This window comes from Xyrauchen texanus, chromosome 44 (assembly GCF_025860055.1).
Source record: "Xyrauchen texanus isolate HMW12.3.18 chromosome 44, RBS_HiC_50CHRs, whole genome shotgun sequence".
Taxonomy (NCBI): domain Eukaryota; kingdom Metazoa; phylum Chordata; class Actinopteri; order Cypriniformes; family Catostomidae; genus Xyrauchen; species Xyrauchen texanus.
Window position 1 is genome coordinate 12,473,223 of NC_068319.1, and position 250,712 is coordinate 12,723,934.

The 250,712-nt window shown below is 39.6% G+C and overlaps 1 protein-coding gene across 2 annotated transcripts; it reads left to right on the plus strand.

Moving 5' to 3' along the window:
* Positions 1 to 3,272: 3,272 nt before the first annotated feature.
* LOC127637109 (neurotrimin-like) lies at positions 3,273 to 243,347 on the plus strand. 2 transcript variants are annotated; one of them, XM_052118020.1, is made up of 8 exons: positions 3,273 to 3,417; positions 103,745 to 103,820; positions 173,685 to 173,917; positions 196,095 to 196,220; positions 232,808 to 232,942; positions 233,054 to 233,174; positions 240,573 to 240,724; positions 241,338 to 243,347. In XM_052118020.1, exons 1-8 carry the CDS (start codon positions 3,357 to 3,359, stop codon positions 241,439 to 241,441), a joined length of 1,008 nt encoding a protein of 335 aa, XP_051973980.1. In that variant the 5' UTR covers positions 3,273 to 3,356; the 3' UTR covers positions 241,442 to 243,347. The 2 variants fall into 2 exon arrangements, with proteins under 2 accessions (XP_051973980.1, XP_051973979.1); XM_052118019.1 differs by lacking the exon at positions 3,273 to 3,417 and having other exon boundaries at positions 103,219 to 103,820.
* Positions 243,348 to 250,712: the final 7,365 nt, after the last annotated feature.

Consider the following 250,712-nt stretch of genomic DNA (forward strand, 5'->3'; position numbering starts at 1 on the left):
AATAAAATTCCATAATTTTAAACACTCATTAGGACAAGCAACATCACTGGTTCCACAGAGTGTACAGTCATTGTCTGCATTTTTGCAGATGTTACAAAATGTGTCCCTGACCTGCTGATGGACTTACTCATTCAGGTGTGTGCCTTCTGTAATTTTACCTCATGAGTAACAAGCACATAACATATTTGAATGTGAAGTCTATTTGGTTCAATTATTTCCTAGACTGCTGACAAAACACAAGATTTGCTATAAGCTGTCAAAGCTGTTAGTTGTACATGTGTTTGTGTCACATAAAAGAGCTGTTGTGATTATGAGTGCACAGGTTTTAGTCTGGCCTTTATCATGTCCTGATTTAACTCCCTATCTCTTTCTCTCTACTTTCCCGTCACTCTCCATGGACACATTCATTAAAGAAAAAAGCATATCCTGTAAATACTAAAATATTCCCTTCAAGTAACTTGCGCACAGTCTCATTGAACATACTCATCATGCTTTCTTGCTTTGCTGTTGAGTAACAAACTTCACTACTCAGTAAAGGCTGCATTACACTATACAACTTAAATGCAGATTTTAGTGACCAATTTTCAGACAAGCTGAGTTAGTCCTAGTCGGGGCTAAACAGCTCCAATCTGCAGAAGTTGTATGTTGTGTATTGAATTCAATTTCCTACCTTTTGACTGATTCCATCTAGTCAGAGGATATCAAACGTGTTTGATATTTTTGAGCCAACTATCCACGACTACAGAGGAAATCTCTGCTCCACCACTCAAATCTGAAGTCATATGGTGAGCAGCCAATGAAAATTGAGTGTGCGGGCCACGAAGTTTATGAAATGGAGATGGCAAACAAGCACTCATGTGAAGTTTAACTTACTTTTAATGCGTCACAATACCAAAATTTCAGTAGACTGTACCAAAGCCAGTAAAATTTCACCTTCTCAATACCAATTTTGATAATTAAATAAACATCGATTCAAGTTTTTATTAGGACTCATAATCAATTTTATTTTCATTGTAAATAAATTAGGAATGTGTTTCCCATTCCATGAATTAAAGTTTAATTAAATGTAATCATCAGAATGGTGTCTAATAAAATGTTTAGCAAATGCAGTGCTTCAGTTAATCACACCATAATGTAAAACACAACATACTGAGATATTGCTTAAATATAATAATGTAACACATCATAAGAAAGTGTTTCACCGCTGTTCAAATGCATTTTGGATTGCATCATTTATATGTATAAAGGTTTTCCATCTGAAAGGACTAAATATTAAAATAGACGAAAGTAATCTCTTCAGTAATCAAAATACTTTTTGAATGTAACTGTAGTATAATTACCAATGATTTAAATTGAAATTGTACTGGAATACTGTTAATTATATTTTGTATTTGAAATACGTATTCCCATTACATGTATTCCGTTACTCCCCAAACCTGACTATACAGTAGTAATATATTTCTGTCACAATTTGTTCAGTTTCATGCGTCAAGCTTTAATTTTGAACCTAGCTTTTATTCTGATGTGAATGCTTTTCCATTACTGTCTTGTTAATGTCTGTTTCACACCTCTGGATAAGATGTTTGTTATATGGCCCAGTGTAATTATTATAGCAAAAAATGCTACAATTTAATTATATAAATGTACAGTCTGCAGACGCTGTGTGCTTCACAGTGAATGTGCACTCTCTTCTGTCATCTACTACAACAAGCACAGTGCACAATACTTATTACATTTTAAGCAAATGAGTTGATTCACACATTTACTTTGAAGCACGCAGCACATGCAGACTGTATATTTATTTAATAAAATTGTCATTTTAATAATCAAACTAGGACAGATTATGTTTTTAATTTGATTATTTGTTTAATTCAGTGTAAAATGACTAACAGAGCATGAGCTCAAATAAGTGTGTGAGCATTTGAAAGCAGTCGTGTCAGTGAGATAGAGTGGGGACCGAATTGAGTCATCTTTTTTATTTTAGAATAGGCCTGGTATCGAAGTACCATAACATCCCTGAATGCTACTCACCTTGTGTTGCAGTCTCTCGAGTCCATCGCAACCAAACCTGCTTAACCCATTTAATTTTTTTCATGAACACAGAGTAGAACAACAACCCAGGGGTATTTCTCCTTACAGGCAACAATACCACCACCACAAAAAGAGCTGTCATTACAGAAGTGTTGCTGCTGGTATGTGTGATGTCATTTTGTCATCGTTGTGTACCAACTCTATTTGAGCACTGGTCATTACTATGGTAGTTAGCTACATATAAACCTGTTGACAGTTTAAGTAACTTTTCACTAATTTTCTCAGTGAATTGTTGCTTCGCTATGACAGTACTATTTGTTATTGAAGCCATTACAGCAATGCTGAGAATGTACACATGCATGGTCTGAAACAATTTAAAACGCAATAATGCACAACATTTAGCTTGTTTTGCCAGAAAAGTTTCCATTCTTGCACTTGCGTAAGAATATATTATGGATACATTTACGATTGCATGTAATGACTTTTCATTGTACCTGATTTAGATTTTGTCTAAAACTGTACTTGTAAATCAGCATGATTAAGCACAACATAATACAGGAACACAATGGTTTTATGAGCAGAAGACTTTGGTTCTTCAGGCAGCTATTTCTGTCTTTGTTTATTCAGATACATTCAGGATGCAAGAAAATGCATTGTTGTTTTTTGAAGATACAGTATATATTTACAGGGGATGCCCAAGGTCACCTTGTGAGTTTTGTCACAGAGTAGTGATGACTATCATAACGATGGGACTTCAGTCTCTTGGCAATACTCAGTCCTGACAGCAAGCAATTACACAAATAAGACCGGCATGATCTTTAAATAGAAGTGACGTAATATGTGGGAAAGGAGTCATTCCAGATGTGTCTATCAGTTTGTGGTGACAGAACAAATATTAGGAGGCTGGCCAGTAGTTTTATTGAAGCTGCTGCTCTCTCATTCCCTCATCTTGCAGAGCATAGCATTAGTGGTCTAGGAGAGGCTTGAAAAAAGGAAGACACCTCTCACTGACAAACAGCTAGAGTCTCGTCCAATCAGAGCGTAGAGGAGGTGGGTCATTCCCTCCTGCCAGCCTGCTGAGTGCTCTCCGCTTATGAAAATAATCAATGGGAACACAGTCTCTCTGCTGCTTTAACTTGTGCTGGATTTAAATTGCCTGTACTCCACTCCATGCCAATCCAAGGGTGAAAATAAGCCATTTTCTGCTGTAATTACACAGTGATCAAAGAAATAGCAAACAGAACACAGGTGGTTGTGCTTCTGTTGAGAAAAACCAAGGGAAAGGAAGATACAGCAGCAGCTGAATCAAGAGAACAGTTTGAAGAATGTGCAATCCTGCCTGTTTCATCTTCGTGGTGTGGCTTATTGCTCAGCTTGTCTATCCAGGTACTGTCACTATTAGTTCTATGCATGCTAAAGCTGGTAGATAATATTTATGGGGGTTATATTTAAGTTAGTAAGCCTGGTGCATTGTAAATATGATCAAAGTTACAAGAAGTGCACTACATGCTTCAAAGGTTGTATGTTGCGTGAGGGCGATTTTTCAGAGTGGTGTCCCAGAGGAATGTCAAAACTCACTTCAGGTAGACTAATCTGAAATGACAGAGGAGACGAACTGAGCAGAGTAAGCACAATACATCATGCAGTCACCATTTACTTGCATTCGTGAGTCATGTCGAAGGACAAAAATTGCCATTTTAATAAGGATATATTGTAAAAAATTCACTTAAACAGAAATTAAGCAGAATTTATTTAATTTTTTTATATTTGGCTTTAGAGAGATTTCTTTACTTTTATCATAGAGGAAATCGTTTTTGGTGTATTTTGTGCACTGAGAGAACTCATTGCATTCGCTTTTTATATTTGGAAATAATTCAAATGAATATGATTCATAGTCAAAATACTTGCAATTTTAACCTAAAATTCTCTTTGTGACACTACATTCACACTGAAACGCACGTACACACAAATCAATACTCAATTTTAAAAGAAGTAAGGTCACTCTCTGTTGTCAGTGACCTGTTCTAGAATGGCAGTATTCCATGATTGTAACAGTGGAATTTAAAAACAAACAAATGAAGACATATGAATGAAAAAAGTACCCATATCAGGGCTATTACACTTCATTTCAGAAAGGTCAATCTGTATGTAATGAGTCACATGGTTTAATACATGACATTTTCTTCCAGGTTGCCTAATTAATAAACTCAGAGAGTGCTTTTTTGAGGTAAATACTTCAGGAATGGAGCCACCAGTTTGATACTTTTAATCACAGGTGGTTGTTTGCTTTGACTTAATTAGCAAACTGCAAAAATGTGTTGGCCAACCATCAAAGAGCAGCCCCTGTTTGATCACAGTTAGGCCTTGAGCTGTGATTTAATTTCATTAATCAATGGGAACCACAGAAAATATGTAAGAAAATGTGTTTGAAATATAACCCTAAAAATGTATCCAAGTCATTGTTTTTGGGAGGCAAAAATGTAAGTCTTATTTTTTTTTCTACCTGAATTAATTTAAGCCTCAAATTACAAAGTTGAATTGCATGTTTTTAAGTTCCTGTTCTTAATTCCACAGGGCTTACATAATAGCATGCAAACTTCAAACACTAGATAGCAGACATTTTAAATGACATCACAACCTAAAATGTTCATCCACACTTTCCAAACAAACTGAAGTACACTGCATATATCTGAAAGATTATTTGTCTGCTTAGTCTGTGAAGAAATGACTCGCCTTGCTTTATCGCCTCAAGTCAAGGACTCATGTAAACTCTAAAACTTTTATCAAACCCAAGTCATACTTTCACCCGTCTACACATTTGCATAATTTTTCCAAAATATGATCTTTGCTAAATGACAATTTGACCATCTAAAAACCAGTATGAACTATTAAAAGTATGTTCCTCTACATTTTTTACTCAGAACTACTTACATGTCTGTTTATGTTGTTGTGTATTAAACTTTGTTGGACCCAATTTAGTTAAAACATTTTAACACTGGTACATGAACCCTGTTGTATCTTTAAGGCCAATGAGACTGTTTCACACAGACAGTAACAATAGATATATTGTCAGCTGTAAACAATATAAGTAATTCATTATGACTGACAGATCAGTGCTTCTGGAAACTCATGTTTGCTCCCTCAGCCTTTGGAAGCATAATGAGCCTTGAAATAACATCTTACTCAGAAACATCTTACAGAATCACTCTGATGGAGGCTGATGGTAACATATTTATAGAGTAAACAAAATTCAGATTACTGTTTCTCAACATTATCAAAGTGTGTGACTGTGCAATTGACAGGACCTTGTTTAGAATTTTATAGAAATGTGTGCCATTTTAGGCTTGTCATCTACTGTACATCAGTGTTTCCCAATATTTTTGTCTAAGGCACACCCACACAGCCCATTCAGTCAAGACTGAAATACGCCTTAATCGACACTAATCCTGGATCCTTTTAACGTATATTATACTGGATATAATTTACCATTATCATTATCATTAATATTATTATTATTATTTTTTTATCCCCTTTTCTCCCCAATTTGGAATGTCCAATTCCCACTACTTAGTAGGTCCTCATGGTGGCGCGGTTACTCAATCCAGGTGGTGGAGGAAAAGTTGCCTTCGCTTCTGAGACTGTCAATCTGTGCATCTTATCACGTGGCTCGTTGTGCATGACACCTTGGAGACTCCCAGCATATGGAGGCTCAAGCTACTCTCTGTGATTCACGCACAACTTACTACGCATCCCATTGAGGAGGAGGTTACCCTATGTGACTGTACCCCTTTCACAGTTTCATATGTTTCCTTACATTTTTGTTTAATTAGACCAGAGGTTATTTATCCAAAAAGTAAGATCTTTGTCCCCATGAGCACTTGCAAACTGTAGACTAATGGCTGTTTTATACAGTGGTTTCTTCTTTGCTGAGCAGCCTTTCAGGTTATGTCAATATACAACACATTTTACTGTGGATATAGATACTTGTCTACCTGTTTCCTCCAGAATCTTTACAAGGTTCTTTGCTGTTGTTCTGGGATTGATTTTCACTTTTCACACCAAACTACATTCATCTCTAGGAGACAGAATGCGTCTCCTTCCTGAGTGGCATTATGGCAGTGTGGCCCCGTGGTATTTATACTTGCATACTATTGTTTTACTGATGATTGTTGTACCGTCAGAGGTTTGGAAATTGCTCCTAAGGATGAACCAGACTTGTGGAGGTCCACAATTGTTATTTATTTAGGGTTTTATTTAGGTATTGGCTGATTTATTTTTATTTTCCCATGATGTCAAGCAAAGAGGCACTGAGTTTGAAGGTAGGACTTACAATACATCCACAAGTACACCTCCAATTCAGTACACCTCCTATCAGAAGCTAATTGTCTAATTGTCTAAAGGCTTGACATCATTTTCTGGAACTACTTAAAGGCACAGTTAACTTAGTGTATGTAAACTTCTGACCCACTTCAATTGTGATATAGTCAATTAAAAGTGAAACAATTAGTCAGTAATTAGTTAGTAAACAATTGTTGGAACAATTACTTGTGTCATGTACAAAGTGTATGCCCTAAACGACTTGCCAAAACTATCTGCGGAGTGGTTAAACATATTTTTAACGACTTCAACCTAAGTGTATGCAAACTTCTGACTGTATAAATAAATATATTCAATTCATTAATTCAATGCAATTATGAGTTGCATTATGAATCCATTCAGCTCAAAAATAAAAGGGGGCATCCATATTCTGGCTTAAAAGTAAATATAAATATAAATATATAGAGCACATCCTCTGATATAGTTGGTATGCTCTGAGAGTGTTGTCTAATGCCCCTGTTCTACCCGGCTGTCATTTAATATAATGTTTGTGTGATCTTGCCAGTGGTGGTGCATGCCCCATGATAGAATCATGCCTTCTTATTTCTCTGAACTTGGCATGTGCATGTATGTTTTATGTGCACATAAGTGATAATTTGGTAAGCTCAGCAAAAATACGCAAATGAAAAAGCAAATAGCATTGCCCCAGCCCCATATACCAACAAATTTACATTTGCTCGCTCATCCTTGCACAGTCCAGGCCTGGAAGGGAGGGGAACATGTGAGGAGAAGGGGAAATGCAGACAAGCCAGGCTGACTTACCGCAAAGTCTGGTGTCCATATGCCATCATGAGAGCCCCGTGCCCTTCAAGAGTGGCATGTTTTGCCTATTCAAAAGAAGAAAGCCAGGTGAACATTTTGCCTCATTGGACTGCTCCTGGATCAACATCCTTGTTGGTCCTGGAACAATGTTCCTATCGACCATTCAGATTTTAGGGATACATTTACATTTACATTTATGCATTTGGCAGACGCTTTTATCCAAAGCGACTTACAGTGCACTTATTACAGGGACAGTCCCCCCGGAGCAACCTGGAGTTAAGGGCCTTGCTCAAGGGCCCAACAGTGGCATCTTGGTGGTGCTGGGGCTTGAACCCCCGACCTTCTGGTCAGTAACCCTGAGCCTCAACCACTGAGCCACCACTGCCCTAGGGATAGGGTTCAAATTTGGCTAGGGACTGGGGTAAGGGGCTTGTGCACCATTCCGATCAACCTATAATTGTTTCAGATTTTAGGGGTTGTATTTTTTCTTTTACAGTGTTGTGGCAAGAGGGATACAACAACTTATTCCCTCCATCAGGGAACAGAGGTTACAACAGTAACCATGACATTCCCCTTCTGTCACTCACTCGACGTTGTGTTGAAGTAGTGACACTAGGGGTCCCTATAGAAACACGGCGCAACAGCTGAACCGTGTTACTTGAACTGCTGATGCAGGTGCAAGCAATCTGCTGCATGCTTAATAGCAGGTTCATCAGTCTGCACATAACCTCCCCAATGCCCCAAAAGACTTCATGTAGTTCCCCAAATTTCTGAGAGGGAAGCGATGTATCTAGAATGGGAGCAGGCCGAGCCAGCCGCAGCCTTTTCTCTCTAAGTGTTTCTCTCCAGAAAGTATTAGATTCGGCTGGGGCCAGTTAACGCTATTGTATGTGCCAGGGAAGGTGTTCTTTTCCTTCTCTATTCTTTCAGGGGGAAAAGACACCATGGAGGCCACACCCTGCCCTGAGGGGAGGTTAACATGTGGCGATACGTCATGTGGGCTTAAGAGTCGCTCAAGGAAGAGGCACGGTGGTAGGTCCTGCCGTGAAGAGGAGGAGCTCTACAAACACAGAGACATGGGTCCGCAGACAGGGAGACTGTACCGCAGAAAATACATCACAGGGGGTTACCGGAGTAATCGGGTGCTCTATACTGGGGCAGAAAACTGGGCTTGGGTTGAGGAGGAGCCACCTGGGCTTTTCCCCCTGCAGGGGGATGCCCTCGGCAAGCAGACCGGGTGCGGGATCTTGAGCCGTGCCGGGGCAAGATGTGCTGGTTCTCGCCTCCTCCTTTCCATTGAATACATTACACTGGTGCCGAAATCCGGGAAGGAGGAGAGATACACTGTAGTAGAGTTCTCACCACTACTGTCCACCCCAACTGAGCAGTCGTGGCCATCTGCATGGGGACGAGGAGCCCGGCCGCCTGGAAGCGGATGACGGCCGCTGACCGCGAGGGGAGAAGGGGCTCGCTGCCGACTGCCTGGAGCGGGAGAACCGCTGACAGGGGCGGGGGAGACCCCTTCTGTTCTCCAAGAAGTCGGCGGGGCATTCCGTCCACCAGGGGCATTCCATCCAGCCGGAGAGGCACAGCTGTCGTCCATTAGAGGGTGGAGGAGTGGCCGAGGAACAAGCTAAGGCGTATCGGAGAACTGGCGAGTAAGTGTTTTTTTTTTCTCTCTCTCTCTCTCTCTCTCTCACTGCCGCACAGCATTGGCCTTTTCCCTCATTTCAATTTTACAGTGTTTTTTTTTGGGGGGGGGGTACTACACTGTACGCCCCCCCTATTTAATTATTTCTGTTTCCCTCCCCTTGTCCCCTCCCTCATCCAGGTAGACGGGATGACCTGCCAGCAGATGGGGTCTGTTTTTTTGTTTTTGTTTGTTTTGTTTTTTTTAACAACAACTGACTGTAAAGAACAGAAAGTGTTTTAATCTGATCTTTGGAGATTAAACTGAGACTCCATTTTGTTGGTTAAAAAAATCCAGGTAATCATAGTACTCTTCTTTCATTTAATTTTCACAAATTGTACTACAAAATAGCATAGAATAGAGTAGAAGTATGTGATTTGCTCATGTATTTCATTAAAGGTGAAGAATGTAAGATTCAGAAACCCTTGTTAACTGCAGCCAGCTACCTATTGCTCATGCTCGTGCACACACTCCATAGGAATGCAATCTTTGGAATCTTGGAATCTTTGCATGATACATTGACTGCATTATAAAATAAGCTGTTCATTATAAATATGTTGACACAATTCAGTTTTGATGTGATTCCATCACAACTGTCATTTTGATATATCAATGCGCTATTCTTTTATAATAATAGAATGTATATATTTTCTGTATAACCAAGTTAAATTACACTTATGAATGGGTCTTTTTGCAGTATCTTGAACATTGTCTAGCATTCTTTTCATGTATTATTGAACTTTACGTTGCTGAATAATTACAGATTAACATTGTTTATGACAGTTACTGTGCAGGCAAAATCAAGTCAGCTAAAATTACACTGATCAATCCTTATAGCACTATATTTCACATGCTTTGCAGTTATGAAAGCTTTCCTGTACAATAAAAAGAATGCCAATTCAGGGTCAGTTTTGATCCCCAAAACTGAACTAAGATCCCTCCAAGAATCAAATGCCCTACCATCTCTAAGATAACATTACCTAGTATTGCAGTTTGTTGTTGCAGTTGAATAGCGGAAGAGAAGCACTGAGGCAAAGGTCTCGGGAGTGTGCATAAACATCACATCCATTGGATTTTCCTGGCAAAAGCGACCTGCTCCCTTCGCATAAAAATCAGTCTACAGGCTTTAATAGGCAATCTAGGAAGTCAGAGAAGGGCTCATTTTTTTAAATAAAAAATAAAAAACATGAAATATGCAAAATATATGATCACTTGCCACTCTTAAAAATCGGTGATTTTGTTCTCTTTTCTCATTTACTGGAAACAGTGCAAAAGTATATTGGTCCATTTAAAAAACAAAATGAAATGCAGCCAAATTTGGCCCATGTACATCCACTGACAAGCGGTTGCAATTTTGTCTGGTTTATTAAAAAAAGAGTTTACCAGAAAGATTTAACCCCACAACCTCGAGCACAGAAAGCAAAAGTTGTACCTCTAGACTAACACAATTAGTTCACATGTTGAAGGACATTACTGCTTTTATCATTATACTCCTGTCTGTACTCCTGAATTATATACAGTGGCGTCTACATCATCTGAGGGTTCATATAAATGAGGAAGAGTATCATATAATTAAAATTATAATTAAACCAAAGACTTTAGATGTGCTTCTTTTAATATATGTGCAGATATGTGGTGTCAGAAGTCAAGGACAGACAGAATGGAACAGGTCCAGAAAAAGATGTTAGGTCACTTGGCACAGGGAGAAATAAACCAATGGTTGCCACATTAAATTCTTCCATGTACTCTGCAAACACCGTAGCACTTTTTTCAACCAATATTCCATTCCCAGAGACCATGCTAGAGAATTTACAAAGAGACTAGGAAAAAGCTTTTTAAATCTCAATGATATAGACATGCTGATTAAAATCGATGCATGGACAGGAACAACACTAAAGTCACCTTGTTGTTTGCTGATGTGTTTATTCTCCAAGCCATATTGAGGGTTGTTAAATTTTATGTCAAATTAATCTGTAGGTCTGCTTAATGCTCACAAGCTGTCCACGCAGAGAGGGTCTCCCTCAGGCACTCATCTGAAGGCGAGCATATGCACTTTTTCCATTTGTTTCATTACGTTTTTCTGCTTCATTAAATGGAATGACAAAAATAACAAATATTTTCAAAAAGGTATCCTGATCATCTTCCACTGGACGGACAAACAGATAGGTCCACCCCAATCATGCACTATTAGTTGAGCCAATGCTGTTTTGCTGGGCTAGTCAGGATACTCAAACAATTAGACCAATGTTGAATAATGCAGAGCCTCTGTGTTAAAACTTTTTAGGGAAATCAATCTACAAATTACTTATAGTTATAGTCTCTCTCTCTCTCTCTCTCTCTCTCTCTCTCTCTCTCTCTCTCTCTCTCTCTCTGCATTGGAATAGGAACAATTATTCTAATATCCAATATCCAAAATATTACATACTTCACCTTTAGTTTTCATAATTCTCCATCTTTTGATTACAACTGATTTGCAGTTTGTTTGCCCTTTAAAAACAAATTTAACTCAGTGGCTTATGTACCACTTTTAAACAATGTACAATCTCTCTCTCTCTCTCTCTCTCTCTCTCTCTCTCTCTCTCTCTCTCTCTCTCTAAAAGCATCAATCAAAACTTAGTTTTTTTTCTCAATAATTATATGGAAGTATGTTTTCTAGTCATACTATCACAGATACTGTTAAATGAATGAAAGAAAAATAAAGGTCAGTTTTAGCCCAATCAGTGAGTGCAGCTGATCCTTTATTCCTACAGCTGTCAGTTCGCATTTAGTGTTTCATGACTCCTGGGTATTCTGTCAGAGAGACTACACAAAATGCCATTGTAATTGGAGAAAAGCTATTTTTTCAGGGCAATCTGCACAACATTTGTTGTCATCATTCTAAAAAGGAATATCTTCCAGCGGGAAATGTCATTGGCTCCTTTTTGGTTGCCCTTAAACAATCGCTAAATGATAAGGGACATTGTAAATGGAACAGTGTAATTTGTTACATTGTCAAGGGGATGTATATAATGCTCAATTTTTTGGATGTTTATGGTTTATTAAATACAGCATGTAAAACGCTACGCTTAATATTTCCCTCACTTAACATTCAACTCATTCATTGCTCAATTTAGAAGTCTAATTAGAAGGGATGTAGGTCAGGTTGTTGCCCACACATTTAATGCATTTTCTGTTAGAACACAGTTATGTATAAGCAATTATAAACAGCTATTTTTAAAGAGATAGTTTACCCACAAATGAACTTTCTGTTATCATTATGTAATGGGCTCTTAGGTCCCGCCTAGTAGGGGAATATTACAACATTACCCTGGAAGACCTAAAAGTGACAGGATCTTAGTCCCCACCCCTGGTGCTTTTAGTCTCAGTAAACACAGTAAGTGTGTATGTGTTTTAGCTTAACTATTGTATAAAATACTACAGGAATAACAAGTGTGAGCTTCAGGCATTTAAGTATCAGCACGGTGGCTTACTGAAGAATAAAAAGCGATAACTCCAGCTCATGTTCACACCCCCCTAAACTTAATATTTTAAGTGAGATGCCCCTATTCCAAGGTAAGTTTCACAAATAATCATCAGCTGTATTTCTTTTAACAATTCATTGATTTTCTTTTTTTTAGGAAACTGGAAATTCTTCTGAAAAGAAGTCACAATTCTCTGAAATATAATAATAAAACAGAAAAAAACAGGTTCTGTGAATTTGTCTTATGACCTTTGTAAATCTTCAAAACATACATTTCAGACACTTCTTCAATATGAATTCCAATATATGGACACCTAAATTAACTCTCCAACAATCCTGTATGTTATTTAACAAAACTCTGAATAAAGTCAAAGACTCTCAGCTTCACATCAAAAAGTTCAAAATCACAGTTCAAGTGCACAGTTCAAATAATCACTCAGTTCAGGACCATCTAACTCAGTAATGTTCATATAGGTGTGTGTAAAGAACATTTGTATCAGACAAATGATGACTTTGATGCATTTACTTGCAATAACTTGTAATGACTGATGATGTAAGATAACGTCTAGGTTACTGTTGTAACCTCCGTTCCCTGATGGAGGGAACGAGACATTGTGTCGAAGAAGCAACACTAGGGGTCTCTCTTGAGAGTCTCACGCATCTCTGAACTTGAGAAAAGGCCAATGAGAAATCGGCAGACATAATTTGCATGTCCTGCCCCGGACATACGGGTATAAAGGGAGGGAAATGCGTCTGTCCATTCAGGTTTTTGACCTGAGGAGCCGATAATGAGGTTTGGCCATAACAGTGGCTCAGTTCAGCATCGTGGTCGGGAGGACCCAATGTCTCGTTCCCTCCATCAGGGAACGGAGGTTACAACAGTAACCTAGACGTTCCCCGTCTGCCGCTCACTTCGACGTTGTCTCGAAGAAGTGACACTAGGGGTCCATATTTAATCACACCATGCGCTGAACCGTGTAAACATGCTGCTGATGCAGATGCGGGCAGGCAGTTGTGTGCCAAAGCGACAAGCCGCGTCAGACTTTACGTATACTTCCCCAACGCCCCATAAAATCGTCATAACTTTCGAAACCTTATGACTTATAACTCAAAAGGAAATGTTCAACCTAGTCTCAAAGAATGGATGTTAATAGAACTACATTCTTGCAGATTGAGTCTTTCTAACAAGTCAGTCTTCTGGAGACAACTTTGGAATGCTCTCGGGAAGCTATTTCCAGTCATGAAAGTTAATCTCCTATCTACTTGAATGGGGGAACTTATTTCAAATTAGCAGTAAAATCTGACAACACTGGAATCATATGAATCAAATCGTATGAAATCCAAGATGGCAGCGCGGTAGCATGCAGCAGCTACGCCAGATCCAAAATGATGCTATTTTTGTCACTTAGCCCGACTTTTACGGCACATGGACATCGGAGCAACCGGTGTTCGTGTCTACCATCGCCAGACACTGCTAAAATATAAGATTCGTGCAACAACCAAGCTGCATGATGATCTGCAGGAATTGCTACGCAAACTCGGCTTGCTGTGGAGACCAGACCTCCAGTCCTCGGCATCGCATGATGCCGGTAGCCTAGGAGGGAACATTGTCAGCGGTGTGCGAGGAAGCGAAAGCGCGTTAAGAGGTCGGGGGTCCATACTAAGCTAAAAACAAACCCTAGCCGGCCGGCTCTCCCGTCTATCCTGCTCTCAAATTTTTTGCTCCCTGGACAATAAACTGGACTACATCCGATTCCAGCAGTCTACGCAGCGTGAGCTTAGAGACTGCTGAGTCTGAGTTCCGGATGCTGCCATTCAGCTAGATGGGCTCGCCTCGTTTCGTGCCAACAGAAATGCAGCTCTGTGCGGTAAGACTCGCGGTGGTGGCTTGTGTGTTTACATCAACACGGAATGGTGCAATATCTCTATGCTAGTCTCTAGTTACTGCTCATTGCTGGTGGAGCTTGTGACTGTTAGATGCAGACCTTTTTATTTACCATGGGAATTCACCACTGTCATTATAACCAGAGTTTACTAATGCTAAGGAAGCGCTCTGTGAACTGTATGGGGCTATGAGTGAACTGCAGAACGCTCACCTTGACAGACTGTTTATTGTCGCCGGAGATTTCAACCATGCAAATCTCAAGACAGTGCTCCCTAAATTCCATAAGTATGTGGACTTTGCAACGAGAGGGGTGAACATGCTTGATCTTGTTTACACAAACATCCCAGGTGCATAGTGGGCGGAGCCCTGCCCCCACCTTGGCTACTTAGACCACATCTCTGTTATGCTAATTCCAGCATACAGACCGCTCGTCAGATGCACAAAACCGCTCCAGAAGCAGGTGAAAACCTGGCCAGCAGGAGCCATATCTGCTCTTCAGGACTGTTTTGAGTGTACTGACTGGCACATGTTCAGGGAGGATGCAACATATGGCGACTCTACCAACTTGGAGGAATACACAGCGTCAGTGACCAGCTAGATCAGCAAGTGCATTGATGGTGTCACCTTCTCCAAGACCATCACCACATGCTCCAACCTTCAGAGCAGGCGATAAGGCTGCCCTAAGAACAGCGATGGCCAAACTGTCCCGGGCCATCAGAGAGGCAAAGCACTCACACGCCCAGAGAATCCACAGTCACTTCCAGGACAGCGGCGACACGCAGCGCATGTGGCAGGGCATCCAGGCCATCACCAACTACAGGAAAACATCAGTTGCCTGTGACAAAGATGCCTCCCTGTCAGATGCACTGAACGACATCTACGCTAGGTTTGAAGCAGAAACTACATGGTGCCGAGGAAGACCACCCCTCCTTCCAATGACCAGGTGCTCTTTCTTACCACGGCTGATGTGAGGAAAACTCTACGTAGAGTCAACCCATGGAAGACTGCTGGACCAGACAACATTCTTGGCAGAGTGCTCAGAGGATGTGCAGACCAGCTGGCAGATGTTCTTACCGACATCTTCAACATCTCTCTGAGCAGCGGCGTCATTCCAATTTGCTTCAAGGCCACCACAATCATCATGCCAAAGAAGTCTTCAGTGTCCTGCCTCAATGACTACCGTCCCATCGCACTCACACCCATCATCATGAAGTGCTTCGCACTCGTCATGAGGCACATTAAGACCCAGCTGCCCCCTCACTAGACCCACTGCAGTTCGCGTATAGTCCAAACCATTCAACAAACGACGTCATTGCCACCACCCTCCATCTGGCCCTCACCCACCTAGATAAAAAGGACTCATACGTTCGAATGCTGTTCATAGATTTCAGCTCAGCATTCAACACAATTATTCCTCAGCACCTGATTGGAAAGCTGAACCTGTTGGACCTGGACACCTCCCTCTGCAATTGGATCCTGGACTTCCTGACTGGGAGACCTCAGTCAGTCCGGATCGGGAAGAGCATCTCCACCACCAACACACAGAGCACTGGGGCCCGCCAGGGCTGAAAGCTCAGTCCACTGCTGTTCACTTTGCTGACTCATGACTGTGCAGCAATGCACAGCTCGAACCACATCATTAAGTTTGCCGATGACAGGACCATGGTGGGTCTCATCAGCAGGAACGACGAGTCAGCATACAGAGAGGAGGTGCAGCGGCTAATGGACTGGTGTAGAGCCAACAACCTGTCTCTGAATGTGGACAAAACAAAAGAGATGGTTGTTGACTTTAGGAGAGCACAGAGTGACCGCTCCCCGCTGAACATCAACGTCTCCTCTGTGGAGATCGTCAATAGCACCAAATTCCTTGGTGTTTACCTGGTGGAGAACCTCACCTGGTCCCTCAACACCAGCTCTATTGCCAAGAAATCCCAGCAGCATCTCTACTTTCTTCGAAGGCTGAGAAAAGCACATCTCCCACCCCCCATCCTCACTACATTCTATAGAGGGTCTATTGAGAGCATTCTGATCAGCTGCATCACTGCCTGGTTTGGGACTTGCACTGTTTCCGACCGTGAAGCCCTGCAGAGGATAGTGAGGACAGCTGAGAAGATCATTGGGGTCTCTCTTCCCTCCATCAAAGACATTTACAAAAAACACTGCATCCAGCATTTTGGATGACCCCACATACCCCTTACCCCCCCAAACTCTTCACCCTCCTGCCGCCCTCACGGCCAGACTGTGTAACAGCTTCTTCCCCCAAGCCATCAGACTCCTCAATACTCAGAGACTGGACTGACACACACACACGTGTCCTGAGTTGCACTTTAATTTTGTCACTTTATACCTGGCTGCTACCTCAATAACTGCTATGTGCATAGAAAACTATCTCATAGTATGTTATGTTCACATTTGGCATTTTTAGAACTTTTTGCACTACTGTGTACCGGTAGGCGCTGCACTATGTCTCACTGTCTCTCACTGTGCCTATTGTCCTGTACATTTGTGTAATTTATTGTACTGTGCTGTACTTTTTGCACACGTTTGCACATGCACTTTATACATGTATGTTATTTAGTCTGTGTAGTCTCATGTGGTTCTGTGTTTGTCCTATGTTGTTTTATGTAGCACCATGGTCCTGGAGGAACGTTGTCTTGTTTCACTGTGTACTGTACTAACTTTATATGGTTGAACGACAATAAAAACCACTTAACTTGACTTGATCATAAATTGTGCTTCTTAAAGTCAGATTAAAAAAAATAAAATCCTGACTTGTATAGCTAATGTTCAAGCACTCTCTCGAGTCGATTGACAGGCGAAAGCTGTATCTAAAAGGTGGCTAGCTCTTTTACATACTAGGCGGGACTTCCTTTCTACATCCGTTGACCGTTGGGCATTTCAATTTCTCCCATTCATTTTAATAGAAGTGGCCCGTCTCTGCTAAATAGTCTGTGCTTTTACCTGGCATGTTTCACTGCAGATTTCTGGTGAAATTAACACTAGAGGCAGTACAACCAAGGCCTCATTAATGCTCAGGCTTACCCCAGCCTTGTAGAAGGGGCTCTGGCCTGAGTGATCATGTTAACCATAACGGGCGGTAGACCAGTTAGGTCCGCCGCGTCCTGTCCAGGGACCAGACATGGAGATTCCAGAGGTCTGGGCGTGGGTGGCAGAGGGTGTCCCATCCCTGAGAAAGAAATTCCTTCACCAGGGAGGAGCTGTCACGAGGAGTGTGAGGTCAGAGAACCAGGTCTGAGTTGGCCAGTACAGAGCCACGAGGGTTCCTCATCCTCCCTGACCTGGCACAGAACCTGTGCAGGTAGGCTCACTGGGGGGAACGCATATTTGCGCAGCCCTCAGGGCCAGCCATGTGCAAGTGCGTCTGTGCTGAGGGGAGCTTCCTTCAAGGCATACCAGAGTGGGCAGTGGCAGGATTTCTGGGAGGCGAGCAGGTCTACTTGTGACTTGTCAAACCGACTCCAAATCAGCTGGACCACCTGAGGGTGGATTCTCCACTCTCCTCTGAGCATTACCTGCAGTGACAGAGCAGCTTCTGTGACATTGAGGTTGCCTGGGATGTGAGTCGGGCACAGCGACCTGTATGAGTTGTGACATGAGAAGGGAGAGTAAACCACCTTGGCAGTTTATGTAGGCCACCGTCGAGGTGTTGTTCATGTGGATCAACATATGCTTGCCCTGAATCAATGGCCGTAGCCTCCACAGTGGGAGCAGTACCTGCAGCAACTCGAGGCAGTCAATGTGCCAACGCAGGTGAGGTCCTGTCCAGGAACCAGGAGCCAGTGATTTAGCGGTCTCATGTGCATCAACCCTAGCACCGTGACCACCGCTGAAGATGCCAAATGCCCCATGAGCCTCTGAAAGTACTTCAGTGGGACTGTCATTTGCCACCTGGATAAGTTCAGGCAGTTCAGCACCGACTGCGTGTGCTCATTTGTGAGGCGCGATATCATTGACAAGGAGCACTAAGGGTAGGATCCCATCCGAAATTCCTGCAGCCTTGCAGCCAGGGAGAACCAAGTCGGGGAGCAAGGCTCCAAGCCGAGGCTGGAGCGTTGAGGAGACATCCAAGCACTTACCTTGTTTAGTGCGCCTGGCACAAGGCTTGCCAGCGACTGAGGAGGAGGGCCTCTCGGGGCGTGGACCGGGTTTGGGCAGTAAAAAGACGCCCTTCGCATTCACGTCAGCTCGTCATGCACTTGCGGGAAGAACGAGACTGGAGGAGGGTGTAGCCTCGAGCGGCGCCACAAACCCAAATCCCAGTAATCAAGCCACCAGTGCTCGGGGGCGGGGGAAATGTTCCACTCAAGCCCAAAACTCGCAGCAGCCTGGGAAAGCATGGTGGTCAGCTCCATGTCAGCCTCAGACTGGGCTGCTACACCCGAAGGCGGCAGCCTGGTGGTGTCCTTGGCGTCTGACATCACCAAGGTGCTTTCCAATGCAGCAATCAAAATCTCATCCAGCTCACAAGCTCCGGAAGAGACATAAGGCTCATGGTGAGGCAAGCCTGTCTCATCCCAGTGCTAGATGGAAGCAAACGAGCATACCAGGGAGTGGGCGGTCCGTGGAGAATTCACCCGGTGGAACCGTACCCACTGAAGCCCCCGAATCGCCTCCAGCGTCAACCAAAGCGGTCTCGTACCCGTAGGTACATTTTCCCTCGAAAGAAGGAAAGCCAACTTGCTGTTAATACAACCACTCGGCTCAGAAGAAAAAGTCTGAATTAACTTGCCTGCTGCCCTCCCTTTAATTGCAAATTGATGTGTAATTTTACCACAAACCTCTCAATCTGTAAACAGGTCTCGTTTGGAAACTGGCCACTAAGGAAAGGATTTTCCTTCCACCTGCTGGATCTGGATCATCCAGATGTTGATTTTGATGCTGAAAATTGATTTAACTCAAGCAAACAATAGTAGGTTAATCATAAATGAGAGGTTATGTTTTTATGTTCCATTCTTTCCTATACATCTGCTGCTGCTGTAAAGAAGCGCACGAATACACACTGAAACACTCTTAAATTGATCTAAAAACTATCTTTGTCTGGAGGGAGATTTAAGGAGGGGACTAAGCTATTAGGGTCACATGATCAATGTGGACTGTAGAAGATTCTGTGCCACTGCTCAGAAAGTCATTGATTTGATCTTCACTGCTTGAGTGCTGACAGTGTGTAACCCGACACACACACACACAAGTAGAGACAGTCACAATGACGGATGAAAACTGCTTTATTAAATTAAAGCAGTCCGGGCAAAAGTACAAACAAGGGGCAAATCCGGGAGAGTAGTCGAGGGGAACGAGGGTCAATGTCGGGGTAAACAGGATGAAACAAACACGTAGCAAGAGGGGACTAGAGGGATGGGGAGTTGGCAAGCTAAGAGGTAACAAGTAGGGAGGTCAAAACTAGACGAGACTAGCGGGGGCATAAACACGGGAATCTAAATACATACAATAACCAACACCCGTGAAACGGAAGTGCTGGGTATTTATAGGGAAGGTGCAGGTGTGAACAATGAAGGTGACGAGGCGAGTGCAGGTGAATCTAATGTGTGGGGATAGGAAGCGCGTGAGTGCAAGTGGTCATAATGTTCAGGCTGGTGCTGGCGTGAGAAGCGAGCATGAGTCAGAGGGGAGAGAGTTTACTGAGCGAGAGCTCGTAATAGCAAAAGGAGCGTGAGTGCTCGAGGGAGGAAAAAAGCGTCGCAGCTCAAGGGGCGGAGCGAGGGAGCAGGAAGCGAGCATGCTCGCGGAGTGTATGGGTGCGTGCTCGAGGAAGCGGAGATGGGGCAGAGGAAAGGGGTTCGTGACACAGTGTTGGCTAGTAAAAAATAAATAAAATAATCTTCCAACTACTGTTCTTTCTTCGATGAAGTGCCTGATCCTGTCAGCTCTAGGGCTGTTGCTGAATAGCCGGTTCTATTCAATTAATGCTCCATTTGCATTTGGATACATTCAAATGAATGAAAATAAAAATATCAGTGTTGTTCACCTTGTTTGCAACGGGGGAGATACAATATACTTTGAGACTGTTTTTATTTGCAACATAATCTTATTTATAAATTTGTTAATAATCTTCAGAATTTATAAACTGAACTGGGGCCAAACGTTTTTATCTGTATTTATCTTAAACACTTTTATTGTAATAACATGATAACATGTAAAAAAAAAAAAAATTCATAAGTGTTTATTTACAGTATATTTAAATAGTATTCATTCAGTTAAAAGAGGTATTTAAATAACATTTTCAAGGTCTTGCTGTAAATTCCTTCGTAAGATCTGGCTGAAGAATAAATATGACCTTACATCCTCATCTAATTAATAGGATTTGAATAACTTTACTTTGAAAAAAAAAAAAACATACAAAGTAGGGTTATTGTTTATGAAAATGAAAATTAGATATGTTAAAATCTGTATCTTTGTCAAAATCAACATACATAATAGGACAATGGCAATCTAATGGAGAACTGTCTATATAGAACTAAATGTAGTGTAAAACTGAAAAAAAAATCTATTTTTCTTTAAGGTTCGGATTTCATCAGCGTTTCACTTCTTAAGAAAAAAGGTTGTGCTAACATCACTTCTGTAACAACTTTTTTGCGTTGAAGTGTTTTGAACGCAAGAACGTAACGCATGTTTATGTTGTGTGTCCGCTGAAGGGTTGTTAATGTTTTGTTCACTGTAATAAACTGTGTGTTGCTCACACAGCTGAAATTTCACTTACTGCCCTCTGGAGTAAACAGGTGGTACTAAAAGCTTGAATTTCTCAGGAAAGCATTGTGATTAAATGCGTTAATTTTTTAATGCGTTATTTTTTGTAAAATTAATCGCATGTTATTAACGCATTAAATCAACAGCCCTAATATATATAATAATAATAATATATATATAAAATAAAAAATATTCCGATAATTACAATGCATTACATTGCTGTAGCAGAAGTGTTAACCATACAAAAAGCAGCTTTAGAATACAATGTATTGTTTACTAGCATATTATTGATCATAATCCAATCATTGGTACACAGTTCAAAGCAATCCATTTCACAAGTGAATTTGTCAATCAGTTCGAGATTTATTGTGAGGGCTTGTTTAAGGGCCCAGTCATTTTACACATACATCAGACATGCTTGTGTAGCGTCTCGGGTGCGTTGTGTCATAAACATAAAATGTTTAGGTCACTGTGTCAAGTTAAATATAGTTTACTACTCAATATTTAAACACATCTTGAAATCCCTTAGTTCGGCTTTGCGCTCAATCAAGTGTTTTGAATGCAAGAACGTGACACGTGTATGTGTTGTGTGTCTGCTGAATGTTGTTTTCTTCACTTTATAAACTGCGCATTGCTCATAGAGCTGAAATTTCACTTAATGCCCTCTGGAGTAAACAGGTGCCAGTGCTGAAGCGGTCTCATATGCATCAACCCCAGTGGCGCGACCGCCTCTGAGGACGCCTTATGCTCCAGGAGCCTCTGGAAATGTTTTAGAGGAACCGCTGTGCCTGGTTTGAATAAGGTGAGGCAATTCAGCACTGACTGCACGTGCTCGTTGTTGAGGCGCATTATCATTGAGACTGAGTCTAACTCCATGCCGAGAAAAGAGATGCTATGAACCGGGGCGAGCTTGCTATTTTCCCATTTGACCTGAAGCCCTAGATGGCTGAGGTGCCTTAGCACCTGGTCCCTGTGGGTGCATAGTAACTCTCGGGAGTGGGCCAGGATGAGCCAGTTGTCGTAGTTTAGTATGTGGATGCCCACTTCCCTTAGCGGGGCAAGGGCTGCCTCTGCAACCTTCGTGAAGACGCTAAGGGACAGGGACATGTCGAAGGAGAGGACCTTGTACTGATACGCCTAGCCGTCGAAACGTAGGAAGGGATGGTGTCAAGGCAAGATGGAGAGGTGGAAGTACGCATCCTTCAGGTCTACCACTGCAAACCAATCTTGATGCCGGACACAAGTTAAGATGTGTCTTTTCGTGAGCATTTTGAATGGGAGTTTGTGCAGAGCCCTGTTGAAAACTCGCAAGTCCAAGATCAGTCGTAAGTGCCTTTCTTGGGTACGATGAAGTAAGGGCTGTAGAAACCCTTCTTCATCTCAGCTGAAGGGACAGGCTGTATCGCATCTTTGAGTAGAAGTGTCACGATCTCCGCACGCAGGGTGTTGGCGTCTTCGCCGTGCACCGAGGTGGAGCGAACTGAATCGAGTAGCCGAGTTGATGGTCCTGGCCAACCAGCGCGATGGGTTGGGAAGTGAAAAGCCATGCGTCCAAGCTCCGTGCGAGGGGCAATAAGGGGACGATAATTTTTGATGTACCCAGCGGGGCTTAGCAGTGGGGCGGAGCAGGCAATGTGGCATCGGGAGGCAAAAGCGCGTCCCGAGGCTCTGGTGCTGAGAGAAGACTCTAAGCACTTACCTTGCTCCGCACACCCGGCAGGGGGTGGGTTAGTGACTGAGGAGGAGGTCCCATGTAGGCGTCCTCTGGATTCGTCAGAACCGGCCAGCCGGGAGGCAGCAGTCGTGGGTCCGGAGGCGGTGGGTCTGTGTCCGCAGTGACGGGCAGGGACTGTTGAGGTGTGGCACCGGGTTGCCGTGAGATTGGCATTTGTGGGCAGTGTGACCCAGAGAAAGAGGAAATTGCTCTTTTATTGAGAATGTGGGTACCGCAGCCCGAAGGAGGTGTGGCAAAGAAAACAAACTATTTAACTGAGGATTCTCCTCCTGGCACTCCACCGGGGGATGGAGTGGTTTGCTTACCAGCTCCGGAGCAAACGTCTTGGCTTCTGGGTCATCTGTCTCAGGAATGTTTAGGAGGAATATTCAAGTTACTCGTGTGAACGCAAATTTAAACACACATTTATAATCCTGTGGTAAAAATTTTCTTTGTGTTGTATGTGAATGCACTATTAGACTTCTCAGAGGTTAGGTTCTCAGACAGTAATCTAACCATCAAAAACTCACACCGCAACATCCTTACATTGAATATACTTTTTTATTTATATGTGCATTCATTTTAACTGTAATTATGCATTGAAACACAACTCTTCCCAACTGCCTGACCTGCTCTCTGTCAAACTCCAAAAAGGACACTCAAAAGCATTTTAACATTTGTACATACTACTTTGTGTGAGGAACAGACTGGAATTTAAGTTGTTATTCACTAAAAATCTTTCTTGACACCTGTGGACAGCATGGATTTTCATTTTATTGAAAAGTGTAGCTTGGACATTTCTATATATAGGTCATTTTACATAGACTCCTATGCGTTTAATATAAATGTGTTTTGTGGATAAAAAGAAAAGTCATACTAGTGTCGAAAGGCATGAGGGTGAGTAAATATGAATTTTTTCAACTATTCCTTTAAGTATTATGCTGTTATCCTTTTTATCTAGCTGGCAGTGACCCTGCCATATCCAGGTTAGGTTCTCCAATACGCTGCATAAGAGACGGGGTGCTGTCAAGGTTGTCAGGAATAGATTGATTAATTATGCTGGACAGCTACCTGCCGTGAGACCTCTTACCGAAGGTCTGCACCTGTGTAAGACCTTGCCCTACCCAGGTCAATGTTTTCAAGTAAGAATTGATTAATTATGCTGGGCATAGTAAACTGTCTATTGAAGACATGCAACTGAAATGTCCTTAAAGTGATAGTTCACTTAAAAAAAATTCTGTCATCATTTACTCATCCTTATCTGCCTTTCTCTCTTCTGTGGAACACAAAAGGACATGTTTGAGAGAAAAGCAGCCTCAGTCACAATTCAATTCCATTGCATAATTTCCATACAATGAAAGTGAATGTTGGCTGAAACTGTCATTTAGCCTAATATCTCTTTTTTTGTTCCAGGGAAGAAAGAAAGTCATATGGATTTGGAACAGCATAGAGTTGAGTAAAGGATGATATAATTTAAATTTTAGGCTGCTCTATCCCTTTAAGAGAGATAATTCAGAGTCATAGGAGCATAAGCAAAATAGCTGTGAGGAAGGTCTGCCTGACCTCAACCTTCATGTTTGCATCTGCTTCTTTTTCTGTGCTATATCGAGATATAACAGAGAGAATATGACTCAAACAGAATATACTATGAGTGCATTGGAGGCACAGAGCATTCACTAAGGAACGATGAGTGAAATTTTCAATGTGTGCCTCTGCAGCTCTTGGGTTTTGTAGGAACGTCCCTAATGTTAGTCAAATAGAATCAGTTTGGAGTACCAGTGTAGACTAATGCGGGGGATAAAGCTGAATCCATATTAAAATCTCATTGGTTGCTACTCCCTCTTGTATCTACTTTAGTTAACCTCTGTCTCAACCTATTAAACCTGAATGCCTGAATTATATCTTTATATAGTAACTGTTGTCCAGTGTGGTGTTGAATTATTTAACAGTGAGCTTAACTAAAAAAAAAAAAAAAACCTGTCTTTACTTGTGGTCTGCTGCAGTAGGTATCTACTGGTTTTGCTTTAGGACCCATATTTTACATTGGACATTATGTGGCAAGTCTGGATACCCCATTGGCAACAAAATTGTTTACTGAACAAAATTAAACAAAAATATCCAACTAACAAAATCAGCAAATAACCTAAATTGTTTATTGAATAAAATGTAACAAAAATCTCCAACAAATAAAATCCAACACAGTGCCAACATTTTTTATTGAACAAAATTTAATACAGCACCAAAATTGGTTGATGAACACAATGTCAAACAAACAAAATCCAACACAGTACCAAGATTGATTGAACAAAACAGAAATGTCATATAACATAATATACCACAGTATCAAAATTGTTTAGTGAATGAAATTCAACATATATTTTCAACAATCAAAATCCAACACAGTACCAATTTGTTTTAACATTATTCAACAAAAATGTCCAACTAAAAATATATCACACAGTATCAAAATTCAACATATTTCCAACAAACAAAATCCAATACAGAACCAAAATTTTAAAAACCGCCCAGCAAACAAAATCCAACACAGTACCAAATGTTTTTGTACAAAACTCAACAAAAGTGTCCAACAAACAAAGTATACCAGAGTATCAAAATTGTTTATTAAACAAAATTAAAAGTAAATCCAATACAGTACAGTACCAAAGTATTTTACTGGAAAAAAATTAAATAAACAAAAATGTCCTTTTTTGTGGTTTCTTGCTCTCTGCATCCAGTAATTAATCTCACCAAAAAACTTTGTGGGCAGCACAAACCATGTTTTTTCTCATAGCAAATCCACTCCTATTTAATGTTGCCTGGGTCGCATATTCTTTTAACTTGCATAGTTTTGGTCATAGCTTTTTTTTAGGATGAGAGCTTATTTATTGTGCTACTATGCTCTAAGGCTATTTATTGTTTTATCCTAACAATGCATGCTTATATGGTATGTTGCATTTTATTATTTGCATTAAGCATGTCATTGGTCTTGCAAACAACCTGTACCATATTACTGTAATTTGTCAAATTTGCATGTAGCATTAGGCATCATTAGTAGAAAATATGTATATCTTGTTTCCTCTCACTCATAGTAGGTATCTTATTCAGGTATCTTTCTTGTGGAGAATAAGAGGTAAACCATGTTTGTGAGTCTTTTAGTAAACAGAGGACAGCTTTTAGGTTGCAAGTTTGTGTTTTGATAGGTAAGCTCATATCTAGCAGAGTACAAGAAAGCTATTGTCAAGAGTCTTGCAAGGTCACTACAGTAACATGTACCTCTAAATAACATCAGAGAGACACGCCTAGATAAAAATCACATTCAATTTACACCTGTTAGTGTAACCTAGTGGTAAAACACCTGGGCTGGTAACTACAAAGTTTGTAGGTTCAAACCCTGTAAGTGGCATTCCTTGTCGCCAATGTACCCTTTATCGACACACTTTAACGTTTAACACTTAAATGGTGCAGCTATGGCCAGATGCCATCCCACTTGCTCAATCAGCCTGAACCAGAATGGAAAATCATGTTTCATGCAGCAGGGATGTGACAAATAAATACAACTTACCTTATTTCTTAGATGGGCATGCCTCTTCAAAAGCTCTCCTGCATGAATTTAAACCCAAACCTTAATTTCACCCTAACCCCTGCTGCACTAAATTTGACTTTCAGTCTGGCTATAGAGGAAAACTTTGTTTGAAGCAACTGCTCTAAACTATGACAAACTCTGTATGGATCTTATGGATTGTAAGCTAGTGGAAGAGATGACTTCTCATGATAGAGTGCAGATACCCCAGCACCAATTACCTCCTCGAAATACACAGCAGGACAGAGTGCATGCAAATACTGCCTGCCAAACCACCCATCTAATGAATGGCTAAAGCATGGACCACTGCACACATCCATTCTCACAGTGTACCCACACATCGTGTGGCGTAAATGAAGGTGGTTTGACTCCAGGTGGTTTGCATGTCTCTCTGCCTTTCCAATAATGAAGTTATCTTTTTTCATCACCTTTGATGGCACCGTACTTACTGTAAAATTAACCACATGCTTCTGTGGCCAGGAGAGTTGAATATCTTATCTGATTAGATGTGCAGCTTGGATTGATGAATTGTGTCTATAAAATGAAAATAATGTTTACTCACTCTTTGTTGACGTATGACTTTCTTTCTCATGTGGAAAATGAAAAGAGCGGTTAGACAGATTGACAGCCTCTGTCATCATTCACTATTATTGTATGCAAAAAATAATCAATGAAAGTGAATGGTGACTGAGGCTAACACGCTACCTTGCATCCAGATAGGAAAGCAATTGTGCAAAAAAGAGCAGCCATTGAGCATTTTTGGAGCTGAATGTTGCATGCCAGAACAGATGGGCATGTAGAGTATGGACTGCAACTGGGGAGCAACGTTCCTCTTTAAACAGCCTGAAAACAGAAGGTGGCCCATAACTACCTAAAACTGTGAGGCAGTTTGAATTCTGATGGTCTTGACCTCACAGTGATGAGTTTGCTTGATTGGAGGATGACACATAATTTCCATATAATCAAGCCACCCTACCCCTTTAAATGCAGTCCTCTGGTTCTCAGTGTGGCAGAAATGATAATGTAGCTTTTTTATTTTCAGACACTTATTTTTTGTCAATGTCTCTAATCTTTTGATCATCCAAATGATATGTAATTAATGTAAGTAACAAGACATTATCCATCATTTTAAATGTTTATGAGTACTACAGGAAGAAAGGCTGTGATTATAGTAAACGTCCATTGTGCAAATCATTATTGTTTTCTTTTTTACTGAAAATTACAGTGCCTCCAACTTTAACTACATGTTTTAACAGAAAAAAGGTTTTTCTTTCTTTATTTAGAAAGCTAAATTGATCATTTTAAATTACAAGCTCAGAAAAACCCATGTGTCAATGATTAAAATGTGCTATTGCAAAGATATCATGCTGGCCAAAGGCAACCAATTATGCTTAATCTTCTTTTAGTATGCCATGTTGTTGCTATATTTCTTTGTATTATACATTTAAGCAAGTCCTAATTTTAGTTTGTTTTCTTGTACCCAAACTATAGCAAGGAACATGGGTAATCAGATAAAACAAATGTGTTTGATATAATCAACCATTGCAGTTTCCATTGCTAATTTCCATAAAAATATAACCCAACATGACATTCCAGACACTGTCTACAAGTCTACAACCCAGTCTCTGATAGAATATAGTATTGTTGTAGTCCCCCCATAATGGAAGACTTCGGTTCATAGTTGCAGTGGCCCTGTCATCTTCAGGAACTGAAAATGGTAAGGAACATGGCTAAAACCTCTCTCCAGAATGCAGTCCTTTTTGATCTGACATCCCATTCCTTTAAGGATGTTAAAAGGCACTTTAGTGGGGCTGGTGAACTGTAAAGGAATACAAATTAATGTACAGCAGAATTCTGCACAGCTCTGCAGTCAAACTCAAATCATGTTTACTAAGGACGATACATTATTAAAATGCTTTTTTGGGGGTCTTGGAGGAGCTTATTTAATTTCTCAAAGGAGTCCTGGGCTATTAGATAGTAATGCAGGTAATGCCGCTAGACACCAACCCATTTATTAAAATAAGACTATTTGATTGCTTGAATACATTGTGCTCTGATTTACAAACAGAATATTATGACTGATCACCAATGCTTACACTTGCGAATCACTCAACATCTGATCTCAGCACTTAATTTAAACAACATTTCCCTTGTTTTTCTAAATATATACAGAATATTATCTCATAGATAATTGGATGCCTTAACTGACTATTGTATCTTACTTAAATGTGCACTCAGTGATTATTTTTCTAATTAAAAAAGTTTAACTAAAAAATAATAATAATTAAAAAAAAATCAAATTTTGAAACTTATGTATAAAATTATGACCACTTACTGTACACAAAATGAGATTTACATCTACATGGAGAAGGTCTCCTCATGAGGGTTACCATGTTCAAATCACATGACCAGCTGAAAACTACTCAGTAACCACACTGTTATTGGTCACTTTCATTCTTGCATTAAATTAATCATGGCTGAGTGTGAATAGTGAATTTCTACAATGGCATCTGTAACTGAAAACTATTGATTTTAAATTGTGCTGCATCCACACTGCTGGGTGTCACTCCAAGTCCAAATAACACAAACAAAAAATGTACTGAGTGCACCTTTAAAGTCCCAAACTTTAACATTGAATCAAAACATTGACTTTTTAAATGATTTTCTTAATATACATTTGTGGCAGGGCGGAGGGCCGGGTCGTGATCCTACGCACCCGGTCCCTATTGGGCTAATCAAGCCGCTGAGGTTTAAAGGTCGACTGCAGGGTGTCGTGCGGGAGAGAGAGATCGTTAGCGGACATGTCCGTCATGTGTGTTATGTTGTCTTTTAAGTTTCTCATTAAACTATCATTTATATCCTCAAGCCGGTTCTCGCCTCCTCCTTTCCATTGAATACCTTTACACTGGTGCCGAAGCCCGGGAAGGAGGAGGCAAAACCGGCTTGACGATATAAATGATAGTTTAATGAGAAACTTAAAAGAAGACATAAACACACACATGACGGACATGTCCGCTAACGATCTCTCTCTCCCGCACGGCCCTCTGCAGTCAGCCTTTAAACCTCACGGAGGCATAATTAGCCTAATACGGGACCGGATGGGTAGGATCACGACCCGGCCCCGCCCTCCGCCCTGCCACAACATTTTTATACATTGTATTTGTATTATTTATTATAGATTTAACCCAGCTGAAAAAAAAAACGACCTTAAGGTGGTTATCTGGTGTCCGAGCCTAGCTAAGTTGTTTTTGCTGGTTTTAGATCAGTTTTAGACATTTGTCAGCTGTTAAGGATTGGTGACCATCTACTGAAGACAAGCTTGGCCAGGTTTGGGAGACCAGATGAAGCTTCTAAAACCAGCATATCACATTATAGGCTGATTTAATCTGTTTTTATTTATTTTATTTTTTTAGAAGGTCCTTGTTATTGGTCTGCATCTAACAAAACCTGTGTTTGAATGTGAATTGTAAACCCCTTTTAAGGATGAAGGATTGTAACCAGATTTTTTACCAATACAAAAATTGTCCAGACTTAACTTCACAACGGAAACCTCACAATATCTCAGAGTGTTACATCATTGCACAAGAGTATTTGTCACATAATTGCCTCAATGTACGGACTGTGGTCATTCATTAAAGGAGACATAAACAATCAAAGTATTGCCAAAGTTTTGTTTTGTCAGTTGGCTGTTTCTAATCCACTCAGCCTTTCCTCTCTAGTCATGCCAGCAGTGGTCAGTCATGTGAGGTAAGACTTCTGCATCTGCTGCCACTGTCTGTAATCAGTGTATGAATCTCACAGCTCACAGCAATCAGCTATAATTGAGGCATCGTTCTCAGGAAATAATACTGATTGTGCATTTCATTTACATTCTCAGGATACATAATTTGTTACCTCAAATAATTCTAATTTAAATGAAATCAAAAATCTAATCAGACACAAATGGATGATGACAGGCAGCTGTGTTTGTGTTTTAGGCTGAAATCAAATTCCATGTACCAAGACGATGTAACTTACAAAAAATAAAAACAAATACGTGTGCACTGCACTGTGAATAACATTGTTTAACTCTCTTATGTGTCTATTTGTGTGCCCATGTATGGTTGTATTTCTAAAAGAGAAGGGAAAACAACACATTTTCTGTTTATTTATTTACGTATTTATTTATTTTTATAAAATTAATGAAAAGAGTATGTGAGCAAGCCAAAGGCAGCAGTGGTAAGTAAAAAATACCTAAAATGTTAAATAGATGAGGGAACCATGACTCCTGAACCATCCTCCTGCAGGTACATATACAAAATCAAAACGCTTGTTATAAATGCATACTCTACGTACTCATATTGAAGACAGAATAAGAATGGAATTGACGTTTTCAACTTTATACACCACAGAATGTGGCTATATAGGGCATTGTGGGAATGTGCAGGCATTGCTGGCTAAGTCTAATGCCCTGTTCACAAGGTCAGTGATTGTATTGCTTCAGGTTGCAAGTCACTGTGCTGTTGATTGCTAGTGGGCCTTCCTACTGCTGGTCACTCTTACATTATTGGTGGGTTGCACAGCTGGCCATAGCTTTTAAAAATCTGATTATAAATTAGATATTATGGGTATTTATTAGATGTGATTCTAATTTGATGAGCAATTAGTGTTCTTGCTGCTGCAAAGGAACATTCTGGGAACATTCTGGAGGGAAAGTGGTTTTATATAAATAATAATAAAAATAATGACTTTTATTGTATATAGTTCTTTTCTAGGCACTTAAAGTGCTTTATATATTATAAACTCCAGCGTTGCATCATGAATTATATCATGAACAAGATACAATCTATCGATGTATGACTCTAACTCATTCAGAAAAAGTGCCGCCACCAGGATACATTTTTTATGGGGTGGCACACCAAAAAGTGAGTGTGTGTGTATTAATATATATATACATAGTAATGTTGATGGCAACAGGCAGATGAAGAAACGATGATGAAGTGTAGAACCCAGGTGCAGTTTATTTACATAAGTGAAGTCTGAAGACCATAAATCCTATTGTAAACAAAATTCTTGACTAGACTTGACATGAAACTAGACTTGACTTGAACAAAACAACAAAGTTACATTCACAATACCTCACCAGACAATACCTCACCAGACTAAAACCAATGATAAACTAGAACTGATAACGAAGTAATCAACCAATGAACAATGAAAACAAAACACATGGATAGGGGAAACACATGACAAGATCACATGAGGGAACAGGATATCACATGACAAGACACCACATGATCAGAACAGGAAATAAACTAGAAAATAAGAGACATGAAAACAAGAACAATACATATAAAAATGACATATATATATATATATATATATATATATATATATATATATATACACACACACATCATTAAAACCACCTGACTAATGCCACTTTGGTACCAATTTCCATCTGAAACAGCAAAACCTGTACATTATTATAACAGTGTATATAAATGTGTGTGTGCGAGATTAATTAGGCCTAATTAAACAAGTTCAAATAGGTGAGTGGTATTTAACTTGCACAGTACGATGTTCAATCTATATATTTTGGTCCCAATAAAGTCCAAAGTCATAACTTATTGTCAACTTAACAGTAATATTTTTTATAATTCAACAATTGTTTTTTCCAATAAATTATTTGTGTGACATACCTACTTTTCACAAACAAAGAGCAACTTTACAGAGAATAAAATAGTAACAAGCCAAAGGTGAATAGTCTGTGACATGGACCCAGCAAACACAGAACATTCCCCTAATGTTGGCATATGGTTCCTGTTTGGTTAATTTTTGGGAACCAATTCTCTGTAGATTGTATTTTTAAAACCATAAACTACATTCCCAGAACATTGCAGGCAGGCTTAGAGGCTTAAAAGCACTTATGCAGAATGTTCTCTAATGGTTATTTTTAGGTTTTATTAGTGTAAACATAAACTAACCTTCCAAGAACGTTCCAGGGAGGTTATTGTGGGACAACCTTAAAAGCACTTATGCAGAATGTTCTCTTATGGTTAATTTTATGTTTTATTTTTTATTCACATTTTTCATAATTTTCCATCATCATGTTTGATTATTTGAGGTTGAGAGACAACAATATATGAAATTAGTGAAGTTGGCTAGCATTTAATTAAATACGGAAAATAGATAGGCTAACATGACAATTGAACTCATAATAATGAACAGATGAGAAAAACATTAAATAATACACTACCTTAATATATTTTCTTAAAGCTACATTATGTAACTTTTTTGTTAAAAAATAACTAAATGTTATTAATGAGAGCGTGCAACAAAAATCCATCTTCCAAACCATGTCTTTTCTAAAATTCACTTAGACTTAAACCTATTATAATAATTTATATTTTAGAGCTGTCGGGATAGATTTTGCAGGAAATTGCATACATACATCATTCTCCTATTCGTGTTGGCGCAAAATCCATACACAGATAAAATAGTAACACTTCTGTAGCATGTATGGTGTGGTATGGGACGGCTGTGGCTCAGGTGGTAGAGCGGGTTGTCCACTAATCGCAGGGTTGGTGGTTTGATTTCTGGCTCACACGACTCCACATGACGAAGTGTCCTTGGGCAAGACACTGAACCACAAATTGCTCCCAATGGCAGGCTAACGCCTTGCATGGTAGCTCTAACTTCATTGGTGTGTGAATGGGTTAATTAGAAGCAGTGTAATGTGCTTTGAATACCACTAAGGTTAAAAAGGTGCTATATAAGTGCAGACCATTTACCATTTGTGGTAGTAGCTGAAGCTAAAAGTTTGTTGTCACAACGAATGAAAAAATGTACCATGGATCATTCAAAATGGCAAACCTCCGGGGAATCACTGGTTGTAAAAACCCGAAAAGAGCAGAGTCTACAAGCAAAAAGGGAAAGCGACTGTAATAAAACCCGAATCAACATCGGCTTTGTTTTTCAGAGGTGGTGACAACTGAAAGGATTTAAAAGTGACCCAGAGATGGCTTTTTACTTACTCAACAGGTAAGATATTTTATTAATATGGTTTATGTATAGCTGTGTAATCACGCACATGTATGTGTGTGTGTGTAGTGAAATACAATAATTATACTATAATCAGTGCTGAACTTTTCACTTGCTAGCATGAAAAAAAAAGTTATAAAAACGCATTGACCATCTTCAGACTTATGATTATGTCTAATGTTAACGAACGCTGCCTAAACATTAATGTTTCCAATAAGTAAAAAAAAACTGCATAAGATATGGCACTTACCTGCACAGATGACATGTTTTCTGATATCTTTCTTTCGTTATTTATCTGTCCATTCGCTCTGAAAAGATGTCCTGGATCCATGTGTACAAAGATGCCTCGAAACACATTCATCCACGCAGAGGAGCAAAGCCGAAGCCCAATCATAATTATGTTCTTCCGCAAGACGCATGCAGTTTTTTTTTTTTACCGCTAGAGGGCCAAAAGTTACATAGTGTAGCTTTAATCTACAACGGGTAGTTCCTGTCCTCGAATCTAATTGGATTCATGCCGTTCTAAACTAAAGTGTAAGAGCAGTGGAGATGTCTTAAGAGCTATTTGTCTCTTTACATTTAATATTGTGAAATTCCATATTTTAGCCAGCAGGTAGAGGCAAAAGACCATTTTTGTGTGTGATATGAGCCAGCTGGTGATGTAAAGTGAGTTAGCATCACTCAGTGTTTACAATCGACATCACTCCATGATCGCTCATTTTACTACTACACTACTGAAGCTAGGACATAGCTTTAAATGACTTTAAACTAACAACTTCAGCATTAAGGCTCACAGCTGAGAGACACAACAGACTGATTAATAACACAAAGTCAAGGCACTTACCTCTTACCAGAGTTTCCACATTGGAGGGGACATACTGTTCAAAATGGCGGAGGAGATTGAGGTTTCCATAGTGAAAGACATTTGCACAGTGCCTACCGCGAAATAGGGAGGAATATCCCCGCATGGACGGCTATTTTTCCACTGAGAAAATAGGATGAATTTCATCAAAATGACATTATTGTCAGAAAGCTGACTAACTGACTAGGGCATCATCAACAAGTGACCGCACACTCTCCATCTCTCTCTCTCTCTCTCTCTCTCTCTCTCTCACACACACACACACCCATCCTTGTTTCTCCAAGAACATGTAAGAAACAGCACAAGCCATGATACTAGTAGCTCTAAAGTAATGTTTTTAAGAGGCTTGTATGCATCATTTGGTTTGAACCAGCAATGGCAGATTCTGATCAGTCATGTAAGAAAGTAGTTACATGCACAAATGCATTTTTATGACTCAATTACTCCATTTTTCACATTTATAATTTTTTTTTATTTACGTGGTCATTGAACTGTTATATATAAGCAATATCCTGCTATATGGTCCTAAATCAGCAGTGCTGATATTAGGCCATATCACACTCTTACTCATGTGATATTGTTTATATACAACAGGTCTGATAGCTTTACTGTATATAAATGCACATTTGATATGCGCAAGATTAATTTATCCACAGAAATTTGCACTCTTGTGTAGTTTAAAATGAACTGTCAGGAATTTGAATTTAAAATGAAGGTTCAATTAATCATGGCTGACTGTGAATATCTACAATGGCATCTGTAACTGAAAATGATTGTGTTTGAATGATGCTGCATCCACGCCACTTGGCCATATGTCAAGATGACAAATTAAATAAATTACTAAGTTCACCTTTAATTTTTGTTGAACCTCACTATTCCTGTGTTGAACCTTGTCTATACTGCTGCTTTAAAATCATATACATTGTATATGGTGTTACAAATAAAATAAAACTTACTGCACAACCAGGAATTATGGGGCATTTTTCTACTAAGGCTAACCACTGGTAGGTTAAGAGTTTTTGTGAAGTTGTGCCTTCCCGGTAATACCCAGTAAGTACATTAGAAAATATTGCTGTTTGAGTCTTGGTTTCTCCCAAGGTTTCTTCCCTTCCCCCTTTAGTTGTTCTCCATAGCTTGTCCTTGGAAAGAGGAACTATAAAAGTAGGAAGCCAAAGGTAAATGTTAATTTTACGGCCGAACAAAAAATTGAGCCAGGTGGGTTTAATCTTCAAATTCAAAGCCAGATGGTCATGGCTGATAGCATCAATGTAGTTATTCCTCACAATGATAATGTCAGTCTGGAGAGAGGTGAGAATATGAGCACCTCCAAATTATTCCTCTAGATGGAATTGTTGGAATTGGTTCATCATGGAAAACTGTTATGTAATTGAGCATGCACTCACAAATCAACTAACTCGATTTAACTTAATTTCCCACTAAATTTTCATAACAAGATTAGATAACAGATTCGTTTTTTAAAATACAACTTGGCAATGCATTTAGTTAATTGTATAAGGCTCACAATTATGCACTGAGACTGTTGCCAAGTTTGTTACATTCAGGATAATTTGACATTCCTGTAATAATTCTGAATTTGCAATACACATCATCAATAGCTTTCACTCCCATTAGGATTGAGCTGTTTGTGCTCTCAATGTAATAAGTGGTTTCGACAACCTAATTAGAGCTGTTGATGAATGAAGCAAGCCTGTTTTGGCAACCCTGCACCAGTTTATGTGGAAGTCTATGGGGCAGAGATGATGTCAGCAGTGAGCTACCTTTTGCTTTTTCTCCAGTGCTTAAATTCCCATCTATCAGTGTACACCAAACTTGCCTTTTATTGCAGGAGATATGGGACTGTTAATCATCCCCATATTCATTAAAAGCAGACGCATAATCAATTTTGAGCAGCTTGCCAATGATTCTTACTCTGATGGCTCTCATCTGAGGAGAGAGGGAGGGAGAGAGAGAGAGAGAGAGAGAGAGAGAGAGAGAGAGAGAGAGAGAGAGAGAGAGAGAGAGAGAGAGAGAGAGAGAGAGATGGAGGGGGTTTGTGATAATCAGAAGGACAAATCTTGACACACTGGTGTTAACAGCTGACAAAACAGGAGAACAATATACTGGGGTTTTAATTAGCTATTTGTATTCCTGTCATTTCCTCAAGGCCATTTATCTTGCACTACAGTGACATCTTCTGGCATGTGTTTTCATTTATTTTCAAGTACTTGTATTCTGATGGCTCTTATCTCTGCATTTTTTTTTTATTAACAAGTCAAAATATTATTTTTTTGTTCATCAATAAAAGGAAAGTCAATTAAACCTTCTGAATTGGCAATTGCAGTTAACTTATATGGCTCTTTACATATGGCAAATTTTGTCTAGCTACATACTGGTCATATGTTTATTCAAGAAACTATTTAATATGTTAGTAATACAATGAGTGTGAAGATAATTATTAATTTGTCATATTTGACTCCAAGTGTGTGAAATAATTTTACAGTTATTTTTCAGACCATAATGGTTGCATTCAGTAACAGTCTTTCCTCTTTTTTTTTAATTTATTTTGTTATTTATTTTTTTACATTGATAAAATTGACTACAAGCAAAGTGAACACATTAATAATGAACACATCAACCACAGACTGGGAGAGGGTCATTCAAGATCTCATTTTCATTTGACTATATACTATGTATACAGTTGTGGCCAAACATATTGCCACCCTTGGTCAATATGAGAAAATAAATATATCCATATTATTTATCCTTTTGGTCTTTCATTCAAAATATTCCCAAAAATCTATCCTTAAATATATATCAAACAATTCCAAACGCAACACAAGTTCGATTTAAAAACAAATATTTTGTCAAATATATATGTGACACAATTATTGGCACCCTTGTATTCAATACTTTGAGCAACCTCCCTTTACCAAGATAACAACTCTGAGTCTTCTATAATGCCTAATGAGGTTGGAGTACAAATGGCAAGTGATATGAGACCATTCCTCCATACAAAATCTCTCCAGATCCTTCAAATTCAGAGGTCCACGCTGGAGGACTCTCCTCTTCAGTTCACCCCACAGGTTTTCTATGGGGTTCAGGTCAGAGGACTGAGATGGCCATGGCAGAACCATGATTTTGTAGTCAGTTAACAATTATTTGTGTTGATTTTGAGGTGTGTTTTGGATATTTGTCCTGCTGGAATATCCAACCACTACCCATTTAAAAATTCCTGGCAGAGGCAATCAGGTTTTATTTTTTTAACAGTTGGTATTTGATAGAGTCCATGATGCCATGTATCCGTACAAGATGTCCAGGACCTCTGGCATAAAAACAGCCCCACAACGTTAAAGATCCACCACCATATTTAACCGTGGGCATGAGGTACTTTTCCATATGGCTACCTCTCTATATGCACCAAACTCATCTCTGGTGTTTACTGCCAACAAGCTCTGTTTTTGTTTTATCCAACCATAGAACCCGGTCCCATTTGAAGTTCCAGTAGTGTCTGGCAAACTGAAGATGCTTGAGTTTCTTGTTCGATGAGAGAAGAGGCTTTTTTTCTTGAAACCCTTCCAAACAACTTGTGGTGATGTAGGTGATGTCTGATTGTAGCTTTGGGGACTTTCTGACACCAAGACCCAATTCATTCCTGCAATTCTCCAACTGTGATTATTGGAGAATTTTTGGGCTCTCGAACCATCCTCCTCACCGTGCGTGGAGACAATATAAACACACATCCTCTTTCAGGCCAATTTGAAACATCTACAGTTGGCACTTCTTAATTATTGCCCTGATGGTGCAAATGGGTATCTTCAATGCTTTCCCATTTTGTGAAGCTCAACAACCTTTTGCTGCACATCAGAAATGTATTCTTTGGTATTACACATTGTGATGGCTGACTAAGAGAATTTGGCCTGTGTGTTACCTCATATTATACCCATGTGAAACAGGAAGTCATGGATGAACATTTTCATGTTTCTTGTCCCCCAGGTGTACTAAAATGTTTTAAATATTAATGGGAATATACTTCAGATATATTTTACTCATAAGAATTTACTGGGGTGCCAATCATTTTGGCAAATGTGTTTATTTTGAGATTTTCCCAACTTTCCATTAGTTTACTTCAATTAAAGGTTAGATTTTATGAATATTTTGAATGAAAGATCAAAAGGATAAAAAATAAAGACAGATTTTTCACACCCTTTTATGCTCATATTTACCAAGTGTGCCAATATATTTGGCCACAACTTCAGTGTTGGGTAAGTTACTCTAAAAAGTCATTATTACTTACTACTAATTACATCTTCTACAGTGTAATTAGATTACTGTACTAATTACTCTGGCTGAAATGTAATTTACAATTTAATTACAAATTACTTTCTTAAATCCTCATCAACCTCAACCATATGAAAAATACAAGGATAGTCATAATTCTTTCAAATAAATCATATAAAATCTAATAAATTATGAACTTGCCAAATAATTTAAGGGGGCAGCATTAAATTAGAAAACATACATTTTAACATTAGATGTTAAATTTTTATTTTAAATTACTGAAAAATTAAGAGTAATACCTTACAGTTACATTACAGTTATTAATTACTTAGTACACCCAAAACTACACAACTGTGTATGCTTTCTGTCTGTTATGGACACATAGTTCACTGAGTCATATTCCCTGCCCTATTCCATCATTTAGATACCTGTACCCAGGGTTGGAGAGTAACAGAATACATGTAACAGGATTACGTATTTAAAATACAAAATAAAAGTAACTGTATGCCACTACAGTTACAATTTAAATAATTGGTAATTAGAATACACTTACATTCAAAAAGTATTTTGATTACTGAAGAGATTACTTTGCATCTAATTGTCATTTTCTTTAATTTAATATTTAGTCCTTTCAGATGGAAAACATTTATACATTTAAATTATGCAATCCAAAGTGCATTTGAACAGAGGTGAAACATTTTCTTATGATGTGTTACATTTATACGAGCAGACAGAGAAGTAAGTTTGAAGTAAGTTTTGAGCAGAAGAAATAGAAATAAACCTTGTGTAAATTGTCAGCTTTACGCTAGCTAAAATGCTATTTCTAGCCATGTTACATGCACATGTTACCAGACACGATTTTTTTTAACAAGAAAATTCACGTTGGATCATACTTTCTTTTTTTCTAATAAGACCTTTGATATTAGGGCAAAAATCATATTCTTGGTAATATTTTTTTATTATTTTCCTGTAAAATATCTAAAAATCCTTAAAACAAGTTAACACTGCAGAAGATATTTAGTTTTTCAGAGAATATATTTTTAACATGTGTATTGCACATTGCAATACACATTGCAGACATTGCAGCATCTGAAGGAAGTATTTCAGGGCCAGAAATACAGCCATCAACTCAAGACAGTTAATGTGACAATCGAGCTGATGACCCTCCCATTCCCCTTGAGCTGGACGACCACTTAAGACTGCTACCCAGGCCGTCAGGGAGGTGTCTGTCGTTAGCAACCTGCAAAACGCACCTAGAGTGGGACCCAAAGTGAGGAACCGGGGTCTGAACCACATAGAAAGGGTACGTAGCACGCAGCACGTAACCCTTATCAGCCTAGAGGATTGGCCCATGGTTGAAATCCCCTGGCTTTGAGCCACAACTGAAACAGTCTCATGTGCAAAAAGGCCCAAAGGGATCACCGAGGACGCAGTTGCCATGAGACCTAGTAGTCACTGATACTGACGAACAGTGCAACCTTGGCCTAGCCTGACTTTACTGAGGATGTTCTGAATGGACTTGATTCGAGCGGGAGACAATTGTGCCCGCATTGTGATAAAATTCCATATGATTCCCTGATAGGTAGTTTTCTAGGGAGTGGGAGAGAGGACGCTTTTCTTGGCGTTGAGCCTCAACCCCAGAGAAACCAGATGAGCTAAGATGATATCCCTGTGCTGTAATGCCAGATCTTGTGACTGTGCTAGTATGAGCCAGTCATCTATGTAATTCAGAATGCGGATGCCCCGGAGTCGCAAAGGAGCCAGTGCTGCATCCATGCATTACGTGAATGTGCGGGGTGATAAGGCTACACTGAATGGAAGAACCCGATATTGGAAAGCTTTGCCCCCGAAAGCGAACCTCATGATCTTCCTGTGTTGTGGCATACTTTCTATATGAATCGCAATGTTGGATTTGAGACATGACTGTCTTGACGGTTAGCATCTTGAACTTGAACACCCTCTGAGCGATTCAAGCCTCGAAGGTCTAAAATCGGACGCAACCCCCATCCTTCTTGGGGACCAGGAATTATCTGCCCAAACAGCCATATTACCCCTGATTTGTGTGAAATAAAATACACAGTTGTTGTAGCACCTTTATTGTTAATTTCACCAGGAAAATGCAGCAAAATGTAGAAAGCAGCATGTAAAAATCAGTTAAGCAATGTAAAAATCTAAAATTTTAATATACAGTAAAGTTAATTCTATGAGACTAGATTGCAATATTTATGGATTTAATAAGGATTTATGTCTTTAAAGTAGTTCATATTTAAAATGATTAAGGTTTTAATTGATACCTCAGTATTGTATGTTTCAGTGTATGCAAATGTAAGCAAATTTACAGGACCTACCACACTTTACGAATACTCATGTAATCACATTGAAGTAACAAGTGTAATATAAATAATACAACTTTGCTCATTGGGGAAGTATGTCCACCAAAAAAAGTGTAGCCTATTTATAAGATTTACACATATTAATTTCATTTATTACAGTATATATATATATATATATATATATATATATATATATATATATATATATATATATATATATATACATATATTATTATTTTTATTTATTATAAAATCGAAATGAGCAAATCTGAAGATAATTTTTTGGAGTTTTATTTTTGAGGCACTAGCATCAGCAAACCAAAACCTATCTGTTGGTCAGATAAAAGAAATAGAAAATCTCACTCCACTGGTTGATCCAATGTTGCCAAGTCACTTCAGAGCCACAATGTTTACACCTTTTGTGGGGGCATCAACCAATGAATGGCTTAATTAAAATTGTTTCCATATATTAACCCTCTGGGGTCTGAGGGTATTTTGGGCCCTGGAGAAGTTTTGACATGCCTTGACATTTGTGCTTTTTTCACTTGCTAAAAACATATTAATGGCTAAAGTCTGATAACACTGTATTCAGCACAAACTGGGCTACAATAATATGTGAGCAACATGTGTGTACATGTTAGTATTTTTGAGAAAATAACGTTTCTGCATTGTTTTTGAAAAAAACAACAATTTTAAGTAATTGAAGTCTCTATTGTCTCTAATGATGTCTTACACTTATCTGTATAATCAAAAATGATGGAGTATTTTAAGTTGTTTCTGCTGTAATGACGAAAATATCCAGCAGGACGCGCCGGCGCGTCCGTCAACCCCAGAGGGTTAAGCTGGGCTAGGACTCAGAGAAAGTATTTTAATATTAAAAAATTATACACACCACCTTTACCGAATTACAGTATTAAATATTAAACATATCGTTAGTGCATCCACAATATTGAACATGGAAAATCTCTGTTGCAGCTGCTCTTCAAGTCAAGTGGTTTTTATTGTCGTTTCAACCATATACAGTTAGTACAGTACACAGCAAAACGAGACAACGTTCCTCCAGGACCATGGTGCTACATAAAAACAACAAAGGACCAACATAGGACCACATGAGACTACACAACGAAATAAAATACCTATATAAACTACCTATATATAGCTATATAAAGTGCACGTGCAAACATGTGCAAAAAGTACAGGACAGTACAACAAATTACTGACAATTAACAGGACAATAGACAGTGCAGCGCCGACCAGTACTCAGTAGTGCAAAAAGATGACAGTTTCTAAAAATGTAAACATAACATACTATGAGATAATGTTCTATGCACATAGCAGTTATTGAGGTAGCAGACAGTTATAAAGTGACAGTAATTAAAGTGCAACTCAGGACACGTGTGTGTCAAACCAGTCTCTGAGTATTGAGAAGTCTGATGGCTTGGGGGAAGAAGCTGTTACATAGTCTGGCCATGAGGGCCCGAATGCTTCGGTACCTCTTGCCAGACGGGAGGAGGGTAAAGAGTTTGTGTGAGGGGTGTGTGGGGTCGGCCACAATGCTGGTTGCTTTGCGGATACAGTGTTTTTTGTAAATGTCTTTGATGGAGGGAAGAGAGACCCCAATGATCTTCTCAGCTGTCCTCACTATCCTCTGCAGGGCTTTGCGGTCCGAAACGGTGCAAGTCCCAAACCAGGCAGTGATGCAGCTGCTCAGGATGCTCTCAGTAGTCCCTCTATAGAATGTAGTGAGGATGGGGGTTGGGAGATGTGCTTTCCTCAGCCTTCGAAGAAAGTAGAGACGCTGCTGGGCTTTCTTGGTGATAGAGCTGGTGTTGAGGGACCAGGTGAGGTTCTCCGCCAGGTGAACACCAAGGAATTTGGTGCTCTTGACGATCTCCACAGAGGAGCCGTCGATGTTCAGCGGAGTGTGTTCACCTTGTGCTCTCCTAAAGTCAACAACCATCTCTTTTGTTTTGTCGACATTCAGGGACAGGTTGTTGGCTCTACACCAGTTCGTCAGCCGCTGCACCTCCTCTCTGTATGCTGACTCGTTGTTCTTGCTGATGAGACCCACCATGGTCGTGTCATCGGCGAACTTGATGATGTGATTCGAGCTGTGCATTGCTGCACAGTCGTGAGTCAGCAGAGTGAACAGCAGTGGACTGAGCACACAGCCCTGGGGGGCCCCAGTGCTCAGTGTGGTGGTGGTGGAGATGCTGTTCCCGATCCGGACTGACTGAGGTCTCCCAGTCAGGAAGTCCAGGATCCAGTTGCAGAGGGAGGTGTCCAGGCCCAGCAGGTTCAGCTTTCCAATCAGGTGCTGGGGAATGATTGTGTTGAATGCTGAGCTGAAATCTATGAACAGCATTCGAACGTATGAGTCGTATGAGTCCTTATTGTCTAGGTGGGTGAGGGCTCTTGTTTTGGATGATCAAACCTATGAGTTGGATGTGAAAGGGTTTTCATGTTGACAAGCAGAACCGAAAGAATGGTACATTATTGTTCTGAATGGCATTTTCTCTTTTTAACAAAGTAATTAATTTCACTTAATAACAAATAACAACACTAACTACCATAACCCCCAAGAAACACCCCCTCCCTAAACCAAAACAACCCCTAAGCATTTCCGCATCAATTGCAGTGAGCAGCAGCTGGGTGGGCCTGGCTGCTATTTTGACTTCTGTCCCCATTTCCTCTTTATCACTCTTTGATAATGTCACCCCACACTGTCACCTGCTTTAACAAACTCCATTTACTTTCCTCTGCAATGCTATTATCTCTATGAGATGTTGTCTGACAGACAGTGTACCTACGCAGAGAAACTCATAATTTGGCTGCTTGGGAATCAAACCTTCCAATTCATGTTGCCATCTTGTCATCTTAACTCTAGAAATGGTAAATTTTAGATATCTTCTTTAGATTTGTAATCTTCCATGTTTGCTGTACAGGTCTGTGTCGCTGAATGACAAAACAAGAAAACTACTTGTGAATGCTGTTATTTCAAAGCATTTGTTTTTGTACACATTGGTTGTTTATGAACAGAGTATATGTGTATTGCTAGAATATTATTAGAGGTTCAAGCCTGAAGGGATAGAAACAGTATTGTTTGTATCAGGAATTTTTATAATTGTTATTTTTCTGCTCTAAAACTGTTCGTGCAGACCAAACCGTAAGGCCTAGAGACTTAAAACTTTCAGGGATGGTAGTACTCTGGCTGGCTATACATATGCTTGGAATCGGCCCGATTGGCTCACAGGTGGTGCTATAGTGGGGAAAAAAAAACAAAAAACTTGGGCCGTAAGGGCTATAAACAAAATTCCTTATGTCATGGTGAATCTTTTTTAAGCTCCGGCTAATTCTTTCTTCGCCCCCTCGTTTTCCCACATTTTGGATTGTTTTGACTCGTCCTAGGCCATTCGCCCGGTCGGAAGCAAATCATTGCAGAAAGACATTGCTTCACATTTTGCATGCAGTATCTTTGTCCAAGGTGCCATCAAGGTTTATGTGGACATTTGCATATCCTGAAAAACATGGACACCATCGACCAATCAGCTTTTAGCAGCTATTTGATAAGGTTAAAAAGGTGTATTGAAATGAAACTTTGTAGGCCTATGTGTCTCTTGGCCCAAGAGGTCTGTGCAAAATTTGAAAAAAATAGGTGTTTTAAATGTGTAAATCGATGTAAGCTGTCTTCACAAAGAAGCAAGTTATTCATATCATATGATAGATCTCATCTTTCTGAATAACTTCCTCAAGAACCATTGATGTGAATCAAATCATTCATTCAATATTTGAGATTATTTACCAAAAATACTTTTTCGAACAAGTCCTAGGCTGTTCACCTGATCAGAACCAAACCAGTGCAGAAAGATTCTTTGGAGTCCCATTATGAATAATTATCATAAAAAGTTTGAACTTTCGATTCATCATCGCAAAGGTATGCCAAAACGTAAGTAGGAGACGTAGACAGTTTTACTAAAATGGTTATAACTTTTGAAAGGAATGATATTTTATCAACAAATTTGGTACACATATGTATAGGGTCATTCTGAGGAAACAGAAACAAATTGTGTATCTCTGCCTCTTGGTGATGTCAAGTCAAGTCAAGTCAAGTGGTTTTTATTGTCGTTTCAACCATATACAGTTAGTACAGTACACAGCAAAACGAGACAACGTTCCTCCAGGACCATGGTGCTACATAAAAACAACAAAGGACCAACATAGGACCACATGAGGAAACACAACGAAATAAAATACCTATATAAACTACCTATATATACCTATATAATGTGCACGTGCAAACATGTGCAAAAAGTACAGGACAGTACAACAAATTACTGACAATGAACAGGACAATAGACAGTGCAGCGCCAACCAGTACTCAGTAGTGCAAAAAGATGACAGTTTCTAAAAATGTAAACATAACATACTATGATATAATGTTCTATGCACATAGCAGTTATTGAGGTAGCAGACAGTTATAAAGTGACAGTTATTAAAGTGCAACTCAGGACACGTGTGTGTCAAACCAGTCTCTGAGTATTGAGAAGTCTGATGGCTTGGGGGAAGAAGCTGTTACACAGTCTGGCCGTGAGGGCCCGAATGCTTCGGTACTTCTTGCCAGACGGGAGGAGGGTAAATAGTTTGTGTGAGGGGTGTGTGGGGTCGTCCACAATGCTGGTTGCTTTGCGGATACAGTGTTTTTTGTAAATGTCTTTGATGGAGGGAAGAGAGACCCCAATGATCTTCTCAGCTGTCCTCACTATCCTCTGCAGGGCTTTGCGGTCCGAAACGGTGCAAGTCCCAAACCAGGCAGTGATGCAGCTGCTCAGGATGCTCTCAATAGTCCCTCTATAGAATGTAGTGAGGATGGGGGTTGGGAGATGTGCTTTCCTCAGCCTTCGAAGAAAGTAGAGACGCTGCTGGGCTTTCTTGGTAATAGAGCTGGTGTTGAGGGACCAGGTGAGGTTCTCCGCCAGGTGAACACCAAGGAATTTGGTGCTCTTGACGATCTCCACAGAGGAGCCGTCGATGTTCAGCGGAGTGTGTTCACCTTGTGCTCTCCTAAAGTCAACAACCATCTCTTTTGTTTTGTCGACATTCAGGGACATGTTGTTGGCTCTACACCAGTTCGTCAGCCGCTGCACCTCCTCTCTGTATGCTGACTCGTTGTTCTTGCTGATGAGACCCACCATGGTCGTGTCATCGGCGAACTTGATGATGTGATTCGAGCTGTGCATTGCTGCACAGTCGTGAGTCAGCAGAGTGAACAGCAGTGGACTGAGCACACAGCCCTGGGGGCCCCAGTGCTCAGTGTGGTGGTGGTGGTGGAGATGCTGTTCCCGATCCGGACTGACTGAGGTCTCCCAGTCAGGAAGTCCAGGATCCAGTTGCAGAGGGAGGTGTCCAGGCCCAGCAGGTTCAGCTTTCCAATCAGGTGCTGGGGAATGATTGTGTTGAATGCTGAGCTGAAATCTATGAACAGCATTCGAACGTATGAGTCCTTATTGTCTAGGTGGGTGAGGGCCAGATGGAGGGTTGTGGTGATGGCATCGTCCGTTGAACGGTTTGAACGATACGCAAACTGCAGTGGGTCTAGTGAGGGGGCAGCTGGGTCTTAATCTGCCTCATGACGAGCCTCTCGAAGCACTTCATGATGATGGGTGTAAGTGCGACGGGACGGTAGTCGTTGAGGCAGGACACTGAAGACTTCTTTGGCATGGGGATGATGGTGGTGGCCTTGAAGCACGTTGGAACAACGGCGCTGCTCAGAGAGATGTTGAAGATGTCGGTAAGAACATCTGCTAGCTGGTCTGCACATCCTCTGAGCACTCTGCCAGGAATGTTGTCTGGTCCAGCAGCCTTCCGTGGGTTGACTCTACGTAGAGTTTTCCTCACATCTGCCGTGGTAAGACAGAGCACCTGGTCGTTGGGAGGAGGGGTGGACTTCCTCGCCATCACGCCGTTCTGCACTTCAAACCGAGCGTAGAAGTCGTTCAGCGCATCTGGAAGGGAGGCATCTTTGTCACAGGCAACTGATGTTGTCCTGTAGTTGGTGATGGCCTGGATGCCCTGCCACATGCGCCGCGTGTCACCGCTGTCCTGGAAGTGACTGTGGATTCTCTGGGCGTGCGGCGCTTTGCCTCTCTGATTGCCCGTGACAGTTTGGCCCTAGCTGTTCTTAGGGCTGCCTTATCGCCTGCTCTGAAGGCGGAGTCTCGGAACCTCAGCAGCGTGCGCACCTCCGCAGTCATCCACGGCTTCTGGTTGGAGCGTGTGGTGATGGTCTTGGAGAAAGTGACATCATCAATGCACTTGCTGATGTAGCTGGTCACTGATGCTGTGTATTCCTCCAAGTTGGTAGAATCGCCATATGTTGCAGCCTACAAACAGTCCTGAAGAGCAGAGATGGCTCCTGCTGGCCAGGTTTTCACCTGCTTCTGAAGCGGTTTTGTGCGTCTGACGAGCGGTCTGTATGCTGGAATTAACATAACAGAGATGTGGTCTGAGTAGCCGAGGTGGGGGCGGGGCTCCGCCCGCACGCGCCTGGGATGTTTGTGTAAACAAGATCAAGCCGTTCGCCCCTCTCGTTGCAAAGTCCACATACTGATGGAATTTAGGGAGCACTGTCTTGAGATTTGCATGGTTGAAATCTCCGGCGACAATAAACAGTCCGTCGGGGTGAGCGTTCTGCAGTTCGCTCATAGCCCCATACAGTTCACAGAGCGCTTCCTTAGCGTTAGCGCTGGGGAATGTAAACCCGGTTATGCAAACAGTGGTGAATTCCCGTGGTAGATAAAAAGGTCTGCATCTAACAGTCACAAGCTCCAACAGCGATGAACAGTAACTAGAGACTAGCATAGAGTTCTTGCACCATTCCGTGTTGATGTAAACACACAAGTCACCACCGCGAGTCTTACCGCAGAGAGCTGTATTTCTGTCGGCACGAAACGAGGCGAGCCCGTCTAGCTGAATGGCGGCATCCGGAACGCTGTCGCTGATGCTATAATAATTACAAATCTATGGTTCTGACAGTGCAACTATTGGCACTGTCAGAACCAAACCAGTACAGAAACATTTTCTGGAGTCCCAAAATCAATAATTCGAGAAAAGTTTGTACTTTCTATGCACTTTTGCAACAGTACGTCAAAACGTTTGAAGTGGCCTTGGCCACTTTTACTTAAATGGTTAAAACTCTTGATTGGAATAAGATATCACCAAATGTAAAATAATCTGAGGACACATGAAAAAGAAAATTGCACCTCTGCCTCTTGGTGGCACAGTAACAGTCAGGAATGTAAAAAATACCATATCTCTGTGTTACCTAACCTGATGTTTCTGAAAATTAAGGTGCTTTGACATTGTTTTAGTTACTAAAAGTCTGTCTAATTAATACTTAATATTTGTCACAAATGTACATAAAGGACCTTAAACACTTGAACCTTGTTAATTGCTGCTTGCAGCTATATTTATTCTTATTATTCTTATTACTATATTACTATATAGTGCTTTGTCATTATCATAGATTAAAATAAACAACATGTGATTACATAATATTAATAATGTAATTACATTGTAATAACAAATTATTGTAATAACAAATTACAATTATGTGAAAGCAGATTTTATTATAGTCTGCAATATTCAAACTGAAATTCCAAAGACTTGGTAGTTTTTTGTTTTAGTTTTTTCAGAGAGGCATGTCAAATAATGGAAACAGCAGTTATTTTAATCAAGTCACCTATGTTTAGCCAATTGTCACAAACTGTTTTTTGAAATGTTTCACTCATTTAAATCAAGGGCATCACACTGTGCAAAATTATTACCCGTTGTTCTATGCCAGGGTGTGGCATGTATGTACACAATGTAATATTGTGTACTGAGGTGTGCTTAAGTAAACATTAAACTGCCACAACCAAATACCAAGAGCAATCTCATTAAATTGCAAAATGCACAGACCTCTTATCAAAGAATTCATCATGGGTACTCCACCTGATCGCAACTCTCACTCAAGCGTGAATATTGTTTAACAGTGTGGTAATGCGTTGAAGTATGTGGGGAACTGTTACAGCCTACAGGTCTTTGACCTGATTAGGCCAGATGTGGGATAATTCCATGTAAATCACCAACTGTGAGATTGCCAGACATCTCTGCTTACTACGGGAGTGGGCGATTTGAATTTCATACCCATCATTCGTTGCCTTTCATCTGCCCTTAATGGAGAAGCAGAATGCACTAATTGTCAGTAGACAGCCAAGGGTGCTATCAATTGACTAATTTAAGGGGCATAATGCATTACATAACTGCCGACTGTGGCATGGCCACACCTTTACGACACATCTTTGAGTTATTAGACCCAACCACCATGACAGATATGCCGAGTAGCAGCATGTAGATTAATTTGTTTGACTGAAACCGTTACTGCACCTATAGTCATATATCATATCTTACATTGATTCATGAATGATACTCCTGAAGATAAAATCAATTTAGAAATGATATCAAAATCTCTAACTGACAGTAACATCTAAAGCCTACCCAAGCTCAGTTGGAACTTGATTCTGATCTGAAATATGTAATGTTTTTTTAGTTGGGATTTTTTTCTGATATGTACTGAAGCACTGTTAAAAGAAAATCCAATGATTACCTTTGTGACTCTAATGTTGTTTTCACATTTGAGGGGTCTACAAACAGATGTTGATGTAATATACACATAGTTGTCAACTATAAATGAATGTGCAGCTTGTCTTGGTTTCATGTGAACATATTTTACATCAGTGGTACAAATAGTTACAGACCACTGTAACCTTCTAAAAGATTATGTCTCTGTCCAAACCTGTTTTACCTGTGTAAAACCTGTCAAAGTACACATACAAATAGCAGGTTTTGTGCATATAATATTTAAGGGGTCTTTTGTTGGTTTATTAATAACATTGCTCCGGCTCGTATAAATTGTACTCACAGAACAAAAACTAATAAGTGGACAGAATTGTGACCAGTGGGGAAACACAGAGCCTTGTTTTTGAATAGGTGAGTGATCAACTCCCTTTGTAAAATTGCATACAGATTTAAATGTATTTTTTACAATAAATGAAACAAAGTAATTTTAAAAAGAAATAATGCTTTTACAAAAAAAGTATAATTTATTCTTGGCTTATCTTTTTCTTTTTCCCCACAACTGAAAATCAGTATTTTACATTATTGTGTGCAATGTCCTATTGGGTCTTATTAAGAATTGTGAAAATTTGCACAAATGACCAAGAATGAAGCACATACTTCAACATAACTAACGTTTTATTATTATTATTTATTTTTTTAAGAAAAAGTAATTTTGTGAGTAAAAAAATGCCTTCAATTAGCTGGGGGAAAATGGGATTAAATTGGTTAAAATTAAATGATGACATAGGTGAATTGCCTTTTTCCTCAAAAGAATAGTCCTTGACTATATGTTAGGCTCAGTCATTTTTCACTTTCATAGCACGGAAAAAAAAGAGGCAAAGCAAGTGAAAAGTGACTGAGGCTAACATTCTGCCTAACATCTATTCTATGATCCATAGAATAAAGAAAGTGATATGGGTTTGGAACAACATGGATGTAAGTAAATGATGACAGGATTTTAATTTAAAAGGAACTATTCCTTTATGGCACACATCTCTGAAAAAGCAACTTTGAAACAACAATTTTCTTTGCAAATAAACTTGACTTGACCTGTTATAAAGCACATTGCTTTACTTCTAAGGCATTGTTCTGCATTCTTCTATTCTTGATTGTAGAATAGCAATACTACTAATAATATGGAAAGCAATACTTTAGATTTCTGTTTTTTCAGCATTGTACAGTAGATGCTCATCTTTATACAGTGCACACAATCCAGAGACAATGCAGTTTGCTTAGGATCCACTGGGGGGCAAAGACGTACCATCATCTCATTTAGCCAAGAATGACAATGACCTATTTTGCAAAGACATTCATTTCTGTTTCTTTGAAATGCACGGTGTCTATTTGTATTGTTATACATATGCATATCCATTGACTTGGCACTGTGCGGAGTGTCGCATCACAATTTATGAAAGCCTGGTATTATTTGAAGAGTTCTGCAGAATCGCTTGAAGAGTAGAGGAATATTTCTTTACCTCCTTCAAACCCAGTTAAACCCCAAGGAAGTGCAGCACAGCTTTGCTTGTACCCTGAGTACTGGACCGAACTCATAGTAACCGCTGTATCCAGTCAGTGATGGCGGGGTAGGGATTAAATCTTTAGCACTATAAATAATCTGCCTCAAATGTTGTGTTCTACATCAAAGAGATGTAGCAAACAGATTAGCATGTGTCTTCAATGGGGCAAGATTTATTCATAACTATGACAATGAAGCCCACCGTGTTTTTGTCTGAGGTTATTTATATCTTAAGGGTTGTTTACCCTCAAGGGCACACAAGATGTTCTCTGGGGACCGAAACTGGTTGGCAACCTTGGAGATGTTCGGGGCCTTAGTCAGGTCTTAGCAAATGCAGAGCACCTTGAAAAGGAGAGACAGTAAAATGTACTGAGATGCACGCAAGGAGCTGGGTTAAATCTTCTGAGACTGACTTCAGGCAGAGAAAAGGAGGGAGTGAGAAAAAGAGAATGGATACATTAACTGGGGCTCTGACCATACATTGGTGGCAGGATAAGTATGAAGGAATGGAAGTAGGGAGCTGGGGGTTAGATCAAGAGTGTTTGTTAAGGTCGCAGTGAGACACGGTCCGTGACGGTCTGATGGCGACCGTGAGAAGTTCATACCAGGCTTGATACTAAATGGCTTATTTGATATGCTCTAGATCCTCACTTGAACACTGCAGTCCTACTTACAAACTTAGAGAGTGTTCACACTGGACACGTTCTTGCATTTAAAACAGGTAGATGCAGCTCAAAAGATTTTAATATAAAGCAGGTATTTTTCTAACTTGACTTGGTCTTAATAGTTTAGGCAGAGGTTATTTTAACTAAGTGCAAATAGCGAAAGATGCTATTTACACTAAGTGTATGAAGCAAGAAAAGCATTTCTTTGCACTAAATGCAAATAGTGTAAGATGCTTTATGCACTCTGGTGTAAAAAGTGGCAGATACTATTACAGGCCTGTTTAAATAGTAGCATATACTATAGGTGCATCACTGCAGCATTTGTAATGTGTTTATTTGGAGTCCTACAGACACCCTACAAAAACCCCTAACTCTTAACCTAACCCTAACCTTCCTTTACAAAAATGATTCATGCTTTTACTATAGTAACCATAGCATCACCTTATTTTGTAGTAAAATCATAGTAACCACAAAATTAAACAGGATTACTATAGAAACAGCATATTACAAAAGTGTCGTCAGCATGAAAAAGCACATTCATATCATCCTTTTACCCTGAGCCACTACAGCAGCACACGAGGATGCAGTTTGTTGTAAACTGCTATATTTTCAGCAGACTATTGGAGTGCAAATAGTCCCTCCATTCTACATTCTCTTCACCCACTAAATGTCTAACCTGTTAACCAGTTAAATGTCTCTGCCCCATCCCGAAACATTTACATATACCCACCTTCAGCAGTTGACCCCAAAGAAATGTGTCAGTGTGTCTTGAGCTTGGTCTGAGAAATTGTGGGTAAAGTTAGTGTAAATAGCCTTTGCCAAAAAGTATTTATTTTATTTAGATAGACACTCCAGTAGTTTTAATAATCTTAATAACAGTTTTGACAGTCTTAATAATTGGCGTGAGACAAAAACCTGTTCTCATGACAGTTTGTAATTATTAGTACGAGGTGGCGAAATCATGAGAAATCTTCAACCTGGTCTCATAGTGAAAACGTCAATACATTTTTGCAAAACTTGTTAGATGTGTCTCCAGGTACAATTCCCAGCAGTTTCTAAGTGAAAAGAACTCTAGGAGCGCTACATAAACTGTATGTTTTGTTCACTTTCACTCATATCATGACTTCACTGGTTGATTATGACTTTATTAACACTTATTTTTCTCTCTGTTATTCATACCCTGCTATGTTATGATATCGAGACACTTTTACTGTAACGCATCTTTTGAAAAATTATACATTTTAACACTTGTATTACAGACCCACCTACATATATACACTTATTCCAATATGATAAGCTTGTGCGATAGCACACCTCATAGTGCGTTGGAATTTAGACTTGGAGGAGAGCATGTTCAAAACCAGCCAAAAACTCAAGCTGACACGTAAGACGACAGAGACATAGAAGCGGTACAAATTAACATGTTTGCTTCAAAAAAGGTGCTTTTAATTTTGCTTCTGCATTTTAAAACACTATTGGTTAAGGTTAGGTGTTGGATAAAGGTAAGGAAGTCTGTTTTGTTAAACTCTCATTTCTCTTTTCGGAAACTATTTGTTAAGTTTAGGGTAAAGTTTTAGTTTAGGGAGGTACGTTTTATTAAAACCTAGAACTAAAATTCCTCTTAAAACCCTCGTCTGATTGCAACCTTGGTTTTGGTACCCCCTGCTAGACATTTCACTTTAAATGTGCAGCCAAACCTGTTATAAAGTAAGTAATAAAAATAAAAAAATATCTAATTAATAGATCTATTTTTCATATCACTGCGGTTTCCAGGTGAAAATTCCACGTAGGGGCACTTAAAGCAAATTAAATGTTCTTGTAAAAAGAAGGTTTGTGCTTTATGGAGTTTTAAATTAAGAAAACCTCCCTCCCTAACCAAAACCTTTAATTGAAACCTAACAAATAGTGACACAAAAAGCAAATGTGAGATGATAGCTCATTAACCTTTAAAGTCTTATCTTATTATATACTTTTATATTAACAAAACCAATGTCCTTAACCTAAATCAAATCAAACCTTATCAGTAATGTCTTAAAATCAAATGTGAGGTGAACAAAACTAAGCTCTCTACCCATTAACCCGACACCCAAACCTAACCAATAGTGTCATAAAAGCAAATTTGAGATGAAAAACGCAATAGCTGAAGCAACCACATCATTTTGTGGTGCTTCTTTGACACTTTTTGTACACATGTTAATGTGTTGGTCTTCAGAATTCAAAGTCCAACGCTCTACAGTGCAACTTAATAATGCTTGAATAATCTTGTAAATGTACTTGGTTCTGTTATCCAAGCGTTAAAATGCATCGTCTTTCAAATCATGAGTTATAGTAAACGTTTTTCAATGTCATAAGATAGCATTGTGTAACAGGGTTGAAAATAGGTGTTTGTGAAGTGTTAATCTGGCATTTTACCAGTGTTTTGTGATTAAAGTGACTAAAACTCGTTGTTGGTGTTTATTTTACCAGAAAACTGCAGCAATTCGTTCAATAATTCCCGGAAAAGTAATTTTGCAAAAATGTAGCTACAGAACGTAATTGTACAGAGACGAGGTTGGAGGAAAACAACAAACCAACCAACACTTAACCCTTACCCAAACCTAAACATAACCATAAAGTCTAACCCCTTACCCAAACCCTAAACCTTACTATTATTTTAATAGGAAGGCATCTTTTGTGTACAACAGAAGATAAAAAACCACCAGGGTTTAAAACAAGATGAAGCGTGTTACAGGCTATTGTTATACATTAGTCATTTGTATTACATAAATAAAAATGAAATGAGTGATAAAATGTGTTCACTGAAATGTCCTTCTAAATAAAATGTTGGATTGGGAGGTTAGCAAAACTTTGATCATTGGATATCTCACGTATTGACTTCTCGTACTAATTATTACGTGTTGTCATGAGACAGTGTTGGAAACTGATAAAAACTGCAAGATGTGTTGCAGCAGTCAAAGACATCTATCTTGCAGATGTTTACATTAAAATCCAGTTTAAAAACACCAAAGAGAAATGCAAGAACACATCCTGTATGAACGCCCCCTAAAATGTTCTAGAAACATTTAGAGTTGATTCTTTGCTCCTGTCCTCCACTGAACGCTGCTTATTGTTTTGTTTTAAAAGCCAGAGGTAGACGTTTGTCAAAACCATCCACCTCCACAAGACTCTCAACAATGTGGGCGCTTTCATCACAGAGAATTTGTCATCATAACAGCAAATCTTATCCAAAGACATCAGCTGGGGAGAGCATTTCTTTAGTTGCCTTGACAGATTTTACACTTCCTTTCAACACTCCTATAGCCATAGAAGATGACTGATGACATTCATAATTCAATTTTGTGAAAGATGTTATTTTAGGTCTCTCATTTTAAAATGACAGGTAAGAGAATTTTTGCTTTTAAGATGAACATACTGGCTCGGTATACCAACGTTTTTTGATGAAATGTACCAAACATTATGAGCCAGATTTCATACATCTTCTAAAGGGATGTGAAACTCCCCCCTGGTGCCCTTGTCAGTTCTCCACAAGCAGTTGCAGTGGCAAACATATCATTAAAGCTCTCAGTCCTTGAGAGCTTTTCTTGTCTCCAGTCGCACCGCTGATGCAAAGGGCTTCAGGGACTTTTCAAGGCCTCAGCCTACTTCTCATCTGCAGACCGGCGAGCGTGGAAGAGGAAAAGGGCGGAATTAAACTCTGTGTGGTGCCTTTGTTTGGCAAGAGCAAATAACACAAGTAGCCTCAGTCAGCTTTGAGGCTTAAAATAATTTTCCAGACTCCTCAGTCTTTGTATTCTGAAACTAGATCTTGGTTTCTACAGGCAGTTACGTGCATGGCTTCTTACAATGGTGCAATGTATATACGCTCACTGAGCACCTTATTAGGAACACCTGTACGCCTACTTATTCATGCAGTTATCTAGACAGCCAATCATATGACAGCAGTGCAGTGCATAAAATTTTGACCATGGCATGATTGTTGGTGCCAGATGGGCTGGTTTAAGTATTCCTGTAACTGTGGATCTCCTGGGCTTTTCACACACAGCAGTCTCTAGAGTTAACTCAGAATGGGAACAAAACAGCCTGTGAATGGCAGTTCAGTGGATGGAAACATCTTGTTGATGAGAGAGGTCAATAGAGAATGGCCAGACTGGTTCGAACTGACAGAAATGCTACAGTAACTGAGATAACTTCTCTGTACAATTGTAGTGAGCACAAGACCACTTCGGGCACTTTATTAGGATCATAGTTTATATAATTCGACCAATATGTGTAAAGTAAGCTAAATTTACTCTATTTACTTTATTAATACACATTTCAGGTCTTATATACTGTATATATATATATATATATATATATATATATATATATATATATATATATATATATATATATATATAAAACCTCTCCCCTACAACAACCTTTAAAATAGACAATTTTTTTATGATCCAAACAATTCTTGATGGATAAAATTAAGTCCCACTCTCTGCAGAAAATGTTTTCTTGATCAGTGTTTTTGTCTTACTTCCTAGTAAAATATCTAAACATCTAAACAGGAATATGTAACACAGTTCAATGGAAGGAGGAGGTCAACCGCACCTTCCCTGTTGGATCAGAGGCAGTCCTCCGGCCCCTGGCGGACGGCAAGGAGACCCTCCCCGCTCGCGGTTGGCAGTCTCAGACCCGCCGCGTTTCAGCGGCTGGTAGGGGTCTCATCTCACTCCAGGCGGTTGGTTTGGAGCCCCTCGCGGTCAGCAGCTCCGCTAGGGTGGATGGTAGTAGCGAGGACTCTACTATGGAGCATCCCTCCTCCTTCCTGTGTTTCGGCACCAGTGTAACACAGTTCAACTCTCTCTCTGTCGTCTTTGGTCGGCTTTATCCTTCTTGGGCTTCATCAGCATAATTAGGGGCCGGGTGTGCGGAATCACGACCCAGCCTTGCCCTCCACCCTGCCACAGAATAGTTCACCCCAAAATATGATTTCTCTCATCATTAACTCACCCTCATGCCATCCCAGATGTGTATGACTTTCTTTCTTCTGCAGAAGACAAACAACTATTTTTCAAAATGTGAAAGAACGTGAAAGACAAAGAGCATTTTAACATTCTTTCAAATTTTGGAAGTGAAAGTGGAGATTTAAGGTAAAAAATATATAGATATAACTAACATAAATATAGATCTGTGTTCTGCTGAAGAAAGAAAGTCATACACATTTGGGATGGCTTGAGGGTGAGTAAATGATGAGACCATTTTAAAATGTTTGGATGAACTATCCCTTTAAAACAAGATACATTTACATGAGAAGCAAAATAACATAAGATATTAAGATTTGTTTACAGAGAAAATATCTTTGCTTTGCTAAGATTACATTACAAGATAATTTAGTGAGATTTATGCATACAGTATAGCAAGATAAAAATAATTGCCAGACATGTAAAGAAGTTTTAACTTAATTCTTTGAAAAATTGTCTTTGCCACACGATCTCCTCACGCCTGCACATCTCTCACGCGCGTGCCTCGCGTCCCTCACTGTGCACGTGCAGAAATGCTCTCTGTTTGCACTCCAGTTGTCAACCACACGAACGGCAGAGCAAAAGTCACTTAATTGTCTTTTCATCATTAAATAACCAATTTCACATAGAAATTACAGAAGTAAAATGGTTTGTGAAAGCCATTTCGTGTTGACACTAATCAGAAGTTAATTCTCTTAGAAGAAACCGCAAACTTCATATTTTGAATAATTTACCACATTCTATGATAAAATATTTTTAGAAGTGATTCCTTCACTCAGTGAGAGACAGATCTGCTTGTTGCCTGAGGAGCTACACAGTTTTTCCAGTATAATCAGCTTTGAGACGGCAGGAATCACAACATTTCACTAACTCTTTGAACACGGTCACATTTCTAAACTTTAAACAAGGACTTTAAATGAGATTTAATGAGAACATTTTGAGTCACAAAGTAGCATTTTTGGCAATAGATCTAAGATATGATGTAAAGACTAAAATAGCTTGTGAATCCACTTTGTTCGGCATTGATGCTATTTTTTTTATATATTTACCAGTAAAATATTTTAATTACACTATACAAGAAGTTTATATTCGTCCATTCACTTGGTCTCATAAACTTATAATGAACAATATATTTGTAATAGCATTCACTAATCCTAGTTAATAAAAATACAATTGTCCATTGTTAGTTCATAGTGCATTAACTAATGTTAACTTTTTCAACTTTTGATTTGAAAAATGTATTACTATACAGTATGCTGAAAATAACATTAACAAAGATTAATAAAAGCTGTAAAAGTATTTTTCATTATTAGTTCATGTTAACTAAAGTTGTTAACTGATTCTAACAAATAGAACCTTATTATAAAGTGTTAACAAGATTTTTTAGTTACACGCTACACATTTAATGAAAGGTGGACGGTGGAGAATAAGTGATGAATGGTGACACAAGCTTACCCAAGGCAGGGAGCCGTTATTTTATTTCTTGTCTGATCTCCAAAGTCAGAATGAGATTCAAGAGTCGACTCTTGCTAACATACTACATACTTGGATTGACAGAGAGAATTTTCACTCTACTGACAGAAGTACTTGAGAAACTTCTCAAAAAACCTGAGTTCTAGAATGTTCTGCCTAAGTAGAAAGTTATCTTTTGCATAGTACAGACGTCATAGTGCCTCCTGTTTATTTTATGTTGGATAGCATTATTTCCATGCCTCCAGAGTGATATGTTTATTTACAGTATGCAACAGATGTAAATAATAACTCCCTCCTGGACCATGCAGGTGTGCCGTGGGATGCTACTTATGAGGGGAATATCAAATGAAGATATTCGCTCTGTTTCTGTAAAATGTGTGACTAATAAATTAAGTCATCCAACTTCAAATATACAGTCATAAACAAACATTGAAACATTAACACATAGATTGGCTGTTTTGGATTCTTTGTTTAGAGGAGGGTTTGCTCTCTTAGCTTGGTCGGCAATTGCATTTTAAGGAATTCAATTCAAAAGGTGACAATGGCAAGGAAAAACTCCCCAAAATGAAATAATTCCATGGTACAAACATTTCTTCTTTTTTTTTTTTTTTTTTTTTTGGAAATGGTACCATGGTGTTTGGATGGACATATACCATGGTATTACTTTGATATTCTTAAAGTATCATCCATGTATGTATCAAATTAGTATTTACGCATTTACTGGAAACTATTGCAGCTATTAACTGTATAAATCCATGTAAACATCCAAGTTAATTGTAAATGACTTTTGCTCTGCCGTTCGTGTGATTGACAACTGGAGCGCAAACAGAGAGCATTTCTGCACGTGCACAGGGAGGGACGCGAGGCACGCGCGTGAGAGATGTGCAGGCGCGAGGAGATCGTGTGGCGAAGACTGAGTCTGAAATCGTTCACTGATTCCTACGTATATTTAGTATTCAGTGCACTATATCTCAGCAGTGAGTGAACGAAATGAGTGAGTGAATTCGGAGTGTCGGCGCTCTGGGGCTGTTGCAGAAACAAGTCATATATGAACTTTTAAAACACATTTTCACATTTTCACCGTAATAATTACTAGAAGTGTTTCCAAACCTCTGTTCTTATTGACAAATTCATCCAGATCTGAGTCTGACAAGATCCCTTAAAGGGATAGTTCACCAAAAAATTACAATTCTCATTATTTACTCACCCTCATGCCACCCCTGATGTGTATGACTTTCTTTCATCTGCTGACCTCAAATGAAGATTTTTTGAATAATAATTTCTCAGCTCTGTAGGTCCACACAATGCAAGTGAATGAATGTCTAGCAATGAATGTCTATAGCTAAACAAAATCACATAAATCAGCATAAAAGTAATCAATACGATTCCAGTGATTAAATCAGTATCTCAAGAATGATGTGATAGGTGTGGATTAGAAACAGAGAAACAGATCACCTTCACATTCTTCTTCTTGGGTTTTTTTGGTGATTCACAAAATGACAATTTGTTTTTATATATCTGTTCAAATATATTAATAATATCTGTTTTTCACCCACAGCTATCATATCACTTCTGAAGATATGGATTTAACTATGGGTTACTTTTATGCTGCCTTTATGTGCTTTTTGGAACATCAAGATTTTGTCCTACAGAGCTAAAATATTTATCTAAAACTCTTAATATGTGTTCAGCAGAAGAAAGGAAGTCATACATATCTGGGATGGCACGAGGGTGAGTAATTGATAAGATAATTTTCATTTTTGGGTTAACTAGCCTTTTAAGATATCTCAGCCATAATTTAATATTCTGTCATCATTTCCATACCCTCATGTTGTTCCAAACCCGAGTGACCCTTTGTATTATGTGGAACACAAAATATGTTGGGACTGACAGTCTTGGTCACAATTTGCTTTCAAAATATGGAGAAAAAAAACATTAACTGAAAGTAAATAGTGACTCAGGCAAACATTCTGTCTAATATCTCCTTATTGTGTGTTGCATGGAAGAAAGAAAATCATATGGGTTTGGAACAACATGATGCTAAATGATGACATAATTTCCATTAATAATAATAATAATTTTGTAATACATCTTAAATGCATATTATGTAATGGAATATAGGGGAATTAACGTCCATTATGTCATTTGTGAAAGTAACTCACTACATGAATACTCTTTTAACTGAATGTTTTATTACTCTTACTCAAGTAATTATTAATTGTACTTTTACTTCAGTACAGTTTTTGGCTACTATACCAACCTCTAAGGCCAAGTACCACATGCTTCGGGAGTTTAATCTGAAAAGGACCTTTGATCTCCAAACAGCTCCCACATAAAGTGGGCAGTGATAGTTGTACGTTTCACTATTGTCTCACAAAATTGCTCTCTCTTTACTTTGGGCTCCTTGAAATGACTTGAGCCGAGGGAGAAATCATGGAACATGACAGGTGATATCTAATCCCTGGGGGGATCAGAGAGGTATGGTTCTGGAATGATTTCACCTAATGATAGTGAGCAGGTGACAAGAGATACCTTTAACTTTCTCTTTACCACCCCCTCTCACAAAACACTTCATTAATATTCTTCATCCTGACAAGAGTGATTCAGATGTCACACAGGTTATTAGAGGGTGGGGCGTAACCTGCTGCTAGAACGTGTGGCTTACCGCTAAGCTGACAGGGATGGTGTCATGTGATAGTGTACAGAAACATCGTTCTCCTATCATCTCCACTCGGCTGAGGAGAGTGACGCTGTCTAGCAGATCAGTGCTACACAGACATGCAACTCCTGGTTGTTTTCTACATGGGTGAGCTTCCCAAGTGAGATGCTGGATTTAGACGTTCCTTATCCTTATAGTATAAGAACTTATACTATATACCTGTGTTTGAAAAAAGTTTCTTTTGACTAATTAGTAGATTGGAAGTAACTTTATTGCTGAAATGAACCATGTTGAGAGTCCTCACCAGTAATGGTCACAATACCTTGGGGCCATGTCATCATAACAGCAAACCTTATCCAAACACATCAGCTGGGGAGAACATTTCTTTTGTTACCTTGACAGATTTTACACTTCCTTTCAACACACCTATAGCCATAGAAGATGACTGATGACATTCATAATTCAATTTTGTGATAGATGTTCTTTTAGGTCTCTCATTTAAAATTACAGGTAAGATAATATTTGCATTTAAAATGAACATACTGGCTGCATGAATGTCTGATGGGGCATGACGCTTGTCATTAATCCGGCAGAATAGAATCGATTTCAGGGTGCGTAAACTTTAGGAAGCAATGTCAATTTCATATGTTATCATGTTGAAAATAAAGAGATCTCATTTTCCTAATTATACTTTGGCATTATAATTTATCCCATTTTGAGTATACTCCATATAGCTGTGCATGTATACACAGGCAGGTTGGCGTATGTGTGCTGTGACTGCTATGAGACACCGAACTTCCTCTTCAGGAGTTTAGATGATAATTTGTCTTTATATTCCTTCAGACTTGAGTTATACAAATGCTGATATCTCCTTACCTCCTCACACTCATGGACATCCCCTGATGTTTAGCTATGATTATCTTCTTATAATGTTTCTTTGTGACAGCAACGACTCAGATGTGATGTGAGTGTTGCCACCTTGTGGACCCACTAATTAGAGCAAATAAATCCAGGCACATGCGCATTCTGTTAGAAAAATCGGGCTGAGCGTGTTGAGTGCTCACACACTCTGCTGCTAATGAGATTTGCGTCATGGATCCTGTGTGAGGACACTCAGTGTTCACATCTGACAGACAGAAGTACACTTTGGATTTAAAGAGACCAGTATGAACAAAAGGCCAGAAGTCAAAGTTGAGTTTCAATCAGTTGAGGGAGTTTGTTGAAGACAACATTTTCCAAAATTCCAAAGGCAAAAGAGAGAAACCTCGAACTTTAAACAACTAAAAACAAGAGTAATGCAGATTAATTGACATAATCTCTTACTAGTTCAGAGTTCTTATAGTTGAACAGAACAGATAATAAAAAATATCCAAGCATTATATTCTGTTCATCTACATGAATGCAATCAATTATAATTTTAAACACAAAGGCTGTCAGTAAGTTTGCCAGATGATAATGGTCAGAGGTGAATCATGAATCAAGAGGCTATTCTCCTTTAAGATACCATTGGAGCTCAGTTCCTCTGGCTTAGTCACATGACTCTCAAAACCCCAAACAATCCCTGCAATGACATCATTAGACAGAACCAGACCATCTTTCCCTCAAGGTTAATGCAGATCTCACTGGTACACAGGCCTTATCCAGATGAAACAAACAGAATGTTAGAACAATACGTCTAAACGCAACAGAGCAATATTTGGCTGATATATACTACAACATAAAAAACACTAGCTTGATTTAATTATAAATGACTGATTTGATATATTTAACTCACATACATATTTGTTCTCTGGGAGCTGGGCTAAATGAACAATCACTGTTACTGGATTTACTAACATATGTCAGACCATCAGTGACCCCTCAGAGAGCAAATATACAAATGACCTGTAACATTCATAACTATACACATTACCTGAATAAATGCAAATTGAAAGAATACTTTGATTACCACCTGATTACAACAATTGCTAATGAATGTATTCAACTCATCAATAGGCCAAAGAGACAGGGATAAACCCACCCCTTGAAGCTGGGGCATTCAAACTGGACACTTCAGCCCATAAGGGGTATCTTATATAATTTATTTCTGTAACTTCAATATGTGCCTAAGCTGTCTTTTAAATTCACTTTTTAACATTCCTTTCCCTCTGTTTCTCTGCTACAAAGTAAAACGCATTCCAGTAAAAGCAAGTCCACCAAATAATTGAAGGTTAAACCCTTTCTGATTGAATCTGCATGCTTAATGCAGTTCTTTTTAGGAAATATCAACATGGGCAAATTATAGTGCCATTGAAATTGCCTTTATTAGTGAATCAAAATACAAACCAGGCCAAAATGAATATCAAAAAGTTCTCACATGGGCAATTGCCAAGTGGTGCCAAGTGGTTTTGCCCATAGTTTATATCACTTAACATGCTTAGGCTTTCAATTTTTGCTGAGCTGAAAAGAGGACTGGCTTAATTCTCAGCACCAAGACTCTTGGTGTCTGCGGGCCTCACCACAGCATGCTATTAATTTAACAGTCATTAGCACCATGGTCTGAAAACATCCCATAAGTCATTGCTTGAAAACACTTAGGCTGGAACAGATGGAATCTCTTTCGGTATATCCACAAATTCCCTTTCTAGATTTGGTAACGAAATCTAAAAGTTAAATATATTGGTCATTTTATGTATAGTGAGACCACCTAGAGTGATTATTCTGCACTTGTGTAGGTGCCCTGAGCTGATGGAGAATAGCAGCAGGGGAGACGTATTATCCATTTGAATAATGTGCTTGTGCTCTTTGTGAATAAATATTAGCTTAACTTGGCTGAACTTAACATGTCCTAGAGTTCCCAAAGAGGAAAAACACAATGAGCTGTGTGTAAGAACTTACTTTTCAACCATTGATGAACTCTCCAAAAGTGAGTTTTGTTGTTGTAAATGAAGTATAACAGTCAGCAGGAATGTATGTTACACCTTAATCCAAACCCCAACCCTAAACCTATCCGTCAATGGAGGAAAAATTTATTTTTAGAGTGAAAATGCAGCCTCCGAATCGCACTATTGTTAATTTGAGTATGATTATTTCCTGGTTCCCACTGGACCAGAACCTGTGTCTTGGAGTAGCGCTAGAAGGAAGCTATTTATTGTGGGATGCCGCTTATCAGTAATTCATCTGAATGGGGTTGATTTCAAGGTACTATGTTGGAAAAGAGCAGCCCAAGTCAAAGTCCTTGCCATTTTTTTTACCTGTTGATACAAAATCCCCCGCATGCGGATGTGACGTCACTCTGTTTGCATTTAATATATAATTTACAGTCTATAAATGTAATTAATGTTAACAAATGATACATCTTTTCAAAGGTCTAAGGGTTTAGCATTGATATCCGATCTCTGTTTCACGATAGCAATGCTCCAGAAACAGCAATTTAGTTATTTGTGCCAGGAGTACAAATGAAAACATGCAATATCAAAACGGGACTTCATACATTTGTTATGAAAACGCGATAGCCAGATGAATCCAGTTTGCCACACTTGGGTCAACTGTGAATGACAAGAGTTCATTGAAAAATATCCAATAGCACTTTTGTCCATAACATTGATAATTTGACATTTCCATTATTATAAACTTCAGCTTCTTTAACTTTAAAAAATAACAACATATATTAATTCTGAAACTTTGGAAATAAAGCCCAAAGTGTCTTCTTTCAAAAGATTATACAACTGTGTCCATACTCCAAAGGGTCCAGTAAATACAACAATTTAAGTTCAGGGATGTCATTTTCATGGTTTGTGCTCAAAAAGGGGGTGCGTATCAACAGGTTAAAATTCAAATGATTGAATCGAACACCACCCCAGCTCTCATGGCTAAATGAGATAGCAAATTGTCCTTTAGTTGCACACTTCAAAATCTTTGCTATTTGCATCCTGTGTAGCAGGGAAGTATGCCAATTTGGACATGGCGAATGATGCTTTTACTTTGACAGAGAAAGAACCGTTCCTATTGTTAGATTAATGCACTATTAAATTAATTGGCAATTAGTGTAAATGCTGCTGTTCTACGTCAATCTTTGACATTTAAAAGTGGGTCACATATTTTACTTGAAATCAACAACAGTTTTAAACTTAGATTGAGTCTCTCATCAAACTGTCCGTTTGGTTTATGTGAAAATCGGTTCTTTTATTGAGGGCTCACTTGCCTCCTGGCGGTCTTGGTATCCATGTATGCACAGCAAGCTTGCCTCAGCTGTCGGCTGCTTCTTTTTTTATTGCCAAGCAATTAAAATCTGTATAGAAGCAGAGAGACCCTCTGAGTCAGAACCAAAAGGAGAGGTGACAGAGGATCTCGGTAGCTGAGGGGAGAAACGGTGTTTACGACATAATCGTTGAAGAGCATGACTTATCTGTGGCACACGCTTGTGATTCTGATGAGAGGGGCTTGTGAAATGTGCCAGCGTCTTCCCTTGAAGAGGCTTACAGAACACTCTAAGCTATGGAGGTGTCATTTCAGCAATGTCTGGTTTTCAATCAATACCAGAGCCATGAATACCAACCAAATGGCTTGTGTAGAGCGAGAGAGACAGAGTGTGGTTGGGTTGGCGCTTTCTGCTGTCAGCTTAGTGAATAGGTTGATGACTCATCTCTTGAACTAAATATTTTCCTCTCCAAAAAAAGAAATCGGTGCATCATCAAAACATGCTGTGGGAGCGGTAGCAAAAATGAGGTCACGTGAAATATCATGTACAAATGCGTAGTTCTGAATTCTTAGTTCTGTTGCTCTTATTCTGAAGCAAAGTGAAGTAATCATTACAGCTTCTTTAGACAGCTTCTCTTTATTAGTTCTCTTGATGTGGATGTGAACTTTGTTGGCAGTTTTTTAAATGTCTGAAAGGTGTGATCAATGTTTTTGTTCAATGCATGGACTTTAAAGCATTTTCCGATGTTCAGGTGAAAGTAAATACTGCAAGTGTTTGGAGGAATAATTCATTTTTCACAGATTCAGAAAAATCTATATAAATCACAGTCACCTTGAACTTTTCATCAAACAGCAAACAATTGGGGAGTCACCATCTTGAGTTTGTAATTCTCTATGATACAAATATCTGCGTTTTGAGTCGCCTCTGTAATAATTATATTGGCTGACACCATCGGGAAACATCTCAAAATGCTGGTGAAGCTATTTTATTCATTCATTGTGCTCACTGAATACATTTGTTTTTTAAGAAGCATTTAACATTGTAGTACACTGTGGAATTACTGTATTTCATTCTTAATCTGAAAGCAAGTGTGAAAAGGCTTTTGGCCTCTTAAGTCAAAATTGTTATTCATCTGGTGAGTCTCCAAAAGTTTTATTGTCAATGAAATAAAAAAGGAAGGCCAGCTGACTCAAAACCACTCAAAGCTTTTAAAAAAATAATTCCCATTCTGAAAGCTAAAACTGTGGCATAAAATTTGTCCTCAGAAATGTATAATACAAAAAATAAATTGTGAGAGATGTGAGGGAAAGTATTGATAGATATTTTTTTTAGCAAGCTTATCAATTGTGTAGCAGTTTTATCAGATGGGAATTGTAAAATAAATAAATGTGATTATTAGCTATGACCAGACCATCATTTAGACACAAGTAACAATTTAAAATGTGTAAATTTGAGTCCATTAGTTTAATTAAATGTCAAACCATGTGACATTTGATAAACAGATTATGCTTGATCTTTTCTCAGGACTTCACTTTTCTTAGCTATTTTGTTTTCAATTACTTATAATTAAAATTGTAATTCATGATTATAAAGTGACAAAATAATTTGTCTTAATTTTGAACAGCATATATGTTATTATTTATGACCTGATAAACTTCTTTTTGTGAAATGGTTTGCTTGGAAATTGGGCTTGTGCTTTCTGTTGAAATCTGAATCAAATTTTTTAAAACAACTTGGTTTTATATGTTGTTATCTACACTGTAAAAAAATATATTGCCTTTAGGTTATCATAACTTAAAATGTATAGGTCAAATAACTGCCCTGGATTGATCTTGTTAAGATAAATAAATTATCCAAGTTTTTGTTGGCTGAACTATTGATAAGTTATTGAACTGAAATCAAAAACACAAGTCAAGAGATCTACACACATCACACTGATGATTTTGGATTCCCAATATGCACTGCAGCATGAATAAATTCTGCAAATTACAGAGTCACTGTCTTTTTTATGTTTTCTGCTTTTATTTATGCTGTTGGTTGTTGCGTTTATTGTCACTTTCAGCTATTTTTCATGTTGCAATAATTAAAAATTCATAATTTCACTCAAAGTGTTTGATGATTGTCACCATCATTGTGATGTGCATGTAACGTTTTGAGGCTCATGCGTGTCTCTTTGACAAGCTTTAAGGTGGAGCGTGTAATTTCTGCACTAGTAGTGGCACCAAACAGAATTGTACAAATAAATTATGTCTTCATACAACCTTTGACAACACCCCTCAGAGTCATCATGCTCTTTCGTACTGTCTGATTCCCAGTGAATAAATAGGCCATTCTAAAAAAAAGATGATAAGCATTTAATGTTGTAATAAACAAGACCACTATAACATAAACACAGCAGACAGAAAGCATTCAGAAACCGATCCTATTGCCAGTGTTACAGTTCAACTGGTTTTCATGTAAAGGTGGAGTAAGCGATATTGATATTCAAACTCAACAGCCAAACAAACACACCCCTCCCTTCAGTGCCCCTTCAGAAGCTCCACCCCACAAATGCATGCACGCCCATTTCCAATGCTGTGTGATTGCAACAGTGTCGTGTGGATTGGTCCGATCCACTTTGTTTATTTTTCCCATTAACAAAGCCAGGGATGTTTACAAACACCGGATTTGTTTTCAGCACACACACAACAGACAGCTAGCAGACCGTGAAGAGATATTTGCAGAATTTTACACAGTGTATTGGATTAAAATTACACACTCCACATTTAAGTCTGATTATAATAAATAGATCAGATGTTGGTTTCTGATAATCAAATATAAGTAATTAAACTTCTACATTAAGTTTGAAATGCATTAGAATGAAGTATATTGAACTAAGAAAATCAAGTTTGCTTAGAAAAGACAATAAGCTCATTTAACAAATTATAGTGATTAAGGTCAACTTTCTGTCTGCTCAAACAACTTTCCTCTTTAGTTGACAAAACGTAAAATGTTAAGGCAGCACGTACATTTACTTAAGGTTGAAACAAGATTTTTTTTTTTAACAGTGTAATAATATCTGAAAATGTCAATTCATAATATATATATGCGCGTATATATGTATGTGTATGAATCGGCTGCAGGTAATCACAGCATTGATGATTTAGGGCCACATTATAGCATGATTATAAGTGTGAGATTGCTTATACAACAGTTCAATGAACATGTAAATAAAATAAATAAATAAATAGGAAAAACTGAGTACGGTCATAAGAAAATGCATTTGTGCATTGAACTACTTTCTTACGCAAAGGGTCAGAATCTGCCATTGCTAGTTCAAAAAAAATTATGCGACCAAGCCTCCATTAGTAATTATAAGATGCCACTTTAGAACTTTTATTGAATTTATTGGAAAAATAAGGATGTGTCTGTGTGTGTGTGTGTGTGTGTGTGGGAGAGTGAGCGTGAGAGAGACAGAGTGAGAGAGATGGAGTGTCTGCAATCACCTGTTGCCACTCCCAAGCAGAGATGCTGTAATGTGGTAGTCAGTTTTCTGAAGATTATGTAATTTTGGTCAAATGCATACTATTTTCTCAGTGGAAAAATAGCCATCCTAGCGCAAGAGTCATTCACTATTATAGGAACCGCAATGTCCTCTGCCATTTTGAACAGTATGCCCTCTCCAATGTGGAAACTCTGGTAAGAGGTAAGCGCCTTGACTTTGTGTAATTAATTAGCCTATTGTGTCTCTCAGCTGTGAGCCTTAATGCTGAAGTTGTTAGTTTAAAGCTGTTTAAAGCAATTTCCTAGATTTAATAGTGTAGTAGTAATCCGAGCGATCATGTACTGCTGATGAATGAAAACACTGGCTGATGCTGACTCACTTCATGTCACCTGAACAGGCTTATATTACACACAAAATTTGTCTTTTGTCACCACCTGCTGGATAAAATCAGTAATGTCACAAAAATATATGTAAAGTGACACATCTAGCTCTTAAGACATCTACAATGCTCTTACACTTTAATTTAGAACTGCATGAACACAAGCAGAGTGATACACACAGTGAAGAGTCTGAGTGTTGATGTTCTGAGACACCAGTACTCATGGAACATCTCCCATCCAATCAGATTCGAGGACCGGAACTTACTGAATGTGTGTGTGTGTGTGTGTGTACAGTATACAGTACTGAGCATATGTCTTAGGCACATAAAATGTTTTACAAAAGCATTTGTCTTAATATTGTTATTTATTTCTTCAGCTTTAGTGTGTCAATAAGGAAATATAAATGTTAGACTACCAAACATAACTTCAGAAGGTTCACTCGTGTGACAATAGTTATTAAAAATATATTGACATGAAAGTGTGTTGAAGTCTCATCTTAAAAGTAATTTCTGTGTCAGCATTCACACACACAAACTTAAGTTAATTATATTTTATTTTCCCCTAACCCTACATCTAAACCTAACCATCATTGAAACCTTTCTGCTTTTTTATAACTTCCTTAACACATTATTTGGTATTTTATTAAGAATTTTTCCTCATATGTAAAGTTGGTTTCCACAGTGTTAAGTATGTAAAACCTGACCCATACAAAGTTATATGAGGATATGTTTAATCCATCTCCTTTTGAAATGATACCTCCATTCTGATGTAAAATGCTTCTATATAAACCACTTTTAAAATCTGAAAATCCAAATACCCTGCAGGATAAATAAAAGTGGCGCTTGGTGATGAGCGTCTTGGTCTAGTGAGCAGTAAACAGAATGTTAACTCTATTCCTCAAGCCAATAAACATAAGGCATCGTATTGAGTCTTATGATAAGCCCTCTGTGAATACCTGGTTAGGAGCCTATCTCTAGATGACACATAAAGGTATAGTTCACCCAAAAATGATAGATTTTTTTGTCATCATTTACTCACCTTTATGTTGTTCAAACCCATTTTTTTAAGTTTTTTTTCATGGAACATAAAAGAAGATGTTATGCAGAATGACAGCCTTCTTCACCATTAACTTATACTGCATGGAAAAAAAGATGCAAAGAAAGCGAACGATTGTTCCAGGTTCCATGGAAGAAAGAAAGGATTTGTAATAACATGAAGAAGAGTAAATGATGACACAATTGTAATTTTAGGGTGAACTATCCCTATTACTAAGAGTTCAGCTTTTGTCTATAAGATTTGGAAGTAGCCATACTGGCTGCCTCTAAATCTCACCGTCAACCTCTTAATCATTATTCAGCAAATGTTACACATGGATGATCTTTAGTTTGTGTGCAAACCCAAGAACTGGTATTTCCGCCAGTCCCTCTGTTGCATCAAACTCGGCAGTCTGATTGGTGTAGATGGCTCTTCAAAAGATTCTCTGTCTCTCTGGAAATCTGGCAGCTGTTTACAGCGAAGGTGCAATTCAACTGGGTTCCCATTGCGGTTAGCCTGGGATTATGTTTCCATGATAAGGTCTGTATCTGCTCTTCCTGTGGCTGGTGCGGCCCATGCTCCAGTGAGGACAGCTTTTGCTTATTAGTCTGGGTGACAGCAGAGGGGCTGTGTTCTGCCTTGAGCTTTGAAGAAGTGGAAAGGAGCGGCATTTTCATGGCCGTATGGAGGAAGTAGACCTGAAGTGTGACATTTTTTTAACAGAACTTACTAAACATGTCTGTAGAGCTTGTAGTTTAAGAATTGATGCATTTCTATGCTCTATAATTAAGGAGATTGCTGAAATTACTGGAATTGTTTTAAGAACTGTCCAGTGCATTATTAAAACCTGGAAGGATAATGGTGAACCATCAGCTTTGTGGAAGTAATCTGGTGGCCATTTTTTTTAATGATCGGAGATCACTAAAGCACTTGATGAAGTCACATCGTAAAAAACCGACGGTGCAACTCACGGCTATGTTTAATAGTGTAAGTAAGAGCATTTCCACATGCACAATGTGACGAGAACATTCAGGATTGGGACTAAACAGCTGTATGGCCACAAGAAAGCCACGTGTTAGTGAGGCTAATCAGAGAAAAACAACTTACATTTGCTAGGGAGCATAAAGATTGGACTATGGAGCAATGGAAAAAGGTAATATGGTCTGATAAGTCCAGATTTACCCTATTCCAAAACGATGGGTGCATCAGGGTAAGAAGGGAAGTGCATGAATTGAGGCACCCCTCATGCAAAGAACCCACTGTACAAGCCTCTGGAGGCAGTGTTATGATTTGGGGTTGCTTTAATTGGTCAGGTCTTAACTCAGGAACGTTATGCGGCAATAAAATGAAGTAAGCTGATTACCTGAATGTATTGAAAGAACAGGTTATCCCATCAATGTATTCTTTCTTCCCTGACGGCACAGGCATATTCAAGGACGACAATGCCAAGATTAATCGGGCTCAATTTGTGAAAGAGTGGATCAGGGAGCATGAGCAATCATTTTCACACATGAATTGGCCAGCAGAGTCCTGACCTTAACCCCATTGAAAGTCTTTGATGCGCTGTTTTGGCCAGTCAGTGTAGTTCACTATTCGTTTAATCAACAATTACTGAATTTTATTTGCCTAATTGAAAACAATAACTGCAGCTAAATTAAAATAACTACTAATTAGTTGCCTATCACAAAATGTGAACAAATATATGTCTAGTTTCAACATGAAAATGCATCTTCAGAGAAGCATGACATTGTGCCTTATAAACTTATAATCATAACACCCCTCTAAATCACTGCCTGGTGGAAACATTGCTAGATTACTTCAGTGTCTGGTTCCTACTGTGTATATATATATATATATATATATATATATATAATATATATATATATATATATATATATATATATATATATATGTACAGAAAAGACAATAATATTCGATGCTCGAGATGAGGAGGTGGGCTGGGCTGGAACGGGATGTAGTGACTGAAGGCAGGAAAATTATTAGGAGAATAATACAGAGGCCCTCCAGACCACACCAGACATTCCTAAAAGCCATAAAACTAAGAGACTGACAAAATGGCACCCTAAAGTCTGACATGGCCAAGTTAAATGAGGAGGTGAACTTCTGCCTAAAATGTAACTGTCAAAAAAAGTTTTAAAGGCAGAGGTGACGGGCAATAAAAGACACTTACACTAGACACATCAGATCAGGAGACATTGTGATTATTTCCTGCAAATAGCATTTTAATCTATAACCTCTGACACAATCGCAAAACTTACTTTACTGTAATCTTATCCTGTACATAATCTGCCAATGTGCCTAGAACTCTAATTAAATAATAATTGTATTGGTAACCCCAGTGAGCATGCTGAAGGCGACTGTGGCAAGGAACACAAAACTCCATAAAACTCCAATACTCGACTCACTGTGGGGGCCAGTTCCCCTCTGGCTAATATCATGAATATAATGTAAATATACTTATGTATAGTTAAAGTCATGGTTTAAAATGATTAAACTAAGTAAGTGTTAAGAGTCAGTGTTTAAACATCAATTTTGTTTGAACTGTAAGATTAATGACTAATGTCTTTGAAGTCCATCCTGGATTAACTGCAGAAGTTCACATAGATGCAGTTGTCCTTCTTAATTGACTGATGAAGGCTTTTGTTGGCAATTGTTTGTCTATGCATTACATTTCAAGATCGTAGTCCATCAATAGACTGAGGTAGTGCAGGCAGAGATCAGGGATGTGAAACGCAGTTCAACCTGGCCAGTAATTTCGTTGAGGTTCAGTGTGGTCCATCCTAAATCCAAGGTTCAGACAATGGCATATGAAGTATCTCATGTCTTATGGTTGGAGTTGGCATCAGTTCATCCTCTGAAGTCTATTGTAATAAACTGAAGTGATGTTTGGCTGGCACCGGCTGCTATTAGTCATCATTACACAGCGACACGTAGCAGTGGAGTCCAACACAAAGCAGGAATGGTGCTGGATCCAGCAGCTTCTGGTGACCTCAGGATAGGAGTCCCGAGGTTTAGACATGGAAACAAATTTATACCAAAACATTTATACAACCAAACTTCCCTACATGGAAGAAGATTGTGGTTCTTCTCTGTTTATTCATGCTCAGTGGCTCACACAGCTATGTGAAAAATGAATTTTCTAAGCATTTTGTACATAATTTTATTAGTATTCGAAAGTATTTTTGAAACACTATATTGAATGGACTTGAGCGGAAGTAAAAAGAGAGGTGGAGTTGGCCTTGGAGTAGCACAGCTTTCCAGTTAAGTTTTTTAATATCAGCTTACTTGTCTGTTGACACTTTATAAGGTAAAACTTAAAGCCAATTGTGGAAATAATGGTTACACTATTCGCCATATAGTGAACTTGTGGAAGGCCACCGGCATTCATTCATAACACACAGCCTATGTAGTAGACTGCAACTGTGATCATCAGCCTTTAATAGCATTAGCTACAGTATATCCTGCACTAGGTTTGATAAAAAAAAACTTTGCAAAGCAGTAAAGTGTTTTGTATGCAGTATCAATTAATTTAATGTCACAGAAAGATGATTTGAATATTTGTAAATGTTTAACTAATTTATGTATCTGATTAAATAAATAAAATGTAGAACCAAAACTTGAGTAATCAACATTACCTGACAAGCAACACCTCAGTTACTGTACTATTAAAGTTTAATAATGCATTTTCACTCTATAATACTGTTTAAGATAACTATTTACTCATAAGGAAGAAACAAATTAGATCTCAATTATTAATAATGAGTTACCATGATTTTCACTTTATAATACTGTTCAAGATAACCATTTACTCATAAGAACTTACACAATAAGATCTTATTCATTAGTAAATCATTACCCTGACCCACACTTTAGCATACTGTTTAAAATCATTACGAACAATTCCTTCAGAAGGATGTGGTAACACCTGACTCATTACTAATGCGTTACCAAGATTTTCACTTTTTTGCAATTATTGAGAAAAACTCATTTATTTGTAATGATTAGAAAATATACCCGAATGAAAACTGAGGTTGGAAACAATCCATCCATCCCTGTATTTAAAAGGTTCAGGACATGCTTTTTTATTATTTTTTTAGTTTTTTTGCATAATATAAATAAATAAATAAAAACAGTAAAATATTTGTAAAATATGACAATTTTCTACCTTCATTCTGACCCACTGTTAGAAACATTTGGTTTTGGTGCTGACTCTCTTTTAAGACTTGATAGTAAACACCCAATGTTATGATTGGCTCTCTGCTCTTGACTGACCTGCTCTCTCCTTCCCATTTTACTGCTCAGAAATACTGGGAGGGATAAAATGTAAAGTAGGCATTGATGTGTATTTGTGGAGGTGGTCAGATGCAAATGTCACAATATCACAATGTAGAGAAAGTCGAGAAAGAGTCTTTTTGTCAGCTTGGTTTCAAGAAATAATCATTTTGCATTGAGGAGAAAGTTTTGAGTTCTATATTTCTATAGTACAATGACCTCTTATTTAAATTTGATTCCTCATGTCATGGCCCCTTTGAGTTGACTACTGTAGTTATTATGCCAGGCACTGTAGCCTAGTGACTTTTGTTCATAAACTGATTTCCAGTTAAATAACAAAGAGGCAAAATGGTATGCTTCTCTTATGATGCATTTTCATGTCGACAAGAAAATATAATTTTTCACATTTTAGACATTTTAGATTTTGAGACGTTAATGCTGTAATGAATAATTATTTAGTGATTATTTTATTTTAGCCATAGTTAATAGTTCTTAATAAGGTAAACACAATTCAGTAATTATTGATTGGCTATAGTGAACTTCTATAGTCATCTGTTTTTTCATCAGTCATCTAATTAGTTAATCATGTTTCCATATTAGTTAATAATAGTTAACTAAAGTGTTAATGTAGTAGAGTTGGGGTACTCGAGTTCGGACTCGAGTCCGAGTCACGAGTCCAATTTTAATGGACTTGGACTTGACACAGACTCGGATGCATTTTTACTCGGGCTTGACTCGGACTCGAGCCTTTGGGACTCAGGTATTTTTTCCATGGCATTTGATTTGTGATGCAATGAACAAAATAAATAAATTAAAAAACTGAAACAGAAATGAATGGACAATCTGTCAGCAAGCAGTTGTAGCACCCCCTGATGTCGTAGACGTAGCAAGAGTTTGTTTCACCATGTTGAATGTTACAGTGAACACACCTGCAGAATGGCACACTCAGTCAACCAAAACGCATGAATGTTACTACGTAGACAACTAACAATGAGGTGGCTGGCATGATGAACACATAAAGACGTATGTAGCGAATGTACTAGAAACTACAAGTCAGTTTTGCAAGGCACGGGACCTGACAACTGGTAAATTCACACTGCATTTGTGCAGCCAAGACGATACTCGCATCGCAGTTTTGTCATGGTTAAGAACTTCGTTAAGTCAAGTCACCCACATCATGTCTCTCACAGTTTACTAAAATTACAAATTCTGAAAAATATTATTAATATTGGGCTATTAAGTATTTTTAGGTGTAATGTATCCACACATGTAGGTATCTGTAGTCTCTTGTGGTCCATATGGTGTTGTAAACTTAAACTGGTCCTTGATGAATTAATTGTAACTTATTAATAGTCGAGGGAAATACACAAGACTGCAACTCTGAAAAACAGATAAACAGCACTTACGAGCTGCTTAAAATATGTTTTTTTTTTTTTTTTTTACAGTTCCTTCCACAATAAAATGCACAATGGAATATGAAGTTATTTTGAGCAGCGAAATGTTTTGTTAATAATTTAATTATAGATTGAGGATTATAGACACAGGACAGTCCCGGTTTTGGTGGGGTCACTGATTTTTTTCTTTTTAAATTAAATACTCATTGTCCTTCTCGCTATTGTCTCTGGTATCGTTGGCAGAGAAGAAAATCTAATTTGATGCGTTGCACATTAATTTGATGATACATTCATTGAAGTCTTCAGCAAATCAGCTGAAATGTGTCTGGTTACCATGGCAATGACATCATGCTTAACGCTCTATGTCATCCTGTCAGTCAGCGCAAATGCCCAAAATAATCCAAAAATGCATTTTCAACAACAAGCTGAAAGAATCCGATCATTGTCTTCGTGCAACATGTGAAAATGTAATTGGGGTGTTTTCTGAATGTCCATTTTACCCACGAGCATGGAAGTAAATCAGACAAGTGTCACATTCAGACAGCTAACCTGAACTTTCTACATATTCCGGGTTCAATACAAATTAAACACAATCGACAGCATTTGCGGCATAATGATGGTTACCACAAAAATACATTTTGTCTTGTCCCTCCTTTTATTTAAAAAAAGTAAAATTTGAGGTTACTGTGTTGCCTTCGTGAGCATCAATGAATGTTTGCACCTTTTGTAATAGTTGTGTATGTGTCCATCAAGTGTCAAAAGCTGGATGTCTATATCATTTAGCCACAGTTTGGAAGAACTCAAATGTGCAAAAGATGTTGGGAAACCAAAGAATGTACAGTATTTTTCTTAAGAAAAGTGGGCAGCTTTATAGCTCAGGACAAAGCAGGGACGCATGAACAATTATTACACAAACAGTCATTAATCATAGAAAAAGCAACATACCATATTAAAGGCTTTACTCTCATACAGTAGCTCTAAAGATTGTGTGCAGTCTGTCCCATGAACGTGCACAGGAGCTCAATGTTCAGTGAAGAGTTTCACTTATAATACATCAGATTTTGGTTTGTTTTTTACCAAACCTTATCGTATTCCTTCCGAACAAGATATGAGTTGCATACAACTCTAGTTTATTAGACTTCTGAATTATAATTTTGTGTCCTTTTGAAGCTTGAAGAAGTGAACACCATAAGCTGCCATTGTGTGACATCACTGAACACAATATTTTTTTGTTCCCAATTTCTCCCTTTTAAAAAAGAAAATCATATGGAGTTATAACAACACAGGGGTGAGTAAACAATGACTGAATCTTAATTTTTGAGTGAACTATCCCTTTTAGAACCAAGGGTTTAAACTTTTGAACAAGATCATTTGTTTAAATTCAGTTACTATTTTTGTCTTGTGGAATATATGAGAGTATCTGGAGTCAAATAGCTAAAACGTAGTTCTAAACATATTTTTATTATACCTCTTATTTTTTAAACAATAACACATGGATGCATCAGGGTTTAGGAGCACAAGCTGTGCATAGAACTGCCACACATTTTCCGCGAATTAACAATTGTGTCTGTGTTAAATGGCCCTAATATTAGCAGTGGGCTTTTACCAGTGTTTTCAGATGTAGCATTTACAATCAAATCATGAGATGCAACTACTCAGTGAGTGCTAATTTCTACAGTGTTGAAAGTATACATTACTTCTTCAGATAGAGATAATTTTAGATAAATCTAAACTAAATTGAAAGGACAAATTGAAAATGAAGTAGAAATAAAAAACGAAATTAAAATTCAAAACATAATAACCTTGGTTGTAATGACTAATGCAGCTTTCACGTTCTTTAGTCTATGTTTGAGTGGAGGGGAAAAGCAACAAATAACTGAAATGTCAACAGAATAAGAATCGTGTTCATACACCTAAAGCATATGCTTTCATTCTGAAACCACTTTGAAGTCTGTTCAGCAGGATACTAATCATAAAATATAGAGGTGTTTTTGTTACATTTATAATGACGATTGTTTTTTAAAAGATGTGAAAGTTAAAATAAGCTTAAAATATTGATGTTGAGTTTATGGTTACAATTTGAATTGAGATTCATGAACAGATTTATTCGACACGGCCTGTAATGGACCCGGTCTTGAGTCGGACTTGGCCCCTTTTGGACTCGGACTCGACTCAGACTCGATTCTTTAAAGACTTGGACTTGACTCGGACTTGACTAAGGTGGACTCGAACCCAACATTATAATGTAGTACTACTTATTTATTCTGCATTACATCCAGCATAGTTACCATTATAAAGTGTTACCAAATGCTCTTTTTCTGTAAAACATAAAAATAAAATAACCCTCCTGAAAACTAAAAACGCTCTGTTCTGAACATCCAGGAACCACAAATTAAAGTTCCCAGAAAATTCTGCACCCACAATTGTTTGTTAGGTAGTTCTGAGAAAAGGTCTAGCATCGTTTGTTTGCAGATGCACTCTTTGATATTTGTGTCCAATACAATGACATTTGGATGTTTTAAAGTGTCTCTTCAGTGTCCAAAAGTGTCCAATTAATATGATTTTTTGCCTACTGTAGTTCTAATGTTGAACTGTGAGAGATCTGCTGTATGTTTTGCATTTTGTAGAGCTTGTACCTTCTTACAGAGAATGTCTTCATAATTTTTACAACACTGATTATTGAAAAATGTTACCTATTTTCGGAAATACAAGTGGGTATTTTATATTTTCTTTGAAGATAAGAAGCACTGTGAGCAGACAAAGCTTTCTAAGCGCTGCCTAATTCCCCCCCCATTATCATGCGTTTGTTGTTCATGTTCACTTATTGCCTATTTTGTAGCCACAGATTTCTTATCCCGCTAATGAAGAAAGAAACCAATTCTATGCACTATTGGTCAAACAGCATGCATTAGGGGAGGTGGCATTGTTGGCTTTTGGCAAGTGTGGTCCATATAGCTTGTGCTGTTTACTTATCCGTCTCTCCTTCTAAAGGGCAAGTTTAGTGGCTGTGGAAACGGGAGTGATTTCTGTCCGCAGTGTGCTGAGGTAGAAAAATGATGGCAAATGTAGTGGGCTTACTGATCAATAGCACATTTCTGCACAGTGTGAAAACAACATCACTCACACTGGAAAAGAACAGTGATTTTTATCAATATGTTATTTTTTTTCTTCTCTTCCTCCTCTCAAGAAAGTTGAAAAGGGGGGTACATTGCATTTAACATTTCATTATTTAGAACTTTAAAGCTTCAAAGCCTTCAGCTCAGAATCTTTTGCTCCAACTCTGATGAATACTTGCTAATATATACTTCCCTCTGGATGGTTTCAAAAAATTTGACCTACATACTGTAATATTTATCCATAAATGTTTCACTAATACAATTTGTTTTGTTTATCGCTTTTTGCAGCCTTCTCCGTTGACATGTCCTTTCATTTTGTTTAAGCATTCGAAATTCACAGAAATACCCCATTCTACAAAAAGCACTTCTTTGTGATGTATTGTCGTAGAGCATTTTTTTTTCAGAATTTGGAATGCTAGAGCACATTAAGAATTGGGTGTCATAATGATGCCTTCGCATCTAAGACTGTCAACCCGCACATCTTATCACGTGGCTTATTGTGCACTTCACTGTGGAGATATAGTGTGTGTGGAGGCTTCACGACATCCACTGCGGCATCCACGCACAACTCACCATGCACCCTACTGAGAGCAAACCATATCATAGCAATCACGAGGAGGTTACCCCATGTAACTCTACCTTCCCTAGCAACCGGACCTATTTGGTTACTTAGGAGACCTGGCTGGATTCACTCAGCACTCCCTGGGATTCGAACAAGCGAACTACAGGGGTGGTAGCCAGCATCTTTACCACTGGGCTACCCAGGCACCCTGTCTTAGAGCTTTTTAATGTCATATGGATGTAGAGCAAGTGTACTTTGAAATCGGTGGAAGAATCATTGCTTTCTAAGCCAAGACTAATTTAAGACCAAAGCCTCCAAACACTCCAATGTAATCCCCAGTCTTTCACTGCAGTCTACAACCTTTGATGAAAGTCAATGAAGATCAAGGGAGCCTGTCAAGCGCTTTCCAATTTGTCAAGCCTAATATAAATGAAAGTCACTTTTCTAGAGAATATTGCATTGTTGGCCTCAGAGTTCCTTTCAACAGGTTATTTGCTATACAGCTAATCTCCTCTGAACAGCAGCACAATAGTGTCCAGAAAATATAAATTTTGCACAACTCCAAAATCAATGCTTACAATGACTTTTTTGGTTTAGAAAAGATATGACTCGCAATTAAAAGTTTTAAGCTATAATAAGGCTATATACGTGGTAAATTAAATTCGTAATTGCTGAATGCTGAGTAAGATTGATGTAAATCACATTAAATAGGACCTGGCTGTTCACACTGAAAGGACATTGGAAAAAATCAGAAGCATATCTGAATAATTTCCACATATGAAAGTGGATTTTAAAAAGTCATAATAAGTGCACTTTTGCCAGTTCACACTGTCATCCAATTAACCTCTTTGCATGTGAGTTCTTACTGTACTGACTAATCCTCCAGCGTAAGTTACTTAATGTATATATTTAATCAACATATGATATTTAAAACACAAAAAATAACAATGTTGCCTCACTCTTCACAGCGGAAATTCTAGAGTGAGGAATTCAATATTATTAAACATATAATGTGATTTTAATGTTTATAATGATTGATTATGATAGATAAGATGCAATTACGAATGTGATTACCCGTATGTGCACAGCCATGTTGTTTACATAGCAATGCTGCATGGGATTCTGAGTCACATAAAAGATGGTTCTAAAAAGCTTGCCCCTTCCACTTTGTTGCATCGGAAGTGAGAATGAGTGATGGGAGAACTAGGAGAAGGCTCAAGTGGACTAACTAGAAAACAGCACTGTATTATTTCAACAAAACATAAAACAGAATTGCTAACAGCTTTACATTTTCCTTTTGTGAGTATTTGAATGTTAATAACATAAAAAATAATGATATTGTGATGTTGAAAATACTATTTGAGCAGCTCTTTCAATATGACACCAGCTTCAGTCATTCATGCCTGGTAATCACTGGTCTCACGTAGCCAGACCTACGGCAGACTGCGGCATAGGTCTGGGGTCTTTAGCTCTTTAATTGGCCAAGAACCGCCCAATTAGACAGGAAAACCCATCTAACGAACATGATAAGTGACCAATCATAGTCGGTTATGACATTACGGGCTATTTGGGGCAGTGTTTTCGGAGATGTATCATACCGCAAGAAAAGACAACATGGGGGAAAAATAGTTTTAACAAGCAATTGCAGAGAAAACACATGGTAGAAGAGCACAATATGTGTAGAGATCAAAGAACATCACAGAAAAACACATTATAAAAAAGATTATAAATGATTACAGTGAATTGCAAAGACATTACAAAATAAACAAACCAGAAAATGCAGCTCTGCTCGTGGATGTCTGCTTTACTTTCTGCTACATGCCTTAAATGAAACTCTGAGTATCTTTAAAAGATTTTATGTCACTAACCTGACAAACTTGGCAAATTCTGTGATTATTTAATCCTTAAAAGCATTCATTATATTAACATGGAACCTTATGAACACAACTTTGCTTGGCTGGTTTAATGAAACTTCCTGTGTCTGTCTACTCAAGTCAAGTCAAGTGGTTTTTATTGTCGTTTCAACCATATACAGTAAGTACAGTACACAGCGAAACGAGACAACATTCCTCCAGGACCATGGTGCTACATAAAAACAACATAGGACAAACACAGAACCACATGAGACTACACAACTAAATTAAATACATATTTATACCTATATAAAGTACACATGCAAACATGTGTAAAAAGTACGGAACAGTACAATAAATGACTAACAATGAACAGGACAATAGGCACAGTGAGAGACAGTGCAGTGCCGACCTGTACACAGTAGTGCAAAAAGATGACAGTTTCTCAAAACGTGAACATAACATACTATGAGATTTTCTATGCACATAGCAGTTATTGAGGTAGCAGACAGTTATAAAGTGACAGTAATTAAAGTGCAACTCAGGACACGTATGTGTGTTTGTCAAACCAGTCTCTGAGTATTGAGGAGTCTGATGGCTTGGGGGAAGAAGCTGTTACACAGTCTAGCCGTGAGGGCCTGAATGCTTCGGTACCTCTTGCCAGACGGCAGGAGGTTAAAGCGTTTGTGTGAGGGGTGTGTGGGGTCGTCCACAATGCTGGTTGCTTTGCGGATACAGTGTTTTTTGTAAATGTCTTTGATGAAGGGAAGAGAGACCACGATGATCTTCTCAGCTGTCCTCACTATCCCTCTGCAGGGCTTTGCGGTCCGAAACGGTGCAAGTCCCAAACCAGGCAGTGATGCAGCTGCTCAGGATGCTCTCAATAGTCCCTCTATAGAATATATTGAGGATGGGGGGTGGGAGATGTGCTTTCATCAGCCTTCGAAGAAAGTAGAGATGCTGCTGGGCTTTCTTGGTGATAGAGCTGGTGTTGAGGGACCAGGTGAGCCAAGGAATTTGGTGCTCTTGACGATCTCCACAGAGGAGCCGTCGATGTTCAGCGGAGAGTGTTCAACCTGTGCTCTCCTAAAGTCAACAACCATCTCTTTTGTTTTGTCGACATTCAGGGAAAAGTTTGTTGGCTCAACACCAGTCCATTAGTCGCTGCACCTCCTCTCTGTATGCTGACTTTATGCTGACACCAGGGTCGTGTCATCGGCGAACTTGACGATGTGATTGGAGCTGTGCATTGCTGCACAGTCGTGAGTCAGCAGAGTGAACAGCAGTGGACTGAGCACACAGCCCTCAGTGCTCAGTGTGGTGGTGGTGGAGATGCTGTTCCCGATCCGGACTGACTGAGGTCTCTCAGTCAGGAAGTCCAGGATCCAATTGCAGAGGGAGGTGTCCAGGCCCAGCAGGTTCAGATTTCCAATCAGGTGCTGAGGAATTATTATGTTGAATGCTGAACGGTTTGGACTATACGCAAACTGCAGTGGGTCTAGTGAGGGAGGAAGCTGGGTCTTAATGTGCCTCATGACGAGCCTCTCGAAACACTTCATGATGATTGGTGTGAGTGCGACGGGACGGTAGTCATTGAGGCAGGACTCTGAAGACTTCTTTGGCATGGGGATGATGGTGGTGGCCTTGAAGCACGTTGGAACGACAGCGCTTCTCAGAGAGATGTTGAAGATGTCGGTAAGAACATCTGCTAGCTGGTCTGCACATCCTCTGAGCACTCTGCCAGGAATGTTGTCTGGTCCAGCAGACCTCCGTGGTTTGACTCTATGTAGAGTTTTCCTCACATCCGCCGTGGTAAGACCGCTGTGGGAGGAGGGGTGGTCTTCCTCACCACCACGTCGTTCTGCACTTCAAACCGACTGTAGAAGTCGTTCAGCGTATCTGGTGATGGCCTGGATGTCCTGCCACATGTGCCGCATGTCACCGCTGTCCTGGAAGTGACTGTGGATTCTCTGGGCGTGTGCGTGCTTTGCCTCTCTGATTGTCCGGGACAGTTTGGCCCTAGCTGATCTTAGGGCTGCCTTATTGCCTGCTCTGAAGGCGGAGTCTCGGGTCCTCAGCAGCGTGCGCACCTCCGCAATCATCCACGGCTTCTGGTTGTAGAGTGTGGTGATGGTCTTGGAGAAAGTGACATCATCAATGCACTTGCTGATGTAGCTGGTCACTGATGCTGTGTATTCCTTCAAGTTGGTAGAATCGCCATATGTTGCAGCCTCCCTGAACATGTGCCAGTCAGTACACTCAAAACAGTCTTGAAGAGCAGAGATGGCTCCTGCTGGCCAGGTTTTCACCAGCTTCTGAAGCGGTTATCGCGGAAGTTTAATCGAACCAGCCAATCAGATTTGCACTGTGTTGATCGAAAAATAGTTTTCCAGTTTTGTGTGCCATAAGCATCAGATTGTTAGTGCACGAACTCTGGGCGGTCCGTTGGCATGTTGTCTGAGGCTGAGACTATGTAAACTGTTGCGCAAATGCAGATCACACCAGTTTGATCATACTCCTCTGAGCAAGCCATTTGTGTTGTTAGGTTGCTGAAAAGCAAGATTATTTTTGTATGTGTTGGTCTTTGTTGGTTACACTGAAAAGTGTTATCATTAAAAGAACTTACGTTGGATTGTCCACCCGGCTCCCGCTTCCTCCTTCCGTAGAGTTCTGCCACACCAGCCTGGTGTAATCTCAGCAGTTTGATTAATGAACGATTAGCGAAAATGTTAACAGATCTGTGTCACAAGTGAGCATACCACATTCAGCTGTGATGTGTATCAGTTCACAAACACATACTTTTGACTCTGTTCCTCACACATTGCTGTCTTATGACATCAAAACAATTTTACTATATTGCATAAAAATACATTTTAACATTTGCAATACATAAACAACTTTTACAAAATTCTGTAAGAGTAATACAAAATTTAAATTAAAATCCCCACCCAACTACTGACAGTCCATGAAGCAAAGATGGCAGTATTCAGATCACATACTTTTGTGGTTACATGCGCCAGCCACTCAACTGCGATTTAAATGATTAAGAATGCTAAAGGAAAACTATTTCCAGGTATTTTAGACCTCTTTGTTGACAACACCATTTCTTAGATGTAAGGAAGAAGGAAGCAGAATTGGAAAAGAGATAAAAGTCTGCAATCCCAGTCTGATAATCAGTGTCATTTTATTATCCCCAATAAGGTGCTCATTCCCCAATCACGTGCAGTTCAGCTTGCTTTTAATGCATCGTTTAAATCGTTTCAATTAGTCTTAATGGCTATACACTGAACACCCTGAATTCTCCATTCCACATCTATAAAGAAAGGCCCTGAAATACTGTAGCTAGGCCTTAACCAGACACAATGTGACAAAACAACATATCTAAAAATATATCTTCTCTGTTAATCGCCTCTGTTCTAACCAGCCATAACAATGACAAGTCTCTTAGTTCTATTTCTGTCATTTTGTACTGGGTTGTCTAATCCTGGCTTCCTTTAAATTTCACAAATCTAATTTCATTTCAGTCAGAAATTAGGGACTGAAAATCTTGAAGTATTACATTTCCTTCACTCAATCTTTTTTCTTTAACACTTTGCATAGTTAGTAAACAAACTATTTCAAATTCACTTGTGTTCACTTATGAGACAAGTTCAAATACAATACAAGCAGTTAACAACCAAGGCGTCTTAATTATTGCATTGAAATGTCCTTTCGGGAATAGTAAGTCAATTCTGTATCATGCAAAACAAAAATTGCTTTGAATCTCATGCATTAAAATGCATGATATCAACTCATAATTACTGCTTAGCACAATGAGAGTCCAATTATAGCCAACTAGGACTAATTTGAAATGTCACCACAGCAGTTCTGGTAATTTTACACCTACAAATACAGAAATTAATTTAGGTTGGTTGTATCTTGTATATTTTGCATTAATTAGACATAATATAGATTAAAGTGGAAGTGTAATGAAACAGGACTATGGCTATGACTATGAGGAATAATACAACTAACTGTGTTTTAATTTACATGATAGCTAACCCAGATTTAATCAGACTAGGTTACATGATAGCTTTGCTTCAAAATGAATTTAACAAAGAGAGAGAGAGAGAGAGACAGCGAGAGAGAGAGAGAGAGAGAGAGAGATGGATGGATGGATGGAGAGAGACTTTCAAATGGCCATTCTGCACTGCATTTGTAAAACTTCTCCCAAAGGCTGTGTTCATTGACTTTATGTTTTCTTGTAATCTTTACAAGAGACAATCTTTACACCAGTTTCAGGGTTTCACAATAAAACCAAGTGAATGCTTTTGGGCCAACATTGTTAGGAGGATTCTTGCTTGCAAACATCCATCAATCATTAGAGCATGTTGAGATAGGCCAGCAGAGCAAAATTGTCGGGGCTGGATATAGTTATTGCTGTAGTTGTGGCTATCCCAGTTGTGGCAATTTTTTCAGTAAAGAACAGCTGTGCTCACGTCAGTTTATGTTATCCTGCTGTTCTTTCTTCTTCTTTAGTGTAACTTTCTTTTTCATCACACTAAAATCCTCTTGTTCTGCCACAAAGGACAACCATTTACTCTTTTATATTATACTCCCATTTATATTTTAAAGTACACAAAATTGACGTGATATAATGTGATGTGGTACAATTAACTTTGATCAGTCTTTGCATTTTTTTAACAAAGAGGAAATTAATATTTGCAGTACATTTAATCATTTTAGTACATGCTTTTTTTTCAAAGCGACTTATACCACAGTTTGCAGAGTAACCTTGAAAAGTTTTCGAGAGTAGTAAAGAAACCTGAGCAGACGTGTAGGTAGCCAATGGAGTGAGACCTTTAAGAGGGTTGTGATGCTCTTTTTGGTTGGTTGACCAAATATACCACCACGTTATGGATTATTTAGTGTAGGGAGACTGGAATGTGGAAAGAGAGAGGAGGGTGGGATCGGGACATGGCCCAAGGCAGATTCAAACCTGACCCACGAGCTCTTATGTGTCATAATCACGATCCACTGTGCCATAGCTACAATTTATTTATTTTTTCATTGTTATTACCACCTGCAGGTGGAATCTCCATACGGCAAATGTAGGAACTGAGTTTAGACTTTGCACTGAAAACAGATGGGCTTTTGAAACGTCTAAGTGCTATGACCTATTGCTCAGGAAATTAGCAAATTACGATTTGTGCCACTTCATTAACATACAATAAACCCACAGTTTGCGTGCATAAACCCACAGATAGTGCAAACTCTCCCAACCACGCCCACTTATGCTTTGCGCTAGCAAGAAAATTCCACTTAGAAATAGCGCTCTCACGAAAATTGTATAAGATGTTGCACACAGGATGATTCAGGATGTTTTGTTATTTTTACTGGAAAATCAGACAAAAATATTTTTTTTTGCAGTGATCCAGTTATAGAGCGGCACTATTTTCTCCTGCACACCATTTAATGTGCTATTGAAATTGTTATTTACAGTAAATAGTGTCATACATTTTGACTTCTAATCATTCTAATTGTATTAATTAATTGTTGACATTCCAGTTTTTACTTGAAAATGAACAAATGCCATAGTAAAACCTAAAATATCAATATACGACAAGACTATTCAATAAACATAATTTATGTTTATTGAAACTTATCTGATATTTAATTGTAATGGCAAGTTGGCATAAAGGCCATACAAACTAAATGTGAAAATATTTTATAATAGTTACTGTATGTGGGAATTCAATTTGTTGGTTATGAACGTGTTTGAGACCTTTGCCACAGTTTCCTCAATACTTGCTGATGGTGTTTCTAAGGAGATTCTTGCTATTCCGACACAACTATGTGACAGATAAAAAGTGTGCAGGCCATGAGCCGCTCCCTGTATGAGATTTGTCATCATATCCAGTCCAGTTGCTTCAGGGTCAGGACTCAAATTAATTCCTCACTGACTACAGCAGACTGTGTGAGTGATATTGCAGGCTGCTATTTTTGAACAATAGAACTGCATGTGTCTGCTTGCTGGATGGATGCAGTAGCGGCAGCAGGTCTTTAAATTGGCCTGTAATTTACTAACCTTTTGTCAAACATAGCTCAGCGGAGTTCATTACTGCACTGTAGCTCAGCAGGAGAGGATGCCCCTTTAAAACCTGTTAACTATTAAACATACTGTTATAAATGATTTATGACATGTTTATAACACAGTTGTAACCAGGTGTGGAACGAGTCCTGAAAAATAATTCTCAAGTAAAATTACCATAAACTTCTTTAAAAATTTTGTTTGAGTAGAGTAGAAGTACCTGTCCTAAAAACTACTCAAGTAAGAGTAAAAGAGTAGCTCATTTAAAAGTACTCATAGTTGAGTACTGAGTTGCTGAAGCTATGCCCCTTTATAATAAAAACTTGATGCTGCAATTTAAAAATGTAGCACAAATAAAATAATAATATAAAAATATAGGTATTTTATAGTTGTTTGTGATTGACAACTTTTCAAATACATCACTTATCTATGATACTGTAAACACTACATTAATTTTATTTATAAAAGGGTGACATGATTACAGAAAATTCACTTTTACATGGTGTTTGTACATAAATGTGAGTTGGCAGTGTGTGTACACAACCATCCTCCAATGTTAAAAGTCCACCCACTCCTCTTTCTTATATTTCTATTAATCAAAAACAGTGTGTCAAAATGAATGGTTTTCATTTCGTGACGTCACGTTAGAGCAGGCTTAACCCACGACTTGTGACTGACTCCACCCTATTATCATAGATCCTCCCCTGAGTGATCTACACACAGTCCGCCATTTTTTTCCAGTTATAGTGAGAAGAATAATGTCTCAGCTTTGTAAGTGTCTTAAGTGTTCTGTTGTTGGCTGTAAAAGTTACAATAACAGACTTCATGTACTCCCGGCATCAGAGCCACTGAAGGAAATGTGCTGCTTTGTGAATGAGTGTAAATATAAAGCAGGATTTTCAAAATAATTTATTCTCAAGCATGGATCAGTACCAAATGATCATATTCCAGCTTTATATCCTGAAGATGTAAGTATCGCACTTTATATTTTGTGAATGCTTGCAAATCGCCTTTCCGAATGTGCTTGTTAGCTGATTCCACGGCTAATGCAGCTAAAGTTACCATTGTCTCTGATTGTAGTCACAGAGACCAGAGCTATGTTGTTATTTTTTATTTTTAACCCGAAAACGCTTACTGTCAGTTACCATTGTCTCTGATTGTATTCACAGAGACCAGAACTATGTCCAGTGTGGGGAGCAGCAGCTCATTTGCATTTAAAGACACACACGAAAACAGCGTGTTTTTGATTCCACCCAAAAAGAGGCATTTACAACATGGTATAATAAATTATCTGTGGGGAATTTTTTGCAGAATCTTCACAGACACATTCTGGGGACACCTGAGACTTATATTATATGTCCTTTATTGCCGACTGAGAGAGTTATTGTTGGGCATAAAACATGTTCAAAACAATGCAAGGAATGCAAAAAAAAAACTAAAAACTAAAAAAGCAGGGTCACTTGTTGCGTCATGTCCCACACAATAGAGGCGGTAGAACAGTTGTTTGGTACAGGGGCCACATTAGGCTTTAATGGAATAATTCACACAAAAATGAAAATTAGCTCATCATTTACTCACCCTTATGCCATCTCGGATGTGTGTGACTTTCTTTCTTCAGCAGAACACAAATTAAGATTTTTAGAAGAATATCTCAGCTCTTTTGGTCCACACAATGCAAGTAAATGGTTGCCAACATTTTGAAGCTCCAAATATCACATAAGTCAACATAAAAGTAGCCTAATCCATGTGACTGCAGTGGTTAAATCAATGAGTTCAGAAGAGATATGATAGGTTGGATGAGAAACAGATCAATATTTAAGTCAGTTTTTACTATAAATTCTCCTACCTGCTCAGTCAATTTTCACTTTCTTCTTCTTTTGTATTTGGTGATTCACATTCTTCATGCATATCGCCATCTACTGGGCAGAGAGAAGAATTTTTGGCAAAAATTGACTTAAATATTGATCTTTGTCTCACCCACACCTATCACTTCACTTCTGAAGTCATGGATTTAACCACTGGAGTCATATGGATTACTATTGCGCTGCCTTTGTGTGATTTTTGGATTGTAAACATTTTGGCATGCATTCACTTTTATTGTATGGACCTATACAGCTGAAATATTCTTCTGAAATGTTTCATTTGTGTTCTGCTGAAGAAAGAGTCATACACATCTGGAATGGCATGTGGGTGAGTAAATGATAAGAGAATTTTCATTTTTGAGTGAAATATTTCTTTAAGTAGCACATGGAGGGCACATTGTACTTCTTTTTGAGATACAATGTTCCACAGTGATTTAGTTCTTGCATCTTTTAAGCCCAGCAATAGTTGCATTCTCATTCTAATGCATGATGCATAATGTTCTGAAGTTTGTGACTGGCGGAATATTCTGCCTGAAGTATTGCTCTACAAATGTTGATACCTTTCTATCAGGCATTAGAAAAATCTCGATAAAGTTTAAGCATAATTATAAATAATGTTGTTAGATTAATAGCGTTTATATGAAATAACCTTCTAGACATAGCCTTCTCAATAACATGTACACTGCATGTCTGACATTTTGATACAAATACTCTTTTTGTCCCAATGTTTATGTTCACTTTAGACCAAACCGACTGCGTTTTCTTTAATGCCTCATCAAGATGGGGATTGGCGGAATTATGAAGTGTATTTGACCATTTAGGCGTACCCGTATTAGCGCTCTCTGAGCACACGCACATGTAAAGCAAACAAGCCGCCTGTCAAACAAAGACAACACAGCTTCAGTCGTCAGGAATTAAAAAGTCAATCTTATATTTTACCTGGATCAAACAACCAGTGGTTGTCTTAACATGATCGATGCAATGAACACACCAGTTCTAAACGTAGAACATAGGCTAAGTATAGGGAATTACTCAAAATGTATCATTGATATCGAGGACATCTCTTCTTCTTTTTTTTTTTCAGATAAACGTTAAGATTATTTTATCGCCCAGCCCTATAACATTGCCTTAATCTCTCACAAAAAACCAATAATCTCAGTGATAGATAACTAAATTACTGGCTACATTATAGACACAGAATCTAGTAAGCAGAAATATGAGGCATATTAGAGGCAGGATTAATGCTGATATCTGGCTTGAGCAAGTTGAACTCACATGACAGTCAAGCAATTGGCCTTTCTCTCTGCGAAAATCCCTTTTTTTAGGTGTGGCCATGATGTTCAGGTGTTGAAAATGTGTTTGAGGCATAATCCATTGTCATAATCCCATGCACTTGTGTACATGGTAGTGTGACAATAAAGTGATTTGATTTGACATCCATAACAGTTGCTGCCGTTCAAGTTTTTTACATGTGATTTGATTTTGATCTCTAGCCAATCATGTTGATAGATAAAATAAAATAAATAAAATCAGGACAGGGAAGTAGCGAACACAAAAAAATAGCCTTTAAAAGTACAGTTACAGCACTTAAAATGTACTCAAGTAAAAGTATACAAGTTTAAAACTACTTTAAAAAGTACAATTCTTGGGAAAAGCTACTTAATTACAGTAATGTGAGTATTTGTAATTCGTTACTTTACACCCCAGGTTATAACACCCCAATTACCTTAGACCCACCAGATTGCTTCCATAACATAACCCAGTGGATGTGTTTTTAACAATCGATATTGTGTCTAGTGTGATTATGTTTAAGATTGTATAGATAGTTGATTTGTTGTTCAATACAAAAGTACTGTTAAACACAGCTCCCCATCTTTTATTATTAATACAATACATGGAGACAGGTGTGCCATAGCAGAGAAAGATTCTTTGTTTCTTTTATGTTATTATTCATAGGATACAGGTTGCCAGAAATATTAGAGGTCTTCTTTATTTATTTCGGCAAACAATTTCATGTCTCGATTGGAGATGTATAGGCAACTGCATGGGGGAATATTTTCAAAACGGCAAACAAGAAACCATTGTTTTCCAGCACATGCTGTTTTGTGGGTGTCAACAACATTTCTCAAAAGGAGAAAATCTGCTTTCTCACGCTGAAGAATTGATGAGAATTTGTTGAAGTAGAAACAAGAACTCCATAAAAAGTTCATTTTTCAGTGATTGTGATGTTTAAAAACCAGATATGACAACACAGCATCTGTTTCATCTGGTTTTTGCCTAAAGGAAAATGAAACTTACCCATGAAATGTATTCAAAAAACTTTAACATTCTAGATGAAGAACAACAAAGAATGTACATCGAACTCTTTTGTAACTTCTGTGATTCAGTGATTTTATACTGCTTTGTAGTTTGAAATGAGAAAGAGAAACCTTCAAAAGAAGGCATATAATAACACTGTTTTCTCCCTAACTCTTTCAATGAAACAAAGAGAAATTAATTCCCAAGGACACAACACTTAGTGTTAGTTTAGCAAAAGTTATCACAAGAGAAGGAACTGCTCAGTTCCCTACACGGTTAGCAACTCTCCTCTGGGAATACACTCTGTTCTGTTTAAACAGATTTTCTAGGCTGAAGATAATGGTGGTATTGCACATCCTTTAAAAACACCTTGAGTTAAGGACATTGAGGTTGAAGGAATAAGGTTTTAGAAAGTATCTTGCCGTCTGGTCATGTAGCTTCTATAATGAATATCACAACAATCACTGCATTGTTAATTATCTATTTCCTTTAAGAAATAATTTCAATCAGTGCTATTTTTTTTTTTCTAAAGATGTTTGAAAAGTGTTTCAACACATCATGATGAAATTAAAACACTAAAAATCTGTCATTCCAGATAAAGCAAGTTTATAAATGCTGTTTCATACTTTTACACAGGTAGTTCACCACAAAATAACATTTTGACATTGTATTCACTCCCATGTTGTTCCAAACCCATATGACCTTGTTTCTTCTGTTGAACATAAAAGGAGATATCTAGCAGAATTTTCAAGCTTCTTTTTTTTTTTTTTAAGATACAGTGAAATTTAATGCAGATCTGTAACAGTTGTGGTCATCATTAATTTTCATTGTATGAAAAAAAGTATATTAGACATTCAGCAAAATTATAGGGTGACCTATCCATGTATGTAATTGTATTTGGCTAGTTTATAGCAGCTCTGTTTAGTACTGTATAAAGATCTAAAGTTTACACTTTTTTGAATGGAGGCAGCCAAAGTGACTTATGGAGTGTGATGGACATACATGTTGCACTTTGGTATCTAGGAGCTCAGATTCAGTTGCATGCCTGAGATTGTGTAACACTAATGAAAATAATCTTTGCAAATGTTGCCATGAAATTTCAGATGGGGGATTATTCTTTAGCCTGAATTTATTGGAGGGATAAATCTTGTGTGTGTGTGTGTGTGTGTGTGTGTGTGTGTGTGTGTGTGTGTGTGTGTGTGTGTGTGTGTGTGTGTGTGTGTGTGTGTCATAGCTGAACACAAAAGAAAAGGCCACATGAAGATTAAATTCTACTGTTTCCATTGTATAATTACAGGTTAGACTTTTTACCAATTCTAACTTGGCCATTTAACCTTTGTCAGTCTTCTGGGTTATTGTTACTCAACAAATAACCTATAATATAGGTATTCTTAACATTTTATTAACTGGTTGGTGCCCCAATGGCAACATTGTTGTTGCTTAGAGTTGTTAAATAATAGAGCACACAGCTGCTTGCATTGTAAGAAATCTATTTTCTATACAAATATTTAAAAACTATGCTAATTTGTTTGTGTTTGCCTGCAACAGCTGTTCAGATCACTATTTGCATTAATTATTAGGCAAATTGTTTAAAAAGCATATTACCTGCTTATCCTGAGACAAGTCAAAATTTAAGGCACAATAATAATTTCATGATTTCAGTGATGCACACACACACACAAACACACAAGATAAGTGCAAAAGTATCTAACTTTTCCTATTTTTATCAGGTTTACATTTGACAAATTGATAATGTTAAACTTTAGAAACAGCGCAGACAGGGACATTGAATATCAGGTGACAGAAGGAAAGTGAGTGTGCATGAATAGTTTTGAGTAACTCTAAATGCCAACCAGAGATTGAGAGTCAGATATTTCGCTATTAACAACGCAGTCGTCTCCCTCAAAATAATCTGCATAACCATTCGGAATGATAATTGACATTTTCAACATGCTTCCCTGAAACTGAGCGATTTCAGCTCTCACTCCAGTGCATATAGCTGAATTAATTTTTTTCTCACAGGAATGGCTCAACTGTAGTAACATTTTGATTGAAAAGCTAAAGTGAAACGCATTTACCTTGAAGACAGTGGCACCCTCAGCTACACAGTTACCGACTTTGGTAAGATCGCAAAGACTGCAGCTACCTGAGATATAGTTGTGGAAATGGTATGCTAATGTCCTAGATATCTGCCCCAAATTGCTTTTGACCTGGAGGTTAAATGTGGAATTTTGCAGTGCACATATATTAAGTATCTAGCTATTTGATAAAAAATTAAGAGATAATAAGCAAGATATGACATGCCAGAGTGCATTCAGACTAGAGTTGTCATTACACACCAATATATAGTAGGAAATAGTTCCGTTCTAATATATTTAGTTAATCCTACCAACAGAATGATTTTAACGAGTACTATGAGTTCTGCTTGAGGGATCTGTGGAATACTATAATTGTTACTATCTTTATGATCCATTTGTAGTTAAGAGACTATGAAAATAAGCCACAAATTAAAGCCACTCGAGGCTGTGCCTATGATTTATTGGAGTGCTTAAAACCTCCTTAACTGTGATAAAATCACTATAATGCACAGCCTTAATTGGTGGATTGCTTTTATAAAACGGCAACAACACACTCAAAAACTTTAAGCTTATTTTTAAGATTTACACATTTTAATTTCATAACATCTTTCCATTAAATAGAATTGTTTTTTTTTTCATTTTTTCTAAATTACATTAAACTATTGAAATATAATATATCCTGAATTTTAAAACTATATAAATATATATATAATTTAATTTTGTTAAAGATAACTGTTTAGTTTTGTTAAAAAATAAAAAGCTATGAAATAATATATACTCTTTTCTTCCCTCTTTTCTTGTATATTGGGAAGAAAAGAGGATTATTTATATATATATATATATATATATATATATATTGTCACAAACTCAGAGAGCCTCTCCCTCCAGTCATCGGAGATCTGATTCTCCGGAGTATTGATCGCTAGAACTACATTTCCCATAAACCCGCATACCTAGGTCTGATTACACTACAGCTGTTCCCTGTTTCCCACGCTCTATTTATAGCCACGCTGTTCATTCATTCATTGCGAAGTCTTGTTTGCTCCGGCGACTCTACCAAGCAAGTTTACATCCTGTTTATATTCTAGTCTTTCTGTGTACCGATCCTGCCTGTTGTTTAGACCCTGTTAGTTTGCTGCCTGCCTTCTTCATCTCTCGCCTGCCCAAGTTCTACGATTGTTTGCTGCCTGCCCTGATCTCTGCCTGCTCTTGTTATTCTTCTGCCTGCCTGCTACATTCTCTGTTTGCCTGCCTTTGACCCTGCCTGTACGACTTGTTTGCTGCTTTCAATAAATACCGCAGATGGATCCCAACTTGCCTGAGGCTTCATTACAGAAGACTTCGCCTCACCATGATCCAGCGGTGATTTCGCGCATGACGGAGGAACTCACAGCCCAAGCTAATCAGCTGTCAGCGCAACAACAACAACTCGTTCGGCTTACGGCAGCTGTTGAAGAGATGATGCGCTCCATGCAGGTACTTCATCAGCCGACACCTGCACCGGCACCCGCTATAACTCAAGCCAGCTCGGCGGCGGCCGACACGCCCCTCGTAGTAACCTCCTCGAGCCCGCGGCTCGCGCTGCCCGAGAAGTTTGATGGCTCTCCGTCGAAATGCAAGGGGTTCGTCATGCAATGCTCCTTGTTTCTCTCTCAGCAGCCAGCACTTTACCCCACAGACGAAAGCAAAATTCTGTTCATGAACTCCGTCCTCATTGGCAGAGCACTCGACTGGGCAACCACATTGTGGACTAACCACGGATTTGCTCAATTTACTTTCGAATCCTTCCGACAAAGTCTGATTGATGTCTTTGATCACCCTGAGGGCGGCAAGAACGCTGGCGAACAACTTCTGGCTCTCCGCCAAGGCACACGGACAGTGGCGGATTACGCACTCTCCTTTCGAACCCTCGCAGCTCAAACTGGCTGGCTCGAATCCACGCACAAACTCCTCTTCCGGCAGGGCCTTTTTACAGAACTCCAGTCCGAGCTGGCCTGTCGTGACGAAGGTATCTCTCTTGAACAGTTCATAACCTTGGCCATCCGCATTGACAACCTAATCCGTTCCAGACGCCCAGCCCGGTGGACGACACCCCTCTCGCCGCTGCCTCGGTCCGTCAACACTTCCGGACCCATGCAGGTCGATCGGTTGCACATCACCCCCGAGGAAAGGGAACGCCGTTACGCCAACCACCTCTGTCTCTATTGTGGTCAAGCTGGACATCAGCGCGTCAACTGCCCGACGCGTCCCTCACAAGCTTCACATCCTGGGGTGAGTCTGCTCGTTTCCTCTACTTTGCCAGGAACCTGTCTCGAGGTACCCATTAATATCACCTCCCGGATAACCAGTACTAACACCCAAGCTTTGATTGACTCGGGGGCAGCGGGGAATTTTATCGACGAGTCATTCTGTGTACAGTATCAAATTCCCCTGACGGCATGTAATCCTCCTTTGACAGTGGCGGCGCTAGATGGTCGTCCCCTGGGATCCGGCAGAGTGTGCTACACCACCCGTGACCTCCTCCTGCAGGTGGGGGTACTTCACACTGAAACTATTTGCTTTTACGTCATCCAATCTCCCCGCAACCCTGTGATTCTTGGCTTTCCCTTGCTCCGACTACACGACCCACGAATTTCCTGGCAAGATAATCAGCTCACTCAGTGGGGCCCCACTTGCTCTACGAGATGCCTACGCTCCATTCAACCTACCCCCGTGGGGGCTGCCCACGTCATCAGTAACTCCGACACTGCTTCCACGATTCCTCCGGCATACGCCGACCTCAGTGAGGCCTTCAGCAAGGCCAAGGCGACACAACTTCCACCACACCGCTCCAGCGATTGCGCCATCGAGCCTCACCGCCCCGTGGAAGAGTTTATCCCCTCTCAGAACCCGAATCCCTCGCCATGAAGTCCTACATCGAGGAAGAACTGGCCAAGGGGTTCATCAGACACTCCACCTCTCCAGCCGCAGCCGGCTTCTTCTTCGTGGGCAAGAAAGACGGCTCGTTAAGCCCCTGTATTGACTATCGTGGCCTGAACGACATCACAGTCAAATTCCGCTACCCACTGCCCCTGGTTCCCTCAGCCCTGGAACAACTGAGGTCGGCCAAGATCTATACTAAGCTGGACCTCCGAAGTGCCTACAATTTGATCCGCATCCGGGAGGGGGACGAGTGGAAGACCGCCTTCTCTACCACCAGCGGCCATTATGAATATCGGGTCATGCCGTTCAGCCTGTCCAACAGCCCCTCAGTGTTTCAATCCTACGTGAACGACGTCTTCAGGGACATGCTCAACAGGTGCCTTATTGTCTACATCGATGACATCTTAATCTACTCTGAGTCCCTCGAGGAGCACATCGTCCAGGTGAGAGCTGTCCTAAAACGTCTTATCCAACACCAATTGTATGCCAAGGTCGAGAAATGTGAGTTCCACTTGAGGTCTGTTACCTTCCTGGGGTACATCATCAGCCCCGAAGGGGTGGCTATGGACGATCATAAGGTCCAAGCTGTCCTAAACTGGCCTCAACCCTCCACTGTGAAGGAACTCCAGCGCTTTCTGGGATTTTCCAACTTTTACCGAAGATTCATTAGAAACTTCAGCACCGTCGCTTCACCCCTCACCAACCTGATAAAGGGGAATCAACACAAGCTCCACTGGACCCCCGACTCCCTCCGGGCCTTCGCTCAGCTGAAAGAACGCTTCACCTCGGCACCCATTCTGCACCACCCAGACCCCGACTTACCATTCGTCGTGGAGGTGGACGCCTCGAACACTGGCATTGGAGCGATCATCTCCCAACGCCAAGGCAACCCTCCTAAGCTGTTTCCCTGTGCCTTCTACTCCCGCAAACTTTCTTCAGCCGAGCAAAATTATGACGTCGGCAACCGGGAACTCCTGGCTATGAAAGCCGCGCTGGAGGAGTGGCGACATTGGCTGGAGGGGGCCCGACATCAGTTTCAAGTATTCACGGACCACCGCAATCTCGAATATCTTCGCTCTGCCAAGAGACTCAACCCCAGGCAGGCCAGATGGGCTCTCTTCTTTACTCGTTTCAACTTTACTATCTCTTACCTCCCCGGGTCCAAGAATATCAAGGCCAATTCTCTTTCCCGGCAGCACGAAGCCATACCCCAAGGCTGCTGCTTCGAGCCCATAGTCCCTTCCGAGTTGATTCTAGCCCCCATCCAGTGGGACCTCATGGCAGACATTACTCAGGCCCATGCCTCCGCTCCACCACCGCCCGAATGCCCACCTGCTCGGACCTTCGTACCTCCCAGTCTGCGGGAGAGGACCATGCGCTGGGTACATGAGTCTCCGCACTCCGGTCACCCCGGCATCACAGCCACCATCCGCCTGCTGCGGAACCGCTTCTGGTGGCCGACGCTGTTGGAGGACGCGGCCGACTTTATTAACAAATGCCAAGCCTGCAACGTCGCCAAAACCCCCAAACAGCCGCCAGCCGCCTGCTTCAACCCCTACCCATACCTCGTCGTCCCTGGTCGCACATCGCAGTGGACTTTATCACTGACCTCCCCAACTCTCAACGCCATACCACCATCCTCACCGTTGTTGACCGTTTCTCCAAGGCCTGCCGTCTTATCCCGCTGCCCAAACTACCCACTGCCCTAGAGACCGCAGAACACTTGTTCCAGTATGTCTTCCGATACTACGGACTTCCCGAGGACATCGTCTCCGACCGGGGCCCACAATTCACGTCCCAGGTATGGAAAGCTTTCTTCCACCGCCTGAATGTCAATGTCAGCCTCACTTCAGGGTATCATCCGCAGTCCAACGGTCAGACTGAACGCTTGAATCAGGAGATCACAAGATTCCTACGAACATACTGTCATCACAATCATCACAAGCTACCTTCCTTGGGCTGAGTATGCCCAGAACTCCCTTCTCAAACCCTCGACCAACCTGACACCCTTTCAGTGTATTCTGGGTTTCCAACCCCCTCTCTTCCCATGGTCCGGCGAACCCTCCGAAGTTCCTGCAGTCAACAACTGGTTACAGCGCAGCGAGGCAGTATGGGACCAGGCCCACGTCCACCTACAACGGGTGGTTAATCACTCAAGAGAGCAGGCCAACCGTCACCATCGTCCCGGCCCCAGTTACGTCCCTGGCCAATGGGTTTGGCTCTCAACCAGAGACATCCGCATGCACCTACCATGCTAAAAACTCAGTCCTAGGTATGTGGGTCCCTTCAAAATTCTGAGACAAATTAACCCAGTTTCTTTCCGTTTACAACTCCCTGCTAATTACCGTATTTCTCCTACTTTCCATGTCTCCCTGCTCAAACCAGCTGATGCTCCGAGGACTGAGGAGGGGGCGCCTCCCGGGCCCCTCCCCATGATTGTGGGTGGTGAGGAGGCCTACCTGGTATGCATCTTGCTCGACTCCAGGCGTCACCGAGGTCAGCTCCAATACCTGGTGGATTGGGAGGGGTATGGCCCGGAAGAAAGATCCTGGGTCGGCGCGAATGACATCCTGGACCCCAACCTCATAACAGAGTTCCACCAGACCCATCCGGAATGACCAGCCCCTAGACCTCGGGGAAGACCTCGACGCAGGTCGCATCCTCGCGTCCGGAGCCGCTCACAGGGGGGGGCTCTGTCACGAACTCAGAGAGCGCCTCTCCCTCCAGTCATCGGAGATCTGATTCTCCGGAGTATTGATCGCTAGAACTACATTTCCCATAAACCCGCATACCTAGGTCTGATTACACTACAGCTGTTCCCTGTTTCCCACGCTCTATTTATAGCCACGCTGTTCATTCATTCATTGCGAAGTCTTGTTTGCTCCGGCGACTCTACCAAGCAAGTTTACATCCTGTTTATATTCTAGTCTTTCTGTGTACCGATCCTGCCTGTTGTTTAGACCCTGTTAGTTTGCTGCATGCCTTCTTCATCTCTCACCTGCCCAAGATCTACGATTGTTTGCTGCCTGCCCTGATCTCTGCCTGCTCTTGTTATTCTTCTGCCTGCCTGCTACGTTCTCTGTTTGCCTGCCTTTGACCCTGCCTGTACGACTTGTTTGCTGCTTTCAATAAATACCGCAGATGGATCCCAACTTGCCTGAGGCTTCATTACATATATACTCTTTTCTTCCCAATTTGGCATGCCCAATTCTTAATGCTCCAATTCCTCATAGTTGTGCAGCGACTCGCCTCGATCTGTTTGGCAGACAAATCTCAGTTGCCTCGGCTTCCGCAAATCTTATCACATGGCTTGCTGAGCGCGTTACCATTTTGCAGTTTTCACCATGGCATCCACACACAACTCACCTTGAGCCCCACCGGGAGCGAGAACCACCTTATTGTGACCACGAGGAAGGTAACCCACGTGACTCTATCCATCCAAGCAACCAGGTCAATTGGTTGCTCTGGAAGCCTCACAGGGGTCTCTCAGCACACCCTGGATTCTAATTTACGATTCCAGGGGTGGTGGTCAGCGTCTTTGCTTGCTGAGCTACCCAGGCCCCCTAAATGTGTAAATCTTAAAAATATTTTTCAATTGCAGCAATAGGAAAAAATGTCACCAAGGTCCATTAAATAGATACATGTCTTAAAATTTAAGTCAGTAGACTTAAAATTTAAGGCAGTTTTATATGGAGGGAGAGAAGGACTGAAGTAATGTACTGTACTGGCAGATGGTTAGCTGCATATACAGAGATGGATAGGTAGATAATTGCATCTTCTGCAGCGAACAGGACTACAGAAAAAGGAAGACAGGTGCTAATCAAATGTGATTGCAGTTTTATCACAAACAGCAGCCTATCTCGTATACACAGATCGGCCTCAACATTAAAACCACCTGCCTAATATTGTGTAGGTCCCCTTTGTTCTACTAAACCAACGCCAACCCGCATCCCAGAACAGCATTCTGAGACACAAATCTTCTCATCACAGTTGTAAAGAGCGGTTATCTGAGTTACCGTAGAATTTGTCAGTTCGAACCAGTCTGGCCATTCTCTGTTTACCTCTCTCATCAACAAGGCTTTCCATCCACAGAACTGTCGCTCACTTTAAATTTTTTGATTTTAGCGCCATTTGGAGTAAATTCTAGAGACTGTTGTGTGTGAAAAACACAGGAGATCAGCAGTTACAGAAATACTCAAACCAGCCCAAATGACCCAATTTATCAAATTTTTTCACCATTCTAACTGTTGATGTGAACATTAACTGAAGCTCCTGACCATTATCTGCATGATTGTATGTACTAAACTGCTCTCACACAATTGGCTGATTAGATAGTCGCATGGATGATTGTTGGTGCCAGATGGGCTGGTTTGAGTATTTCTGTAACTGCTGATCTCCTGGGATTTTCAATCACAACAGTCTCTTGAATTTACTCAGATTTTGTGCCATGCCAAAGACAAAATTATCCAGTGAGTGGCAGTTTTGTGGACAAAAATGCCTTGTTGATGAGAGAGGTCAACAGAGAATGGCCAGACTGGTTCGAACTCACAAAGTAGGACCTACACTAGGCAGGTGGTTTTTATGTTGTGGCTGATCGTTGTATGCAAGTGCCTCAGGAATCTGCAATACTCTTCATATATATTAATTCACATATTAAAGGCTCTTCCTTTCTGCATTCATCCATTCACGGTGATCTTTTTTGTCTGTTTATATTAGTGGTGTTCACTTGTATAGAGATCGTCGCAGTGCATGGCTATAAAAGAGCATTCATACAGCAGGTCAAAGCAAGTGTTTATTTGATTATCTCTGGTCATGGGTATAATCTGCATCCATTTATTTGCTGACCTATTGCAACACACTGACTACAGATAACAGGGTGTTATAAGATCATCAAAAATCCACATACATTAATATCATGCACACATACATTAAAAAGTTCAGTATAGAAACCCAAATAACCTTTTTTCCTGAGTGTAGATGTGACTTCTTCATCGCCTATTCAAAATCAAACATTTAAATGAAACATTCTTTAATCCACCCACCATGATTTTCAGCATTCATCTAGAGCTATAAGATACAACTCAGCTGAGCTTCCTACATGAAAATAAAGATAATTGGCACAATGAGATGTTTGATTTTTTTTATTTTCTTTGTAAATCAATCAGTTGGGCTGTTAAGGATCAGTAGACTTCTGTTTTCTTCCTGAATTATTACCAAATCAAGAATATTGTTTTCAGCACCTTCACTGAGGTGTGGATTCACACTACTTATTATCTAAACTGATCTGCAATTTGTTTAGGTCATCTGGGTTTATAATTAAATAGCAGTTGAATAAAATGAGAAACTCAAGGACCAGGTAGCATAACAGGAAGATATTTGTTTTAATTAAATCTTATCTCGTGCCATACTTCAATTTGCCATTTTCATCATCATTATTATCATCATCATCATCATTTTCAAGTAACAATCTCTGACAAATGAGGAAAGAACTCTGCCAATAAACAGTGAAACACTTTCTGCTGTCATTTTATTCCCTGTAAGATACCTTTCATATTAACATATTGCCTTGCTGCTTTTAAAATATTATGTTAGTCTTTGCAGTCAAAGACTGTATTGAACATAAGATTGAACATTTGTAATAGTCAATTTTTGAAATTACACATTACATAAAATATGAGGATACTTGGATACATAAAATTCTTGTAACATCCTAATCATGGATGGAAAAGTGTGGTGGAAATATGCAAATAAGGTAAAATACTCCCACTTTAATGGTTGAACGTTGCTGAATGGATGGTGTTTTTCACAAGTCTGATTGCAAAATCACATTTTAACATGAATGCCACTGATTGTCAATCCAAGAACACACAATAACTGGTTTGATGCTGTATATCATAATATTATTGTCCCTCGTATTCCCGTGTTTAGAGATTATGTATGAGTATGTTGTACACATATATCAATTTGAACAAAGACACTAGGATGTTTGGCTCTTAATGACTTAATATCGAATGAAAAGCTGTTTAACCATAACATGCGTCATCTTTTTATATATACACACTGATGAACCATGGGGTGGTCCCGGTCAGCAGTGGTGAGTACCTATCGACAGTGGTCCAAGGAGGGACAAACCACAAACTGGCAACAGGGTGTTGGGCACACAAGGCTCATCGATGCGTGAGGGCAATGAAAGCTAACTTCAGGGTCTTGTAGAGTCCATGCCTTTGCGGGTTGATGCTGTATTGGTGGCTCACGGAGGACCAACAGCATTTAAGGCAGGTGGTCATAATGTTTTGGATATATATATATATATATATATATATATATATATATATATATATATATATATATATAGATTCATTAATGTGAACTATATATACACCGGTCAGCCACAACATTAAAACCACCTGCCTAATGTGCACATAATGTACTGTGTATGAGTCAAAATATCTACATTTACTAAATATACTTTCTATAATTGAAATGCATTGACAAAACAAGCCATTTTCTATATAGTATGGATATAAATCAGACATTTTACTCTATTGCATTTAATGAGTTGCATTTTTGACCCATTCTAGGCTGGAAAAGTTAGCTCTGAGAGTTGATGAAATCATGGTGTACATTTTTTTCATGATAATGGCCCATTATGTAAGCCTAATGCTGCTCATAATCATTAATATAATAATAGCCACGTCGTCCACGTTTGCTTAAGTAAAAAAAGCACATACAAAATTTATATATACATTATATATTGTATACCCTATTATCCAATTCCATATGTTGACCTTATTGTGTGGCGTGCTGTGACTGTCTTCTCCGCATGCGTTCACCCTGAGTTCAGATCTAGTTAGAAAGATGCAGGAACTGATGGGCAGTCAGTTTTCTCACCTATCCGAGAGCGAGAGCACCACCGACCGCGCGCCGAGCGCGTTCTTTCTATTTCAGGGAGCATTTCTTTCAATATAAACCCGTTTCAACACCACTGGAGCTGTTCACGCGCGGAACATTCTCTCGCACTTGCGATCAGTTTGTTGATCCTATTAAAGTGAATTTGGAAAAGACGAAGCTCAGAAGGAGGCTGAAGCATCTTTAAGTGCGCGTGCATCTCTCTGAGCGCGTGAACATCATATGTGCTGCCTCAGAAGACTCTCTATATCACTACATCGCCTCAGTGGCTTTGAAAACGCTTCTAAAACGCCTCGTCTGAATGCCGAAAACTTTCCAGGAATATTTAGGAGAATTTGAGAGGATTTTGGTTTGATTTTCTGTCAGTAATACCTACTGAGTAAAAGTAGTACTTTTGGAGCTATTTGAAGGCGGAATACGAAGTGAACGCTGCGTTCTGAGGGGGATTCAGATTTACGGTCCTTCTTTTTTAACGGTCCTTCTTTGCTGACGGTTCAGTTTGGAAGTTTCTGAGTTTTCTGACGGAAGAAAATGGGCATAACTGGTTATTTTGTGCTGCCGTGGAAATGCCTGGTTGTTGTGGCTCTAAGACTGCTGTTTCTTGTGCCCGCAGGAGTGCCCGCGAGAAGCGGAGACTCTTATCTAAAGGACAACATCACTGTCAGACAGGGAGACAGTGCCGTCTTGAAGTAAGTCAATTATTTATATTCTGAAAAGTGTATATGTATTAATATGCTTAAGGAGCGTGATTTCCCCCCACTTATGCATACACTTATATAAATGTGTTGATGCAGATACGCAATTGTTTATGTGCTCGTCTAATATTTATTGAAATAGATATAATGTTAGTGATCTGACTGCTGTTTGCACAGCTCATTTTTTATCCTGGAGTTGTAATGGGAAATAATGGTGAGATGGGATCTATCTCGGAATGCAATCAGCATGCAGTCTAGTCTATGTAATCAGCTTTGGTGGCCTATTTAGATGAATAAGTAGTTTATCAACAAATCAAATTTCAGTTTGACTCAATCCTCCATCTCCTCTTTTCTGTCCTCTATCTTGCTCTTCCATGTTCTGTCTCAGTGTCTTTCTCTCTCTCTAATTCCCTCTCACTCTCTCATGCACACACAAACACACACACACAAGCAATCTTTGGTGCACGCACGCCCACATGCACTTACAGTAGCATTTGTTCTGAATTTAGCTCTGATGGTTATTCTATTAAGTTGGATCATTGTGGGGATACAGACAAGTCTTTATTCCAGCCGAAGGAAACAGCAGACTGTGCCTCCGTTTTTGCTTTTGCCCTAAGCATGGTACCATACGCAGTAGGGGACGTTTTGTGCTAGACAGTGGCCTGTGGCTGTCTCCTTTGACACTTGACTCCAGAACCCTTTTCCAAAAGAATGTGTGATATTTTTTTTCTGGAACAAAGCTGCACAACACCACTGCTGGGAATGGCAACAGTTCCTTGGGTCTTTATAGACCCTTTGAGAGGAGTATCATGCATGTAAATAACCTCTTTTGAATTAGGAGACATTCATTTGCAGAATGCCTTTTTAACGTTTTTCTTAAAAAAACAAAACAAAAAGAGGATAAATAATGTGTACTATTTAGAGGGATATTCTGGATTCATTACATGTTAAGCTGAATCGACTGCATTTGTGGCATAGTGTTTTGCCACCAAAAATTATTTTGACTTGACCATCCTTTTCTTAAAAAAAAAAAAAAAAAACCTGGGTTACACAGAGGCACCCCTTTCACATAGAAGTGAAAGGGACCAGTCCATAAATGTCTAAGCATAAAAACAAGACAACAATATGCGTGTTGGCATGATTTTAGTTCTATAAAGTCATTTACTAACTTTTATGGTGTAAAAGTATATCAAATTTAAACCCTAAAATAACAATAAAAACGACTAGGCCTATATAAACAACTTTACAGCTCAAATAATACACGCCTCAAAATAATTAATGTAAGTGCTGTAATTAAATTATAATCTTCAAATTTCTGCTTTTAAACCCTTCATAAATTGGTCCCATTCATTTCCAAGTGCTTCACTGTAACCTTGATTTATGTATTTATTTTTTTAAAGAAATGAAGAAATGAGTCAAAGTTATTACAGAAATTCTCTCATCCTTTCCTTACCCTCATGCCATCCGAGATGTGTATGACTTTATTTCCTCTGCTGAACACAAATACATTTTTTTAGAAGAATATATCAGCTCTGTATGTCCTTACGGTGTAAGTGAATAGTGGCCAGAAATGTGAAATTCCAAAAAGCACATAAAGGCAGCATAAAAGTAATCATAAGACTCCAGTGGTGAAATTCATGTGTTCAGAAGTTATATGAAAGGTGTGGGTGAGTAACAGATCAATATTTAAATCCCTTTTGATGTTATATCCCCACTTTCGCTTTCACATTCTTCTTCTTTTGTTTTTGGCAATTCATATTTTTTGTACATGTTGCCACCTACTGGGCAGGGAGGATAATTTAAAGTAAAAAAAAAATATATTTATGTTTCTCTACGACATCTATCATATCGCTTCTGAATACATGAATTTAACCCTTGGAGTTTTAAGGATAATTTTTAACGCTGCCTTTATATGCTTTTTGGACCTTCAAAGTTCTGGACACCATTCACTCGCATTTTATGGACCTACAGCACTGAGATACTCTTCTAAAATCTTCATTTGTGTTCAGCAGAAGGAAGAAAGTCATACACACCTGAATGGCATGAGGGTGAGTAAATGGTGAGAGAATTTTCATGATTTATGATGAACTATCCCTTTAACTTTATTGAACCTCAAATAGTCATTTAATTACTGTACTTTTGCTAATTTAAATAGATAATGTAGATGGATGTCTGGGTGGGTGGTTTGATGGGTAAATGGATTTCTGGGTGCATGGGTGGATGGATGGATGGATGGATCAAACAAATCAGCATGAATGAAGATAGTGAAATTAATGCTGCAAGTTTTGACTTTTGACTTTCTGATCTTGGTTCAGTGACCTCTGTTTTTTATACTCATTTCACACAGACACAAGAGAATATCTGGACCTCATTTCACAGTCTTTTTCCACTCGAAGTCCTTTCACTTGAGAATTAAATGTGTCATACCATCTGTCAACTCAGAGTGCTGCTTTTCCACTTTTCTCTTAATTAGCCATTCAAATACACTTTGATTTTCTCAGTCACCAATGTGCCACAGTATGGTCCTTCCACTCTTGATTTTACATATCCTGCAGGTACATTATGAATTAAATTAATTCTGCTTTATAAGGCTACAAACCTTAAAGCTTCATTCACACTGTGTTGCATTTAGCTTTCAGTTAATTAAAACCAAACCATCTCCTAGACTTCAAGTACATTCAACAAATGTGAATGCTGAGAGGGGATATATTTCCATAGCAACGTTGCATTTGGTAAAATAAGTTCATGCTTGTGTTGATGTCACAATTCAGAAGTCAAATCTGGATAATTGTTTGTATTGATCTCTGAGAGTCACCTCACATTATTTTACTTTTGATCACAAGTGAAGCTTCCGCATAATGGAGAACTGTTGAGACAACCTGTCACAAACACTGTCACGCTGCAGTCTGTGTGCACCAACTTCTCTGTAGCACTGATTCAAATGGCAACTGCTGTTGTGTGCCAGTGCACACCTGGAGATGTGTGGTGTGATTTATCTATGCCCCAAAGAAAAGCCATTTCAGCTCAGCCAAAGCAAAGGAATGGTGGCAGACTTTATCCAAGCCAAAAGCCATGGTTTCTGCCTGAGAAAACAAGACATTTCTAAGACAGTATTTTCCGCTTTGTCTGTTTTTTTAGGAGGAAAACATGTAACGTCGTGGCAGAGCCTTCACTCTTACAGCATGTGAAAAGTTGTCACGTTTTTGATTTGGACTAACAAAATACTTGGCTTGCCAGTGTGGTGTGAAGCAGTAAGCCGTTGAAGCATTTTGATACAGTCAACTGTGTTTTAAAAGAAAAAAAATTATGGGTGATTGTTCACATTGAGACATTGACAACTTATTTGAATAATGACTCAAATTTCAGTGCATAATTTGCCAGTAACACTTCTATCCATGATCCGATTGCTTATTGGTTTCATGTAAGTGTAAATTATGTGAATAATAAATAGAAGTAATGAGGATATTCCTTAGCTGGTGGTAAAGACACAAATCAAGAACTAACTACCAAAAAGGATGTAGTGCCTTTGTATGAATTTTGTTCTGTAGAAACTGGTTTAGTTATTGGTCATGTTTAGCCTCTAATTATTTTTTGGATTTTTCTACCAATAAATAGAGAATAGATTAAAATTCTAAAAGCAGTCATTCTTGTCTTGCAAACCTTCTCTAGTACCGTAATTTCCGGACTATTGAGCGCACCTGAATATAAGCCGCACCCACTGATTTTTAAATAAAATATGATTTTAAACATAAATAAGCTGCACCTGTCTATAAGCCGCAAATGAACAAATGAACTTTACTCAGGCTTTAACGAAACACGGCTTGTAACAAAAATAAATAGGCTTTAACGAAACACGTTGTGGCAGCGGGGGCGTTAGACACCGGTGTTAGAAATAATTTAGCGCAGGTGTAAGGGCCCTTACAGCTTTTCTCTCCCGGACGGGCGCTTGACCACGCCCCCGCTGCCACACACGGCTTGTAATAAAACATTTGCAGTAAATAGTAGCCTACCAAGAAAGTAATTGGTCACTATCTTCCTCATCCTGTGCACTGAAACCACTGAAGTCATCTCCTTCGATGTCGGAGTTGAATAGCCTCAGATTTAGTTGAGTCAATTCCTCACGCTGCTGTTTCAAACGTCTTATCATCGACTCATTAAGACCAAGCTCCCGTGCAGCAGATCTATTTCCTTTTCAACAGCCAGATCAATCGCCTTCAACTTGAAAGCAGCATCATATGCATTTCTCCATGTCTTTGCCATGGTGAGGGTGACAAAATTACTACCGTAATCAGAATGATGGGAAGTTTGAGCGCGCTCGATTTAATCTAAACAGTAAATAAAAAAGTTGTTTTGACCTTAACCCGTTCGGCAATTCCATTGGTCTAATGAAAGCTTCACGCCGCCAAAAAACTGAGCACGTCACAGAATATTTATTTATTTATTTTTTTTTTATAAAATTTGAAAGCGGGAAAAATCCATATATTAGCCGCGTCATTGTATAAGCCGCGAGGTTCAAAGCGTGGGAAAAAAGTTGCGGCTTATAGTCCGGAAATTACGGTAAAAGAAGTTCACTATTAATAGGAAAAATACTTGTAGGTTAAATTAATTGAACAAAATGTTTTGTATTTTATGACATCATGTGTTGATTCCAATATCAATGTGTTTGCATTGGGAGGAATTATGATTAATGTTTAATAGTAGATCTTGCTTTTATTTATTTGCAACCAATTGAGTCAGGTGCTCAATAAATATTTGTAAATGTCTTTCTTTCTTTCTTCTGCTGAGCACAAATGAAGATTTTAAGAAGAATATTTCAGCTCTTTTGGTCCACACAATGCAAGTGAATGGGTAACAGAAATTTGAAGCGCCAGAAGCACACAAAGGCATCACAAAAGTATCCATAAGATTCCAGTGGTTAAATCCATGTCTTCAAAAGTAATATGAAAGGTGTGGGTGAATAACAGATCAATATTTCAGTCCGTTTTTACTATATCTCCACATTCACATTCTTCTTCTTCTTTTGTTTTTGGTGATTTGCATTCTTCATGCATACCACCACCTACTGAATAGGGAGAATAATATTAGTTAAAAAAAAGACTTAAATATTGATCTTTTTCTCACACACACCTAGCTATTATATTATATTAACCAATTGTAAAATAGTTTTGTCCTACATTCTTCATATTAACATATTATTATTTTAAGGCTCTCCGATTAAACCCATGAGTCCTTGTTTTGCATGAAGGATGATCTTTGAGATTATGTGTGTATTTGAAAATAGTTGCTTTGTTAATTTCTACAGAAATAGAGTAAGCAGGTGTCTCCTCCACTGTGTCATTAACAATGCGTGTATGAACCCACAGTGGCCAAGAACACAAAAATTAGCAGTTCATGCAATTTTATATTTGCTTAAAATTCCCTTATTTCTATAGAGAAATTGGAATTTTAAGTGCACAATAATCACGATTATCTCAATCACAGTCCAGTAGACTGGTTCGAGCTGACAGAAAGGCTACAGTAACTCAGTTAACCAATCTGTACAATAGTAGTGAGCAGAATAGCATCTCAGATTGCACAACAAGTTGACCATAGTGTTCCTAATAACGTGCTCAGTGAGTGTATTTCCCTTTTAATTATTATATTACCAGAAAGTAGCGTAGTATCTATCTGCTGTAAAATATTGAAGGCAGAACTATATTGGGCAAGCAAGTACCCGCAATGCTGATGGAAATCAAACAGCAGAAAACAAAGCACTACATCATTGAATTGAGGGTCCTTCTCTAAAGCAGGCCGAATGATAAAGTCTTAAGTGTACACCCCCTGAACTGACTGACAGAGTGACAGATGGTCGAAAGCTTCTCACAATGGTGATCTCCCTTATCAACATTACAGCACTGGGGATTTCAGCATAGTGTTTCTAGCAGAAACATGACACTCTTGTTTCCACACAGTTATCTTCCATTATCGTGAACTATATTTTGGTCGTCTATTTACATTGTGGTAAAGCTTCACTCTTATACAACTCAGTTAGCAAAGCATTACACCTACTAACTAATGAACCGATGAGGTCAATTTGACATAAAAGGGTGTTTTTATCTAAGGCATACCTTTGTCAACACTAACTGTTAGATAATGAATGATCTAAAGTAGAGGTGGGTGATCGATCTTGAAGGCGTCAACAATCTACTTTTCAAGCAAATCGTAGAGATCTCGATCTTTTATGTCCTCATGATCATTTTAAAACTAAAACAATGACTGCCTACTAGATGGCTGTGCTGATTGGCCAAATTATACCATGTGTCTCTATCATGTGTCTTTCATGCTTGGTGACGTATTAGAAACGTATTTCAACATGAACTATCAGCATGGCGGATGAGGAGCTGGTGCCGAAAAAAGACTCAACATCAGTTGTGTGGCAGTGGTTTGGCTATGCAAAGTCAGACATTTTTCAGAGAAAAGTTATCTGTAAACTTTGTCAGGTAACGGTCGGCTCTTCCAGAGGTAAAAAGACAAATCTTTTCAACCACCTGAAAAGGCAGCATCCGAAGGAACATGTCAAGAGTGTTTCATTCAGGTCGGTACAACCCCACTCATCTGTATCTCACGAAGTCCCAAAACATAAACAGTTACCACTGAACGACACATTAGAGCAGTCGAAAATATATGACAAAAAATGATGGAAAGAGGTAATGCAGGTGGTCATATTCTACTTAGCTAACGATATGGTGCCATTTATATCTGTGGATTTATTTGATATAATATTAGCTATTGGCTGCTGATTGCCAATTGAATTTGTAACAGAAAGTTTATTTTTCAGAATTTGAAAAGTGCACACCTTTGTGTTTCTTATATTTTATTACTGCAATTTCTGAGTACTTTAAGATCTTGTGTTATTTAAAGCTGATCTATTGACTGCTGATTACAACTTTAATATTTAAAATAAAGTTAGACTCAGGCCATTTAATGACCATTTTGACAACTGATTCTTTAATGCAGTGTTGTGTTTTAAATTCTACAAATAGAAAAATCAATAGGCTTGTTCCAGTCTGGATATTCTCTATAGTACATCTCAAAATTGGGAAGATCGTGATTCAGATCGTGGATCGTGAATATGTGTTATAAGATCATGATATGATTTTTTTGGGAAGGTCGGCCACCCCAAATCAGAAGTATTGTGACAATGCACTCTGCTGTTAAAGTATGTATTTTAGCAAAAGTTCTGAAATTGACTCTATTACCAGGAGATCTCAGGAGTCTATGGTATTTTTCTTCGTAGAGTGCACTGCACTCATTTGTATGCCTAGGGCTAGCCATCTTATAAAATTAGCACAAGAGCAAGGGCTGGCCATATCATCTTTGTAATGCTGCAATGGCCACTATCTTAGGGGTGCAGATTTACTGGTAATGCTTCTAATTACTTGCAATGAACTCTTCTCTTGGTAATTACTGTAATTAAAAGTGCTTATAAGCAATTTCACCAAAAGACCTAATGAAGTGTACATTTTGTGCTTTTATCAGAAATTGTTTTCACAATCACACATTTTTTGCATTAATACAAATAAAATTAATTGAAAGGAAGAAGCAGAAAAGTATTCATGATTAAATTAATGAATGCACACTTCAATGAATGATACTACAGTATAAAGTTGTTGGTATGTGCATGAGGATCTTTCCTATTCAGCCTTAAATTTGTTTTGTTCAACAAAAAGTTCATCCTCTAGGGATCCAGGGACAGTAAAGTTGTATATTCATAGATGGCTGCCTCTGGAAAAGTAAAAAAATTTTTTCTTTTCACGACACGGCTCTTTAAAAGCATACCTCTGCTCTCCAAGAAAATAACCACTTTGATTGTGTTTGAGTGAGACTGTATTAGTTTGTCCCTTTAAACTGTGTTTTGATTTTGGATAGCTGATTATATTTTACTAACCCTTCTGGCCTGTGGTTTACTTGTGTCTGGGAGGTCACTAGTTTGTTCCATCTGCTGATGTATCTGTGATTGATATAGATTAAATCCTTGCAGATATAACATGTGATATGCTCAACTGCCTTCCTGGAACTCAGAGTCCAGCCATACTCAGTTGTTGCTGGGCAAATACAATATGAATGCTTTTGCAGTTATTTTATAAACTATGGCAAGATGGCTTGCTTCAGAAAACATACACATATGTGTATTACATTTTGACAGTTTTGATGTCTCTGCACACCTGCAGTGTTCTGTTCTGAATATTTTATTTCAAAACATATTCTGACATTTTATGCTTTCTGCTTTATAATATGTGAGATCAATTGAAGTCTCAGTTTATGTAGATAATTGTTCATGTGCATAGTTGCAACACATCATGGCCAAGTAATTTTCATCAGAACAATTTAGGATCACTACACTTGATATGTTCAAGCCATTAGTTTAAATGTGAAGTAAAAAGTAAGATTTGTTTCCTACTTACAGTAGCTTTTAACACTGCTATATTGAATGCAAACTTGTAAATGTAACCACATAATATATATATATATATATATATATATATATATATATATATTAGGGCTGTCAATCAAAAAATTTTTTTAATCGAATTAGTTACATGGTGTCCGGATTAATTAGTCGCGATTAATCACATACACAAATATTTGCTGAGAAAGCCCCTCATATAACTCAACATATAATGATTATACATATTTATATCAATATATAATTATACATAATTATCTTTAAATATAAAAATATGTATATATATATATATATATATATATATATATATATATAATTAAAATGCATTACATTCTTGTAGAAGAAGAGTTAATCATTGATAAGACAATACAAAAAGCGTCTTTAGAATAAAATGTATTGTTTACTACCATATTATTGATCATAAGTCAATCATTGGCATACAGTTCACTGCAATCCATTTCACAAGTGAATTTGTCAATCAGTTGGAGATTTATTATGAGGGCTTGTTTAAGGGCCCATCAATTTACACCTATGTCAGACGTCTCGGGTGTGTTGCCTCATAAAAATAAAATGTTTAGGTCACTGTGTCAAGTAATATATATGTATATATATATATATATATATATATATATATATATATATATATATATATATATATATATATATATATATATATAAATAACAGTTTAGTGAACAAGTATATTTTAAAAATTTGAAAAAAACTGAGTACTGTCATAAAAATGCATTTGTGCATGTAACTACTTTCTTATGTGACAGATCAGAATCCGCCGTTGCTGGTTCAAACCAAATGATGCATCCAAGCCTCCGTTAGAAAATCAAAAAAGTCACTTCAGAAATAGTATCACGGCTTGTGCTGTTTCTAACAAGTTATTAGATAAACAAGGATGTGTGTGTGTGTGTGTGTGTGTGTGTGTGTGAGTGTGACAGAGAGAGAGAGAGAGAGAGAGAGAGAGAGAGAGTGTGTGTGTGCGAGAGAGAGAGACGGAGCATGTGCTTGACATTTGTGCTTTTTTCAGTTGCTTAAAAATATATTATTGGTTAAAGTCTGATAACACTGTATTCAGCACAAACTGGGCTACAATAATATGTGAGCAACATGTGTGTACATGTTAGTATTTTTGAGAAAATAACGTTTATGCATGGTTTTTGAAAAAACAAAATTTTTAAGTCATTGAAATAAGGCCATATAACACATACTAAACATTTGTCCAGAAGACTTTTGAGAACTGGATCTTGTATCCGAGAGTATTTGCTACAAAATGATGTGAAAACCATCCTGATCATTCATTCATACAAAACAATTTAGTCATTTAACTTTTGTAAGACACTTTTAATGTTAGCAAGGTCTTATTGAGGTAATTCACACCTGAGGCGACAAAAGACCCCTCCCCAGGGCCTATCACTGAGGAATGTGACAGATAGAGAATTAATGTGAGGAGACTTAATGATCAAAATCAAGTTTTAAGTTAAAAGAAGTAATCTGACTATACATTTTCTTTACATAAAGACTTTACTTAATTTTAGACCTACACTACCATTTAAAAGTTTTAGAAGAAGTCTCTTCTGCTCACCAAGACTGCATTTATTTGATCCAAAAGTACAGTAAAAATATTGTTTGAACTAATTTTAAAATTTAAAAGAACAGTTTTCTATTGAATATATTGTAAAATGCCATTTGTGATCAAAGCTGAATTTTGCATCATTACTGGAGTCTTCAGTGTCACATGATTTTTCAGAAATCATTATAAGATGCTGATTTTCTAATATGGTCATATTTAACGTGCATTTTACTCATTTACACCTGAACAGATATTTGCAAGCACAAGCATTGATAATAATGAGGCAGCATAAACACTAGATAAAATATATTCTAAACATTCATATAATTTTATATAATATTACATATCATATTTATAATCATACAGCATACAATTTCAATACCTGCTTTAGCCCAAACAACATTTACATGTAACTAAAACTTGCTTATTAGGACATATTTCAAATGTCAATACTCTGAATCCTGGCTGGCAAGTCTGGAAACAGTCCCACTAGTAAAATATGTACATGTGTATATAAAATATCAGGTCAACTAATGAAAACTAAATGACTTACTCGTCCGAAATTGTATCCTCGGCTAGATCAAGTCTCTCTTCAAAATACAAATGTTCATCGGAGTCCCTCTCTTCATCTGAGCAAAATGTTAACTGTTCCTTACTATCCAGAAGTTTCATCGCCTGTGTATCGTTACAAATGAGCAGTAAAGTGAATTAATTGTTTACATCAAACCTCACTGACGGGGGCGTGTACCATTTGCACCATCAGATCGTCTCAGCACTTTAGCGTATGAATGGCACGCTCTGCTGGTGGGTGGGATCACATTATCTATAATTAGATGAACCGGTAAAAACTGTACATTGTTTCATAAAGATTACATTGCAGGAGAATATTTGTTTTAAATTTGAATTGTTTTTTTAAAAGTAGAAATCGTCTCGGGTTACATGTGTAACCCTTGTTCCCTGAAAAAAGCGGAACGAGATGCAGTGCTGCTAAGCGCTATGGGGAACAATCCTAGTTGTGACCGAGCTGTGAATATGTGTGTAACACGTCAATGAACATTGACTGGAATTTATAGCCTCGGCTGATGTAATCATTAGATGCACCTGAGGCCAGGCTATAAATGGATAAACGAAAATACCGGCGCGTCCGTCAACCCCAGAGGGTTAAAGCCATTTAAAGTTATTTCCTAGATTTAGTAGTAATACAAACAATCACAAAGAGCTGTTTTATGTAAATACTAGCTGACGTGGATTCACTTCACGTCACCTAACTGGCTCATATTACACACAAAATGTATCTTTTGCCACCACCTGCTGGCTTACATATGTAATGTAAAAAACAAAAAACAACTACTAGTTAAACAGAAGCTCTTAACACATATGCACTGCTCTTACACTTTAGTTTAGAATGGCACAAACACAAGCGGAGTGATTGTGGCAGGGTGGAGGGCGGGGTCGGGTCGTGATCCTGCGCGCCCGGTCCCGTATTAGGCTAATTATGCCTCCCTGAGGTTTAAAGGCCAACTGCGGAGGGCCGTGCGGGAGAGAGAGTTCGTTAGCGGACATGTCCGTCATGTGTGTGTTTATGTCGTCTTTTAAGTTTATCATTAAAACTATTATTTATATTGAAAAGCCGGTTCTCGCCTCCTCCTTTCCATTGAATACGTTACACTGGTGCCAAAACCCGGGAAGGAGGAGGGATACGCCGCAGTAGAGTTCTCGCCACTACCGTCCACTCCAACGGAGCAGCCGCGGCCATCTGCCGGGGGACGAGGAGCCCAGCCACCTGAACGAGGACGATGGCCGCCGACCGCGAGGGGAGAAGGGGCTCCTAGCCGACCGCCTGGAGCTGTCAGGGCCGCTGCCAGGGGCGCAGGAGTCGCCTACCGGCTGCTGAAACGCGGCGGGTTTAAGACCGCCGACCGCTGAGCGGGAGGGGCTCACTGGCGACCGCCTGGAGCGAGAGGACCGCTGCCAGGGGCGGGGAGACCCCTTCTGTTCCCGAGAACGCGGCGGGTGTTCCGTCCACCAGGGGCTGGAGGACTGCCTCGGATCCGCCCGAGAGGCGCGGCTGTCGTCCGATAAAGGGTGGAGGAGTGGCCGAGGAACAAGCTGCGGCGTATCGGAGAACTGGCGAGTAAGAGTTTTTTTTCTCTTTTCATCTCTCTCTCCTCTCTCTCTCTCACTGTCGCTCTGCGTTGGCCTTTGCCTCTTTTAAAATTTACAGTTTTTGGGGGTACTACACTGTTACAGGAAGTACCCCCATTTTAATTATTTCTGTTTCCCTCCTTGTCCCTCCCTCGTCCAGGTAGATGGGGATGACCTGCCGGCAGACAGCTGAAGGCGCGCCTCCCCAGGGAAAGAGGGGGATGTACGTCAGGCCGGGGCTCCCCAGCCTGAGAGAACGAGGGAGGAATGTGGCAGGGTGGAGGGCGGGTCGGGTCGTGATCCTGCGCGCCCGGTCCCGTATTAGGCTAATTATGCCTCCCTGAGGTTTAAAGGCCAACTGCGGAGGGCCGTGCGGGAGAGAGAGATCGTTAGCGGACATGTCCGTCATGTGTGTGTTTATGTCGTCTTTTAAGTTTATCATTAAAACTATTATTTATATTGAAAAGCCGGTTCTCGCCTCCTCCTTTCCATTGAATATGTTACAGTGATAAACACACAGTGAAGCATCGGAGCACTGATGTTGTCAGACCATTAATGCTCATGGAACGTCTCTCGTCCAAACAGATTCAAGGAACGGAGCTAACTTTTGTATATATATTACTGTACAATATACATTTTTCATTGGATGTCTCATTAGAATTGACTCTCAGTAATGTATCGTGGGACTGTCAGAGAGCTTTATTATAAACATTCACAATCTTAAGCTTTGATTCTCTCTTAAACATACTGTCTGGTATTTCTGATGCAACCCTCTGAAAGTAAAAAGCATTAAATCGGTTTTCTTTAGTATTGATTTAATAGCCTGCATAATTAGTCACAGTCTTTAGTCAAAGTTTGCCTATTTTTGCCTCTCTGCATGTTTTATATAATGCACAATATTACAAGGAGCGGGTTCGCTCTCCCCTAACAACAATGATAAAGCAATTCCTGCATTAATAGATTATGGTACTGTGAATGTGAAGGGTGCCTGTTTCTTCATCTTTTCATGTTTTGGAAATGTTTGAAGTAGGGATGTGCTGAACGACTAATATCACTGATGTTTAAACTGAAATTTTGAAGTTGACTAGTCTAAAAAAGAAACCAACCATCAAAAAAGTAAAAAAAAAAAATGGTTTATGCAACCCATTTAAAACACTTAATCTATTCCAAATCTGAAGGTAAATTCCATTGAAAAGGGGCATTTATATGCAACATGTTTGCCTTGAATTATGATCATTGTACATTAAATATAGAACATGACACGCATTCACTGAATCAGCATTGGCGAATATTTTACAGGCATATATATTGAAAACAATTGAATGAAATGTGCAGGACCAATAGAGCAACCCAGCCTGTTCTAAATAGAATTCTAAGTAAAAGTAATTTAACATATTAAAACAGCAAGGACATTGTTGAAAATAGCTAACAGGTATTTATAAGCCAAATCTACGAGAGAAAAAAAATAAATGCGTTGAAAAGTTGTACGTATTTCACAACGTGCAGTCGTGCATTAGTCCTTGAACTAATATGAAAGCTGTTTGTTAAAGAACGTTAACCAATAACAGTTATGAGAAAAAATAGGCCTGTGATGTAGCCTACAGTAAACTTAATGTATTCTAAACATGACGTGCACATAGAATAAAATATATTTTAACCCATTAAGCAGTCGGCACCTCGTTGAAACAGTCATTTTCTAGGCTACTTGCTCAAAAGCTTACATTTATTGATGAGTAAAATTAACACGTTGACATTGTCTGCTGAAAGATGGGACTTGACTCACCTGAGGCGGCTATCCTGCACTTGAAAAGCCTACACAGCGGAACAATAACGTACAAGCATGCACAGATTTAACGAAGACTCAAATGTGAAAACATCCATTGGGACTTTCAAATGTTTGGAAATCTGATTCCCACTCCACCAATGAAGTGATTTCATTGCTACTTTGCCAAGTTTGCTTGTCTAACGAGAGGAGATTTTCCCGCGTGCACCGCGAGTGAGAGAGGGAAGAAGCACGTGCAGCCTGTGGTGAAATGAAACTTTGTATCTGTCACGTTCCTGTGTTGTCTGGCCTATGTTCTCCGTTTCACCTATCATATTCCATGTCACATTCCATGTCACATTCCTTGTGGTCCGGTCCGTGTTTCACTGTCTGTGTATAAAACTACAATTCCCACAATTCCTGGCCTCTCACTGCCTGCACTCTTCATTGGTCTCACCTGTGTCTCGTTTAGTCGTCATTGTGTTTGTGTATTTAACCCGGTTTGTTTCACCATTCCCCTGTCGGTCTATGATGTTTGTGGATGCCTGTCTCCGTGCTCCCCCTGATGTTTATCCTGCCTTTTCTACCTTTCATGTTTTCCGTGTTTCCAGGTTTTAGTGTCGTTTTACCCATCGTGATCATTTCCTTTGTTCCTGTTTGTTTTGTCTCACTTTGATTTACAATAAAGTACACTGCATTTGGATCCAACCCATTGTCTGCCTCCTCCTGCATCGTGACAGAAAGACCGACCCAATAATGGATCCAGCAGCGGTTTTCGCCGAACTGGCCCAGGCTGATCTGACCGTTTGCGAGTACTCACGTCTCTTCTCCACGGTCGCCATCTACTCCGGGTTCGACGACGCTTCCCTGAAGACCATCTACTGGATCGGGTTACCATCAGCCCAGTGGTGGGAAGCGCCAGAACCCGGAGACCACACGTGGAGGGAGTACGTGAGTCTCGTCCTAAAGAAACTCGCGCCCGACGAACCACCCCTCAAGATCCCGGTTTTCGAGCCTGAGCCCATGCCTGCCACGGCCAGCGAGCCAGAGCCCACGCCTGCCACAGCCAACGAGCCAGAGCCCTCGTCTGCCCCGGTCTGCGAGCCAGAGCCCTCGTCAGCTACGGCCAGCGAGCCAGAGCCCACGCCTGCCCCGGCCAGCGAGCCAGAGCCCACGCCTGCCCCGGCCAGCGAGCCAGAGCCCACGCCTGCCCCGGCCAGCGAGCCAGAGCCCACGCCTGCCACGGTCAGCGAACCGTTAGCCCCCGATGTCAGTGAGCCAGCGCCTGTCGCCTCAGCCGTCAGCGAGCCAGTGCCAGTAGCCTCCGACGTCAGCGAGCCAGCGCCTGTAGCCTCCGACGTCAGCGAGCCAGCGCCTGTAGCCTCCGACGTCAGCGAGCCAGCGCCTGTAGCCTCCGACGTCAGCGAGCCAGCGCCTGTAGCCTCGACCGTCCCTGAGCCAGCGCCTGTAGCCTCGACCGTCCCTGAGCCAGCGCCTGTAGCCTCGACCGTTCCTGAGCCAGCGCCTGTAGCCTCGACCGTTCCTGAGCCAGCGCCTGTAGCCTCGACCGTCCCTGAGCCAGCACCTGTGGTCTTGTCCGTCCCAGTGCCAGTAGCCATGACCGTCCAAGAGCCAGCACCAGTAGCCATGACCGTCCAAGAGCCAGTGCCAGTAGCCGTGACCGTCCAAGAGCCAGTGCCAGTAGCCGTGACCGTCCAAGAGCCAGTGCCAGTAGCCGTGTCTGTCCAAGAGCCAGTGCCAGTACCCGAGCTTTCCAGAGCTCCGCCTTCCGAGCTTTCCAGAGCTCCGCCTTCCGAGCTTTCCAGAGCTCCGCCTTCCGAGCCTCCCGAGCTTTCCAGAGCTCTGCCTCCCGAGCTTTCCAGAGCTCCGCCTCCCAGGCTTCCTAGAGCTCCGCCTCCCGAGCTTTCCAGAGCTCCGCCTTCCGAGCTTTCCAGAGCTCCGCCTTCCGAGCTTTCCAGAGCTCCGCCCTCAGAGCTTTCCAGAGCTCCGCCTTCCGAGCTTCCCAAGCTTTCCAGAGCTCCGCCTTCCGAGCCTTCCGAGCTTTCCAGAGCTCCGCCTCCCGAGCTTCCCAGAGCTCCGCCTCCCGAGCTTCCCAGAGCTCCGCCTCCCGAGCTTTCCAGAGCTCCGCCCTCCGAGCTTTCCAGAGCTCAGTCTCTCGATTCTTCCAGAGCTCCTTCCCCCGAGCCTCCCAGGGCTCTGTCTCCCAAGTCTCTCGAGCCTCCCAGGGCTCCGTCTCCCAAGTCTCTCGAGCCTTCCAGGGCTCCGCCTCTCGAGCTTCCCGAGCCTCCCAGGGCTCCGCCTCTCCAGTCTCTCGAATCTTCCAGGGATCCTCCTCCCGAACGTCTCAGGGCTCCGCCTCTCAAGTCTCTCGAGCCTCCCAAGGCTCCGCCTCTCAAGCCTTCCAGGGCTCCGCCTCTCAAGCCTCTCGAGCCTTCTAGGGCTCCGCCCCTCAAGTCTCTCGAGCCTCCCCGGGCTCCATCCCTCAAGTCTCTCAAGTCTTCCAGGGCTCCGCCTCCCGAGCCTCCTAGGGCTCTTCTCCCCGAGCCTCCCACGGCTCCGCCTCCAGAGCCTCCTATGGCTCTGCTCCCAGAGACTCCAGAACCTTCTAGAGCTCCGCCTCCCGAGCCTCCTACAGCTCTGCCCCCAGAGACTCCAGAGCCTCCCTCGGCTCCGCCTCCTAGGCCTTCCTCGGCTCCGCCTCCTATGGCTCTACTCCCCGAGCCTCCTATGGCTCCGTCTCCAGAGCCTCCTATGGCTCTGCTCCCAGAGACTCCAGAACCTTCTAGAGCTCCGCCTCCCGAGCCTCCTACAGCTCTGAACCCCGAGACTCCAGAGCCTCCCGAGCCTCCCTCGGCTCCGCCTCCTAGGCCTTCCTCGGCTCCGCCTCCTACGGCTCTACTCCCAGAGACTCCAGAGCCTTCTAGGGCTCTGCCTCCTGAGCCTCCTACGGCTCCGCCTCCCGAGCCTCCTAGGGCTCTTCTCCCCGAGCCTCCTACGGCTCCGCCTCCAGAGCCTCCTATGGCTCTGCTCCCAGAGACTCCAGAACCTTCTAGAGCTCCGCCTCCCGAGCCTCCTACAGCTCTGCCCCCAGAGACTCCAGAGCCTCCCTCGGCTCCGCCTCCTAGGCCTTCCTCGGCTCCGCCTCCTACGGCTCTACTCCCCGAGCCTCCTATGGCTCCGTCTCCAGAGCCTCCTATGGCTCTGCTCCCAGAGACTCCAGAACCTTCTAGAGCTCTGCCTCCCGAGCCTCCTACAGCTCTGAACCCCGAGACTCCAAAGCCTCCCGAGCCTCCCTCGGCTCCGCCTCCTAGGCCTTCCTTGGCTCCGCCTCCTACGGCTCTACTCCCAGAGACTCCAGAGCCTTCTAGGGCTCTGCCTCCTGAGCCTCCTACGGCTCCGCCTCCCGAGCCTCCTACGGCTCTGCCCCCAGGGACTCCAGAGCCTCCCAGGCCTCCTAAACCTGTCCCTGTCTTGAGGCCGCCTCCCAGGCCTCCTAGACCTGTCCCCGTCTTGAGGCCGCCTCCCAGGCCTCCTAGACCTGTCCCGTCTTGAGGCCGCCTCCCAGGCCTCCTGGATCTGTCCCTGCCCCTTGGACTGCCCTCTTGCCCTTGTGCCTCCGTGGACTGCCTAATTGCCCCTTGTGCCCCCTTGGTCTGTCTCCGTGTCCCTTGTGCCCCCTTGGTCTGTCTCCGTGTCCCTTGTGCCTCCTTGGTCTGTCTCTGTGTCCCTTGTGCCTCCTTGGTCTGTCTCTGTGTTCCTTTGTGCCTCCTTAGTCTGTCTTTGTGTCCCTTGTGCCCCTCTGGTCTGTCTGTTTTCCCCCTTGTCCAGCCCCCCTCTCCTTTAACCTCTGTTTATTTTTCCTATTCTGTTGTTTCTTAGGACCGTCTGGAATCCGGTCCTTTTGACGGGGGGCTATGTCACGTTCCTGTGTTGTCTGGCCTATGTTCTCCGTTTCACCTATCACATTCCATGTCACATTCCATGTCACATTCCATGTCACATTCCATGTCACATTCCATGTCACATTCCTTGTGGTCCGGTCCGTGTTTTCTGTTTCACTCAGCATGTCAAATTCCATGTCACGTTTTCCTTGTTGTCCGCCCCGTGTTTCACTGTCTGTGTATAAAACTACAATTCCCACAATTCCTGGCCTCTCTCACTGCCTGCACTCTTCATTGGTCTCACCTGTGTCTCGTTTAGTCATCATTGTGTTTGTGTATTTAACCCGGTTTGTTTCACCATTCCCCTGTCGGTCTATGATGTTTGTGGATGCCTGTCTCCGTGCTCCCCCTGATGTTTATCCTGCCTGTTCTACCTTTCATGTTTTCCGTGTTTCCAGGTTTTAGTGTCGTTTTACCCATCGTGGTCATTTCCTTTGTTCCTGTTTGTTTTGTCTCACTTTGATTTACAATAAAGTACACTGCATTTGGACCCAACCCATTGTCTGCCTCCTCCTGCATCGTGACAGTATCTGCTCCAGATAGTCTCTTTTTAAAATGATATTAGTATTATTAATTCTGTTTAAAGTATGTAACTTTAATATTACATTAATTTAAGCACAGCCTCTGTAAAAATATAAAGCCAAATGTACAGTAAATATGTAAAAATTATGATCATTTTAATGGGGGGCTATATTAAACGACTAGTAATTCCAGTGTCGACTAGCAGCATCAGAGCCGTTTAGTCGACTAGTCTCACACATCCTTTGAAGCTCTATGATAAAAAGGCCCAAGTGTCCTGAGAGTAGCTATGCAGTTTTACCTTCCCTGGGACTGTGAAGAAAATGTTAATATATAAATGTATTCTGGTGTCCATAAATACTATATAATTATGTAAGCAGTGCCTAAAGTCTCTTCTTAGGCAAAATTATGGTATTTGTTTGCTTGGTATGAAGTGGAAAGAAATATTTAATCATCTAGCTTAGATCTGCTCAAGTTAGTTCTGAAACATTGGTGCAATATTTAAATATTTCATATTTACTTTAATATTTAGCTGCACTTCACTTGTGGTATGGGACTTCAAAGGTAATTGGTGCAAGTGTAAATTAGTCACAGCACAGGATGTGCTGATTCCTGGTGTTTCATTGTAAGAACAGAGAGGTGTTGATTTTGAGATTTTGAGTGTGCTATCGGATTCCGTGGCGATATCACATAGTCATTGCTCAGTAGAACACATCTGTTTCTTGATTTTATATGTAGAGGATGAGTTTGCTGAGGTTACAAGTCATTAAGAGCACACAAGTCAACACATTATGCCGACTCACTGACAAGCAGCATCTCCTATCAAACATTTTTGCATCAGCTCCAGTGTCTTTACTAGGGAATTGCCACAGATCTCCCCATCCGATATTACAATGATTGAATATGTAATGCGATTTTTTTAAATATTATAATTCTGTAAGTATTGTGATTTGATGTTTTGATATAGCTAGCTATGTTAACTCCTTTTTTCTTAGAAAGAAATGTCTGCTGAAGATCAATTGTGTCTGAAATGACAATTTGCTGGAAAAGGTAGAGATGTGCAAAACTACCAATTTAAAACTACTAATCGACCAGTTGGTGCATTGTCTGAGCTATTAGTTGACAAGTCAGTGTGAAGGAATCTATGATTCGGCTGCATTATATGTACATGGTATGCAATCAGATGTGTTTCATCGGACATATGGACGTTTAACATTAGTTACCCTGTTACCATTTAACAGGGTAACTAATGGATATTCAACAAATAAATAGGCTAAATAACTCTTATCCTACAAATCTATTAAAGTAAGAAAAGTAAGATAAATGAAAAGCTCCAATACAGAGCGGCACAAAACTGCTTATGCACATCCCGGACGCTGAATGACATACTTCATTCGGCTTATGCACATCCTGGACACAGATGTTTCGCTTCAATGTAACTGGAGCTGATGACAGAGCGATCCTTGCTGCGCATTCAGAATGTTGCACAACATGTAGTTCACTGCATTCAACAGTTTGAGCCTTTTCACTGCTAAAATATTTATTCCTGTGTCAGACAAAATCTGCAGAACAATTTCTAAAATAATCTTCACAACACTTCACAAATAAACCTGTGGATCATGCATAATTGTGACGAATACTGGACGAGATGGATTCAATTGCAGGAAACAGCTTTATTAGCAGACAGGCAAAAGTACAAAGGGGCAAATCCAAAGGAGCGTAGTTAAGAGGAGAGCGTGAATTCGAAGCCAGGAGAGCAGATAAACAAAACAAAATACGAGATTGAACAAACTGGGGAAGACAAGTGAAACACTAGAGTTGGCAAAGCAGCGTGGGTGACAAAACAATAACCAACAACGGTAAGGAGAAAGGGCAGGGTATAAATAGAGAAAATAAACATTGCAGGTGAAACTAATATTCGGGTGATTGGGAACGAGTGTGAGAGCTGGAATGGGAGGAGTGGACTTGGGAACTGGAGTTCGTTACAGTACTTCCCCCTCTACTGCGGACGGCTCCGGACGGCCGCGCTCGGTTACGAGGAGCGCGACCTCTGGGAAGTGGCGCGGGACGATCGGGATGCTGGAGATGGTAATCAGTTTTGAGTGTTTGGTCCAAGACATCCTTCGAAGGTACCCACGACTGCTCCTCTGGTCCGTAGCCCTCCCAGTCTACCAGGTACTGCAACTGACCACCACGACGTCTGGAGTCCAACAAGGCCCGGACCGCATATGCGGGCTGACCTCCAACGTCGAGCGTGGAGGGGGTGTCTGAGATGCAGTGGGCGGAAACATGGGGCTGTAGAAAACTGGCTTAAGTAGGGAGACATGAAAAACAGGGCAGATTTTGTAGCGGGGTGGCAGTAATAACTTATAAGTCACAGGGTTAATTCTCTTTAAAATCTTAAAAGGACCGATGTACCTGGGGCTCAGCTTTCTGGACGGGAGAAGAAGACGGATATCCCGGGTCGCTAACCACACTCACTGGCCTGGATGGAATGTAGGTGTGGGTCTGCGTCGGCGGTCTGCCTTGGATTTCTGGGTTTGAGTAGAGTGTTGTAGACAGTCATGGGTGGCTCTCCAGACTTGGGTGCACTTCTGTGCCCAGGTGTCCACCGCAGGAACATCACTCGAAGCTGCCTCCCAAGGGAAAAGGGGCGGCTGATAACCCAGGACGCATTGGAATCTGGTGAGACGGGTCGAAGAGCTGACCAGGCTATTTTGGGCGTATTCGGCCCAGGGAAGGTAGGTGTGCCAGTGACCCTGGTTCGGAGCACAGTAGGCTCTCAGATATTTACATATCTCTTGATTGAGGTGCTCAGTCTGACCATTTGTTTGGGGATGGTATCCAGAGGAGAAGTTTAGCTGAATGCTTAGTCTGTCACTAAAGGCTCGCCAGAATCGAGACGTGAATTGGGTCCCTCTGTCAGACGTAATCTCCTCGGGGATGCCAAAATTACGGAACATGTGACTGATCATGAGGTCGGCAAGCTGGGTAGCTTTGGGTAGTCCAGGCAGGGAGATCAAGCGGCACATCTTGGAGAACCTGTCTATGACCACCAGGATTTCCGTCCGACAGTCTGAAGGAGGTAAGTCGGTTATGAAGTCCATGGCGATATGGGACCACGGCCGATCGGGTATGGGCAACGGTTGGAGAAGTCCAGCGGGAAGGTTACGAGGAGTTTTGGACTGGGCACAGACAGGACAGGAAAGGACATAGTCGTGGATGTCGTCCTTCAGAGAGGGCCACCAAAACTTCTTCGAGAGCAGCTCTGTAGAACGGTTGATACCAGGATGGCCGGAACAAAGGGAAGTATGTACCCACTGCATAAGCTGAGGGCGAATTATGGTAGGCACATACATCTTGTTAAGGGGAGTTTGAGGAGGCGTGGGTTCATTACCTTGAGCCCGTAGGATAGCCTCCGTCAATTCCCACCTCACGGGGGCTACTAGGCACGAAGCAGGGAGAATAGTATCTGGCTCCGAAGGTTTAGATCCATAGCTGAAGAGTCTGGCGAGAGCGTCAGCCTTGGTGTTCTTAGAGCCTGGGCGAAAGGTTACCGAAAAGTTAAAACGAGTGAAGAACATAGCCCATCTGGCTTGTCTGGGGTTTAATCGCTTGGCTGAACGAATGTACTCAAGGTTCTTGTGGTCTGTGAAGACAACGAAAGGAAACTTCGAACCCTCCAACCAGTGACGCCATTCTTCCAAGGCTAGTTTAATAGCTAGCTACTCTCTGTTCCCGACATCATAGTTTTGCTCAGGGGAGGACAGTTTATGGGAGTAGAAGGCACAAGGGTACAGTTTAGTGGGAGCCCCGTGCCTCTGCGAGAGTACCGCTCCCACACCTACCTCAGAGGCGTCCACTTCCACAACGAAAGGGAGAGTAGGATCGGGCTGATTGAGAACTGAGGAACTGGTAAAAGTGTCTTTCAGAGCTTGGAAGGCTTGTTGAGCAGGAGGGTTCCATGTGAGGGACTTGGGTTTGCCTCGTGTCAGAGCAGTGAGAGGTGCAGCAATCCTCCCGAAGTTTCGAATGTAGCGCCTGTAGTAATTGGCGAAACCTAGAAACCACTGGAGCTCCTTCAACGTCTTAGGTTCTGGCCAGGACTGGACTGCAGCTACCTTGTTGGTTTCCATCCTCATCGTTCCTGCGGACAAGACATACCCCAAAAAGGAGACAGAGGAACTATGAAAGGCACACTTCTCTGCTTTAATGAACAAATCGTGTTCTCTGAGTCTCTGTAACACCCTGGAGACGTGGTCTGTGTGTTCAGATAGTGTAGAGGAGTAAATTAGCAAATCATCAATGTAAATGATGAGGAATTGGTCTAACATGTCTCGAAAGATTTCGTTCATGAAGGACTGGAACACCGAAGGAGAGTTAGCGAGGCCATAAGGCATGACCAAGTATTCGTAGTGCCCCCTAGTGGTGATGAACACAGTTTTCCACTCGTCTCCCTTTCTAATGCGCACAAGGTTGTATGCACTCCTGAGGTCAAGCTTGGTAAATATTTGGGCTTTGCTGACTTGTTCAAGGGCTGGCTGGATAAGAGGCAAGGGATAGGCAAACTTTACAGTTACATTATTCAAGGCACGGTAATCGATACAAGGAGGAAGTCCACCATCTTTCTTGTCCACGAAGAAGAAGCCCGACACTACTGGGGAGGTGGACGGTCGGATTATGCCAAGGTTGAGCGCCTGGTCGATGTAGTCTTCCATAGCCTTAGTTTCAGGCAGCGTTAAGGGGTATACTCTGCTCTTAGGGAGCGGGGACCCCGGAAGAAGATCGATGGCGCAATCCACACTGCGGTGTGGAGGGAGGTTAACCTGGGTCTTTTCGAACACATCAGCATAAGCAATATACTCAGAGGGAATGGAGACAGGAGACTTCAATTCGGGACTCTCTACAGAGGTTGAGAAAACAGGTAGGTGAATACAATGAGACAGACAGTGATTATTCCAGCACAACAGCTCCCCCGTGCGCCAGGAAATATGGGGGTCATGAAGAGATAGCCAGGGGTGGCCCAAAACTACTGGGTCTCTGGGTGAACGAACATCGAAAAACTGAATGATTTCCTTGTGGAACAAGCCTACTTGAAGGGACAACGGCACAGTTCTGTGGGTAATAAATCCTGAGCCGAGAGGTGCTCCATCCAAAGGACTAAGAGGGATCCCAAGTCTTTGGGCCAAGCTATCGTCCAAAAAATTCCCTGCTGCCCTGGAATCAACTAGGGCTGGGGCAGAAAAGGAGACATTGTTACAGGTCAAAACCACAGGGAGGCAGACTTGTTTCTGGGTAATGCTAAGAATGACTGATGTTCTAACCTGGCTTCTGGAGGAGGAAGGCTGAGGACAGACTGGGCATGAAGCGATGCGATGACCCGGCTTACCACAGTACAGACAGAGACGCTGTGTCAAACGTCTGGCTCGCTTTGCAGGGGTTAACGGAGCGCGACCAAGCTGCATGGGTTCAGGACTGGGAGAGCTTTCGAGAGGTGGGGGGTGTGATGAGTCGGAAACCACAGTGCGTTCCTGGTTTACGGAAGAACTTCTGAAAGCGCGATCTCGTAGGAGATTATCCACTGTAATGGAGAGTTGGATATAATTCACCAAAGACAATGATTCTCCCTGGCAGGTTAGCTCCATCTGTAATTGAGGACTCAAACCCAGGCGATAGACAGTCAGAAGAGCGGGGTCGCTCCACCCGCTACCCGCGGCAAGGGTGCGGAAATCAAGGGCATAATCGGCTGCAGTGCGTGACCCCTGCTTCAGAAATACGAGGCAGCTGCCCACATCTCTTCCAGCTGCAGGATGATCAAATACAACGGCAATCTGGTGACAAAATTGATCATAGGAAGCTAGAAGGGAGCTATATGCTATCCACAATGTGGTGGCCCATTGTCGTGCTCTGCCGGTAAGTAGCGAAATCAAAAAATGAACTGTCGGAGTGCAAATGGGGGTGATATTTTAAGTAAAAACTGCACTGCATCAAAAAGCCCTGACAATTGTCAGAAGACCCATCAAACCTCTCGGGAGGTTGAAAACTTGCGGCGCTCGGCAATACGTTGGGAGTATCAGCGGGTTCAGGGACCGGTACAGGTGGGACTGGATTCAATAGATCAGAAAGAACACGTACCGTTTGTAGTATTTCTTGGATCTGCTGTCCCTGGGTTGTTAACGCTTGTTCATGTCTCCCAACAGTAGATCCTTGAGAAGAAATTGCCGCACAAATCCGCTCTAGTGAGCCTTGAAGGTTTTCCGCTGAATCCATGATGAATTAAAGGGTTGGTTATTCTGTGACGAATACTGGACGAGATGGATTCAATTGCAGGAAACAGCTTTATTAGCAGACAGGCAAAAGTACAAAGGGGCAAATCCAAAGGAGCGTAGTTAAGAGGAGAGCGTGAAGTCGAAGCCAGTAGAGCAGATAAACAAAACAAAACATGAGAATGAACAAACTGGGGAAGACAAGCGAAACACTAGAGTTGGCAAAGCAGCGTGGGTGACAAAACAATAACCAACAACGGTAAGGAGAAAGGGCAGGGTATAAATAGAGAAAATAAACAGTGCAGGTGAAACTAATATTCGGGTGATTGGGAACGAGTGTGAGAGCTGGAATGGGCGGAGTGGACTTGGGAACTGGAGTTCGTTACAATAATAACAGGAACATTGATCACAGCAGAGAAGATCTGACAGTGGTGCTTTGAAGGCTGCAGCAGCAGTGCATTAAATGACTAATCATAAGGAATTAACCTGTTCGTTTTGAACTCTGAACAATTATAGCTTTGTATACTTATCTATCAATCATTGTATTAGCATTAAGCAAAATGGGTGATTTTTTTAAAAAATTAAATTAAAGATCGATTTAATCAGGGAGATACATTTTTATCAGAATACATTTATTTTTCCCACTCCAAGTGTTTACCCTGCCTTGTGGAACAACCGAAAGCACGTTGCCTGCCATCAGCAGCATGGGAGACTGGGTTTCAGATTAGCGTTAAAACCAGGAAGTTATAACTTTTGCATTATTAGTGACGAGTGTGATTCAAAGGTTGAATTTTCCCCTTATTTAAAAGAAAATGTTTTTTTACTCCACTCATGGTTAGGTTTAGGTTTGGGTTTTGGGGTACAGTTTTAAAATATGCATTCCTCTACACTTTATACAGCCTGTCCAACTGAAAACAACTCGTTTTTGACACCGCTCCATGGACAGTTCACTGGAAAATTGAGCTCACATGTGCCCACAAAACCTTGTACGCATGCCACACTTACCGCCTTGGCCACTGGGGGCAGTGCTTTGAATTTCAGTAAGCATAAGCCGATTTTAGCTAAAGATTGCATTGTATCTAGCCCTGTTGGAAGCTTCCTTGTAAAGAAGTTTTAAAAATTGTACTGTAATTACACTTATTTTACAGTATTTATTATGATAAAATTAACATTAACCCTTACGTGTTATGTACATTTTGAAGTGTAATCTCGTTGGCTGATTTTGATCATGAAATAGCGCTTTTGTTTATCAGGAAATCAGAGAAATAATAGCTAATACATTTCAGTGTAAGTTTATTTCATTAGCCCTCGGGTTCTATTTGTTTTTAAATATTCATGATATGCACACTCACATCATGAACATTTTAATGGTTGGGTTGAACTCATGCCAGAAGTTCTGATAACAGCGTGAACTGAGGCCAGTCTGTGCAGTTATTCAGGCATAAGCAGGCTGCAGAGATCCACCAAACCCTGTCAGTTTTACCTGAAACTTGGCTTCCTCTTAATTTTCTCTTAAAGCTCGACTGGATCTCTGATTGACCAGGAGCAAGGGAAAGCAAGATAGAGAGAGAAAATAGAGAGAGAAAAATACTCACCGCTGGCCCATCTGTCTATATGTCAACAGTTGTATGTGGGCAGAAACTGCCCAGCTCTCAAAAGATATTGCTTGTTGGGGTGTTTCTTTTTTTTAAATACAGTAGTAATGTCTGTGTACTTTAAGTTTAGATTTTTTTCCCACAGTTTTTATTCATCAAGGCACATCCTACATTATATTGAATGTATTTAAAAAAAAGGAAGATTACCCCAATGGAAAGAAAGATACCCATTAAAGTAAAATTGATACATTTGATGTCAAGGCAATTTGAAGTCCATCCTGTTTTCTTTCAGATGATAGCCAAAATGGAGCTGATGAAGTTGTAGTCTATAATTCAGACGCCATTCACGTTAATGACATTTTGGTGTCTAATGGAGTCCTATCCTGCAGTTTTTCTATAGACGTGTGGAAATGTAGATTATTCAATGTACAAATATGCAATTGTTTATGAGAAACTGAAAGGATTGCACTGCTACAAAGGAATAGGGAACACGATGCCCACCCCATTTTTGGTGAACGTTTTAATACAGATTTCATGGAATCTGTAATTTCAATAATAAGAAAGAGAACAAAAGAAGCACAAAATGCAATTTAGATGGAACAGCAATTGTTTTCTCACTAGGCTGTTTCTTGATATCCTGCATGCACAGAGCATAACATATCACACTGCCTTGCAGCACAAACCTTTCCTGTGCCCTCGTTTCCTTAGAGGTGCAAATACAATCTTTTAGCTTTCAGCACTGTCTGTAGTACTCTGATGAAGTGCCAAGGCCTTTGAAAGAAACACGAATGAGCTCTAAGGTGTTTTATATAAGATTGAGGAACATTTTTAGATTAGTGCACATCAGGATTTCCTTTGAAGACAATGGTGTGGTAATTAGGTAGAGATCTGCAGTCAAAGTGGACATGATTATATCTAGGTGTCTGAATAATGTTATCAACAAAGAAGCCAATGTAATGCAAAGTCAAGCTCTGGGCACTATAAATGTACTATTTAAAAAAAAACATAAGGAGACTTTCACATACACAAGCTTTACAGCAAGATACTATCAGTGGACTTTTGTTATGCATAACATCAGACGGAATGCATACGGCAGCCCGTACTGACAGAAATGGCCAGTTCCAATCAATCAGATTGGCTGACACTATTTCCCGTCATTCCACAAATCAGTCCATCTTGAAACAAAGCCGTGTTTACAAGGTGAGTGCTTTTGAGGAACAAATCACTAGATTTGCCAAAGTTTGCAATTTTTTTTGATAAAGTTTGTAAAGAGTTTTATTTGAGTCACTTAGTAGCAACCAGAGTAGATATTCATGAGGAGATCTGTTTGTTTAGTTTTGGATGGACAGAAATTTTTATCACATGTCAATACATGCTTTTTTTCAAGGTTTTCTAGTATAGACCATTTCAAGACGATTTAATGAAGTGACGTCTTTTTGTTCCTTGAACATTTCCAGCTAGACACGCACTCAGACTGCATTCCAAATGGGATAAATCACCATCCGAAGGGCACTTTAAAAGGAAAACAACAACCTGGTCTCATAGTGAAAACGTGACTCTATATACGTTTTTGCAGTACATGTCTGTTCTGTTCTACAGTACATGCCTCAAGGTAAAAGTCCTTGCAGTTTCCAGGTGAAATGAACACTTGTGTTTTCTCCACTTTAACTCAAATCATGACTTCAGTGGCTGATAATGACTTTATAAACACTTATTTTTCTCTCTATTACTCAGAATCTGCTATGTTATGATATTGAGACACTTTTACTATATTGCACCTTTTGAAAAAATATGCATTTTAAGACTTATATTACACACCCACCTACATATATACACATATTCCATTATGATTAGCTTGCGCAGAAGCGCACTTCATAGAGCTTTGGACTTTGGACTCAGAGGACTGTGGTTCAAAATCACACAAGAACTCAAAATGACACGAGACACGACAGAGACGTGACACAATTTGATGTGGTTGCATCAGGAAATGTGCTTTTCATTTTGCTTCTGCATTTTAAAACACTATCGTTTAAGGTTAATTTAAGTTTGAGCGGTACAAAAGTAAAGTGGCCATAGCTCCCATTAAAATTAATGATGTTGTGCAATTTACCTTTAATCATTTATCAGACATTTTTATCCAGAAAAGACAAGAAAATATTTGTATAATAAAAAAATAAATCCTTACCTTGTCCACAGGTCATTTAGACAGCTTTATTCAACGACTTCATTGATTATAACAGGAGCGATCCAACATTCCAGATCTCCCCGCTGAGTAAATAATTGTTAGAATCTAAACTAAAATACCCTTTCATCGCCTCTCTCACGTAGAAGTGCTTAGTGTCAGCAACACTACCAGATCAGGCACTTACTTCAGGAAAATGTTTGACTTTCTATTAGAAAATGTGTTGTCTCAGAATCTTATTTAAAGGATCCAGTAATGACACCATATTGTTTATTTCCAGTTTTTGCAAATATCTAGTTTGTCCTGTTTTTGCTAGGCTCTAAAAGGATTTATTTTGACAGTTATGGGTTGCCGCTACCGGAAATAAAATTTTTCTTACGCCGATCCAGTCACCTCTACAAAAGCTGTTGAATTAATGCAGCATTACAGCAGCTTCTCCCCCTCTTGCACCGGTTGAGTGCAGAGAACGCCTCTAAAAGTGTATATTTCCCTTCTAAAAGAATTGCACTCACAGAGAGTGTCTTTTTAAAGATGCCTTTCTGTTTGTGGTTATTTCCTGTTTGCGATCATTACCTCTCCGCTTCCCATAGCCACAATCGCTGGCTCACGTGCTGGGAGCTGCCCACACGGAGACAGCGTTTGCGGATGGATCATGTTCTCACTGCGAGAGCATTTTTATGGCAACGTTGCGGTCACGGCTTTCCCCAGGGAAAGCCACCCCAGCGTCTCCCCACCGCGGTCTTTCTAACTGCGGGTTTGAGGCCATGTCTTTTAGCACTGGGAACGATTTGGGGATTTCAATGGGAGTCACTCTGCCGAGAAACCCCACGCGGACCTCCCATTCCCCAGCACCCTTGTTTCCCCCAGCAAGTTCTGTGACGGGCCCGCTGGCTCATCTCAGGGTGAGTTGGTGATCTCAAGATTGGTTTGCGGCGGTAGACCTGAAGGACGCGTACTTCCACGTCTCGGTTCTGCCTCAAGATAGTCCCTTTCTATGGCTTGCGTTTGAGGGCTGGGCATACCAGAACAAAGTCCTCCCCTTCAGTCTGTCGCTGTCACCTCTTGCCTTAACGAAGTTTGCAGAGGCAGCCCTTGTCCCGTTAAGGGAAGTGGGCATTTGTGTCCTCAACTATCTCAACGACTGGCTGATTCTAGCTCACTCTCGGGACTTGTTGTGTGCACACAGGGACCTGGTGCTCAGGCACCTCAGCCGGCTGGGGTATGGGGTCAACTGGGAAAAGAGCAAGCTCTCCTCAGTTCAGAGCATCACTTTTCTCTGAGTTAGACTTAGTCTCAATGATGGTGCGCCTCACGAGCCATTGCGTGCAGTTGGTGCTGAACTGGCATTCAGATGGAGAATGGCGGTTCCACTTAAGTTCTTTCAGAGGCTCCTGGGGCATATGGCTTCCTCGACAGCGGTCACACAGCTCGGGTTGATGCATATGAAACCGCTGTAGCACTGGCTTCAGATTCGTGTCCGAGATGGACATAGAGCTGTGACGCACACCGCGTGCACGTCACGTCGGTCTGCTGCCGTCTGTTCAGCCCTTGGACGGACCTAGCATTTTTATGGGCAGGGGTTCCCTTAGAGCAGGTCTATAGGCATGTCGTGGTTATGACGGATGCCTACAAGCATGGCTGGGGCACTGTGTGCAATGGGCATGCAGCCGCAGATTGGATAGGGCCATGACTGCGTTGGCACATCAACTGCCTCAAGTTGCTGGCAGTATTGCTCGCCCTGCCAAGGCTTTTACCATTGATCCAGAACAAGCACCTGTTGGTCTGGATGGACAACACGGTGATGGTAGCGTACTTCAACCGCCAAGGTGGCGTGCGCTTTCAATGAATGCCGCAACTAGCACACTGTCTCCTCCTCTGGAGTCAGCAAAGGCTCAAGTCATTGCGAGACATTCACATCCTGGGCAACATCAACAGTGCAGCGGATGCACTGTCATGGCAGGTCACGCTCAGGGAAGAGTGGAGACTGCACCCTAAGGTGGTCCAGCTGATCTTGAGTCAATTCTGTCAAGCGACCTGTTTGCTTCCCAGGAATCCTCCCACAGCCCGCTCTGGTATTCCATGACTGAGTCTCCTCTTGGCACACGCAAGTATGCATTCCCCCCAATGAGCCTACTTGCACAGACATTGTGCAAGGTCAGGGAGGACATGGAGCAGGTTGTCCAAGTAGCACCGTACTGGCCCACCTGGACCTGGTTCTTGGATCTCACGCTCCTTTCGACAGCCCTGCCCGTGGTGAATTAGGAAGGACCATCTTTTTAAGGGACGGGGCACCATCTGGCACCCGTGACCAGACCTCTGGAATCTCCACATCTGGCCCAGCAGTGGTAGACACGATCACTCAGGCCAGAGCTCCCTCTATGAGGTGCCTGTATGCCTTGAATTGGCGTCTGTTCTCTAAGTGGTGTTCTTCCCGACGCGAAGGCCCCAGAGATGCACAGCCAGATCAGTGCTTTCCATCCTGCAGGAGAGGCTGGATGGGCGGCTGTCCCCCTCTTCTTGAAGGTGTATGTAGCTGCTATATTCGCACATCACGATGCAGTAGACGGAAGGTATTTATGGAAGCACGACTTGATCATCAGGTTCCTGAGAGTTGATAGGAGGTTAAATCCCCCCAGTTCATGCCTCATCCCCTCATGGGACCTCTCTGTGGTCCTTCAGGACCTACGGGGAGCTCCATTTGAGCCCCTAGAGTCAGCTGAGCTAAAGGCACTTTCTTTGAAGACAGCCCTCCTGATGGCGCTCAACTTCATCAACTGACTGTAGGCATTCACTGTCAGCGAAATGTGCCTGGAATTCGGTCCGGTAGAATGTTTGTAGAACTCCTCCCCCTCTCGGGTAGGACCTACCACGGGACTTCTCCACATGTGACCCTGCTGACAAGGTTCGGTAAGACCTTATGACGTATTTCCACTCAATTACCCTCTGGGCGGGGTGTGGTCTCCGCTTTGTCCTCCCCTTTGGAGGGGCCCAACGCGGACCTTATATGGCCCCCAGCTGAACGATTTTGTTCCTTTTGGGGAGAAAAAATAGAAGAGGATACAGTTGGGTCAGCCGGTCCCTTTTTTTGGGCAGTCGACTTGTCCCTGAGGTGTAGGAGACCATTTGACACCTGTAATAGCATTGAGGGAGGTTACAGGACAGCCTGGTGTGCTGGCCACGAGGCACTCAGAGGGCTGCCCGTCTCGCACCACCAGACCACATAACACAGTTCAGTTTGTCGTGCCATTTTGTATAGGGACCCCTAGTGCCACTACATCGACACAACGTGAATGAGTGGTTACATTCCTGCACCTTTTATACCCGTATGTCTGGGGGAGTGGCATGCAAATTTCACAGGCCAATTCCCATGGGCCTTTTCTTAAATATCAGTGGTGTTTGAGGCTCCCAAGAGCGACCCCTAGTGTCACTACATCCATACATCGTCTCGTTCCCTCCACCAGGGAATGGAGGTTACAACAGTACTACCTATTGTTGTATAATCAATTTCCCATACACCTCCCCCTAATTGGCATGTAAAATCAAGATAAACTGTGGTTGGTTATTTTAGATGCAAGTCACACAATCTGTTCTTGTTTTAGTGGGCTGTTTTTGGCCAGATTAAGCTGCAATGAGGACTAGACTAGACTGCATGTGCGATAGTCTGGTTATGCAAGATACTTACAATAACTTATGTTAGTCTCGTGATTTAGAAAGGTACCACTTGGCGGCCATTTTACTCTACATTTTTGTTTTACTTTTATTTAACTTAGTCTGGATTATTTGCAGGCTCATTCCTCATGGAGCAACCTAGGGTTAAGTGTTTTTTCAAGTGCACAATGGTAATAGAGAATTATTGTGATCTTAGTAAATCCCCAGTTGCTGTCCTACTCCTGCTCAGGGCTGAACCTTTATGGTGTTTTAGAATCGTAACTATTAGGCAACTGCAACCCATGTATTTGCTTGACAGAGTATATGATGTCTTGAGAGCTACAGCAAATCATCTTGGTTTGATATCTCACAGGGAGTTGGAAGGGCTATTGTTTTCCTTGGGATGTTTCTGAATGCTTATTTACAATGTCCCCTTAGTATTGTTATTTCTTTCTTTCATACTGTAAATGTTCTTTAAATTTCACTCAAATGTTTTCAGACATTCTTGAACACATGCAATGGAATCAGTACAGTACCCAGTACCTTGACCCTGTGAATTGGCAAAATACATCCCTGACAGCTACTTGAATGAAAATTTATTTTTATTGAAAGAGAGGAGTGAATGATAGAGTTTGTTCCCACCGAACAGGACTCAGTCCTCCATCTAATGCAGAAGATGCATTCCTATGGTTTAAAAAAAAAATATCATAATGTTTTGTTGATTTTTGAGTGATTAACATTGTCTTACCCCTGGTGGAGGTCTAGACAGCTAACATGCTGGTTGCCATTTATCATGGAACCCAGCACATTGTGTGTGTGTGTGTGTGTGTGTGTGTGTGTGTGTGTGTGTGTGTGTGTGTGTGTGTGTAATGTACAGTATATTCTTAACTAGTTTTGGGACAAATTTATCCCCAGGAGTGAGCTAAATCTGACAAAATTTCCCTTTTGGGACATTTTGGAACATCCTCATTTAGAAAAAAATATCCCCACATACATATATAAATAAGGTGTTTTTTTGTTTGTTTTTTTGTTTCATTTTAGGACCCAAAAAATTTTCTGTATTTATGAGGCTGTGTTTTGCCTATATCAGTGGTGCTCAACAGTGGTGTTCAAAGGATGCCAAGGGAAGCTGAGAGCAAATCAGTAGAGAGGGGGGCAGTAGGTTATAATAATCAAATCTATCGTAAATTTCATCTTTGCATTAAATGTTTATCTAGACTTGGAGTATATCAATTTGTTCTCAATTGGCACACATTTGTACTGCGGTTTAACTGATATTGAAGTCTAGCGACGCATCTGAATTATCTGGTTTAGCAGTGTCAAATACACAGGCGGAGGCACAACCTCGGCTAATGCACCTGCACCTGTATGGCTCTGTAGATGGATACGGCTCAATGGACAGAGCAGCGTGAGAGCAAAGCTCTTAAAGCCCAAGTTTTTAAACTTGCAGCTTTGCGAGAATCAGTGAGAGACAAGGCGCGAGAAATGGAAACCATTTGAATTCAGCACAGAATTCTACATCACCACCCTTGAATTAACTATAGTAACACTAACTGTACTTTAGGCAGAAACAGATTGATAATAAATATTATCATATCACTTCTTTAGCTCTATTACATTTTTCATAGGCTACATTAGGGGAGTGAGGGAGTGAAGGTGTTCATCAAAAAAGGTTAAGAACCACTGGCTGACATTCTGTGTAATTCTTCGCAATATTGCAAAGAACTGTGCAAAGTTTTTCTCTGCTTAAAATGTCCTTGTTACATTGGCTGATTGGTGAATCAGAGTTTAAAATGACAGTGCAGAAAAATGAAGATTAATCAGGCCCCTAGGCAACCTACATTCAGTCCCCGCCAGACACACCACACTCTACCAATCTGAACAATGATGGCTTTGAAAAAATGTTGGACCACCTGTACAGATTCCATTAGCACCACAAGCTCTTCCTTTTGATTGACGTAATAATTTACTTTCTAATCTTTTCCAAATTTTTAAGCCCAGAGTTCTGCTCCTGTGGAGTTATCAGGTAACAGGATCGTATCATTGCTGGCAGATAAAGCAGAATTGAATCAGGCTGATGATAGGCAGTAGGTGTATCTTGGCTTTATCAGTTTATCTACATTCTTACTCTCACAATGTGGGGACTTGTTTCTTTTCATTGGCGATGCCGGCAGTCAATCTGCCCCAGTCATGCGTATCTGGAAGACATTTTCAGCTGTCAATTGGAGGCTGCACAGCACCCGAGAGAAATGTTTGGGAAAGTATGCACATTTCTGAAATACATGATGACAGAAAATATCACAATACAAGGAAAGAGGAAAACCCTTCCCAAGTCTTGAAACATCTATCTGTCCGTCCGTCATCGGTCTATGTATGTATGTATGTTTATATGTATCTATCTATCTATCTATCTATCTATCTATCTATCTATCTATCTATCTATCTATCTATCTATCTGTCTGTCTGTCTGTCTGTCTGTCTGTCTGTCTGTCTGTCTGTCTGTCTGTCTGTCTGTCTGTCTGTCTGTCTGTCTGTCTGTTTCTCTGTCTGTCTGTCATCGGTCTGTCGCTCTGTTGCTCTATGTATGTATGTATGTTTGTTTATATGTATGTTATCTATCTATCTATCTATCTATCTATCTATCTATCTGTCTGTCTGTCTGTCTGTCTGTCTGTTTGTCTGTCATCGGTCTGTTGCTCTGTTGCTCTATGTATGTATGTATGTTTATATGTATAAATGTTTGTATGTATGTATGTATCTATGTATCCATCCATCCATCCATCAAGTGCACACAAGAAGAAATATATTCACTTTAAAATTGAGGTGCCTTGGGTATTTGTTTAGTTTATTAGGTTCTTGTCAATCTACACTCTTTAAGACAAATATACATTTTAGCCAATATGTCATTTTACAGTGTGTACAGTTCATAGATATAAACTCCAACTAAAATTCCACAAATATCGGAGATGTGGCATTCATATGGGCAACATGACTTTAAATCTACATGGTGACATTTCCCAATCTTGTTCTCCCCATCATTTCCTATCATCTCTCCATAAATGTATAATAAAGGTGGCAAAAAGGAAAAAAGAGCAGTAATGCTTTCATCTGCATCGAAAATCTATGGGCATCTAGTTTATTGCATGCTTGACAAGAAATAACCCATCAGCCCTGCTGCTCCTTGTCTGTGTGCACTGAACTGAAAGACAATAACAAACAAAGTAAATTGAACCGGAGCCAGAATGCCACACCAGGACTTATATTAAAATCATTTATAATGTTTCAGAGTCTATAACCATGTTGTGTGTTAGTGAGAGTGATAGTTAGTGTTATTTCACCAAAAAATGAAAATTCTGTTGGCTTTCTCTTAGCTTAGTCTTTCCCATGAACACAAAAGGAGATGTTAGACAGAATGTTAGGGACTGACAGCCTCAGTCCCCATTCACTTTCATTGCCAGAGGAAATAAATGTAATGAAATAAATGGCAATTGAGACTGTAAATGAGTAAATTATGACAGAATTGTCATTCTATAGAACCTCTTGGAAGAAAAAAAAGATCCACTTATTGAACCTCCCATCCGACTATTTCCATGTAGAGGTCAGTAAACCGACCAGGGCCAGGTGGGACCTGAGAAAACGATGGGTTTCGGTCCGGGTTCAGTCAGTTTTTCAAGTATAACTTTGTTTTAGGGTCGGGTTCTGGTTTGTAATCAATTAAAAAATAAGCAGGCCTACCTAACTTGCTTTATGTGCTCTCACTCATAGACACATAAACGTACAAGTTAGGGGCCGCTCAAACTGAACGTCTTTTTGTAAAAATGGAAAAACACGTTTGGTGTGAACAGCCTTTAACTCGTTCATACACGTGTCTGTAAGTGAGTGAGTGCATCTTTACATTGTAAACACATGCTGGATGGATGTCGTTGACCATTGCACCGCTTCTTGGTGTTTCTTCAGCATATCATGCTCGGCCGCCACATTTTTTAGACACTGTGTCATGATAAAAAGAACTTCAAGTTTCAAAAAGTGCATGTCGAGACACCTGTGTTCTGTTTTATTCGTTGTGTATTTTACTGTTTCAATAATGTTATGAATGTTGCCTATGATGCTTACATAAAATAATGTCATGCAGTGTCGGGTATGGTAGGGGTTCGTGTTTAATTGTAAAGCTCGCGCAGACCTTGATTTCTGTGGGATCTATAAATTGATGTCTAAAACAAGGGTACCCATGAAGAAAGCATCATCCTGTTTATCCATTTTAGGAGAAATGTAGTAGATTTGCATTCCATAGAAGTCTCTTATACTGCGTGCAGCAGAGTTTGTAGAGAGTGCTGGCTAAACCCCCTCAGGTTTCAAGAGCAGAATCCTTTGTTTTAAGTCCAGCTGCTTGATGTTTCCGGAGGGAGAATTACTTATTTTTATCTTTAAATGAGGCATTACCAACTCTCCTCTGGTGGCAGTGACCTGCTGCACATGCTGATATTTATGTGTATAAAAAGGTTTGCAAGTGTGTGAAAGTGCTACTGGCTATTTATAAATAAATATATAATATAATATAATAATGAAATGCTTTTGCAGGTAAATTCTCAAAACCTACTTTTCTTTTTAAACCTAGCCTTGGTGTGAGAAAAATATTTTATTTAACTTTGTTTCTATATATATATATATATATATATATATATATATTGGACTCATTCAGCTTCAGTTTTTGGTGTAAACTTCTCTACTTTAAACAATATGAGAGTGTTGCTCTATTAAGAACTTCATCTTTCCATAAACTCTTCTGAATGATGAATGCATCTGGTATGTGCCTTGTTTAAGAGACTAAGTGCATTTTCAGTAACTTGACCTTGCTCCAAGGCATTTTCAACATCTCTGGTTTATACTTTATCCTCAGCCTCTCCTTTCTTTCTACAGTTTTGTCCTTTTAGGAATAGCTTGCTTTCAACTTTGTGCAGTTTTATTGTGACATTATATGTCCTTCAAGGTTTTTCAATGAAAGTTCTACCAGAATGGCTGTCCACTTGACATACAGTGGGGTCCAGACGTGATAGACCATAAGTGAAACTGCCCCCCCACCACATTTTTGTAATTTAACACGTTAAATTATATTATTAGCATAGCAATTTGAGTGAAATCCATCCATTCATCTATCCATCCATCCATACATCCATTCATTTACCCCCATACATCCATCTTGTTAGCTTCAATGAAAACAAATAAATCTTTGTATAAAGGAGATAACATGGACAGTGTCAAAAATCTGCTTATTTGATTATTATTATTTTTTTAAATCATAAAAAAATCTGTTTATTTTTAGCTACAGTAAATTAGATTTTTCAATGTGGTCTCAGAATTTGGACCCCACTCTAAGCACCCCATTAGACTTTTAGTGTCTTGTATTCTGTAATGTTTAATCAAGTCTTCTTTTAGCAAACTTTATGAAAAATATACAATTCTTACATTGTTTTTATTTACTCCTTGAACATGTAAGAGGTGAAAAAAGTTAACAAGTAATTTTTTTTTTACATATTCATATTTATTGGCTGATTTTCCCAGTTGGTGTGACATTTTCTTCCTTGACATTGTGTACAGTGAAGCCCCCAGTCTTTTTTGTGGAGATACTGTTGTTTGGGACAGTGCAAACAGCTGCATTTATCAGCCTGTCTGTCTCTTGTGTTCTTGAGTGATGGGCCAAAAATGTCAGTTTCTCTTCATACTTCTGCAGGCCATTCATCCACATGACTAGTTAGCTATAGAGGTGGGCAGAGGGCCTTCACTCAGATTCTCTGAGGACTGACACAAATAGAATGTTAGTGCATCCACCCTGAAAGCATTGACAAAAGCAGCAATCACAAGCGGCGCCCTGTACGATTGTATTTCAATTCAAACGAGGGTTGCTGCTCACATAGGAGACTAGAATAGGATGTAGGAAAGCAAATGCTTATGAGCATTTTATTCGAGTATTCAAAATGTAACATCCAGGTTAGCAACCATATCAAAAAGCATTCTTTGTAAAAAAAATATGATATCTTGGTTAGAAACCTACTATATCGGGCTTCATGTTCTAACATAATAAGTGTCAATTCTACTTTGAATTGATAATATCATTAACTACATTGATCATTTAAAATAAACTGCATGGACTAAATATTAAAACCACACACGATTAACTTAAACTAAAATAGAATACAGACCTACTGTACCTTTACAGTAAAACAACATGAAATCTAAATTGACATTCTGATTTTTTGAATTTTGATGAATCTTATTGATTCATCATTGCACATTATTCTAAAGAAAGAACAGTTTTCATAATTTTATAGTTTTCACTTCTGAAATGACCTTCCTTTCCTATTGACGTTACCAATAATATAAAAACGTAAGTAATTGAGTAAATCTTTGAACAAATCCTGAAATTCAAGCCCTATCTAAATATTACTTTCATTTTCACAATATGGAAGACAAATGCAATGCAAATGCTGTTTAATTTTTATCTATTTCTGACAATATTTCATACCTTTTTTGTGCCTCATTCTTCTAATCCACATACGTAAAACACCTGGCACTGCTTTCTGTGCTTGGTCGGGAAATCATTCCTGTTTCCCCTCTATCTGAAAGCCCAAACACAGTGGCCACCATTCATTGCCCCTGGTGTAATAGCCTTCATCAGTCTCCCATCACATAAAGCCTGCCTGTCATTAATCTCACCCTGAGACCACATGGCCGTCTGCCGACAATGATCTGCAAGCACCGTATCCCCACAGCACAGAGTCTCACTGATCTACTCATATCTTAAAACGACACAGAAGCGTTATGAAAAATATGGCAGGCATCATTTTATTAAATTGCCTCTCTCGTTCTCATTACCCAAACATTAAAAATGTTGTGTCCTCTGCTTTTCACAGGTAATGTTTTATAGATTTTTATAGTAAGACTATACTGTGCATGCTTAGATAAGACTGTTGAATTCCGAACACTAACTTAAAATTTTGTCATAAAGCAGCATTGTTCAAAATGCAGATATGTTCATTGGAAATTTTTAAACAGAGTTTCATAAACAAAGTTCAGGAGGAGCAAGTTCATTTAATCCAACCTATCACACTGCCAGAGTAAGAGTATATAAACAGCTGCTTACTTCTACGTGGCATCGATTATTTCCGGCATTGGGCTCCACCCACTTACCCACAGCAGATCCGCGTGAGAGTCTTGGATGACACACTACTCTGCGCAAAGCATTTGCCCACACCATATAGGCTCTTCCATCGCAATTGTTACTTTATTTACTAAGCTGCCGCAGCAGCCACTATTCATATTTCATGGCAATGCTAGTTGCCAATTTAACCGTTGTTTTGCACTGTCTTTCTTTTATTCACATCTTTCCTCACAGACACAGACCTGGTGACGAGGCTGTCTCAGCACTGGCCACTGCTTCGCTATAAACCTGTTTTACAGCCCTCTATTGCTGTACACATGTCCTTTCATCCTATTTTTTCCACCCGGAGAAGTCCCAATAGCGTGAGGCTGCCTCCGCGAATGTTCACTTTTCCGGCTTAATGCCACTTGAGCTCTAGTTGTTTTTGCACAGTCTTTCTTTTATTCTAATCTTTCCTCCTTGAAGCAGACCTGGCGTCGAGGCTGCCTCTGCACAGGCCACTGCTTCACTGCAAACCTGTCGTACAGCAACCTACGGCATTTTTTACATCCGGAGCAGTCCCGACAGTGTGAGGCTGCCTCAGCGTATGGCCACTGCTCCGACTTCATGCCTTGAGCTCTATTACAACATAATTTAATGCAAGGGAATCAAAAGAGTAACAATTTAATTCAAACATTATTCCAATGCACTCCAGCGTTTCTATCCAGTTCTTCCACACAGGTGATTCCTGTCAGCCTGATTACCTTGCCGTGCAGCTCATTTATGCCGTATTCCATTCAGTGTTCATACCCATGCCCTATTCCCTTCAAAGACTTTACCATAATTTCAGTTTGAAGTTATCTTCCAAAATGACTATCATGATTGTTCTCCCTTCAAAGTGTCATTCAGAGTGTGATTTGTTCCATTTGGAACACATGGGCAATCATGCATCAAGCGAACTTCCTTTCAAACGACCGCGTCTCTAATTAAAAACATCTTTCCAAATCAGTGCAGATATTTTTTCGCTACCATTGCAGCATCTGCTCTGAACATGCTACATCTCACTATGTTCTTCTGTCCGAACAGACTCGAGCAGAATTCAGCTACTCAATGGGCAGGTTGCTTCAAGTAACAGGTGAAATCGGATGATTCGGCTTCGCATTTTGCTTCATCATCACAATATTTTTGTTTTTCTGTAGAATTTATTACAGGTTATCAATACAATAAGTCATATTTATTCACCACACTACTACAAAAGGCGCCCATCTATTAACAGGGTTGGGGAAATTTGGAATACATATAACTGGATTATGTATTTAAAATACAAAATATAAGTAATTGTATTCCACTACAGTTACAATTTAAATAATTGGTAATTATGTATACAGTTACAATTATGTATACAGAGATTACTTTACATTTTATTGTCATTTGTTTCATTTAATATTTAGTCCTTTCAGATGGAAAATATATATACCTAAATGATGCGATCCAAACTGCATTTGAATAGTGATGAAACACTTTCTTATGATGTGTTACATTCATACGAGCAGACAGAGAAGTAAGTTTGAAGTAAGTTCGGAGCAAAAGAAATAGAAATACAGTAAACCTTGTGTAAATTGTCAGCTTTACGCTATGCTAAAATGCTATTTCTAACCATTTTACATGCACGTTATCAGGCAAGATCATATTCACGTTGACATATGTAGAGCAGCAGGGTTGGGCAACACACAATACCTTTGCGAGATTTTACAGTCTCACGTTGGATCATAATTTGATTGATATAATGGCAAAAATCGCATTCTTGGTAATCATTTTTGTATTGTTTTCCTGTAAAAAAAAAAAAAAGTTAGAATATGTTACTGACCTTGAGTAATCTAACGGAATATGTAACAAATGACATTTTACAGCATACTGCAGTGGAATACATTTCAAAAGTAGCCATCTCAACCCTGTCTATTAAATCCAATTCTTAGGCACAAACTCCAAATGACATGGTGAGGGCTCTTCCGTTCGAACGTGGGAAGACCCCCATTTGAATGCAGGTTGGGTTTACCTGTTCGAATCACCATGCAAACTTTATGTCAGTAGGATACAGAATACGCAGCAGAGTAAATAATTCACGTGAATCAGATCAACAAAAGAGGACATTCAATTTTCATCTTCAATCTGCCAACTCCCATCCAGCATTCCAATCTCTAGCACAATATCTCCATTACAGAGGGTCCCAAACCAAATCCCCTCTCTATCTGCACTTCATCAACTACAAAGATTCAAGCACTTTTCAAATTCTGCATCTGTTCCAACCATCTCCACATCAAAAAGGTACAACAAGCCCTTATCAGCACGAAAACATTTATTGTCAGGGCTAGGAGAAACTTGCTGCATCCTTGTCTGTTCAATAGGACGGCCATACCGTTTGGACGCTGCGAGGGCCCTGCGGCCAGTCTGGGAGCCCTCCTGTCTCAAATCGCTATGAGAGCCATCCTGCTTAAGCACATCAAGGGCTATCCTGTTCAAATCACAGTGAGGGTTCTCCCATTCTAATGCAGTGTGAGCTAACTCACGTTTATTTGTATCTTGGGCTTTCCTGTTCGAAGCGCCGTGAGGACTCCTCCATTCGAATGCAGTGAGGGCACCCGTTTGATTGCAGGATGGGCTTGCTTGCTCGAGTGGCAGCTGAGCCCCTCTCCGTCGGGGTTCGACTGTTTGCTGAACGGGCCCATCCCGTTGAACCAATTGCATATGAAGGGGGGTGGCCCCCTTGTTCGGGCATAGCAGATTAACTGGTGAACTTCATAAATCGAGTTTCATAAACAAAGTTTGGATGGAACAAAATAATTTAATCCGACCTATCACGCTTCCAGAGTAAATTATATAAACAGCTGCTTACTTCTACGTGGCATTTATTCTTTCCGGCATCCCGCCACCTCCCCATCTCCACCTATCTATTCATTATTAACTAATCTAAGCTAAATCCAGGGGGGTATTCGAGTTCGGGTCAAGTCTCAAGCCTCGTGCCCTTTGCCCAAGACAGCATGCCAAACAAGTTTACACTATACCCAATGCAGGATTGCATTTACTTGCATTGGAATTTTTCAAGCATTCTATCATCTGTAATTCACTGCTTTTGGAACAACATTAAGCAAAGGTTTTGGAGATGTTAAATATTTATGTTTATCAGTATTTGTTTTAGGGCTGTCAATCGATTACAAATTTTAATCAAATTAATTACATGGTGTCCCTATTAATTACTTGTGATTAATCGCATATACAAATATTTGCTGAGCCCCTCATATAACAATAATTCAATATATAATGATGAAATAATTATACATAGTTATCCTTAAATATATATATATATATATATATATATATATATATATATATATATATATATATATATATATATATATATATTCAGATAATTAAAATGCATTATATTCTTGTAGCAGAAGAGTTAATCATTGATAAGACAATACAAAAAGCGGCTTTAGAATACAATGTATTGTTTACTACCATATTATTGATCATAAGTCAATCATTGGCACACAGTTCACAGCAATCCATTTCACAAGTGAATTCGTCAATCAGTTGGAGAATTATTATGAGGGCTTGTTTGAGGACCCGTCAATGTACACCTACGTCAGACAGTCTCGGGTGCATTGTGTCATAAATGTACATTTTTTAGGTCACTGTGTCAATTTTAAAACTTAAAACACATGTTGAGATTCCTTAGTTCACATTTGCGCTCCTTCAAGTGTTTTGAACGCAAGAACATAACGCATGTTTGTTTCACTTCTGCATTCACTTACTATATATCTATACATTTCACTTACTGCCCTCTGGAGTAAATAGCTGGTACTACAAGCTTGCATTTCTCAGGAATCTTCCTTATTATGGTTCGGGGGCATTTTGATTAAATGTAAAATTGGATTTTTTGTAAAATTAATCTCACTGAATTAACGCATTAAATCAATAGTCCTAATTTTTTTAAAGATGTCCATCACATGTTTGTACACAAAAAAAAGCTGCAGTGCTTTAAATAGAATACAATGCTTTTCAGACACACAATGTACACTCACCTAAAGGATTATTAGGAACACCATACTAATACTGTGTTTGACCCCCTTTCGCCTTCAGAACTGCCTTAGTTCTACGTGGCATTGATTCAACAAGGTGCTGAAAGCATTCTTTAGAAATGTTGGCCCATATTGATAGGATAGCATCTTGCAGTTGATGGAGATTTGTGGGATGCACATCCAGGGCACGAAGCTCCCGTTCCACCACATCCCAAAGATGCTCTATTGGGTTGAGATCTGGTGACTGTGGGGGCCATTTTTAGTACAGTGAACTCATTGTCATGTTCAAGAAACCAATTTGAAATGATTCGAGCTTTGTGACATGGTGCATTATCCTGCTGGAAGTAGCCATCAGATGATGGGTACATGGTGGCCATAAATGGATGGACATGGTCAGAAACAATGCTCAGGTAGGCCATGGCATTTAAACGATGCCTAAAGTGTGCCAAGAAAACATCCCCCACACCATTACACCATCACCACCAGCTTGCACAGTGGTAACAAGGCATGATGGATCCATGTTCTCATTCTGTTTATGCCAAATTCTGACTCTACCATCTGAATGTCTCAACAGAAATCGAGACTCATCAGACCAGGCAACATTTTCCAGTCTTCAACTGTCCAATTTTGGTGAGCTCTTGCAAATTGTAGCCTCTTTTTCCTATTTGTAGTGGAGATGAGTGGTACCCAGTGGGGTCTTATACTGTTGTAGCCCATCCGCCTCAAGGTTGTGCGTGTTGAGGCTTCACAAATGCTTTGCTGCATACCTTGGTTGTAACGAGTGGTTATTTCAGGCAAAGTTGCTCTTCTATCAGCTTGAATCAGTCGGCCCATTCTCCTCTGACCTCTAGCATCAACAAGGCATTTTCGCCCACAGGACTGCCGCATACTGGATGTTTTTCCCTTTTCACACCATTCTTTGTAAACCCTAGAAATGGTTGTGCGTGAAAATCCCAGTAACTGAGCAGATTGTGAAATACTCAGACCGGCCCGTCTGGCACCAACAACCATGCCACGCTCAAAATTGCTTAAATCACCTTTCTTTCCCATTCTGACATTCAGTTTGGAGTTCAGGAGATTGTCTTGACCAGGACCACACCCCTAAATGCATTGAAGCAACTGCCATGTGATTGGTTGATTAGATAATTGCATTAATGAGAAATTGAACAGGTGTTCCTAATAATCCTTTAGGCGAGTGTATGTCAACAAATTTACAGTATTTGCTTACTAGGTAATAAACTAGCCTGGTCTCATGAACATTATGTGTCTGTAGCAACATTTTTGCCAAATGAACTGATGTGCTTCATTACACATTTAAAAGACTTTTGATTGGGTTTAGATTAAAGTTTTAGGTTAGGGAGGCCACATCACTCGCCTTTGGCACCCCTGATGGACATTTGTATGAAAGTGAATAAAGTGCACAGTTGTTGTAGCACCCCTAATGTTAATTTCACCAGGAAACAGAATTCAGCACGAAAAAGTCAGTTTGCAAAAATGTTGTTATAATTAATTTCATTCTATGAGACTAGGTTGCAACAAATATGTACACAGTGGTGGCCTAAAATATTGGCACCCTTAGTAAATATAAGTATAAGTATAATTGCATTCATGTTGAAAAAATTTTAGCACACCTTGTTGACTAGGAATACCATTTTCCACCATCAGTGCGATAATTAAGAAGTTCCAATCAACTGGAGATGTTAAGAATCGACCTGTCTATATTGTTTCCAAGCACGATGAGGAGGGTGGTTCCAGTGGCCAACAATTCTCCAAGGATCACAGCTGGAGAATTGCAAAAATTAGTTGGGTCATGGGGTCAGAAAGTCTCCAAAACTACAATCAGATGTCACCTACATCACCACAAATTGTTTGGGAGGGTTTTAAAAAAGCCTCTGCTCTCATCCAACAACAAATTCTAGCATCGGTTTGTCAGACACTACAGGAACTTCAAAAGGGACTGGGTTCTATGGCCAGATAAAACAAAAATAGAGCTTTTTGGCAGCAAACACCAAAGAGGTGTGGCACACTCAGAGTGTTAGCCATATGGAAAAGTACCTCATGGCGACTGTTAAATATGGTGGTGGATCTTTAACATTGTTGGGATTTTTTTATGCCAGAGGTCCTGGACATCTTGTTCAGAGACATGACATCATGGTCTAAAAAAATCAAATCCTGACTGCCTCAACCAGAAAATGTTAAATGGGCCCTGGTTGGATCTTTCAGCAAGACAATGATCCAAAACACACATTAAAATTAACACAAAAATGGTTCACTGACCACAAAATCAAAGTTCTGATGGCCATGGCCATCCCTGTCTCCTGAACTGAACCCCATAGAAAACCTGAACTGAACTGAAGAGGAGAGTCCACCATGTGGACCTCGGAATTTGAAGGATCTGGAGAGATTCTGTATGGAGGTCTGATGGTCTCAGATTGCTTGCCATGTGTTCTCCAACCTCATTATGCATTTTATGAGAAGACTCAGAGCTGTTATCTTGGCAAAGGGATGTTTCACAAATTATTGAATAAAAGGGTGCCAATAAATGTGTCACACATGTATTTGACAAAATATTAGTTTTTTTTATAAAACTTGCGTTGTGTTTGCAATTGTTTGATATCCATTAGAGGATATATTTTTATGAATATTTTTAATGAATGATCAAAAGGATAAACAATAAAGCAATTTTTTTCACAGCCTTCTTCGCTCATATTTACCAAGGGTTCAAATATTTTTTAGCCACTGCTGTAAGCGACCTGGTCTAAGAGAATGACATTACTATACCAACAATTGTTGCAAAATAATTTTTACATTACTTGTAAATATATCACAGCATTTTCTTGGTGAAAAGAACACTTGAGGTGCTACAACAATGTATTTTATTCACTTTCATACAAATTGTATGAAGTAAAACTTACTGTAAAGTGTTATTTTTTCTGTTAATAATTACTTTTCACCCTGTTCCACACACAATCAGGGATGGGCAGTATTTCAGATACATGTATTTGAAATATGTATTTTAAATACAAAATACTATTTTGTACTTTGAATTTTAAAGTCTTTGGAAAAAAAAAAACGAATTAATTTGTATCTCTGGATGTAAGGGCGTGATCGAGCGCCCGTCTGGGGAGAGAGAGAGCGGTAAGCAGTAAGGTATCCACCTGAGATGAATTGTGACTAATTACCACCTCTATGTTCACAGTGAGAGTCGGGGGAGATAAAAAGATGGCCAGTTCACAGAGAGTGGAGAGAGATAGACAGACCAGATTCTTCGTGTCTGACCCCTGAGAGAGTGCGTTGTGTTGTATGAAGCTGAAAAAAAGACTGTTTATTTGAGTGATGCTGAAAAGCTGTCTTATGTTTTGAATTTCGATTGCTGGTTATTTGCGAATAAAATGGACTCAAGTATTTATCACTAGGGATGGGCACGTGTACTCTGGTACACGAACGTGGCAGCAATGATCGATCATGAAAGCGATGATCTATGGTGATCATGCATGATGTGACTTTTCACTTAATTCTATATTCAGTGACAATTACCTGACAACTTAACACAAACGTGTCAAAGAGGGAGCTTAATTTTAATTTCAAGATTGATTATGTTGTGGTTTTGAGGGGTACATTGATTGTCAGAGACATCTTATAGCAAACAAACTGATATACGGCACTGCAATGCTATCATTATGATAATCAAAAGAGAGTGCAATTAACCGTGTTTTGAACACCTGTCTCTGCAAAACATTTTCTAAACAAATTGTATTATCCTTTTATGTAAGAGCTTTTTATTTAATATAAGTGAATGTTTGTCACTGACTGTAAACCTCCCTGCCCTGGGTGCCGACATGTTTGCGTGACGTAACACACACCTGCATCTCAATGAAAGGGGAGTTGAAGATTTCCGCTCGAGTTTCCAAGTTAGAAGTCTGACATAATGTGTCATTCCGTTGCACTTTCTCCAGTTTAAGGGTGGAGATTCCGACACTCAGAGTTGAATGTATCACTTCATGAATCATCACAGCAACAACAATACTGAGCATCACAGCTTTCCCCACTGGAGTGAACACTTGGGGAGACACACACACACACCAGTCATGTGGCAGTGGTCTCAACACACTGAAGCATTGCATATACAGCAGGCAAGTGTTTCAAACAGCACGACAGAGCACAGCTATATGGAACAGAATGCAGGATCTTCCAAAATACTCTTTAACTTAACAAGCATATTGAAAACGTGATGGTTAATGGTGTCTCCTGTTCAGCCAACCGTGATTTAAAAATAGACCGTTCAGACAGTCATTAAATAAACTGGTGCGCGCTTACTAAGATTACTATGGTAACCTGAGTTGGGCAGCGAATCTTCACATAATGACAAAATATGATGCATTATATTTTGATTATGTAATCTTTTGTACATTTTGTAACAGATTATTTTATAACAGCTTATAATAATGAATAGACGACACACTGGAACAACAAAACACAATGCAGCAGCCAAATCCGTTTGTCAGACATGTTATATTTATACTATACAGTTGTGTACATGCCATTTCCACTCGAGTACTCAACGTGTACTTAGTCCGAGTATTCAAGTAGACAAAATTATTAAAATGACCATCACTACTTCTCGCCAAACAATGCAATGCTTGTCAACAGTGACAAAATAATAAGTAGTCATCAGCCAGCTAGCGAGCTAGTCTAACTATTGTAAGCAAGTTCACTAGTTATTGTTAGCTAGATTACTAGCTAACAAGCTGAAATGGAAATTAATTCAGATTGGCCTTCAGTTAACATGACGTAATAAATGAGAATTGGTAAGGCAAAAATTGCATTAGCACTAGCACTGGACATTAGATCTAGCTAGTCAGACCTTAACATCTGCCATTTTTCAGCACGCACCGTGTTTTCCCCTGTTATATTCCCTTTTAGCGATTCAACTGTGCATTTTCCACATGCATACCCTTTATATTTTATCACAATTAAACTGTGTGCATTTTTCAGCACGCACCCATTTTTCTCCTCTGTGTTACTGGATTATTGCATAGATCTCAAAGCACCACTTATAAAGAACAACCAACAACAACAAACATTTGCGTGTGGGATTCACATCAATCTCAAACCCTAACTGCTCAGGAACAACCAACAACAACAAACAACTGCTGCGGTAAGTCATGGCAACTGCTTATGTTATTTCTTCCTGCATTGCATGTCACATGTTTACAATAACCTCTTCCTTCGGCAGTGAGGGATTCACATGTGATAAATGTAAGGAATTAGTCAGGCAGACGGAGAAGGTAAATGAGTTAGAGACACGCATCCGAACACCAGTGGAGGTCAGTGAGAAAGAGAAGTCTGTAGATACTGTTTCGGATATGGGCAGTACAGAGAGCAACACACGCACTTTGGTTCCGGCTGTAGAGCCACCAAAGCAAGGCATTTGGGTGACGTCTCTGTGGCATACTCGCTTAGCATAGTGACACCACTCTCCCTTTCCTCTTAGGGTTTCCAACCGATTCTCCCCACTCAGTGATGCACCCACTGTGAATTGTGTAGAAAAAGCCCTTGTTATTGGTGATTCTATTGTAAGGAACATGGAAATAGCCACTATTGTTAAATGCATTTTTTGTGCCAGAATGTCTGACATCAAATCAAATTTACAAGTGCTGGCTAATGCTAAATGTAGATTTTCTAAAATTGTTATTCATGTCGGCACTAACGATGTCCGGCTTCGCCAGTCAGAGATCACAAAAGATCATTTTAAAGAGGTGTGTGAATTTGCAAAAACGATGTGAGACACTGGAATATGCTCGTGGTGACAAGGTTTATAGTTTTATTAGTGTCACTGAATGGGTGTATGTCTGAGGGGAGTCTGGGGAATATAATAGGATTTATAGATAGTTGGAAGAGTTTTTGGGGTAGACCTGACCTGCTAAAGAGAGACGGACTCCATCCATCCAAGGAAGGTGCTGCTCTCCTCTCTAGTAATTTGGCTCATAGTCTTAATAATGATTGTATCTGACTAACTGGGGTCCAGGTCAGGAAGCAGACAAACTGGTTAATCCGAACATCTGCTAGCTGCCTTGAGACATCACACAGGTCACATAAACTACAACACATAGAGACTGTATCACCTAGATATCTTATAGAGACTGTGTTTGTTCCCCGAACTACCAAACACAATACCCCCACTAAATAATTTAGAAAAAATTAGATTAAGGTCAAACTTGAACAAAACAAACAATCTACCAAAGTACAAATTGTAAATGAAATTATTACAGATCATAGTTTGGATGCGCTCTGTTTGACTGAAACCTGGCTTAAACCAGATGAATATATTAGTTTAATTTAATCTACTCCACCAGGTTATTGTTATAAACTTGAGCCTCATCTGAAGGGTCGAGGAGGAGGTGTTGCTACAATTTACAGTGAAGTTTTTGGTGTTAATCAGAGGACAGTATATACATTTGAACTAATAATAACAAAGTCATTTGAACTAATAATTCTTAATGTGAAACCATCAGATATAAATAAAAAACACTTGTCTTTTACCCTTGCTACAGTATATAGATCACCCGGGCCTTATTTTGATTTACTTAATTTTGTAGCAGATCTTGTAGTTACTGTAGAAAGAGCTTTAATTGGTGGTGACTTCAACATTCACATAGATAATGAAAATGATACATTGGGATTAGCATTTAGCAATATTTTTAACTCTCTTGGAGTCAGACAAAATGTAAAAGGACCAACTCATTACCATAATCATATGCTAGATTTAAATCTGTCATATGGCGTTGATATTGATAATATAGAAATTCTGCAGCAGAGCGATGACATCTCAGATCATTACCTCGTCTTTGTATGCTGCCATCAGCTAATGTTACTCAATCTACACCATGCTATCATTCAGGTAGAACTATTCTTTCAACCACTAAAGATAGCTTCACTAATAATCTTCCAGATCTATCTCATACACTAAGTAAACCCCAAAGCCTAGAAGGACTTGATGAAATAACAGAAAATATAAATACAGTCATCACTAGAACTCGATAGTGTCACCCGCCTTCAATTAAAGAAAATTAAAGAAATAAGCCCTGCACCATGGTACAATAATCACACTCATGCTCTCAAGAGAGCAGCTCAGAAAATGTATCGCAAGTGTAACAATACAAAATTAGATATATTTTGCGGTGCATGGAAGGATAGTGTCTATAGCTACAGACAGGCACTAAAAGCTGCCAGGTCTGCATATTTTAGTAAACTCATAGAAATTAACCACAACAATCCTAGGTGTTTATTCAGTACTGTGGCTAAATTGGTTAGAAATAAAGCCTCAACAGAACCAGATATTACGTCCCAGCACAAGAGTAATGACTTCATGAATTTCTTTACTGATAAAATTGAAATAATCAGAAATAAAATTGGAATTATGAAATCATCTGTCATAGCACCTCAGAAAACAGTATCTCATTATTTTCCTCATTTGCAACTTCAATCCTTCCCTGTCATAGGTCATGAAGAGCTAACAAAACTTATAGAAACATCAAAAGCCACAACATGTTTGTTAGAACAATACCAAATATGCGCTTTAAAAAGGTATTTCCTGTCATTTCAGAAACACTTCAGAAACCCAAGAAACTTTAAAATGGCAGTTATCAAACTGCTTATTGAAAAGCCACAACTTGATCCTGGAGAACTGGCTAATTATAAGCCGATTTTAAATCTTCCGTTTATGACAAAAAGGTAGTATCCTCACAAATATGTTCATTGCTACAGAGAAATAATATATATGAACAATTTCAGTCAGGATTTAGGCCTCATCACTGTACAGAGATTGCGCTTATCAGAGTTACAAATTACTTGCTCTTATCATCTGATCGTGGCTGCATTTCACTTGCATGAAATGCAAGAAATTTCTATGTAAATGACAAATTGTTAAACCAAACAAAAGTAAAGTATGGAGTGCCACATGGATCAGTTTTTGGGCCTCTGCTTATCTCCTTGTATATGCTTCCCCTGGGAGAGTAAGTTTCCACGTTTATGCTGATGATACCCAACTTTATATTTCTTCAACACCTGATGAGCTTTCACAATTCTCAAAATTATCAGTGTATCATTGAAATAAAATATTGGATGGCCAGAAATTTCCTTCTACTCAATTCCGACAAAACAGAGGTACTAATTATTGGACCAAAAACCTCTAAAAATAAGCAACTAAAATATAATTTGACTCTCTATGTATGTACTGTTACATCATCTTCATCAGCGAAGAACTTAGGTGTTATATTTGATACCAATCTGTCCAATATCTAAGAAATAATGCTAAATTATGACACATGCTCTCTGTTGCTGATGCCGAAAAAATCATAGATTATTGTAATGCATTACTGGGAGGATGTCTTGCAAGATCAATAAATAAACTTCAATTGGTTCAAAATGCAGCAGCCAGAGTGCTGACGAGAACCAAGAAATATGATCATATTAGCCCCATTTTATCATCGTTACATTGGCTACCTGTTAAATTTCATATTAATTTAAAAACTCTGTTCACTACGTACAAAGCTTTGAATGGTCTAGCTCTGCAGTACCTGCAGAGTGACCTTCTACCACGATATATTCCATCATGTTCATTATGATCGCAAAATTCTGGCCTGTTAATAGTTCCTAGAATATCAAAATCCACAAAAGGAGGTAGATCCTTTTCATATTTGGCTGCTAAACTATGGAATAGTCTCCCTAACACTGTTCAAGATGCAGACACACTCACTCAGTTTAAGTCTAGACTATTTAGCCAGGCATACACCTAATTTATCCTTCAACTCACAATTAGGCTGCTTTAATTAGGTCTGCCGTAACCAGAAATGGTGATCATGATCTATAATTCTGCAATAAATTAAATGGCATCTATGCTAATATTATTTTATTTGTTTCCCTGTCTCAACCTCGGGACTCCTATCCTGAGGTTACGAGATCCAGCTGGATCCAGCTCCATTCCTGCTTCGTGTTGGACTCCACTGCTACGTTTCACTGTGTGATGATGACTAATAGCAGCCGGTGCCAGCCAAACATCACTTCAGTCTATTACAATAGACTTCAGAGGATGAACTGATGTCAACTCCAACCATAAGACATGGGATACTTCATATGCATTTTCCTAAACCTTGGATTTAGGATAGACCTCACCGAAATTACCGGCCAGGTTGAACTGCGATGCACTTCACTGATCTCTGCCTTCATCACCTCAGTCTAATGATGATGAAATGGAATACATCGACTATCAATTAATTGCCAACAAAACCCTTCATCAGCCAACTAACAAGGACAATTGCATTTATGTGAACTTCTAGTTAATCCAGGATGGACTTCAAAGACATTAGTCATTAATCTTACAGTTCATACAAAATCTTTGTTTAAACACTGTCCCTTAACACTTAGTTTAATAATTTTAATCCATGAATTGCACAATACATAAGTAATATTGGCATTATATTCATTATGTTAGCTAGAGGGGAACTGGCCCCCACAGTGAGTCTGGTTTCACTCAAGGTTAATTTTCTCTATTAACCAACATCTTATGGATGTGTTCCTTGCCACATTCACCTTCAGCTTGCTCACTGGGGTTATAAATACAAACATTATTTAATTACTTATTTTTAAACACAATTCACAATCGTATTTTATAAAACTACACAATGATGACACTAAGACATTATAGACATTACAGTTTTATCTTCTGTAAAGCTGCTTGAAATGATGTGTGTTGTGCTATATAAATAAAAATGACTTGACTTGACACTTTCACAAGGAAATGTACTCCATCTTCACAATCACTTATTTTGTGTTGCGGTAGAAAAGACGCAAAAAGAGAGAAAGAGAGCTCCGTGAATGTGAAAGCAGGTACTTTTAAACGCAAAAATAAAATAAAAACCAACAAAAAACTACAACCTAAATTTCCCAGTTGTATGACTTATCTAATATCATATCATGACAGACTATTAAAAGAAAAACTTTTCTGGCCAGATCTTTCCACAACATGACTACAAATGTGTAAAATCTTTTACATTTAATAGTTAGGTATTATATTATTTTTCATAAGGTAAACATAAGCTTATATAATACCTAATAATGTTATTTCATTGAATGGAACATTTTACATGTATTTTATGTATTTTCAAGATACAAAATACTGTATTTTATTTTTATACATTTTTTCCACACAATGGTATATTTTTTTGTTACATTTAAACTGAGGTATTTTGTATTTTTATTTTAAATGCATTTTCATGTATTTGTGGCCAATCACTGCAAACAAGTCTATCTGATATATAAAAACACTTTTACTACAGAGCATGACTTGTAAGACAATGCATTTTAATGTTTGCATTACACAACAACTACATTTACGAGCTTGTTTATGCATAATAAAGTTGATTATTGATGATAGAGCATTGCACTTGTAACATGAAGAACCAGGGTATGATTCCGAAGAGAATTCGAGTCGACACCTGAGTCGAAGGTGTCATAGAAGCATATTTCTTTTTGAAATAAGCTCTTTTTGACACTATCGGATAGGTTCACATTAAAGGTTTAGGGTAGGGAGGAAGTTTTTGGTGATTTAAAACTTGTTAGAGTGTTAGTCTTACAAACATCATCTGTTAAGGAAAACATTTAGCTTGCTTTAAGGCTCCATTGAAGAAATAATTAACTTGAGTACAAGTAGAAGTATTGAAAAATAATATAACTCAGGCAAGAGTAAATAAATATTTAGTTGAATGCATTTTTATGAAAATTGTATCACATATTCTATTGCAGGGGTTTTATAACTTCCTTGGCCCAGGACCCAAATTTCAATTAGAAATTAAAAACCAACATTTACAAAACTATGCAATACGCTGAGTTTGCTGTATCCGTTAATTTATTCACTTTTTTTTTTATGACAAAAACAACTACTACAGAACTCGTTATTATTAGAGTTTAAGAATAATAATAATATAAAATGTTTTACGGAAATTAAACATTTGAACATGCACACAAATATGCACATTTTCAAATAGTAGAAATAAAGAAAAAAATATGTTGTAATCAATTACAGTTCATCGTTTATATATATATATTATATATATTCTAAACACTTTTAACATGCACCATGGCAACCATAGTTTCTGCCAGGAAAAACATAAAATAAAAATTGCAATAACCGTGGCAGAAATTATGGTTGCCATGGTAAATGGTTCATATATTTTTGAATAATAGTTTTAGCAGAACAGACAAGGTCAATACATTTGTGTCAAGCTGACATTTATTCACTGATCTCTTTTTATCTATTTAGTATCATTGGACAATAAAAATTTAACTGCATGACACATAACTGTACAGAACGATTGTTTGTTAACAGTTCATTTATCTCATTGTGATAGACAGAACTCAATTAGCATGCTCATCTTCACCACTACATTAATTCTAATCTATTTTCCTGACTTGTTTGAAAAACTGCTTTTCGTCTTGTTCTTACAGAATTTCTGTGACTTTCTCTCGATTTGCGTGTGCTGCTTGAGAAGCCGTCGTCTTATTTTATTGTTAAGAGTGCCTCATTACTTAGAACTAGCCCACTAGCAATTAATTGAGAGCCTCGCTCTTTCTGATACTTGATATAAAATGAGAAAACCTTATATCGTGGAGAGAGAAAATGTCTATCAAATGATATTGTGAAAAAGTGCCAAAAGACGGTCCTGGCCAGCACTATAGCATGAAAGCGTGCACTGAACAGAGCACATTTGCTCTTAGAAATTTTGGTTACTCTTACTAAGGAAGTAATTATACATATATTAAAATATGTTGCAACCCAGCATGTATGGCTATGCGACCCAAATTTTTAAGAAACTGTGGTCTATATTATTTACACTACAATTAAAAAATTTTAGAACACAAAGGTATTTTTGCTTTTGAAAGAAATTGTGCTTCTGTTCACCAAAGATGCATTAAATTGATCAAAAATATTGCCAAAAACATTAGTAATGTTGCAAATTATTCTTACTGTATGAAAAAGTATAATATTTTTGTTTATTTTAAAATGTATTATTAACCCTGGAAGGTCAAGCCCCATTTTCAGCAGCTATCACTCCAGTTTACAAAGAATATGCAATGTCACCAAAACCTTGGGAAATCATTCACAGTATAAATATGATACATTTTAGTAAGGGTGATGTTCTGTAGTTTGAAAAGCCTTGTTTTTGATGTTTGTGCATGGCAGTGCTGACTCCTCTTTTTTTCTTTTTTTTTGTCGTTGCTGTTTAGAATGTCAAGGCTGTCTAGCCATTTCAGATAATTAACTTTCTCCAAAGCGCTTTAAAGTGCAGCAGTCTCTGTAGAACTCGCATAAGTTTTGTGGTCTGCGTCACATTGCAATTGCAATGAAGCCTGGATGAATTGTGCAGAGATGATTCACGCTGTCTCACCTCTGGAGTACACTGTTGCATGTTTCAGTTTTGAAGCATACACTGCCTGGCCAAAAAAATACAAATAAAAAATCGTTGTTAGGATTTAAAATATGCAGATACTTAAGAGCCTATGATTGGACCATTATTGCAGTGATTAATATGTTTCAGCTGGCAACAATTCTTTTAACCATAACTGAAGCAGTGTGGCTCTTCTTATTTATTAAACAACTATGTCGGAAGACGTATCTAGTGGTCGTGGAAAAGATCTTACTATGTTTCAGAAGGGGGAAATTATTGGGCTGCATCAAGCAAAGAAAACAACCAAGGAGATTGCTGAAATCAATGGAATTGTCTTAGAGCATTTCCAAATGCACAATGTGACGAGAACTTACAGAATTGGGACTAAACAGCTGTATGGCCACAAGAATGACACTTGTTAGTTCAGTTAATCCGGAAAAAAAAACCACTGCAATTTGCTAGGGAGCATAAAAATTGGACTGTGGTGCAATGGAATAAGGTCATGTGGTCTGATGAAGGTCATGTGGTCCAGATTTACTCTACTCAATGGGCACCTCAGGGCAAGAAGGGATGCACCCGTCATGCATTGTACCCACTGTACAAGCCTCTGGAGGCAGCGATATGATCTGGGGGTTGCTTCAATTGGCCAGGTCTAGGCTCAGCAATGTTATGTGGCAATTAAATGAAGTCTGACTACCTGAATGTACTGAATGACCGGGTTATCCCATCAATAGATTTTTTTCTTCCCTGATGAAACTTCTTCCAGGATGGCCATGCCAAGATTTGTTGGGCTCAAACTTTGAAAGATTGGTTCAGGGAGCATGAGAAATCATTTTAACACATGAATTGGCCACCACAGAGTCCTGGCCTTAACCCCATTGAAAGTATTTTGGATGTGCTGGAGAAGACTTTACAGAGTGGTTTGACTCTCCTGTCATCAAAACAAGATGAAACACTCAGCCAAAAATGACTGCAACTCTGGATGGAAATAAATGTTGTGACATGGCACAAGTTTGTTGAAACAATGCCACGATGAATGCATGCGTAATCAAAGCTAAAGATGGTCCAACAAAATAATATAGAGTATGCAATTTATTTGTTTTGGCAGGCAGTGCATTTATTCTTACACCTTGCCAAATATTCAGGCTATAGTCAAGTACTTTTCATGTGAGCAGGCTATACTTTAGTGAGTTCATAGCTTCTATATAGTTTTACTCTTCGATTTTGCATATGTAACACGTGTCTGTTATGCTGCTTTACCGTAAAATTAAGGACTACATTTAAATTTTTTATAAAATGCTAAACCATCTAATTCAAACATCTAAAGTAGAAGGAAGTTCACAGTAGCTTTTTTCTCTTTGAGTAAGGGTGTTGTGGAAAATTGTATTTATAATGTAGTTTAGAACATGCTTGAGTTGAGAAGATATTTCTTTATATAAACGATCTCGCACCAAGGTGGCTGACAGTCCATTAGGCAGAAGTGCAAAGGGCTGTTGTGACAGAGTCATTAGTTCACTGAATGAGGTCTGATCTCACCCTGTCAATGCTGGATAATGGAGGTTTTGCCTTCCAAGAAACACCTCTTACTTTTTAGCACAGTGTGGAAAAATCTATATGCCTTTTCCTTGTTTTATACTCAAGTGACTGAGTCATTTCAAACACATTGTGGAAAGACACGCAGCATATTGCATCTGTTATAGATTCAATGGGTGATATGCATATGTAAATGTTTCATATGGATGATTTTAAATTAATGCATGCTGTTTAATGTATGCATGTACTATGTGAGGAGATTGCAGAATATAGGTTGACCTGCTTTTGCATAAACATAAATATTTGGATATTTTAAAGGTAAAGTGTGATTTAGCCAATGTTGCTATGTCCGGTTGGATGGGATGCTCAAACAAACAGATCAATATTTGATAGAGTGAACGTGTGTACACTTTTCAGGGGAGTCAAGCTACAGTGTGCACAAGTAAACTACTTATAGTTGACCCTGCATAATAAGCCAGGGAAGGAGATATTTAACATGTACAATTTTACACTTCACATTAAAGGATATAAAACAAGTCTTAGGCCTTTTTAGTGTCAGATTATAAAACATTAACATATTCGTGTTAGAAACTTAAGGATATTTTGAATGATTTCTCATTGTAGGTTGGGGCTTTAGGACTTACTTTGCAGTTCACACAGTCACTATAATAATTCTTTATCTTGCATATTGGTAATCTTATCTTTCACTGGCAGACAGAGATATTCAAGGCACACAATCTGTCCCGCAGCATCCCTGCAGCAGATGGAGTGTTAAGTGTCTTGCTCAAAATGGTCAGAAAAGGTGCCCTGGGTGGGAATGGAGTGATGACCTTCCTATTCAAAGTTCAAAGTGTTCACCATTAAACCACTTCAATTTATACTTCAACAGAATAACAATCAAGCTAATATCATTAGTATAATGCTGATTATGATTTTAAACTCAATGTGTTCCTCTCAGGTAAAATAAGGGTAAAATTCAGTTAGGCTCATATTGGAACACGACGAACAGCCTGGTTTAGAATATGAAGGGTGCTGCATGCAGAATTAATGTACATAATCAAATTTGCAGGATGTTATCTGTGGTTATGAGAATTTCCTTTATTATAGGCAAAGTAGGCATTTTAATTCAAAGAAAATGAGGCCCACTGCGCCAAGACTTTAAAATACGTTATTGAACACTGTTATTTTGCCAACGTGTTCAAGGTGTTAAGACTACAGTGTAAGGCTATTTTTAGACTGATATGTCTGAACTGAACTTTAAAAATAAATCCATTCTATTGTTCAAATGTGCATAGTGATTCCCAAACAAAAATTGCAGAGCATGCATGATTATAGACTGCTGCTTAATCTTCTGGTTTTCTATGGTTCAAATCATCTGCAAGCTCTCTTGCGCTCAGCACTCTGCATAGATTAACAGACTCAGAAAGAGCTTTTCCTTTTGAAGAATATCCTGAGAAAGCATTCGCTTCATGGTTGCTATTGTTGCCTAGATTTGCAAAATCTTGAGAAGTGCCCTCTTGTTGACTAATTTTCAGAGCTAGGACATTCTCCAGTAAAGGGTCTGAAAATCTATTTACTTATATTGACCTTGAGCATGAAGCACTCTTTAAGAATATTATGAATTACTGCAGTGTTTTTGACATTTTGATGCGAATGGTTTGGAAATGGCAATTTGAAGATACTCATGCACCTTGTAAGTGTCATTGATAAAACCACATCAATACAGTACATTCTTTTGCTATTGTAGGACTAAATAACTCTTAAAAAATAAACAGTAATTGCAGTGAAAGGAGTATATTACTTTTTATGTGTTAAACTGCTTTGTGTTCAAGACTTTTTTAACATAGTTATTTCCGCTTAGTCCTAACCTTTAGAGCTGTCATTCAAAAGTTTAAAAATGATTAGTATGTTGAGCCCCTCTAGGTATTTTTCTGCAGTTTTAAGAAAAGTCCTTTCCTGGGGAAGAGACAACTGTAGAGTCATATCTAGAATCTTCTATTATGAAAGCTAGTTATCACCCAGAATTGCCCTAATTTTTCTCTCTGCAATTCGACCGGAATAAGATGAAAAGCTTTTGTCATTTTCAAACTTATTCTCAAGATCTTTAATAGAAAAAGGAAAGGAAAAAAAGGGGACAGATCTGTTCATATACCTATTGCCTTGTCACAGTTTTTGTATTCACACATGTAAATACACACATCAAATAGACGTCTGGTTGTTGTGCGTGTGCTATCAGGGAATAGAGTGTAACACAGGTGTCTCAGGGCATATTTTTTGACAAAACTTGACAAAATAACTTGTGCTCCTGCACAAGACACCAAAAACACAGAGATATGTAATGCAACCGTCAAAGACATTTGATTAGCATATGTAGAAAAACAGCATGGGTAGACGCATCAACGCATTTGGCGTGAACAGCCCCTTGTTAACAAGACACAGCACTGATGGAAGTTCCTCAAAGTTACCTCTCAAAAAGCAGTCTTTTGCTGACTGTAGGTAAACATCCAATTTATCCAACGGTTGGATTGTGTTCCGTTTTCTAAAATATCCAGATGCTGTTCCCTTTACAAAAGGCTTCACTACGATGTTGCGCTGCTAAGCGCTACGGGGAACAGCTTTCGCTGTGAGCCGAGCTGAATAATGTGTGGAACACGTCAATGAACATTGACCGGAATTTATAGCCTCGGCTGATGTAATCATTAGATGCACCTGAGGCCAGGCTATAAATGGATACGTCACCAGGTGTCGTCAGAAACTCTTTTTTCAGAGCGATTCTGTTTCTGTGTGTTTCACACACCCTGTCAAAACTTTCTTTCCTCTGTTAGGAGTTAGAATCAGTTAGACAGTGTGCAGTGAACTTTGTTCTTTGTTCTCTTTTCTCTTCTGTTTAGAAAATATTATATATATATATATATATATATATATATATATATATATATATATATATATATATATATATATATATATATTTCTAAAAGAGAGAATGACTGAAAGCCGCAAACAGTGCGTGTTCCCCTCTTCTCACTCTATAGCTGAAGACGACACACATCAGTTTTTGCTGTTTGTTTGGGAGCACGCTGCTCTCACGTTGTAGCAGGGTGGGTGCGAGCACTGCGATTTGCTTTAACAGGCAGAGTGTGTCATGCTCGCCTCGCTTGTTTCCGGGAGTCAGCACTCTCGAAAAGAAGATCGTTCGTAGGGCTCTTGCATGGTTTTGGCTGAGGAGCAAGAGACGGGTTGATTCCTTTCTCTCACTCTCTCCCCAAACCTAGCTGTTTCTTCACATGATCTCGACGCTTCTCGGATCATGAGGTGGATCGCTATTCTCTTCCCGCCTCCGAGCTTTCCGTCCGCGATAAAAAATCTACAGAGGAATTGCTCGATGTTGTTACTCGTGCGGTTGCCAGATTGGTCTGGCCACGCGAAAAAGAGACCCCCAAACGCTCCAAATTAGGGGATAGATTTTATCTTCCAGTCTAAGAAAGGGAACGCCTCATGGGTTCCTTCCCTTCTTTGATAAACCTCCATTAAAAAAAAATAAATAAATAATATATATATATATATATATATATATATATATATATATATATATATATATATATATTCATCCCGTGTTCACATACCCTCGACGTCATTATATTCGACTGTCGTGGGTGCTGAGGCACGGCGGTATTCAGTGATGCCGCCGGTCGAAGAGACGCTTGCGGGCTATCTCTCGCCGGGCTCGGCATCGTCACTTAAGAAGCCCTCTCTCCCCTCATAGCCTTGTAGGACATGATGCCCGTATATGGGAGCAGATTTACGGTCCATACCAACGGGGGAGTTAAGAACTCCACCCTAAGGTAGTAGTTGCCCAGAGTTCGAAAGCAAGGGTTTTTGCCTCTTACTGATAGCACCGCGCTGGCCGAACAGGGCTTGGTTCTCGGAGCTAATCTCTTCCCTCGACGGCTCAGCCTTTGGCGATGCCGAACAGGAAGGATCTTCTGTCTCAGGCACAGGGCAATATTTCATCCCTGCCCCAAATTGTGGAATCTTTCATGTTTGGCCCCTAAGGGTACCAACTGAGGGACACAGGGCTCTCTCCTGAGGTTATCGAGACCTTTTAAATGCCGGGCTTTTTCCACTTGGAACAAGTTTGGGTGAGATCTTAGGGCAGAAGAGGACCTCTTCGCCTCTATGAATAGCGCAATGTCTCCTCTACTTCTCCCTGAAATCACCCAGCCCCCTTGGGTCTGGACGTTAAAACACATACATGACCCAGAATGCGTCTGTATGCGTTTCTTTCCCCGGTTTCTCTGCTCCCGGCAGTCTTGGCAATGTTCACCAGCAAGGGTCTTGCCTCCTATTAATGGCGCTGCGCTGGATAAACAGGATATGGTTCTCGGAGTTAATATCTCTCCTCGACGGCTCGCCTTGGGCGATTCCGAACAGGTAGGACCTTCTTTCTCAGGCTCAGGGGGCATATTCGTCCCCGGCCCGAATTGTGAAACCTTTCATACTTGGCCCCTGTAGGGTACCAACTGAGGTTCACAGGGCTTTCTCCTGAAGTTATCGAGACCATTGCAAGCGCTAGGGCTCCCTCCCTTGGAACTGATCTGGGTAGATTTTACAGGGCAGAAGAGGACCTCTTCGCCTCTGTTGATAGCGCAATGTCTCCTCTACTTCTCCCCGAGTCACCCAGTCCCCCCCCTCGGGGGTGCTGATCGTGGTGGCGCATACATGGCACAAATGCGCCTGCATGCGTTTCCTTCTAATAAGTTAAAATTACAGAACCAGCTAACTGCCAGTTTGCTTCAGTTCTGGATTTTCTGTGGAAAGAACTGTCAGCGGGCACTTGCCTCGCCACTGCCAGGTTCTATGTGGCTTCCACTTCGGTTTGCCACGCCTTGGTGGGCGGGGTGCCCTTTAAGAGGCATCCTTGCTAGGACCTCTTCATAGGGTAAGACCCCCCTTTTTAAAACCTCTAGAGTCAGCGTTTGGTAGACTTCTACTCTCAAGATGGTTTTTCATATGGCAATTACATCTCTAAGGAGACTTGGGTACCTACAGGCTCTGTCTCTTTTGCGGGCCTGTTTTGAGTTGCCCCAGGTAGGACCAAGAGCATTCTTTGCACCCTCACCCTGACTACCTGCCCAAGGTGCCTTTCTCGACCCTTGGCCAGTCATTCTCTAAGCCTTCTGCTCCCTGCCGTTTGTAATGCCGGAGCAGCTAAAGACTACTCAGACTTTGTCCAGTCTGTGCCCTTCAGAATTATGTCCACCGCATTTGCTAGTGGCGTAAAGTCAGGGCAGCAGTTCTTCACTTCGAAGCCGTGACCGGGTTGTCACTTTGGGTGAGGGACCTTACTGCCCGGGCCTACGAGGCGCGCGTTCAAGCTTTGCCAGTAGGTTTTAGGGCGCACTCTTCCAGAGGGCTCTCCTCCTCTAAAGCCTTGGCTAGAGGTCTCCCTCTGCAGCAAGTTTGTGGTGCGGCAGGTTGGTCCTCTACGCGCACATTCATTAAACTTTTATAGTTTGGATGTTCTTGCCACCCTTGGCTCTTACGCCCTTGAGTTGACACCGAACAAGTTTGTGGTGCGGCAGGTTGGCACTCTCCGCACACACTAATCACATTTTATGGTTTAGATGCTTTGCTACTCCGGACTCTTATGTCCTTGAGTCGACATCTCAGCCCATGCCTGAACAAGTTTGTGATGCGGCAGACTGGTCCTCTCCGCTCACATTCATCAGTTTTTATGACAAGTTTGTGTTGCGATAGGGTTCTCTTCGCACACATTCATCGAACTTTGTGGGTTAGATGCTTTGCTACTCTGGGCTCTTATGCCCTTGAGTCGACATCTCAAGCTCATGTCTGAGACCTCTCGTGTTTTTGTGAGTACACTGCACAACCGTAGGGGTCCGGACAGCCGAGTCTGGCGGCGTGGGTATTGCGTTCCCGTAGCGCTTAGCAGCGCAACATCGTAGTGAAGCCTTTTGTAAAGGGAACGTCTCGGGTTACATGTGTAACCCTTGTTCCCTGAAAAAGGCGGAACGAGATGTTGCACTGCTTTGCCGCACTGGGACGTCCCAGGACTGCTCTTCAAAAAGAAGAATCTGACGACACCTGGTGACGTATCCATTTATAGCCTGGCCTCAGGTGCATCTAATGATCACATCAGCCGAGGCTATAAATTCCGGACAATGTTCATTGATGTGTTCCACACATTATTCAGCGCAACATCTCGTTCCGCCTTTTTCAGGGAACAAGGGTTACACATGTAACCCGAGACGTTTTAATGAGTGAGAAGCTGCTGCAAATTATTCAGTGAGATAGCAGTTTGAATGAATCAGACTGAATAGCCAATCCATTTAAACCTTTTTCTAACCTGTTTGGCCAATTCGCTAAAAAGAACAGACAAAATAGAATGATCTATTTGTGAACCTGGCATCATTAGTTCTGATTAAACGCAGCATAATGAAATGCGGTACAAACGTCTCGGGTTACATGTGTAACCCTTGTTCCCTGAAAAAAGTGGAACGAGATGCTGCGCTGCTAAACGCTATGGGGGAACAACTCTAGCTGTGAACCGAGCTGAAATAATGTGTGTGTAACACGTCAATGAACATTGACTGGAATTTATAGCCTCGGCTGATGTAATCATTAGATGCACCTGTGGCCAGGCTATAAATGGATTTGTCACCAGGTGTCGTCAGATACTTCTTTTTGAAGAGCAGTCCTGGGACGTCCCAGTGCGGCAAAGCAGCGCAGCATCTCATTCCGCTTTTTTCAGGGAACAAGGGTTACACATGTAACCCGAGACGTTCCCTTTACAAAAAGCTTCACTTTGATGCTGTGCTGCTAAGCGCTATGGGGAACGCAATACCCACGCCGCCGCACTTGGGGCTGTCCGGACCCCTACGGTTGTGCAGTGTACTCACAAAAACGCGAGAGGTCTCAGACATGAGCTTGAGATGTAGACTCAAGGTCATAAGAGCCCGGAGTAGCATAAACATCTAAACCATTCAATTTTGATGAATGTGTGCGGAGAGGACCAGCCTGCTGCATCAAAAACTTGTTCAGGCATGAGCTGAGATGTCGACTCAAGGGCATAAGAGCCCGGAGTAGCAAAGCATCTAACCCATAAGGTTCGAAGAATGTGTGCGAAGAGAACCCTATCGCAACACAAACTTGTCATAAAAACTGATGAATGTGAGCGGAGAGGACCAGCCTGCCACATCACAAACTTGTTTAGGCATGGGCTGAGATGTCGACTCAAGGGCATAAGAGCCCGGAGTAGCAAAGCATCTAACCCATAAAGTTCGATGAATGTGTGCGAAGAGAACCCTATCGCAACACAAACTTGTCATAAAAACTGATGAATGTGAGCGGAGAGGACCAGCCTGCCACATCACAAACTTGTTTAGGCATGGGCTGAGATGTCGACTCAAGGGCATAAGAGCCCGGAGTAGCAAAGCATCTAACCCATAAAGTTCGATGAATGTGTGCGAAGAGAACCCTATCGCAACACAAACTTGTCATAAAAACTGATGAATGTGAGCGGAGAGGACGAGCCTGCCGCATCACAAACTTGTTCAGGTATGAGCTGAGATGTCGACTTAAGGGCATAAGAGCCCGGAGTGCAGAACATCCAAACTAAAAAAGTCCAATGAATGTGTGCGGAGAGGACAACCTGCCGCATCACAAACTTGTTTAGGCATGGGCTGAGATGTCGACTCAAGGACATAAGTGTCCGGAGTAGCAAAGCATCTAGCCCATAAAGTTCGATGAATGTGTGCGAAGAGAACCCTATCGCAACACAAACTTGTCATAAAAACTGATGAATGTGAGCGGAGAGGACCAGCCTGCCGCATCACGAACTTGTCCAGACATGAGCTTGAGATGTCGACTCAAGGGCATAAGAGCCCGGAGTGGCAAAACATCCAAACTATAAAAATCTAATGAATGTGTGCGGAGAGGACAACCTGCCGCATCACAAACTTGCTGCAGAGGGAGACCTCTAGCCAAGGTTTTAGAGGAGGAGAGCCCTCTGGTAGAGTGCGCCCTGAAACCTACTGGCGAAGCTTGACCGCGCGCCTCATAGGCCCGGGCAATAATGAGGATGCCTCTTTGAGGGCACCCCGCCCACCAAGCCGTGGCAAACCGCAGTGGCCACATAGAACCTGGCAGTGGCGAGGCAAGTGCCTGCTGACAGTTCTTTCTACAGAAAATCCAGAACTGAAGCAAACTGGCAGTTAGCTGGTTCTGTAATAAGAACTTTAGTAGAAGGAAACGCATGCAGGCGCATTTGCGTTACTACGTTCAGCCCCTTCCGAGGGGGAGGGGGTGGGGGACTGGGCGACTCGGGGAGAAGTAGAGGAGACATTGCGCTATCAATAGAGGTGAAGAGGTCCTCTTCTGCCCTGTAAAGTCTACCCAGATCAGTTCCAAGTGGAGGGAGCCCTAGCACTTGAAATGGTCTCGATAACCTCAAGAGAAAACCCTGTGAACCTCATTTGGTACCCTTAGGGGTCAGACATGAAAGGTTTCACAATTCGGGCCAAGGATGAGAAGGTCCTCCCTGTTCGGAATCGCCCAAGGCGAGCCGTCAAGGAGAGGAATTAACTCCGAGAAACATATCCTGTTCGGCCAGCGCAGCGCCATTAATAGGAGGCAAGACCCTTGCTGGTGAACATTGCCAAGACTCCCGGGAGCAGAGAAACCAGGGAAAGAAATGCATACAGACGCATTCTGGGTCATGTATGTGTCTTAACGTCCAGACCCAAGGGGGCTGGGTGATTTCAGGGAGAAGTAGAGGAGACATTGCGCTATTCATAGAGGCGAAGAGGTCCTCTTCTGCCCTAAGATCTCACCCAAACTTGTTCCAAGTGGAAAAAGTCTGGCATTTAAAAAGGTCTCGATAACCTCAGGAGAGAGCCCTGTGTCCCTCAGTTGGTACCCTTAGGGGCCAAACATGAAAGATTCCACAATTTGGGGCAGGGATGAAATATTGCCCTGTGCCTGAGATAGAAGGTCCTTCCTCTTCGGAATCTCCCAAGGCGAGCCATCGAGGGAAGAAATTTGCTCCGAGAACCAAACCCTGTTCGGCCAGCGCGGTGCTATCAGTAAGAGGCAAAAACCCTTGCTGGCGAAATCTGGCCAACTACTACCTTAGGGTGGAGTTCTTAACTCCCCCGTTGGTATTTTCTGTCTGGACAGTAAATCTGCTCCCATATACGGGCATCCAGGGATATAACTGACCTGAGTGACAGGAGCTTGCCCTGGGCCCTAAGGAGAATCCGACGTGTCAGAAATACAGCTGACAGGAACGTGGGTCTCCTTGATGATTTATGTAAGAGGCTACCGCTGTATTGTCCACCTGCACCAAGACATGGCAGCCTCAGGAGGAGGTATTTCAGGGCCAGAAATACAGCCATCAACCCGAGACAGTGACTGTGACTACCGAGCTGACGACCCTCCTATCCCCTTAAGCTGGATGACCACTTAAGGCCGCTACCCCACCCATCAGGGAGGCGTCTGTCGTTAGCAGCCTGCGACAACAAGACGCACCAAGAGTGGGACCCAAGGCAGAAAACCGGGGTCTGAACCACATAGAAAGGGAACGAAGCCTGAGGCGCGTAACCCTATTTAGCCTAGGGGTTTTGGCCCTTGGAAGAAATCCCCTGGCTTTTGGCCACAACAAAAACGGTCTCATGAGCAGAAGGTCCAGAGGGATCACCGTGGATGCGTTCGCCCTGAGACCTGGAAATCGTTGATACTGAAAACAGTGCAACCTTGACCTAGCCTGACTTTGCTCAGGGTGATCTGAATGGACTCAATACTAGCAGGAGACAGTTGTGCCCGCATTGTGATTGAACTCCATACGATGCCCCGATAGACAGTGTTCTGAGTGGGAGAGAGGACACTTTTCTTGGCGTTGAGCCTCAACCCCAGAGAAACAGATGAGCTAAGACGATGTCCCTGTGCTGAACTGCCAGTTCCTGGAACTGCGCTAGGATCAGCCAGTCGTCTACATAATTCAGAATGCAGATGCCCCGGAGTCGCAAGGAGCCAGCGCTACATCATGCATTGTGAATGTGCGGGTAAAAAGGGCTAGGCTGAGTGAAAGAACCTGACCATGGAAGACTTCGCCCCCGGAAGTGAACCTCAGGAACTTTCCATGTTGTGGCAGAACTTCTAAATGAATTATAGAAGTGCGTCATAAGATCGATGGTGACCAGCCAAACGAGTTGTAGGGCTTGAGACACGACCATCTTGATAGGCGTCATCTAAGACTTGAACACCCATGGGCAGTTCAAGCTTTAAGATCTAAGCCAGACGCCACCCCTCACCCTCCATGGGAAACGGGAAGTATTTAGTGTAATAACCTAACTCTCTCTCTGGATGGGGAACACATACCATGGCCCCTTTAACCAGGAGATTGAGTTTTTTTTTTTACATAAAAAAGAAATCCGGTTTACGGTAGTGAGAACACGCCGTTGAAACACGGAAAAGCAGCGAGTGAATTAAATCCCGGCAATATATCTGGCAGAAGTTTCCACGCTGCCAGGATCTCTGAGATGGTATTCGATTTTAACACTTCCTGTTGAGGGGTTGTCGAGTGTTTTCGCGTCCTGAATAAAATGCAGGAACAGCGAAAACACCCAATTTTGACGGAAGCCTCTGCAACCCCAAACACCAAGAGGTGGCGGGAATGGAGGGGCTTCGAGGGGGTACCGGGAGGGGTGAAGTGAAGCACGCGCCCCGTCCCGAGGGGAGCTACCCCCTAATCTAGGTGCAAGACCGTCAGGGTTTTCTCTTGGGTCTTGCTTCGGGGGCTGGCGAGAGCGGCGAGACTGTCCCCAATCCCTGGGAAGAGGAGCACGACTCGCCACGCTTTGCTTTTGAGCCTCCCTTCAGTCAGGACCGAGGCGGGTCTGAGGCTTGCTCGTCAAGCGCAGAACCCACACTCAGGTCGTCCAGGAGGTCAGTCTGGTATGCCTGTAAAACAGCATAGTGTGCAGAGCAGCACCAGCCTGACCTGCTGCTTGATAAGCCCTTCCCACTAAAGTGGAGGTTGTCCTACAAGGCTTTGAGGGGAGAGAGGGCTTCTTAAGTGACGATGCCGAGCCCGGCGAGAGATAGCCCGCAAGCGTCTCTTCGACCGGCGGCATCACTGAATACCCCCGTGCCTCAGCACACACGATAGTCGAATATAATGACGTCGAGGGTATGTGAACACGGGAAGAAAATATATATATATTTTTTTTTTTTGTTTTTTTTTTTGTTTTGTTTTAGGGGTTCTCCATGAGCGATAAAGCTATTCGTGGAGGTTATCAAAGAAGGGAAGGGACCCATGAGGCGTTCCCTTTCTTTGACTGGAAGATAAAATCTATCCCCTAATTTGGAGCGTTTGGGGGTCTCTTTTTTGCGTGGCCAGTCCAATCTGGCAACCGCACGAGTAACAACATTGAGCAATTCCTCCGTAGATTTTCTATCGCGGACGGAAAGCTTGGAGGCGGGAAGAGAATCGCGATCCACCTCATGATCCGAAGAAGCGTCGGAACGCGCTTCGAGATCATGTGAAGGACCAGCTGGGTTTGGGGAGAAAGTGAGAGAAAGGGAACAACCCGTCTCTTGCTCCTCAGCCAAATCCATGCAAGAGCCCCACGAACGATCTTTTTTTTTTCCGTGAGTGCTGACTCCCAGAAGCAAGCGAGGCGAGCACGAAGCACTCTGCCTGTTAAAGCAAATCGCAGTGCTCGCACCTGCCCTGCTGCAACGTGAGAGCAGCGGGCTCTTACCCCCAAACAAACAGCAAAAACTGATGTGTGTTGTCATCTTCAGCTATAGAGCGAGAAGAGGGGAACACGCACCGTTTGCGGTTTTCAGTCATTCTCTCTTTTTTTCTTTCTTTTTAGAAATATATATATATATATATATATATATATATATATATATATATATATAATATTTTCTAAACAGAAGAGAAAAGAGAAAAGAGAACAACGTTCACTGCACACTGCCTAACTGATTCTAACTTCTAACAGAGGAAAGAAAGTTTTGACAGGGTTTGTGAAAGACACAGACACAGAATCGCTCTGAAAAAAGTTTGACGACACCTGGTGACGTATCCATTTATAGCCTGGCCACAGGTGCATCTAATGATTAAATCAGCCGAGGCTATAAATTCCAGTCAATGTTCATTGACGTGTTACACACACTATTTCAGCTCGGTTCACAGCTAGAGTTGTTCCCCCATAGCGCTTAGCAGCGCAGCATCAAAGTGAAGCTTTTTGTAAAGGGAACATCAAGATCTCTGATACTGACAGTCCAACATTCTGTTGAAGCTTTCACTGTATAATTTTGGAAAAGGGAGACTGGACATGAGGTTAAGTCCGAGTCCGCACTTGTTCGAGTCAAGACCGAGTCAAATTGCTCAAAAAGTCCATGACAAGACCAAGACCATGAAAACATGGCTTCTAACCATATATGTACATCTTTGTGGTTCATGTTTTCCTATGTAACATACACTATGACAATTAATCATTTTTCTCTTGTGTCCTTCTCTTGTTCAACAGGTGCAATGTGGACAACAAAGTATCTCGGGTGGCATGGCTCAACCGGACAACTATTCTCTTCACAGGAAATGAAAAGTGGACTCTGGACCCCCGGGTGGTCCTACTAAGCACAGCAATCACTGAATACAGTATAAAGATTCTAAATGTGAACCTATATGACGAGGGGCCATATGTATGTTCCATTCTCACGAACAAGAATCCGGAATCAACGAAGGTGCATCTCATCGTACAAGGTAAACCATTTTTCCAAGTTATTTCCTTCTTAAATTGGTTTGAGGATTTTTACTTGATGTCTCTAAATGTGAAATGTTTGCATCATTTAATGTTCGGATGAGGAAACCGTGGTGGGTATAACTATCTTGGCATTGTTTTGGGTTGTGTTGGCATTTTGGTTGGATAAATAAAGGTTGAAAAAAACTTTGGGTCTCCTTTTCTAGGCTGATGTAATTAAATGAAACTCTGCAGATGTGATTCCTGGTGATGAAATTGTGATTTAATCTGGCTGTAATTTCAAATCGTTGATGAATATTGATTTATGAGTCAAGACACACAGACGGAGGAGAGAACGAGAGAAAAAAAGTAGGCAAAAGCTTTGATCTCTTCACAGAGCACAAGCTCACTAAATCAGGTGCCGATACTCACACCTTTATCATAATTTAAAGTGCAGTCGATCGCCTACAAATTCGTATTCCGAAAACAATTAGCTTTGCTCGCTGCCAAATCCATCTCAGCTTGGGGTGCATAACATAATTAAGATATGCGCCAAAAAACAGTAACACCATTTTTATAAGGTTTTCGGACCATCAGTGGAGTCAGAAAAAGTGTCAGATTTTCCACATTGCAGAGATAAAGGGATTTTTTATAATAACATGCCATCTTATCAAATGCTCATTAAAGTTTAGTACTTTGTCCTGACACAAATTACTTCTGGCATAAATAAGTGAACAAATAGACAGGTTAAGGTGCTTTTTTTTTGTTTAGTTTTTTTGTAATTAGAAACACAAGTGTTAATTGGAGTTTGGCTTGCCTGTTAAGAAGACTGATAAATCGAAGCTTAATGCAGTTCAATTAATTATAAAGTCTTCAGTCCAATTTGTATACATCAGTCATTAGTCTTTTTGGTTTTGTTGTGGATTCTTAAAGGTGTAGTTCACCATTGGTCATTATTTACTCACCTTCATGTTGTTCCAAACCAATATGACTTTGCTTCTTCTGTGGAACACAAGAGTAGATGTTAGGCAATATGTTAGTCTTAGTCACTATTCACTTTCTTTGCATCTTTTTTTCATACAAGTGAATGGTGACTGAGACTTACATTCTGCATAAAATCCTTTACATTTTTTTCAAGGAATAAAGAAATTAATCCGGTTATGGAACAACATGAGGTAAGATGAGTTAATGATGACAGAATTTTTATTTCTGGGTGAAATAACCCTTTCACCTGCAATTTTAATACATCCGATTAAATGTAGTACATCAGACTACATCCAATACATCAGCATAAATTAATACAAAGAATTCCTTGTGTAGGGATGTCCCAATACCATTTTTGTTTTAGGAGTAGGAGTACCGATGCTTCCTTTTCAGCACTCACCGATACTTGTTTGATTTATTTATTTTTGTGAATTCCAAATTAATAGTTTATTTAAATTTTATCATCAAAATGGTGTTTAAATAAACACATTCTTTAAAACTTTAATCAAATAAAAATAGAACAAATAATTTTCAACATTATTATTCAACATTATTTAACATAACATTATTTTTTATAAAATAAACCTTACATTGAAGTTATTTTTGTCAATTACAGTGCTGTGTAACAGAGCATCACAGATGTGATATATAGCTTTAATATTATACATTTACTATTGATTTATTATTATTATTATTATTATAAGTAGTAGCAGTAGTAGTATTACAGTGAATATTACATAACTATACATTAGTGATATATTTTTTTCCATTTAAATTTTACCTCTTTTGGCGGAAGCTTTTATTTTGAAGCCCTTTCTGTTTCTGTGTGTGTTTTGACGGTGGCTGGTCACTTGCACTGAAATTGTTCCAGATTGCTAATTTAACATTTAGTTGGAAAATTTGCCTATGGTGTGTAAAGGACCATCTGAGAAGTCCACAAATGGTGCTAAAATTATTTGTCATTTGTCATAAAATTATTTGTCATTTGTTCGACGCTGGGTTTGTTGTTGTGTGTGGAATTGAACTGGTGAAAAGTGCCGCGAGACACACTGGTGGCACATGCTCTAAAGATGTATTCAATAACTCATAAGATGATATCTGACAAAACCGCATGTAAACGCACACAACCCGACTGTCGCCAATGGTGATTAATTATTTTTGGTCGCATTTGTGACCATTTTAGTCATGGTCTGGAGCCCTGTACTGTATATTTATATATATTGCATCTGCAACGATTTTAGTTGCAGTCTGGAGCCCTGTATATTTATATATAAATAGATATATACAGGGCTCCAGACTGCGACTAAAATGGTTGCAAATGTGACCAAAAATAATTGATTGCGACAATAATTGGCGACAGTCAGGTTGTGTGCGTTCACCTGTGGTTTTGTCAGATATCATCTAGTTTTTGAATACATCTTTAGAGCATGTGCCACTAGTGTGTCTTTCTCCACTTTACACCAGTTCTGTTTCTGACAAGCTCGCTGCACCGCATGCAACAACAAACCCAGCGTGAGAGAGTCTAACAAATGACTCTTTTGAACCGGGTCTTTTTCATTAATCACCCAAAAAGAAAAGAGGGTTTGAACTTTCTCAGCCATCAGTGAACTCACAACTGGGAGTGCAGACATTTCAAATTAAGAGTCCCATGTGTATTTCGGCTTCTTTATAATTAAAAGTCACATTTTGTTGACCAGTTTTTTTAACATACTACTATATGCATACTATACTATCAACAACACTACTATATGCATACTATACTATCTGTAAATATATGTAAAGTAGATTCTGAAGAGCAGTACTAAATAAAAAAAGTATTTTATCTCTTATATTTGCATAAATTATGAAACGGGTGTGAACAATTACGAGACAAAAGGGGATACAAACTTATCTTCTCAACTATATATACTGTTTATTAAACCTCCTATTAATGGGTTATCAGCGGTCTTCTTTTCCTTCGGCTTTCTATCTTGTTTCTTTTTCTTTTCTTTTTCTTTTCTCCCCAATTTGGCTTGCCCAATTCCCAATGCACTCTTCAGTCCTCGTGGTGGTGTAGTGACTCACCTCAGTCCGAGTGGTGGAGGACGAATCTCAGATTCTTAGACGTCAATCTTCTTATTTTATCCCTTGGCTTGTTGAGAGCTTTACCACGGAGACCTAGCGCATATGGAGGCTCACGCTATTCTCCGTGTCATCCACACACAACTCACCACGCACCCCACCGAGAGCGAGAATCACATTATAGCGACCATGAGTAAGTTAACACAACGTGACTCTACCCACCCTAGCAACCGGGCCAGTTGGTTGCTTAGGAGACTGACTGGAGTCACTCAGCACGCCCTGGATTTGAACTTGTGACTCCAGGTGTGGTAGTTAGCGTATTTAATTGCTGAGCTACCCAGGCCCCCTTTCTATCTTGTTTCTGAACAGCAATCTAAATCGAGTAATTCTGTGATTTGGCGACTAAAAACATCCATTTGGCTCCTTGATGTTTCAGTTTAGGACCCAATGGCTCCTAAGACTTAATTTTATATATATATATATAAATACAAATACATCCATCCATAAATAAGTAATGGTCATGAAAATTCTCATATAAGTTAACATATAAGAAAGGATATACAATTTTCATTAATAACGCATATTAACTCAACGCATTTGTTGCAAAAACTGTGGAGGATATGGTTAGGGGACATGATATCCACCCCCACCCCCAATTTAAGTGTTCCTTATTTTAAAACTAAAAAGTGGCAACCCTACCGGCACAACACATTCACAAGCACTCACATTTGTAGCTCGTAACAAAAGCCTACAATATATTTAAATCATTAAATCGCAGACTTTTTTTTTTTTTTTTTAAATATGTTTTAATGTTGTGCACTGAATGTTTACGATATCAGAGCCTTTTTACAAGCATTAGAACATGGACATGAGCACGGCCACCGGAACATCCCTAATTGTTTCATATCTGTAAGAATACCATCTGTACATGACACAACATAAGTAGAAACTCTCACTTGATGGTGCCTGTAGTCTCTCTTATGTGCACTATAGATATTAAATTGTTTGCAATGCGTTCTTTTTCCCTTACACCCAACAGTTCCATGCTGAGTGGTGTACAATTTTCGGCCTAGTGTTCTTGATAATGGATCTGAAAGGTTTGTGAACAGATGGGGTTTTGGTTTGCCTATAATTTATGCTTTGTCTCAGCTTTGTTAAAACAAGCCATGCTCAGCTAAAGTCTGCCTACACAAACTACAGCACCACGACTACTTCTGTCATCATGTGTGACTCTATTCCTCTTATAAGATGAGCTTCTGGAGCTTGTTACTGCCTCCTCTCTGCCATTCTCATATTTCTTGTTTGATATTTGCATGCTTGTTTTAAAGGAAAAGTTAATGACAGAAATTTAAATATAAATTTCTGTCATTTAACCTCATGTTGTTTAAAACTCACATTTGTCTTCCTTGGACAAAGTATTAGCCTCAGTCAACATTCAGTTTAATTGCATTTTCTTTTCATACAATGGAAATGAATGGTAAAGGGGCCTTTAGAGGACAGGGCAGGATTTTCTTTTCTGAAATTCTGAAAGGTTTTTGTGTTCCCTTGAAACAAGTTTTGTGTGCTCTCACAATACACTGTAGTAAGTGGTTTTACTACAGTAACCATTGTGGCAGGGCAGAGGGCGGGGCTGGGGGGTGATCCTACACACATGACGGACATGTCCGTTAACGATCTCTCTCTCCCGCACGATCCTCTGCAGTCGACCTTTATCCCTCTCGGATGCTTAATTAGCCTAATACGGGACCGGGTGTGTAGGATCATGACCCGGCCCCGCCCTCAGCCTTGCCACAACCATATTTTAACCAAATTTTGTGAATTGCAGGGGAACGAAAACTATTGCAGGGGGGAAACAAAACTTATTGCGAGGGCACTGAAAACTATTTCAGAAATAAAAATGCCTGCTCTGTCCTCTAAGGGGCTCCATAGAATGGTGACTGAGGCTAATACATTAAAATTTTGGGGTGAACTATCCCGTTAATCTGAACTATCCCTCCAAAGCTCCTGTCTACTCTCTGCTAAAAAAATGTACTACAGTAAACAGTACTGTAGTGACTACAGTACCTTTCTGACATATCTCATTTGATATTCACATGCTTGTTTTAAGTATCCCAACATATTTCACACTTGCTTTAATTCCAGTTGTAGGTCCTTCAGAAGTACTCCTTAAACTGGAGAGGGTTCTATTAAATTTCACATTTGCCATTTTGTACTGTATCATTGGTACATCTATTTATTTGGTTGATGACTGCAGCTGGAGATTTGTGTCTCAGTAAATGGCCTCATCGCCTTCCGTGGTATCGATCAGATGTATTGATCAGATGCAATACGAGAGGGGACATTCAAAGTGTTAGACTCCAGTGCAATCTGAAACCTGAGGTTGTCCTCCGAGCTCTTTCTCCATGTTACACAAAGCATTATTCTTATAAAGCCAATACATGCAGAAGACAAATGAAGGTCATTATAGTAAGAAAAAAAGTTTATGTATCATTTACAGATGGCTATGTACAGTACATGTTCTTTATAAGCTTTAATGTAAAAAATGTCAATTAAATGTTTAACCTACTACATCAAATATTACAAAATCATCATTGCATGTAAGTTTGTCAATATGATTATGCAAACATAGCTATAACATGTTTTGTGAGTCAGGAGTGACTAAATATATCCATTTGCATTGTAAGTGGCGAAGATCGATTTTACATGACTAACAGTGATATTCAGTTGCAATTTGAATCTCATCCTATATTGTGATCAAATCTTTTAGTGATATTACAAATCAGCCTCCAAATCATCTCTCAGGTACTGTATATCATTTTCAACCTGGACACATTGGATGAAGTCACTGTTCCTACAATTTTGGAAAATGATATTTACTCGGTTGTGTTACATATCAAAATAAAATTATAAGATTGTTTGGCACAATCAAATTGTGTGGTAGCAAAACTGATAGTGTTGCACCTGTGATGCAAAAGACCAGAATACGAGTCTTGAAGAGTAAACGAGTGTGAGCATGTGAGCCGAAAGTGTCATAAAAGTACTACAAAATAATGTGGTTGCATCAGCAAATGTCAAATTTGCTTTTTATGACACTATCGCTTAAGTGTAGTTTTAAGGTATAAGGTAAGGAGTTAATTTTTGTTGATTTGTATCTTGATAGAGCTTTAATCTCAAAGGGGTTATGACATACTCTTTTATTATTATTATTATTATTATTATTATTAATAATAATAATAGTATTATTTTCCTTGAGGTCCACTTATTACATTAGTAAAGTTTTTATTTATTTATCAAATTATTCACTCAAACACAGCAGTTCAATATACTATGAATATCAAACAGTCATGACATGAAACATTCATGAATGAAATCAGTTACTTACGGATTTGCGGTCAAGTCCAAAGTGTTTTTAACTGCACCATCTTTTAATAACAGTTCCTTTACAAAGCTTAAATTGTATTGTGACAGGTTCACAAGCAATCCACACTGACAAGTGATAAATGCTGAAATTAGTCAAACACACATACCTGTACATGACACACACATATCATCCTACACTGATGCTATCAGGAACTTTGTTAAACTTTGTCAGACACTATTTCCTGATATTAAGATCTTGTACTGCTCTTAGAATGCAGCGCACATTGCCGGAAATGCATCAAAACGGTCAAAGACGTCTATCTAGCACATGTTTACATAGACCAACAATTAAAAATAGTGCAGATGGGTGCAAAAATGCATCCAGGATGTGTTTATACTCAAAACTACAAGACACAGAATGGGGTCTCCTTTTAGCGAGATGCATGATAACGGTTGAAGCAGTTTGTCTGTTGCATGTTTATGTAAAAAAATAACATTTAAATATAGTCCAGATGGGCACAAGAAGGTGTCCTGTGTAAGTCCCCTTTGGTGTGCAGGTATATAAGGCCCATCTGTCTTATTCTCTCCTCTTCACCTTTTTGACTGAGTGCCAGTGGGCAAGGGTGCGATGAGGTAAAAGTAGGTGTTGATGTCTTGCTGTAGAGGCAGTCATGTGCAGATGTATATTCATCTGTGTGATGACACAAAGTGCGGAAAATCCAAATGTCCTGTTTTTGCAGCTCAATAAATAGTATTTTTGTATGGAGGATGTAGTTTTGAGTTCTGAAATTTACAGTGTGATTTTATAATACTATGAACTCTTAAATGTCAAAGAAAATGTTATTCCTGATGACCCCTTTCAAAACCTAATCTATTTGGGAGTAAATTGAACAGTCTTTTAGTGCAACCCAGTGGGCATTTCACCTCAGAACTGCCCAGACTGACTGAAATCAGAAACAGTTGGTTGACTTTTCTTTAGCCAAAATCGGTCTGTGCTTACCGAATTTCAAAACACTGTCCGCAGTGACCAAGGAAGTAATTGTTGTTGGGTGCATGGGCACGTGTGAGCTTCCTTTTCCAGGTGTTATGTCCACGAAGGGGCACCAAAAGAGAGTTCTTAAAATCATGGTTAGGTTTAGGGTTTAGGTACAGTATTACACATTATGGTTATGGTTAGATTAAGATTTGGAGTTTGGTTTAGGGGAAAAACATATGATAATGTATATTGTCAAAACGCTACTTCATAACCCTGTTATGCACCATTGGAAGAGTATCTTCCTTGGTGCATAACAGTAGATGTCATAAGTTTTGTACGAGCCAACTAGTACGCTTTCTTGTGATTTCGCCATCTCATACTGTTGTTAAGATCGGGCTAGCGCTAACCAAAAACCATTCCTACACTGAAATGAAATGTCTCAAAACCATTCCCTACACTCAAATGAGATGTCTTTTGAAATGATTTAAAAAATATCATATTTTGTAAGGGAAAGTTGTTAGTTATCAGGCTAACATTAAACAAGTGAAAGGGTGTCTGATTTTTGGATATTTGGATTTCTTGTTTTGAGGTCACATGGATGATCTCACCTAATCATACCTGTTTTGTCTTTCTCAGCAAGCAGCGAAAGGGCAGACATGTACAGGTGGTGTGGAGACTGAAGCTGGCTAGAATGGTGCTGTTGAAACTAACACTCAAACAGCCAATTTGGCCCAGTATTCTCACAGAATATTGTTTCCAGCTTTTGGTCTATCAAGTGTTCACCAATGACCTCTGATTAGAAGCAATGACCATTTAAAACAGAGAGCGAACTACTTGTTATTTTACATTGTATCCTTAAAAGACAAACATACAGCCTTTGCACTCTGAAACATGATTGTCTATGCAAGATTCTGCTTATGAGTTAATATGTCCTCAATCCTTCTTGAAATGTTGCATGAAACGTACTTTAATTAGGACAAGCCTGCATATTATATGTACTGTAAAACACAGCACATGTGCTTTTCATAGAGTTGTGTTATGTGGGTGGCATGTACGTAGATAATGAGACAAAAAGGCCATCTCCTGATCCCTGAGAGAGAAATATCTCTCTCAAAGGTCATCGCAATGCAATGCTGTTGTTTTACACTTTTTTTTTTTTTTTTTTTTTAGAATAACAAGGAAAACAAATGTGAGAACAAAAACAAAGAATCTGTGTTGCTCCCAAGATATCTTGGAACAGAGGATTTGTTCAGACAAACACAAATTCAGCAAACAAATTAAGTGATGCTTTGATGCAAGAATATGAATCCTAACTACAGATTCTTGACTCATCTAAATGAATGAAAGAAGTGTTGTAATTTTCAGGTTCACATTTTTTTTTTTTTTTTTGTCTAATCAATAGAAGTTTGAAAACAGTTATTATTTTTGTGGTGGTGCAGAAATTATTTCCTTCACTTTTAATAATGAGCTACATCTATTGCCTGGAGAATCCCCTGGGTTCATTCAATTCCATTCAATTGAAGTCAAGTATATTTGTGTAGAGCCATTTACAATACAATTTGTTCCGAAGCAGCTTTACAAAGAATAGTGCCTTTCAGTCCCTTGTAGTAAAGAATGAGGAGCTGGAATGAGGAATAAAACTAATTTAGCAAAGTTTAGCAAAAACACAGAGGATCAAAAGAGAAAGACGGCACAGCGCTGGTAAGCAGAAACTTATGCAGGTGAAACAATACATGCAGGGAATTCAACACTGTTAGCGACAGAGGGAGCTGAGAGGATGAAGAGAAGGAAAGTGAGACTCTGGTGGAAAGAGGCTATGAGTTCAGCTCAGTACAGACATAGTGCATAAAAGGTGATGATCGCACTCCATATGTTTCATTAGCTTGAGGTCTTTGCGGGAGGCAGAAAGGATCATCAAATATTTAATTCGCACTAGAGTTTACAAATAGTCACAGTTAAAGCTGAAGTGCGTTATTTATGCACCACTTGGGCCACCAGACTGAATTGAAAAAAATAAGCAGTTGAGGTGTCGGGCTTGAACAAATAGAACAATATTTTAATAGCACCACAGAGCAAAGTCTTTACCGTGTTTACTCTGAATGGCTACTTATAGTTGTCTTCATAATCTGGGATAGGATAAGTTTTTTTTTAACATCGAATAAGTTAGACACTTCAGCTTTAAAAGCATTGTTGATTTGATATCTAGCAGCAATTTTGGTATTTTAAGGAGAACTTCTTGAATGTGACCAGAATGTTGTGGTTCTTTGATCAAAGTAACTTTGATGCAAGATTTCATTAGAGAAAATAAGTATATTCTGTATTTCAGTACCTGATGAGCAGAATGTCGCACAGACTATCACTGTATGTACCAGGGAAGAAGCGAGGCAATTTAATTAGATTGCCCCATAAACAACATGCGGGATTGTCGTCTTTCGTTTGCTCAAGTGTAATGATGTGTTGCTGTTTTAGATTAGTCTCGAACTTTCTCCTCCATGGGGGGAAGGATAAGACGGTATTTCTATTCCCTGCACATTTGTGTAATAAGCCTCTGCTCTTGTTACTGAATTGAGGAGTAGCACTTTTCCTCATTTTAAAGAGCAGTAATGAGCCATTGGAAAGATTCATCAGGGTTATGAGAATATAAATGGGAGGACAAAGCCAGTACAATTAGCCTGGGTGACACATTAGCGACAGCGATATCACCAGAGGCTGCACGAGAATCAGTTTTTCAGTTCTGTGGGTACTCTGCCTTCTGCTTCAGTTATTTTAACCCCCCGACAAGTCCGATAGCAAATACAGGTTTTTGAAAACAGATTATGAGAGTTTGGACATGTGAGACATGAAATATATACTGTATTTATATATGTTCATCTATCATAACTAAAATATTGCTGATGAGGCCTAGTATTAGAGCCTGGATCTGCAGATCTGCAGAGAATTACTCCTGACATACTCTATACAAACAAAATATTTGAGATCTGTTTATGTTTTCTAGGTAGTCTCACAGACCACCCATGGTTTGTATGATGCATAATGCACAAAAAAAAAGTAAGATTTAACTTAAAGTTCTAATTGTCTAGTCATCTGGTAGTCAAGGGGTGCACCAGGCCTGAATACAAAATCATGTTTACAAGGTAGAATGAGTGTTTTTATATACTAATCACTGAATTTGCCTCTTTTTTCCAGGTTAGTGGAATCAATTTTGAGATATTGATTTTTGTTTGATGAGCTTAGTAGGTAAACAAAATATCCAGAACTGTAGAAAGTAGATTTTTGAGTAGTGTACTCTATGTGAAATAATCTGTACTATTGGACAGACCAAAACAAGGATCACAAAGTCTGCACACTCTTCTGCTAATTTCTTCAGTGTTTTTTGTACAGCCATTTGCGAACAGTGCATGATGAACTATTATTTTTTTTTTTTTTATTAAGTTGAAATAACGTGAACTGATGGCTTTAGCAGAAGCATACACCATCGATTAACAACCTCAGAGCTCATGGTTGATGTCTTTACAGGTTTATAAGTTATTGTTAATAATCAATTCCCCATGGAAAAACGAACAAACTAACAAATTAATAAAAGATTTTACTTACAGAATCTGACTTTGCCCTCTATAGTTTGAATTTGTATTTTCCCTGCTGGTATATACACTGATGTATACAAAACATTATGACCAATCGCCGGTGAAGCAAATAATGTTGAACATCTCCTAACAAGGCCATATGTCAAGGTTTGGGTAGAATAATTGGTGGCAAACAATCAGTTCTTGTAGTCAACATGATGAATGCTGGAGAAATGAGCAGGAGTAACGTTTTGAGTGACTTTGACAGGTGCCAAATTGTTATGGTCAGACGACTGGGTCAGAGCATTTCTGCAACTATACGGCAAGGCTTTTGGGGTTCTCCTGGTCAGCAGCAGTGGCCAGATCCAGGGATTCCCAGCAGAACATTGCCCAGAACATCACACTCTCTCCACCGGCTTGTCGTCTTCCCTCAGTGTATCCTGGTTCCATCAGTTCCCCGGGTATACAGCACACATGTACACGGCTGTCCACGTGATGTTAAAGAAAGCAGAACTCATCGGACCAGGCGAACTTCTTCCACTGCTGCAGGGTCCAGTTCCGATGCTGCCTACCAACAGTGGTCTGAGGAGGGACAAACCAAAAACTGGCTAAAGGGTCTTGGGCGCCCAAGGCTCATCATTGCACGAGGGCAACAAAGGCTGCCCCATCTGGTCCGAACCGACAGAAAATCTACTGTGGCAAAAGTCACTATAAATTTTAATGATTGTTGCAGGAGGAATGTGCCACAACACATAGTATATTGCACCCTGCTGCATATGGTGCTGCGTAGCCACAGACCGCTCAGACTGCCCATGATGACCCTTGTCCACCTTTGAAAGTGCCCACAATGGGCACACCAGCATCGGAACTGGAACCTGGAGCAGTGGAAGAAGTTCGCCTGGTCCGATGAGTTCCGTTTTCTTTAACATCACGTGGACAGCGTGTACATGTGTGCTGTATACCCGGGGAACTGACGGAACCAGGATACACTGTGGGAATACGACAAGCCGGTGGAGGGAGTGTGATGTTCTGGGCGATGTTCTGCTGGGAATCCCTGGATCTGGCCATTCATGCGGACGTAAATTTGACAAGTGCCACCTACCTAAACATTGTTGCAGACCAGGTACACCCCTTTATGGAAATGGAAGTGGCCTCTTTCAGCAGGATAATGTGCCCTACCATACTGCACACATTGTCCAGGAATAGTTTGAGGAACATGAATTCAAGGTGTTGCCCTGGCCTCCAAATTCCCCAGATCTCAATCCGATTGAGCATCTGTGGGATGTGCTGGACCAACAAAACCGATCCACGGCGGCTCCACCTCTCAATTTACAGGACTTGAAGGAACTGCTGCTAAAGTCTTGGTGGCAGATACCACAGGCCAACTTCAGGAGTCTTGTAGAGACCATGCCTCAGAGATTTGGCGCTGTTTTGGCAGCATGTGGAGAAGCAACAGCATATTAGGCAGTTGGTCACAATGTTTTGGCTCATCAGTGTAATTGTGGTATCAGCTACTTCAGATAATCCCACCCTTAAATGGCACTTAAAAAACAAAACAAGCTGTGATTGGTCCCTCTTTATTTCAGTCAGACCGTTTTTTTCTATGTAACTGAGCTGGTTCTTGGCCAGAATTAGCAGCAAACTGGACCAAATTTTATGCCAGTAGTCAAAAGCCTGGCTATGCTAAACTAATGAATAACTCTCTATAATGAGGGACAGTTTGTCGTTCTTTTTTTAACAACCTCAAAACAGTGTCCTTGTTAGTGTTTTGAGCTGTTTAAATCATTTCAGCTGCAGCAGTGCCAGACAGATGTGATACATATGGGATCGCAGTCCAGTCATTTGTGGTTGGGTGATTGCTTTCCTCCATAACTGTAATAGCTATAAGCGGCTAAACAAGCAGCTCTCTTCAGAGTCAAGAGACGTGTAGCTAGCTCTTATAGCACAATGCGACTCATTTGTATTGTTATTAGAAAGGAGTGAAGAGGCAATCACTGCACAAAACACGCCATAATGTTCACTCAGCATGTGTTATATGAAAACACCCTAGTTGTTTGATTTCCCCATTGGGCTAAAGAACAAACCAGTCATATTAAAAGTAATAAATAAAGTCATGCAGGCAAAGAGGGTAGTCATATTATGTATAATGTATGTTAGCCTTAATGTGCATTGAAGTTTTTTTTTTCATTGAATTATGGAACATTTAAAAGACATTAGATGTATTTAGTTTTGAAGGCTTTTCTAACTGTCACTCCTTTTCCAGAGAAATCTCTTAAACGCATGCATAAGAACACATTAAATGATATGCTGAATGCTTTAAAAACATTCTTGACAATATGTAAAACTTATAAGGTGTCAAATGCTTGACATTGACATTTTTTAAACATTGAAATATAGGCTCATGACAGTATTTTCATCAATGTCACTTTACAGAATAGTCTGAAATGATTGATGCTGTCACTCTGTAGTGACGTATGAAAAAATATTCTAATACATCTAACAATTTGATGATTGACAACTTTTTTACCAATGGATTCTCCAAGGATATATCCTTGTCATTTTGGAATAGAGAAACATACGAAAATTGATTGCTGTCAGTCTTTATCCTTTAAGAGAAAAACAGGAATCTTAACAAGGTTGAATGTTTTGTATCCGTGGCAAAACATTCGTCATATTCATCATCTAGTGGCCTTTATTTGAGAAATTGACTTACATTTTAGCAGCTGAGACCATTTTGAGGTATTGTCTGTTAGCTTATTCTTAAAGTTGTATGAAATAAATGATACTATTTTAAACTACATTCTCTACTTCAGTATTTCTCCATCATTTTGTCCATCTTTCTACTTCAGAAATACATTAAAAGGACCTTAGTGGAAGACACTGGCATGCATTTAAGATGGATAGTAATGAAATAATGGTGACTGAACACCTTTTGTGTTCCATGGGAGAAAGAAAGCCATCTAGGTTTGAAATAACATTGGGCTTAATAAATAATGGCAGAATTTTCCTTATTTGGGGCAGTGAACTATCCCTTTAATGTACTGTATTTTAGCAATGTAGTGGTGTGCAGTATTATTATTATGTTTTTGTTTTTTCAAAATGTTACTGCTAATTTTATAATGTAGGTTTTGTGTTTACCTCTTAGACCAATTTGTTTCATATATTTGCAACATGATCTCATGACAATTTGTATGTATTCTTACGGAAAGTTTTGTTCTAGCAAACATATATTCTCTTACGTTTGCATAGACACTTAAATGTACAATATACTGACATATTGACAGCATCTAAACGTCTTAATTTTACATATTAACCTATACAAACGTACAAACGTTTATGTTTACTGTTTGAATGGATTAATATTGAATTCATAGAATTAATCAATTAATTACATTTAATTTATAATCAATGAGATTAGTTAAATGCCATCACATTTATTTGAGAACAGTTTCATTCAGTTATGTGTGACTTCTGCCCTATACAACATTTTAAAGGATTACATCACTTAAACTAAGACAATTAAAATGTTAAAATGAATAAAAACTTTGCAAAGAATATGCAAAAAATAAATATATAAATAAACCACAAAAAGCACCATAAAACAATAATCTAAATAATCCATACATATGCCATCTATAATCCAAATCTTCAGATTTTTTTCTGTGATGAACAAACCCAAATTCAAGCCTTCTATTCAAAGATCTCCATCTCCATCTGCCGTATCACCATCACGAAGCTGTAACTGTCAACCGCGTTGTTTGGTTTTGTTTTCAAAATCCAAAAATGGCTGCCTCTAGACGCATTATGACCATTGTTTTTTTCACGAACTGCCTCATATTATTCCCCCTCTCCTTCAGTTCACTTCAGTGTCTGTTTAGTTTTCCCCTGTGTTCAGGGACTACACTTCCCAGCATGCACCTGTTGATGATTCTCACCTGCCCTCAATCTTCCACTGCTTTTCCCTGTTCCCACATCAGTCACCTGTTTGTATATAATACCCTCTAGTTTCAGTCACTTCTTGTCAGTTCTTATGTTCCTATGATCGTTGTTTCAATGTGTTGCTATTTGGTTCTTTGTTTTGCTCCACATAGTTTGTATAACCTTCTCCACCATCTCCAATAAAAAGCCTGCCTTTAGATTTATTTTCTCATCTCATATTTGCCTATAATTATTGTTTTATGCCAGTGATGTCTAATTCTCTCAAGTGTCTCATGACCATTTGCGACTGAGATATTCGGCAATGTTTATGTTTGAATGAGATATGACTTAAGCGCTGTTAAGGTGTGTAACAGGAGAAGATTTAGAGCAATTCATCATTTAAATTCCACTCTCTACCTCACACAAAGCTATTATATGGCGTCAGGTAGCACATCGGATGCAGTGCATTGCCCTTTGGAATTCTTTTGTGCTGAAATTTTTCTGAATAAATTATTATGATTACATTTATCTGCACGTTCTATGTTTTATATGCTTAATACATTTTTAGGTTTAGGAGAAGGTGTGGGATTAGCGGCTGTAAAATCTATATAAATGTATATATTGTAACAAATTATTGCTACTGTACATTCTTCTTATTACATGTTTTTATATCGTTGAAAAGTGATTAAGGGATTTAAGGCTTTGTTCACACTGCAAGAAAAATATATGTGTGTGTGTGTGTGTGTGTGTGTGTGTGTGTGTGTGTGTGCGTGTGATTGTTCAAACTGCAATTTATATGTGGCCAGCTCAGATTTTGTCTATTCAGACTACAGTCGCTTTTGCTATCACGTCCACATTTGTTGTCATGGTAATGCAGCAAACTTGCATATTATTTCACCATGCATGAGATGTTAGCGATGGATGTTTTACTATTGATTATGCTTTTCATGAGAGCAGTCTCTAAATATGAACTTTATTCACAGACAGCAGCTTAAAAATGGGAGAGGTGGCATATTTTAGCAGGGACATCCTGTATTTTGGATGAAATTACAACACCTTTTATCTTGGGGTCCTGTATTTTAGCAGAGAGCAAAACATCCCGTATTGAAGGCTTTGTGTCCCATATTAAAGCATAAAAATGTCAGATGGTGAGACGAGGACCCGAGTCTTGTGATGAAAAGCTCAAAATGTTCAAGTGTCTCTTATTCGTGTGACATTCAGTACGTTATCGCGTTGTGGTTTCTGGCAACAGGTATGGTTTACTGCACCTTAGTGCATATCTTTGGGTAAGTTAAGCTAATGTCTGTGTTATTATAAGAGGTTTGTAGTGCTTTTCATGCACAATAACATAGAAATGACATAGATTTTTCATTCAGAAGTGATGATCTCTATGCCCTGTTTACTTTCCACTGTGAGAGTTTTATAGGGTTGAAATATGAAATAAAACAGGCTGAAGTCACTTTTGAAGTATTTTTTATTAAAAATTACGATTATAACAGTCTTACTGCATGGCAATCACTATTTTATTAAATTTGAAGTGCCCTTTGATGGCATTAATTATGCCATTCTGAATGCAGTATGTTTTCTTTTACAAAACCTGATGTATAATAATCGTGCACAGCAAATGATGAAAAAAAAAAAAAAAAACACATGAAATCCGATCTGATCGTTCAGATTCATTAAGAAAAAATCTGATTTTAATCGGATTCCAAACCACCTACGAATGTGGTTTGGATTAGGCTTGTAAAAATTGGTTTTAATGTGTATTTGTCCTGTTCAGACTACAAAAACCTAAATGTCCAAAACAAAATTGTTTTTTTCTGCCTGTGTGAACGTGGCCTAAAATATCACTAAAATAGTAAAAATGTACAAATATACTAAAAATATATGCAATGGATTTGTCAATATTTTACATTTCTAAAGCTTTAAATACGTAAAAAAAAATAATGTTTTACATTTAAATGCTTTCAAGCATTATATTTTATGTGTTAGTGTCTATCCAGACTTACAAACATGTAGGTTTAAATGTCACAACTATTAACATACAAATAGATATGTATATTAATGAGATCAGGCTGGTGTCCTGCACTATAATTTAATGGCTGTTGGTTTTTTGTCTCTTGTTGCAGCTCCTTGTATGCTTTAGTACTTATCATTGCATCGAGAGGCTGCTCTTTTTTCTCATTTTAAAGAACACTAATAAGCCATTGGAAAGATTCAGTAGGGTTATGAGAATATAAATGTAGAGATGAAGTCAATGCAATTTGCCTGGGTGAAACATTAGCGGCAGCTATTTCACCAGAGGCAACACAAGAATTAGCTTTCTGTTGTTGCCTTTCCTTCATCAGTTATTATAACCCAAATATATGCCCAATTAAAAAACCCAGGTATTGCTGGGAGATGGTGGGAATTCGGACATATGAGAGGCAGGAAGATACATTATCATGAATTGAGCATGTGTAATACCTTGCTCTAAGAACTTTATCTTAGAAGGGATTACAATTACATACATACTTTACCCACAAACATTCATAGTCATGGCAGAGGTTTTGTGTAACTTTTGTTATATAACTTGAGTTGTGTCTGTATTCAGAAAATAATAGGATAGTCTATTTGTCTGATCATGATCTGAATTCTGTCCTATCACTTTTTTTTTCTTTTTTCTTTTTTTTTTTGAGGGGCTGAAATTGGTCTTTTTGAAACATTGGCCTGCATTTGGGATTCCTGGTTAAAAAAGCAGAACACATCAATTATAGATTGAGAGACAAGGATGAAACAATGCCTTTGATGTAGAGGAGGGAAGTGGAATGTGGACTAGTGAAAAGCAGAGTGACTCAAAGTATGTGCTCTTCACAGGATGAAATATTCACTAGAGAGAAACAGAACTTATACTGTGAACTTATAGTATACTGTGATTGTACTCTTTGGAATAGTGCACACAAGTACTCTGCGGCCAGTGTGGCTACCCATAGTATATGTACAAACACACCTGCACATGGACAAATACGGTATGTGCACACATGGTTAAACATTTTTACAAATATACTCAGATTTTGATACTTCAATCATGTTCCAGCTTGAGATTTTTGATCCTCTCAAGTGTTTTCAGTATATCACAGGCAGATAATGATTGTTCTGGAGTAACAATTTAATTAGTCTCATTAGGACTTTTCCCCCCGCTGTTATGATTTGATTGATAAGACGCATTATTGTCATAGACTGGTGCCTTACCTGCATAACAGGATTTATCAAACAACAAACGTCATTTTTACTTTCCATTACATTGTACTCTTATCTGAATCATTGCAACTAATATGCTATATATTATAAGGCCATGTTAAACAGAAAGAGTTATGGGTCAGACAAGATGCAAAATCTTTTGAAAGTGTAAGTTGTATACGTCTCTTTTAGTTTCGTGCATGCAGTCCAGGTTTCTTTTAGTGATAAATTATTTTGTCGTTTTAGTGTGTGTATGTGCATGTTGGTGTACCTTCCCTCTAAAAGGCAGAGCCTGGGACCTGTCCAAAACTTTAGTAAACAAAATTTACTATTAAATATTTACTTTTTCAGCAAACATAGATAGCAGAAACTCCCATATGAGGCACACCTGATATAAAGCCAACTTAATAATATCTCTTAGAGATACTGGCTGGCTGATTTACTCAGACTGCAACATGGAACACGGTCAAGGAAACTGACAGACTGTCTGGGTTCCACAGTCTCAGTCAAGTTATTTACAAATAATTTCCTTAAAAGAGCATGACTTGCTGATCATATCATGCCAATCAAATGACGGAGTGTATTGCTGAACCATTTAGTCATAAGTCTGATATGACTGTATGAAGATCCATCTACAAATCTTAAATGGTACTTTGATTGGCATTTAGAGCAAAGAAATATAATTTATTTAACTATCATTTTTAAAATTCTGAATAACAATAATGAACAAACATGTACTTACTATTTAATTAACATGTTATGTATGTTTCATCAAAATTGTAATAGTTTTTTTAGAATGAACAGACTTTTGAAAATCCTTGCATAAGACTTTTGCATGATCATTTTTATGGTAACGCAGACAATGTGGATGTAACTTGTATGTGATTTACCCTAGAGGGACCCAAGTTTCATAACTGAACACAGTTCATATGAGGCACTACCAGGGTTGGGAGGGTTACATTTGAAATGTATTCCACTACAGATTACAGAATACATGTTGTAAAATGTCATTTGTAATGTATTCTGTTAGATTACTCAAGGTCAGTAATGTATTCTAAATACTTTGGATTACTTCAGCACTGGTAGATTTTTTTAACTTGTTTTGACTATAAAAACTCAGTACAGTAAAACAAAATACACATGTTAATAATACGTTATCTGATGAACCTAAATATCTTATGCAGTGTTGTTTCTATAACAAGATAAATCAAATTGACCTTGTTGTAAGGATTTTTAGATATTTTTATAGGAAAACAATACAAAAATTATTATAAAAAATATAATTTTTGCCCCAATATCAAAGGTCTTACTAGAAAAAAGTAATTATGATCCAATGTGAATTTTCTTGATAAAAAAATTATGACCGTGCCTGGTAACATGTGCATGTAAAATGGCTAGAAATAGCATTTTAGCTTAGCGTAAAGCTGACAATTTACACAAGGTTTATTTCTATTTCTTCTGCTCCAAATTACTTCTCTGTCTGCTCGTCTGAATGTAACACATCATAAGAAAGTGTTTCATCACTGTTCAAATGCACTTTGGATCACATCATTTATATGTTTAAATGTTTTCCATTTGAAAGGACTAAATATTAAATGAAACAATTGACAATAAAATGCAAATTAATCTCTTCAGTAATCAAAATACTATTTGATTGTAACTGTATTCTTATTACCAATTATTTAAATTGTAACTGTAGGGGAATACAGTATATTATAGGAATACAATATATTTTGTATTTTAAATATGTATTCCTGTTACATGTATTTCATTACTTCCTAACCCTGGGCACTGCATACATATTCATCCTTAATTAGCCCAAATTATCAAAGTAAAAAGTACATCCTGATCAAAGTGAATAACAATAAGTTAAAAAATCGTGTTCTTTCATTAAGGAATAGTTCACCCAAAAATGAAAATTCTATCATCACTTGCCTACTGTAATGAATGAGGCAACGAAGGCAGACGAGGAGGTGCGGATCCAAACGCATTTATCTTTATTGACTAAGTAGACAGGCAAAACACAAAGGAAAACCCACAATGGGGAAACAAAACATAAACTAGAAAACTCGGGCAGGAGGACACATACCAGGCTAACAACATACAACGATAGACCAGGACTGAACAAGGAACCGGGGTATAAATACATAAACATGGGACAAAGGGGCCAATGAACAAACAGAACTCAAACAAGATAACAAGGTGATTAACAGAAGCAAAATGGCAAATTAATGAGGGCAGGTGCAAACAATGAACGGTGAACACGAAAGCTAACAAAGAAACTATGGAGTTACACAAGGGACAAAAGTGAAAACTAAGGAATGCAAAAGTGACAAAAATGGCAAACAAAAGGGCAACAGTGAAACAAGACAGGGTATACATAACACCTACCCTCATGCCTTCCCAAACTTGTATTACTTTCTTTCTTCTGCAGAACACAAACACAGATATTTTGGAGATTATATGAGATATTGTTGTCGATGAAATGTAAGTCAATGGGACTCTTTCAAGATCCAATAAGGACATAAAGGCAGCATAAATATAATCCATACGACTTGAATGGTTTAATTTGTGTCTTGGGTGAGAAACAAATAAAAATGTAAGTGCTTATTTAATCTTGACATCCTCATGCTCCTTGGAGCGGTTGAGAAAGAAATTATTTCACCCACTTCCTTGCACTTGACGCATATGCAGTGTGCTGTAGACAAACTAGACTCTTTGTTGCCAGGTTCAAACTTTTCACAGCATTTTTATTCTAGACACAAGCTTAAAAAATTGTCGCAGGTTGAGGTTACATATATATATATATATATATATATATATATATATATATATATATATATATATATACACTTTTCAAATGTACCATGGTTGTGAAAATATTTCATCGTAAACACATTGAAAAACAAAAAATGTAAATGCAATGTCTCATTGATATACAGTGATACCAGGATTGAGTATCTGGCAAGTCTTGAAGCCTGCACTGTGTTCCAAATGTGTGGGATGTCAAGATTTGCAGTGAATAAGGACTTACATTTTGATCTGCTCCTTACCCAAAGTAATCATACCGAAGACATGGATTAAACTACTTGAGTCGTATGGATAACTTTTATGCTGCCTATACAGTGTGTCATTTTTTTAGTTTTGGTCCTCATTGACCACCATTGATCAAACACACCTCAGATACTATTTGTTAGTGTTCGACAGAAGAAAGAAAGTCATTCAAGTTTGGGATGGTGAGTGACAATCTGTTAAACACACTGATGACATTAGCTGGGTTGCCATCAAAATGTTCACATTTTTAAGGGCATTTCTATGTGACAAAAAAAATATGAATCGTTGAACATTTCTTTCTATGTGACTAAAGAAAATATGAATCGTTGAACGTTTCCACCCACTACGTCATGCGTATTTTCTTGAGGGAGCGGCATTGTCTTGTCGGAGCAGCTGAATAAACCCCTTGCTTTGGAGAATGTTTTGTTTGCAGGATTACAGCAATTCCATCTTGTTTTATTAAATGCTTACAGAAAACACCACAGAATAACAAGGGAAATATCTGATATAATTAGGGCTAAAATATATGCGATGGCCATCTGCCACCAGCCTCCACATACATGGGAGCGCCTACACTAAAAAGTGTTCTGGCGGATTGTGAGGACCCACTTAAAAGACCAACTTTTGCATGCCAAGGGCTATGCACGAACAATTGTGTACTTAGGTCGGACATTTCATTGGGCCAGTCACATCAAACTATCACACACTCATAATACATGCACGAATGGTCAAAACATGCCATAATTTTGCGAATAAACTGTTTCCATCACCTTAATGCGATATTTTTAACTAATGCCAAACTCAAAAAAATCCACCTCCTCTTAGTGCATTACATTTTAAGCAATTTATTTATTTATTTATAAAAAATTTTCACATATCAAGCATTTCCATTCAGTAATTCTTATGCACAATTTCAAAATGCTCATAATTTTTTTTAATGGATACCCAGCTATTCAGACACATTTGTGAAACAAATGTAATACAAACATGCATTAATAACTCTTGTTGTTTTGCAAAAGCCTTTTTCATAGTTAGTTAATCTTTGTGTTATGTTGTTTTTTGCAGTTCCTGCCAGGATCGTAAACATATCCACGGATGTTTCGGTGAACGAGGGCAGTAATGTAACCCTCGTGTGTCTGGCCATCGGACGACCTGAACCCACCATTTCATGGAAATTCCGCTCCCCAAAAGGTAATGTTTACGTTTACTGATAACTCATTGGGACTAATCCTGCTATTTTGTGGAAGTCTTTCATTATGTTGCAATGCAGTTTATACACAGCACTTTACAGCATTGTTGAGTATCCTGGTTATCTACCTTTATACAGTATGCTTTACATTTCTTGAGTTTCATGTTGAAGTGCATTCATTTTGAATTAACTAGGTTGAATTGGCTTGAATCCCTTTTTAGCTTTTCTTATAAGATGACCTAATTTTATTTAACAGATGAAGAGGAGTTTATCTGTTTTATTCAATATACAGTATTGTCATAATCAATATTTATGTGCCACTTTCTATACCATTGAATAGGTAGCAACAACATGCACACTATTCATATCTGTCTTTTAATGAGATATTTAGAGATTCATCAACATTTACTTAAGAAAAGTGAATCTGGGGCACTTTTTAAAAGGGATTTTGGATGCAACATCAAATAATGTCAACCAGTCTCAGCACAGCTGTGAGTAAATCCCTCACGTTTACTATGCATTTATTTTTCCCTTCACTATCGAACTTCCAAGCGAAAAGATTCAACCTGTGAAATCACTTTGCAGAGAAAGCAATATAAAATTCTGTGCACAGGGTGTCATTTAATGTCAGGCAGCTTGCAGAAAAAAGGTGCTACAGTATCTGTGTTGACATTTATGTGAGAGGACTAATGAAAGAAATAAGATGTGAAGGATGTTTCTATTCCTTTTTTTCTGTTGACTTTTACAGCTTTAATGAAATGATGAGTAGTAAGTGAGGCTTACCAGGAGAATGATGGCGGCGCGGTAGCACGCAGCGGCCACTCCGGATCCACAATGGTGCTATTTTTGTTAAAAAAGCGCGACTTTTGCAACACATGGACATCGGAGCAACCGGTGTTCGTGTCTACCATCGCAGACACTACTGAAATATAAGACTCATGCAAAAACCAAGCTGCATGATGACCTGCAGGAGGCGCTACGCGTACTCGGCTTGCTGCGGAGACCAGGCCTCCAGCCCTCGGCGTCGCCTGATGCCGGTGGCCGGGGGAGAGGACGTCGTAAGCGGTGTCGCGAAAGCGGAAGTCGCGGAAAGAGGGCGGGGTCCATGCTAGGCTAATAACAAACCCTAGCCGGCCGGCTCTCCCGTCTATCCTGCTCTCAAATGTTTGCTCCCTGGACAATAAACTGGACTATATCCGACTCCAGCAGGCTACGCAGCGTGAGTTTAGAGACTGCTGCGTCTTTGTTTTCACGGAGACGTGGCTCAGCGACAGAGTTCCGGATGCCGCCATTCAGCTAGACGGGCTCGCCTCGTTTCGTGCCGACAGAAATACAGCTCTCTGCGGTAAGACTCGCGGTGGTGGCTTGTGTGTTTACATCAACACGGAATGGTGCAAGAACTCTATGCTAGTCTCTAGTTACTGTTCATCGCTGTTGGAGCTTGTGACTGTTAGATGCAGACCTTTTTATCTACCACGGGAATTCACCACTGTTTGCATAACCGAGTTTACATTCCCCCAGCTAATGCTAAGGAAGCGCTCTGTGAACTGTATGGGGCTATGAGCTGAACTGCAGAATGCTCACCCCGACGGACTGTTTATTGTCGCCGGAGATTTCAACCATGCAAATCTCAAGACAGTGCTCCCTAAATTCCATCAGTATGTGGACTTTGCAACGAGAGGGGCTGAACGGCTTGATCTTGTTTACACAAACATCCCAGGCGTGCACGGGCGGAGCCCCGCCCCCACCTCGGCTACTCAGACCACATCTCTGTTATGTTAATTCCAGCATACAGACCGCTCGTCAGACGCACAAAACCGCTTCAGAAGCAGGTGAAAACCTGGCCAGCAGGAGCCATCTCTGCTCTTCAGGACTGTTTTGAGTGTACTGGCTGCAACATATGGCGATTCTACCAACTTGGAGGAATACACAGCATCAGTGACCAGCTACATCAGCAAGTGCATTGATGATGTCACTTTCTCCAAGACCATCACCACACGCTCCAACCAGAAGCCGTGGATGACTGCGGAGGTGCGCACGCTGCTGAGGTCCCGAGACTCCGCCTTCAGAGCAGGCGATAAGGCAGCCCTAAGAACAGCTAGGGCCAAACTGTCACGGGCAATCAGAGAGGCAAAGCGCGACACGCCCAGAGAATCCACAGTCACTTCCAGGACAGCGGTGACACGCGGCGCATGTGGCAGGGCATCCAGGCCATCACCAACTACAGGACAACATCAGTTGCCTGTGACAAAGATGCCTCCCTTCCAGATGCGCTGAACGACTTCTACGCTCGGTTTGAAGTGCAGAACGACGTGATGGCGAGGAAGTCCACCCCTCCTCCCAACGACCAGGTGCTCTGTCTTACCACGGCAGATGTGAGGAAAACTCTACGTAGAGTCAACCCACGGAAGGCTGCTGGACCAGACAACATTCCTGGCAGAGTGCTCAGAGGATGTGCAGACCAGCTAGCAGATGTTCTTACCGACATCTTCAACATCTCTCTGAGCAGCGCCGTTGTTCCAACGTGCTTCAAGGCCACCACCATCATCCCCATGCCAAAGAAGTCTTCAGTGTCCTGCCTCAACGACTACCGTCCCGTCGCACTTACACCCATCATCATGAAGTGCTTCGAGAGGCTCGTCATGAGGCAGATTAAGACCCAGCTGCCCCCCTCACTAGACCCACTGCAGTTTGCGTATCGTTCAAACCGTTCAACGGACGATGCCATCACCACAACCCTCCATCTGGCCCTCACCCACCTAGACAATAAGGACTCATACGTTCGAATGCTGTTCATAGATTTCAGCTCAGCATTCAACACAATCATTCCCCAGCACCTGATTGGAAAGCTGAACCTGCTGGGCCTGGACTACTCCCTCTGCTACTGGATCCTGGACTTCCTGACTGGGAGACTCAGTCAGTCCGGATCGGGAACAGCATCTCCACCACCACCACACTGAGCACTGGGGCCCCCCAGGGCTGTGTGCTCAGTCCACTGCTGTTCACTCTGCTGACTCACGACTGTGCAGCAATGCACAGCTCGAATCACATCATCAAGTTCGCCGATGACACGACCGTGGTGGGTCTCATCAGCAAGAACAACGAGTCAGCATACAGAGAGGAGGTGCAGCGGCTGACGAACTGGTGTAGAGCCAACAACCTGTCCCTGAATGTCGACAAAACAAAAGAGATGGTTGTTGACTTTAGGAGAGCACAAGGTGAACACACTCCGCTGAACATCGACGGCTCCTCTGTGGAGATCGTCAAAAGCACCAAATTCCTTGGTGTTCACTTGGCGGAGAACCTCACCTGGTCCCTCAACACCAGCTCTATCACCAAGAAAGCCCAGCAGCGTCTCTACTTTCTTCGAAGGCTGAGGAAAGCACATCTCCCAACCCCCATCCTCACTAGATTCTATAGGGGGACTATTGAGAGCATCCTGAGCAGCTGCATCACTGCCTGGTTTGGGACTTGCACCGTTTCGGACCGCAAAGCCCTGCAGAGGATAGTGAGGACAGCTGAGAAGATCATTGGGGTCTCTCTTCCCTCCATCAAAGACATTTACAAAAAACACTGTATCCATAAAGCAACCAGCATTGTGGACGACCCCACACACCCCTCACACAAACTCTTTACTCCTCCTCCTGTCTGGCAAGAGGTACCGAAGCATTCGGGCCCTCACGGCCAGACTGTGTAACAGCTTCTTCCCCAAGCCATCAGACTCCTCAATACTCAGAGACTGGTTTGACACACACGTGTCCTGAGTTGCACTTTAATTACTGTCACTTTATAACTGTCTGCTACCTCAATAACTGCTATGTGCATAGAACACTATCTCATAGTATGTTATGTTTACATTTTTAGAAACTGTCATCTTTTTGCACTACTGAGTACTGGTCGGCGCTGCACTGTCTATTGTCCTGTTCATTGTCAGTAATTTGTTGTACTGTCCTGTACTTTTTGCACATGTTTGCACGTGCACTTTATATAGGTATATATAGGTAGTTTATATAGATATTTTATTTAGTTGTGTAGTCTCATGTGGTCCTATGTTGGTCCTTTGTTGTTTTTATGTAGCACCATGGTCCTGGAGGAACGTTGTCTCGTTTTGCTGTGTACTGTACTAACTGTATATGGTTGAAACGACAATAAAAACCACTTGACTTGACTTGAAGTACGTTTTCTAGATTTTAAGCCCCTCTAATGACATAAACATTTGTCCTTTTGAAACACAGAATTCCAAAGATAAACTGAGGTGAAAGCAGTGTATTTCAGTTTCTACAGTGGACACAAAGTACAGTAGCACAGATGTACAGTGAAAAGACAGCTAGAACAATTCAACAGAAACATTAGCACCGGAGATAGCTTGAGGGTCAGTGCAAAGCAAAACACAATACATTACGCCCTGTGTAGAATTTCCAATATAGAAAGACTTGCTCCAGTGAGAATTTGTTGAATTTATTTTGACACATGGAAAAACATTTTAACTTAGCCCATCAATAGATTAAATCAAATAGTTTAAAATATATGAGGATGCTAAAAACATGAAGAGGAAAGGCAGAAGGTATTGCTGCACTTGACTCATGTCTATTCTGTCTGTTTTTATCTCAGACAGTTTACGTAAATTCTACTGAGACAGAGCATGACTGATGTGTGCATTTTCCATTTCCCTTTTTGATTTGTTACTAGAAGCACCTAATAAACATAAAAATATATAATAATTGTAGAGCAAATAGTTTTCCTAAAAATGTACGTCCACATATGGGGACAGTTGGGCTAAGTTCTGAGATTTTAAATAATACCAAGCTATAGAAAGTCAGATTTTATTTAAATCAAGTATATGTTCCCAGGAGTGTTGCTTTTTCATGTTTATGAGACGTTACAGACATCACAGCTGATTTTCTATAAAGCTGCTTTGGAACAATGTGTATTGGGAAAAGCATAAATAAAAAGAAAAACAAATAAAACTTATTTGACATGATTTGACTTTTATGTTGCAATGTTTTTTACTGCTTTGGCAACAAAATCTCAATGTTCTATCTTTGCACTGTCAAACAAACAAGTGATAGCCAGTGCTGTAGCATTTTTACCAATCAGAACATAGCATAATTCATTTTGATACAAGTAATGGACAGCCTCACCCAGTCAGTGCAAACCATGTTAAAATAAATGTATACATTATAAATTCTGAATCGGATTACCATTGTCCCTTGTCTGCCAACCATGTTGAGAGGTTCAAACATCATCTGCAGCCTGAAACAAAACCTTTGAAAGGAAGTTTGGGTTGAATGCATTTGGCTTCATAGGAAAGCTATAGCATGCTCCCTTGCTCTCTTGTTCCCTATTAAGTGAATAACTTAACTTTCAGTGTGCTGTCTGTCTGCAATGGTCTCAGAACAGTTCGAAATGCACCTTATTTTCATCCTAACTCCACGTAAAGCCTCTGAAAGAAAAATGTTTTCTCAATGTGAAAATGTACAGTAAATATAGGATTTCTAATGAAAATCTTGTGCTATTGTACGCTTTAGTGTAAATTGTGTTTAGCAGCATGGTGTTTCGCGATAGATCGCTCAAATAAATAAAATGGCATATCGAATGAATCTAGAGACTCTTTTGACTCAAATAGGTTTCAAAGTAACTCTTAATTAGGTTTCTTTACAGATGTAGTTTTGATGGCATTTCTCCCAAAGACAAACTCTGCTTGTTTTGTCACATGACTCTATACTTTGAAAATATAACCCTATACTGACAGCCCAGAGGCTCCATTTGCACAAATTACTGCATCAATGCGGTGTGGCATCAGCCTGTGGCACTGCTGAGGTTTTATAGGAGCTCAGGTTGCTTTGATAGCGGCCTTCAGCTCGTCTGTATTGTTGGGTCTGGTGTCTCTCATTTTCCTCTTGAAATTCCCCATAGATTCTCTAGTTGGCTGGCCAATCAAGCACAGTAATACCATGGTCAGCAAATCAGTTACTAATAGTTTTGACACTGTGGCCATCCGGAAAGTATTCACAGCGCTTGAATACTCTTCTAGTGCTTTTAGATCTTAGTGCTGCATTCGACACGATAGATCACGACATTCTCTTGAATAGGCTGGAGAATTATGTTGGAATTTGTGGAGTGGCATTAGCATGGTTTAGGTCATATTTAGCAGACCGTTACCACTTTGTCTATGTAAATGAGGAATTGTCAAACCAAACAAAAGTAAAATATGGAGTGCCACAGGGATCAGTTTTAGGGCCTCTGCTATTCTCCATGTATATGCTTCCCCTGGGAGATATTATCAGGAATCGTGGAATAAGTTTCCACTGCTATGCTGACGATACACAACTTTATATTTCTTCAAAACCTGATGAGATTTCACAATTATCAAAATTAACAGAGTGTATCAATGAAATAAATGATTGGATGGCCAGAAATTTCCTTCTACTCAATTCTGACAAAACAGAGGTTCTAATTATTGGACCAAAAAGCTCTAAAAATAAGCCACTAAAATATAATTTGACTCTAGATGGATGTACCGTTACATCATCTTCAACAGCAAAGAACTTAGGTGTTATATTTGATACAAATCTGTCCTTTGAAAATCAAATTACAAATGTTTGTAGAACAGCATTTTTCCACCTAAGAAATATTGCTAAATTAAGGCACATGCTCTCGGTTGCTGATGCCGAAAAACTAATTCATGCGTTCATGACCTCAAGACTAGATTATTGTAATGCATTACTGGGAGGATGTCCAGCAAGATCAATAAATAAACTTCAATTGGTTCAAAATGCAGCAGCCAGAGTGCTGACGAGAACCAAGAAATATGATCATATTAGCCCCATTTTATCATCGCTACATTGGCTACCTGTTAAATTTCAGTATTGATTTTAAAATTCTGTTATCTACGTACAAAGCTTTGAATGGTCTAGCTCCAGCAGTACTTAAGTGATCTTCTAACACGCTATATTCCAACACGTTCATTAAGATCGCAAAATTCTGGCCTATTAATAGTTCCTAGAATATCAAAATCCACAAAAGGAGGAAGATCCTTTTCATATTTGGCTCCTAAACTATGGAATAATCTCCCAAACACTGTTCGAGATGCAGACACACTCTCTCAGTTTAAGTCTAGACTAAAGACTCATCTATTTAGCCAGGCATACACCTAATTTATCCCACACTTAGGCTGCTTTAGTTGAGTCTGCCGGAACTAGAAACATTGAGCATGATCTCAAACTCTGCAATAAATTGAATGGCATCTACGCTTACATCTTTTTATTTGTTTCCCTGTCTCAACCTCGGGACTCCTATCCTGAGGTCACCAGAACCGGCTGGATCCAGCACCATTCCTGCTTCATGTTGGACTCCACTGCTACATGTCGCTGAATGATGATGACTAAATGCGGTCGATTGATGGACTACGATCGTGAAATGGAATGCATAGACTAACTATTGCCCACAAAAGCCTTCGTCGGCCAATTGACAGGGACACTTGCATCTATGTGAACCTCTACAATTAATCTAGATGGACTTCAAAGACTTTGGTCATTAATCTTACAGTTCAAACACAATCGATTTTTACTCACTGACACCTTAACACTTAGTTTAATAATTTTAAAACATGATTTTACCTATACATAATTAATATTTACATTACATTCATAATGTTAGCCAGAGGGAACTGGCCCCCACAGTGAGTCTGGTTTCTCCCAAGGTTATTTTTCTCCATTAATCTACATCTTATGGAGTTTTGTGTTCCTTGCCACAGTCAGCCTACGGCTTGCTCACTGGGGTTATTAACTCTTTCCCCGCCAGCGTTTTAAAAAAAAAAAAAGTTGCCAGCCACCGCCAGGGTTTTTGACGATTTTCGCAAAACTTTAATGGCCCATAGAATATTTAAATTCCATGAATATATGAAGATGCTATATATCAAAATAAAGATCTGAGCCTCTGCTTTTAGGCAAATAAAAAACGATTTTATTTTATCTTCATTTGTTATTTTTAATGCCATTAAGGCATTAAAGGTAGGCTTTGTCAAAAACAACATTTCGGACAAAAAGCTGAGAAAAAGGCATTTCTATCTACATTTTGAGCTACATTCTCAAAACTCCACTTACGTTTAAGGCGATCGCAGTCTGTTTCTTTGATCAAAGAGTTGCGTACTCTTTCAAAACATGCCTGCGGGTCTTTCTTACCGTATTCCACCTAAAACACGGATACCAGGAAAATTCCGTGTTTGGCGGAAGCTTTTTCATAAAACCGGAAAATTCCGTGTTTGGAAGGGAAAGAGTTAATATAATTATCATTCAATTATTTTTAAACCATTAAAATCAAATTTTGTCTAAATTACACAATGATGATTAATCGACTTTATGGACGTTGCAGTTTTTGTCGTCTGTTAATGCTGATGTTCTGTGAAGCTGCTTTGAAACGATGTGTGTTGTGAAAGGCGCTATACAAATAAAATTGAATTGAATTGAATTGACAGCGCTTCACTTTTTCCCCATTTTTTTTATGTTACAGCCTTATTTCCAAAATGTATTATATTAATTATTTTCCTCAAAATTCTACAAACAATACTCCATAATGACAACGTGAAAGAAGTTTTGAAATCTTTGCAAATGTATTAAAAATAAAAAATGAAAAAAAAATCACATGTACATAAGTATTCACAGCCTTTGCTCAATAATTTGTTGAAGCACCTTTGGCACCAATTACAGCCTCAAGTATTTTTGTGTATGATGCTACAAACTTGGCACACCTATTTTTGGGCAGTTTCCCATTCCTCTTTGCAGGACCTCTCAAGCTCCATCAGGTTGGATGGGGAGCGTCGGTGCACATCCATTTTCAGATCTCTACAGAAATGTTCAATTGGGTTCAAGTCTGGGCTCTGGCTGGGCCACTCAAGGACATTCACAGAGTTGTCCCATAGCCACTCCTTTGTTATCTTAGGCTGTGTGCTTAGGGTTGTTGTCCTGTTGGAAGATGAACCTTCACCCCAGTCTGAGGTCCAGAGCGCTCTGGAGCAGGTTTTCAACAAGTATGACTCTGTACATTGCTGCATTCATCTTTCACTCAATCCTGACTAGTCTCCCAGCTCCTGCCTGAAAAACATCCCCACAGCATGATGCTGCCACCACCATGCTTCACTGTAGGGATGGTATTGGCCAGGTGATGAGCGGTGCCTGCTTTCCTCCAGACATGACACTTGCCATTCCGGCCAAAGAGTTCAATCTTTGTCTCATCAGACCAGAGAATTTAGTTTCTCATGGTCTGAGAGTCCTTCAGGTGCCTTTTGACAAACTCCAGGTGGGCTGTCATGTGTCTTTTACTGAAGAGTGGCTTCTGTCTGGCCACTCTACCATACAGGCCTGATTGGTGGAGTGCTGCAGAGATGGTTGTTCTTCTGGAAGGTTCTCCTCTCTCCACAGAGAAATGCTGGAGCTCTGTCAGAATGACCATCGGGTTATTGGTCACCTCCCTGACTAAGGCCCTTCTCCCCCGATTGCACATTTTGGCTGGGCGGCCAGCACCAGGAAGTGTCCTGGTGGTTTCAAACTTCTTCCATTTATGGATGATGAGACCACTGTGCTCATTGGGACCTGCAATGTTGCAGAAATGTTTCTGTATCCTTCCCCAGATCTGTGCCTCAATTCATGTCTCGGAGGTCTACAGACAATTCCTTGGACTTCATGGCATGGTTTGTGCTCTGACATTCACTATTAACTGTGGGACCTTATATAGACAGGTGGGTGCCTTTCCAAATCATGTCCAATCAACTGAATTTACCACAGGTGGACTCCAATCAAGTTGTTAAAACATCTCAAGGATGATCAGTGCAAACAGGATGCAATTTAGCTAAATTTTGAGTGTCATGGCAAAGGCTGTGAATATTTATGTACATGTGATTTATTCGTTTTTATTTTTAATAAATTTGCAAAGATTTCAAACCAACATCTTTCAAGTTGTCATTATGGGGTATAGTTTGTAGAATTTTGAGGAAAATAATGAATTTAATCCATTTTGGAATAAGGCTGTAACATAACAAAATGGGAAAAATGTGAAGCTCTGTGAATACTTTCCGGATGCACATATATATATATATATATATACAGTGGTTCCCAATCCTGTTCCTGGAGGCCCCCTCAACACTACACATGTTGGATGTCTCCTTAATCAAACTGTTATTTATATCTTCAGCTTTAATCTGTCAATAGGAAATATACTTGTTAGACTCCCAAACATTACATTTGCAAATAGAAAAGATTAGAATAGAAGAACAGAGCAAAGCCCCCCCCACTGAACATATACATTTATGCATTTGGCATACGCTTTTATCCAAAGCGACTTACAGTGCACTAATTACAGGGACAATCTGGAGTAAAGTGCCTTGCTCAAGGACACAATGGTGGTGGCTGTGGGGATCGAACCAGCGATCTTCTGATTTACAGTTACGTGCTTTTGCCCACTATGCCACCATCTCTCCAGTCAGAATATTGTGTCAGTCGGAATTCTCCAAGAAGTTTGGAACATCCTAGAAAAACTCTGTCCAGGTGTACCTAGGAGAATTAGGGCTATTTTATTTGAGCTTTTTTATGTTTACTGGACTTTGTATGACATTAAGTGATAAATGAAAACTATTTATTTCATTATTTTTGAAGGCATCCTCACTATGCAACATTTTTCACAAATGCCTAAAAATGTTGCACAGCACTGTGTGTATATATATATATATATATATATATATATATATATATATATATATATATATATACTGGCCCTCACGATGGACTGGCTGACCTGTCCAGGGTGTCCCCGCCTTTAAGCCCAATGTTAGCTGGGATAGGCTCCAGCCCCCCGCGACCCTGTACACAGGATAAGCGGTTGACGATGGATGGATGGATATATATACTGTAGAGATGGGGTACTCAAGTTTGTACTCAGACTCTGAGTCTGAGTCACAAGTCCAATTTTAAAGGACTTGGACTTGTCGCTAGGGTTGCCACCCGTCCCGTAACATACGGGACCGTATGATAAAATGATGCATCCCCTATTGATTCATCTGAAAATTCCACACATTGTGCTAAAATGTAAATATTATGGAGGGTGAGGTAAGGGACTGTCTGAAAAGTCCACAAATGATGGTAAAACTCTGGAGTTTTTGTTCTATATAAATGTTCAATAAGATCAAACAATGTATGAATACAATCATAAAGACAAGTACAGGAAAAAAACAAACAAATAAAATAATAAAATAAATATGTATAAACCATCCAAAATGTCTACATAAATAAGTTAAAGAAGACAAATAATCTAAAAAAATGTACATTTTTAAATTATGTATTTTATTTTATTTTCATAAGTCATGGGCACATTGCACAGGTACTCATCAGTCAACCAACCCTCTTGAATGTTACTACAGAGACTACTGTATAACATCGACTACTGAGATGGCTGGCACGATGAAAACATAAAGACGGTATTTATCCAACATAATAAAAACTATACAAGGCAGTTTCACACAAAACTTGTAAAATTGCGTGTGCCATTTGTGCAGCCAAGACAGTGCTCGCATTGCGATTCCATCGTGGTTAAAAACTTAAAATCAAGAACTTCATTGTGTCAAGTCAACCACATCATGTCTCTCACAGTTTATTAAAAACATCATATAAACATCGAAATAAAAATACATAAAAATATAATTAATATTGGATATATTAATCTTTCTGGAGGAGAGAGAGTCAGCAGCTTCAAGCTTTCTACCAGCACTGTAGAGAGTATCCTGACTGGCTGCATCACCACTTGGTATGGCAACAGCACCACCCTCAACCGCAAAGCCCTGCAAAGGCTGGTGCGAAATGCCAGACACATCATCGGAGGTGAGTTTCCCTCCCTCCTGGGCATATATACTAGTCAGTGTGTGGAAAAATAGCTCGGAGGATCATCTGAGACTGCTACCATCAGGCAGGCGGTATCGCAGCATCAGGACCCGCACCAGCCGACTTCATGACAGCTTCTTCCCCCAAGCGATCAGACTTTTGAACTCTTGATCGCTCATGATCAACATACATCAGCACTGCACTTTATTATTCTTAAAAATCTCACAATGGACTGTCATAATTTATATTCTCTCTTAACAACACACTGGCAACTGACTATCAACCGAAAGCCTGAATGTTAATACAGCACAATACAACCTACTGTATATTTTATATATGCTATTTTTATTGTATACTTTGTATATTGTGTTTTGTTATATATAGAATATATTATATTTCTATATTGTGTGTATGTGCATTCTATATTGTGTGTATTGTTTACTGTACATTGTATATTATTATTGTGTTGTGTGTAAATATGTGTATATTAGATTTGTAAATTGTGTTGTGTAAATATGTTGTTTATTGTAAATTGGTATATGTCTCATCACTGTCATGACTGCTATTTTGCTCAGAACTGCACCCAAGACTTTCACCCACAGTTGCACTTGTGTACATGATTGAGTGACAATAAAGTGATTTGATTTTGATATTAAGTCTTTTAGACATAATGTATCTACACATGTAGGCTTTTGTAGTTTCTTGTGGTCCACGGATTGTTGTTAGCTTAAACTGGTCCATAATAGCTTGATGAATTAACTGTGTAACTTGTTAAATAGTCAGGCTGGAAAGGTGTTATTGCTAAAGCAGACAGCAACTCTAAACAGATAAACAGCACCTATTCATTATTGATTGACTATTTTCAAAGCATTGACGAGCTGCTTAAAATACATAATTTTTATTGTAAACCACCAGGTAACTTATGCACCTCTTTTTATAGCCTATATCTCTGACAAATTTAATTCTGTTAAATGTATGACTAAACATTATTATTCTCCATGTTTTTTACAGTTAAATAAGAGGTCAATTAAATTTTCTTTGGTTGGTATTTAAATATTTCAGACTGATTGCAGACCAACGCAGCTGCCGTTCAAGCAAACATCAATTATAATAATATTTTATTGTATCTTCTGCGGCAGCTGCTGCGAGATGCATATGGACACAGGGTACAGGGTGCACGAGCAGCATGCAGAACTGCCCTGCATTGTGTGGTTTCCCTCAAATTAACTAGAAAATCATGTCTGTGACAACATGGTCCGAATATTATCAGTGGGCTTTTCCATTTATTTATTTTTTCGGATGTAGCATTTGCAGTCAAATCGTGAGACATAACTTCTTAGAATGTACTAAATACTACTGTGTTGACTCTTTTTATTTGTATGTACTGTATTTTCCCAAATCAGTCAGCAGAGAAAAAAGATTCAGAACAGACTATTATTTCTTTAGCTATAGGATAATTTTAAATAAAACTAAATTAAATCGAATTGACAAATTGAAAATGAAATAGAAATAAAAACTAAATTCAAATTCAAAATATAATAACCTGCGTTGTAACGACCAACGCAGCTTTCACGTTTTTTAGTCTATGTTTGAGTGGACGGGAAAAAAAGCAACAAAAAATGTAAATGTTAACAGAACACTGTGGCAGGGCGCGGGTCGTGATCCTACACACCCGGTCCGGTATTGGGCTAATTATGCCTCCGTGAGGGATAAAGGTCGACTGCCGGGGATCGTGCGGGATGTTGTCTTTTAAGTTTATCATTAAAACTATTATTTATATCGTCAAGCCGGTTCTCGCCTCCTCCTTTCCATTGATCCCTTTCAAACACCATAAGAATTATGTTGATGGACAGTTTTGTCTTCATACACCTAAAGCATATGCTTTCATTCTGAAACAACTTTGAAGTCTGTTCAGCAGGATACAAATCATAAAGGTATATATGAAAGGCAACAGAGGTGTTTTTTTTTTTTTTTTTTTCTTAGTTGTGAAGTTTAAAATAATCTTAAAATATTTATTTTGAGTTTATGGTAACAATTTTATTTCAGATTCATGAACAGATTCATTCAGACTCAGACTCATCTCGGACTCGACTGTTTGAAGACTCGGATGTGACTCTGACTCGTCTAAGGTTGACTTGAACCCAACACTAATATAGAGTATACTATATACTGTATATATTCCAAACTTTTTGACTGGTTCTGTATTTCTTTTCTGAGCGTAGTGCATTCAGATTTAATGAAGTCAAGTGGCCTTCTCAGTAACCTTAATATCATCAATGGTGTTTCACTCAAAGGTGATATTTCCGACTTATTGAACTTTCATAATAATACAATTTTTGCCTTACAAAGACTGCATATGACTTTAACTGTCCAAAGCCATTTGAACTCTTCAGAGAGTGTTTTTTCTCAAGTAATACATTCTGTGAAATATACATTTTTTGATGAGTGGCTTTGAGTGCACCACACTGACATTGTAGATTACATATTTTTCCAGAAAATCGAGTGGAAAGTTCAAGCCCTTTAATTTGGCATTGTCAAAATTTGATTGACATGCTAGTGGCACCGTGTTCTGAGAGTGGCTTGCTCGTTCAATGGCAATCAAGCTGTTATTGCAGTGCATACCATTTTCTGAGGTAGAGGTGAAAGACTGATCAATGAAACCTGGAGAAAGCACTGAGAACATTTTTTAATTTTTGTTGACACCCAGAGCATGTGCAATGAGCATGTGAGCATGTCATTACTTATATGAGTAAACGTGTCTCATAATGTATTGTCTGTGTAGCAGGGTCTGTGTAAATGCCTGCCTTGCACTCATATAGAGCAATATTTTTATGATAATGATAATTGAATTAGACAGATCTGCAGTTACATGAAGCGGCAATGAAAATTGTGTTTTCATGTGGCCAGCTGTTGTAGTTTGTTTGCTTTTTCTTCATTTACAGCATATGGCAGACAAGATTTGTCCCCTACACATGACATTGCACCATTTGGCAATTTAGAAAATGGATTCTCACTCATCGTGTAAAGTAGCCCTTTGTGAGCACCCACAGGCTGTGGGTGTCAGTGGGAAAATAATGGGCTTATTTTTACTTTTCTTTCTTGCATACACACTCACAATCAGCACTTTCGAAAAATAGTAAGGACTGCAAATGTAAAGTACAGCTGGAATAATTAACCCAGCACTAGTTTTCTGAAAGTTTTCACAGCAGCACTTGAAAAAGATACAGAATGCTAAAAGTACAGAATGATGGTATTTCTTTGATATTGTATAGAATTTCCAAAACGCCACTGGTAAAACATAAATTTGCACACATACCTTGCAGCTAGGTTTGATGCTGCACAGCATACACATTTTAAATCCTTAAAGCTAAAGTTTGTAATGTCTGTAGCACTAACAGGTTTCCTGAAAAAAGAAAATATTTAATTGTTCGACAGGTAGTCAGGCCCCAAACTCACGCCATTGGTTGAGCCAGTTTTGCTGTGTTGTACATGGGTCGGTTTCTCGTAAATCTACGTAACTCACTGCTTAACCACCATAGTACGATGAATCATTGTAGAAATTATCTAGCTAGTCACGACTGTTTCCCGAAACAGTAGTTACATTATGGTGGAGTAATAACTTCTACAAATATCAAATAATAAAAGCTAATTTACACGTATTCCAGAAAGCTTTTTAATGCGCGAAAGCTGCTGAAAACACGAAAGCAGGATGTACTATGTGAATGTGACGAATACATTGCGCTGCAATAGTGGGGTTTCACAGCGCCACAGTATTTACACTTTAAAAACAGATTTGAAAAAAGTTGGTTCTAAATAAATGTCTCATTTATAGTTGCCTCTGCATATTACAATCTGTTAGTACTTGCATTGACCATGAAGATCTGTTATCTCCAAATTTGTATGTTAAGATTGTAATTAAAAGTGCTATTGTTCATGAACTATTATGAATAACTCAGACGGTACACACTGATATGAATAATACTTCCTTCTACACGCTCACATCTAATATAATGAGTTTGAGAGCGATCTAATCTAATTAAATTACTCATAGCTGGAAGCATGATGTGTGCATATTGGATTACAATAAGTTTCATTTTATTGCAGTGCTAGGATTGCATACAGTATGGAACAATGCTTGTTAATGTATTTTAAAGAGCCTATATTATGCTAATTTACAGGTTCATAATTTTATTTGGGGGTCTACTAGTATAGGTTTACATGCTTTAATGTTCATTTTTCTCATACTGTACCTTTCTTCCTCTGGCTCAAACACTCTGATTTACCTCCTGTCCCTTTAAAGCTCCCCTTTCTGAAAAGTCCAGTCTGCTCTGATCTCTCAGCTGGCCTAGTCTCTTGTGATTTGTCAACAGCATAGTGCGTGTGTCAGAAATGTAACACCCCTTACCATAACTGAGTTTCAGCTCCGGAGTCTTTGTGAGCAGCTGTAAACACTACTGTAACTATGGTAACAGTGCCGTCGGTATTTGCCGTACCAGTTCTAGCCCAAGTCCGATAATGAATGAAATAATGAAAGTTTGGAAGAGCAAGCTGATCAACCTGGACCACCTTTGCAAGCATGACTTGAGCAGGATGTTTAACATTGTTAAGTTTTAATTTTGTGGCTTTCTTACAAGTACACTGTTGAGTATTGTGAACCTAACAAAGCTTCAAGTAAAAGACACGTAGTGAATCTAAGTTATTCAACTTTTGCTGGAATGGGTGTAGCCAAAAAAAAATTCACCCGAGATATGAACAGAGAACAGAAACTTACTCCTGTTTGTGTTACACAATTTCAGGTAAAAGCCGGCCCACAGCTGAACAGTAAACCCTTAACAAAACAACAACATTACAGCAACTTAGCGAGCTCTACCGTGGATTGCAGAAGTAAAATGACCGTTTGTAAAAATAAATCCATCCCCACACTGATCACTATTTATGATAGTAAGAACGACAAACAATCTGTTCTTACTACAATTTTTTAGGTAAAAGTGGACCCATAGCTGATTAGCAAAACTATTTCAACACATAACATTAGCTATCAGGTTAGCAGAGGCCTGCAGCTGTGCACAGGGTGTACACCGTAGCTACAACACAAAACTCTGCATTTGAACACTCGGTAGCAGATAAATCCACAAATAATCAAGCATACTAACAGGTTGTGATCCTGAAGCACCAGATTGTTCCAACAAAGTGGGAACTGCACCATCTTTCAGGTGTAACCATCTTGAAAATCCGGCCTTGGTTGTGGTTGTTCTGGTAAATAATTAAAATACATTTGAACCACTGATTCAATTCGTCTGCCTTTGGAGGTCCAACCAAGAGGTTTTGCTTTTGCAGTGAAGAAAACAGCATCCTCTCGACATGGCGATGACACTAACCCAACTCTTCCTGGCCTAGGCTATAACTTTGTTTGTTTTAGAGTGAGCCAAAGTAGCCCTTTGGCAGGCATTATGCAAATGTTTTACATAGTGACGTAGATACTTTACGGAAGAAATGGCTGGAATACAAACCAGACATTTCTTGTAGTTCTTGAGCAGTGTTTTCTGTGGGAGAGAACTCCCTTTTGCATGGACTTTGCAGACATTTTACATCCACAACGAGTTATGTTACACACTAAAGGAAAGGTAAAATCCCCAAAAGCATAATAGGGCCTCTTTAAAATACTTAAATGTGCACACATTTTGAATTGGCCTTTACAAAAAACATGTTATTTCGTTGTTTCGAGAAAAAAAATAGAAAACAAAATCTAATTTGTTTATCACCAGAAAAGAAGGTGCCTTTCTTTTCGCCAGCATGTGTTTCATCCAAATATTCAGCAAGAAACCAGCCATGACTCAGTGACCATGTCAAATAAGGCTTGTTGTCCACAGATGAGGTTGTCTGAGGTAATGCAGGCTTAGCTCTGCTTCCTAACGGCCACACGCAATGGCTCAGAGAAAAATGAGAAGCCACTGCCTGGAGAGGAAATGGGGGTCAAGGGGAGAAATTAGCTTACACGCGGTGCCAATGTTTCTCAAAGGCACATCAAACTGCAGTCATTTTTCTGCTGTGAAGCGGACAGGTGTGCTCGACTTCCACTCAATGTGTTCCTCGCTTCACCACGTAAATCACCAAATTTTGGTCATTAATAATTCAGAGGTGGTGAAACGGCTGCTGCCTGTGTCTGGAGTGTATTTTGCATGGAGGCGATGGCATCTCATTTTGCCTGACATGATTAGCTCTTAGTGGGTTTTTCCTTGTGGCAGCCTTCCCCCCACCTCCCATGATGCAAAAGATGGAGCGTTAGTCTGGAAACTCAGTGACGCAGTGCTTCAAAAGGCTCTTCATAACAGCTTAATAATGTGTCATCGAGAAGTGCTCCTATGAGTCCAACTCTGACTAATTTTTCAACATAGCCGATTCATCATCACATGTCCCTTTGTAAAGTCTGTTAATATCCCATCGTGGCAGTTTGATTCTGACAGACACTCTGAAACAAATAGAAGGTTTTTGTGGGAAGCTCCGGGACTCAAAAATCTGTTTCTCTCCTTTGTGACTGCATAATGCAAGTTGAGAACCTGTTGAGAGACTATTGACTTTTAATGTGTGAAACATTATAGTATTACCTTTATTGAGTGTCAGTGACGAGAACTGTAATTTTCTGTTCGTGAGTCCTGCTTTGCAGCTTGCCATACAACAGAATAAAAATGAGTTGGTGGCATCTATATCTACATCTGCAGCAAATTAGATCATGCAGTTACAGTCCTGTTGTTATTTCAAATCAAGCCTTGTCATATTGGGCACAATGAATAGGGGCGTGTGTGAATGTGCTAGGGAATTCTGTTCGAGTTGTGCTGTCAGCTTTTGTTTGGAAAGTGAACCCTGGGTAACTCAAAGCCAAGGACTGACAAAAGCTAATTGCAGCAAATTTTGCTCTCATACTTTTTTGACATCTCCGTACTCTAATTGGATTTGGCTTTGAGATATGCCCTGTTAAACACATTTTAGCACCACTTTTTTGCTATTTTATGAAGTTGAAATTTCTGGAGATTACCTTTCTCTTTTTCCAATGCAATGAAAACATAAAAAGGCCTTAATGAAACTTTCCTAGAAAAGAAAGACCATTACCTTTGTATTGTTAATAATGCAGAGGATTTTAAGATCTGGGGCATCATTGAAGTCAAATACAATGTTATTGCTCACAGGGGTTAGGGATTTGTTATAAATCCTTAACCGTAAGTATTAAACTTCAGTGTGTAATTCATCTGGCATAATTTGTGCTACGGACATGAATGATACATTTATTTAAAAGTGGCTGCTTGTTGACTAGAGGTGTGCTAATAATTTTCTTAGTGTTTTTACTTGCTCCGGGGGTGAGGTTGATGTTGACGCTTCATTCCTTAGAGCTCAATGTATACAGTCAGTCATGTGGAAACTGCTTTACCAATATTGAAGATTTGATTTGAGCATTGGAGGGGGGGGGTCATTACAACATATTACACAGTACATGATAACAGTTCAAATTAATGCACAGATAAATAGTATAATTGCATGTTATTGATTATTTATACATGGTGTATCATATCAAACATTCAGAAAAGCAATATGGTTAATGTTTCAGAAAAAACATGAACCCTTTTAGAAAATTACAATTCCATTGCTTTCCTCGCACTGTAAAAACAACTGATAATTTCTATGGTTTGCTTTAACATCTTCACTGACTCCACATATGACTCATGTAATATATGTCATGTTTTCTAAATTCATGCCGAAGTTATGTGTCGTTAACATATCTATAGACCGAAATTGCATATGTTGTCAGCCACTGACTGTGTCTTGTGTGATACAAAGTTTTATTCCCGCTTGACACTTTAAAAAACGAATTCTTCATGCGTCCGCATTTAAATCTCAGAACATTTTATATCTTTTTGGAGACTTTTTACACTGGACACTTATTTTAATAAAAACTGATAATTGGAATGATTCATACCTGTGAATGGAAATCCACTTCAGCATAATCTATAAAAGCATTTTTTTAAATCCTTATCCAGTAATAAAACAACTGTAATTGGCCCATCCTGGCCATCACTGAGAAAAGTAACATGCGCCACATTATTCCGCCATCTACGCTAGCACTAGTTGTGCGATACCAACTCGTACAATGAAGGAGGAACTTTTTGTCTGATTATGACAGACTCACAGTCACGCAGTTGCAACTCCCTGGCTACAATCTTTGGCATCCTAGCATTGTGACATAAGCCGTTTGATTGACATGTTAAGTGACTAACCACAGTTCTCTTTATATGTGACATTAAGGACTGTTAAATCTTATATAACTCAGAGAAAAAAACTTCAAATATATAACAAACTTTTGCTAAGTGTCTAAACCAAAGCCATTTAATATATTTCAAAAAGCCTTTGATGCTGTGATATCATAAATGCTCTTGATGCATCATGTATACACACAAAACCCATTATTTTCTGTGTACAGTACATTCACAAGAACATGCTATCTTCTGCCAGCTCCCTCTGCCCTTTTAGTCACCCCGTGCTTGTTTTAATTAGACTTTGAGGGAGCAAAGCTGCTTATTGATTGGGCATTGTTTTCTGGAAAGGTCATAGATCTAAATAAGAGTGGTTGTGAGAGCTGTTGTCAGATCTCAGATTAAATTTTGATGCTAACGGGGAGTAGCTCGGGATGACTCAGTGCTGGAGGAGGCTGATCAATGTGGTGGCGCTGAAGCCCATCGTTATGGGCAGAAGAGGCTGAAATAAATTACTCCATGATTTGAGTTGTTCGGGCCACTCAGGGTAAGCCGGGACACTGGGATTCTGCTGTCATTTAGTCCTCAGATGCCATTTAGCACTGCTGGGTGCACGCACTGGCTATGTTCAGAAGGCATACTACCATAATATAAGGTTTAATTTTTGTAGTATGCAGTATGTTTTCTACACACAGCATGTTTATTTTATGTATACATGGAATACTCTGATAATCTGCATTTGACAAAATATGCAGTATACAAGCAGAGTACATCTTGTGGAATCTTATAATGCAGTGCACTCGATTTTATCTTCCATTTGCATGTAATGAATGAATTGCAATATCAATAATGTTTTTTAACATCTCTTTCTTTACTTATTTTTATTCGGATTGCCAAAAATTAAAACATTTGCATAGAAAACTATTATGTTATTTACCTGTTGTGTTATTTACAGTCAGGTTAATTCAAAAGCACAAGCACGGATGTGGTAAAGAAACCACTCAACCAAAACACGTTTTCCATTGTTCTTACAGAGACAATACCATTTTAATGTTTGTTATACATAATGTAAACTCAATGTAAATACTTCAAATTGTGCATAGAAAATGTATATATTATGTATTATACATCATTTTAACTTATCAAACACTTTAAATATTGATGAATTTAACAAATACAAAATATTTCTAAAGTATCCTACAAGGGTTTGATGAAATTTGAATCTGAATGATGGAGTTCCATTCAGAAGTGATCATCCCTACACCCTATTTCCTACAAATGGCACTTTTCCACTGCACGTTACGGTTCAACTCGCCTCAACTCTACTCACTTTACTTTTCTGAGCTTGCATTTCCACTGCAGTTTAGTGCCTCTCAATGTGGGTGGGATTATAGGATGATCGTCATAGTTGCGCAGCCTCTACTGCCACAAACGTGTACCATTTTGACATAATGTTGACATTATTTTTCTGAAATTGTTTTACTCGCTACATTGTGTGTCTGTTTCTGTGTGAGTGAAAAACTTATAAATGTTGAATACTTTGACAATTTTGGCATTAACAGATTAGACCAGTTATTTTTGTAAATCAGCATCATAAAAACAGTCTCAAAAATTACTGCAAAAGCACATTAAAGTAATTTTTTTTAAACCGATTACAAAAGCAGTTCACAAAACTAAAACTAACTTTACCTCACTAATGCAATCGGCTCAGCATGTATGTGTCGACTACCACTCCATCTACTGTGTAATTATGGCTGGTGGTAAGAATCAGGTCTGTGTGTGCAATTCCACCCCAATTCGAAAACACTACTGGGGTCAAAGGTTTTGAAACACACTCATTCTTTATTATAATTTTTTTTCTTTACATTTTAGAACAATAGTAATGTAATCAAAAAGAATAACATAAATGGAACTATGGGAATTATGTTGTGACTAAACAAAATCCAAAATAAATTAAAACTGTTATATCTTCAAAGTAGTCACCCTTTGCCTAGAATTTGCAGTTATGTACTCTTGACATTTTCTCAACTTCTACTTGAGGTATCACCCTGTGATGCTTTTTAAACAGTACTGAAGGAGTTCCCATCTATGTTTGGCAATTATTGGCTGATTTTTCTTTATTATTTGGTCCAAGTCATCCATTTCAAAAACTTTAATATAAAATCTTTGTTTTATAATGAAATTAATTAATATGGTGGCACAATTATATTTTTGTCTACAAAACTAATTTCTAATTTCAGATCAAAATATTTTTAAGATCATGTGTATCAGCTATAGGCTGATTTTGAGTGAAGAATTAGAGGGATCCATAAATTAATATGTAATCACATAATCCATAAAAAGTGTAAAATGTAAGTTAATTTAAAGTTCTTGGTTTTTGTAATCTTATAACATAATCTAGATTATATGTAATCAGTTTCTACCTAGCACTGGCTATTGCGTATGTATTATGTGAGCATTACGCTATTATGTATGACATTCCAAATTAGTAATATCGTCTCTCACTCTCTCTTTGTGTCCAACTAACTGTTAAACATGTTTTAAATGCCCAAACGCAACACCCCATCAATTAAGAGGCAGAAAAGCTTAGCTTTTAAAGAACTGGTTAACTATCCAACTGAGGGAAGGTGTTTTCTCTGTTTTGCATCATAATTATTGCAGTTTTATTTTACATCAAGCTCCAGGACCGGAGTGTCCTCTAGTGAACAGTTCAAGGATAATTGTGTAGTTATTTTGTGGTAATTAGGGCATTGTAACATAAAGCGTTATCATTTTTCCTCATAACCTTTCTTTCTGCTCGAGAAGGTGTGATTGTATCACCATACATCATATTAAACTGTCCCCATTCTGTCTGTGTCTAGAAAGCCCAGCCAGGAGAGTGGAAGTACTTCCCTGGCTCTGAAAATGTTTCATGCGTTTTTTTTTCACTTTGAAACAGGATGTGGGTCAAATACAAGTATGAAACCAAGCAGATCTTTTAAGTAAAGTCACTAGAATGAACAGAGTTGGTTTGTTTACTTACAATGCTGTCTTTGTGTGTGTGTGTGTGTGTGTGTGTGTGTGTGTGTGTGTGTGTGTGTGTGTGTGTGTGTGTGTGTGTGTGTGTGTGTGTGTGTGTGTGCGTGTACGTGTACATGTTTATACTACATTGTGGGGACCAAATGTCCACACAAGGATAGTAAAACCTGGGATCACCTACCTTGTGGGGACCAGCCAGCGGTCCCCATGAGGGAAATGGCTTAGTAAACATACTTAACAATGTATTTTTGAAAATATAAAAATGTAAAAAGTTATCCGTGAGGGTTAGGTTAAGGGTAGGGTTAGGGGATAGAAATTGTTGTTAGATCTGTATAAAATCCATAAAATGCATGGATGCCTATGGTGAGTCCCATAATGGTATAAAAACATTTTTGTGTGTGTGTGTGTGTGTGTGTGTGTGTGTATGCTTTCTTCGTTTTTTCTTTATCACGTTATCTCCTCGTTCCTGTTCTGAAACACATGGCTCTCACAGGCTAATTAACTAAATACACCATTTACAGTCACAACTCTCAATTCAATGAGATTTCATTTAAGCTCTTTAGTAGCATATTTCTGCTTTCCAGGTACAACTGTTTGGAGGCAGGGGCGTGGCTAAGCACCATCCTGTGGAGAGTGAGGCCGGGGGAGATGAGTAGTGATTTCCACCTGTGCGTAACACCTGTTTTGTGTTCCAATGAGGAGTGACAGGGCTTATAAGGAGAGGAGACAGGGCAGAGGGGGAGAGAGCCCACTAGCAAGCTGTTCATATGCTGTTCCTGTGTTGGCCTTTGCCGTTAGACTTAAAGCTGCCCTGATTTGATATCATTATTTGGTTTCCTTTATCGCTGTTAAGCGGACGTTTTGTTTAAATTAACGATTTAACCTGTGTTGGAAACTCTGTCTCCCAGTGGTGTTACCAGCCTTTTTTCACGGAGTGGAAAAGGGGTGGCAAGAGTAGAATAAGGGGTAGCAACCGTTAATGTCGTCTGACCAGGGGTATGAACGCTGTGCTCCACTTGACATCTGAGCGGGGGTGGGGGGGAACAACGTTGCGCTGAACCATGCATGACACTGGCAGGTGGTGTGGCAAAGCGCATTTTTAGGGTGGCAGCTGCCACCCTTCTGGCCCTGCCCCTGCATTTCCCACTTCCTTATTCCCTGAATCAAAGACTGGTGCTGAAACTGGTGCTGAAACACTGAAAAGGTGTTGGAGGAAAATGCACCATCAGACAGCCCTCGCAGATCTCTACCTTTCCTATGAAGGATTAAGTGGGAGCCGGGTGAACAGTTCAAGGAAGACTTTATTTAGGCACAGTTCACTTGGACACAACATAAAACTGCTGTTCAGCACACACTCGCCAGCACAAACACACACACACACACAGCTACGTGTGTCGCTCACACTGTTGGCCTTCCCAGCCCAATGCAGAATGGACATGTTCGTTGGCTGCATGCATCTCTCTCTCTCGCTCTCTCTCTCACTAACTGGTGTCTCCGGCTCCTCTTTTCCCTCTCCCGGCTGATTGGGGTAATTCAGTGCCAGGCATCCATCCTAAAGCCTGGCCACGCCCTCCTCATCGCAAACTGCAGTAGCAAATTGGTTTAAAGAGAAATTGTTTGGATTACTTTTCCGTAATGCTCAATGTGGTGTTCTTTTGTACTGTGTGTGGCCTTTTGTACTCGACCAAAGATATTTAGCTTAATGCTGCCTCGTTTTACATAGAACAACACTGAGAGGATCAACACAAAATTTAAGAAAACGTCAGAATTTAAGTTTCTTTGGTCAATCAGTAACTTACAGCTAGAGTATATGTGTAGAGAGAGACATAGAGAGAGAGAGCATTTGATACACAAGTTTGTCTATTTAGTCACCAAACATAAACATTAGCTCTTTTATAAAAAATATTAAGCATATAATTTCTTATCAATGATTCCTTATCACAGTTTCATAATAAAAACCAAACCACGAGAAAGTTTAACCGAACCCTTACATTTAATAATTTAACAACTGTATTATTTTGCCACCTTGCAAGCACTGAAAATGCAAATTAAGTATTTTATTCAAACATTATTTATTCAAAATTCTTTCAAAATGCAATTATAATGAGGTAAGCAAATAAACAAACAGGCAAGGGAAATAATATTGTAAATGAAGGGAATTTAAATTCTGTGGGTTTTTCAGGGTTCTGAAGGCTTTGTTATTTCTATATATTATGTATAAACACACATATACATATGTCTTGTAAGAAGTATGCTGACCTAATATGTGTAGTGGTGTGACCCCTTAAGGCAGAGCAGAACTGGTTATCAGCTATCTGTCAGATTAACATTGGGATCAATGAAGAGCTGCCAGGACAAGCCTTGAATAATCCACTGCAGTATTACTTAAATGGACGGGAATGAGTATGGGTCTCTATGATATGCTTGTAAACCATGCTGGTGCATTTACAGTAGATATTTTACAGCTGGTGATTTGCTGAGAATCATTTTGTCAGTGAGTGCACATTATCACAACATGTTCCTGTAGCACCAACACAATTTAATGCACAGTGCCAACTGAATTGTTTCATATGAGTTGTGAAATGTTAAATGACATTGCAAAGTACAATTGCAGTGTATATTACTGTTTTGGGGTTTTGATGTGAAGCCTCTGATGGAAATGCATTACATTATGAGCGTTTCATTATTTGCGAATGATGAGCATTGTGACAAACAGATTCATGCCCTTCCTCTTTTCAACTGAATGAGAATAAAGGAATATTTCTCACTTAGAGTCAAGCATTAAACAATCCATTTTACTTTCATAATGTGACATATTTTGGTGTGAAACCTGATGTTCAATGAGACAATATGTAGGACGTGACTTGATTTTATCCATTAGAAATGTGTTGGAACGTGAAAAGTGAGTGGTGCGTACCAAAATGCAACCAGTTGGTTGGAGGGGTGGAGGTGAAAAATAAGAGGGATTGGTGACATCAGCCAAAAAGGAACGTTCTTTCAGGCAGAGCAAGTTAGTACATTTTGATGGAAGGTTACGGGGACAAACATGTTTTTGTTTTTTATGTGCACTGATGATATTTAAGAAAGTGAATAGGGTCAATCAGAGCCTGAAACACAATCCTCGTTTTTCTAAATTGTTCTGTTTTTTTTTCCTGCTAAGCTCTGATATCTCTAAATTGGTCTATAGCTCTGGTTGTGTGATTTGATGAATCTGGGATTGTAAATGCTAAAGGGGTTCCGGGTGATGTGGGCATCTCCATTTTGTAGTGTCTCAGCTGTGAGAGGGCTTTGTTTAGCCCTGGAACGATGACAGGTTTCCTCTCTCTCTCTCTCTCTCCTTCAACTGCTCCTCTGTCATGCTCCTCTCGCTGTCCCTCTCTCCGTCTGACTGCTACTGTCATTCCTCCCTGTCCTTCTGTCTCTACTTCTCTTTCCCCTTTTTGAGTTTCCCGTTACACTTGACAGAGGATTTTATGGTCAGTTATAGACAAAAGAACAACAGTAAATGTTTAATGCATTAGAATACTAAAGAAGCACCAACCCTTTAGTTATTACAGCAAATGACAGTAAGAGGTAAAAAAAAACAAACAAAAAAAACAACATTTTGAATAAATAATTGTTAAGATTTTCCACCAGTCATATCAAACTAATCATGCCCAAATGATGGAGAAGAGCGTCATAAGTTGGCATATATCCAGATGCAGGGTGTAGTCAAATGCACTTTCAGCATTTGTAAAAGATTATATATGTGTAATGCTGTACAGAATCTTCAAAAAAGGGTGGGGTTACTCCAAAACGGGGTTGCATCAACTGCAGAAGGGGGCATCACTTCCATTGTTACAGTTAGTAAAAGGTTCAGGTTAAAGGGTCCCTATATCTTTGTTGGTGGTTTGGAGCACCCGCCCCTTTTTGGAGCTCTGCCTGCAGCTGCAGCATATCCTTTTTTTGCGTGTGCAAATTGTGTTCAGCAGCGATTTTGTGGGTGCGTATGCGCCGTTGCCTGATCTGCATAATTTCTTTAGTGAATTGGGCGCTAAAGGAGCACAGGCAGCGCGTGCAAAAAAACGGCTTTATTAGGCTCTCTATTCATTCTTATTGAATCTGCCCCTAAATGTTTTGATATTGTACAGCATGTAAACGAAGAACAAACATTCAAATCTAGATTTGTTTCCCCGTGAAATTACACATTTGCTCATTTGCTCTAGCGTTACATCAGTGACTGTGGCATCCTCCCTTGAGTCAAAAACTAACTTGTTCATATTCCCTGTCCCAAACCAGTGTTATCAAGCCATGCTCATGTGTTTCAAGCACAATCAACCTCTTCTCCATCTTATTAAACCAGTCACATAGTCGATGAAGCCTGAAAAGTACATGTATTCCCTCGATGCATTGCTGCCCTCTTATCTTTCCATTACAAACTCACACATGTGACTTATGGGGGCCAGGGGGTTGGCGTCATGCTACACCATTGTGCCAGGCAGGGAAGATGGTGAGAGAAAGAGAGAGAAGAGAGGGGGCAGCAAAAGCTAGGAGGCTTTGGTGATAAATCATTAACACTCTGATGAACGAACAGGGCTTTTCAGCTGATTTACGGCCTAAATTTGTCAAAGATTTTGGGGGCAGACAGATGATTTCATTCTGGTGAATTTTTTTAATAAAATATTAATAATAATAATGATAACACTCAGCTAGACCTAATATTTTACATGTGCGACAATGGAAATATGGTATTGTTCTTGCAAAAGATACAATATTTATTTATTTATTTATCAGGTTTTGTTTGAGAAATGTTATCCAAAGCGACTTACAAAAGAGGAGAACATTAGTGAATCATCATAAGGAGACATTGGTATGAAAAGTACCATATTACAAAGTTTCACTAGCATCAGAATAGTATTCAAAACAGATTTAAGTGCAACAAGAATTTGTTTTTAGGCAATGGTTCAGCGAGAAATGGTTTGAACTCATAGTTTTAATCCTCAAATACCCGCTGAAGCACAACAAATAAATATACAGTATATTTTTTAAACAAAACCAAAAAAATCTATTCAAAATACATATTATTTACTTAAAATGGGTAAAGGGTAAGAACTTAAAAACATACAACAGCAGCTTATTCTTTGAAATTTATCATAGCAACAGTTTAGACTGTTTTGAATTTTTACATAAATATGTGTGTGTCTAATTATGACATTATTTTCAGAATATTGCAAAAAATCAGCCTTAAAAATGTTTTTCATGTTATTCACACAACCAACACAAGTCTTTTCAGTCTTTTTCTAATGATTTTGAGAATGCAAGGACAGCTCTCAACACACTGAAGTTGTAGCCTTCTAGCTTAGTGCATTTCTAGGTACTTTTACCACATTGTAAAATATTCCAGACAAAGAGATTCTGTACAATCTAGCATACTAGGAAAGCTTCAAAGTATACAAACTCAAAGAATGGTTGCTTCTGTTATTAATTATAATGGTGGTGAAAATCCATTTTTGCAGTTCAATTTGAATTTTTATTTATTTATTTTTTTGCATAAAACACTCTCAAAGAGGAATGTTTTTTTCCAATACCAATTCTTGGATCTATGAATGTTAAACAAGACTATTAGAAAATGTAGTATAATATTTATCAATTGAATAATGTGCAAACCAAAGGAAATAGTAACCATAGTAGCTTTTTATTGCTCCATTTGACCAAACATTTCCTCTCTCCCACTCTCATCTTAACGTCTACATTATTACACCAAGCAGCCAAATGTTCGAACTTTCATTGCCGACTGAAACTCAAGAAAGCAGACCCATCCATTCTAAACACGACATCCCACCAAGCAGTAATGGCCTCTACCCTCTCAAGGGGAGATATTACAAGGCAGTAATTTATTGGCAGTTAGAAAATAAATCTTTGTTTTAATTAGAGTGCCTTGACTTTGACTGGCTTAATGAAGATGTATTCATACATAAATTATATAGTAGTGAGATATTTATTTGGTGCCACTTGTTTGAGTGCCAAAGAGCGAAAGAAATTTATAGAGAGTAACATGAAAGAGATGTTGTGAAGGAGTGGAGGGCCAGCGATGATCAGTTTCACTGAACTGTGTAACCATGGTGACCTGCTGCTTACCGGGGCATGATTGGAGGATTTAGACAGTCTGCTTGAGAGATGACAGCAAAATTCAGACAAGGTTTTTCCAACAGCTTAGGTTCAAGTATGGTTTCCTTTCAGTGCCTAGACGGAGATAAAAGTCTGAGTTTCTTTTAAGATTCATTGATCTACTCTCTCCATTGTATTCATACCTGTATGTATATTTATTTGTTAAATTATTTCTCCTTTGTTTAATCAGTCACCAATTTTTAAGTAACAGGTAATCTGTTATTGTCTATCAAAGCTATCATATGGCTTCTGAAAATTGCCATTATTATACTGTACTGTACTGTACTACTGTAAACAGACTTGGTTGTTTGTGGAGTTGTGTGGATTCTTTTATGGTACTTTTTTCCCCTTGAGCTAGCAGTAGAACTTAATGTTCACTTTTGTTGTATAGAAAAGAACAGTGTGAACATTTTCCTAAATATCTCATTTTGTGTTTCATAGAAATTAGAAAAATCAGTAAAGTAAATCATATTATTAGGAGCAATATTTGCCCACAACAATTGATTTAAAGAGGTATTTATTAACTATTATGGTGGAATTTGAATTGAATATATAGAATGTCGAAACGCATGCCATCTTTTCACATGTATGTCAAAAACATGAGTAAAATCAATATATTTAAACACATTTTCTATCTGAGCAATTATGGCTGTTAATTTTTAAATGAAATAAGCATAAAATTCAATCATAGTTGTAAAATAATGATATCATAACACAATTAACTGCTAGAATGCAATATAAACAATTATCCATTCCCTATTAAATGATACAGCTCTCTATTGTCTACTGTCACGTCTAATGCTGTTTCAAAAGACATTTTTAGCTTTTCTCTTAAAAAAAAAGCTTCATATTAGCTGCATATTTAACAACACTCACTTCTGAAACAGCAAATTAAGATATCTGGCAGATATATGCCTATAGGTATATGACTACAGTGTTTGCAAAGGTACAAAACCCACTCTAAACTTATAACTATAATAAAATAGAATAACATACTGTAGAATAGGATAGAACATACAAAAACAGAGGAATTCACTATATTTTTAATATCTGAGGCTTTTTTGTTATTTTCTGTGGCATTTTGCCCCAAGCTCTGTTTAATTTATGTCTCTGTATTAGGGTTAGTAGATGATGATAGAATATTTAGGTGAACTATCCCTTTAAATCTGGACCTCCATTATATGCGTAGACAAGAGCTATCAGAGTAAGTGAGCCTCACCTTCTCTTTCTCCTTTCCACCATCCATAACCTCCCCCTTCTTTCTTGCTCTCTCATCCAAATGTCAGACCTCTCCGCCTTACAGCTTTTCCAGAGCCCAGCTCAGATTGAATGGGGTAAGGCCAGATAAAGCACTACTAGTGTTGTTTTTTGTTTTTTTAACAATAGTTGGCAAGGTGATAAAAGAAAAGGAAACATTTTTGTGATGGTACCACACGATTCTCTCATTCTAGCCTGGTTTGCAGTTCTTTAAACCTGATTATCGGAAACTGAGTCCCTAAAGTGCTGCTTGTGGCACATAATGAAAAGTCTTTATGACACCCTCATTTTCTCTATTATAAGCATTCCTGTAATTAGCTTAATCTTTGCTTTATAATATGAAGTAATCATCATTTGAATTTCTATTAAGGAGATATTCCATTTAGGGATGATTGTGAAACGCAATTAGGTATGTTGACAAACAGTAATGACGGTCAGCGGCTTATTACGAAATCATTAGCACACTGGAATCTCATTATATGTGTAATATCATTCCACAATGTGTTTATTAGTTTATGAAGGAGCCCTGGATGACTGCAGTGGAGAAATCTATCTATCTATCTATCTATCTATCTATCTATCTATCTATCTATCTATCTATCTATCTATCTATCTATCTATCTATCTATCTATCTATCTATCTATCTATCTGTCTGTCTGTCTGTCTGTCTGTCTGTCTGTCTGTCTGTCTGTCTGTCTGTCTATCTATATGTCTGTCTGTCTGTCTGTCTCTCTGTCATTCTGTTCATCTGGTTAAGACTATTGAAGGCTCCTTTTGAAGGCTGTGTGCTCCGCAGGTTGCATTTGCTGCATACTTCACATAGGCTGACTCTTTTCAGAAAAGAAAGTAGTACACTCTGAACGCATCCTTCGAATGTGACCTTTACCAGGAATTTATACAGGAAGTGTTTCCTTTGTTGGCACTTAAAACCCACAATTCTTTGCGACAACATAAACGAACATAATTTCTCTGAAAAAAAAAAAGAATATTATGAATATTAAAATATTATGTTCAAATGCAAGTACAGTAGAATTATATTAAAATATAATTTAAAATAAAGTATTATAAAGTAAATATATATGTACAGTGGCAAAATCTATTTACTTTTCTCTCTACATTATTATATCTCCTATAATTTACCTCAGAGATCACTTCTCACTCAAAGTGCTTGTGCATGCTGTAATAGCAACCATGATACGTTCTGTTTCCATTTATCCTACGAAGGCCAGCTCATTTAAAGGGGACATGACATGAAGGGTAACATTTTCCTTGATCTTCTGACAAATAACAGGTAATTGTACAATAAAAAACATACTGTAAGAACTCAAAACTTCCTCCTCACTACAAAAAGAGTATTTTTTTAAAACCACGCTGCTAGACTTGTTCTCTACTTCCTGCATATTGTGATGTCACACTGTGGTAGACATTTGCATCTGACTGCCTCAACAATGACATATCAATGCCTACTTTACCTTATCACTTCCTTAGCCTGCCCAGTAGCGGTTAGCGGTGAGATTTCAAGTAGAGAGAGCAGGTCAGTCATGAGCAGAGAGCCAATAATAACAGTGGGAGTATACTGTCAAGTCTTAAAGGACAAGCAGCATCAAACTCAAGCATTTCTGACAGAGGGTCTGAATGAGGGTGGAAAATTATCATGTTGTGTGTGTGTAAAAAGTTTTACTAATATTATAAGTGAACCTCAAAGAATATATTAAAATGATAAAAAAGTAATGTCATGACCCCTTTAAACAAAACAAATTCTACTATAAATTGAGAACGCTCTGTACTGTATACAGCTTCATACAAAGTTCACGTCCTACCTAGCAACAGCCTAAGTAATGAGACACACCTTATTTGACACATTTTTACTATGAAGCTAGCTGGCGGTTTGCCTCACTGTGCTGTCTGTGTAACTATCCAGCTTCACATTTCTCACAGCTCTTTCTAGCAAGGCTTTGTCAGGCCAAAATCAAAGTTTGTCTTGACAAACTTTACCTCTATAATTTCTGATTGTTTTTTATTTATCCTTTCTTTTTTTTTTTCTTTTGGGTCAACCTGTAGATTAAGATTTGTATGGTTGGTATTGGCAGTTAGTCCCTGCTGGTAGATGTCGTAACTACACACTTAGACGGGCAAAAAACATGTTTCAGTATGGAGGAAGGGTTCAATGTTTCCAGAGTAAGGGAACCATTTAGATTTATGATTAGGAACTTGTTTTCTGGAGACAGATTGAAAAATATTTTATGATTTATTTTTCATGAAAACTAGGTTTGGATTTTATCTGTCTGGATTTAATTCACTATCTAGGCAAAATACAGGTGAAATAAATAAAAAGGCAATGCTGGAGAAGAATCACCCTATTATGCTGAAAAATGTGCTTATATTTAACCATCTTAAAAAAGACATCCCCTTAATAAAGACTGTTAATGGTGCCCTGTCTGCTTCAGTGATGTGTTCAGTAAAATCTACTTTGCTTCCACACTGTTACATGGGAGAAAGTCTTTCCCTTGATCATAATCTCCCAAATTTAGATATAAAAGTGTCTCCTACTCGTTTTACTTGCAATCTGAATGTATGCAGACAGAATAAACTTGTTTATTTATATTTTCTTGTTTTATATGTTCTTCACCTTAACATTCTAATAATCCTCTGCTCGATTCAAAAGGAAATTCTCATGACACCAGCAGGATTATTACTCAGTGCTAGACATAATTGCTATGGGCCCAGTATTTGGTTTCTGTCTCTGAAGTAAACATTGTAAATCATTGTTTTACGCTATCTACAATAGCCCCTTTGCCATTCAAAAATCAAACTGACCACTCTAATAGCTAACTATGAAAACTACATGAGAATAAGTAAAACATTGTGTAGGTCAGTGTGTCACTATTATATCCACTCAAGATATATTATACAAGTAATACAATACAATGCAACAAACAATGTTTAGTTCTGAAAAATTTAATTGCTGCATATTCAATAGCAAAAGCAAGCACAGCACATTTTCTTTGTACAATTTTACATTTTGAACAGGTTTATAAAATAAATATATAATGAAATAAAAAATGCTAATGAATTATTAATGTTAATTAATAATGTTTAATATCCTAATTAATTAAGTGAGTAACTTCTCACTTCAGAATCGCATTAAAACAACCTTCTGTTGCCGTCTTCTGGAAAAGAAGGACATCAGTCCTATGTACATCTCAAACTGCAAAGAAATGCTGCACACATTTGACTTCACGTAAGCAGCAAAACATTTTTGTGCTATGAGGAAAATAGTCTTAAAAATGGAAAAATGCTATAATGAACAAACTTTTATTGTTTATCTGGTTTGACTTGACTGTGTCATTATTGTATCGCATATTATTCATAGTCCATCACGTTACAGAGCAAAATAAACACCAGAATGACATGAAGATTTTTTTCCAATTTGTCCAGTAAACTTTATCATTCCTGGACACATTGGCCAGCACCAAAATGTATTTGCCTTAACTCTATCTTTAGAAAAAAGGTTTTGCCTTTGTATATTTTCACTTGTATATCTGTGCTCTTATTTTTTCTTTTCACAGCTATACAGAAAGCAAAACAACTAATGCTTTGATACAAAATAAAATATTTCTGTATTTTTCTAATTCCTTCAGATGTTGCCATGGCAACCATGCATTGTACATTTTGTGAAATCCATCAAGAGGAAATCATTACTTAAATGTTCATCGCTATAAGTTAGAAGCACTCTCCCTGTGTGCTGCATTGCGAGGTCAAATGTATAAATGCAACTGATTCAATAAAAGTGTTGTCCAAGACAAATCCTTCTGCCTGCATTTACCAATGATAACAGTTTATGAAGTGTGTGTACATCAAAAGAAGGACCAAACACCATGGCCTTCAGTTGTGATGGCCAGTCTTTTAGTGATGCTGTTGAAAAATGTAGATCACGTCCTTTATAAAAAGGAATCTTTATGCACAAAATGCATTTCCTGAAAGAGTCATAACCAGAAGTCATAACTTGGAACTTCTAAATTACTCTGATTATTTTTGCCTAGAAATGAGAGTTGTGACATTGGAGAAATTAATTTTTTAAAAATATTTTTGCCAATAAGTTTGTACAATTATTTTTCTTTAGAGGCATTCTTGGCAGTTTGCTTTAACACTGGGGCAAGGAGAAAAAAAAAGAAGAAAAAAAAGAGAGGGAACTTCTAAAAATCATTATGGTCAAATTCAGTGGAAAAACTACATAGCAACCAGTAAAATTGTGAGGGTTATTATAAAATCAGTATAGCCCATATGTCCAAAGACTTTCTAGCAAGACAGTCCACAAGATGTCCATCTTCGGAAACACTCTTGGCAGCTATTTTTCAATGTAAACAAGCAGTATAAAAGAGCAGCTCTTTTCTACTTGAATGGGAAAAGACCAAAATCTCCAAAACGATTGGTCAAGATTACGTTCAAAGAACGTCAGCAGTAAAATCTGACGACACTGGAATCATAAATTGCTTATTTACATCAGATTACGCTAAAACAAAACAAAACAAACAAAAAGGGGCCTGTTCTTAAGTTCATTGACAGGCAAGGTCTGTATCTAAAAGGTAATTAGCTACTTATGCCTATAACGCAAATAAACAGTTTAGAACACTCGTGTTGTCATGTGCAGTGTAGACAGCCTCAAGTCGTTGCGTCATCTTACATGCCAGATAAAGATAGGGTGTCAGAACCGTGGTCAAATCACTGTAACACATGGCCTCTTGTGGCTTACTGCTTTATTTTATATCTTAAAAAGATTTAAACTAGAGGTAAACTGATATATCGGTTTCAATAGTTGTTTTTTGGAACTATCGGTTATCGGCAAAAATCTGTGAAGATAATTGCTGATAGCTTTTTCAAATTTTCAAAATAAGAGTCCCTGTGTGTTTCGGGCTTGTTTATATTTACAATTCCCACGTTATGGACCAAATCTTCATTTTATTCTGGTTATTATTGGGATTTTTGTTGAACCGCACCTGGAATTTGATTAATATTCATATTATTATTATTTTTTTTTACATTCTATAAATCGATTTTTAAAAACTATAGTAGATAGTATGGTATAGTATAGCATTATTCAAAGTTTGGAATGGAATATTCAAGCATTGGTTTAAAAAGAACATCAGATGTTACAAGGAATCTGGGCTGATTCTTTACTGAACTGTACTGTCACTGATTGCTCAAACTTTTAATAAATGGAATGAGGAGATAAGCATAATTACAAACCTGTCCTACAATCCCAAGGGCCATGTTATTAGAAACAAAATAACAACCTAGGTCCATTCCTCAACCTTTTCACTGAATGAAGGACCGATGCTGTATAATGAGATGGCATAATGTAGAGCTTTTGCTGTGAATGGCATTTGCACTAACTGGCTGTCTGAACCTGCGGGTGAAACTTTATTTAGTTCCCTCACAGGAATAACTGAATAATTTTATGCTGTTAATATCTGTTTTGCTTGATAATATAATTGGAGAGAGAGGTGTGTTTTATGTAAAATGATTGATTTAATAAGCATAGAACACCAACAAAGGGTCAACCGGGTCAGCCAGGTGTAACAGATTTTTCTTATTGACATTAAGCAAACTTGAGCTAATGTAGAAGAAAATAGATTAGATTAGAAAGATCATATCTGAATAAGCCTGCATGCTTTTGGATTCCACAACAACAGCAGAATACATTGTAGGTTTTGTCCGGCTGGAGCTCTGTTCCAAAACCTAGTGAGCTGCCTCTCTGCCTACTGCCTAAATAGTCTTTTAAAATGGCATCCTAACCGCACAAGAGATGTTAGCATGACATTTTACATTTTTAAATAGACTACTGATAGAATATTGATGTGATAGAATTGTATACAATATTGATTTGTCATGACAGTGACATGGAACAGCTGTGGCCCCTTTGTGTATTTTACAACTTTATAAGAAACAGCATAATGTGTCCACCAAGATGATTTTTAAAATCCATTTTAGAATGTGAGGTTTGATTTTGTAATTTTGTGTTAAAATAACCACTATCCCTTTGTGTGTTGGCACAGGTAGTAAAATTGTGACCGATGGCGAGTATGTGCAAATGACTGGAATAACCAAAGAGATGTCTGGCTCTTACGACTGCATCACTTCAAATGACATCTTGACTCCAGATGTGAGAACAGTTCAGGTTACTGTAAACTGTAAGTATTGCGTTATATCATTTTGTTTAAATGCCTGTTTACAGTTCATGTTGCTGCCCATTTTTCACCTACATTTCTGAATTTCTCCATTACATGTAATTCATTTTATAGATCCGCCCATCATTTCGCGAGCTCGGAGCACGGGAACAGCAGTTGGCCAGAAAGGAGTTCTGTGGTGCGAGGCATCAGCGGTTCCTCTGGCAAATTTTGAATGGTATAAAGGGGACCACAGGTAAGACTATAAATGTATACAATTTTGGACTTTCTTCTGTCTACAATGAAAGTAGTAAATTATTTGTTTACAGAGAAAGGGAATCGTTACATGCTGCATACTGGATTCAAAGTATTTTCCATATGAGCAGCAAGGCTCAAAGTGTCATATGTCCTAATCCAATCCAATTTAAAAACAATAGGCCTGATTCATGAAATATTAGCAGAAAGAATTTTGGTGTGAAGTGCTCATAATGGCATTCTTAGGTCAATATTGAATTAAATGTCAATTTACAAATAAAAAAAAGTTTCTTTTTTGTTGTTGTTGTTGTTTTTTTTTTGCTTACAGTCTACACAGAAAATGTTTCATGAAAAATGACCATTTTGTGCATAACACTACAATTTTAGGTATACAATTAGCAGTAGGTCACACAATAATTGAATACTTTACATTGAACATTTAAAGCATTTTTTTTATCATGATTAATGATTTGCTTTTACATATACTTATTAGGCCTGTCAATTGATTACAATTATTAATTGAACTAATTTCATGACATGACGATTGAATCATTACATTTATCGCATATATCAATATTTGAAAGGCCACCAATAGATAATTCAATATAAATAATAAGTCAAATAATTATAAATGTGAAATAGGGCTTGGCGATATGGCCAAAATTGTTATCATGATAATCTTTTTCATATTGTTCGATGTCGGAATTTATCACAATATACATTTACATATTGCACTTTCTTTTTTTTATTTCAAAGTTGACAGAAGAAAAGAAGAAAACATTTATTCTAAACAGTCAAAATAGTCTCTACAAAACTGCACAGGGGGTCCAGAGACAGCCAAAGCAGTGGGGTCTGTGGGATCTTTTACCAAAATATAAAAATATTTTATAGTTTATCAATTGAAAATTAATGTTAAAAGATCATCTGTTTATTCTGAAGCATAGTGACAGCAGTTCAGAATTTGTTGGAATATTTTTACATTAAAATGAAATATTTGTTATATTTCTTTAGATTCAGATACCCAAGTATGGGGCATAAAAGCCCTTGTGACTGAATGTGAGTTCAGGGGTGTTTCGAGAGAAAATGTAAAAAACATTTGTATATTTTCATTAAAGTGAGAGACTAGTCTACCAACTAGTAATTTTAGTCTTTCCTTATCCATTTCAGACATCTAATTAATTTTCACAAAATTAGAAAAGAAATCGATTTGTTTATTCGATTTGTTTATTACTAAAGGCTCGTAACATGCTGATTAATAAAGATACATTTATAAGGGAAAGACGTTATGCTCTAAAAGGTGCTTTGAAACCACGTTAACTCATGCAGTGCTTCATGTCTACACACATGCAGGGAAAAGAGGCAACGCGTGCGGAGCGGGACAGGGCAGAAATTATGCATGTTTGGTGCTAGAGAACAATATTCAAGATTACAGCGCAGAAAGATCAGAGCTGTTGTCCACATCACTGTTGTTCTGTCATGCACTTCACTAGAGACGATGAGAGGGTGCAATCGTTGTCATCTTGCGGTGCGGATGGAATCAATCAATGGAGTAAATATAGAAAATTCCTCAAAAGCTTATCGTGGATTTTCTTTATCGTGATATATATATACCAGCTCTAATGTGAAATAATAATTCAGATATTCAGATTGAAATACATTGTAGGATTATTGCAGACGAGTAAAGCAGTGATTTGCCAATAATAAAAATGGCTTTAGAATTTATTATTGTTTGTTTTATTCCCATATATAATTGAAAATAAGCCTACAGTCAACAGCAATCATTGTGCTATTGAGTTGGTCAGTCTGTCCCTTTTTCACAGGAATTGTTCTTGCGTTCAGTTAGCGCTCTTTTCAATTGTTAGTCTGTGTATATGTACATCAGATGGACATTTTTAAACATCTCATTGGTTTTCAGCATCATAAACTCTGCCTTTTTAAGATGCTATGTCAAGTTAAAAGTCATTAAAATCTTCAATTTGCATCTCAAGATCCCTGCATTCTGTTGTGCTTCATCCAGCTGTCAATCTGTCTTATATGACCAGGTTTGTTGTGCTTGTGAAGTTTGTTGAGGTGCTGACTGCCCTCTGATGATGCAGTGCATAAAAACATGTACTTTAAGCTTGAACAAGCTCTGATGGTAGGAAAATACACACTTTTAGTACAGAATTTACTTACGGTTTGGGAGGCATGATTAATTCAGTTACCCTTTTAAGGCATTTTTTTAAATAATTAATTACACTAAATTAACCCGTTAAATCGACCGCCCTAATCATGGCTAAAATTATTTTCTACATATATTGATTAATTTTTTACTGTAAAAGTTGTAGTCATTAAAATTAGTTAATGTGTTACAACTTAATATGAACAAAAAATGATCAACAGTTTATTTATAAATAAAACGAATCGGTTACTTAACGTAACCTCGGTTCTCTCTAGAAGAGGGAACGAGTATTGCGTAAGATAGCTTACGCTACGGGAAAGATTCATCTTTTCTGAGATATTGAAGCCAAAAAATTATCCTTAATTTTGTATCCATTGTCAACGCAGTGCAGCAGCTGCATACCTTGAGCGGGCTAGCTAGCGAGCTCATTGGTTGCTCTGCGGCAACTGCTGCAGCCTATAGACGAACTTGGGTGAACTTGCATCCAATGACAGGCGCCCGTGCCGTCACTGTATCAAAGCCCGCCAGAATGGGCGTGGCTAGAGTGCATATAAGTGTAAGTTCGTAGGCTGGAACCCTGGTTTTCATTGAATGAAGCGAAAATCGCTCATGGCACGAGCACGGCCGGCTACGCAATACTCGTTCCCTCTTCTAGAGAGAACCGAGGTTACGTTAAGTAACCGATTCGTTCTCTTACGAGAGGTTCTCTCGTATTGCGTAAGCTAGCTTACGCTACGGGAACCCATTGTCAACGCCGTGCGCTCAAGCATCCACTGCATGAGCCCGGGGTGGGGGACCCGGGGAGCCCTTGTGAGTGGGGAATAATATTTGGCCGGCAAGAGTGCGGGCCAGTGTGTGTGTAATACATAAGCACATAGTGGGAAGGGAAAGACAGAGCGGCGGTGCCGGTCTGTGTGGAATGTGTCCCGTCAGTGCAGCTCACAGATTGTAAAATCTGACAAAGGTGGAGGGGGAAGCCCAGCCCGCTGCCACACATATGTCGTGAATGGAAATCCCGCTGGACCATGCCCACGAGGAGGCCATGCCTCTAGTGGAGTGAGCCCTAATGCCTAACGGGCATGGTAGGTCTTTTGACGCGTACACGGCAGCAATAGCGTCCACTATCCATCTAGACAGTGTCTGTTTTGAGGCGGCGAAACCTTTGGTGCGCCCTCCGAACGAAACGAAAAGCTGCTCAGAGCGTCTGAAAGAGGCGGAGCACGCAGTATACAATCTCAGTGCTCTGACTGGGCAAAGGAGATCGCTATCGGATGCTGGAAGCGCCGATAGGGAAATGATTTGTGCTCTGAAAGGAGTACCGATCACCTTGGGGACATAGCCGTGTCTAGGCTTTAAAATGACCTTGGAGTCACTTGGTCCAAACTCAAGACACGCAGCGCTGACAGACAGCGCGTGAAGGTCTCCCACACGTTTAACTGATGACAGGGCAGTTAGAAAAACGGTTTTGAGTGAAAGGTATTTCAAATCCACGGATTGAAGCAGTTCGAAGGGGGGGGCTTTCATAGCTTCGAGAACTACGGAAAGATCCCAGATAGGAACCGATGGGGGCGTGGGGTTCATCCTTCTAGCTCCCTGAGGAAGCGGATGACCAGCTCGTTTTTTCCCGTGACTGGCCGTGCAGGGGTTCAGCGAACGCCGCGACGGCCGCCACGTACACTTTGAGCGTGGATGGGGATCTGCCCTTATCCAGCAGCTCTTGTAAAAACACGAGCAGCGACGACACCCCACATGTCCGTGGGTCCAGGTCTCTGTCGGTGCACCATTTTGAAAACACAGACCATTTGGACGCATAGAGTCTTCTCGTGGAAGGGGCTCTAGCGTGTATGATAGTGTTTATTACTCCTTCTGGCAAAGCGACGGGTAGTCGTTGATCACCACGCGTGCAGCCCAACGCTCTGGGTGGGGATGCCAGATCGTGCCGCGAGCTTGAGAGAGGAGATCTGCTCTCACTGGAATGGGCCACGGGACTGTCAGTGACAGCTGCGTAAGCTCCAGGAACCATGTCTGATTCTCCCAGCCGGGGCTATGAGGAGCACCGAGTGGCGCATTTCCTGATCCTCTGCATTACCTGTGGCAATAGCGAGGCGGGAGGGAAGGCGTAAGCGGGCGGTTGGGCCAGTCCTGGGCCAGCGCGTCCTCGCTTCGAGAAAAATACTGGGCAGTGAGAGTTCTCTTCTGGCGCTAAAGAGGTCTATCTCTGCTCTGCCGAATATGCTCCATAACTTCTGGACTGTTTGAGCGTGCAGGGACCATTCCCTGAGGAAATATTGTCTCTGGACAGTCTGTCTGGGCCGTCGTTCAGGTGGCCTGGCACGTGCGTCGCCCTCAGCGAGCGCAGGTGGCACTGGGACCAACTCAGTATGCGTTTTGTCAGATGGAAGAGGTTCCTGGATCTGACACCGCCCTGACGGTTTAGATAGGATACCACAGATCTGTTGTCCGAACGGACCAGGACGTGGTGACCCTGTATGACCGGGAGGAAGCGCAAGAGCGCGTACTTGACCGCTATCATTTCCAGACAATTTATGTGAAGGAGCTTTTCCTGAACTGACCATAGGCCAAAAACCGGAGAGCCCTCGCAGACCGCGCCCCAACCCGTGTTGGACGCGTCTGTCCAGATGACTTTTCGGCGAGATACAGCTCCCATCGTCACTCCCCGCTGATACCATTCGGCCACTGCCCAGGGCTGCAGAGCTGAGATACAGGTCTGAGTCACTCTGATCGGCTGGCGGCCCGTGGCCCTGTCATTGGACGCAAGTTCACTCAAGTTCGTCTATAGGCTGCAGCAGTTGCCGCAGAGCAACCAATGAGCTCGCTAGCTAGCCTGCTCAAGGTATGCAGCTGCTGCACTGCGTTGACAATGGATACAAAATTAAGAATAATTTTTTGGCTTCAATATCTCAGAAAAGATGAATCTTCGCAATACGAGAGAACCTCTTGTAAGAGAACTAAGATTAATGAATGCTTTAAAATGTAGTTAATTTTTAGTTCATGCTACTAAATGCATTATCTCAAGTTAATGTGTAGAAACTAGTAGTTAATCATTCAATTAATTTTCTTTATTGTGATTATTCGCATAATTTTTTGTAGTTAATAGTGATTAATCACAGATTTGGAAAATTATGAAATTTGACACTATATATACTTCTTTTCCTGTAAAAATGTATTTCCATTTTAGGAAAGAAAACAAACATTATGTAACGATACACTTATTAGCCAAAACATTATGACCACCTGCCTAATATGCTATTTGCCCTCCATGTGCCGACAAAAAAGCGCCGACCAGCTGAGGCATTGACTCTTCAATACCCCTAAAGTTGTCCTGTGGTATCTGGCACCAAGACATTAGCAGCAGATCCTTTAAGTCCTGTAAGTTGAGAGGTGGAGCCACCGTGGATCATAGTTGTTGGTCCAGCACATCCCACAGATGATTAATCGGATTGAGATCTGGGGAATTTGGATTCCAGTATAACACCTTGAACTCTTCATTATGTTCCTCAAACCATTCCTGTACAATGTGTGCAGTGTGGCAGGGCACATTATCCAAAGCCTTCATAAAATACTATTGCCATGAAGGGGTGTATCTGGTCTGCAACAATGTTTAGGTAGTTGGCACATGTCAAATTGACGTCCACATAAATGGCCAGACCCAAGGTCTCCCATCAGAACATTGCCCATAGCATCACACTCCCTCCACCGGCTTGCACACATTGCAATCTGGTGCCATCACTTCCCCAGGTAAATGGCACACGTTCACGGCCATTCACATGATGTCAAAGAAAACGTGACTCACTGGACCAGGCGTCATTCTTCCACTGCTCCAAAGTCCAGTTCCAACACTCGCTTGCCCATTGTAGGCACTTTCGACAGTGGACAGGGGTCATCATGGGCACTCTGAACGGTCTGTGGCTACACAGATGCGATGATATGTGTGTTGTGACACACTCCTCCCATAACCATCATTAAAAATTGATGTTTTCTTTGTGACTTTTGCCACAGTAGACCTTCTGTTGGTTCGGACAAGATGGGATAGCCTTCGTTTCCCTCTAGCTTCGATGAGCCTTTGGCAGCCAACACCCTGTCACCAGTTTGTGGTTTGTCTCTTCTTGGACCACTGTTGGTAGGCTCTCACCACTGCTGACTAGGAGCACCCCACAAGCATTGCCGTTTCAGAGATACTCTGACCCAGTCATCTGGCCATATCAAATTGTCCCTTGTCAGTGTCGCTCAGGTCTTTTCACTCCTGCCCATTTCTCCTGCATTCAACTTGCTGACTACAAGAAATGATTATTCGCTTACCATCTAATCTTGACGTAGCCTTGTTAGGAGATAATCAACGTTATTCACTTCACATATGAGTGGTCATAATGTTTTGGCTCATTTGGTGTATAATGCTTTATTAACATTTTCCAAACAAAGCCTTCTACAGTATTAAGATAGAAATTCTCTGAAATAACATGAATTCAAGTAACACTAAATGATTCCCAAAGTTTAAGTGGACTAATTGAAAGAACTTTCTCCCTATAGGTTGCGTATTCATTGCAATGGGCATTAAATCTCTAAACTTCTCATCACAATATTATTGAGCTGGTAGATTGCTATCCACTTTGCTACAGCAATCGTGAAGTCTCGATCATAATTCACATCAGGGCACTAACGCCAGCATCAAGTGACGTTTTGAACGACACATGAAACGCGCCTGCAGACAAAAAAAATCACATTCTGCATTTTGGTAATAGTTAAGACTTGAGGAGCTTCTGTGGTAATTAAAATGCACCTTATAAGGTATTATAAGGCTGCTTATAATACTTATTTACTATTACAAGTCCCATCTGGGGTTGTTTTGTACATCAAATAGCGTCCTATCCCCACCATTTAATCAGAGACATGGAAGCACTGTTGTATGTGTGTGTTTGTGTGTTGTGAAGTGTGTGTCAGTGTAATGACTCCGGGCGGACACATTACAAATATTCTACCCTGTAAACCAGTGTTTATGCCGGTTTATGTGGTATTAACTGTAAATATGTTAATCGTGATTAAGAAAAATTAACTTTTTTAATTAATTGCATGCATTAACGTGTTAATTCTGACAGCTCTACCAGAAACAAATTGTAAAGTGTTACCATTATGTCTAATAATTAGATCATGTGCAGCTGTGTAAGAGTGGTACATTCATTGTGCCACCACCTTATATTGACTTGATCCCAATTTTCACAGACTCTTCAACGGACTCAATGGGGTCAAGATCGAAAACAAAGGTAAACAATCCATGCTAACGTTCTTCAATGTCTCTGAAGAGGATTACGGGAACTACACCTGTGTGGCCATGAACACGTTGGGGATAACAAACGCAAGCATCATTTTGTATGGTGAGAGCCTCCTTCTGATAGCTAAATTCATGTTAATTTATGCACAAAACCCATGTCAAGTGTAACTCGGCATAGTCAATGAGCATCTCAATGCGTTAAATGTTTGCCTACCGTAATTAAATCAACTTCTGTCTTGTCGCCTTGAGGCATCCACTAATACGGATGATTCCTGAGCTCTGTATTTGTGATGATTTCTATGAACAGCATAATGCATGATGATAACCACAGTGGCTGTTTGGGGGGGGGTGTTAAAGGAATTATTCACCCAAAAATGAAAAATGTTGTACTTACCTTCATGTTGTTCTTCTGTCAAACACATAAGGAGACCATATGGCCTCAGAATACTTGGAATATAAGGTGTAAGACCAATTTTCTGGTGCTTTTGTCATTTTTGGAGCTTGTCATCCCCTGTTCTCCATTCACTATTTATGTATGGAAAACAGCAGTTTGAACATTCTGCTAAACTTCTTATGTGTTCCATGGAAAAAAGAAAGTCATATGGGTTTGGAATAGCATAAGGGTGAGTACTATAAATTAGGAACATTTTCATGTTTGGATGAAACTTAAAGGTGTAGGGTTGCACCCTGTATTGAGTCACTCTCTCTTCCTACAGGCCCCGGAGCGATACATGATGTGAACAATGCAGCCTTATCACCAACCAGCTCGTTCTTACTTCTAACTCTCGTCCTTATTCTCTCGTTCCTGAGCAAGTTTTGATGCTAAAGCATTGCGTCCGCTTCTCCTTACAAACACAGACTCACAGTCTCACACACAGAGGGAGAAATACTTTATTGGTTATTATTATCAGTATTACGTTTAAATTATTTTGCCTTATATTTTATTTCTAAAGGAAAGTGTCAGTGTGGGTTTATGGATCTGTAATAAGATGCTTTGGGATTTAACCGTGTTTTGAAACAGTGAACTGGACTGTGAACTGAGTGAGTTTTATTTAGCTGGGTAGAAATAATAATAGAACCACTATATGTGTCTCTCCAACATTTGTATGTGAAAAGACAAGCAAAAATTCATGTAATCGTGAATAACTGGATGGTTTTTTGCTTAGTATTGAACTGTGTGACTTGAGGTTACTGGTGTGTCCTGTTTCCTTGTAAAATAACATGGTTTTCTTTTTCTTTTTTTAAATAATCGATAAAAAAATGACAAACAGCAAAAAAGAAACAAACTGTTTTAAAAAAGCATGATATTTGATTTACTGTACATGTACAGACATATGCAAATACTATTCATACATGAATAAGATCTATGCGTTCAAAATACAGTAATATAGCACACAGTTCCTGAAAACATAGTGCATCCCTCAATGTTCATCTACCAATGCTGCCAATGTTATTCACATGACAGAGGAACCACAAAGATAACCTGCACGTGTACTAAGCTGACATAGTTCCAAGCAGTAGGATAGGCTCCTTACCTGGTCTAATATACAGTATTATAAGGTCCTTGTAGAGATGTCTTTACTGTAGATGCCCAAAAGACTTTAATTGAGCCGGTTGATAGCGTCATTTGTTTGCACAATAATAATAATAATAACACATTTAATTTATATAGCACATTTCCAATGCTTAAAGCGATATACAAACAACAAACATATACATCAAAACGAAACCAAACAACTCTAGTCCAGAGTCGGAGTCAATCATATAGCATTAATCTGCACGTATCTGACACAACAGTACAGACAGAATGAGCAATAGCGGAAAAATAACATGTGCAAGGTAGTTCCGCGTGGAATGGGTACACCTAGCAACCCGTGTTGCCCCGCATCTCACATGCCACAGAGACAAGGCGAGTGCAAACTCCAGGACCTCAAATGGCAAACGGGAACACACACAAAGACCGGCTCACACCGGAAGACACAAAATGAAGTTATCTGCATTGTTTTAGCATGCGATTCATTAAAGGAATTAGGGACCGTTCAGACCGAACGTGTTCTTGTGTTAAAAAAGATAGACACAGCGTAACTAATGGAACAGAATGCAGGTATCTCGAGACAAGTTTTTAAAAGACACTAAAGTTTCGCTCATGTACGAGACAAAGCGCAGCGGTCAAAGAAGCCCATCTAGCGCATGTTTAACTATCAAAACAGTGCAGAGGGATGCAAAAAGTTTCGCTGCGAGCGCCCCATACGTATATCAGGTAATAACGCAAACACACTAAAATTTTTTGCGCTGAACTGATGTCGGTTCTGCATGCTAGGTTGTGCAGGATACTTTGTGGAAAATCCCTTTTCAGATACATTTGATTACATTTATTTTGGGTGACATATTATTGAAGTGTTTCAACTGTTCTTTCTCAGGTTTTCGGTGCTGAGTTTCATTTAATATTGTATGATTTTGTATTCTTGAATCTTATTAGTAAAGCACATTTGAAAGAAGTCAGAAGTGTTATCTAAAATGGTATATAATAATAATAATAATAATACAGCACAGTATATATTTAATATCTTCTGAGGAAAAGATCCCAATAATAGACACATTTCCTTGCGTATCTGTGGGTGATAACTATCGATTTATCCGTGATCTTTGGCTCTAATTTCCACACTAATATAATGTCATATAAATGTCAAATTCTGCATGTCTGAGCAGGTGAAATAAAATTTTAATCTCAGTTTTCATCTATTTCATTGACCATTTTCCATATCTGTGAATCCTTACCGTTTATAAGCATGCTGATTTAACAGCCACACTTTCGCACCTGTTACTCTCTGAGGGCTAACTTATCAATGCTCTTATGAGCTAATTTGTATGCCTACCAGAAATTTCCATTTTATTATTAACCATCTGAATGCAAATGTTTCTGTTAAATTCAAAACATCATAATCATACGTAATCTTGCCAAAAAAGTGTATTATGAGAGTTACACATCTGTCCAATGCACTAAAAGATAATCATCAGTCATGTTGAATTTGTTTTGTTATTAAAACACACACACACACACACACACACACACACACACACACACAAACAATCACATACAAATAGTACAGTGATCTAGAACTATCAGTAAGCATCAAAGGTACCCATCACCCATGGTGGTTTGGATGTATTATTGTACATTGAAAGGTTAAAATGGCTAGAGGGACCTATGAGGAAATACCAGCCTGATCTCATTATTTTACAAAGATATTTGTACATAGTATTTAAACGTACATTTTTGTACGTTTGGAAACGTACAATATGGACGTTTTGGCAGCATCTAAAATGTCTTTACAGTTTTAGAAACTTAAAATATTGACGAATCCATTTGAAATCTATTTGTACACATTATGTATTATATATTTATCATTTATAGCTACTTTGACTTATTAAAAGCACTGAAACATTTTGAGTTTGCTATTCATATTTAGCATCGTGGACCATGCTTCTTTAAAAAAAAAAAAAGACCTCAGAAGACCTACGATCAATAATTGTTGATTTGCATAAAGCTGGAAAGGGTTACAAAGTCATCTCGCAGAGCTTACATATTCCACATCTGTCCACAGTTATACAAATTGTCTATAAATGGAGAAGAATTAGTACTGTGGTTACTCTAGTTACTCAGACTCTGGCCGTTCAGCAAGATAACTCAAAGGGCACAGTGCAGAGTGTGGTTAAAAAGAACCCTAGAGTGACAGCTAAAGACTTGAAGGAATCACTGTAACTGGTTGAAATCACTGTTCTTGAGTCTACTATGGCTGGACACCACAAAGGAAGCTGCTGCTTCCAAAAAATAATTGCTGCATTTTTTGAGTTTGCCAAAGACCACCTTGACACTCCACAAGGCTACAGGGAAAAGTTTCGTGGACTGATGAAACTAAGGTTGAATTGTTTGGGAAGAACACGCAGCACTACATATGGCGTAAAAAGGGCACCGCTTACCAACATGAAAACATCATCCCAATGAAGTACGGTGAAGGGAGCATCAGGATTTGTGGAAGATTTGCTGCTTCGGGTCCTGGACCGCTTGCCATCATCAATGGAAATATGAATGTGTGAGTTATAATATGAAGTTTATCAAGATATCCTACAGGATAATGTCAGGGTTGCTCTGCGCCAGCTGAAGCTCAGTAGAATCTGGGTGATGCAGCAGGACAATGAAACTTAACATCAAAGTAAATCCACTACAGAATGGCATCGAAAAAAGAAAAAAATACCTTTTGGAGTGGCCAAGTCAGACCCCAGACATGAAAAAAGAAAGCTTTGTGTGAGGTAGAGAGTGGAATCTACGTTATTAATTGCTGAAAACCTTCTCTTGATCAACTCCGCGAAGCCGCTGTCAAATCTCATTCAAACAAATACATAACAGAATATTGCATGTCGAAATCGGTTACGAGACATTTGAGAGCCATTGAGCATTTGACATCACTGCCGTAAAACCTGTGTTGTAATGCTTCTTGAGGTGGCATTTGTCTAATTATGAAATCAATACTTGAATGACAATTAAGGCTGTTATGGGTGTTGTTATGGATGGAGATGGAGATTGTTGAATAAATGGCTTGAATTTGGGTCAATTCCTCACACGGAGCAATCTGAAGACTTGAATTATAGTAAACAAATAAAATAGATTCCTTTTATGATTGTTTTATGGTGCTTTACGGTGTAGCATATTCTTAAAACTCATTTTGTGTCCCATGGCAAACAAAAATAATTGGTTAAATTGATATAACCCTTTGAAACTAGTTGGATGAAGGAAACTGTTGCATTTAATGTAAATGGAATAAAATTAGCTTTCAATATTAAATTCAGTATTCATGGATTCAGTATAAGTAAACATTTGTAAATTTCTAAAGGTGTTAAAATGTGTTTCAGATGCTGTCAATGTGTCAGTGTTTTACGTTTCAGTGTCTGAAGAAACACAAGTAAATGTAAATATGCTAGAACAGCATTTTACGTAATAATGCAACAAATTCTCATGATATCACGTTGGAAATCCAGACAGACGGGTAGACAGACATGTTCTCAAAGCACAACCCAACTTACATTACACTGCTAAAATGAGACCTTGTCCATTGGTAGTCTGTATTCAGCTTCAGTGAGCACTGTCAACGGGACTATATAAACATGCTGAAGAGTGATGATTCAAGTCCAAGGTCTGTCACGTCGCTGAGAAATAAATATATGCCCATACATTGTAAATTACCTTACATTTTATTTTCAAGTTAGATTCCTCTTCTTTAATTTGAAGGATATATATTGCTTGAGCCTTGCTCTGTGAGTATAATTTGACTGACTGGATCTTTTTGTGATTGAATAGTGAGTTGGTTACGTAGACATGACAGTGTTCATTCAAATCTAACTCCGGTTCATGGGTTGAAATATGTTTCAGGCAGTGCACCTGCAATATAACTCTCTGGGATATTAGAGCATCCTGTAAATGAAGAGTTGAAAAATTAATTGGATTTCATTCAAACCATGATATTCATGAGCTCTTTGCTTTAGGTACGACATTGTTCTTGATCAGGCAGTACATGTTAAAATGCTGTGTTGAACAAAAAATACTTTAAAAATATGCAAATACAAACATTTATCCTCGTTTTATTGGAATGTTAAATAGGAGGACAGTGTAATTGTTGAGATGAAAACACCTTTTCCTTGTTAGTGTTGTGCCTTGCGTGCATTTTACAAAAAAAATACAAATAAATGATAATACAAATGCACTGTAGATACGCAATCAAACAGATTCAATATCGACCCTGGAAACTTCAACTTGGGATGCGTTTTGGAAACAGCCAGCTATTATTATTATTATTTGTATTATTTATTTATTTTTTTATTTTTTTTACAGATAAAATAACATTAGAATATATCATTTTGGTTTCTACTATTGATTAACTTTTTTACAAAAGTTTGAACATGCTAATGACAGTGATATCATTTTTAACTGCTGGAATGAACCACAGCTACTCTAACCATGTATTATTTTGTAGTAATGTAGTGTACTGTATATATCTTAAATGGCATTGCAAACCCATTCATGTTACAAACAGGTATATAAATAGTTCAGAATGTAATTGTTTTAGTTTATTTTTTTAATTGCTATATTTAAATGTATTGTTGTCTTAACTAAGGGGACAAAATAGCCAGCGTCCAATGAAAGCACTCTCAATTTTCGCTGACCTTTAAGATTGCAACTCTGACCATTGTTATTTTAAAAAAATGCTGCAAGTGTATATGGTACAATACATCTAATCATAGCAACAGTGTTTCACCCAAAATCTCTAGGCAAAACGTATTTTGCCCTCCTTTGCAAAAATGTATTGTATGTTTGTATTTATTTTTCTGACTGTCACTATCTAGTTCAGATTGTAAAGTGTATTATACCTTAACATTTGCAACACGCAGCTCTCTCAATGTGCATGTACAGCTGAAGTTTTTTTTTTTTTTTACTATTGAAAAATCAGTAAAAGACTGTTGTATGTGTTCTGTGTAATAAAGTTAAGAATATTTTTTTCTAGTTTGGGGTTGTTATCTAATATACTGTGTAAGAATCTGTTAAACAATAATGTATAAGAGGCTGTGCTATATTGTGAATATGGTTATGGTTATGGCTAAAGGGTGTTGTTCCACCTCGTCCTAACCTGGCACAATGCAAAGCAAATTTTCTGTCCACACTGAAAGTGGAAAAGCTGTGCAATGCAACAAAATCACAGCAAATTGGACCAGTGTGTGGACGAGTTCTCTAAAGAATGTAAAACTAAGAATGCATTGTTAAGACTTCCACACTTTTTATGGTTTTCGCTGTTAAACATGAATGGTGTGTCATGTAATATCAGAGGTTTCTCAATTTCCTCAGTAACTCTCTTCTAGGCATGTCTATAATTGAGGTTTAATATAGGAGGTGTGGTCCAATTAATCTTAAGTGTGGGCGTGGCTACCAGCACAATGCTGCAGAAATAGAAAACAAAAGACCAAACAAAATGTAGTGTCTCTTTTCTTTCCTGATTGTGACGAAAACTCTTATTAAAAAGGTCTAAAAAAAAAATCTGTTTTTAAAAACTGTCCATTTTATAAGAAACCGAAAATTTAATTTGATCTTATATGTATGCTATGGTCCCTTGACCGGGGTATGAAATTAATCTAATAAAATAAAATAAAATAAAATATCTGACTCACTTTATGTCTCGCAGATTAAATCATACAACTGCAACATTATTTTTCACAACTGTGACTTTATATCCATAATTGCGACTTTGTATCTTGCAATTACGACTTAAAATCACTTAATTGCTCCTTTGTATATGGCAATTCGGAATGGAGGTTACAACAGTAACCATGACGTTCCCCTTCTGTCAATTACTCAACGTTGTGTCGAATGAATTGACTCAAGGTGTCCCATATAAAAACGCCATGCACTGACCGCGTTATGTGAACTGTCAAGACAGGTGCAAGCGTGCTAGAGGCAACTGTGTCAGCTGCACGTAGCCCTCCCCAACGCCCCCAAAGAGATATCACATACAGACCTTAGGTTCCCCGCACCCCTGAGGGGGGGAACAGGTGCTACATGACTAGCATGGGAGCAAGCGGGGCAGCCGCAGCCTTCTCTCTCACTATGTCTCTCACATAAGACGTGAAGCGGCTGTGTGGAGGGGGTGTGGCTATGAGTGGCTGACCCGAGGAACCGATCGAGTAGCCGTGAGGGGTGACGGAGGTTTCCAGTCCAGCCTCGTGCTCACAGCAGCCCGGGAAAGCATAGTGGACATCTGCGCGTCAGCCTCAGATTGGCCAAGCAGACCCGAAGGTGGCAGCCCAGACGAGTCATCAGCATCAGATGCCGCTGTGGCGCTCTCTGATGCAGCGACGATGTCAGCATCCAATTCCGGGGGCTCAAGGGAGAATGCCGGCTGGCCGCGAGGTGAGCCACACTCATCCCCAGCTCGGACGGAAGCAAGCAAGCGTGCCGTGGTGTGGGTGGTTCGTGGGGATTTACACGGCGAAACCGAGCCCGTCGTTATCCCCAAATCGTCTTCATCACCAGCCGGGTCGTCCTCAATCCCGTGGGAAGAAGGAACGACGCAGGGGGCGGCTGAAGTGGCTTTCTCTCGTGAGAAAAGAAAGCCGCGAAGCCAAGGCTATGTTCTCGCACTGAGAACATGATCCATTAATAAAACGCTGCCTGCGTGTGTTCGCAGCCCAGGCACGCGAGGTAGCTTTTATGACCGTCAGAAGTGGAGAGAAATCAACCGCATCCAGGAACTACACATAGGCGGAAAGACATCTTTAAAAAGACGTGTCCTGAAAAGGACGCTCAACGCCTGCTGTGTATTGCTCTTTTATTAGTGGGAACTCAAACTCTTTTAGAGGAAATAAACTGTTTTTAGGAGGAGAAACACTCTTTCAGGCAATGAAAGCGCTGTCGAAGTGCCCAGGGGCGTAGACTGCACAGCGTGCAGAGAGAGAGAACGCCAGCTGGAAACGCGCGTAGATCCAACAGCAGTGCTTTTTGCCAGTAGAGGTGAGTGAAACAGTGGTAAACTCAGCTTGCTGTACACAACCGTTTGGCTCCGAAGAAAAATTCTGACTTTTATACCCGTATGTCTGGGGTATGCAAATTCTGTCTGCCAATTTGTCATTGGCCTTTTCTCAGATTCATAGGTACGTTTGGCATCCCAGGAAGACCCCTTATGTCACTTCATTCGACACAACATCTGATACTTTATTTCTTAAAATTGTGACTTGATATCTGCAAGAAATAAAGTTGAAATTGCAAGATAAAAACTTACAATTACAAGAAATAGTCACAATATTTCCCTCATCACTAAAGGGATCTGGCTTCCATAAAGAGCTACCCAACTCAATAAAAAAAAACCTTATGATTCTACATTGTTGTCTTATTGGAATCTAAAAGGGCACTTTAAGTCATTTATTAATAATTTTACCCTAACCCTATGGTTAAAAATTTCAAAAAGCATTTTGGAAAAAGTTTACCATCATTGACATGCTGCATCTGTAACAAGCCAGTTTACCTCATTAGTGCATTTCCCTCCCCTCAATGCCCCTGCATTCTTACGATGCGTTCACATTTGGCTGCAGTGCTACATATACCGCAGCCAAGAAATGTCATGTCAAGTTAATGCGGTCGGTATAAATGCTTATTTATTCACATATTTGTTTTGGCAAATAACCACCTCTCATTGCATGCTCCAGAGGGGAGCTCCTGGATACCAAGATAAAGAAGTCCACCAGGACTACAGAGGGAATAAACAGAGCATCCTTTTGTTTGGTTCAGGGGAGGTGATTGTCTACCTTCACCTCCAAGCATATTTTGGAAATAAAAGTTGATGGTTCCCTGGCTTCACTCTGTTGTGTTCATGTCAAACATGAATAGCCTTTGAACAAAGGGTTGGCGAGAGATTGTCAAGTTATGCAATGTTTTTCCTTCATACCCTCATTTTTCAATTTAGATGAATATTGTGTATCACCAGTTGCTGTTTGTTTGCCAAAAGCCAAATTCTAGCATCTAGCATCTTATTTGCACAATTTGTCTTGGAAACCAAATTATTTTCTACCCAAAGTGACCGATATTAATATTTTTAGGGGTAGGTTTAATTTTGAAAGTCAGTTTCTGAACAGTGACATACCTAAATTCTTGGCTACAAAACAAAAAAATATTGAACATTCCATCATTATTGCCCAGAAAGAAAAAAAGATACAGTTCATTGAACACGTTGAAGTTCTGTGACAACATGCCCCAATAGCAGGGTATGCAGTCACACTACATGGGGCAATATTTCAATATTTTTGTGAACTTAATTTAATGTAGTTTTCAACTAGATGTTTGAAACCAAAATACAAAACCACTGCTGGAGAAAACAAGCATTTGTACAACTGGACTTTTCAATCAAAACCTAGTAATTACGGATATATAGCCCTTGTGACAACAATATATAGCCTTGGTTTCCCGTAAACATATATACGTATATATATATATATTATATCTGCCCATCCTTCTTTTCTGTTATGTAAAACTGACACTATGTAAAAGCTGTCTC

Coding starts and splice junctions, on each gene's coding strand:
- LOC127637109 (XM_052118019.1), top strand. CDS start 103,663: ATGGGCATAACTGGTTATTTTGTGCTGCCGTGGAAATGCCTGGTTGTT. Junction 103,821..173,684: donor GGAGACAGTGCCGTCTTGAA/GTAAGTCAATTA, acceptor CTTGTTCAACAG/GTGCAATGTGGACAACAAAG. Junction 196,221..232,807: donor GAAATTCCGCTCCCCAAAAG/GTAATGTTTACG, acceptor GTGTTGGCACAG/GTAGTAAAATTGTGACCGAT.